This window comes from Pan troglodytes, chromosome 16 (assembly GCF_028858775.2).
Source record: "Pan troglodytes isolate AG18354 chromosome 16, NHGRI_mPanTro3-v2.0_pri, whole genome shotgun sequence".
NCBI classification, from domain to species: Eukaryota; Metazoa; Chordata; class Mammalia; order Primates; family Hominidae; genus Pan; species Pan troglodytes.
In genome coordinates, this window is record NC_072414.2 from 23,952,101 (window position 1) to 24,209,076 (window position 256,976).

General features: G+C 41.6%; 1 protein-coding gene and 1 long non-coding RNA gene across 5 annotated transcripts; one reads left to right on the plus strand and one right to left on the minus strand.

Annotated features, from left to right (window-relative positions):
- Window positions 1-33,806: 33,806 nt before the first annotated feature.
- CHRNA7 (cholinergic receptor nicotinic alpha 7 subunit) lies at window positions 33,807-173,112 on the plus strand. 3 transcript variants are annotated; one of them, XM_001164138.5, is made up of 10 exons: window positions 33,807-33,972; window positions 34,221-34,360; window positions 104,568-104,612; window positions 115,140-115,249; window positions 156,882-156,961; window positions 160,545-160,712; window positions 161,357-161,551; window positions 162,513-162,599; window positions 166,173-166,282; window positions 170,864-173,112. In XM_001164138.5, the coding sequence occupies exons 1-10, from the start codon at window positions 33,918-33,920 to the stop codon at window positions 171,380-171,382; spliced, it is 1,509 nt and encodes a 502-aa protein (XP_001164138.1). In that variant the 5' UTR covers window positions 33,807-33,917; the 3' UTR covers window positions 171,383-173,112. The 3 variants fall into 3 exon arrangements, with proteins under 3 accessions (XP_001164138.1, XP_016783353.1, XP_063650727.1); XM_016927864.3 differs by lacking the exon at window positions 162,513-162,599; XM_063794657.1 differs by lacking the exon at window positions 156,882-156,961 and having other exon boundaries at window positions 33,828-33,972.
- On the minus strand, window positions 158,916-214,745 carry LOC107968570 (uncharacterized). 2 transcript variants are annotated; one of them, XR_010151580.1, is made up of 5 exons: window positions 214,545-214,745; window positions 213,806-213,891; window positions 167,701-167,852; window positions 164,667-164,770; window positions 158,916-160,848 (listed from the first exon to the last, which is right to left on the minus strand). It is a non-coding gene; the product is annotated as an uncharacterized LOC107968570 (long non-coding RNA). The 2 variants fall into 2 exon arrangements; XR_001709842.3 differs by lacking the exons at window positions 213,806-213,891; window positions 214,545-214,745 and adding an exon at window positions 206,488-206,665.
- Window positions 214,746-256,976: the final 42,231 nt, after the last annotated feature.

Genomic DNA, 256,976 nt, shown 5'->3' on the forward strand with positions numbered 1-256,976 from the left:
CAATTAGAAAATAAACTTTTGCTTCTTTTTAAAATTTTTAGTTTTAGATTTACATATAATAATTGTTTGAAACTGTAAGTTTCTGTCTTTCAAAAGATTGGAAAAATTTTCCACCATCATTGTATCAAATATTCATTCTTCCACACTTTCTTTTCTTCTTCTAAGGCCTTGGTGGTACTATTTTTGAATGAATCTCTTGTTATTGTCCACAGGTCTCCAAAGGATTGTTCATTTTCTTTTGGTATATTTTCTCTCTTTTGTACAGTCTAGGTGACTTCTATTAATATGTTTTCAAGTTCATTGATTCCCTCCTCTGACATTTCCATTCCACTATTGAGTTCATCCAGTGGGCTTTTAAAACTTTCTCTTACTATGTTTTTCAGTTCTATAATTTCAAGTTAGTCATTTTTATACCATATGCTATTTTACTAAACTTTTCTAGTTTTTATTTTTATTTGTTTTGAGAGCATCTGTAGTTGTTGGCTGAAATATTTTTACAACTGCTTTAAAATCTTTGTCAAATAGTTCTAATACCTGTTTCTTCTTGTTGTTGGTGTCAGTTGATTGATTTTTCTCATTGAAGGTGATTTTTCTTATGATATAATTTTCAACTGTGCTCTGAAAATTATATCTGTTAGGCCAGGAGACTTTGAGTCCTATTTATTTATTTATTTATTTATTTTATTTTGAGATGGAGTCTTGCTCTGTTGCCCAGGCTGGAGTGCAATGGCATGATCTCGTTCACTGCAACCTCTGCCTCCTGGGTTCAAGCAATTCTCCTGCCTCAGCCTCCCCAGTAGCTGTGATTACAGGTACCTGCCACCACGCCTAGCTAATTTTTGTATTTTTAATAGAGATGGGGTTTCACCATGTTGGCCAGGCTGGTCTGGAACTCCTGACCTCAGGTGATCCACCCGCCTCGGCTTCCCAAAGTGCTGGGATTACAGGCCTGAGCCACTGTACTGGCTGGTCCTATTTAAATATTAAATATTTTATTTTAGCATGCTGTCAACCGGTTCAGATTCAACATGTGGGTCTTAGCCTACTCTTACGGGTTGTGGTTCCAATGGCAATTTAACATTCAGAAACTTTGCAGTGTTATTTTCCTCTGCTTGATTCTTCCAGTGCCCATAAGGCTCCCACTGTAGTCTGCTGGTGATGCCTGTAGGGAAAAAGTGATTTTTCCAGGTATGGCAGTCAGATGTCTCTTGATGTGGGAGGGGTCTCACTTTAAGCTCCCTCCTCTCTTTCTCGGTGTCTCTGAGTGAGGGAGGAGAGTTTTGGGCTCACAGGATCAAAGAGGCTTCCAAAGCCTGATCACTTGATGTGACCAGGTCTTATTCTTTTCTGCCTGGCCGTCCCTGCGTCTGCACTGGGGAGAAGAATTTGGCAATTTTATATAAATTAAGCATCCACCTAATCTATGATCCAGAGTTCTATTCCTCTGTATCTACCAAAGATAAATAAAGATTTAGGGATGTGAATGCCCTTGAAATGACAAATGGATAAATAAACTATGACACATTCATATAATAGAATACTATTCAACAATAAGAAGAAACAGATGATGCATGCATGTGACAATAAGGATGATTCTTCAATGTATTCTGCTAAGTGAAAGAAGAAAGGTCCAAAGGCTATGCATCATGTGATTCAATTTATGTAATGCTGGAAAAGGCAAAACTGTCAGAAGGAAAGAAGATCAGTGGTTGTCTTGGATTGGACAAGGGGTTTCATATACAGGAGCAGCAAAGGGGAAATTTGAGGATGATGGAACAGTTTCATATAAAACTTTGGTGGCTGACACAGTTTTACAGACTCTTTTCATTTGTCAAAGAACAATTTACCATAAAAAATGAATTTCATTGACATAAATTTTTAAAAATCAACCAGGATGTGGGGAAAAGATTGAGTCCCCAGACTGTGATGATGAGTTAAACCATATTACAAATGAATTACATAAGCACAGTGAGGGCATGAGGAACAAAAGAGCTGACCTAAGTCATTTCAAAAAGCAGTGTTTTAAATGGTTACTGTAAGACTAAAGAAAAAAAGAACGTAAACGAAGACTGCTTTTGTTGGCATATTTGTTTCCCAGAAGGGCTGGATTAAGAATTCTGGGCTGGGCACTGTGGCTCATGCCTGAGGTGGGAGGATCGCTTGAGGCCAGGAGTTCTAGACCAGCTTGGTCAACATAGCAAGCAAGACCTCAACTCTACAAAAAAAATAATAATAATTAACACGGTGTGGTGGCAGTGCCTGTAGTCCCAGCTACTTGGAAGGCTGAGGCTGCAGGATCACTTGAGCTCAGGAGTTCTAAGCTGCAGGGAGCTATGACCGAGCCACTGCACTCTAACCTGGGTGACTGAGCAAGATCCTGTCTGTAAAAAAATAAATAAATAAAAAGAATTCTGAAACCACTTTATTTGTATAGTAGTGTTGAATAAATAAGTAAATATATTTGAAACAATGGAAGCCAGGTTCTCCTTATTGTAAGAAGTTACAATAAGGAAAGAGATAAGTCTAAAATGGATTAAGTGATGCTGCATTGAAGTTTGAGAATCAATATGAACTCATGAGTGTGCATGTATGTATGTGTGTGAATATATGAAAGTAGATGCAGAAGTAAATGTAGATGTATGTATACATGAGTTAGCATATATATCCCCGAGCCCTATCCACTGATAGGAACTAGATGCTCTGACACCCCGTGGCAATGAGCATGCCTTCTCTTCAGCTCGTGGTTTCTAATTACCATTCTCCAACAAAAGGAGAACATGGTTCTTTGCAGGTGTGGTTAATTCCAGGCCTGTGGCAGGGAAGCTTCACAAAGATTCTGTAACATCTTGTAGTGCCAGTAGGAAGGAAGTGCTAAAATAAAACAAAACAAATTAAGCCAGCAAAGCAAAAGCAAAATGGTTTGAGGGAGTGTCAAAAGAGCACAGGAGTAAACCTAAAAGGGCTCTAAGCCTAAAGAACAATGACCTTGCAGTCATGGAAAAGAATGAGATCATGCCCTTTGCAGGGACATGGATGAAGCTGGAAGCCATCATCCTCAGCAAACTAACACAGGAACAGAAAACCAAACAGCACATGTTCTCACTCATAAGTGGGAGTTGAACAATGAGAACACATGGACACAGGGAGGGGAACATCACACACCCGGCGCCTGTCAGTGGGTGGGGGCAAGGAGAGGGAGAGCATTAAAACAAATACCTGATGCATGCGGGGCTAAAACCTAGATGACGGGTTGATGGTTCAGCAAACCACCATGGCACATATATACCTATGTAACAAACCTGCACGTTCTGCACATGAATCCTCGAACTTAAAAGTAAAATTTAAAAAATAAATAATAAGAGCAATGACCAAAGCATTCCCCATGAACAACTTGGACTAAAATGTAATGATCGTGTTGGAATATAATCCAAAGAATAAAATAAATGCCCAGGAATCCATCTAATGTAAATGGATAACTGAATACATAAATTAATAAAGAAGTGATCATTTTCCCTTTACATAAAAATTCCAGTCAGTAAGCACAGAAGAAATTGGGGATATTCTAAACACACCATTAGAACACTACAGGTACAGTTGTCATAGGCAAGATACATTGGTGAATTTTAAGTAGTGGGCAGATTTTAAGCAGAAAGTATTTACAATATGCACAATAGCCAAGACGTGGAATCAACCTAAGTGTTCATCAATGGATGAATGAATAAAGAAAAGGTGGTATACGTACACGATGGAACACTGTTTGGCCTGATAAATAAATCCTGTCATTTGTGACAACATGAATAAACCTAGGTGATATTATACAAAGTGAAATAAGTCAGATACAGAAAGACAAATACTGCATGATCTCACTTATACATGAAATCTAAAAAGTTGTTCATAGAAGCAGAGAGTAGAATAGTGGTTATCAGAGGCTGGCGTGTGGGTAGAACTGAGAAAATGTCGGTCAAAAGGTATAAAATTTCAGTTAGATGGGAGGAATAATTTTAAGAGATCGCTTGTACATTATTGTGACTACAGATAATAACAGTATATAATATGCTTGAAAATTGCTGAGAGTAGATTTTAAGTGTGCTAATCATAAAAATATATGAGGTAATATATATTAGTTAGCTTGATTTTTAGCAATTTCACAATATCTATGTATATCAAAACATTTTATAAATGATAAATATATATAATTTTTGTTCCTCAATTATAAACAGAGATAAAAAAGTAAAATCATTATAACAGAAACACAGAATACCTTTGATGGACTCATCAGTAGACTAAGCACAGCCAAGGAAAGAATCAATGAGTTTTAAGAAATGTAATAGAAACTTTCAAGACTGAAATGCATAGAGAAAAAGCAATTAAAACAATGGAACAAATTATCCAAGAACTATGGGACAATTGCAAAAGATGTAACATATACATAATGGTAATATGAGAAGGAGAAATAAGAGATATGGGAACAGAGAAAATTTTTGAGATAATAATGGCTGAGAATTCCCCAAATTAATGTCAGACACCAAGCCACAAATCCAGGAAGCTCAGGAAATGCCAAGTAGAATATATGCTGAGAAATCTACATGTAAGCATATCATACCCAAGCTGCAGAAATTAAAAGACAAGGGGGAAGTATTGAAAGAAGTCAGAGGGTAAAAACCACCTTATCTATTGGGAAGCAAGGATAAAAATTATATCGGACTTTAGAAACCATGCAAGCAAGAAAACAGTGGAGTGAAATATTTAAGGTGCTTATAGGAATAACAAAAAAGCGTAGGATTCCACACTCAGAGTAATTATCTTTCAAAAGTTACAGAGAAATAAATAACTTTTATAGCCAAACAAAAATGAGGGAGTTTGCCTAGCAGGATATATTTAAAAAGTTCTTCAGAGAGAAGGAAAATGACATAGGTTAAAAACTTTAATCTATATAAAGAAAGGAAGAGTATTAGGGAAGGAATAAATAAAGATGAAATGAAGCCTTTCATTTTTCTTTTTCTTAATGGATCTAACAGATAATAGTTTGTTCAAAGTAATAATAGTAAACAGTGAATTGTGTGGATGTAGCACAGAGATAAGTGCAATGAATGACAGCAATTTTATAATGAGTGGGAAGGAGAAACTGTAAACACTCTATTTTAAAACCTTTAAAATGATTTAGCATATTTGGAGACGAACTTGGATTGTTGTAAATGTATGCTGCAAACTCTAGGGCAATCGCTGAAAAACATTTTAAAAGAGTAAAAATTGAGTCAGACAAAATGCTCAACTAAAACCAGATGAGGCAGAAAAAGAATGGGAGACAAAAAAAAAAAAAGAAAGAAACAGAAACAAAGATATTTAATAGAAAACAGTAAGAAACTTGTTGATATTAATCCAATTATATCAGTAATCCCTTTAAATGTCAATAGTCTAAATACATCAGTTAAAATAGTGTCCGAGTGAAGAAGAAAATAAGATGCAACTATATGTTGTCTACCAGAAACTCATTTTAACTATAAAAACACATATAGATAAAAGTAATAGAGAAACATATGCATGCTAACGCTAATTAAAAGAAAACTGTGGTAGCTATATTAATTTCAGAAGGAACAGACTTCAGAGCAAGGAAAATAATCAGGGATAAAAATGTACATCACATCATGATAAAGGGGTTACATCACCCAAACATCACAATTCTTAGTGTATGTGCACCTAAAAAGTGTCAAAATACATGAGGCAAAATATTATTAAATTTTGAGGACAAATAGATGGGTCTATTCTTATAGGTGGGGACTTAAATATTCTTCTATCAGTAATTGACAGACCCAGCAGGGAGGAAATCCATAAGAACATAGTTGAACTGAACAACACCATCAATCAACTGGATCTAATTGACACTTATAGAATACTTCATTCAACAACAGCAGAATACACAGTCTCCTCAATTTTACATGCTTACATTCATGAAATAGATCACATTCTGGACTATAAAACATACCTTGACAAATTTAAAAGAGTAAATGAAAACAAAGTGATACAATAACTATATTAGCTTTTCACAGCACTCAATTAATTAGTGGATGCACGCACTGGGTGTCATTAGTTGGTGACATCAAAACAGTGAAAACCAGCCACAATGTGAAAGGCCACAACATAAACAGTGACCTTTCAAAAGGACTGACCCTGAGTTTGACTGAGCCTCTGGATCCCACTGTTATTTGGTAGAAAATAGGGCAGGGATACATGCTGAGCTACATAACCAGTTTGAAATCCACGCATTAGAAGACTCTACAGGTAAAAGAGCCCAGACTCAACAGACGAATTGTATATTAAAAAAAAGAAAAGGATGGAGGAGTAATCTCAAGATTGACTGAAAGATAAGTATATACCATAGCAAGCTGGCAAAATAGACATAACTGTACTATAGTGACTACTATACTCACTTGGTAAGATTATGAAGAAAGGCAAGGAAGTGTCTGTTACAAAAATCAATATAACATAGTTACATTTACAGGAAGCAATGTAATTTGGATGGGGCATGATGGAGGGCTTTTGGGTTTGTTGCAAAGTTCTGTTTTTTGTTTGTTTTTGTTTTTTTTCTGAGGCGGAGTCTCACTCTGTCACCCAGGCTGGAGTGCAGTGGCGCGATCTCGGCTCACTGCAAGCTCCGCCTCCCAGGTTCACGCCATTCTCCCGCCTCAGCCTCCTGAGTAGCTGGGACTACAGGTGGCCACCACCATGCCCGGCTAATTTTTTATATTTTTTTAGTAGAGACGGGGTTTCACCATTCACAGGATGGTCTCGATCTCCTGACCTCATGATCCGCCCGCCTTGGCCTCCCAAAGTGCTGGGATTATAGGCGTGAGTCACCGCACCCGGCCAAAGTTCTGTTTCTTGACCTGGGTAGTTGTGACAAAGACATTTGCCTTATAATCATAATTAACTAATCTCTACATTTGTTTGGGTCTGGTTTTCTGTTTCATCTTAAAATAAAAAGATAAATAATAAATAATGCATACATATATCCAAGGAAAAAAGTTAATGGGGCATGTGTTCTGGAAATCGAGGGAAGAAAACACATATGGAGCGGGGAACAGAGTCTCCTGTCTCTGTGTTTTTCTGCACAAATCACACCCCACCCCACCCACCACCCAGTGGCCATCAGCAGGGATAGTCCCTCACAATAAGTTTCTCTAGCTTCCAGCTTGTTCAACTGTAGAGGGAGCAATGGTCAGATCCTGCATGTTCTGTCCCTTGTTGAGTGTGTTTTGGGGTCTTTGTGCCTTGTGATATTCTGAATTCTCTCTCTATAATGCTGAATTAATTTTTTTCTCTATTTTTAGCATCTTATTGTTTGCCTATAAGAATTGCCAAGTCATTCGATCTTAAAACCATCAAGTTATTACATCTGAAGATTTCTGAGTCAATCTGAGAAGCATCATTATCTTATCCTTATTCTGTGCTCACTGTGCAAATGCTCGGCTATACCGATTATTGCCTAAGCAGTATCCATTATCTTTAAAAAGGACAAACAAAAATTAATCTCAATTTGGAATTTCAACTGTTCCGATAGATGCTATTTCTTCAATGAGCTGGAACTGTAGAATCAAATCCTCTGAGGAAGCCTCAGGTACATGAGTCTCGCAGCTGCAGATACAGCCCTCTTCATTCATGGTCAAACAAGTTAAGGCTGGCTCTAGGCATGAACATCCTTTGCACAATTGCTAGAGGTTCACATTTATGTTTTCTGTGTATTGATCACCAAAATAGAAAATCGGTGCCATCATATCAGAGAATCACTAAGTCATGGGTTTTGAATATCTACAGAATCATGGAATCTGAGATCTGCTGAGTCATGATATTTGAAAATTACGTTTGCACACAAGCCTCGATTTGCATTTTCAGGATATTAAAATCAAAACTGCAGAATCCCATAGTCATTCTCTTTGAAAACTTCTGCTTTGATTCAAACAGTCTGCAGCTGCCAATTCATAAATTCTGAGAAATTAAGAGTCAGACTGAGATTGTACAATAGCAGACACATATTCCATTACTAAAGGAAGTCCCTGGAGGGACTAAGATATTCAAAGTGGTGAGAGAAAGAAATACTAATAATTTGTTCTATGTTAGCTACATATCACTACTTCATATAGGTCCTCCACTGTATATGGTATTATCCCCATGTTAGAACTGAGGAAACCAAAGTTGAGGATGATTTGATGTCAAGTAAGTTCATAGGTTCCAGAGCTAGGACTTCAACTGCACATCTATCAGAAGCCTTGATTGACAATCATGAAATCATGGAGAGAGTGAGAGGATCATGCAAAAGTCAGCCTCTGTCTGGCCAGGGTCCCATCCCAGCTGCCTGCAAAGTCTTCTAATCACCTGTACCCATGCTCCATTCAGGCAGAATAACAAGACCAGACCTTCAGCTAGCTCATAGGGTTTGCAAATGATTTTTGCTGATTTATTTGATGACTAAAGTACCCACACATCCTTACTCTTCCCCTGCTTGAATTCTGGGGCTATTCTGGGAAAGGGTCTAGGAGTGGATCCCAAATTTGTGAGTATGCAAGTTACAATCATCTGCTGATCTTCAGAAACTCCCCAAACCCTGGCCACATCCAGACAAGTTAAACCACAATCTCTGGGGAATGGAACTCCAACATGGGCATTTTTTAAGCTCTTCAGATGATTGCAATGGGAAGAAAAGTTTGAGAACAATGGGCTTATCCTGTTATTCCTGAAAAGCAGTGATTTCATATATGAATCACGTAAGGGAGGTTTTTAAAAAGCACTGAATCCCAGGCCCAGAACAATGGGGTTAGAATCTCTAGGAGGCTGGGCATGGGTGATTAACAAAAGCTCCTCATGCTGATCGGTGAAATTTCTGGAAGGTCAAGGCAGGAGCTCCTTGAATGGTTTAATCCTTTCCATATGGAACTCTGCAAACTAGGTTTCAGGGCTTTCCTCCCTGTTAGTCAAAAAATCATCTGCTTTTGCTTAACTAGTGAGGGTTGGGTTTCTGTCACTTGCAAGTTCTGGAATTGACCAAGCATCCTGATTTGCCCGGTACTCTCCTGGTTTCAGCTCTACAAATCCCACATACCAGGAAACCCTTCGGTCCCAGACAAATCTGGATGGTTTGTCACTCTACTTGTAATCAAAGTATTATGGTTATTTTCTTACTAGATTTATTGAGATGTCCTCTCTTTATCCTTCTAACCAGTGCTCATAAAACAACCACTACCAAGATTAACTACCTGGAACCCTGAGTACATGCCCCACATATATCCTGAGATGTCATCCCACCCATCACAGGCTCCCATTCTCCCTACACAACTCCTTCTTCACTCCTGATCCTTACACAACACGACCCCTGCACCCTAATTCACTGACATTCCTAAGTCAGAACCACACTCTCAACTTTACCTCCACAAGCCATGTGAGGGGGTACGTGGCTACCCCACCATGTGTGGCTCATAGCCATTGAAAACTGAAGCATGAAGCCCTCCCTCTAGCTATATGTTCTTTTTTTTTTTTTTTTGAGACGGAGTCTCGCTCTGTTGCCCAGGCTGGAGTGCAGTGGCATGATCTCGGCTCACTGCAAGCTCTGCCTCCCGGGTTCATGCCATTCTCCTGCCTCAGCCTCCTGAGTAGCTGGGACTACAGGCACCCACCACCACGCCAAGCTAATTTTTTGTATTTTCAATAGAGACGGGGTTTCACCTTGTTAGCCAGGATGGTCTCGATCTCCTGACCTCGTGATCCACCCACCTCGGCCTCCCAAAGCGCTGGGATTACGGGTGTGAGCCACTGCGCCCAGCCTAGCTATATGTTCTTATGCTTGACTGTGTCTTCTTGATCAAAGCTGGAGTCCACCTTCTAGAAAGTTAAGAAATCAAAGCAATGATTCATTGGGGCTTGCTTGCTTCATGGAACAGATTTTCTCACCCCACCTCACGTAAGTGGGAATATATTTTAAGGATTCATTTAAGAAAATGGAAAACAGGAATCTTAACCATGGGTGGGTCTTCACAAGAACTCAGAGAAAACTGAACAACCAAGCTTCACTTCCAGGTCAGGAAGACCAGGCCGGCCACCAGGGAGACTTGAGTGGGATGGCATCCTGAGTGTTAATGCTGGAGATTGACATCCTCAGCAGTGGGAGTCCCAGGACCTCCACTCCAGGGTTCCGCGGGCAGATCACTCAGCTCTATGCTGTCTGTCCACTCCTCCCTGTGCGGAGCCACCTTCTGTTTGCCTACCAAGGAGCTCATTGCTACCAAACTTCTCACTTCAAATTCCAGACAGGTAGAACCTACCTTGCTCAACTGATATCCCTAACCCTGCCAGGGAAAATCTTTCCATTCCAGACCACACCTTAGACCCCTGTTAGTGTGGTTACCTTCAGCCCATCACCAGACTCTAGTCCATCAGCTATGAACTGGGAGTGGGGGTCATGACATGAGTACCTAAGGCTGTCCTCTTAGAAAGGTCTATATGAGCACAACCATGGGAAACCCTGTAATGGGCATGCCTAATAAGATAAAATCTTAGCACTGGATGAGTCCATGTGGATAACAGAATGCAACTCTAGCCTTTTAGGGATGAAGATAAGGTGCTATATATTGAAAAGAGTCAAAAATATTTGACCTTGGACCTCAGCTTCTTTTTACCAGTAGACCTTGTGCAATTTACATCACCTCTCTTGATCCTATCTGTAAAATTTCAGATGAGAATGCTTGCCTATTGTGTTTGTCATGAAGATTAATTTTTATAGTCTCCATAAGCACCTGGAATACAATAGGGCCTTCATAACTACTAGTTTCCAGTGTGGACTTAGGCACTTAATTCCCCTGTCTCTTTGTCCTCAGCCATCACGATGCATCATGACACAGCACAACAAGGGCTCTTCAATCAACTCTCAGTTCTACTTTGGATGGAACGCAAGCTGGTTGGATGTGGGCACCCAGCAGCCCTCCATCAATCTCCAGTCTCTTGTGTAATCCAAGCACATGATTTGAGATCCTCTACTTTAACCCCAGATCATCAATCTCAGGGCTAATGGAATATAGAAAAACGCTTTTCCCTGGAAGATTACTAAAAGGTCACAGTCTTGTTTTCCCCTGATAGATTTTCTGTCATGTTATATAGTAATGTTCCACTGGGTGGCAAGATTACTGTCGTCCTGAGAATAATGGTCATCTCTGTAGCTGTATTATCCAACTCTCCAACTGGGCTGTGAATTTCTCCACAGATGACTTTTAGTCACTAGCATCCAATTTATAACTGGCTTTGTTTTCTAAAATTACAGATGGGCTGGGCGCAGTGGCTCACGCCTGTAATCCCAGCACTTTGGGAAGGTGAAAGGGTGGATCACCTGAGGTCAGGAGTTTGAGACCAGCCTGGTGCCAACATGGTAACACTCCGATTCTACTAAAAAATTACAAAAATTAGGCAGGCGTGGTGGGGCACACCTGTAATCCCAGCTACTTGGGAGGCTGAGACAGGAGAATTGCTTGAACCCAGGAGGCAGAGGTTGCAGTGAGCTGAGATTGTGCCAGCCTGGGTGACAGAGCAAGACTCTGTCTCAAAAAAAAAAATTACAGATGAACAAAATTAACTAGACTATATGCCCCAGTTTATGGCACACTTACCATCAGTCTGTAAAAAGTTCCCTTTTTTCTTTCTTTTCTTCCCTCCTTTCTTTCCCTCCCTCCCTCCCTTCCTTCCTCCCTCCCTTCTCCTCCTCCTATTTCTTGCTCTCTCTTTTCTTTCTCTCCTTCCGTCCTTTCCTTCCTTCTTTTCTTTCTGTTAGTTATTTAATCCATCATTCCTTTTCCCATTCCACTCCCTACCCTGACCTTCACAATGTACATACATTCTATCTAAAGAGAATCTTTTCAAACCATTTTTATATATTCATGTAAATATATGTAGGATATAGAGTAGTTGTGTGTTTATGTGATTAATGTAAATAATGCTTTGTTTATTAGTCACACATATGTGGATATATATAAATCTAATTCCTTACATGGACCACTGTTGAGATCTAAACAGTGCAACACACATCCTTATCCATTTCTGTAAGGAAGGCTTTCAGATTAACCCCAGCTCTTTGCTCTCATAACCAAGGCTGAATGCATAATTTTGTAGAGGTCTCTCTGTGCTTACCACTGAGATTTTCTTTGTGGGATATATCCTGGAGAAGAATTCCCAGGTTAGGTGGCATACACATACATAATTTTTAATGATTGCCCTCCAGAATGGCTTCACTGGTTTTCAATTTCCAGAGTAAACAAAGGTTTCCATTTCTCCACATCCTCACTAGGATTTAACATGATCAAATTTTCTAATTTTGCCACTCTGATGTCAGTACGGCAATATGATGTTAGGAGTTGCATGTCTCAGATGGTGAGGTTAAGCATACATGCATCGGTTGGCAGGTATTCTGTCTGGTTTTCCACATGAAGAGCTTTCTCGTGTCCATGGTGCATTCTTTTTCTATTGGATGGTTGCCTTTTCCATACTGATTTGCAGAAGTACTTTGTGTGTTTTAGGCACTTAAAAGAGTAGACCTCCATCTGTTACCTGTATGTTAACTTTACCTTGGCTACACAGAAATAAATTCTGAGTGAGTGATGTCCATCAATCCTTCCTTTCCGTGTGTGTGATTCTTGGATCTTGTTAAGGAGGATTTATCCCCCTGAGTTCACAAAGGAATTCTGCATCTTCACCCGTTAGTTTAGCAGATTTACTTTCTTTATAGAATTTTAACTTTTTCAATACTATTTTTGTTCACATGTAAGGTAGGAATCCAGTTTCATTTCACTCAGTGGGCACTCAGTCTGTTTATGCAACACCATTTATGCAGTAATAAACAAATTCTCGTGAATGGTAATGCAACCACCATCATACACTGTATCCCTGAATATATGGGTGGCTCTGCCTGCACTGCCCAGGCTATTCTATTACTCCTGTTCTAGTAGCACATTATTTTTTATTACAATAGTTTTGTACTATGTGTTATTTTAAGGTAGGATAACTGTCCAAACTTGTGCTTTATTTTCAGAATTTGTTTAGTAATTTACAAACTTCTAGAGCCATTGTTTCAATTTTCCTTAAAGAAGATTACTATAAAAATGAAGCATGGTTATTAAAAGGAAGATTATTATGCAGAGTGCTATCTGGCTAAGTTATACCCAAAAATTAAAATGCAAATAAGTGGAATATCAATGAAGGGAATTGACATAAATGTACTAGATTTTTTTTAATTATAAGAAACTTCTTTTAAACGTGACAGATTAAGCCTATATTTAAAATTTCACTGAAATCAGAATAAAGAGAAAAAGTAAAGCATCAGTGGAAAAGGACAGAGCAAATAAGATGACATGAGATGTTACAAACTTTTAAAAGTGAGAAGCTCCATTAGTTTACTTTCACACTTTTAAAAGTTTGTAACATCTCTTAATGTTACAAACTAAGTCCACGGAAAGCTAAGTGCCTGTGGGGAGTGAGGCCAAGGAATAAAGCAGGATGCTTTTAAAAAGCACGCAGAAAAAAATTCTTGGAAATAAAAAAGTGTGATGGGAAAAACAAAATATTTGATTGAAGGGCCAGAGGATAGAGTGGAATTGTTCTCTCAGAAAGTTAAAGCAAAACAACAAATGAAGTATAAGGGAAAAGAATACCTCTGGAAGGGCCAATATCCAAATAATTACACTTCTGAAAGGCAAGGACAGATAAAAAGGAAGAAAAATGACAATGAAATAATACTAGAAAGTTTCTCAGATTCTCAGGGCATAAGCCTCCAGATTGAAAGGTCCCACTGCACACAGTGTAAGATGTGGAATCGCATGAAACTAACCACTGTGGTATTTTGGAATATGAGGGGAAGAGGCAACATTATGGATTTTAAAAATACGAATAAAAAAGGTGACTTGTGGAAATGACCTCAGACAATAAACAATGCCTTGACCTTCCTACTAAAGAAAAGATATATCCAATCCAGACTTCTGTATAGCAGTCAGTCAATCTCATATGGGGACACAGTGAAGATGCTTTCAGCTAGGCCTCAAAGCGTGTGATTGCCAATTCTTGTGCACGCTTCCTTAGAAGTATTTGCTATACTAAAATGTGGCAGTAATAGAAGAAAGAGGTAAGTATGGGACCAAAAAAATTTCAGAAAACAATCAAAGAAGAATCCCCAGATGATGAAAAGAGAAAACTCTAGGATGACAGTTGGACATTTCAACCACAAGAGCACAAGTAAACCAGATTAAGAATTCCATTTGAAGAGTATCTGGGGAAAAAATGGGATATTATTAATGGCTTGGAAGTACTCTCCTCTTAGAGAGTGAAGTATTTATTTTATATACATTTGAAAAACAATTTGATTTAAACATTTTTGACAACAATTTTATGAACAGCTATAGAGGACTAAATATAAAATTCTTCATGGATACAAAGATACAGTTAGATGAAATAAGTTCCAGCATTTGACAGTACAGTAGAAAAATTATAGTTAACAATAATTTATTACATATTTCAAAATAACTGAAAGATTTATAATACTCCCAATATGCACAAAAAAAGATAAATGGTTGGGGTAATGGATGTCCCGATTGCCCTGATTTGATCATTACACATTGTATACAGGTACAAAATGTCACATGTACCTCAAAATATGTCCAACTATTATACACCAAGTTAAAAAAACTAGATGAAGTAAAAAATTTTATGAAAAAGCTTAAAGTAACAAATTTGGTACCAAAAGAAAGAAAAATGTTACAAAGGCCAATAGCAAATAAAAATATTTAAATGGTGATCAAATTTTCTCCTTGCCCAGAAGCTGCCAACCCAGACAATATTACATGGGTAAATACTACCAAGCTGTCAAAGAATGTGTAACCCATATTTTAAATAATCTGTTATGGAAAACAGAACTTGAAGATGAGCTTCCAAACTCATTTAATGAAGTCAGTTCATAACCTTGGTACCAAAACAGAGCAAGTAAATTACAAGCAAAGAAAATGACAGACCGATTTCATGGGTGAACATACACTCAGAATCAGAAATGGAATAATGGAGTAGGCTAATTAAACCCGAGTGTATTTTTAAATTAATGAAACAAAATGATTGTGAAGCATTTATACCAGGAAAGCAAGAATGCCATCAGAAATGATTCAACATCATATTATTTTATTATCAGAAAAATCTACCAGTGTAATTTTTTACGAGTGCAGATAAAGAAGAAACTTACATGGTTTTTTTCTCAATGCATTCTTACAAACATCTTTACAGTTAAATGCTATTTGCATTGAAAACCCATAGAAAAAGAGACTCAATAGACAAGCTGTAAGAACAACAAAGAGAATCTGGAGACATTTCCAGATCCAAGACCAGCATATGAAAATGAATGGTATCCCTTGAAACCAGTAATAACTGTTAAGAAAATGTAATAGACAGTAAGACTCAATTTACAATAGAAACAAAATCTCTAAAATATTTAGTAAAATCCAACAAAGAAATTCATGCAATCTGTATGGAAAAGAAAATCACACTATTAAATAACTGCTCTTTTTTCATTAAACTTTAAAAATGTTGGCATAATTTTAGATTCATATGTAATTGTAAGAAATAATATGGAGATATGTTGTGTAGCCTTTGCCTAGTTTCTCCCAATGGTAACATCTCAAAAGTATATATTACCCCAATTTTACATGCATGTACTCATTTGTGTGTGTGTGTTTTGTTCTGTGCAATTTTATCACATGCATAAGTTATGCATCCTCCACCACAGTCAAGATACAGGACAGTTCCATCACCACAAGGCTCCCCCATACTGTCCTTTTACAGCCACACCCACCTGTCCACCCCCAACCTCCATCCCTTGCCCTTGGCACCTGCTAATCTGTTCTCTGTTTCTATAATTTTGTCATCTAAAGGATAAAATGTAAATGGAATTATACACTATGTACTCTTTTAGGATTGTTTTTTCTTAAACTCAGCATAATTCCCTTAAGATCTGTCCAAGCTGTTTTGTGTTTATCAACGTCATTCTTTTTCACTGCTAAGTAGTCATCCACTGTAGTGATATATCGCAGTTATATTTAACCATTTTCCCATTGATGGATGTTTGGGTTGTTTCCAGTTTGGGGCTATTAAAAGTAAAGTAACTATGAACATGTGTCTACAGGTTTTTGTGTGAACATGAGTTTTCATTTATCTGGGATAGATGCCCAGGAGTGCAAGTGCTGTGTCTGTACTAATCATACATTTACTTTTATAAGAAATTGCCAAACTATTTTCTAGAGTACCTATGCCATTTTACATTACCACCAGCAATAAGGGCTAGTTTTTAATATAACAGCACAATTAAGGGTATGTTAATAAAGCTGCAAACATTATGAAAGGGTACAAAGGTAAAAGTGCCTCTCACCTCATTTCCAATCACTACAATTAATGACTGCCAACAGTTATTTAATTGGCTTTTAGAACTGTTTTACCCAAATGAGATAATATTCTATGTTTCATAAACTTTGTTAATATGTAGTTTTTTGTGTATATTCACTTATCTGTGTGTACATATTTATGTCCCTCTTTTAAGGTTACAAAGCATTCTAGTTCATGGGTATGCCATCCTTTATCCACTTGTCTCTTAATGATGGGTGCATTAGGCCATTTTTGCATTGCTATAAACAAATACCCGAGGCGGGATAATTTATGAAGAAAAGAAGTTTATTTGGCTCACAGTTCTGCAGGCTGTACAGGAAGTGTGGTGCTGGCATCTTCTTGGTTTCTGGTGAGGCCTCAGGAAGCTTACAGTCATGGCACAAGGCAAAGGGGAAGCTGGTGTTTCACATGGCAAGGGCAGCAGCTAGAGAGGGAGGGGAGATGCTACACTCTTTTGGATCCTGCAAGAATTCACTCACTATTGTGAAGACAGCATCAAGCCATGAGGGTTTTGCCCGCAGGACCCAAACACCTCTCACCAGGCACCACCTCCAACACTGGGGATTACATTTCAACATGAGATCTAGAGGGGACATACATTCAAACCGTATCAATGGGCTTTAGGAAATGTGTTGTTCCTTTTTGTTAATGTAAACAAAACTGTAATAAATATTTTAACATATATCTTAAATGTATATATTACTCACTGTATTCTGTAGGCTAATTTATAAAATTATTGTGTTAAATAGGATGCAAATTCAAATTTTCATGTATATTCTCAATTCCTCTCCTAACAACCGTGCATGTGAGTGCACCTTTTCTTAGGCCCCTCAGACTTTGGCCTTCATCAAAATTCTTCATCTTTCCTTATTTGATGGGCTAAATGTGGAATCTCAACTTCAAGTCAAAGCAGCACTGAAAGAGCCTGTGCTGAAGGCTCCCTCTTCTCTAATCACAAAGATAAAATATGCATGGGAATAAAACCTAAAAATGTGTAACCAGGCTGTAAAACAGGAAAAGCATATCTGTGGCTGAGAAATCTAGAAAAGCAGAAGGTGCAGAGCTGATGGAAGCCTCTGGCACCCAGGAAGAATGGGAAGTGAGCCATCTCAGTGCTTAAAATGACCTCCTGCCCCCACAGCCTCCTGCTCTTGGAGGGTGGGGAGAAGCTGCTGCTTCCTGGGACAGCTGGGAAGTGTGAACCCCAATTGGGAGCACTGAACCTTGACATGGACCTGGCCTCTGCTGACCTGGGGATGGTATATGCAATGCCCCCAGGTTCACAGAGAAACACACACTAGACTCAATAAGATGAAATGTGGTTTCGGACTGAGGGTCCAAGGATGTAGATATTGTCAGTTGCAAAATTGTTAGGTATAGTAGAATAGGGAGGAGAGGAACATGCAAAATAAAGTTCCCAAACACATAAGGAATTCTTATGCTAAGAAAGTCTAGCCTCTTCCCACAAAATGCCAATAAATAAAGCATATTTTCACTGAAAAATCTAGTGAAAATAATAACATCATAAAAATAGGCAGCAGGGGCAACTAGTTCTGGAACCAAATGGAATGACAGAGTTCTCCCCATTTCTCCAGCTAAGCCCTGAACATCATACAGAAAACAAACATCAGATGCTGAAGGGGAGAGAGAAAAAGGGAGACCAACTAGGGATGTCAGGACAGAAGAATAACTCAGCAGCGAGCTCCCTGGGATTTATTTCTGCCTTGCATATTCCAAACACTGCCAACAGGTACAGACAAAACAAAAAGTCTCAACAAAAGCCCGCTTCCCTTGGCTAAGGACCAGGAAAGAGGCAACCTAGAAACAAAACAGGTGGAAATGAAATAAGATTAAGTGGACTCAAACAATTAAAAATAATAAAAGTGAAAACATATAGACAATGCCATTTATAAACCTCAATGGACAGAATGAATACATTTTAGACGATTAATGAATTCAAAATAAAAGTGAGGATCACCGATCATAGATCATAGTGAGGACCTTCTAAACAGGGAAATTTTTGAAAGTGAAAAGGGCATAGTAATTTCACAGGGACAACATGCAGGGACCAAACTATCCCATGCAAATAGGGAAATACAGTCCACACACCCACCACCAACCTCAGAGTTAGAGACAAATAAAGGTTAATGAAATGACAGTGGTTAGAAAGCAAAGGAAAAGTAAAAGTTTCCAACATAAATTTGGCTGGAATTTCAGAATAAGAAACCAAAGGAAATGGCAGAAAAGCAATTTTACAACAGAGAATTCAGATATTTTGTAAGGTAAGGGAGCTTTCAAATTAAAATTGACTAGGAGTATCAAGTGAGATAAATAAAAACATACACACCAAGGCATGTCTTAGTGAACCTGAAGATGGAAAAAAAAATCTTAAAAGCTTCTGAAGAGAAAAGATAAAGTAGCTACCTAGGAATGACAGAGAATGGTCATAGAGTTTGCAAAAGCAATTGTCAGAACATTGTGGAATAATATCTTCAAAAGGACTGAATATAAACAACTATCAAACTAGAATTTTATATACAGATAAAAAATTTTTTCAAGGGTTTTTGGAAGATGGTACAAGTAGCAGTATTGTTTTTGAATTTCTCTAGGCGCCCCCATGAACACACAGAAATGGAGATAGCAAAACACAAATTCAGTAGATATCTCCTACGGTAAAGCTAGATAACCCAGTGTCCCTAAGAGCTCAAAACACAAGAGGAGAGATATGAACCACTGACCTCCAAAAGACATGCACGGCTCTGGCAGAAGAGAGAACAATGGTTGTCTGACAGGCCTGAGGCCTTCAGTGTGACTGACTAGAAGGCAGGCCTGGCTTTAAGGCCCTGCCACCAGTGCCCAGAAGGGGCTCTCACTGGGAAGTTAGTGATTGATCAGCAGTTGCTGTCTAGAAATTCTTAATAAGTTCATCTTTAAACTTGTCCAATAGTACATGGAGCATGCACCAGGGGTTTGGAGACTCAGCACCTGTGTGGCCCTGGGTCTCACTGCCTCCCTGCCTCTGCATAATGTGTTCTTAGCCCTCTGCTTCCCTGCCTCTGCCCAAGGACCTCAGCCACGCTTCATCTCCTGTGGGGACCTGGCACCAGGAGGCCTGGGGTTGGGCATGTGTGCCCCAATGAAGGGAACTGTGGACTGGGGCTTTGGGGCCTATAAAGGTTTGCACTCACCCCACAGGTATTCCTGGGCTCAAGTGAGTACAACATTAAACAGCAAATAAAAGTCACCAGAACAGGTTCGGAGAGAGATCACAGAAAAAAGGGAAAACATTTTTTCTTTCTTAATTTGAACAAGGGTTTTACATTTTTGTTTTGCATTGGGTCTCACAAAAATTACATGGCAAGCCCTGTGTGATGGTTGATATTGAGTGTCAACTCGATTGGATTGAAGGATGCAAAGTATTGTTCCTGGGTGTGTCTGCGAGGGTGTTGCCAAAAGAGATTAACATTTGAGTCAGTGGACTGGGAGAGGTGGACCCACCTACCCTCAATCTGCATGGGCACCATCTAATTGGCTGCCAGCACAGCTAGAATAAAGCAGGCAGAATTTGGAAGGACTTAGCTTTCTGAGTCTTCTGGCCTTCATCCTTCTCCTGTGCTGGATGCTTCCTGCCCTCCAACATCAGACTCCAAGTTCTTCGGCTTTTCAACTCTTGGACTTACACCAGTGATTTGCCAGGGGCTCTTGGGCCTTCAGCCACAGACTAAAGGCTGCACTGTCGGCTTCCCTACTTTTGAGGTTTTGGGACTAGGACTGGCTTCTTTGCTCCTCAGCTTGCAGACGGCCATTGTGGGATTTCACCTTGTGATCATGTGAATCAATACTCCTTAATAAACTCCCCTTCATATATACATCTATCCTATTAATTCTGTCTCTCTAGGGAACCCTGACTAATACACCCTGCCAATGGCTACTTTCTGGAAATCCCCAGAAGGCCAACTTTTGAAAGCAGCTGGAATTAGGAAGGATTTGCTCATTCTTAAAGCCAGGGAGAGCCAGAATATCTCAGAAAGGACAGCAGAGCAGACAAGGTCCTGAAAACGCTCAGTAATAATAAGCGAACCTCCCTTCAGGACAAAGCCCCAAAATAGGAGGAAACTGGAAGGGCAGAGTTCAAATTGAACTGGATGGGGATAACAATAGAGAAAATGGGAATTAAAATCCAGTTATGACTGGGGAGGCGAATAGAGTCAGACTCCTAGAAAGCAAAATGCCATGTTTTCTAACACTTTCTCAAAACAACAGGTCACTTGTGTTAGCAGTCACAATTCAATCAGAGAAGCAGCACCACTAGCGTGTCTGTGTGCGTTTGTGTGTATGATTGTGTAACAGCAAATCTTAGGAGCTGGTTCACCGGCCTTTGAGAAGCTGTTATATTTGCCTCTGGAGCTGCAGTCTGGAGTTCACAGCGAGGCAGTTAGCCAGGAAGGGAAGATGTCTGTACAGTGGGGAAGAGCAACAGCAAGCAGGAACTCACAAGCACATGTTGGAACCTTGTGAGGATGGGCTGACATCTGGGTCAGACTTGCTGCCCCTGACATTAGTGGAAGTGGTATCCTGCAGAAGCTGTGGCTCTGTGTCATGGAGCTAAACACATGCTTGGCCCAGAAGATGCAGAAGCTGAAGGAAGATCCAGTGGAGGATGAAGCCCAGCCACTGCTTCACACCAAGAAAGTGAGTCAGCAGATCAGTTCCAATACCTGTAAGCTTCAAAATGGCTGGTGTTCCAGGTCTTCCTTCCAAAGCTCCCCCAAAAACCTCTCTAGTCGAGCCAAAAAAATACAGTGAAGGGAATTCTGAAAAACAGTTTGGCCTTGTCAAATAGGCACATTACAAAACTACCACAGTACTCGAGAGCTGTGATACAAGAAACGCTTCTAAATCATGCCTCCATTCTGAAAATTTAGAACTATAATGTCATGTAAAGATAGTAACAGGGAAATAAATCAAAGGAGTGCAAACATTCTATGGAAAAAATGTTAAATGCTTGCCAGAATGACATTTTGATGAAAGGATTAAAAGTGTACCAACAGAGGGATACACTTTGATTGTTTATAGAAATCTATATCCTATAACTTTTAAAGTAATTGTCTAAGAAAATAGATGGAAAAAACAAAAGAACAGTGTAAATTAAATGATAGAATTCAGGGGCCAGGCGCGGTGGCTCACGCCTGTAATCCCAGCACTTTGGGAGGCCGAGGCAGGTGGATCATGAGGTCAGGAGATCGAGACCATCCTGGCTAACACGGTGAAACCCTGTCTCTATTAAGAATACAAAAAATTAACTGGGCATGGTGGTGGGCACCTGTAGTCCCAGCTACTTGGGAGGCTGAGGCAGGAGAATGGCATGAACCCAGGAGGCGGAGCTTGCAGTGAGCCGAGATGGCGCCACCGCACTCCAGCCTGGGCGACAGAGTGAGACTCTGTCTCAAAAAAAAAAAAAAAAAAAAAGATAGAATTCAGGGAAAAATAAACTTAAAAACACAATTTTATAAATAAACACAACAGAAATGCGAATAATCACAACATAGTGTCTTAAGAAAAGTGGAAAAAGAGGACAGTTTAAAAAAAATTTTTAAAGATATGCCAAGAATTTGAGTGAAAGTGATAATATAAAAGACTACCACCCCAACCACAAAAAACACAACATACAGGTCCAAGAAGAAATCCCAAATAAGGGAAGAAAACAAGTACTAAGAATGGCATTTTGTTGAAAAAAATATTTTATAAACAAGAGATTTGAAACAATGAAATAATAAATTGCATACCTGGGAAAGTCAACTCAGAACAACCAACACCAAAACACAGTTAAAAAGAAAATGTCCTTTCTCTTTCTTTTTAAATATTTAGGGGAAAAAAAGGAAAAAAGTGATGTAAAACAAAGAGAAAATTAGCTTCTCAGACTTTCAAGAGCAGCATTTTGTGCCAGAATAAAAGGAATATTATAAAGATACTCAACTTTTTAAAAAATGAGCTGAGGATTTTATATCCTAACAAACTGACTTTCAAGTATAAAGGGAGCAAACTGTCATCAATATGGAATAACATACAGAATATTTTCCATGGGCCCTTTCTTCATAACGTACTGAGAATGAGGTTTAAATAATGAACATTACTGGAGAGACAGTGGCATAAAGACTGGCTGAGCATTAAATATATATTTCTATGGAGAGCTAAGACGAAATCTGCGATATGAGGGAGAGTAGAGCATGTAATAGTTATATACTTTGACAATGGGCGGACAGCAGAATTTTCTAAAAAGGGAAAGAGAAAATGGAAAAAGCATATGCAAAACAATTTTTAAATGCTTCTCTATAATCGTGTTGGTGACAATGTTGCTATTGCTACTCTCCTTATGTTTTGCTTGAAATGTGAGATGAAGAAAATAAGCAATACATGTGTTATTTGAATCCCCAGGGCCCTTCAGAACCAAGACTTTTAGAAGCTGCAAGTGTGAAATAAAAAAGATTAAGTAAGCACTCTGAAATCCTAAATTTGAACTCATAGGATATTTTTCATAGATAGATAGGTATCCTAAATCTGTCCACTGACAAGGCCCAAAAATAACATTTGGAACTAAAAGGTACCAGAGTTTCTTAGAGAAATAGTTGAAATAGCTAATTCTAGGTCTGAGGTGGGAAATATAGAAAATAAACAGAGGAGCTCAGAATATCATCGTACAACAGAGAGCAAGGGCACCAGCCAAGACCAGCAGGATTGCGCTAAAGGAACTCGGGAGTCAACCTGTAGAACAGGCACTCACCAAACCATGGGGCAACTTGAGGATCAGTAAGGATAACGACCGTAATCAAAACACACCAAACAGGGTTCTCTGTGAGCTCATAATGATACACTGTATTAGTCCAGATCCACCAATATAGAATTAAATGTGAAAGGATTTTATTGGAGGAAAAGACCCTGTGGGAAAAAAGTAGGGCGCATGCTAGAGAAGTCTGGAGATCTATCAGACTGCAATGTGTATCTGATCCCAAGTGAAGGAGGGAGGGAGGAAACATGGCATTGAAGAGTCTTGGACTGCCAGGAAGAAAGGTTCAGCAGGAGCATTGGGAGCCCTTGAGCCCAAGTTGGTTGTCAGCAGAGTTCAGCATCTCTTAGGAACAGTTTTCCTGGGAACAAGAAGCAGGATGTTGTGAGACATGGCCTATCACAAATACTGGGATGGACTTTGTAGCTCCATAGCTGCGACTCTTGTTGAATTATGCTATCTGAAGTTGGCAGTTGGCATGGACACCTGGACACACACACACACCCCTACCTGATTAGTTAACTTTATAAGACACTAAGGGACCAGGTATCTGTGTTAAAATCTCATAAATAAAGGGAACATGTATACTTCCTTTCCTGTGCAAACTACCATTCAGAAGCTAATGGCAGATGTGCGGATATCTTTAAAGGAAGAGGGAATGATAGAACTGGAGCATTACCACTTTGCAACACCTACAAATTAAACAAATATAAGTACTGGCTTCTAAGAATCTATTGCTACTAATTACAAAAAAAGAAAGATAAGGCCAGGCATAGTGGCTCATGCCTGTAATCCTAGCACTTTGGGAGGCCAAGGTGGGCAGATCACCTGAGATCAGGAGTTTGAGACTGGCCTGGCCAACATGGTGAAACCTCATCTCTACCAAAAATACAAAAATTAGCCGGGGATGGTGACGGGTGCCCATAATCCCAGTTACTTGGGAGGCTGAGGCAGGAGAATCACTTGAACCCAGGAGGCGGAGCCTGCAGTGAGCCAAGATCGTGCCATTGCACTCCAGCCTGGGCAATGAGAGCGAAACTCCGTCTCAAAAAAAAGAAAGAAAGAAAGACAAGTATATATTGTGTGCCTCTTGACAATGAACACAACAGCACCGATGGTGTAATCTTCCTCCCCAAAGTGAAATCTGAATCAGATTAAGTTTATAGATTCAACTACTAATCTGCAGGAAATCTAGAGGATAAATGAAACATTAAACTCTACCATGGGAATGCAATCAGCAGAATCAGCAGAATCTTGACTCTACAGGATTGGTTTCTAAAATGAAAAAAAAATCTTTCAGTTTAGGAAGATACAGTGAGAAATTTTTAAAAATCAGGCTAACCTAAACTCACTGTTTAGGGCTCCTCAACTAGATAACGAAACAATAATAAAGAGTAGTAAGGGTATTTCCAGAAAAGCTAGAGCAGGAGTTAGTCTTGTAAGGGGAGGATGGTGCGTGTCTTGGGAAGGTGGCCTGAACCTTCTGTGGTTGCTGCCAAGTTCTCTCTAATTTATGGGTGGAGTTAAAGGGACATTTATTTTGTAATAACTCATCAAGCGGTACACTTGGTCTAAACTGTTTTCCGTTTTCCTTTATTCTGACAAAACATACACAATTCAAATGGAAAATAAAGACATTTATAGACATATGATGGCAGAGAACTTACCATATAAAGAGACTCACTAAAAAGTAAAGATATATGTTTATAGAAAGAGTAAACATAGGGGGAAAAAGAGTGAATTAAGAAACCATATGTTGATAAAATTAATTAACTATGCCTATATAAATTATACTGGTAATCTTAAGTAAATAGCAGATATAAAAAGTAACTTTCCAGCTGGGTGCGGTGCCTCACACCTGTAATCCTAACACTTTGGGAGGCCAAGGTGGGTGGATGGCCTGAGCTCAGGAGTTTGAGACCAGCCTGGGCAACAGGGTGAAACCCGCCTCTAGTAAAATACAAAAAATTAGCCGGCACCGTGGCGTGCACCTGTAATCCCAGGTACTCGGGAGGCTAAGGCAGGAGAAATGCTAGAACCTGGGAGGTGGAGGTTTAAGTGAGCCGAGATCACGCCACTGCATTTTAGCCCGGGTGACAGAGTGAGACTCCATCTCAAAAAAAAAAAAGGAAAAGTAACTTTCCAGATCTAGTTCCAGGGAAGATGGGGTAAACACACCCTTTCCTACCGAATACAACCTATAAAACCTGAACAGAATGCATAGGCAGCAATTTGGGAACTCTGCAAAATAAACATTAGTAGGCAGATCAAAGGAAGAAACCATCAGAATACCATCAAAATACACATGAACTGCTGGCGAGTTTAATCTTTTTTTCCTTGCGTTATTTCCCAGTCTGAATTCAACGCAGTTAGAAAACCAGAACTAAGCACTGTGGTGCAGAAATAGAAACAACAGAAACTCTCTAGCTCAGGCTCAAAGACCAGAAAAGGGAAATGTAGAGAAAGAGAGAGAAATCCCCCATTTTTTCTCCCCATTTCCTCAGTTCTTGCACCCTAGCCCCAGGCAATTGTATAATGTGGGTAGCAGGAAGAGCAAAGACAGCCAGCAATGGAAAAACTGAAGGAGTTAAGTATCTGAGAGAGGGAATCTCCCTCTAGCATTTGGTGTGGCTATAGTTCCAAGAGGGTAGAGTCAATCCCAGGTGTTTCCATTTTTCTTTCTGTTCTGCACTGTATGGGCCCGGTATAGACTGTAATTATGGAACAGAGCAGTTTTTGGTCAGAGGACTGAAAAAGAGAAGGTCAGGAAACCAGAAAGTACTGGAAAGATAGCAGAGCGCAAGCTTGGGAAAGTGACCCCATAACACTGTTTATCAGCTCAAGGACTCACCTCTGACCTGTACATTCATGGTCCTGATCATAATCAGCATACTGAAGACTCTGAGAACTGAGATAGCCAGTAGACCTTTGCTCATTTTCCTAACTGACCACTAAGTGGTACAGGTCTAGGACAAATGTGAATATTACTGAAAGGCTTGGAAAACTGGCCTGATATGGGAACCACAGCCTATAGAAGGCTAAAACATAAATATTAACACTTTTTATAGGATTTGAACAAAATTTAAACAAGAAGGGTCTCACAACATAATATTCAAAATGTGCAGTATAAAATCCAAAATTATATTGCATTAGAAGAATAAAACAAAAAAACCTTCAACTTTCATTAGAAAAGACAAGCAACAGACATCAATGATGAGATGTTGGCATTATCTAACACATCTTCAAAGTGGTATTAAAAAGTGCTCAGATAAGCAAACTTCTGAAACTTACGACTTGATTTTTCTGTTCATATGTTTCCACGGAAAAAATTACAAAATGAAGCCTTCTGACAGGGAAATATCAAGTTAGATGACTTCCCTGGTTAATTTTTCTAATAACTTTAGGAGAAAATATATACATAACACAAAGCTTACACACTTTCAAAATATAAAAAATGGGGAATAATTCCCAACTCATTTTATGAGGCCAGCATAATCTTGGTACCAAAATCTTACAAGCTCATTATTAAAATAAGAAAATATGAGGCATGTTTCCTTTGATAAAGATAAATGTAAAGTTCTAAGGAGATAATTGTGAAACAAATTCAACAATACTTTTAAAAATAATAACCAAATGTGTTACTTTTCAGAGTTGCAAAATGGGAAGGAATGGGTAAACAGTGTGTCTGTAACTCATTCCTCCAGCCTCTGAGACAGTTTTAATTGTGACCCAAACTCCTAGCAAAGGACGGCTGATGAAACACACCAGCTACACCGTAAGTGAAACTTCAGCAGGGGTTGCTAGGTACAGACTATGGATCCAGGAGCACTTTCAGGACAAAACACCTAGCTTGTCTATAATATTTGTTATAAATAGATCTGCAATTTATGAGCTGCAGTTCTGCATTGGACAATAGAAGTTAGTCATGTAGCCAGTACAGGGCTGCCTGCCTTGGAGGATATAAAAGCTGAGTGATAACTAAACCCAGTTGCTTTCTTGAACTAACTTGTCCTCTATGCAGTTTGCACTCCTCACTCTGAAGGCAAAATTCACTCTGAGTAGAAAAAGGAGACACAGAGAGCTGAGTGTGAAGAGCTCAGGGTCTCCCAGATATTGAAGTGGTGCATGTTGCTGCTCTTGCTTGCATCTTTTACTAATCATTAGTAAAGCTTGGTGCTGAACAAGACTTGAATTTCACATAAATCTGATCAATAATGTAGGTCTTTGTATTGTGTGTAGGGTTAACTCAACAATAAAAAGTCATTGCAATTCAAAATACTAATGAAAAAAGGATAAAAACAATCTCATCTTAATAGACACTTTACAAAGATGTAACTCTACCCTCATTTGTGATTTTTAAGGTTTGTTATCTGAGTAGGAATAGAAGGGAATTTCCTCCTTGTGAAAAGGTTTATCTAAAAAATAAAATAACAAAACAGAACAACAAAAAACTATAGCTAACATTTTACTTAGTGGCTGTTGTGGGTTGAATTATGTCTCCAACAAAAGATATGTTGAAATCCTAGCCCCTAATACCTATGAATGTGACTTTATTTAGAAATAGGGTCTTTGCAGATGCAATCAAATTAAGATGAGGACATTAAGTTGGGGCCTAATCCAATATGACTGGTGTCCTTATAAGAAGAGGGAAATTTGAACACAGACACACAGGGAGAACAACAATGGAAGATGAAGGCAGAGATGGGAGAGACATAGCTGCCAGCCAACAAACATCCATGATGGCCAACCACCACCAGAAACTGTGAAGAGACGAGGAAAGTTCTCCCCAGAGTCTCAGCAGGGGCATGCTGACATCATGATTTCAGACTCCTAGCCTCCAGAACTGTAAGACAATACATTTATATGTTTTAAGCCACCGAGTTTTCAGTACTTTGTTATGGAAGTGCTAGGAAACGAATATAGTGGTGAATTATTGAAGGCCTTCTGCCTGAGACCAGAAATGAGACAAAGCAGTATGCTATGACTTCTACTCAGTATTGAATTTGATGGTCCCAGCTAGTGTCATAGTGAGTGAAACAGGCCAAGAAAAAGAAATAGATGAATAAGGATTGGGACGGATAATCTACAGAAAAACCATTATAATCAATAGGAGAGTTTAGAACTTCACTGGATAAAAGACCAATATGCAAATATCATGTATATTTCTATACATGCAACAGTTTTAAAATTAAATGTAAAAAATGTCATTTTAATAGCATCAAAAGACACCAATGTCTATGAATAATTCTTATGAAAGTGTGCCAAAATACCTATGTTGAAGACTACAAAATATTATTGTAAGAAATTAAACAAGATCTAAATAAGTGGAAGAAAACATCACGTTTGTATATTACAGGACTCAGTAAAGACATCAGTCCTTCCCAAGTTGATCTAAAAATTCGATAGAATCCCAGTAAAGTTAATATAAAATAAATTATTTTATTCTATTAAAATGAAAAGGGTCAAGAATATTCAAGACAATCTTGAAGAAATACTAAAAAGGAGGAAAATTAACACTACCATGTATAAAGAGCTACTATAATGCTATAGTCATTAAGAGAGTGTGATATTGGTGCAAGTCTAAGCAAATAGACTGGACCCACATATATACACTGTTATGTGATGCACAAAGGTGATGTGGCAATGCAGGGAGAAAGATTACTTTTTCATTAAGTGGTATAGAGTCAATTTAATACTCATATAAGACAATGAATCCCTATTCCTACCATACTTCATAGCATACACAAAATTTAATTCTAGATGGGTGACAAATCTCAACATGAAAGGTAAGACCATAAAACTGTAGGAAGACATAGGATGTTACCTTCACGACCTTGGGGTAGACAAAGAGATCTAAAGCACAACATGAAAAATGCAAACTGTGATTGGAAGTGTTGATAAATTGGACTACACTGAGATTAAGAATATCTATTCACCAAAAGATACCATTAAGAAAGTTAAATGAAGCCAGAGTCCTAAAAATTATGTTCAATATAGATGTCTGACAAAGGACTCCTTCTGAATGAAGAATTAATTCCTACAAATAAATAAGAAAAAGGCAGACAACACAATAGAAAAATGGACAAAAAAACCTGAAAAATCACTTCACAAAGGATATCCAAAATAACAATAAACACATGAAAAGCTGCTCCACTTCTTTAGTCATCAGGGAAATGCAAATTAAAAGCCACATTGAGATCAAATTACCCATAAGCCAAAAAAATCTGAAATTAAGTCAAAGACAAGTGGATGAATTATGTGAGGCAACTAGATCACTCATACATTGTGCTGGGAGTGTAATTAGAACAAATATTTTGAGAGACTGACAATATCTAAGAATAGTATATATCTAGAAAAAACTGTGCTGTTTTGGAAACAGAAAAGCACAATTTGAAGTAAACCATCGGTCAAAGAAGAAATCACAAAGAAGTTAGAAAATATTGTGAACTGGAGGTTATGAATATAGAACATATCAAAATTAGGAGGAGGCAACTAAAGTAGTGTTCAGATGGAAATTTGCATATTTAAATGCTTACATTTGAAAAGAATCTAAAATCAGCAACCTCAGTTTACACTTCAAGAAGTTTGTAAAAAATGAGCAAATTAAACCCCAAATAAGTAGAAGGTAATAAGAAACACAAGAATAGAAATCACTGAAATTTCAAAAAAAAAAATTGAGAAAAAGCAAAAAGTTGTACCATGAAAACATTAGTAATATCGTTAAACCTTAGTAAGTGTAATCAAGAACAAACAGGAGAAAACACAAATTCCTTGAAACAGTAATGAAGAGGAGGTATCACCACATAGCCTATATATATAAATAAGGTAATAAAGGCACATAATAAACAACTTTATGTCAATAAATGCAATAACTTAAATGAAATAAACACATTTGTAAAAAAAAAAAATTTAGTAAGCTTTTCCCAAGAAGAAATAGAAACTGAATTGTACTACATATCTATTAAAAATTGGGTTAACGTTAAGAAAATAATCTTTCCACAAAAACTCCAGACACAGATACTTCTACTAGTTAGTTTCATCAAACATTTGAGAAACAAATTATATCTTGCACAAACTATTTCAGAAAGTAGAGGAGGAGGAAGCATAAGATCTTCTACCAAAATTAGATGATAAAATTACAAGAAATGAAAATGATGGAGCAATATCCTTCATGGATATACATAGAAAATTCTTTTAAAATCTACTAACAAATTAAATTCAGCAGTAATCAAATCCATGACCAAGTGAATTTGTGGTTTGATCTCTTTTGTCAATATTGAAAAGTTCTCAGAATTTATTCTTTGAATAGTGCTTTTGTCTTACATTCACTCTCCATTTAATGAAAGGATCTTGTATATCTGAAAGACCTGGGGAGGAAGGTAGCCACCCAGCAAAGTCATCTGAACTTTTTGATTGTGGTGTGAGGGAGAAAGAAACTTTCATTGTGGTAAGCCAATGAGAATTGAGGATTATCACTGCAACGGACATCACCCACTATGATAACTAGCTTTACCATTTTAAACGTACAAATTTTATTTATTTTTATTTATTTATTTATTTTGAGATGGAGTCTCGCCCTGTTGCCCTGCTAGTGTGCAATGGCATGATCTGGGCTCACCACAACCTCTGCCTCCCAGGTTCAAGCGATTCTCCTGCCTCAGCCTCCCGAGTAGCTGGGATTACAAGTGCCTGCCACCATGCCCGATTAATATTTGTATTTTCAGTAGAGACGGGGTTTGGCCACGTTGGCCAGGTTGGTCTCGAACTCATGACCTCAGGTGATCCACCTGCCTCAGCCTCCCAAAGTGGTGGGATTACAGGTGTGAGCCACTGCACCCGGCCACAAATTTTATAGTTTATTTTTCAGTGTCCTATTATCTCAAATTGTGAGGCACACATTTTCCTGTTTACTCTGCCTACTGACTTTCCCTAATTGACGACGGCCTAGGATGATGTAGAGTTTGTTTCCTTGAATGGTTTATATTTTTTATTTTGAACTTATTTTCATGGATATTGCGATTTGGGGGCATTTTTTGGAGTCCCATGTGTGTAAAGTTACTAAATCTTCCTCCAGAGGAATTCTTGAATTCTAAACCATATAATACACATTTGGACTCCACACCTAAGCCTAATGCACTTTTTGGTTTTTAAATGTGTAATTATCTTTTTCCCCCTATCCGGAGCCCAAGCAGAAAACATGCTTCCTTCCACTTCCCTGGCTAATGGTTGAGGTTTCCTGGTCTTTTTTACACTGGAAAGGAGATTACACCAATTTCTGGATTTATGTGAATATCTCAGTTCCAGTTCCCCACCTCTCCTAGGCCCCAAGCCCAAGGTCACCTTACCTCCTGAGAGTGTGTTAAAATTTCCCTCTTACCCATAGAATCTATATTTTTGGTATGCCCAGGCATATATTCACATCCTGCTATGTTTTATTTGCTGTTTTTTTTTTTTTTTTTTTTTTGCTTTGGGAACGGGAGTGAGTGTAGAACCTACATAGTCCCGTCAGCTCTATTCCAAGAATGTTCTGCTCTTTTCTTCGTTTCACAAATGAAAAACCTGAGTCCCATAGATGGGAGTCAATACGGCCAAACTCACAGACCTACCTAATGGCACAGGGGAGACTGAAGTTTATTTTCCAACTTCCAGCAGTCCTACGTTGTAAGCTGAGTGAGTGGACTGCGCTTGCAGGTCCTCCAGGTGCCTAGCGAGAACAGAGGACAAATAAATATTTACGAATTGCTTGTCTCACCTGAAAATGGTTTATTTCTAGGTTTCTGATATTATGGGGTGCAATGGCGGTAAGGAAGCAGTTCTGGTTTCAGGAATGTGATCCTGATAGCCATACTCCAGAAAAAAAATCAATAAATTCCCTTGGCCCCATGGGCTCATGCTCTTCTAGAAGGGAAGACAGGGCTCTTAGGTACTTTCAGCGCTTGTAGAAGAGTGTTGTTAAAGTCCCATGACCAGGGTAGGGGATGTGCCACTGAGAATCTTTTCACTAATGCTTCATGGGCTTTCTCTATTCTGCTACTGGGTTTTATTTCTCTTCTTCTAATTCTCCCTTTACCAACAACTAATCCCCTGTAGATAATTAATTCATCAAGTGCCTGCTTTGTGATGTCCGGACTGCTAGAAGTGGTAGGGGGACTCAAGAGCCAGACGAAGCTAAGGGCACGCCTGTCTGCTCTCCAGGGACCCCTGGCGTCCCTTTCTCCTGGCAGAATGACTGCTATCCTTTGAGGTGAATCCAGTTCAGCTGTCACTTCTTCTATTAACCACCCTCCAAAAACAGCTAATCCTTCTTCTAGGCTCTTACCGCAGTTATGAAAGCCTATGCTGACCATTTGTTTAAACATGTGTACATTAACAGTAATACACAAGACACTTCATGGCAAGGGCAATATACTGCATTATTCTTCCAAATCAAGTAGTTGGGCTCAGTCCCCCATTCCTGCTACTGGGGTACAGTCAAGCTCAGTCACCTTTTGGTGAGCCTTTCCCTAGTTCTTGGAGTCTTAAAAGAATCCCGTGGTTTTCGGCAGTTCAGAAACCTAGGCATTGCCGCTGCGTGGTCCACGGGAGTTGCTCTGGTGGAGCTCGGATGCCCGGGGGCTGCAGGAAAGAAGGTGGCAGCGCCCCCTACGCGGACGCAGGGCGCTGCTGTGCTCAGCAGAAGGGAGCAAATGGGATGGAGCTTCAGCCACCCTGGAAGCCGCCCCTTGGCGCCTTCCTCCCTCCCTTCCTCTTTCCAAAATCAAGCCCCCTCTTCAACATCAAGAACTCTCCGCACTCCCTGGACCTCTCAGAGTCTCTCCTCATTTACTCTTTCCAATGCGCTGGCTCAAAAGAGCCTAGATAAGAACACCAAGTTCTGGCTGTCCTTCCAGCAAAGAGTTAGGAGTTAACTTTTCAATCTTTTTAATCTCCTTTAAAAAAGAATGAGCCATACATTAGGGTAACCACTGGGAATCCCATCACACACATTGGCGGCATCTCTCCTCCCCGACAGGGTGCCTCCAGCACTTCAGATCCCAGCCGAGAGTCTGGCTGCTGGCGCCCAGCAAACGGTGCGGAAAGCAAACCGGGGCTCGCGGAAAGCGGGAGGAGGGGGGCTTCCTCGGGTCTGTTTTGTCTGGTTGGCAAGACTTCCGAAGCCTGGTTCTCTATCGCTGCCACCCGGTCGCTGGCGTGGAGGAGGGAGTCCGGGAAGACTGGACCCCAGAATTGTCCCGACTTTCTCCCGAGTGCCCAGCGCAGCTTCTGGCTGAGAGCGGGAGCGGGCTGAGTGGGGACAAAGAACGCAAGGGAGAGGTAGAGCCCGGCCTTGGGCAGCCCCTGGCCTGGCCAGAGGCGCGAGGCCGAGAGCCCGCTCGGTGGAGACTGGGGGTGGAGGTGCCCGGAGCGTACCCAGCGCCGGGAGTACCTCCCGCTCACACCTCGGGCTGCAGTTCCCTGGGTGGCCGCCGAGACGCTGGCCCGGGCTGGAGGCATGGGGGGGCGGGGACGGGGGCGGGGGCGGGGCTCGTCACGTGGAGAGGCGCGCGGGGGCGGGCGGGGCGGGGGCGCGCGCCCGGCTCCTTAAAGGCGCGCGAGCCGAGCGGCGAGGTGCCTCTGTGGCCGCAGGCGCGGGCTCGGGCGACAGCCGAGACGTGGAGTGCGCCGGCTCGCTGCAGCTCCAGGACTCAACATGCGCTGCTCGCCGGGAGGCGTCTGGCTGGCGCTGGCCGCGTCGCTCCTGCACGGTAAAGCCACTGCCTCCCCGCCCTCCACTCCTCCGTGGGATCCCGGGCACATCCCGGGCGCCTCTGTGCGCCCCGCGCCTGGGCCAGGTTTGGGATCTCCCCGCCGCCGGGGAGGGGCAGCGGGGGCGCTGCGGGGGCTGCTTGTCTGGGCTGCACCGGGTGGGCGGCGGGGGACGCCGGCAGGAGGGAGTCGGGGGTACCCCCGCCGGCCTGCCCTGAGCCCCCTGCCCGGGTCTTCTCTCCTTAAGTGTCCCTGCAAGGCGAGTTCCAGAGGAAGCTTTACAAGGAGCTGGTCAAGAACTACAATCCCTTAGAGAGGCCCGTGGCCAATGACTCGCAACCGCTCACCGTCTACTTCTCCCTGAGCCTCCTGCAGATCATGGACGTGGTGAGTCCTGCCTGGCTACAGGGCTGCCCTCTCCCCTTCCTGGGCTCCGAGGGGCTTTTTAGACAGCGTCGGGCGGCCAGGCGGTGGAGATCGGCTGGGGCACTCTAGTTGGCCCCAGGCTAGGCAGGGCCATGGTCTGAATCTGTCCCCAGCCTGCCCTCTCCTGAGTGTCTCATTTCTCGGTTTCCCCTCCCGCCAAGGAGGGACCTGGTAAAGCTTATTCCATCACCCTGGCCACCTGTGCATGGTTACTTGGGTCCCACCTTTCTCTCAGGTTAGAAACTCAAGCCTCCTGAACTGGGACTCAGTAGCAAGAACAGGTGAAGTTCACTTTTTAATCTCCCTTATGGTGTAAGTGTTGACTTGCATTCCAGCATTGTCAATTTAGCCACTTCTAGACTTTTCTACCGCCTATGGTATGTAACTTCTTTGGTGGGGGCCTGGCCCTGAGCTTTGCAGCTGGCGAATCTATCCAGGCAGAGGGCAAGAGGGCCAGCTGTGAACTTTCACTGTGACCCCATCTTAGGAATGGGCATGCTTTGCCTTCCTGGTGAGGACAGGTACTGGGAGTCCTGCTCCGAGGACTCAGGGTTCCCCGTCAGGAATACACGTGTCTGTCCCTCCAGGCAGCTGCCACCAGTTCCATGGGTCTCTTGCCTTGCAGCCTTGCTAGTGCCCACTTCAGTTAGCCAATCTGTGTAAACTTGCCTATTGTTCCTCTATGCTGCTTTGGATATTCAATATTCATGGTATATTCTCCATACAATACAAATACTTCACACAAGTGTTTAATTCATTATAAGTGGGTTTGGTGTCTTGTCTATACAGAGTATCAGATTCTATTGTGGAGCACCCTGGAGTGTGGCAGGGTGGGGCACAGGGATAATAATGTTCATTGGGAGGGAGAGCATGATGGGAAAGAGGTGAGAGAGTAGCCACAATTACTGGTTAAAAAAGAAATAGTGCTAAGAGCTACCTGGCAAAGTGGAAAAAGATAAGAGGTGATATTTCATAATCCTACAAAGAAACAGTTACCCGCACTATCATGTTGATGAATGGTATATCACTTAACCTAGTTAAAATTGCCATGATACATTGCCTCCTTTCCAGCACTACACTCGCCTCAAATGTGTTCTTCCTCCTACAGACAGAATTATGCTTTAAAATATTGAATGTATATGTGATGATGTGGAAAAGTTATCATGAGAGAAGAGCTGTAGGGGAAGGCAGGTTCAGTCTCGTGTTGCAGAGCAGCAAAAGTTGCTGTTTATGGAGCAGCTCCTCAGTTACTTTAAAGAGCTCAGGATTTGTACTTGGGATCTTTGGTGGGTTCTGGCTGTGTTGGTTTCTGGATGGCTGCTGTTAGGTAAGTTTCTTAAGCATCTTGAGCCTTGGCTTTCCGGCTAATAAAATGCACACTGTCAGTCATTGTGATCAACTAAAGAATATGGAAACAACTTGAAGAGACCTTAAAGCTAGATATGTGATTATGGTCATTTTCATGCAGAAACCACATGAAAAAGGACCAGGCAGCAGAGCTAACACACCCCGCAAGTGGTGTGTGACAGGGTGAGAAAGGGACAGTAGCCCCCTCTTCCCCCATTTATCCAGGGTCAACTCCAGCCAGGCTGTCACACTGTTTGTGTCTGCTCCACAGCTGTCTCTCTTGGAGTGGGTGACCCTGTATTGCCTGGATGGGGGTGATGGTGTAGTAGCCCCTCAGTAGAGGAACAGGAGGAAGTCAGTAGAACAGGCTCCTGAGGTTGCAAAGGCTGCGGCAGCGCCTTTTGGAGAAGAGACGACTCGCGGAGAAGCTTCAGGCTTTTTTCTGGGAACTTCTTCTTTAAGAGACTCTTAAGAAACCAAGTTATTATGAGGAGCTCTGAGTCTTAGGAGAAGTTTAGGCATAAGTTAGTGTTATACTACATGTACATTTAAAATAACTTTTGTCATGTTAGAAAATTACAAAAATAGCAAATTGGCACTTTGTGTCAATGACATTCCAGTGTCCTTAGGAAATGCATGTGAAGAAGGCTGTCAGCAGCCAGAGGTCATGGGAAAGGGGCGGGAGAAAGTTTATCTCTCACCTTAGCCGTGGTATTGGCTGTGAACACATTGAACTTCCCAGCCAGGCAATGCTGTGTTCATGGAGTGGCCTTGAACAAACTCACTTACCTTTCTAAGCTCTGTTTTCTCATGTGTTAAATGAGAATAATAATACCTGCTTCAGAGGGTTTTGAGAGGATTAAATGAGAGAAAGTGCTTGCCCACACTGGTGATTCACTGAAGGTCTGCTCCATCTTAATTATGTAACTACTCAACTCAGAGGTCAAGACGTCCATGCCTAGAAGGGTGTGGTCACATGCCCAAGGTCACTCTGTGATTAGAGGTAGGGCTATGAGGAAAACCAACATCGGACAAGTCCTTTGTCTTTCATCTGCTGCTTCCTTTAGACTTGGTAACTTCGGCAGAACAAAGTCATTTAATTTATTTAAACTGGATGAATTGTAACTAATTTAATGTGACTTTCCTGAGATCCTGGATGAAGCCGAAGTCTCTATCAGACATAACAAAATATGCAAACATTTGTATTCCAGCCTTACTTGGCTCTGCCTGGTTTTTGAAGCAGAGCCAGGTCTCTCCAGCTGAAATCTCAGCGCTCTGGACAGAGACACAGTGGTTCTCATAAAGGCTTCGTGTGGCAAAATCTTGGCTGGTATAGATTCTCTTTACACATTTGTTGCCCATTTTAACTGGGCTGTTCTAGAGACCATAGTAGTTGGTTTTCCTACTCCCAAATATTGTTATTGATTGCTTTTGTTTGTCAGCAGAGATTCCCGACTGGAGTGATAGGAAGACACCATATGATGTTACATATTTTATTTTTGTGAAAGATCATTTACTCTTTAATCAATTTATTCCACACGTGCTATTGAGCTACTATTGTAGACTTTGACAAATTCTGAGAATTAACAGAAAGATGAGGGATTATTTTTCCTTTCAGAGATCTCATGAGCTGGCTAGGGAGATTAAAAAGTAAATCCAGAATTACATGTGATGAAATTTAACGTAAATGTCTATACAAAGTGCTAGAAAACATTGTGTTCAACTAGAGCAGCTGAGAGTGGCTTCAAAGAGATGGTGGTTAGAGTTCTAAAAATGAGAAGGAGTTTGCCACTGAAAGTAGGAAATCTTTTCCAGGTTGAGGAAAGACTGAAAGTGCACTGGAGGACAGCTCACTTTCAACAAGGTGTGTTTTATGGGACACTGGCAACCTGTTGATCTTTACTACAGGTTTTGCTGCAAGACTTCTCAGAAAATTTATGCTATGTTTTGTGAGACATTCTAAAAGACCAATATAGTACTGACCAAAGTACTGAAAGTTTTATAGACCCTTTTGTAAGAATTATATGCTTTAGAAGCACACCTTACAAGGGGGAGGCTATGATTTTTCTTTGGTAGGAGGTGCTAGGTGAGTGTGGGGACAGTAAGGTTGCAGTGTGTGAGGCGTCCTGAGTTCCTCTGCAAGTTTGCATTTCACCTGGCCCTAGTCTAGGCATCTCTGAGGGCATGAGGAGGCAGTGTGCCAGGGGTTTTGTGAAGCTGTAAGACCAGCCTGCCATAGCATATTTTCCTAGAAATGGAAATAGTCCAAACCATGATATTTGTATTAAATTCAAGTATAGATTATAGATTGGAGTGAAAAAACTTTGCATACATTTTAGAGGTACAACATGAGTCCTCAAAGGAATTGCTTGACCTGCTGTTATTCAACAGGCTCCTTCATGAAGCACTAGGCAGAGGGGGAAGATATAGTGGGTTGTTAAACAGGGGAGGGAAGTAACCGAATCTCTGCTTAAGCAGAAGATGCTGAGAGCAGTGAGTGTGAGACGGGTTAGAGAGGAGAGAAAGGTAAGGGACAAGGAGGTTGAAACTAGGATGGCCACTGTGGGAATGTGGAGAAGGGGGCAGAATTAAGAGATGTTTTGGATATATTGTCTGTGATCTATAACTGTGTATATAAACATCATGAATATACATCAATAAATTTGCTAAGTGAAAGTAAATTATTCTTATATGCACACACTGACTTCTGGTGATTATTAATTTACTTCCTGGGCTTGTAACTGGGCTGGGAATGAGATAATACATAAGAAATCATTTTGAAGTGATGCATATGTGAGGTTCTAATCTGCCAAGTTTCCATAATGTTTCTTTCTCCTTTATTTGTGCTGTTTAGTCAGTCACCTGAGCACATGCATCTGAAGGCCATTCTAAGTGATTTGCATAAAATAAATATGCATTGGTTATGAAGCATGTCCAGAAGTCAAGTTTGTTAATAATATGAACCAACATGTAATTATATACAAATGTAAAACACATAATTATACAAGATTGACTATTTTGGTATTTTATTGATTTGAAATGCAGATTCAGGTTTTTGGAAGCTTTAGTCACAAGACTGTAGAACTAAGTGGTCATGCACTTACGTTTTGGCACTGAAGATGGCAGGCAGGGCTGTGGAGCCCAGTATCCTAAGGGCTTATGTGTTATCTAAATTCCTTTGGGGGGCCCTCTGCGTAGGTTTGCAATATGTATGATTTTACATTCATTAGCCACTGTTTAAAATGCTACAACTCCAACAAAATACTGTCAAATATTATAAAACCCACATACCTAGAATATATTGTAAAAAGAAATGCTGAAGGTATAATCAGGTATTGATCTTTATCATTTAAAAAAATCTTTACTTTTTTGAGCAGTTTTAGCTTCACAGCAAAATGAAGAAGAAGGTACAGAGATTTCCCACAGCTTCCTCAATTATCAACATTCCCCACTAGAGTAGTATATTTGTTACGACTGATGAACTTACATTAACATATCATCATCACCCCAAATGCATAGTTTATAAGAAGGTTCCCTCTTGGTTTTGTATAATCTATGGGTTTGGGCAAATGTATAATGGCATAATGTGTAATACCCTCATTATGGTATCATACAGAGTATTTTTACTCTCCTGAAATTTCTTTGTGCTCTCCCTGCTTCTCACTACCTTCACCACAGCTCTTGGCAGCCGCTGACCTTTTATTGTCTCCATAGTTGAACCCTTTCCACAATGTCGTATGGTTGGAATCATACAGTCTGTAGCCTTTTCAGATGGACTTATTTCACTTAGTAATATTCATTTATGCTCTCTCCATACTCTTTCATGGCTTGATAGCTCACTCCTTTTTAGCACTGAATAATATGCCAGTGGTCTGGATGTAGCACAGTTCATTTATCCATTCACCTCCGGAAGAACATCTTGGTTGCCTCCAAGTTTTGGCAATTATGAGTAAAGCTGCTGTAAGCATCTTGTGCAGATTTTTACGCGAACATAAGGTTTCAATCACTTGTGTAAATACCAACGAGGGCACTTGCTGGTTCGTATGCTAAGAGTATGTTTAATTTTCTAAGGAAATCACAGACTATCTCCCAAAGTGGATGTACCGTTTTACATTCTCACCAGCAATGAATGAGAGCCCCTGTTGCTCTTTATCCATGTCAGCATTTGGTGTTGTCAGTGTTCTAAGTTTTAAGCATTCTAATAGGTGTGTAGTGGAATCTCATTGTTTTATGTTTGCATTTCCCTGATGACATATGATGTGGAGCATTTTTTCAGAAGCTGATTGCCATCTGTAGGTCTTCCTTGGTAAGGTGTCTGTTAAGATCTTTGGCCAAGTTTTCAGTGGTTTTTTTTTTTTTTTCTTATTGCTGAATTTAAGAGTTTTTGTATATTTTTGATGACAGTCCTTTATCAGGTATGTCTTTTGCAAATATTTTTCCCAGTCAGTACCTTGTTTTCTCATTCTCTTTCCATTGTATTTCACAGAACATACATTTTTAACTTTAGTGAAACCCATCTTTTCAATTCTTTCTTTTATGGTTTGTGCCTCTGGTATTGTATCTAAAAAGTTATTGCAATATCCAACGTCATACAGGTTTTCCTCTATTATCTTCTAGGAGTTTTATAGTTTTGCACTTTACATTTAGGTCTGTGGTCCACTTTGAGTTAATTTTTATGAAGGGTGTAAGGTCCGTGTCTACATTTATCTTTTTTGCATGTTTTTGTCCAGTTGTTGTAGCACCATTTGTTGAAAAGATGATCTTTGCTCCATTTTATTGCCTTTGCATCTTTGTCAAAGATCAGTTGATTATATTCATGTGAGTCTTATTTCTGGGTTCTCTGTTGTGTTTTGTCGATCTCTTTGTCTATTCTTTCATCAATAACACAGTCTTGATTACTATAGCTTTATCCTAAGTCTTGAAGTTTGGTAGTGTCAGTCCTCCAACTTTGTCGTTCTTCAACATTGTGTTGGCTATTCTGGGTCTTTTGCGTCTCTCTGTAAACTTTATAATTGCTTTATCGATACCCACAAAATAACCTTCTGGGATTGATTGAATCTGTAGATCCAGTTGGGAAGAACTGACATATTGACAATATTGAATTTTTCTATTCATGAACATAGAACAGCTCTTTAGTTAGTTCTTCCTTTATTTTGTTTGTAAGAATTTTGTAGTTTTACTCATACAGATCTTGTAAATACTTTACTTGATTTTTACCTAAGTGCTTAATTTTTGAGGGGTTAAATGGTATTATGATTTCAATGTCAAATTCTACTTGTTAATTGCCGAAATATAGGAAAGCGATTTACTTTTACATGTTAACCTTGTCTTCTGCAAAGTTGCTGTAATTGTTTATTAGCTCCTGGAGATTTTTTTTTTTTGGTCAGTTATTTTGGGTTTTCTACATGAACGATCATGTCATCTGCGATCAAAGACAGCTTTATTTCTTTTTTCCCAGTCTATATACTTTTTATTTCCTTTTTCTTGTCCTTTTGTATTAGCTAGTACTTCCAATGTGCTATTGAAAGGAGTGGGAGAGGGGACATCCTTGACTTGTTCCTAATCTTAGTGGGAAAGCTTCAGTTTTCTTATCATTAAGTATGATGTTAGCTATAGGTTTTTTGGATATGTATATATATAAAAATATACATATGTACATATATTTTGTGTATATATAAAATATGTGTACATGTTTACATTTTTGTATAAATATGTACATACATTTTGTATATTTATTTACATTTATATAAACATACATATATTTTGTATATATAATATACATATTTTATATATACATATGAAAAATATGTATATACACACATATACAAAAAACCTACAGCTAACATCATACTTAATGATATATATATTTATCAAGTTGAGGAAGTTCTCCCCTATTCCGTTTACTGAAAGTTTTTGTGATGAATAGGAGTTGGATTATGTCAAAATTGTTTTCATCTATTGATATAATCATATGATTTTTCTTTTGTAGCCTGTTGATGTAAAGGATTATATTAATTTTTTAATGTTGAGCCAGCCTTGAATATCTGGAATAAATCTCACTTGATCATGGTGTATAATTCTTTTTGTACATTGTTGAGATAAATTTGCTAATTTTTAAATTTTTGGTTGAGACGGGGTTTCACTATGTTGCTCAGGCTGGTCTTGGACTCCTGAGCTCAGTTGATCTGCCTGTCTCAGCCTCCTAAAGTGCTAGGATTGGAGGCATGAGCCACCACAACGTGCTAATATTTTGTTGAGCATTTTTGAATCTGTGTTCGTCAGTGATACTGGTTTGTGGTTATCTTTTCTTAGAATGTCTTTATCTGCCATTTGTATTAGGGTAATGCAGGCCTCATAGAATGTTTTAGGAAGTATTTCCTCTGCTTGTGTACTCTGAAAGAGACTGTAGATAATTGGTATAATTTCTTTTTTAAATTTGTAGACTTCACCAGTGAGCCCTTCTGGGCCTGTTGCTTTCTGTTTTGGAAGGTTATTATTATTTGATTCAATTGCTCCAATAGATATAGGCCCATTCAAATTGTTTATTTCTTCTTGTTTGAGTTTTGAGAAATTTTGTCTTTCAAGGAGTAGTCCATTTTATCTAGGTTATAAAATTTGTGAGCATAGAATTGTTCATAGTATTTATTTGTTATCCTTTTAATGCCCATGGGCTGTGTAATGATGTCTTCTACTTCTGATATTAGTAATTTTTGTCCTTTCTCCTTTTTTTCTTATTTGGCCTGGCTAGATGCTTATTGATTTTATTGATCATTTTTCAAAAAACAGATTTTGTTTTTGTTCATTTCCTCTATTGATTTCCTGTTTACAATTTTGTTGATTTCTACTCTAATTTTTAGTATTTCTCTGCTTATTTTGGATTTAATTTGCTCGTTTTTCTAGTTTCCTAAAGTAGAAGCTTAGAATACTGATTTTTAGATCTTTCATTTCTGTACATTTCAATACTGTATTCAGGGCTATAGATTTTCGCTTGAGGACTTCTTTTGCTGCATCCCACAAATTTTGATAAGTTGTGTTTTCATTTTCATTTCAGTTAAAATATTTCAATGTCTCTTGAGAATTCTTCTTTGAGACATATGTTATTTAAAGGCATGTTGTCTAATCTCCACGTATTTTTGGATTTTTCAGTAATCTTTCTGTTACTGATTTCTAGTATTTCTTTGTATTCTGATAGCAGGCAATGTGTAATTTCTATTCTTTTAAATTTGTTAAGGCTCTTTCTGTGGCACAATTATGGGGAATATTCCATGTGAGCTTGAGAAGAATGTGTATTCTGCTGTTGTTGGATAAAATAGTCTATAGATGTTGCTTATATCCAATTGATGGACAATGTTTTGAGTTCAATCATGTTTATACTGGTTTTCTGCTTGCTGGTTCTTTAAATTTCTGGTAGAGGGGTGTTAAAGTTTCCAACTGTGAAAATGGATTTACCTATTTATCCTTGTAGGTCTAATAGTTTTTGCCTCATTAGTTTGATGCTGTGTTTTTGGGCACATACACATTAAGGACTGTTATGTCTTTTTGTAGAATTGGTCTTTTTATCATTAAGTAATATCCTTTTTTATCCCTGGAAACTTTCCTTGCTTTGAAGTACGCTCTATCTGAAATTTACATAGCTATTCCTGCTTTCTTGGATTAGTGTTAGCATGGTATATTTTTCTCCATCCATAAGACACTTTTAATTTATATGTGTCTTTATATTTAGAGTGGGTTTTTTGTAGGCACATACAGTTGGGTCTTGTTTTTTGATCTACTCTTACAGTCTCTTTAAATTGATGCATTTAGACCACTCAGAGTGATTGTCGATATAGTTGGATCAATAACTATCATATTTGTTACTGATTCTTTTGTTGTCCTTGTTCCTTATTTCAGTTTTTGTTTTCCACTCTCACTTTTATGGTTTAGTTGGACATTTTATATGGTTATGTTTTCCCTCCTTTCTTGGTGTATCAGTTATAGTTCTTTTTTTACTTTTTTAGTGGTTGCCCTAGGGTTTGCAATGTACATTTACAACTAACCCAAGTCACCTTTCATGTTACATTATACCACTTCATGCGTAATGAGAGCACTTTATAATGCAAAATAACATGAATTTCTTCCTCCTGTCCCTTGTACCATTTATTTCTTATAAGGTGCATGTGTGTGTGTATGTGTGTGTATGTGTGTGTGTGTATATGTATTATATATGTATATATTATATATACACAAAGTATAATAAAATACATTGTTGCTATTGTTACTTTGAACAAACTGTTATCTGTTAGATAAATTAATAAGAAAAACAAAAGTTTTTATTTTGCCTTCACTTTTTCCTTCTTCAGTGGTTCTTTCTTTAATTTAGATATGACTTTCAACCTGTATCATTTCCCTTTTTTTAAAGAACTTCTTTTAACATTTTTTCAAGGCAGGTCTGCTTGAAACAAATTTCTTCAATTTTTGCCTGAGAATGTATTTTTTTCCTTATCTTTTGAAGGATGATTTCAATAATTCTAGATTTGTGACTTTCTCTCTCAACACTAATTATTTTACTCTACTCTTTTTGCTTGCATGGTTTCATGTAAGTCAGATGTAATTCTTACCTTTTTGGTCCTCTAAAGGGAAGGGTTTTTTGTCTGCCTTTGGCTTCCTTCAGGATTTTATCTTTATCTTTGTTTATAGTTTGAAATGATATACTTAGATGTTGGATTTTTTTTTCCCCCACATGTATCAGCTTGCTGTTTTCTGAGATTCCTGGATGTGTGGTTTGGTGTTTGACACTAATTTGGGGAAATTCTCAATCATTGTTTCAAATACTTCTGTTCCTTTCTCTACTTCAACAGTCCCCAACCTTTTTGACACCAGGGACCTGTTTTGTGGAAGACAATTTTTCCATAGACTGTCGGGGGCCATGGTTTTGGGATGAAACTGTTCCACCTCAGATTGTCAGGCATTCATTAGATTCTCATAAGGAGCGTGCAACCTAGATCCCTTGCATGTGAAATTCACAATAGGGTTTGTGTTCCTGTAAGAATGTCACGCTGCCGCTGATCTGACCGGAGGCGGAGCTCAGGCAGTAATGCTCCCTGACCTGCCCCTCACCTCCTGCTGTGTGGCCCAGTTCCTAACAGTCCAGGGACAGGTACCGGCCTGTGGCCTGGGGGTTGGGGAACCCTGCTCTACTTCTTCTCCTTCTCGCATTCCCATCACACATATGTTACACCATTTGTAATTGTCCCGCAATCCTTGGATATTCTATTCTGTTGTTTTCAGTCTTTGTTCTCTTTGCTTTTCAGTTTTCAAAATTTTGATTGATATTCCTCATACTAGGGATTCTTTCCTCAGCTGTATCCAACCTACTAGTAAGCCCATCAAATATATTCTTTATTTTTGTTACATTATTTTTGATTGCTGGAATTTCTTTTTGGTTATGTCTTAGGAGTTCCATCTCTGTGCTTACATTGTTTAACTGTTCTTGCATGATGTCTGCTTTTTCCATTAGAGCCTTTAGCGTATTAATCATAGTTGTTGTAAATTCTGATCTGATAATTCCAATACTGCTGCTATGTCTGGTACTAATGCATGTTCTGTCTCTTCAAATTGTGTTTTTTGTTTGTTTGTTTTTTGCCTTTTAGTATGCTTTGTAATTTTTTCTTGATTGGTGGCCGTGATGTACCAGGTAAAAGGAACTGCTGTAAATTAATAAGTTACTAATGTAGTGGTAAGGTGTGGAGGGAGGGGAAGCATTCTGTACTCCTATGATTAGGTCTCAGTTTTTTAGTGAGCCTTTCCCTCTGGACACGAACTTCATAGGTGTTTCTCAGTTTGTTTCTCCCCACTTGAGTGCGATAGGATGGCTAGAGTGGGTAGAGTTCAGTATTTCCCTTCCCTTGTGTCAGGTAAGCTCTCATAATACCCCGGAGGGTTAGACTCTGGTTAATTCATTTCTCCTGATGGCAGGCCTTATTAAAAACAACAGAAAATTCTGGCACATTTCCAAATGGTTTCTTTCACTTCCCTCTGGTGGAAGGACGAGGGAACATTTCTTCAGTATTTCCTGTGGGAACCTGGTAGAGCTTCTGGAGGTAAATCTCATGATATTTGGGAACCCCCTATGATTGAATCCTTTTGGAATTTTTAACTTTCAAAGTTGTACACACTGAGCCTCCAGGAATTTGCCAATTCCAGTTCAGGTTTTCTTACTCTGCTGCTGGTTCCTGTGGTGGTTTTGCTGATTAGTCTCTGCTCTGGAAAGTCCTGGCTCTCTGTATGTCCCTGTTTGTCCCCCTAATCTTGAGAGCAGAAGTTCATCCTGTGTGTTCCCCTCTTAGTTGGGCTCCAGGAAGAGCTGTTGTTTTTTTAGTGTGTTCACCTTTTTACTTGTTAGGACAAAGTTCATTCTGAGCTTCTTGCATCAGGAACCAGGAACTGGATCTAATAATGTTTTTATAAGATACATTTCTTAAAATGACAAAAGTAATATGTGTTTGTACAGGAGCTAAATTAAACAAACCAAAAAAAGAATCAAGAAGTTGAAAATCAAGGGGGTAAAAATCAGCACACACAAGGCATTCTGGCAGAGTTCATGCTATCTTTTCTTTATGTTTATAGATGTGTAGAGAAATATTTAAATATTTAAAAGTTAAAAGGTATAAACATGATGTATGGTGCCTTAAGCAGTATTAACAGGCATTGATTTTAAAGTGGTACACTTAGGCCCATTAGTAAACAAATACAGATTTTAAAATACATTTATATGTTTTCTTCATTAACTCTTACCATCACTGCATATTCAATCTATATTCCTTTTGTAATTTAAAAACCATTTTTAAAAATGTGTTTAAATGATTTATGATGATACTTATAAGTAACACATAGTTGGGTTTTTTAAAAAATTGAATTTGATAATCTTTGTATTTTAGTTATCCTTCATGTGGTTACTGATCTATTTGGTTTTAAATCTATCCTTCACTGTTTACTTCCACTTACCCTTGTCTCTTCTATGTTCTTTTTTTCCTCTTTTTTCTTACACTTTTCTGGATTAATTGCTCATTTTATATTATTCTAATTTTCTCTTCTATTAGTTTGTTAGTCATATTTCTTTCTTTTTGTCTTACAGTGGTTGATCTGGAGATTACAATAGGAATCCATGACTAAGTAAAGTCTAGTGAAAGTCGTCAACCTTTCTGTACAATGTGAGGACTTTACAACACTTTAATTCCATAATTCCAATTTATCTACTGTTATTGTCATATATTTTATTTCTATAAATATATTTAAACCTTATAAGATTATAATTGTCTTTTACAGTCAGTATTCTTTCAGATTTACTCGTATATTTACCTTCTTTTGTTACTTTAATTCCTCCCTGTATCTTCTAACTTTCATCTGAGATAATTTTCCTTCTGCCCTTTAGACTTCTCTTTCATGAGAGTCTGGAAGTAGCACAATTTCTCCATGTTTGTTTCAAAACTTATTTATATTGCCTAATTTTTATGTGATAATTCAGAAATACAGACTTTGTGTTGCCGGTTAGTTACAACACTTTTATATACAGCATAGTGTCTATAGTCGATTACCCTAGTGTTTTCTGACTTCAGTACTTCTCTTAAGAGGTCAGCTGTATGCCTTATTCTTGCTTCTCTGTTCTTGTTTTCTTTGGTCACTTTTAAATTTTATTCTTTGTCTTTGATTTTTAACAGTTTTGCTATGATAAGAATATGTTTCTGCTCTTTTGTTTTACCTCCTTGGGATTCAGAATGACTTGTTGATCTGTTCCTTGGTTTCATTCACAAGTTTTGGACAATTGTTGCCAGATCGATCGATCTTTTCCTCCTTCCTTCCTTCCTTCCTTCCTTCTGTTTTTGGGGATGGAGTCTCGCTGTGTTGCCCAGGCTGGAGTGCAGTGGCACGATCTTGGCTCACTACAACCTCTGCCTCCTGGATTCAAGCAATTCTTCTGCCTCAGCCTCCCAAGTAGCTGGAACTACAGGTGTGCACCACCACGCCTGGCTAATTTTTGTATTTTTAGTAGAGACAGATTTTCACCATATTGGCCAGGCTGGTCTCGAACTCCTGACCTCATGATCCGCCTGCCTCAGCCTCCCAAAGTGCTGGGATTACAGGCGTGAGCCACTGTGCCTGGCCTAGATATTTCTTTAGATATGGCTTCTGCTCTATTTTTTCTGCCTTCCCTTTTTGGGACAATGATTACATGTTCACCACAGCTTTCACTTTATCTCAGTGATTCTCAACCAGGGGCAGTGTCTCTCGCCAGGGAATATTTGGCATTATCTTGAAAAAATTTCAGTTGCCCCAACTGGGGAGAAAGATGCTACTGACACTTACAGGGAAGAGGCTAGGGATGCTGCTTAATGACCTATAGTGCATAGGGTGACTCCTCAAGAAAAAGAATTATCTGGCCCCCAATTTCAACAGTGCTGAGATGGAGAAGACTAATTTATTCCATATGCCTCCTATTCTTTGCGGCAATTCCCATTACTTTGTCTCTCCATGCTTCATCCAGTCTGTTTTCTGTTGACATATATTCAATATTCAGTCCTTGAATTCTCTCATTGTGTCTATCTGTTGTTAGTCCCATTTATTGACTCCTTTTTAAAGTTTCAGATACTGCATGCTTTAGTGTTAAGAGTTTCCTTTTGGTTCTTAACGAAATTTTCTAGCTCTCAAGCTTGTTCTAATTTTCTTCAAATATATTAATAAGACTTTTTTTTATAGTCCCTGTCTGATAATTCCATTCTTAAGACACTTTGTGCCTCTGTTTTTTATTAGTGATGGCTCTTTTTGCTTTTCTGTTACATGGTCTGTGCTCCTTCTGAGCCTGGTTGTGTTTGTAGTTTGTCCCAGACAATGTATGGGAAAAATGGTAGAGATGAGAGAACGGAGAACACTTTTACTCCTGTTAATATTTGCTTCTGACAACAGCCACCCCATGGGCACCAGCAACCACACATAACCTTAATTAGATTAGGGATTGAGAAGATACGAAGATGGGCTTCAGTCCCTTTAAGCGCTGGTTTGTTTCTGGTTCTTGCATATACATTCTAGGGCATAAATACAGAGAATTTACTAGAGTCTTCTCTCTCTTCAATAAGTTTTTTTTTTTTTGAGATGGAGTCTCACTTTGTCACCCAGGCTGGCATATGGTGGCACAGTCTCGGCTCACTGCAACCTCTCTCTCCTGGGTTCCAGTGATTCTCCTGCTTCAGCCTTCCAAGTAGCTGGTATTTTTTTTTAATACTTTAAGTTTTAGGGTACATGTGCACAAGGTGCAGGTTTGTTACATATGTATACATGTGCCATGCTGGTGTGCTGCACCCATTAACTTGTCATTTAGCATTAGGTATATCTCCTAATGCTATCCCTCCCCCCTCCCCCCACCCCACAACAGTCCCCAGAGTGTGATGTTCCCCTTCCTGTGACCATGTGTTCTCATTGTTCAATTCCCATCTATGAGTGAGAACATGCGGTGTTTGGTTTTTTGTCCTTGGGATAGTTTACTGAGAATGATGATTTCCAATTTCATCCATGTCCCTACAAAGGACATGAACTCATCATTTTTTATGGCTGCATAGTATTCCATGGTGTATATGTGCCACATTTTCTTAATCCAGTCTATCATTGTTGGACATTTGGCTTGGTTCCAAGTCTTTGCTATTGTGAATAGGGCCACAATAAACATACGTGTGCGTGTGTCTTTATAGCAGCATGATTTATAGTCCTTTGGGTATATACCCAGTAATGGGATGGCTGGGTCAAATGGTATTTCTAGTTCTAGATCCCTGAGGAATCGCCACACTGACTTCCACAATGGTTGAACTAGTTTACAGTCCCACCAGCAGTGTAAAAGTGTTCCTATTTCTCCACATCCTCTCCAGCACCGGTTGTTTCCTGACTTTTTAATGATTGCCATTCTAACTGGTGTGAGATGGTATCTCACTGTGGTTTTGATTTGCATTTCTCTGATGGCCAGTGATGATGAGCATTTTTTCATGTGTCTTTTGGCTGCATAAATGTCTTCTTTTGAGAAGTTTCTGTTCATATCCTTTGCCCACTTTTTGATGGGGTTGTTCGTTTTTTTCTTGTAAATTTGTTTGAGTTCATTGTAGATTCTGGATATTAGCCCTTTGTCAGATGAGTAGGTCGTGAAAATTTTCTCCCATTTTGTGGGTTGCCTGTTCACTCTGATGGTAGTTTCTTTTGCTGTGCAGAAGCTCTTTAGTTTAATTAGATTCCATTTGTCAATTTTGGCTTTTGTTGCCATTGCTTTTGGTGTTTTAGACATGAAGTCCTTGCCCATGCCTATGTCCTGAATGGTAATGCCTAGGTTTTCTTCTAGGGTTTTTATGGTTTTAGGTCTAACGTTTAAGTCTTTAATCCATCTTGAATTAATGTTTGTATAATGTGTAAGGAAGGGATCCAGTTTCAGCTTTCTACACATGGCTAGCCAGTTTTCCCAGCACCATTTATTAAATAGGGAATCCTTTCCCAGTTGCTTGTTTTTGTCAGGTTTGTCAAAGATCAGATAGTTGTAGATACGCGGCGTTATTTCTGAGGGCTCTGTTCTGTTCCATTGATCTATATCTCTGTTTTGGTACCAGTACCATGCTGTTTTGGTTACTGTAGCCTTGTACTATATAGTTTGAAGTCAGGTAGTGTGATGCCTCTGGCTTTGTTCTTTTGGCTTAGGATTGACTTGGCGATGCGGGCTCTTTTTTGGTTCCATATGAACTTTAAAGTAGTTTTTTCCAATTCTGTGAAGAAAGTCATTGGTAGCTTGATGGGGATGGCATTGAATCTATAAATTACCTTGGTCAGTATGGCCATTTTCACGATATTGATTCCTCCTACCCATGAGCATGGAATGTTCTTCCATTTGTTTGTATCCTCTTTTATTTCATTGAGCAGTGGTTTGTAGTTCTCCTTGAAGAGGTCCTTCACGTCCCTTGTAAGGTGGATTCCTAAGTATTTTATTCTCTTTGAAGCAATTGTGAATGGGAGTTCACTCATGATTTGGCTCTCTGTTTGTCTGTTATTGGTGTATAAGAATGCTTGTAATTTTTGTACATTGATTTTGTATCCTGAGACTTTGCTGAAGTTGCTTATCAGCTTAAGGAGGTTTTGGGCTGAGACAATGGGGTTTTCTAGATACACAATCATGTCATCTGCAAACAGGGACAATTTGACTTCCTCTTTTCCTAATTGAATACCCTTTATTTCCTTCTCCTGCCTGATTGCTCTGGCCAGAACTTCCAACACTATGTTGAATAGGAGTGGTGAGAGAGGGCATCCCTGTCTGTGCCAGTTTTCAAAGGGAATGCTTCCAGTTTTTACCCATTCAGTATGATATTGGCTGTGGGTTTGTCATAGATAGCTCTTATTATTTTGAGATACATCCCATCAATACCTAATTTATTGAGAGTTTTTAGCATGAAGGGTTGTTGAATTTTGTCAAAGGCCTTTTCTGCATCTATTGAGATAATCATGTGGTTTTTGTCTTTGGTTCTGTTTATATGCTGGATTACATTTATTGATTTGCGTATATTGAACCAGTCTTGCATCCCAGGGATGAAGCCCACTTGATCATGGTGGATAAGCTTTTTGATGTGCTGCTGGATTCCGTTTGCCAGTATTTTATTGAGGATTTTTGCATCAATGTTCATCAGGGATATTGGTCTAAAATTCTCTTTTTTGGTTGTGTCTCTGCCCAGCTTTGGTATCAGGATGATGCTGGCCTCATAAAATGAGTTAGGGAGGATTCCCTCTTTTTCTGTTGATTGGAATAGTTTCAGAAGGAACGGTACCAGTTCCTCCTTGTACCTCTGGTAGAATTCGGCTGTGAATCCATCTGGTCCTGGACTCTTTTTGGTTGGTAAGCTATTGATTATTGCCACAATTTCAGCTCCTGTTATTGGTCTATTCAGAGATTCAACTTCTTCCTGGTTTAGTTTTGGGAGAGTGTATGTGTCGAGGAATTTACCATTTCTTCTAGATTTTCTAGTTTATTTGCATGGAGATGTTTGTAGTATTCTCTGATGATAGTTTGTATTTCTGTGGGATTGGTGGTCATATCCCCTTTATCATTTTTTATTGCGTCTATTTGATTCTTCTCTCTTTTTTTTCTTTATTAGTCTTGCTAGCAGTCTATCAATTTTGTTGATCTTTCCAAAAAACCAGCTCCTGGATTCATTAATTTTTTGAAGGGTTTTTTGTGTCTCTATTTCCTTCAGTTCTGCTCTGATTTTAGTTATTTCTTGCCTTCTGCTAGCTTTTGAATGTGTTTGCTCTTGCTTTTCTAGTTCTTTTAATTGTGCTGTTAGGGTGTCAATTTTGGAGCTTTCCTGCTTTCTCATGTGGGCATTTAGTGCTATAAATTTCCCTGTACACACTGCTTTGAATGCATCCCAGAGATTCTGGTATGTTGTGTCTTTGTTCTCGTTGGTTTCAAAGAACATCTTTATTTCTGCCTTCATTTCGTTATGTACCCAGTAGTCATTCAGGAGCAGGTTGTTCAGTTTCCATGTAGCTGAGCGGTTTTGAGTGAGATTCTTAATCCTGAGTTCTAGTTTGATTGCACTGTGGTCTGAGAGACAGTTTGTTATAATTTCTGTTCTTTTACATTTGCTGAGGAGAGCTTTACTTCCAGGTATGTGGTCAATTTTGGGATAGGTGTGGTGTGGTGCTGAAAAAAATGTATATTCTGTTGATTTGGGGTGGAGAGTTCTGTAGATGTCTATTAGGTCTGCTTGGTGCAGAGCTGAGTTCAATTCCTGGGTATCCTTGTTAACTTTGTGTCTCGTTGATCTGTCTAATGTTGACAGTGGAGTGTTAAAGTCTCCCATTATTATTGTGTGGCAGTCTAAGTCTCTTTGTAGGTCACTCAGGACTTGCTTTATGAATCTGGGTGCTCCTGTATTGGGTGCATATATATTTAGGATAGTTAGCTCTTCTTGTTGAATTGATCCCTTTACCATTATGTAATGGCCTTCTTTGTGTCTTCTGATCTTTGTTGGTTTAAAGTCTGTTTTATCAGAGACTAGGATTGCAACCCCTGCCCTTTTTTGTTTTCCATTTGCTTGGTAGATCTTCCTCCATCCTTTAATTTTGAGCCTATGTGTGTCTCTGCACGTGAGATGGGTTTCCTGAATACAGCACATTGATGGGTCTTGTCTCTTTATCCAATTTGCCAGTCTGTGTCTTTTAATTGGAGCATTTAGTCCATTTACATTTAAAGTTAATATTGTTATGTGTGAATTTGATCCTGTCATTATGATGTTAGCTGGTTATTTTGCTCGTTAGTTGATGCAGTTTCTTCCTAGTCTCCATGGTCTTTACATTTTGGCATGATTTTGCAGCGGCTAGTACCGGTTGTGCCTTTCCATGTTTAGTGCTTCCTTCAGGAGCTCTTTTAGGGCAGGCCTGGTGGTGACAAAATCTCTCAGCATTTGCTTGTCTGTAAAGTATTTTATTTCTCCTTCACTTATGAAGCTTAGTTTGGCTGGATATGAAATTCTGGGTGAAAATTCTTTTCTTTGAGAATATTGAATATTGGCCCCCCACTCTCTTCTGGCTTGTAGAGTTTCTGCCGAGAGATCCGCTGTTAGTCTGATGGGCTTCCCTTTGTGGGTAACCCGACCTTTCTCTCTGGCTGCCCTTAACGTTTTTTCTTTCATTTCCACTTTGGTGAATCTGACAATTATGTGTCTTGGAGTTGCTCTTCTCGATGAGTATCTTTGTGGCGTTCTCTGTATTTCCTAAATGTGAATGTTGGCCTGCCTTGCTAGATTGGGGAAGTTCTCCTGGATAATATCCTGCAGAGTGTTTTCCAACTTGGTTCCATTCTCCCCGTCACTTTCAGGTACACCAATCAGATGCAGATTTGGTCTTTTCACATAGTCCCATATTTCTTGGAGGCTTTGTTCATTTCTTTTTATTCTTTTTTCTCTAAACTTCCCTTCTCACTTCATTTCATTCATTTCATCTTCCATCGCTGATACCCTTTCTTCCAGTTGATCGCATTGGCTCCTGAGGCTTCTGCATTCTTCATGTAGTTCTCGAGCCTTGGCTTTCAGCTCCATCAGCTCCTTTAAGAACTTGTCTGTACTGGTTATTCTGGTTATACATTCGTCTAAATTTTTTTCAAAGTTTTCAACTTCTTTGCCTTTGGTTTGAATTTCCTCCTGTAGCTCAGAGTAGTTTGGTCATCTGAAGCCTTCTTCTCTCAACTTGTCAAAGTCATTCTCCATCCAGCTTTGTTCCGTTGCTGGTGAGGAACTGCCTTCCTTTGTAGGAGGAGAGTCGCTCTGCTTTTTAGAGTTTCCAGTTTTTCTGTTCTGTTTTTTCCCCATCTTTGTGGTTTTATTTACTTTTGGTCTTTGATGATGGTGATGCACAGATGGGTTTTTGGTGTGGATGTCCTTTCTGTTTGTTAGTTTTCCCTCTAACAGACAGGACCCTCAGCTGCAGGTCTGTTGGAGTTTGCTAGAGGTCCACTCCAGACCCTGTTTGCCTGGGTATCAGCAGCGGTGTCTGCAGAACCGTGGATTTTCATGATCCGCGAATGCTGCTGTCTGATCGTTCCTCTGGAAGTTTGTCTCAGAGGAGTACCTGGCCGTGTGAGGTGTCAGTCTGCCCCTACTGGGGGGTGCCTCCCAGTTAGGCTGCTTGGGGGTCAGGGGTCAGGGACCCACTTGAGGAGGCAGTCTGCCCGTTCTCAGATCTCCAGCTGCGTGCTGGGAGAACCACTGCTCTCCTCAAAGCTGTCAGACAGGGACATTTAAGTCTGCAGAGGTTACTGCTCTCTTTTTGTTTGTCTGTGCCCTGCCCCCAGAGGTGGAGCCTACGGAGGCAGGCAGGCCTCCTTGAGCTGTGGTGGGCTCCACCCAGTTGGAGCTTCCTGGCTGCTTTGTTTACCTAAGCGAGCCTGGGCAATGGCGGGCGCCCCTCCCCCAGCCTTGCTGAAGCCTTGCAGTTTGATCTCAGACTGCTGTGCTAGCAATCAGCAAGACTCCGTGGGCGTAGGACCCTCCGAGCCATGTGCAGGATATAATCTCCTGGTGTTCCGTTTCCGAAGCCTGTCAGAAAAGCGCAGTATTCGGGTGGGAGTGGCCCGATTTTCCAGGTGCCGTCTGTCACCCCTTTCCTTGACCAGGAAAGGGAACTCCCTGACCCCTTGCACTTCCCGAGTGAGGCAATGCCTCGCCCTGCTTCGGCTGGTGCACGGTGCGCTGCACCGACTGTCCTGTGCCCACTGTCTGGCACTCCCTAGTGAGATGAACCTGGTAGCTCAGATAGAAATGCAGGAATCACCTGTCTTCTGCATTGCTCAGGCTGGGAGCTGTAGACCGGAGCTGTTCCTATTTGGCCATCTTGGCTCCTCCCCAAGTAGCTGGTATTACAGGCATGCACCACCATGCCTGGCTGATTTTTGTATTTTTAGTAGAGGCGGGGTTTCAAGACGTTCCCCAGGCTGGTCTTGAACTCCTGACCTCAAGTGATCTGCCCGCCTTGGCCTCCCAAAGTGCTGGGATTGCAGGCATGAGCCACTGCACCTGGCCCTCTCTTCAATAAGTCTTGAGCTCAAAATTTTCCCCTTTTCTCTTAAGTTTGTCAAGGTTTGTTTAAAATTTTAGCCTCTTAAGCATTATTAAATAATCACCACAGGCTCTGGAAAGGTGGCCTCAAATCTTGGTATTCTCTCAGGGCTCCCCTCCCTTCATGGATCTTGTCCCTGCAATTCCTCACTGCTCTATTAGTATTCTGGTGCCCTTAAGCATGATTTTTATTTTTCTTTTTTTCCCCAAGCTCTTCTAATTGTTCTCACTGGAGAGTTGGTGAGAACCACCTAGTTGATCATCACTGATAGCAGAACAGAAATTCTAAGTGGAAATAAATATCACATGTGCTCTCTAATTTGTGGAAGCTAAGAAAGTGGATCTCAGGGAAGTAGAGAGTGTAATGGTGGTTACCAGTGACTGGGAAGACAGTGGGGAGAGGAGAAGTTGGTTAAAGGGAGTAAGTTAGATGGAAGAGGCCGGGTGCGTTGGCTCACACTTGTAATCCCAGCAGTTTGGGAGGCCAAAGAGGGTAGATCACAAGGTCAAGAGATCGAGACCATCTTGGCCAACATGGTGAAACCCCATTTCTACTAAAAATACAAAAATTAGCTGGGGTTGGTGGCACATGCCTGTAGTCCCAGCTACTCGGGAGGCTGAGGCAGGAGAATCGCTTGAACCCGGGAGGCGGAGGTTGCAGTGAGCCGAGATCATGCCACTGCACTCCAGCCTGGTGACAGAGCGAGACTCCATCTCAAAATAAATAAATAAATACAATTAAATAAAAAAGTTAGATGAAAGATATAGTTAGATAGAAGGAATAAGTTCTAGTATTTGATAGTATAGTAGAGAAATTATAGTTAACAATAATTTATTGTACATTTCAAAATAACTAGAAGAGCAGACTTGTAATTTTCCCAACATAAAAGATAAATGTCTGAGGTGGTAGATACCCCAATGATACCGATTTCATCATTACACATTGTCTGTGGGTATCAAAATATCACATGTACCTCCAAAATATGTACAGCTATTAGATATAAATAAAAAAATCTGTAATGCACCTTTATAATTGATACCAATTTATTATGGTTGAAATTTTGTCTCCTAAAACCTGAAGAGGTTTAGGAGACAGAGCCCTAAAGAGGGCTGTGGGAGATAAACCCACAAAATTCTTTTAATCTGTATAGACTGAGAATTGTAAGCACTTTTACTAAAGGAATCTTTCTTGTAAATGTTGCCTTTCAAGGCTACCACTGAAGATACTCCCTGAAGGGTTCAGCTCTCTCAGAGCTTCTCGTTTCATCCTTGACATGCTGTTAAAGGAAGAGAAATAGTCTTGTCATGGAGGAAGGCCAACGAAAATCTCTGCTGCCTTATTGATTTATTTTTAAAGTCAGGATTAGGTAGTGTTTTACTCCTCCTCAAAGAAGAGGGAAGTCATTTGGCATCTTCTAATTGCAGTTCCCATGCTCTTAATTTCAGTGATTTCCTTATTCAGTTAACATCAGTTATAAACCGTTATAGCCAAAGAAATTCAAAAAGTATTGTAAAATAGTATGTACTTGGGCATATTTATGTGTGTGTAAATGCACACTCAGTCACACACACCCCTGTTATCCTTAGCTCTCCTTGTTGATTTTATTTTTGATATCTCAAGACAAGGTATCATGTACTATGCTAATTAAGTTTCCAAGATCTAAAGCTTGAAGATACCGCAGAGGCCTTGGAGTCACAGCTCCCAGGTAGCCAAAACAATGGACTGAAACTAATATGAAATTAAGCAATGAATTATACAAAATCTTGTATTATGGGTTAAAAATTAGTGCAGAAGAATGGGCTGTGGGAAAGGCCTGGATGTGTGGCTGACTACTGGCTTTGCGTCAGCTCATAGGTGTAGGAGCTGACCTGTCTAAGCTGTAGGTGGCAGTGGACGAGGAGTAGGAAATTGCAGTTGTCATGGTTAATGAATGCCACCTGTGAGAGATTCTCAGCATGGGAAATTTACTCTTGCATCATTGGAAGTGAATTGTCTGTAAATATTCCTGTCTTGGGTAAAAGAGCCATGGTGTCTATACTCTGGGGAGAGGACTTAGAGAGGGAGGAGAACTTATTTACTTTATTTTGTGGAGAGAAGGCACGTGTTAGGCTAACTCTTTAGTTGGTTTCAAATTTCAGGATTGTTAAATGAGTTTATAATCTAAAGTATCTATTTTAAGAAGTCCACACAGAGAAGATATTATGATCAGAGATTTAGATTAAGCAAATTAGGGTAAGGCTGCTCACTGATTGCCAAAGTATATTTCATTAAGTGCAAATGGATGAAATTTACAATTGAAATCACTAGTCAGGAAACAGTTTGTTTAAGTTCTCCATTAAGAAGTTTTATTGTCATTTGAAGTAACCTTTAACACACTGGCTAGCTCGTAGAGAGACACACATTTTATTTTGGAAGTTATTCTTTAACCCTATTCTAAAACTTTAAATTGTAGTAGAGTAGATATACACTAATGTGGTATGATATCAAAACCAATTCAGTGGGTTACCACAAAGTGAACCCCGTTAAGCTGTCACCACCCAATACAGATCTTCGCTCCTCCAGAGCTAAACTGTTTGCCTTACTTCAAATGCCAGAGTCTAGTTTTGCCCTTCTCTGGAACTCTGTATAAGAGGAATCACCCAAGCACACAGCATGCGTTCTTTGGGATCTGGCTTTTTTGGTTCATTTTTATTTTTGTGAGCCACCCAAGTTGTTGTCTGTAGCTCTTCTTTCTTCATTTCTATTGTATGAATATAACAACATATATTATTATATTGATGGCTATTTAGATTTCTTCTAGATTTTGTCTGCTTTCAAGAACACTTCAAGGAATGTGTTACATGTCTTTTGACGGGCAGGAGTATGCATTTCTCTCTGATACAGACGTAAAAGTAGATTGGCGGGGCCATAGGGCAGCGTGTTTTTAACTTTTCTGGATGATGCTAAACAATTTTCAAAATGGTTATACCAATTAACATTCCCACCAGCAGTGTATGAAAATTCTTGTTGCTCTACATACTCACCAACGCTTGGCATTTTTAGTCTATTAAATTTACCATTCTAGTGGGTGTGGAGTGACATTTTCTTGTGATTTTAATTAGCATTTCCCTGATTACAGCTAAGGTTGAGGAGATTTTCATTTTTTTGTTTTTCCATTTTGATATATTATTTTGAGAAGTGTCTAATCGTGTCTCTTTACTATTTCTCTCTCTCTTTTTTTTTGTTTTGTGTTGGTTTGTTTTTTTCTTTATTGATGTGTATGAGTTTTTCTGTATTACAGATATAAACCCGTAGTCATTGTCTTTGTTTTGTGCTGTTATAACAGACTGGAGACTGGGTAATTTATTAAAAATAGAAATTTATTTCTCGTAGTTCTGGGGATGGGAAAGTCTGATATCAAGGTGCCAGTATCTGGCATATCTTGCTGCTTCACAACATGGTGGAAGGCATCACATGGCAGAAGGGCAAAGAGTGGGTGTGAGAGAGAGAGAGCAAGAGGGCTAAACCTGCTCCCTTCATAATGAACCCACTCCCACGGTAACTGCATTAGTCCATTCGGGAGGGTGGGGCCTTCATGACCTAAGCATCTCTTATAGGTTCCGTCTCCCAATACCATCCTAGTGGAAATTAAATTTCAGCATGAGTTTTGGAGGGGTCAAACATTCAAACCATTGCAGTTGGCCAGGCGTGGTGGCTCACGCCTGTAATCCCAGTACTTTGGGAGGCCGAGGTGGGTGGATCACGAGGTCAGGAGATCGAGACCATCCTGGCTAACACAGTGAAACCCTGTCTCTACTAAAAATACAAAAAATTAGCCGGGCGTGGTAGCAGGCGCCTGTAGTCCCAGCTGCTCAGGAGGCTGAGGCAGGAGAATGGCATGAACCTGGGAGGCGGAGCTTGCAGTGAGCTGAGATCATGCCACTGCACTCCAGCCTGGGCGACAGAGTGAGACTCTGTATCAAAAAAACAAAAAACAAAAAACAAAACCATTGCAGTTATATGTTTTGCAGGTATCTTAGACTCTTTGGCTTATTGTTTTACTTTTTGACATTCTTTCTTTTCTCCTTTTGTAAACTTTCAATTGAAGTATGACATGCTTACAGATTAATGGTGTCTTTTGGTGAACAGAAATTCTTAATTATAGTGTGGCCTAGTTTAGAAATCCTTTCTTCTACATTTACTGCTTACAGTGTCATATTTTAAAAGTCTTTCCCTTCCCCAAGTTCGTGAAGATATTTTTCTATATTTTTTAGAAGCTTTCCATTGTTGTTTTAGTGAATTTTTGTTACTGTTTTACCTCTCATGTTTATGTTTATAACCCACCTAGAATTGATTTTTGTGTATAAAGTGTATCACTTTTAAGCAGTTTTATGGAAATTGGACTGGTGACTAATTTATTTTGTTTTTCAAGAGTTGTGAAAGGTTGTTAGTGGAATGAATGCATGATTGTTTAACTGTATCACATTTGGACATTGTATTGTCCACTATGCCTGTGCCCTAATGGACATTTTAATTATTTAATGTGTGTATGATATGAAAATAATGTATGGGTAATGGAAATTTTTAATATTTAAAAATGTTGACATCACACACATTATTTACAAAGTCAGTAGTAAAGAAGGGCTTATGAGAAGCCCTAGCCCCTGGCCCCAGGTTTCCCATCACCATCCTAAGACAGGTACTTTTAACATGCTCTGTTTCAGGTCATCACTCATACTTTAACATTCTGCTTATGTTTCTATTTCTTGATTGATTAAAATATCAAATTCTCTGGACCTTTACTGAAATTAAAATGCCTTTAATTAAATATCTTCAGTATGGATATTCTTATTTTTAGGAGGGATTTTGTTAACAAAGAAAACATTAGGCAAATTCAATTTAGCAGACGTTATATGAGCAAAGAACAATTCATGAATCAAGCAGCACTCAGGACCAGAAGAGGTTCAGAGAGCTTGACCCAGTAGTGTGAGCAACCAGCTTTTATAGGCTGAACACAGAAGCAAATTAGATAATCTGATTGGCTACCACTAGGCACTTGTCTTACTTGGCATGGGGTGATGAGTTGGCTGCCTGTGATTGGCTGAAATCTAGCTGTTCATGGTTAGCTGAAACTCTGCTGTTATAGTCCTAAGTTAGGTTTTGGTTTGTTTACTTAATAAATTAGGTTGCCTTTGTTAAGTAGGAACTCAAAGATGGGAGATAGTCTCCAGCCAGTGGCCTTCTGCTTATTTCATTTAGCAGTTTGTTTATTAGGAATGGCAGTGTGTCCCTCAAATCAGGATCTGATGATGAAGGTTGTTGGCTAATGATTGAGATAGAGATGGGTTTTTTGTTTGTTTTTGTTTGGATGCCTGTCTGACTCTGAAGGAAAAGAAAAATATTTCCCTAAGTTTCTTAGCAAATCAAAAGCCTTCTACACTGACTGATTTTAAGGATAGGCTGTAATTAGGTAATGAATATTTTGGTGTGTTAACTTGGAAAACCCCAACTTTATAGCCATAGCTAATATATTCACTGAAATATATTTCGGGTTTTGAAAATCAATTGGCCAAAAGCTTTAAAAACATTCTTTTTAAAAACAACATTTAAAAACTTTCTTGCAGAGTTTTCCTTTAAAAATAAAAAGTGCTACTTTTTAAGCCTTTGATCAAATGTTGATATTCCTCAACTTTGTGACTGAATCATTTAGGACAATATTTTAAATTTGCCTAAAATATCTGTAGGTTAAAGATCAAGAAAATTTCTTGATTAAAAATGAAAGGATAACAGATATGTTGATAAAAATGGACAACGTCCATAGAATCCTGATACTTGCAAACATTCAGGTGTTTGTAGTTACTCTTCAGGGCCACATCCTATAAACAACTAGAAGTCAGGATATACATGTAAGTCAGGTAAATTTCAGACAGCCTGTAATGTTTCAAGCAGGAAGATGTCTCCAGATCTGTCTGGGAGGCTTCCCTGTTCTTTATATTACCAGTCTTGCATTTTACAACTTCAGACTAAACAGAAACTGTATCAGAGGCCTTTGTCTTAGTGATTTAGGCCAGGGAGTGATTTACACTGACTAATGGTCCTAGGAGCAGTAGGCTTTTAATTCTGCTTCCTGCACTCTAGGATTGACTATCATGCTGTTGAAGATGATGTGTGGCTGCAGGGTGCACCTCCTTGCCTCCTTTCCCTCTGAAACATGCAGGGTTGTTCGGACCCTCCATCCTTCCGTGCCCAAAGCAGTTAATGCAAATTCCGTGGTCCAAGACAATCCTTTGACAGTAACCATCAGTCATGCATTAAAACAGCAGTGTACAGATGGTACCTTCATTGTTTCTGACAGGGACAGTTATGGGCATTGGATTAAAGTAAAAACTGAAAAGGAATATTCATGACAGGAAGTTTTCCCTTTCCGGGGTTGTTTTGCAACAGCGGGAAGCAGCTGGTCATTGATGTGTCGGCACAAGGCAGCTTCCTGGATTTCCACTGGCTTCCTGGATTTTTCCAGGTGTCACTTGGAAAGTGTACTGAATTAGTGCTTGAAACTTAGTGTTAGAGTGCTCGAAACTTAGTCTCAAATAGAGGAAATGAACACAGAGTAGGATACATAATGTGGCATTGTTTGGATTGGGAATGCTGTACTTATTTCAGAAATGCCACTCTTTTGGAGGAAAATTAGTTTCCTCCTTACTTTATTGTTAAATCTGCTGGGAAATCTGGAAAGGGCTGTGGGGGCAGAACTAGAGTGGGCTGGTATTCAGGGCCTCCTAATAGGTGGCTTTGGTTGTGTGACTTTGGATGCATATATCACTGTGTATATTTGAAAAAAGCCCTAAAGTAACATCATCTATATGTATATAACTTCAAAGAACTTTAACATTTTTAAAGCACTTTCACTGATGTTTGTCTCTTTGATGATCATGTGAAATGGTGTTCTTAATGACTGTACCTGTCTAGGCAGAGAACATTTTGGGACCTGAACCCAGGTCTTCTTTGTATTTTTTTTTTTTTCTTTTTGAGACAGAGTCTTACTCTGTTGCCCAGGCTGGAGTGCAGTGGCGTAATCTTGGCTCACTGCAACCTCTGCCTCCTGGGTTCAAGCAATTCTCATGCCTCAGTCTCCCGAGTGGCTGAGACTACAGGTGCACACCACCATGCCCAGCACATTTTTGTATTATTAGTAGAGATAGGGTTTTACCATGTTGGCCAGGCTGGTCTCGAACTCCTGACATCAGGTGATGTGCCCGCCTTGGCCTTCTAAAGTGCTGTATTTTTTTGTTTTCAGGATATTTCTGTTTATTTGCTCATTAAATGAATGGATTATGCAGTAGCCAAGATAATTGAAATAGGTGACCAGTGAGATTTTATTTTCAGTTTGAATTATTGATTTTTTTGGCATTTGATATGTTTTACTCCATTGCAGTTATTCTTTCTGATGCTTGAACTGTCAGATTGGCTCCTGCATTGTTTTGCTTTGGTCACTGTGATCCTTAATCATTTCTTCTATTTCCTGGCAGAAAATAAAATAAGGTGTCCCGGGCTCACTGTGTGTACCTCCCACCACAGACTGGAATCTGCCTTTGCTAAGGAGCGTTACAGTGGGAAATTAAATTTAGAAGCCACAGACTGACAGGAGGTATTGGAAGAAATTCCAACTTGAGTCTAACAGATATCTCAGAAAGAGACAACTGAGCGAATGGGAAGTACAGATATAGAGAAATGATTTTTTTGTTTTGTTTTGTTTTCTAAAAGCTTCTAGATTTGAGGGAAAACACAAACACTTACTTAGAAGCAGCAGACCCACTGCATCCTTCAATTCCAGTACACCAAGTGTAAGGAAAAAAAGGCTATTTAGGACATTACAGAGGGCTACAACGCCCAAGCTCCGATGAGAAACTGATTAGTATCCTAAGATCTCTGAAACGCCAAGTAGAGAGGCAAAAAACAAAAAGTGTTTTCGTGTATGCAAGGATTCAAAGTTTACCACCCACAAATTATCTGAAAGAATTGCTGGAATAATGTAATCCAGTTATGCAAAACCAAAATCAAACTCTAAGCAGAATAAGTGAGATATAATAAATCCAAGCAGTTAGAGTCCAGAAAATTTGGCATTAAGCCTAATTGTCAGTTGTCAAACATCCCATGAAACATCAACAGCAATCTATAACTGAAACTTCAGAATTCACTCTACAAACGGTCCTGGAGGAGTGAGGGTAGTGTATTTCAGAGGTAGAAAAAGCAGAGAAGAAATGCATTCCAAGATACTTCTCTATATCTATATCATCTATTTATATGTATACCTGTATATACATACCTGTGTGTGTGTGTGTGCACGCACACACGCACACATATGGACTGATTTATGAAGGCATATATAGAAAAAATAAGTTATGCATTTTCACATAACTTTCACATAAACTTATAAATAACCACTATAAGAATAGAAATAGGATATAAAGTTTTCAAACCTTGAAGGGCAATAATGGAACAAAGAAAACTGAACAATCCAGTAAAACTAAGAAATGCTTTAAGAAAACACAAGAAAAGTCTGGTAAACAGGCAACATATTATGACAACAGAAACCCAATCTTATCCATAATCACCATGTTGTGAATTGGACATTTTCAGTTGAAACCATTTTCAGTTGAGAATGTTCCAGCTATGGTCACTTTCAAGAGATAGACTTAAGTCACAAATTCTCAGACAAAAATAAGTAAATAGGCAGATAGGCAAATGGAGATGGGGAAAAGCTGCAGCAAGCAGATATTAACAGTGGTTACAGAACTGTATCTTGCTGTAATGGGGGCTAATTGAGGAAAACCATCTGCGGCGGGAGGGCGTGTCTTCACTGAGGTGCGATGGCATTGTTGGCTGCTGAAGCAGGCATCAGAGTCCGAGAGGAGGACAGAGCACGTAGCCGCAGGATGAGCACACCCGCCAAGGGCTGATACGCAGAGCTGCCTACCCGAGGAGCATTGTGGGCCAGGAGAGCTTTGGATTCATCACAAGAACAAGAGATGCATGGCAGCCCTGTTTCACAATAAGCATGTTATCTCACTCAGTCCTTGTGGCAAGCCCGTTGGATGTACTGTCATTCTCCCGATGTTGTTGATTGGATACCAATGCTGGCCAGATTCGTGGTGCTTGTAGGAGTGGAACCACCATGCTCAGCGGGACTAGACAGCTGCCAAACAGTGGAGGCTCAGGAAACCCCTTCACTTAAGTGCCAGCCTCACCCAGCCCGGACCTGGGAGAAAGCCAGGTAGTGGCAACAGAAGAGGAGGAAGGAAAGTCATCCAGGCACGTTTCCTGCGTGGAAAGAACAGCCTAAGATTGCTCAAGGTCTGGTTCAAATGGAGGTGTCCAGAAAGAGACTTCCAGATCCCTTCCCATCAGAATTAACCTTTTGCACTCCCACAATACCGAAATACTTTACTTATTTATATGTGGCTATTAGGACAATTCAGAGAGAGACAAAATGTTTGAATTCACAAGAACAACATTTAAAAATGAGATAAGGCCGGGTACGGTGGCTCACGTCTGCAATTCCAGCCCTTTGGGAGGCCGAGGCGGGTGAATCACTTGAGGTAAGGAATTTGAGACCAGCCTGGCCAACATGATGAAACCCCATCTCTACTAAAAATACAGAAATTAGCCGAGCGTGGTGGCAGGTGCCTGTAGTCCCAGCTACTGGGGATGCTGAGGCAGGAGAATTGCTTGAACCCAGGAGGCGGAGGTTGCAGTGAGCTGAGATTGCATCACTGCCCTTCAGCCTGGGTGACAGAGTGAGACTTCATCTAAAAAACAACAGCAACAACAAAAAACACCAAAAAAACAACAAAACAAAACAAATAAGATGAGACCCTCAGTAATTATGTGAGCTTGGGAAAGCTACCACACCTCTTACATTCTGTTCTTTAAAGTAATAATAATTCCTGTGATATTGTCACAATATATACCAATCATGATTGGTGATACTTTTTAAAATTAACATTTTGGTAATATAACTCTTGCCCATAGTTTAAAAGCTGAGATAATTCTGTGAGGATTATTATTCTCTGCTTCCATTTACATTTCTCATAGACAACCAATTCTAACTCTTTTAGCTGTTTCTTTGAGATTTACGTGCATATCTTGAAATAAAATGCTTATATTACCACTTTTTGCTTTAGTTCTGTTGAACAATGAAGAACCTCACAATACTGAAGGTGAGGACTTAGTTCTCTGTTCACTCTCTACCTCCACTACCACGCATAATTAACACACTTCCCTTCATTTATCACATTTACCTAATGAAATTACATAATCATTTTTGTTTGAATTAATATATAATGTTTATATTAAAATCTGTAAACTCATGATTCACAGCTGAGCCATGCAATAGGCTATATTCCTTTTCCTTAGAGTTAATACTATTATCTTTGGCCGGTTGTTGAATTTTTCATGTAATGATCACTATTCTATCCCCAAACTCTCCAGTAGACGTGTAAATTTCTCTCCCCATGTTCAGACACGTGGATCTGTGTCTTCCAAGTTGTTAGAGACATCTTTTGAAGCATTTTATCCTCCTGCTTGAATGTAAATTGATTGTTTCCTAGCCCTGTTCTGCAGCTGTCAGACTGATATTTTCTTTTATGATTGCCTTTTGTCAACAGCTTTCTGACATCAACTGAGTATTCTACGACCCAGTTCGATTCAGACGCTACCTTGCACTTCTGCCTGGCCATCTACACATTTGGGGCTTCCTACAACTTCCTCACATTTGTTAATTTGCTATAACAACTCCCAGAACTTGGTGCTAAATAGTCATTTGATGATGAGGATGCGTTCTGAGAAACGCATTATTAGGTGATTTCGTTCTTGTACAAACATCAGAGTCTACTTACACAGACCTAGGTGTTATAGCGTACTACACACTTAGGCTATATGGTAGAGCCTATTGTTCCTAGGCTATAAACCTGTACAGCATGGTGCTTTACTGAATAGTGTAGGCAATTGTAATGCAATTGTAAGTATTTGTGTATCTAAACATAGAAAAGGTGTAGTAAAAATACAGAGTAAAAGATAAAAGAATGATATACATATACAGGGTAGTTACCATGAGTGCAGCTTGCAGGACTAGAAGTTGCTCTGGTGAGTCAGTGAGTGAGTAGTGAGTAAATGTGACGGCCTGGGACATTACTGTGTGCTACTGTAGACTTCGTAAACACTGTACACTTAGACTACACTAAATTAAAAAAAAAAGTAATTGCACTGTAATGTTATGACAGCTATGACATCACTAGGCAATAGGAATTTTTTAGCCATTATAATCCTATGGGACCACTTTCAGATGCGCTGTCCATAGTTCCCTGAAATGTCATTATGTGACACATAATTGTCCTTGTGATTATCGTTTTATTATAAAAATGCAAATGAGCTTCCAGGTGAAAAGTTACATAGGACAAAGTCTAGGAAGTCCTAAGCACAGAGTCTTCTGTCTCTGTGGAGACCAGCAGTGCCATCCTCTTCATACATTGATGTGTTCACCAACCAGGTAGTTTCCCCAAGCCTTGCTGTCTGGAGTTATTGATGGAGTTTCATTTTGTATGCATGATTGATTAAACTTTTGACCACATGATTGAGCTAAATTTCCAGCATCCCTCCCCTTCTTGGAGGTTAAGCCTCAAGTTCCAGTTCTCCAATCACTTGGTTGGTTTCTCTGGCAACCAGCCTCCATCCTGAAACCACTTGAGGGACCCCTTCCATGAGCCACTTCATTAGCATAACAAGGAATTTCTGATTTCTGTCACTAAGAGTTTTTGAAGCTCTATGTCAGGAACCATGGACAAAGACCAAATAGCTACTTTGTATTATTCCAATAGCTATCAACTAGAGAATTTCCCTTGCCATTCTCCATTTGTGGATCCAGATCCTCTTTCCTGGTTTATCTTCTCAGTTGATGGATGGTGTCCTTTATTACAGTTTGGGAAAGGGAGCATAGCAGGATTTTGAAGAGCTTATTTTTACCCTTACACTTGATGAATAGTGTGGCTAGGAATAAGTCGAATACTTTTTCTTAGAATTTTGTTGTTTCTTTTCTTATTCCAATGTTCCAGTTCCCAATAGCTTTGTTTTGCTCTCTGAATGTTTCTTGTTGGAAGTATCTGATTTTTGTCCGTATTTTTAAAGCAATGCCGTTGCTCTGTTATAGTACTGAAGTTGTCCTCGTCTTCCTCCTTCTTCTTCTTCTTTCTTCCTCCCCGTGCCCCTTTCCCTTCCCCTTCTTCTGCTTTCTTTCTTCTGCTTCTGCTGCTGCTTCATTTTCTTCCTGCTCCTTGATCCTTCTACTTCTTGCTTTTGCTTTTTATGGAATTTTTCTCCTACTTCCTGTATTGTCTGCATCCTCAAAGTCCCTTATCTGTTGTTTATTTTGGTCTCTCTTTGTCATATTAGAGCCTTTCTCATGATGATAGGTGATCTTTGGTAGAAGCTGTGTGTGTGTAGTGTGTGTGTGTGTGTGTGTGTGTGTGGTGTGTGCAGGCAGGGGGTTCCCATATGTCTGTATGGTAGTGGTGGTGATGTTGGAGAAGTGGGCTTCGTCATAGCATGATTTGGATGGGAAGGTATTTTGGGGACCTTAATATGATTAGGTCTTTTCTCTTCGTTGGATCACATTTCCCAGAGAAAATTTTTCTGGTATGCTACCTGGGCAGTATGTGCCTGGCAGTCAGAGCTCTGGAAACCAAAACAAGGGAGGGGCTGGGGGTCATGCATTCTTAACCCACCTCTGTTGTCAGTATCATCTGTGCTCTTGCTTTACCTATGCTCATCATACAGAGTCCTTCTCATATTTCCTCTTCTGAGAATAAAATGCTAATATTATGCCATGGTCAAGAGGGGCAGTTGCCACTTGTGCATTGTGGTTCTTAAAATGAATATGCAACAGAGCCTATGAAGAACTTTTAAAATATGAGTGTTGAGGTATGTATGTGAAAATAGCAGAATAGTGGCCTCGAAAATTATTTCCTCCATAAAATCAGAAAGAAGAAGGAAACTGCCAACATTTGCCAAAAGTAAGTTTTTCAAAACTTTAGAAATAAACTAAAAGGAGACCAAAAGCTAGCAGCAATCTGGGGAGCATTTATTTTTTATAAAAATAGGCCGAATCTTGGTAAGAACAGTGACTTTTGTGACATTTTAACCTGCCCTATTTCCTTCTCCCATCTCCAGCTCCCTGGTAGCCTTGAATCTGCAATTCAGGCTGCAATCATGATGAAACCATCAGCCTTTCTGTCACCAAAGTGGAGAGAACAGAGTTAAAGCTCCTCAGAGTCTCACTGTTGGAGAATTGTCAGTATTTGGTCTGTCTGGTGGTTCAGTAGAAGACCCCACTTGCAAGACTATTTTTACTTGACCAAATGCAGAGCTTTCCCAGTCTAGAAAGCCTTTTCCCTGGGTTGTTGGGTTGAAAATTTAGAAGTAATTGCTTAACCTTGGGGCTGCCTGAAGCAGTGGATATCAACTGAGGAAGATAATAAACTATAAAAAGATGAAAAGGAAAGGCTGGGGAATTCGATGTCCACAAGTTCTTTGAAAAGCTCCAAAAAACACATGTAAGGCTGTGCACATGCTCAGGAAAAATCTGAGAAGGCCTTAGACTCTCACCTCTGACTGACCTTGAGACTGTGCACAGGCAGGAAGTGAAGGCTAAAGCAGGGCTGTCAGCTGCCTGGCTGTGTGCGGAAGGTGTGCCCCAGCACACAACACAGCCTACTGCAAACACTGGGGGCAGAGCTGTCAGCTGCCTGGCTGTGTGTGGAAGGTGTGTCACAGCACACAGACATAGCCCACTGCAAACACTGGGGACAGAGCTGTCAGCTGCCTGGCTGTGTGTGGAAGGTTTGCCCCAGCACACAACACAGCCCACTGTGAACACTGGGGGCAGAGCTGTCAGCTGCCTGGCTGTGTGTGGAAGGTGTGCCCCAGCACACAACACAGCCCACTGCAAACACTGGGGACAGAGCTGTCAGCTGCCTGGCTGTGTGCCGAAGATGTGCTCCAGCACACAGATGCAGCCCACTGCCAACACTGGGGATTCATGGATGCCAAGCACTGAAGGAAATCTCAGTTTCCTGAATAGCCGGCAACTCATATAACAAAGGAAAGACTTTAGTGAATATACACAACAAAAGATACAGACTTTACAGAATTAGTTGAGAAAAGTTACTGAATAAACAAATAGCAGCAACAACAAACCTAGGGTTGGAGGATATACTTTCCAGATTTTTCACATTATAGTTTTTTTTTTTTTTTTTTTTGAGATGGAGTCTCACTCTGTCGCCCAGGCTGGAGTGCGGTGGCGCGATGTCCACTCACTGCAACCTCCACCTCCTGGGTTCAAGCCATTCTTCTGCCTCAGCCTCCCAAGTAGCTGGGATTACAGGCGTGTGCCACCACGCCCAGCTAATTTTTGTATTTTTAGTAGAGACAGGGTTTCACCATGTTGGCCAGGAAGGTCTCGATCTCTTGACCTCGTGATATGCCTGCCTCGGCCTCCCAGAGTACTGGGATTACAGGCATGAGCCACCACGCCCAGCCACATTGTAGTACTTAAAATGTCCAATTTTCAAAAAATATATGTATGAGACATGCAGTGAAAATTTAAAAAGCACATGGCATATACAGAGGGAAAAACAAAACAGAGTCAATAGGAATTGTCCTAAGAAAGCCCAGATGTTGAGTTTACTAGCAAAACACTTTAAACCAGTTATTTTATATATGTTCAATGCAGTAAACACTGTCTAAAACACTAAAGGAAAGTATAAGAATATCTCACCAAATAAATAATGCCAGTAAAGATGCATAGACATAAAAAATTTGTTTCTGGAGTTAAAAATTCCAATAATGAAAATGAAATATTAACTAATGAGTTTCAATAAAAGATTCGAACAGGTGGAAGAAAGAAGGAACTTAAAGACAGATCAACTGAGTTTATCCCATCTGAATAACTGAGAGAAAAAATGGGGAAAAATGAACTAAGCATCAGAAACCTGTGAGAAAACAATCATAGCAACATATGCAAAAGAGTTGTCCTAGAAAGAAAGAGGAAAGAAAGGGGCAGAAAGAATACTTGAAGCCAAAGGGAGTAAAAGCTTCCCAAATTGGGTGAAAAACATTGATGTACACATCCGTAAAGCTTAACAAACTACAGGAAGGATAAAACCAAAGATCCACACCTAGATACATCATAATCAAACTGTTGAAAGACAAAGAGGGAATCTTGAAAGCAGCAGGAGAGAACCAACTCATCACATGCAAAGTAGCCTTAATCAGATGAACAGCTGATTTCTCAACAGAAACCGTAGAAGATAGAAAGCAGTGGAAAAGGATATTTTCAAAGTGCTGGAAGAAAAGACTTTAAGAATTCTATACCCAGTAAAAATATCTTTCAAAAATGAAGGAGCAATTAATGCATTTTCCAATTTTAGAAAAGCTGAGACAATCCATTGCTGGAAAATTTTCCCTGCAAGAAAATACTGAAGAGTACTTTAGGTGAAATGAAAGGAGGGTATACAGTAATTGGGATCTATAAAGAGATAAAGAATATCAGTAAGTAACTACCTAGGTAAACATAAAAGACACTGTAAATATATTTTGTGTTCATAACTCTTTTTTTCTCCTCTCTGATTTGAGATGCAACTGCATAAAGCAATAATTGTAAGTATGTGTTGATATGCATACAGTGTATACAAATGTAATTTTTAATGCAACAACAACACAAAGGAGGAGAAAGCAGAGTTATATAGGGGGAAAGTTTTTGTACACTATTGCTTTAAGTTAGTATCAATCCAGACAAGATTGTTAGAAGTCAAGATGTTAATTATAATTCCCGGGAAAAACAGCTTTACAAGAAGTAAGTGAAGTGACAAGGAAATGAAAATGGTACACTGGAGAACATCTGCTTAACAAATTAGAAGGCAGTAGGGAAGGATTGGTGGAAGCACACAAGGCATGTAGAAAATCATAAATAGCACCTAAGACATATAGAAAATAGCAAACTGGGCACAGTGGTTCACACCTGTATTTTAAGCCCTTTGGGAGGCTGAGACAGGAGGATTGCTTGAGGCCTATCGTTGGAGGCTAGCCTGGGTTACAGAGTGAGGCCCTATCTCTACAAAAAAAGAAAAATTAGGTAGGCATGGTGACTCACACCTGTAGTCCTAGCTACTCAGGAGGTTGAGGTGAGAGGATTGCTTGAGTGCATGAGTTTGAGGCTACAGTGAACTGTGATTACACTGCACTCTAGCCTGGGTAACAGAGTGAGACCCTGAGGAAGGAAGGAGCAACCTGTTAGCTGTAAATTCTACTTTATCAGATTGCACATGAAAGTAGGTGGATTAGACACTCCAATGAAAATACAGAGATTGACAGAATAAATTAATAATTTGGCTGTATATGCAAGAGACACATTTTAGATTCAAAGGCACAAATAGGTTGAAAATAAATAGATGCAAAAAGATAATACCATGCAAACAGTAGTGAAGCTAGAGCTACAGTGGCTATACCAATATCAGACAAAATAGACTTCAAAGCATTACTACATCTCTACATGGTGGCGGGCGCCTGTAATCCCAGCTATCTGGGAGGCTGAGGCAGGAGAATTGCTTGAACCCAGGAGGCGGAGGTTGCAGTGAGCCGAGATCGCACCACCGCACTCCAGCCTGGGTGGCAGAGCAAGACTCCATCTCGGGGAAAAAAAAAAAGAAAAAAGTGTTACTACAGACTAAAAAGAGCATTTCATTATAATAAAAAGTAAATTGGTCAGGAATATATCACAGTTATAAATACATATGACCTATCAATGGGGCCCTCAAATACATGAAGCAAAAAGAGACAGAATTAAAGGGGAGTAATAGACAATTCAACAAAAATAGTTGAAGACTTCGGTACACCTCTTTCAATAATGATAGAAACACTAGACAGTTAAAAAATAAATGGAAGACTTGAATGGCTTTCGTCTGCTAGCTAATGGACACCTTTTTTGTGATACCCTTGTTTCTTGTGTATAATTTTAAAACAACTACATAAAGCAATAATTAAAATCTGACTGACATTAGACTTAATAATAGAGTTAATAACCATTAGGCTTAAATTAGACCTAATAGACACATCTATAGGACACTCCACAGAAAATGAAAAGACAACTCACAGAATGTGAGATAATATATGAAATAATATATTTCCTAAGGGTCAAGTATCCAGCATATGTTAAAGAAACTCTTATAACTCAACAAAAATACAACCTAATTTAAGAAAGATCAAAGGATATTTATCCAATGAAATACTAAATGAGTAGACATTTATTCAATGCAATAGTAAAAGCCACTGAGGCTGGGCCTGATGGCCGAAACCTGTAGTCCCAGCATTTTGGGAGGCTGAGGCAGGAGGATCACTTGAGGCCAGGAGTTGGAGACCAGCCTGGGCAACCCATCAAGACCCAATCGCTACAAAAAAATTTAAAAATTAGCTGGGTGCAGTAGTGAATGGCTGTAGTCCCAACTCCTCAGGAGGCTGAGGCAGGAGGATCACTTGAGCACAGGAGGTCAAGGCTGCAGTGAGCTACGATTATACCACTGCACTCCAGCCTGGGTGATGGACCAAAACCCCATCTCAGAAAACAAAAACAAAAAACTAAGAACACTCCACTGAATTCTGTACTTTAAAAAGATAATTTTATCATACATTAATTATAGCTCATTTTTTAAGTATAAATGCTTGTGTCCAAACCTTCTTGTATCTTGAATTGTTCAATGTGAAAAGAGATCTAGGTTGCTTTTTTTTAAAACAAAGCTTCCTGAATTGTCTGTTGTGAATATTGTGTTAGCAAACATAGATTTTGAAAATCAGCGAAACACCAGAACTTGAAATGCACTCTGGGCACTTAACTTGAAAGTACTACGTATGCTATTTTTATAATTATTTTTTGTCTGATTTTTCCCCCGCCCACTAGATTTATCTCAATTGATGAAGTATTTATTGTGGCTTCTTAATAGATGTCTATTTAGAAGAATTATAAACCTTTTTAAAAAATAAACCAGCTTTATTGAAGCTGTAATTGACATACAAAAACTATATAGTTTAAGTATACAGGTTGATAGGTTGAGACAAGTTTGTACACTCATGAAACCATTCCGACAATATAAATGACATTTCCATCATTTGTAATAGGCTGCGTTTTGTTTTGTTTTGTTTTTTGCCCCTCTGCAGTTCCTCCCTTACACCTCAGCTTCCTCTAACCTCCAGGCAACCACTAATCTGATTTGTCACTATGGATTATTTTGCTCACTATTTAATTGGATTTTTTAAATGTTGAATTTTGAGAGTTCTTTATATATTCCAGAGATAAGTACTTTGTCAGATATGTGGACTCTAAATATTTTCTCCTTGTCCATAAGAGTGGTTTCCAATACTCTTAACAAGGTATTTTCCAGCAAAAAAAAAGTTTTCAATTTTCATGCAGTCTAATTTTATTTTTCTTTTACAGCTCATGTTTTTAGTGTCACGTCCAAGAACATTTCACTAAGCCCAGGACCCTGAAGATTTTTTCCTGTGTTTTCTTAAAAAGGTTTATAGTTTAACATTTGCATTTAAGTCTGCAATCTATTTTGAGTTTTTTGTGTGTGTGTGAACATGTGAGGTTTAGTTCCTTTTTTTTTTTTTTTTTTTTTTTTGAGACGGAGTCTTGCTCTGTCGCCCAGGCTGGAGTGCAGTGGCACGATCTTGGCTCACTGCAAACTCTGCCTCGTGGATTCATGCCATTCTCCTGCCTCAGCCTCCCGAGTAGCTGGGACTACAGGCACCCAGTACCATGCCCAGCTAATTTTTTTGTATTTTTAGTAGAGATAGGGTTTCACCGTGTTAGCCAGGATGGTCTTGATCTCCTGACTTCATGATCCGCCCATCTCAGCCTCCCAAAGTGCTGGGATTACAGGCGTGAACCACCATGCCCGGCCTAGTTCCTTTTTTTATATCTATGTCCAATTGCTGCAGCCCCATTTGTTGAAAAGATTGCCCTTTATTATCCATTGAATTGCTTTTGCACATCTGTCATAATTATTAGGCTCCACTTCAGGAGGTCTATTTCTAGAGTCTTTATTCTGTTTCATTTATCTATGTATTAATCCCTCGACTAATACCACACAGCCTAGATCACTGTAAATCTTCAAATCTGGTGGGATGATTGCTTATATTCCTTCTCTTTCAAAGTTGTTTCAGCTACTCTTTTCCTTTTGTCTTTCCATATACATTTTAGAACTATCGTATGTATATCAACAAATATATTACAGGGATTTTGATATGATTACATTAAACCTCGATACCAATTTGAGGAATGTTAGCATATTTATTATATTATTTCAGTTTGTGAATATGTCTATTTCTTCTTTGATTCCTGTCATTGGTGTTTGTAATTTTCAATATACAAGTCAAGTACACACTTTGTTAGATTTACACCTAAGCCATTTGATATGGATTGTCCCCTCCAGATCTCATGTTGAAATGTGATCCCCAGTATTGGAGGTGGGGCCTGGTGGGAGGTGTTTGGATGATTGGAGCAGATCCCTCATGAATGGCTTGCTACCCTCCCCAGTATAATGAGTTTATACAAGAGCTGGTTGTTCAAAAGAGCCTGGCACCTCCTCCTCTCTCTCTTGCTCCCTCTTTCACCACGTGACACACCTGCTCCCCTTCACCTTCCACCATGATTATAAGCTTCCTGAGGCTTCACCAGAAACAGATGCTGGCACTATGCTTCTCGTACAGCCTGCAGAACTGTGAGCCAAATAAGCCTCTTTTTTTTTTTCTCAATAAGTCAGTCTCAGGTATTCCTTTATAGCAGCACAAAATGGACTAACAGTAAATTGGTACTGAGGAGTGGGGTGTTGCTATAAAAGATACTTGAAAATGTGGAATTAATTTTGGAACTGGGTATGGGCAGAGGTTGGAAGAGTTTGGAGGACTTAGAAGACAGGAAGATTAGGGAAAGTTTGGAACTTCTTAGAGACTGGTTAAATGGTTGTGACCAGAATGCTGATGGCAATATGGACAGTGAAAACCAGGCTGATGAAGTCTCAGATAGAAATGAGGAATTTATTAAAAACTGGAGTAAGGGCACTCCTGTTACACCCTAGCAGATAACTGGGCTGCATTGTATTCATGTTCTAGGGATTTATGGAAAGTTGAACTTAAGAGTGATAACCTAGGGCATCTGGCAAAGGACATTTCTAAGCAGCAAAGCATTTAAGAGGTGACATGGCTGCTTCTAACAGCCTACTATCAGATGCAGGAATGAAGAAATGACTCAGAGTTTGAAGTTACATTTAAAAGGGGAGCAGAGTGTAAAAGTTAGAAAATTTGCAGCCTGGCTGTGTGAAAGAAAAAGCATTTTCAGGAGAGGACAATAAGCAGATTGTGTCAGGAGAGGACTACAAGCACTAGTGGAGCAACTTCTCCCAAAAGAGATTTGCATGACTAAAGGGGAGGCAAGCACTAATAGCCAAGACAATGGGGAAAAGGCCTTGAAGGGGTCTCAGAAATCTTTGGGACAGAAGTTCCCATCACAGGTCCAGAGGCCTAGGAGGAAAGACTGGTTTCTGAGGCCAGAGCTGAGGCGCTGCTGCCCTGCACAGCCTTAGGACACTGCATCCGTGATCCTGGAAGCTCTGGCTCCAGTCATGGCACAGAGGGCTCCAGGTACAGCTTGAGCCACTGCTTCAGAGAACATAAGCCGTAAGCTTTGGTGGTGCCATGTGGTACTAAGTCTGCAGGTGCACAGAATGCAAAATTGAAGGAAGCTTGGCAGCTTTTACCTAGCTTTCAGAGGATGTATGGAAAACACCGGGTGCCCAGGTGGAAGCCTATTGCAGGGGTGGAGCTACCATGGAGGGCGTCTAATAGGGTAGTGCTGAGGGGAAAGATGGGGTTGGAGCCTTCACACGGAGTCCCCACCAGGTCACTGCCTACTGGAGCTGTAGGAAGGGGGCAACCATCCGCCAGACCCATGAATGGTAGAGCCACTGTCAGCTTGCACCCTGAGCCCAGCAAAGCTGCAGGCAGTCAACTCCAACTTGTGTGAGCAGCCACAGAGAGGGCACTCTCTCCAAAGCCACAGGGTCAGAGCTTTCCAAGGCCTTGGGAGCTCACCTCTCACAACAGTGTACCCAGGATGCGGGACATGGAGTCAAAGGAGGTTATATTGGAGCTTGAAGGTTTAATGTTGGCCCTGCTGGGTTTCAGACTTGTGTGTGGCCTATTGCCCCTTTCTTTTGGCTGATTTCTCCCTTTAGGAATGGGAATGTTTACCAAATGCCTGTACCACCATTGTTTCTTGAAAGCAAATAACTTGTTTGCGATCTAACAGGCTCATAGGTCAAAGAAATTTGCCTTGAGCCTTAGATGAAACTTTGGGCTTTTGATTGAGTTAATGCTGGAATAAGTTAAGACATTTGGGGACTATTTGGAAGGGATGATTATATTTTGTAATAGGAGAAGGACAAGAGATTTAGGGGACCAAGTGCAGAATGATATGGTTTGGGTGTTTGTTCCCTCTAAATCTCATGTTGAAATGTGATCCTCAATATTGGAGGCAGGGGCTGGTGGAAGGTGTTTGGGTCATGGGGATGGATCCCTCATGAATGGCTTGCTGCTCTCCCCACTGTAATAAGTTCATGCAAGAATTGGGTGTTTAAAAGAGGCTAGCGCCACTTGCCCTCTATCTTGCTCCCTCTCTTGCCGTATGACACACCTGCTCCCCTTTTGCCTTGCACAATGATTTTAAGCTTCCTGAGGCTTCACCAGAAGCAGATGCTGGCACCATGCTTCTTGGGCAACCTGCAGAACCAGAAACCAAATAAATCTCTTTCCTTTATAAATTACCCAGTCTCAGGTATTCCTTTTTACCAATGCAAAAGGGACTAATACATTGGTCTTCCTTCATTGTCCTCCTTCTTCCTGTTCCCATTTTCTCCCTTCCTTCTTTCCTTCCTTCTTATTGTTAAAAATTGTAAATGTTAATGTATATTTAATTTTGATGTCCATATGCTCATTGCTGGTGTATATAAATCAAGTTGATTTTTGGTATGTTAATTTTGTATCCTGCAGCTTTGCTAAACTCACTTATTCTGTTTTTGTTTTGTTTTTGTGGATTCTTTGGGATTTTCTATGCAGACAATTATGTCTTCTGCAAACAGCCAGTGTTATTTCTTTCCTTTCCATCTGTATGTGTTTCATTGCCTTTTCTTGAACTTACTGTACTGGCTAAAACTTCCAACAGTATAACATAACATAACATAGTGTTAGAAGTTTTAGCCAGTGCAGTAAGTTCAAGAAAATAGAATAAAAGTAGTGAGAGCAAACGTCTTTGCCTTGTTTCCTATTTTAAGAAGAAATTATTGATTATTTTACTACTAAATATAACTGTAGCTATAACTGTTTTGTAAATGCTGTTTATCAAGTTGAGGAAGTTTGCCTTTATTCCGACTTTTTTGAGTTTTATAATGAATAGGTCTTGAATTTCGTCAGATGGTTTTTTCTGCGGCTCTTGATATGAATCACATTATTATTATTATTATTATTATTTATTTATTTATTTATTTATTTTTTTGAGACAGAGTCTCCCTCTTGTTGCCCAGGCTGGAGTGCAGTGGCATGATCTCGGCTCACTGCAACCTCCGCCTCCTGGGTTCAAGTGATTCTCAGGCTCCCGAGTAGTTGGGATTACAGGCGTCTGCCACCACGCCCAGTCAATTTTTTGTAGTTTCATTAGAGATGAGGTTTCACCATGTCGGCCAGCCTAGTCTTGAACTCCTGACCTCAGGTGATCCACCCGCCTCAGCCTCCCAAAGTGCTAGGATTACAGGCATGTGCCACCGCGGCCGGCCAGAATCACATTATTTGATATGAATTTTTTTGTGTAGTTTTTCTTCTTTTGCCTTTTCTATTTAAGTTTTATATTGATTGATTTTCAAATATTAAACCAGCCTTAAATCCCTGGAATAAACCCTGGTTTGGTCATGGAACATAATTTTTTGTATATATTGCTGAATTCAATGTGCTAACACTTATTATGGATTTTTGTGTCTATGAGAGATATTCATCTATATTTTCTTTTTTATACTTTCTTTAATACTGGCTTAATAAATGGATTGAGAAGTGTTTCCTCTTTCAAATTGTGGAAGCAATGGTGTAGAATTGGTGTTAAAATTATTCTTTAAACATTTGATACAGTGAAATCGTCTGGGCTTAGAGACTTTATTTTTAAGAGTTTTAAAATTACAATTTCAGCATCTTTAATGTTATAGGACTTTTAAAATTATTTATTTTGTATTAGGTGAGTTGTAATCATTTGTCTTTTTTGAGGGATTTATTCATTTCGTCTAAATCGTCCAATTTATGAGTGTAAAATTCTTCATAGTACTTTCTTATTATCCTTTGATATCTGCAGGATCTGCATTCATATCCTCTATTTTAGTCCTCATGCTGCTTATTTGAATCTTCTCTCTTTTTTCTTTATTAGTCTTGCTAAAGGTTTTTCAATGTTACTGATCTTTTTAGAGAACCAGCTCTTTGTATCATTGATTTTCTCTATTGCTTGCTTTCAATGTCATTGATTTCTGCTCTTACCTCTATTTTTTCTTTCATTCTTCTTGCTCTCTGGGAAATTTTTTTTTCTCTTTTTGTAGGTTCTTCAGATAGGAGCTTATATTATTTTTTGAGTCTTTTCCTTTTTTCTCATATATGCATTTATTATTGTAAATTTCCTTCAGCATTGCTTGCTTTCTATCTCACAAATTTTAATATGTTGTATTTTCATATTCAAAATATATTTTTAAAAATTATCTTGATTCTTTCTTTTTGACCTACAGATTACTTAGAATGTGTGTTTTTTCAATATTTTAGCCTTTGGATATTTTCCTATTATTCTTCCATTGTTAATTTGATTCCAAATTATACTTTGTGTTATTTCAGTTATTCTACATTTTTGAGTTTTATGGTCCAGAGTATGGCACATTTTGGTGTGTACTCCATGGCCACGTGAAAAGAGTATATTCTGCTTTTGTTCATTGGGGTGTTGTGTAAATTTTAGTTATATCTTGTTGGTTGATATTGTTAAGTTTGTCTGTATCCTTGCTGATTTTCTGTCTCTTTCTCTTTTAAATTGTGGAGAGACAAAGTATAAACAGCTTCTGTTTCTCCTTTCAATTTTGTAAGTTTTGTCATCTATGTGTTTTGAAGTTTGATGACACACAATTAAGATTGCTGTGTTTTCTTAGCAGATTGGCCTGTTTATCGTCAGATATTGTCTCTCCCTATCTATGGTAATTTTCTTTGCTCTGAATGCTTTATTTGATATTATATCAGGCCACAACAGATTTATTTAGATTAAGGTTTACATGCTGTATTTTGTTCTATTGTTTTATTTTCAAATCGTGTGTATTGTTTTATTTGATATAAGTTTCTTGTAGACAGCTTATAGTTTGGTCATGCTTTTTTGTTGCTGTTTTTAGTAGATTTTATTTTTAGAGCAGTTTTAGGTTTACAACAAAATTGAACAAAAGTACAAAGATTTCCCACATATCCTGTGTCACCCCACATGCATAATCTCTCTCATTATTAACATCCCTGACCAGAGTGGTACATTGTTACGATTGACAAACCTACACTGACACATCATTGTCACCCAAAATTCATAGTTTACATTAGTGTTTGTTGTTGGTGTTGTACATTCTATAGGTTAGGGTAAATGTATAATGACCTGTATCTACCATTATAATATCATTCAGAATAGTTTCACTGCCCCCCAAGTCTTCTCTGCTCCACCTAGTCATCCCTTGCTCCACCCAACTCTTGAAAACCCTTGGTCTTTTTATAGTATCTATAATTTTACCTTTTCCAGAATGTCAACTCTGGGAATGTATGGTCCCACAGTTGGGAGCATACAGAATGTAGCCTTTTCAGATTGACTTCTTTCACATAGTAATATGCATTTAAAGTTCCTCCATGTCTTTTTATGGCTTGATAGCTCTTTTTTTTTTTAGTGTTGAATAATAATCCATTGTCCAGATGTACCACAGATTACCCATTTACCTACTGAATGACATTTTGGTTGCTTCCAGTTTTGGGCAATTATGAATAAAGCTTCTATAAACATCTGTGTATAGGTATTGTGTGGACATATGTTTTCAAATCCTTTGGGTAAATACCAAAGAGGGCAATTGCTGGATTAAATGATAAGAGTATGTTTAGTTTTGTAAGAAAATCCTAGACTGTCATTCCAAGTACCTGTACCATTTTCTGTTCTCACCAGCAATAAATGAGAATTCCTGTTTGTTTGTCCTTGCCAGCATTTGGTGTTGCCAGTGTTCTGGATTGTGGCCATTTCAATAAATGTGTAGTGGTATCTCATTGTTGTTTTACTCTGCATTTCCCTGATGACATATGATGTGAAACGTATTTTCATATGTTTATCTGTATGTCTTCTTTGGTGAAGTATCAGTTAAGATCTGTCTTAGTCCATTTAGTGTTCCTATAAAGGAATACCTGAGGCTGGGTAATTTATAAAGCAATGAGTTTTATTTGGCTTACAGTTCTACAGGCTGTGGAAGTATGGCACCATCATCTGCTTCTGATGAGGGCTTCAGTCTGCTTCTACTCATAGCAGAAGGTGAAGGAGGAGGAGCATGTGTAGAGATCACATGATAAGAGAGGAAGCAAGAGAGAAAGAGAAAGAGGTGACAGGCTCTTTTTAACAACTAGCACTCACGGCTCTTATGGGAACTAAAAGAGTGGTAACTCATTACCAGGAGGATAGTACCAAGCCATTCATGAGGGATTTGCCCCGTGACCCAAACACTTCCCCTTAGGTGCCACCTCCAGTGTTGGGGATCAGTTTTCCATATGAGATTTGGAGGGATCAGACAAACTATAGCAAGGTCTTTGGCCTATTTTTAAATTGGGTTGCTTGTTTTCTTTTTGTTGAATTTTAAGCACTGTTTGATGTTTTTGTATAACAGTCCTTTATCTGATTTGTCTCTTTCAATTATTTTCTCCCATTCTGTGACTTGGCTTCTCATTATCTTGAAATTTTCTTTTGCAGATGAGAAGTTTTTAATTTTAATGAAGTCCAGTCTATCAATTCTTTCTTTCGTAGATCATCTTTTGGTGTTACTTCTAAAAAGTCATCACCATACCAAAGTCATGTAGGTTTTCTCTTGTGTTATCTTCTAGTTTTATAGTTTTGCATTTTACATTTAGGTCTGTGATCCATTTTGAGTTAATTTTTGTGAAGGATGTAAGGTTGTATCTACATTTATTTTTTCGTATGTGGATGTGAGTTATTTCAGCATCATGTCTTTTAAAGACTATTGGGACCTGTTTTTCTAGTCTCTGCCAACCTGTATTAAATTACTTTATTTAAAACTAGAAAACCTAGAAGAAATGGTTACGTTCCTGGACACATACACCCTCCCAAGACTGAACCTGGATACAGTCAAATCCCTGAATAGACCAATGACAAGTTCTGAAATTGAGGCAGTAATAAAAGCCTACCAACCAAAAAAAAAAAAAAAAAAAAAAAAGCCCAGGACCAGATGGATTTATAGCTTAATTCTACCAGAGGTACAAAGAGGACCTGGTACCATTTCTTCTGAAACTATTCCAAACAATTAAAAAGGAGGGACTCCACCCTAACTCATTTTATGAGGCCAGCATCATCCTGATACCAAAACCTGTCAGAGATACAACAAAAAAAGAAAACTTCAGGCCAATATCCCTGATGAACTTCGATGCAAAAACCCTCAATAAAATACTGACAAACCAAATCCAGCAGCACATCACAAAGCTTATCCACCATGATCAAGTCAGATTCATCCCTGGGATGCAAGGTTGGTTCAACATAGGAAAATCAATAAATGTAGTTCATCACATACACAGAACTAAAGACAAAAGCCACTTCATTATCTCGATAAACGCAGAAAAGGACTTTGATAAAATTAAACATCCCTTCATGTTAAAAACTCTCAATAAACTAGGTATTGATGGGACATACCTCAAAATAATAAGAGCCATTTATGACAGACCCACAGCCAATATCATACTGAATGGGCAAAAGCTGGAAACATTCCCCATGAAAACCAGCACAAGACAAGAATGCCCTCTCCCACCACTCCCATTCAACATAGTATTGGAAATTCTGGCCAGGGAAATCAGGCAAGAGAAAGAAGTAAAGAGTATTCAAATAGGAAGAGAGGAAGTCAAATTGTCTCTGTTTGCAGATGATATGATCCTATATCTAGAAAACCCCATTGTCTCAGCTTCAAATCTCCTTAAGCTGATAAGAAACTTCAGCAAAATCTCAGGACAGGAAATCAATATGCAAGAGTCACAAACATTTCTGTATAACAACAGACAAACAGAGAGCCAAATCATGAATGAACTCCCATTCACAATTGCTACAAAGCAAATAAAATACCTAGGAATACAGCTAACAAGGGAAGTGAAGGACCTCTTCAAGGAGAACTACAAACCACTGCTCAAGGAAATCAGAGAGGATACAAACAAATGGAAAAGCATTCTATGCTCATGGATAGGAAAAATCAATATCATGAAAATGGCCATACTGCCCAAAGTAGACAGATTTAATGCTATTCCCATTAAATTACCATTGACATTCTTCACAAAATTAGAAAAAAAAACTACTTTAAAATTCATATTGAACCGAAAAAGGGCCCTTACAGCCAAGGCAATTCTAAGCAAAAAAGAACAAAGCTGGAGCAGCATCACTCTACCCAACTTCAAACTATACTACAGTCCTACCGTAACCAAAACAGGATGGTACTGGCACAAAAACAGACACATAGACCAATGGAACAGAATAGAGAATTCAGAAATAAGACCACACATCTAAAACCATCTGATCTTCTACATACCTGACAAAAACAAGCAATGGGGAAAGGATTTCCTATTTAATAAATGGTGCTAGGAGAACTGGCTAGCCATATGCAGAAAATTGAAACTGGATCCCTTCCTTACACCATATACAAATATTAACTCAGGGTGGATTAAAGACTTAAATGTAAAACCCTAAAATATAAAAACCTAGAAGAAAATGTAGGCACTATCATTCAGGACGTAGGCATGGGCAAAGATTTCATGTTGAAAACGTCAAAATCAATTGCAACAAAAACAAAAATTAAATGGGATCTAACTAAAGAGCTTCTGCACAGCAAAAGAAACTGTCATCACAGTGAACAGACAACCTATAGAATGTGAGAAAATTTTTACAATCTGTCCATCTGACAAAGGTCTAATATCCAGAATCTACAATGAACTAAACAAATTTACAAGAAAAACACAACCCCATTAAAAAAATGGGCAAAAGGCAAGAACAGACACTTCTCAAAAGAAGACATTTATGTGGGCAACAAACATATGAAAAAAAAGCTCCACATCACGAATCATTAGAGAAATGCAAGTCAAAACTACAATGAGATACCAACACATGCCAGTCAGAATGGTGATTATTAAAAAGTCAAGAAACAACAGATGCTGGCAGGGCTGTGGAGAAATAGGAATGCTTGTATTCTGTTGGTGGGAATGTAAATTAGTTCAACCATTGTGGAAGACAGTGTGGCAATTCCTCAAAGACCTAGAACCAGAAATACCATTTGACTCAGCAGTCCCATTACTGGGTATATATCCAAAGGAATATAAATCATTCTATTATAAAGATACATGCATGTGTATGTTCATTGCAGCACTATTCACAATAGCAAAGACATGGAATCAACCCAAATTCTCATCAATGATAGACTAAAGAAAATGTGGTACATATACACCATGGAATACTACAGAGCCATAAAAAGAAATGAGATCATGTCCTCTACAGGGACATGGATGAAGCTGGAAGCCATTATTCTCAGCAAACTAATGCAGGAACAGAAAAGCAAACACTGCATATTCTCATAAGTGGGAGCTGAACAATGAGAACACATGGACATGGGGTAAAGCAGGGAACAACACACACCAGGGCCTGTCGGGTGGGGTCCTGGCAGTGGGAGAGCATCAGGAAAAATAGCAAATGCATGCTGGGCTTAATACCTAGGTGATGGGTTGATAGGTGCAGCAAACCACCATGGCACATGTTTACCTGTGTAACAAACCTGCACATGTATCCCGGAACTTAAAATATAAAATTAAATTTGAAAAATAAAAATAAATAAATTACTGTACTTAAGAGTATTTACATTTAATGTAATTATTGGTATGTTAGGGGCTTATGTGTGCCATTTTATTTCTGTATTTTGTTTATCTTTTTTATATTTTACCTGCTTTCCTATAGGCTATTTGAACATTTTTAAGAATTCCATTTGATTTATTCATAGTGTGTCCCAGTGGAACACTTTGTGTATATATAAATTATTCCAATGAGTAATACTCTGTTGTTTGAATATTAGTCGTTTTTCTAGGTATTATATTATTTATGAATAGCTTATTCCTGTCTACTAATGTTATTTTACCAGTTTGCATGCAGCATAGAAACTTTACCTCCCTTTATCCTCTCCTGTAGTTACCTTTACTATTTTCTCCACATACATTAAAACCATCTCAGACAGTTTTATACTTTTTCCTTCAACCAACAAACATAATTTAGAATACTCAACAAGAGAAAAAAAGTTCCATTATATTTACCCATATTTTTACTTGCCATATTTTCCCCTCCTTTCTCTCCACTCTTCCTTCTTTTAATGTTTCCTTTCAATCTATTGAACTTCCTTTAGCTATTCTTCTGAAGGTAGATGTGGTGGCAACACAATCTTTTAGTTGCCTCAGTCTGAGAATTTCTTCATTTTTCTTTCATTTTTGACCAATATATTTCACTGTATATAGGATTCTGAGGTGATCTTTTTTTCAGCATTTGAAAAGGTTGTTTTTCTTCCTTCTGAACTCTATGGTTTCCAATGAATAATACTTTGTCATTTGAATTGTTTTTGCAGTATAGGTAATGTGTCATTTTTCTTTCTCTGTTTTTAAGGTTTTTGTGTGGTCCTTAATTTTTAGAAATTTGACTATGATGTGTCATGGTGGAGATTTCTTTGGATTTATCTTGTTTGGGGTTTGTTCATTTCTTTAATCTATAGATCTGTGTCTTTTATCAAATTTGTGAAGTGTCGGTCATTATTCATGTACTTTTTCAACTCCACCTTCTTCTTTTATCTAGGACTCCAATTATATGATTATTAGATTTTTTTTTTGTAGTCCCATAAGTCTCTGACTTTTTTTTCAGTTTATTTTACCTTTGTTTTTCAAATTGAGTAATTTCTATTCTATCTTTGTGTTCACAATCTCCACCTGTAATTCTTAGTAAAGCAGGTTATATGTAAGATGAGAATGTTTTAGAGAACAACTCAGTATGAAAATAATCAGATCATATTTGTGGCAATACAGGATGTAAAATATGGGGATCATAGAATAGAACTTAACAGTTCTTTCAACAATTGGATAATGCAATTAGTACAACTTTATGCAATGTCTTCTTTCCACTGTATATCTTATTTTTAATATGATTGTTTTGAAAAAAAAAACTAATTATATAATATTCCATTTTATGTATAAGCAATGATGTATTGCTGGGCAGTTAACTTTGTTGATAATATTGCAAGCCCTATAAATAACATTATAATGAACATCTTTGGGTTTCCATTTTTGTTAATGATCACTGTTTTTTAGTATAATTTCTTAAATGTGAAATTAGTAGCTCAGGCTGGGCATGATGGCTCATGCCTGTAATACCAACACTTTGGGAGGCCGAGACAGGTGGATCACTTGTGGTCAGGAGTTCAAGACCAGCCTGGCCAACATGATGAAACACTGTCTCCTACTAAAAATAAAAAAATCAGCCTCGTGTGGTGGTGCACACCTGTAGTCCTAGCTACTTGGGAGAATCTTTCATGATAACCTGACTTTCTATAAAATATAAATTAGGGCAAATGTATTCCTTGGTGCTATGGTTTAAATGTGTCCCCCAAAGTTCATATGTTGGGATCTTAATTCCTAATGCAACAGTACTGGGAAGTGGGCCTAATAGGAGGTGATTAGCTAATAATGATTAATATTGTTATTGTAGGAGTGAGTATTGTGAGAGGGGGAGATAACAAATTATCTCAAGAGTGGATGTGTTAAAAAAGTGAGTTTGGTCCCCTCTTGCTCTCTCTCGAGTACTCTCTAGCCCTTCTGTCTTCCATCATGGGATGTTGTCGCAAGAAGCCCCATTGCCAGATGCCAGCACTTTGAAATTGGACTTCCCAGCCGCCAGAACTGTGAGAAATAAATTTCTTTATAAATTACTCCCTTCATGATATTCTGTTACAGCAACACAAAACAGACCAAGACACTTTATCAAATTGCAAAGAAACATTGTTGTTCTAGGTTATAATAAATGTAAAAACTAGTGCAAATTTATTTTGGGCTACATGTGAAGGGATGAGATAAGGAGGGTGGATGGTGTGGGACAGAAATTCAACTGTTAACTATTATATAGATTCAAACTTGGACGTCATCTACACGTAGCAATTTATTCCTAGCCAGTTCAGGGTTTATAATGAAAAAATATTTCCCTGACATATTAAGTGGCTCATATATAACAAAAGGTCATTTATGAAGGAAGGAATTACTTTGGAAATTTATGCAAACTATTTAATCATTTAAATTATGAAAAAGTTCCAACGCAATTTGGTTCCTGATTTTGTGATAGGAACATTTTTCTTGGTAATTGGTGTAGTGGCCTCATGTCAGGAGTCACTTCATTCTCCTTTTCAGAAGAAGAAAAGGGTTTATGAATGGTCTGTATTTGATTATTTTAGCACCTCACTATTCATCAGTAGAAGCCCTAGATTAGATGGGCAATGGAATTTTGGGCTGAAGAAGGGAGAGGTATAGTTTTCCTTGTGTTAAAACTCTGTTTGATTAATTAGAATGAACTGCCAAGGTGTTTCTGGACACCAGTAATTTATTATCTTCCTACAAGTCTATAAGAGAAGGATTAGAGCCTAAAAGTCTGTATGGAACTCGCTATTTATAAATTTTACAGAAAAACAAACATGTTGGAAAACTTCAAGTTTAATCAGATTCTACAGGACTTCTTAGAATCCCTGTGACAGCAATATGAACTAAGAATTGGTAGGAGGGGTTATAGTTCTTTCTGTTTAATGTCTGTAATTTACATAGGGCTCTCTTAGACCATAGATTTAGGGTGACCCCGGCCTGGTTTCACAAGGTAGGACTTCCATTGAATTCTCTCTCACCAGTGTGTTCCTCGTTTGGAGTTCAGCACGGGACTGACTGGGCGGCAATGTGCATGAGCACATACGGTCTCAGAACATGCACTTTGGGCAAAGAGCAGAGCCCCTTTAGGTCAGGGTTGGATTTACCATGGTGGCTCCAGTAGAGGACTGAAGCTTTGGCATATCATGCTCAATGTTCCTTCCTCTCCATCAGATATTTTTAATAAATGTGCAAGTCTTTAATAAATGTGAATCACCAGCGGTGGACATTTTGTCCAAGAATTGTCCTGAAGAGGAAGACAGTTTGGACCAGCTGCCCTGGGAAACTCCTCAGGCTACTTTACTCGAGTGCAGCCTCGCTGACTGCTCATGCTAGTGCATTAGAAGGTGGCCACAAGGACAGGCTGGCGCTGCCTGCACGGCCTGCACTCATACCTATGCTCATCGGCTGACCTCTGACTCTTTTTTTTTTTGAGACGGAATTCTGCTCTTGTGGCCCAGGCTGGAGTGTAACGGCACGATCACAGCTCACTGCAACCTCCGCGTCCTGAGTTCAAGTAATTCTCCTGCCTCAGCCTCCTGAGTAGCTGGGATTACAGGCACCCACCACCACGCCCAGTGAATTTTTGTATTTTTAGTAGGGCTAGGGTCTCACCATGTTGGCCAGGCCTCGAACTCCTGACCTCAGGTGATCCACCTGCCTTAGCCTCCCAAAGTGCTGGGATTACAGGTGGGAGCCACTGCACCCGGCCTCCCCCTAATTCTTATATTTCAGCAACATGTCCCTGTAGGTCACTTCTAGTAGTCTTTGCTATTTAAATAAGCTTAGGAGCATCTGCAAACTTAGAAAGTTTCCTGCCTTTGAGATAATTTATAAAAATATCAATGTTGATTCTGGCAGAAACCCCCCATGTAGGCCCTTTATCCCAATTAATGTTTTTCAAACATTAGAGTGCCTGACATTGTGATAGATCATTAGCCGTCTCTGCTACTTTATATATTTTCTGTATCTTTATCCTTATGCATACAAAGAAACTTAACACCATATTCCATTCATTCTAAGATGCACGTTAGTTTCACATTTTAACTTTTTTATTTAAAATCGGGCATGTCTTACAATTGAATAGCATCTTAGATTTGATGACATGTGAAACTAGAATAAATGCGTAGAGGATTAACAGTGGAATTGGAATTATCCCTTGAGTGTATGTTAAAAATAACCTGAAAAGAGTTTGTATTTAAAAGTATTTTCAGAGTTTCAATTATGCTGACTCCAATTTTTGTATCCCATTCTTCTGAATTCAGTTTCTCCTTCCAGGAGGACACCTGATAGTAATTACTCCAAAGAAGTAGTGTCAGTAATGACATTGTCTTTGTTTATCTGAAAAACGTTTTTCTTTTAACTTTACTCTTGGACGGCAGTGTAGCTGGTCTTAGATTCCAAAGTTGAAGTCCATAATTACTTTCCATAATTTGAACATGTTACTTCATTGATTCCTGGCTGCTCTTATTGTGCCTTGCCATCTGCTCCCTGGCCAGTTGTTGTTACCCTGTAGATAAACTGTTTGATTCTGTACTTTTAAGATATTCTTTTTCATATTCTATCGTTTTGCTACAATGTGACTTAGTTAATTTTAAAATTATAAATAAACATATTATAAATAAATTCCCTTGTAATATCTTCAAGTTTTCTTTAAAGATAAACACTTTTGGCCAGGCACGGTGGCTCACGCCTGTAATCCCAGCACTTTGGGAGGCTGAGGCGGGCAGATCATGAGGTCAGGAGATCGGGACCATCCTGGCTAACATGGTGAAACCCCGTCTCTACTAAAAATACAAAAAATTAGCTGGGCCTGGTGGCAGGCGCCTGTAGTCCCAGCTACTCGGGAGGCTGAAGCAGGAGAATGGCATGAACCCTGGAGGCGGAGGTTGCAGTGAGCCAAGATTGCACCACTGCACTCAGCCTGGGTGACAGAGCGAGACTCCATCTCAAAAAAAAATAAATAAATAAACGCTTTTATTTTTCAAGTTCACTTTAACAGCTATCTTTAAAGAAAACTTGAAGGTACTGCAGGGAGTTTCCCTGGAGGCCACACAGTTTCCCCTGTGAGTATCCTCTTGCATCAGTATGATGCTTTTTGTTACAATTAGTAATTGGATATTCATAGATATTTTAAACTGAGGTCCGTACTTTATTCACATTTTATTGGCTTTTTAAATCCCATTTCCTGTTTCTGTTCCACGATCCCATCCAGGATTCCATGTAGCATTTAGTCCTTGTGTCTTTTTAGGCTCCTCTTCATTGTAACAGTTTTTCAGCCTTTCCTTGTTTCTGATGATCTCGACAGTTTTGAGTAGGGCACTGGTCAGATATTTTGTAACATGTCTCTCCATTGGGATTTGTTGGATGTTTTTATCCAAGTTAGAATGGAGTAATGTGTTTTGGGGTAGACAGACAGCAGAGTATTATATGTTATCATATCATATCCAGTGTGCATAATATCAATATGACTTACTGTTGCTGTGGGCCTTAATCAAATGGCTTAAAATGGTATTCGTCAGGTCCCTCGACTGTAAAGTTACTCTTTTTCCCCTATTTATATATTGTACTCTTTGGAAGGAAGTCACTATGCACAGCCCAGGAAGTCACTAAGCACAGCCCAAATTAGGGAGTGGAAAGTAGTGTTTCATCTCCATGAAGGCAAAGTGTCTACATAAATTGAAATTCTTCTTCATAGAGAGTTTGCCTCCTTCACCCCATTTATTTATTTAATCATTTATTTATGTTAGTGTGGACTCAGCAGTATTTATTTTATATTTTGGAGTGTAATCCAGTATTACCTTATTTTGTTGTTCAAATTGTTTACTGGTTTTTACCACTAGGTACTTGTTAAATTTGCTGCAGTATCCCTCTGGCTTAACAGCATTGGTGTTATTTTATTTTTTTTCACTCATTTTCCTTCTTTCTGGCTCTGCAGTATGTTCCAGGTTCATCTGGTATATTTCCTGCCCAACACCTAGAATCAGCCCTTTCTCCAGAAATCCTGGTTCCTTGCATTGGTGAATGATTAGAAAGCAAGGTTTGGGTGCTAGGGGGGTTCATTGCCATTGGGGTGTCATCATTTCTAGGCCCTTTCTGACAGAGCAAAGAGTTATATGTGTATATAGTAGTTCATATATACACAAACATCTATAAGTATTTCTGTATGTAACCGTATGTATCCTTATTAAGCTAAATGGAATTCATGCTTAAGTCTCCAACTCTCACTCTAAAGTGAGAAAACTGATTTCTACACATGGCATCCATTTACTTAACTGTTCGATTGCAATATACATGTACAGTAGTTTCAGAATTGGTAACTTACAACTCTGTGAGGAGCAACTTCATCAACTAGAGTGCAATGCTGATACACAGTTCCTTGCAGAATACACCCAGTTTCAAAGTTACTTAGACCAGCACCTTTTTCTCCCAGTCATGTCAGTAAGGTCGTTTTATACTTTTGTAATGCATTTGAATCCTTTTGTTACATTTTGTATTCCATTCTGGATCACCGAATCTCCTAAGTATTTGTTTTGTATTTTGCATTCATTTTGGGTTACTCTTTGTATTTTAAAGTTCTATGAGTTTTGACAATGCTTAATGTCTTGTATTCACCATTACAATATGATACAGAATTCTCTGCCCTAGAAGTACTCTGTGCTCCATTTGTCTACTCCTAACCCCCACCACTGGCAACCACTGATAAATTTACAGTCTCTAAAGTTTTGCCTTTTGTAGAATGTCTTTTTATTGGAATGATACAATATGTAGCCTTTTCAGCCTGGCTTCTTTCACTTAGCACTGTGTATTTAAGAATCACCTATATCTTTCATGGCTTGATAGCTCATTTCATTTTATACTTGAATAATATTCCATTGTGTGGATGTGCCATGGTTTGTTTTTCCATTCACCTGTTATAAGACATCCTGATTGCATCCAGTTTTTGTGATTATGCATTAGGCTGCTATAAACATGTGCAGGTTTTCTGTAGATATGTGTTTTTGAATCATTGGGTAAATATCTAGGAATATAGTTGTTGTATCATATGGTAACACTAGGTTTAGTTTTGTAAGAAACCGCCAAATTGTCTTCCAAAGTGGTCGTACCATTTTGCATTCTTACCAGCAATGAACGAGCCTTCCTGTTGCTCCCCATCCTCCCAGCAGTTGGTAATGTGAACTTTTAAGATTTTCGTCTATCCGATAGGTATATGGTGGTATTGCATTGTTATAATTTACATTTCCATGATAACATGATGTGAAGCATCTTTTAATATGTTTATTTGTTATCCGTACATCTTCTTCGGTGAGTTGCCTGTTCATATCATTTGGCCATTTTTTAGTTAGGTTGTTTGTTAATGTATTGCTGGTTTCTTTCCTATATTTTGAATATAAGTTCTTTATCAGAGATGTATTTTGTAAAATTGTATCCCAGTCTGTAGTTTTTCTTTTCATTCTTGTAACAGTATCTTCCATAGAGCAGTTTTTAATTTTAATAAAGTCCAACTTACTAATTTTTTCTTTGCATGGATCATCATGCCTTTGCTGTTGTATGAAAAACCATAATCACCAAACCCAAAGTCACGTATATTTAATCCTGTCTTTTCTTCTAGTATTAGAATTTTATATTTTACATCTAGGCTTATGATCCATTTTGATTTAATTTCTGTGATAAGAATAAGATCTCTGTTGAATTTTTTAGACATTTATTTTACTTGGTGTCTACTGAGCTTCTTGGATCTATGATTTGTGTCTGTCAATGGTGTTGGGAAGTTCTCAGCCATTATTCTTTCAACTATTCTTTCTGCTCTGCTCTCCCTTCTGGTGATTCAACTATATATGTGTTATACCTTTCAAAATTGTTCCACAATTTTTGGATAATCTGTTTTTTTTTCTTTTTGCAATTCAGTTTTGGAAGTTTCTGTTGACACATTATCCAGCTCACTGATTCCTTGCTTGGCTGTGTCCAGGCTCCTCATGAGGCCATCAAACGCTCGCTCTTTTTTCTTTTGAAACTTTACAAGGCTTAAATTTCATTTAACTTACATTTTTGACACAACATGTTCAAATTGCATACAGGCATTCTTTATTTCTGTTACACTGGTTTTGATTTCTAGTATTTCCTTGCAATTCTTTCTGAGAGTTTCTTTCTGCTGATGTTACCCAACTGCTTTTGCATGTTGTTTATTTTTCCTTTAGCACCTTTAGCATATTTATCACATTATTTTAAATTTCTTATGTGATAATTTCAACATTTGTATCATATCTAAGTCCTGTTCTGATGTTTGCTTTGTCTCTGCAGACTGTTTTTTCTTGTCTTTTAATTGCCTTGTAATTTTTCTGTAATAAAGCAGAAATGGTCATGACATCATGAATTTAGATAAGTAGCTTTTTAGTGTGTGAATTCATGTGACAGGTAGTAATTGGGCTTTATTTGATGTTTGCTGCAGCTTTAACTGCCAGAGCCTTCAGGTTCTTCTAGTGTTCCTGTTTTTGTCTTCCCTCTTGATGTCTGTCTTCCTTAATTAAGTACTCTTTCTCAGAGAATCTACAGCTTTTTGGACTGTAGTTCACAGTAGTTATACTGGACCCCTGTTGGTGGGGTGGTAAGTGGGGATGAGGGGAAGAAGTGTTCTGTAATCCTATGTTACATGGTAGCGTTGTAGTAGGCCTGTGTGTCTGGGCTCTGACCTTCACAAGTGTTTCTCTAGTGGTATAGCAGTGGTATAGCTTTTTCCCCTCTTAGGTAAGACAGAAAGGCTACAGGCTGCTGGAGTGGGACCAGTGTAATTTCCCTAGCAGGGATAAGCTCTGAGAAACCCTGGAGAGTAGGCTTTTTTTGTGGAGAAGGCTCTGGGTGACCTGTTTCCCAGTGGTTACTTCTCCCCTTCTCTTGCTGGAGCCACAAGGAGATCTTCCTTGCACATTTACTATGAGAACCTGGTGGAGTTTCTAGACATAAAACCCATGAAATTGTAGAGGCCTCAGCAAGACTGTGGCTGTCTGGGGGCTTCTCACTCTCATTCATTGCTGGTTCACACTCAGCAACCAGAGATTCACTGAAATTACCATTTAAGCATTACCACAAGTTCATAGCTCCAGTGGCTTCTGCTTTGAGTGAGCAGATTTTGGCTGTGCCCTGAATTTCATGTCTCTCCATATTTCAGTGTGGTACTTACCCTGCAGCTTCAGTCCCTCCTGAGTCCAATAAATGTCATTGATTTTTCATTTCATTCATTTTTTTCTGTTGTTAATTATGAGAGTGATTAATTCTAAGCTATTTACTTGCCAGAGCTAAAAAATGATGGAAGTTTGAATTAGTCTTTGATTTATACTTATATTTTTGAGGAACTCATACTTCCTTAATCTGAGGATAAGTTGGCCAATTCTGGAAATTTCTCAGCCATTATTTCTTTAACCTTTCTTTTATGAAACTATTTTATACACATATTGAATCTTTTCATTGTGTCCTTCAAGTCTTTCAAGCATTCGCATTTTCCATCTCTTTATCTTTCTGAGTTACATTTTAGGTCATTTTGTTGAGTCTGTCTTCAGCTTACTAATTATAATTTCTGTTCTTTCCAATTCATTGTTTAACCCACCCATTGAGCTTTTATTTCAGTTACTAAATTTTTCATTTTGTAAAGCTCTTACTTTTGTTTTCTTCCAAATCTGCATTTTTACCGCTAGAATATCTTATTCTTTTACTATGTTTTTGATTTCTGTAGTGCATTTAATCACGTTAAACATATTTATTCAGTATTATCCCTCTGATATTTCTCTTGTCTGTATTTTTGGGGGCTTATTCCTCCTGACTTGGTTTTCTCTTTCACTCATGGAAAATGTTATACTTTATGTATTTTGCACCTTTGATCAGGAGGGTATAATCATTGTGTTTTCTATGCAACAATTTTTTGTTATTATTATTTTCTTTCTTTTGTCTTTTTTGTGGTTTGCTAATTTGTTTGTTCTCATTGCGTCTGTCTGGGTCCTCAAGTTTTACTGGTCTGGAACAACTTCTAAGCTAATTCCATGACTTGCAAAGTTCCTAGGCTTTGTGAATTGGTTACATTTGAATTCTCCATCAGAAAGAAGGCTGATACATTTTCAGGAAATAGAGTATACCCTGGTTCTCCACTTTCAGCCCAGAATGACACAGACTAACTTGCTTCTTTCTTGGCCAATGGTCTCTTCAAATTTCCTGGACCATGCTGGTGGAAGTAGGTGGGGGGTTTGGTTCAGCCCTCCACCTATGAAAGAGAATCTTTTCTATAGTCCCACTTAGGCATTGTTTAGGCTCTCTGTGAATAACACTGGCCACTGGTCTCCACACTCCTGCACTCTGCTATGGTGTCAGCTCACGTACTTACAATGTTCTTTTCAATTTCCTCTTGGATTTTTTTGTTGTTGTTGTTTTGAAGGATTTCTTGTGCTTTCTTGTGAGCCAAAATCAGCATTTAAAAAGACATTTGTTTGATTTTCTCCAGAATTTCCAGGTGTTTGTAGCAGGATAGTATTAACATTATAGAGTCTCCTGTTTTGCTAGGACCAGAAGCAGGGCCCCCATGTATTATCCCGGCATACTTAACTAGTTTCTCTGTGTTGTAGTCACCATTTCAGCTCTAGCTATGGCTTCTTTGTTTCACTTCCATTTCCAACTTCTGTAATGGATGTAATCTCTTGGTGTGTTTGCTCTGCAGACACTGTGATTATCTTACACCGTGATTATCTCAGGTCGTGCCTTCATGCCAGTAACTTAATTTTTTAGCTGTGTCTGTTTTGTTCCTTTCTGTTTCTCATCTAACTACGTAATAATTTGTTTTGGTTCTCAGTTTATTTGTTTAGCTCTGCAATGTTCCTTTTATTCTGTTATTTTATTAGCTCATCTTTGAAATCATGCTTAATTTGATCCAAGACTTATATAGTATAATATAAAGAACTCATGAGAAGCATGCTCTTCTTATTTGGGCTTTTTTCCAGGCTACTTTGTATATTAGTTGTGTGTGTATGCCTGGCTGCCTTTCTTCTTTGTGCTTGTTATTTTAAAATTTTTATTTATGTATATATTTAATCATCCATTCATTCATACTCATACTTCCTTCTTGTGGCTGTCATTCCAATTTGTTTTCATCTGGCCCATGCCTCATTCGTATTTTCTGTGATGTAGTAGAGATGCATTATTTTTATGTTATACTTTCCTGATTCGTGGCCTGATTTATTTTTGTCTTTGTTTCTTAAGCCAATTAACCTATATTATTTATAGAAGTATTAGAAATATCAAATGACAAAAAAAAAAGAAAAATAAATGACTGCTTCTAAATCCTGCTCGTAACTTCCATTCATTCATCTTATCCCCTTCCCTTTCTATTGGCCTTTGGAACCCACTTTGCACCGGTTCCATACCAAGGGCTCTGTTGGGGTCTCCTTATCTCTAACTCAGTTCTTTAGAGGACCCCAATTGTGATGAGATTTGTTGCAGCTAGCTTTTTGACAATTCATTGAAAAAGCCTGATATTGAAATTACAGAAATTTTGTAACCAAGTCATTTGTGGGAGTCTGGCTGTGTGTTATAGGTGTTTGCTTTGAGTCCAGAGAGATACAACTTGTAAACACTCAAGGAAATTCCTGAAAACTGATTCAGTTGGGATGATGGCTTAAACTTAAAGGGAGATTTATCCTTTCTGTTCAAGGGTAGTTCAGATGAAGTTTGATTCCTGCTCCACTCAGTATGCCGGAAACCCAGCATCTCTCTTCCTCTTTCTCCTCTACTCCACAATCTTCCTACCACTACCCGTTGTCAGCTCTGCTAATTCAAGATCGATTCCTTCTCTGTTAGGGTCTGCTCTCATGATCCACCTTCCAGGCTTCATTCCCCAAGAGGTAGGTCCTTTGAGGGAGATAGGGGGCCCTTTCTTATAGAAAGAAAGGAAACCTTTCAGTTGCAGTGAAAAGTGCATGCTTGAACTCTTCCTCCCTCCCTGAGAAGGATGGGGCAGCTCTGGGGATGGGAGTCCACCCAGCGAGAACCAAGTGGACATCAGGTTGGGTGGGGCTCACCTCCCCCGGGCAAGCTCTCTTATTCCTGCACTCACAGGCAGCTGAACACCTTGGTCTGCCTTGCTCCCTTCAATCTGGCATTGGGCAAATTGGATCTGGATTTCACAGGGGAAACAAAAGTCAGTGGTGTTGCCCGGATCCAGGTCCTAAGCTCAGGAAACCCGCCTGCCTCTGTTCACCTGGCATTTATTCTCCCTAAAGGAGCCAGGCTGATCAGCCAGTTTTCCATCTTGTCATCATGGGTCTTTCCTGGGATTATGTCTCAAGGAATTACATGCTGACCTGTTGGGAGGAAAAAAAAATGTATATAAATATACACGTATTACACTGTGGTCTGATTTTTTAAATCCCTTAAGCCTTATACTTTGCATTGTTCTTGAAATCAGTGTTCTGGAACTGTGCAGGATTAACTTTGGTAGTTAAAAATAGAATCAAAGAGTTCAGAATCACTCTGCTGGGGGAGTTCTAGAGGCAGAAGTTTTTCCAAAGACTGCAGTCTCTGCCTCAGTGGCTCTTTGGAGCGACGTCTCCAATCTCAGGATCTTCGGGGTGCTGTGTTTTAAAGCATAATGCATTTCCTCTATTTGTCAGGTTTAATGGTACCATCAGAAATAAGCATGTATCTGTAAACAGTTCGGCTGTGATTAAGGAGCTCCAGAATCCTAGAAATAGTGAAGTTCCTTAGCTTAACCCTTTGCCAAGGTGGCTAGCTGGTGGATGAGGCCAGGATCCAAGGCTTGAAGGAAGTCAGGTTGCACACACTTTTTGAAAAGATTCTCATCTGCACATTGATGCATCGCAGAATAACCATGAACCCACTGGGAATATTAAATGCTGACCTCTAGACACTTAATTCCTAAGCCTTAATTTCAGTGGGAACCAAACCAACCAGGTTTCAAAGATGAGCCAATAAAATAACAGAATAAAAGGAACATTGCAGAGCTAAATGAATAAACTGAGAATCAAAACAAATTATTACACAGTTAAATTAGAAACAGAAAACCAACCAGTAATTATGTGCCACCCCTAAAAATAGGCAGCCGCAGATAGTGAGGAGATATTGCCAGTTCGGGCCAATTCTCTTAGCCTTTTCAGTACCTTTCTATCAAAGGAACTTTTTTCCGATAATTTAACAGTGGAGAATTTTGCTATATTTTAGGCACTTTTCTTTTTCTTTTTCTTTTTCTTTTTTGAGACAGAGTCTTGCTCTGTCGCCCAGGCCGGAATGCAGTGGCACGATCTCAGCTCACTGCAAGCTCCGCCTCCCAGGTTCCTGCCATTCTCCTGCCTCAGCCTCCCAAGTAGCTGGGACTGCAGGTGCCTGCCACCGCGCCTGGCTAATTTTTTGTATTTTTATTAGAGACGGGGTCTCACCATGGTCTTGATTTCCTGACCTCGTGATCTGCCTGCCTCGGCCTCCCAAAGTGCTGGGATTACAGGCGTGAGCCACCGCACCCAGCTCTTAGGCACTTTTCTTCGTGCTACCTATTCAGTCCTTACAGCATGCTGGAGAGAGAGTAGTTGACAGCCATTACCCTTGTTTTTACAGATAAGGGAACTGAGTCTCAGAAAAGTTCAGGGGATGGGACTACCCCTAGCCCACATGGCTAATGAATAGCAGAGCCCAGAGCCTGTGATATCTATATTTTTCACATTGTGTCCCCAACAAACGGACCCTGAGCAATCCCAAAATGTGAGCAGAGGTAGAGCCGAGCTCTGTATCCCGAGAGGGCCAGGCCCTGTGGTACGAGGACCAGGATGGTCCTAGAAATGCCAAGCTCCCCATCAGCGGCTCTCAGACATCCAGGCTTCAGGACTCCGTTGCTCTCCTTAAGGTTATTGAAGATCCTCTTAAGTTTTGTTTATGTGATTATATCTATCAATATTTACCACATTGGAGATAAAAGCTAAGAAGCATTTTAAAGTTCAGTAATTCACTTAATATAATAAGGCCATTCCATAAATAGCAAGATGTTAACATAAATAGCATTTTATGGAAAATAACCATATTTTCACCCAAGAAATCAGTGGGAAGGGTGGCGTTGCTTTTTATTGTTGCAAATCTCCTTAATGCCTCATGTAATAGAAGACGTCTGGACTCTCTGACCAGCTTCTGCATTCAGTCTGCTGCTGGTCCCTATGTCCTGTAGCCTCTGCAAAGCTCTATGGAAGACTCAAGGGAAAAGGGGGATGAAAGAGGGAAATAACGTCTAACCATTATGAAAAAAAGATTTGACTCACTGGTCCTCTGAAAGCATTTCAGAAACCCAGGGGTTCCAAGCCCATACTTTGAAAACTTCTGTCTTGTACAATTACCAAAGGGAATTATTTTCCGTGATCGTAATCACAGTGTTTGCTGTTACAACAAGGAGGACAGAATCACATCATGGTTCAAAACACAAGTGTTGAAAACTAAACTTTACGAAACTGAAATCCAACCCCCTAACCTCTTAAACAGGTTTCTGTACTTAGCTGTGTGACCTAGGGCCAGGAGCTTGTTTGTTTCATAATTGATATATTTATGCATTCCTCTTCTCCTTTCATTATAAAGGTAATACCTGCTCATAGCAAAGCATTCAAACAGAAAAGAGACATATAAAATTAAATTTGGGGGGTCTCCCATAATCTCCATTATTAAATGAGAAAAATAATAGTATTTATTTTGCTGGATTATTGTCGTGAAGCCAAAATGCGTTGTTTGCGTGTGCATGTGACATTTAGAAATGCAAACTCTGTTTAAGGGTTAGCTTTGTTATTTTCAGGTATCGTCAATACCTGATACCTGATATTTATTGATATCTTCTTGGTAAAGTACTTGTTCATCTTTTGCCCATTTTTCTATTGGATTGCCTGCCCTTTTCTGATTGATTTTTTGGAGTTTATTTCTTATTCTGGATATGAGTCTTTTGTCAGACCTACTATCTTGCTGACTCAGGGAAAACCTCAGTTTGTTATGCTGTAAAACTAAGAAAAAAATATGGTTGGTGTAAAGATTAAACTAGATAAAAGAAGTCACCGTTTATAAACTTTAGACTGCTACACAAATATGAATTTCTATTATCCAGCTATTTTCTCTGCAACCAAGAATTTAGAAATGGTGGTGGTTAGGTCTATTGTTACGTTTTTGCTTTTTTTTTTTTTCTCAGCATCTCCACAAAGGAAAAAGAAATAACGTGATGGGAGCTCTGTGAAATCACATGGAATGATGTTACCCAGTAATTCACGAAAGAATAATTGCTGCAGAAATGCAAGATAGCACATTACGCATTACCACGACCGTTGTACTCTAAACCAGATAGACGATTATTCAGAGAGATTGATTTTAAAAAGCACGATCACTTAAATCAAAGCATGCCCTCAACTGAAGAGCTCCGATGGAAAAAGAATGAAGGGAGTTAGGCGCGTTGACTCGAGGGTGCCTTGCCACACCGGCCTTCTGGGATTCTGTGGCGGGCTGGGGACCCTGCCTCCTCCTGTCTTCATCCCAGAGGGAGAAGGGAGTGTAGATCTCGCAGGAGAGCCGTGTGTGTGAGTAGCCACGTGGTGACAGCCACTGGCACTGAGTGACATCGCACAGATTGCAGCATGCTCCTCCTCTTCCCACCTGCTGTAGCAGACAGGGCAGCTGTTTGCATCCCTGTTTCGGAGGAGAGAACATTGAAATGCACAGAAGCCAATTGCCTGCTGAGTCGGGAGCCCCCAGGGTCTTTTGCCTGTGTGGACTCTGCTCCTCCATGCCCTCCTGCCCAGTTGGGGAGGGCAGGAATAGCCAGGGGGGCAGCTTGAGGATCTGAAATTGCTGAAACCCACTTTCACAGTGCAATGGTCTGAATGTTTTTTTCCCCCACTAAATGCATATGTTGAGATCTGAATCCCCAAGGCGATGGTATTAGGAGGTGATTAGTCCATGAGGGTGCAGTCATGATGGATGGTCCCGTATATACAAGGCCCCAGAGACCTCCCTCGCCCCTTCCACCATGCGAGGACACAGTGAAAAGGTGGCTGCCTATGATCCGGGAAGCCAGCCCCCACCAGAAACCAGGGTTCAACCATAGTGGCAGGTTAATCATGGACTTCCAGCCTCCAGAACTGTGAGAAACAAACTTCTATTTTTTATAAGCTACCCAGTGTATGATATTTTGTTATAAGCGTCCAAATGGAATTAAACATAGAGTCTGTGCTACTTAATTGCAGGCCCCTAGGTTCCTGTGGAATACTGTTCTTCGGGAGACTAAATGTGCATATTTATTCACAGGCCTCTGGGCCAGGGTTGGATGTTTCTGTCCCCTCTCTTGCAGGAATCCCCTTGTTTGACCAGGGTGGCCTCCAACTTGGGAGGGAGTGACTGCTGTAGGCAGCTCTGCCTGCTGATTCATGGTTTCAGGCTCAAGTGCTGCATGGCAGGCTGGGGGCTCTGGCAGCAGTGGAGGATATTTGGGTGAAAGAGAAGGAAACTTCCCTCCTGGGGTGAGGAACTGGATTTTGTCCCTAGGTAAATTCTGGGCAGTGGGAGTGGAGCCCCTGCATACCTGCCCTGAATGTCCTTCTGCCGGGGGCCAGAGGGCCATGTGGGAACTATAATTCCATCTGGGGACTTTCCACACTCAGAGGTGTGGCCACCATCCCCAGGTCTCCCAGTTCACCTGCAGCCTGTGTGGCCAAGTACAAACCCCGAGGCAAGGAAGTTGAGTGCAGAGCTGAAGTCCTCCCCCAGGTCCTCTGTGCAGAAGCCTGTCAGGAAGCAGGGGGCTGAGCTCAGCTTTAGTGCAGCAGGGTCGGGACGTGCTTGCCAAGGATTGAGGAAGGAAAAGGCTGTGGGGAGAGGGGAGGGGACAGATGGACTCTGAACCTGCTTTTGGAGCAGCCCCTGGGGAGGGAGGGCTTTTCTTGCCAGCCGGTCAAGGTCTTATAGGAGAAGACACGGCACCTGCAGACCTATTGCTGCCAGAGTCCCACAGAACCTCTTTGAGAAGGGGGAAAGGGGTCAGTCAAGAGCCATTTTGCAAATGAGGAGACTGAGGCCTGCAGCAACTGCCTCTCATCTGTGGTCACAAGCGTGGGGGCCTGGAGACAGTAATGCCTGGATAGAGCCTTGGAAAGCAGATCTGGTGGTGGGAACCGAAGGATAAAGGCTCAGGACTGGGTGCACATGGTGGATGTGAGGGGATCCACATACTGTGGTATTGCAGGATCACAGGTGGTTAAAGCAGAGGCTCAGCCCCAGGACGCCACCTGTCTTCCTCCTTGTAGGGACCCTGTTTTCCCTCCCTCCGTGATCCTTGTTACCATTTGTTGTTATATGTTGTTACAAGTGTATCATTATTGTGTTGTATAATCCTACCTCATCCCCCCCCACCAACACACACACACATACACACACATACACACACATACACACACAAACACACAAAATTTTTATTCTAGGAGCTCAGGAGCAATATTAATTTCCACTGCACACATCAGGCAAGCATAATGCTGGGAACAGGAGGTGTTCCATAAATGTTGCATGAATGAATGAATGAATGAAAACTCGGCTGGACCATGGCTTGTAGCAATGGCTTGTGCACTTCACTCCAGATTTTTGACTTGATCCTTTGGGCAGTGCAGTTGGAGGAGGGTGATCTGATCATATGGATGGTCAGAAAGTCTGGTGTGAAGATGAGTAGAGGACAGCCTCTGTGTGTGTGCACCTGCATGTGCATAGGGGCAGCAGGCTGCACAGTGGGAATGGGAAGGAGGTGAGGGACCTTGTCACTGCAAACAGAGAGCCAAGAGACTCAGACCGTGTGTGGCCCGGACAGGTGCCAAGAGGAGGGAGATTGTTCTGGGAGCATGGTTCCTCATGCCCTCCTCTCTCCCTCTTGAGTCTTTGTGGGGGGCTCCCCTAACGGGTATCCCTGCATGCTCAGGTGGTGGTGGCTGCTGCTTGTTGATTACAGTTTGAAAAGCTGTACTTGGTCCCAAGCTGCCACACACCACTGAAATTCAGTGTTCTCTAATGGGGTTTCTGTTAGAATGTTGGAAAGAAGAAAGCCTTTTAATTAGATTTGTAGTAATTGAGCTCCCAAACCACAGAAGCCTTTCTCTCAGCAGATGAAGACACGAATGCAATTAAAAGAAGGAAAGGCACCTAAATGGAACCCTTGCTAATTTTAAGTCCATTAAAAACAACAACTCCTTAATAAGTTGAGGCAACAGATACACGTTCTGAAGAGTTTTAACAGTGCTTCCCAATAATATTGGAGCTTGAACTGGAACTGGAGTGCTCCAGCCACTTAAATGGATAGCTCTGTTGGGGATCATTTGCTTAGTGCAGAGTACAGAGACATGTTAGCTCTACAGCTTTTCCCACCAAAAACTCCTGGCACATTTTATTAGGAAAATGGGATATATTTTTTTCCTGTAACTGAATAAATGTTCAGCGTCTTGTGGACATTGCCCCTGGCCTGGGGTCCCCTGAGACATCATCCCATGTCCCTCCCCAGGCAGCCCTCTCCTCTCTGTGGGATTTGCCCCACCTGGCCCATCTCACCCCAGAGGTGCCCAACATGTGAGCAACTGGGCTGGGGCACTGATGTCCCTGTCAACTGCTTACATGCTCAACGCATTTTCGTTTTAATGAGAGGCAGCATTCGTTTTTCATTTACATCCCTGCCCACTGACACGCCCCAGCAGATGCCACGTTCTTTCTGCCTTTGGGTCTTTTTGTTTTGAAACTTCCCATCGGTGAACCAGGCCAAGTAGATTCTATTGCGGGAGCTTGAGGTTTCAGCTTCTGGGAACATCTTCACAGGGGCATTAATTAATATTTTCCCTGGAGAGGGTGTCAATTGCTAATTCACAGAGTCCTTTAGGTTGGAGTTGATTATTTCATGCTGAATCACAACATTCTCAGTATAACTATTGTACAGAATTCACTCATTTGCCTCCTTTCACTGGGCTTGGTCAGCCGTACTAAAACGCAAGTTGCCTCCCATTTGGAAAGGCCAGTCTGGACGGGTCTCTTCTCTGTACGTCCTGTGCTGGAGCAAAGTCACAGCTGGTACACTATCCAAGCTCCCTGGTTAGTGCATAGGCTTAGCTGGAGGCAGAACTCAGGGAGGTGTTTTGGAAATGTAGGAAAATAGGCTCTGGAGTCAGAAAGATCCAAGTTTGAATGGCTGCTTCTAAAGTCACCTCATCTTTCTCACCTTTAGTTTATCACCTGGGTAGGCTTTACCTTCAGGTGTATTTCAAGAGCCTGATGTGCCTCCTAGAAGTTAGAGGATGAGAGAAAAGCCCAGATCTGCAGGGAGAAGGCAGAGTCACGGCCCTCATGGCACCACTCACACAGGGTGCAGCAGTTCCACACAGGGCCGTGGCCCCTTTCCTGGGGGAGGGAGGCATAACATACTTGTATTTGTTTAAAAGCGTATATATTTTGGAAACAAACCTGACTTTAAAAACTTGTATTTTCACCTACTTTTATGTTTTTTTAAGCATATGAATTATTTAAAAATACAAAGATAAATAGCTAAATCATTAGCAGGCATCATTTCTGGATGGTAAGGTTGCAGAGTTTTAATTTTCTTCTTTATACTTTTCCATCTTTTTTAAGTGCTGTATAATAAATTTGTCTTACTTTGGAATAAATAGAAAAGCTTAACTCTAGGGAAATGCTGCTTGCATATATTGGAAGTGCTTGGTGCATTCTAATTTCCACACACAACAACGATCTCGACAGTCAGATCCCCATGTGAATAATTGTCTCATTCTTTCTTTTGTAAACCATATTATTTATGCTGCTGCTTTTTTTTTTTTTTTTGAAGGATGAGAAGAACCAAGTTTTAACCACCAACATTTGGCTGCAAATGGTAAGTTAAGAGAATGACAGTCTCTCCCATGGGCTGCAAGATCTTGCACCCAAGATTCTTGTCCTGATACCTGAGATGCTTGCTTCTGAGAGGTCCTGTTTAGGAAAAAAAACAAAAAAACAAAAAAACAAAAAAAAGGCCATGGCTGTCACACCAACTCCACACCTGCCAACAATGAATGCTGGCTGTATGACACTACAGTCTGCAGTGCTCAACACATGCACAAGATCAACACATGGGACCAGGTAATGTGGGGACACCTCAGAAGCACTTCAGGCAAGACAAGAAGATACAGGGCTGTGTGTAGATGTCCACAACCTGCACCACAGCCGGTCCCCAGGACTCAGAAGCTCCATCCCTGCCCTCTGTGGCCTCCGGAGCCGCATGTTTGAATCAGGTGGAGTGTTCCGAAACCAGAGGCCCTCGTACTTTGTGCTCTAGCAATGCTTATAAGAATCTTGAAGTGCTACCTATCATTTGTAGATTTTTAACTTGACATCTGCAATACTAATCTAAATTTGATTAATTGCAAATGATGCCACTTAACATCCAGTTGTAAATATTAACACTGAAAAATGAAACAGTCAGTCTCTATTTTAAATGGAATTCAAAATACCATAATAATTTGGTGCCCATCTCATTCAAACACCATATGAACAAGCCTTTTTTTAAACTGTCAGATATTTAACATAGTCCCTTTTTTCTCTTTGCACATGCATTTCTATTCTAGTTTCTATATGGAATTTTATCCTAATGTAATATAATTTTATGTTTGAAAGTCTCTTTTTTGTTTGTTTGTTTGTTTGAGACAGAGCCTTGTTCTGTCATCCAGGCTGGAGTGCAGTGCAGTGGCGCAATCTTGGCTTACTGCAACCTCTGCCTTCCAGGTTCAAGTGATTCTCCTGCCTCAGACTCCCAAACAGCTGGAATTACAGGCAGGCACCACCACACCTGGCTAGTTTTTGTATTTTTTAGTAGAGACAGGGTTTCTTCATGTTGGCCAGGCTGGTCTTGAACTCCTGACTTCAGGTGATCCACCCACCTCGGCCTCCCAAAGTGCTGGGATTACAGGCATGAGCCACCATGCAGGGCCGAAAGTCTTTTATTAATCGTGCCTTGGTTTTTTCAAATGTAAATATTTACACAAGAATTATTCCTTTACACCGTAAGTATTAAATTTTGTTTCTTTTGGATTGATTTAAGTTTACTATTGTTATTGGTATTATAATTCATCAAGGTGACATAAATTAAAATTTTTAAGTAATTATAAAACATAAATTTTTATTGGCAATTTATATCTCTGCCCAAGATGAGTTTGTTTTAAATTAGTTCATGTATCCACAGATGACTTTTTATTACTTGAATGGAGAGAGTGATAGTTTTCACTTCAATTCTGTTGCTGTTTTTTAACTAGGTGTAGTAACATGAGTAGTTGGACATGAAAGCCACTTTGTTAAAGCAATGTTACTCAATCTTTGAATTTCTTCTAGGTTATATGCCAAAAATAATGTAGTTTTTATCAAATGTATCAGCTGACAGCTTGATTAGTTTCTCCTTCAATTTTGTTGAAAACAAAGAATTAAAAGAATTTAAACCCACCTGACCTTTGAAAGTATTTGCCACCCAATTTGTAAGGTAATTCACACAGACACAAACGCTGATACTTTAATTGACCATTTGTTTGGTTCTTGAGTCAGTGTCCCAAGATGGGAGTTGAGGTAAGATAAGAGAAATGTGCCCTTCTTTGTAAAGTTGAATGGGAGAAGTGAAACTGGAGGCAAAGGATAGTCCCATGTGGTTCTTGGGCAATTGAGTTATCCTGCGAATACACCTGGAGTTGAGGGATAGAAAATGGATCTGCATCCAGCCTGGCCAACATGGTGCAACCCTGTCTCTACTAAAAATACAAAACTTAGCTGGGTGTGGTGGTGCACACCTGTAATCCCAGCTACTCAGGAGGCTGAGCCAGGAGAATCGCTTGAACCCGGGAGGCAGAGGTTGCAGTGCGCTGAGATTGCACCACTGCACTCCAGCCTGGGGAACAGAGCAAGACTCAATCTCAAAAAAAAAAAAAAAGAAAAAGAAAAAGAAAATGGATGTGCTTAAAGCCATTGCTAGGTCTCCAAGATGCACCCATAGCTACATGTGAGACTCCTGCAGAACCTAACATTAGTCAGGTGAGAGCCCTTGAGATATTTCCCTGCAGGATTTAAAGCAGCATACTTCAATGAGCATATCCCTGCCCTTGCCTGTGCCACCTACTCTAGCTTCCCTCCTTTTGCCCAGGACACATGATCTGTGCTCTCCTGGAAGGCCCAGGCCTTCTTCCCATGGACAGACTCATCTCCTGGCCCCTGCTGAGAGCCTGGCGTTAATGATTGTCCTCGCTGCCAGTAGCATCAAAATAGTGTCCGTGGGTCATTCTCACTCTTGTCTCTCCCACAGACTTTTCATTTGGATAAATGTTAAAGCCATGGATCCATTGGCTCAAACCAAAAACCTTGAAGTCACCCTTAACTCTTGTCTCGCACACCTCACCTCTGATACATCAACAAATCCTGGCAGCTTGACCTGCAAAACCGATCCAGGATCTAACTACTGGGCATCAACCATGATGCTTTCACCCTGGTCTACATGGGCGTCATCTCTCACCTCCATTATTAGGAGTCCCCATCCAGCCTTCCTGCTTCAGTGTTGCCTCTTCTGGTGGTGTCTTGTCCTCAACATAGCAGCCAGCATATACCTTCTTGGCACAGATCCCTCCAGGGGCTCCTGTCTCCCTGGACAGCATAGGAACTGAAGTCCTCGAAGTGGCCTTGGATTCAATTCCCTCCTTGCCTGGCTCCTTTTTCCTCTCCCCTCCCCTCTGTTCTTTGCTTCCTGGCTGCACTCACTGTCCACTTGTTGGGTGACACACACGTCACCCGGGCACGTGCCCCCCTCAGGGCCTTTGCACTGGCTGCTCTCCCTGCCAGGAAGACTCGTCCCTAAGAACCACTTGATTTCCCCCTTACTTCTCACTGATCTTTTCCTAAAGGTCACCTCTTCATTGAGTCTTCTTTGAGCTCCGATGTACTGTCCCAAACCCTCCCCTCCACCTCCAGCCCACTCTGTTCTTTTTATCCTGTTTCATTTTTCTCCCAAAGGCTTCTCACCATGTAACCCGCTTTGTGTTCACTCGTCTATCTGTTCATTGGTTCTGAGTCTTCATCACCCTTAGAATGTGTGCACAGTGTGGGGGACAGGGCTGCAGGTGCATTCGGTCACTGCCGTACCCACAGCCCCTAGTTCACTGTCTCACCTGTAGCGGGCACCAAAGAACTTTTGCCGAATGAGAGAATGAAGCAAAAACTCAAGGTGAACCTTGAGGTGCTTGGGTAGTGTGACACAACATAAAGCCATCTCCTGAACGGCCGTGCAGCACTTTCGTACTGTGTGTATAAGGTCAGGCTCCGGAGAATGAGGCAAGTGCTTCCCTTTTAAATTAAAGTTGGACGTTTGCCATGCCCTCTAAGGAACAATGCTACTGTGTTGACATTTTTCTTACAGAGAGAAATGCATGTTATGGAGAGGTCTCTCTCCCTGGTGCCTATCTTCCTTAGCCCTCAGTAAGTGACTGGTCTTCAGCAATGTATATGATTTGGCAATTTTATTTAAAGGATGGTGGTTTCCAAGAAAAATGTAACTGGATTATTACTTCCAGTATGGAATTCAGATGCTCCATAAATAAACATCCTTGCTTCAGAGGGTGTCACCAGAGACCTCTAAATTTATTTCAAGCACAGCTAATTTTAATTAAGGCTTACATTTGCAGAAGCATCTGCAGCTTCATTTGTTTGAAAACTCACCTTTTAACTCACCTCCTCTTGGAGCAACCTACTCTGTGGAAGGTATGAAACTGGGCCAGGTGAGGGGACCCAGAAATACATAACCCAGTTTCTACCTTTAAGCCATTTATGATCAGGCTGTGTAATTAACACGTTTAGAAGAAGGAGGCGGAGGAGAAGAAGAAGGAAAAGAGGAGGAGGAAAAAAGGAGGAAAAATGGAGGAGGAGTTGGAGGAGGTGGAGGAGGAGGAGGAAAAGAAGAGGAGGCGGAGGAGAAGGAGGAAGAGGAGGAGGAAGAGGAGGAGAGGAGGAAAGGAGGAGGAGAGGAGGAAAGGAGGAGGAGAGGAGGAAAGGAGGAGGAGAGGAGGAAAGGAGGAGGAGAGGAGGAAAGGAGGAGGAGAGGAGGAAAGGAGGAGGAGAGGAGGAAAGGAGGAGGAGAGGAGGAAAGGAGGAGAGGAGGAGGAAATTAAAATAGCAAGAACAAGTATCTCCCCAGGGATATTACAGATGACAGCTGGTGGTCAGATAGTAGAGGCCAGACGTGGGAGAAATCTCTGCTTTAAAGAAATGGGAGAGAAGGAGAGGCACAAATTCTCCTAAATGTGAAGATCTGGGAGCACTGGCATTTCTGAGTATTTTGTCATTAATGTTTACTTTTAGGTGCCTACCGATTGAGAAACATGCTGGATTCCCTTAGAAGGTGTGCCCTCATAAAGCTGGGTGATAACATTTATCTGGAAAGCGGCACCTGTAGATGATCTAGCAGTTGTAACACTGTCTCCCAACTGAATTTTTAAGGGCTCACAAGAATCCTGGGTTTAAAACAAACCTTAACAGTCATCTAACCAGTGCCTGTGTCTCTCTGCCCCCCCGCCCCCACCCAGTGTTTCAGTCTGGAAGCCCTGGCATTTCTATTCATGTCCACAGCATGGACATGAGGAACTCAGGAGTCACCAGAGCAAGCTTGGATGCTGCCCAGAGGCCACTTCTAAGCAACCTTCCATTGATTGCTGTTCTTGTGTTCCCTGGCTGGGGACCAGCCTGGCTTGACCCAGCACGATAATGGACATGCACAAGTGAAGCTGGGTACTGAAGGCTCTCAGGACCAGGGTTCTGAGGGGAGTGCAAATGTGGGCCGGGGGCAGAGAGCCATAAAAACGGCTCTAGCAATGGGTTTTTCTCCTCCCGAGTTTCATGTTGCTGAATTCCTGTCCAGAAAATCTGAATCCACGTAATCTTTTCTCTAGGGTATTTAAACTCTGCAAATGATACATTTTCTATGCATTAAAAATGGAAAAGGCAGAAAGGTAAAAAAATGAAAAAAACTCTCCTTGACCTCCAGTTTGTTGGTTTTGTTCTTTCTCCCAGTTGCCCTTGATTTTGATCATTCAGAAACTTGAGGGAGGAGAAAGAGGCTTCATCTCTCTGTTCACCTCTTCATGTTCTGAGGAGGAAGCAGCTGGTTCCTCTGCAGCCGGTTCCTCTGCAGCCAGTTTTCTCTGCAGATTAGTTTTTATCATTTTGAGAGGGTTGTCAGACATAATCTGATTTAATCTATGAGAAAAAATGACAGAAGCCATTTCAGTTTCTGAAGAGACATTTGAACCATCCAGAGATTTACATTTGCTTTTAAAACATCTGTCTTCTCTTATTTTGCAATTGTGACCATTCTCCTGGCATTTGATGTCCCAGCCTTCCTGGGTCATTCTCTAACTTTAACCTCCTAATTCTAATTATGGTACTAATAGCATTCACACCATGGATGATAAGATTTTAAGCTGTTATTTTTTCTAAAATGTTTACCTTTTTAATTTCTGCCTTCATTATCACTTGATCTCTGACACATGGAAATGCCACGCTTCCTGTTTACAGACAAGCCAGCTAGTGGCTTGCTTAGGGCTGTGACAGCATCTCAAGGTGAAGAGCGATGTTTCAATCATTATGTCTCACCAAGAGAAGAAAGCGTCAGGGTCAGGGGGATGGAAAGAAGGCTGCTTTCCTCCACTAACAAAATAATGGATGGGAATAATTTTGAAAAGATAAGTGTTTTCTGACATCAAACGTGTGATGACTTTTCCAGCACCAACAACCAATTTTCCACCAGCAACTGGGGGTCCACCAATTCAATTCATTTCTCACATTATCTACCTGGAGTTGCATCAGATCCTACAGGTTAAAGGGCTCAGTCTGACTTCAGATACCAGCTGCAATTGGTGTACCCAGGCTACTCACATGTCTAGCAGGTGACTGAAAATTCGAGGGTTCCCATACCCTTCTCCCCCAGGTTCAATAACTTTCTAAGATGACTGACAGAGCTCAGAAAAATACTTTGCTTACTTAATAAAATTTTAAATAATATACAAACTTATTTAATATATTTATAAATAAAATATATTTATTAAATAAATATTTAATATCTACTTATATAAAATACCCTGGAGAAAAGATTACATGGATTCAGAGTTTCAGAACAGGACTTCGGCAACATGAAACTCGGGAAGAGAAAAACCCATGACTTAGGTTTATTGGTTTATTCTAAAGGATGCAGCTCAGGAACCACCAACTGGAAGGACATAGCGGACAGGGCGTGGTGGCCGGAAGGGTGCGCGGAGCTGTCGTCGTAACTTCTCCCCAGTGGCCACCTTCCCTGCAAGTGGATGTGCTGACCAAGAGTGTTTATAACCCTGTCTCGAGCCCCTTTCTCACCCCTCCCCAGAGCTGTGAGTGCAATGGGCAGAAAGCTCTTTCCTCCAGTCACTAGGTGACCAGCCCCCATGAAAGCTATCTAGGTGCCCAACCCTAAGTCACCTCATCAGCGTAAACTCAGGCCTCAGGCATGGTCAGAAGGGGCTCTGTATGAATCACAAAAGACACTCCTCTCACTCAGGAAATTCCCAGGGCTTTGGAAGCTCTGTGCCAGGAAAACCAACTCTATTTTCTTATTATACCATAATGTATTTTTTTAAATGAAAGATAACTTTCCTTTTTCCTCCCTCCCTCCGCCTCTCTCATCCCTTTCCCCTCCTCCGCCCTCCCTCAATGCTTCCATGCCACTAGCATCCACACACATTTAGAGTTTCCTGTGGGCTCGAAGCAGCACAAATGGGGCCCAGGTGCCAGAGCCATGGAAGAATTGGGATTCCCCCAGTGCCTTTTACATCAATGGCCCCTTCCTCCCTTCAGTGTCCCCTCACAACTCCACACACTCTTCTTTTGAAGATGTAATGAGAAGGAATCTCACAGAAAGTGGGAGAGAAGGAAGAGCACGCCGTCCTCTAAATGTGATTGTCTGGGAGTCTAGGTTCATTGACGCTTCTTTTCAGATCCCCACTCTGTGGAAAATGTGTCAGGTGCTGTCTACAAAGATTTTGCCTGATGCCCCCTGTTCCAGAGGGACCTAGGAACCAAGTGCTTTCAGAGAACAACCTTTTTTCTAGAAGTTTGTTGTTTGTAGGGCCTTATTCCATATCCATTCTTGGGAACCCGTCATGGGAGCCTGTGGGGGTTGCTGGTGGGGCCCCCGGGCTCAGGATTGTGGACCTGGGCTCCCGGGCACACAGCATGAGGTTCCCACTGCATGTTGGCACTCACTCTTCCCCACCCTTGGCTGCAGCTATGTTATGACTGTTACTACGGCTCCCAAGTCCAGCAGGATTTTGTAAAATGGGGAAATCTCTCTCTCTTTTTTTAAGCCGCCATTCATCACTTGCCTGCCAGGGCCATATGTCTTTAATCTGCTGCTGCACACATTATCTCATCTCATCCTGTGAGGCAGGGTACATGTAAGGCAACTGCAGTTCAGAGACAATGATTTACCTGAACAAGCTCACACCGCTAGTCTCTGCCAGACCCTTGGTGCAAACCCAGGTCTGTCTGATGCGGATGCTTTTGGCAGCTCCCCCTACCTTTTCTGCCACTACAGTTACCTGAAAAGGGTTCCAATCCAGACCCCAAGAGAGGGTTCTTGGATCTAGTGTGAGAAAGAATTCAGGGCGTGAAAGTAAGTTTATTAGGAAAGTAGAGGAATAAAAGAATGGCTACTCCATAGAGAGAGCAGCCCCGAAGGCTGCTGGTTGCCCATTTTTATGGTTATTTCTTGATAGGCTGAACAAGGGGTGGATTATTCATGCCTCTCTTTTTTAGACCATGTAAGGTAACTTCCTGATGTTGCCTTGGCATTTCTAAACTGTCATGGAGCTGGTGGGAGTGTAGCCGTGTGGATGACCAGAGGTCACTCTCGTGGCCATCTTGGTTTTGGTGGGATTCAGCCGACTTCTTTACTGCAACCTGTTTTATCAGCAAGGTCTTTATGGCCTGTATCTTGTGCCAACCTCCTGTCTCATCCTGTGACTTAGAATGCCTAGCCATCTGGGAATGCAGCCCAGTAGGAGGTTTCAGCCCTGCTTTACCCAGCTCCTATTTAAGATGGAGTTTCCCTGGTTTAAATGCCTCTGACACAATGGTCAGCCTGGTTTGGGGCAAGGGAAAACAGCAGATGGGCAGCAGCATCAGGGAGATTGAGCCAGAAGAACCAGCTCTGGTAGAGCCCAAAGATCAGTTTGCTTAAAGTCAAATAACACAGGTAAGCCCTGACCCAGTGACTGACTAAAACATCCTAGCTTTCTGAACCCTGGCTTCCTCTTGTAAATGGAAGCAGTCATATCACTGACCCCCCCGAACTATGGTGAGTCTGGACATACACAGGACACTGGACTAGCATAAAGGCTGTGATCTGGCCGGGGAGGGGATGAGCCCATGGTTTACGCAGTGGGGTGTGCGGGGTGTGGGGAGGCAGCGTACAGCTCTGGCTGTGCCTTGGACGAGGTCTGGGTTTGACCATCCAAGCACTCCCATTCCCATTCCCAGTTCCTGTCTCCCCTCCCTCTCTGGCCATCATTCAGCAGGCAGAGGAGAAGGAGAGAAGTGCCTTGGCCTGCCATGCCCACTTTCCAGGGCAGTTCGTGGAATCCTGTGGCCCTGACCTGTGTGGTAATAATGGTGAACGTGACTGGCTCTGTGATAATTAGTGACCAACCCAGAGAAGCATCCCAGGGTGAGATGCAAGACTGTGGCACAGAAAGCACAGGTGTTGGCTGTGGCAGGGCCTCGTGCCCAGGGCAAGGGAGAGAAATGAAGGGAAGCACAGGGCAGAGGTGCCACGTTGGAGCAAGCTGCAGGAAGCATGGCTTGGTTGGCGACCAGGCATCCCTGGAAGACAACTAGGACAAGACCCACCATTCTTGGGTGTGCCCCTCCTGTCCCCTCCCCAACCACTTCCATCTCATTAGAGACCCCAGCAGGCAGCTGTCGATCCTGAATGCCCCAGAGGATACTTCTGCACATCACCCATTAACACATCCTCATTCCTCGAGGTCCCTGGCTGCAAAATGATGTCACTCACCTGGATAGTTCCTCTCCTCTGATGTCAGATTAGATCCTTCCAGACTTGGGACCATCTTTCTGGATGCTGCCTGCCCTCCTCAGAGGATGGTTGGTCTGGGACATGCCCTTTGCTTCCCTTGTTGTATCAATAGCTCTAGGCCCACAGCCCCTCATCTGCAATTCCCAAATCTCAGCAGCTCTGAAAATCTTCCCCCCTCCTTTGATGATGTTTTCGTAACTTTGCGTCAAATTATTTTGGTCTAAAATCAAATTGAAATCTATGTGAATTGAGGCATTTATTTGTCTCACTTAGTGCAAATAGGCATGTTTTGCTGCAGAAATTACCATGTATTTGATAGTGAGGAGCCACCCTGGTCCCAGGTTGGGGTGGTGCATCACATACCTTTCTGGATCTTGGAAAGCCTGAGCTTCAGAGCATGGGTGGTACCAGGGGCACAGAATACAGGATAATGGTGCAATTATAGGAGCTTCTGAGTTCACACTTGTCAGCCCTGAGCCTCCTGTGGGGTGATGCTGGTTATGTGGCAGCTGCAGGTGGGATCCCACCCGAGCATCCTCTGCAGAGCTTGTGGGCTCCAGGAAGGGCTGTTTAGCACCTGATCCTCGGAGGGAGGACCCCAGACGTGGGTATTCCTCTGGCAAAAGTCACTCGATAACCTCAATTAAGGCCTGGCCGTGAGCTTGTGTGAGTGCTTCCTGAGTCTTCACCTGCCTCCTTTCGTCCTGACTCTGTGTTTCACCATCAGGGCTCAGGATTTGCATTGTCGGGTGTCGGAAGCACTATCCCTGTGACAAAATAAAAATTCAAATCTGAAAACATTCCTTTAGAAATTCTGAGAGGTTCCCATGCAGCTGCACGGTATTGCTTTATGGAAATAAATATTCTACATTTCTCCAGCCCGGTTCTTATTCCAGTGGAAATAAGTGAATTCCTTTTTTCGAAGTATTCTTACAGTGAAAACTTTTAAGGCAAAACAGTTATTCATTTGGCTAGAAGTAACCCATCCACTGCAGGAGGAGAAGGCTCGGGGACATGCAGAGGGTTGGAATTAACTTTAATGATACCATCTGAATGTGTTCATGGTGACAGCAGAACCTTAAATGTGAGTTTTATGCTCTTCACAGTCATTTTGGAAAGGATTATTGAATTCCCGTTTTCATTATATTTTATAAATAGCAATTCAGTTATAATAAATGTCTGGAATTCTCTTTGGTTTTGCACTTACCTAATAATCGCTTATGAGAAATATTAGTAGCCAAGGAAGTGAAGTGCTGCTAATGTCATTGTGTGTGTCAGTCTTGGACAGATCACTATTTACAGTGGAATGTGTCAGAATATCCAGGGGTGAAGACTGTTCGTTTCCCAGATGGCCAGATTTGGAAACCAGACATTCTTCTCTATAACAGGTAAGCATATTGAGCAAAGGAAAAAAATGATTTTATGCTTGCATACGTGTAGCTATCACGTATATTTGAATATTTCACAGAGATGCTGGATATGTTATCTATGATCTGGGGCCACTGCTCCCTACATGGCTTTCCGAGCGGCCAGGCCTTTGAGAAGCAGCTCTGTCCCTGTAAGCCAGCATTCCCTGGTTTGGCATGCACACGTGCACACGCTGGCTAGCCTGCTGCTTAAGACGCCCATGAAGTTGTATGTTCTCGGGGCCTAGTGTTGTTTCTGTGCATATTGGCACATGGAGTATTCTTGCATAAGGCAGTACCTTTGTTCTCTGAATGGCAGCAGTTATGACCAACAGCAGGAAGTGCTGGCCTATGGGATGCACTGCTGGAGCCCACAGTTTGGACCCACATCCTCATCTATGTTCCCTGTTGTGCATTGGAGAGTTCTGTGGCAGAGATGGCTGCAGGTGAGCGTGAGGACTGTCATCTCTAGCTGTATGCAGAAACTTCCCCTGCAGGGTATATACCTGATTTCTAATAGTCTTCTCCTGAGGTCAGGAAATAAGGGACACGTCGGTAAACCAAGACAGTCTGACTTGCAGACCAGACGCCTAAAAGGCAATTATTCAGGCAGGGTAAGTTTCTAGAAGCAGTAAAATTTCTCGTTAAACTGCATAGTCAAATAAGGGATCCCAGAACATTTCTGACTAATAAGGTGTCAGACCTCATAAATAACATCATGAAAAGAAAGTTATTTCCTAATCATGACCGCTACCTTTGGTCATGAAGAAGGAAGCCCAGGCTTTCCTGATGCAGGGAACAGTGTGACCAAATTGCCCTCCATGGTCACTCGGTGATCCCGCTGGACAAGCAATGTGTTGTCCTACATGGCTACTTCCAGAAGGCTGGGCGATGCTATTTCTTGTATTGACTTTTCATTCTGCCTCTGTCTTTGCATCCGGGGGCCACATTTCACTTGAATCATTGGGCCCGTTTCTAGAAGAGTATCCTCTTCTCATTTGCTGCCACTTTTCTGCTTCTCAAATTAGTTCAGACAACTGAGCTTTGAAAAACGTCTAAAATAGGAGTAAGTGGTCCCCTGTTGAATGGATCAAACATGTGCCTTTCCATGCCTGGACTTTGGGTCTTCTGTTTCTTGGGGGGCTGTATTAGTTTGCCAAGGCTGCTGTAACAAAGTGCTACAGACTCAGAGCCTTAAACAATAGAAGTTACCCTGTAACAATTGTGGAGGCCAGAAGTCTGAATGAAGGTGTTGTCAGGACTGGCTTCTTCTGAGCCTCTCTCCTTGGCTGGTAGATGGCTGCCATCTCACTGGGTTCACGTGACCTTCACTTGTCTCTGTCCGTGCCCTAGTCTCCTCTTCCTGTAAGCACTGCAGTCAAATTAGAGTAGGGCCCCACGCTCATGACCCTCTTTTACTTTAATTACCTTTTTAAAGGTTCTGTCTTCAAATAGAGCCACACTCTGAGGCACCAGGTATTAGGATTTCAACATGTGAGTTTGAGGGAGATGCAACTCAGTCCATAATGAGGGCATTGTATCTGACTTTTTGAGGGCAAAGGGTCAGGGTTGAAGAAGTCTCCGTGTTAATTTTAGCTGTAATATTTACAGTCTATATAACCTTTGAGTCTCAGATTTCTCCTTTGAAAAACGGGGAAAGTGCCGGCTTCACAGAGTTTGGAGGATCGCTCTGTGGATGTGTGTAGCACACTTAGTCTGGCATTTGGAAGAGAGCACACATTCCATAAAGGCAGTTGTGTGTTTACAGGCAGAATGATGAGGATTCCTGCTTTTAGAACAAGATGGTAATTTAACAATTTAGAAAAAAATAATCAATGTTTTTCATTTTCCAATTCGGATTTTTTAAGTTTGAAATCAAGAATAAATTTTATAACATTCAGCCTGAGCAATGTACGAGACCCCCATCTCTAACAACAATAACAACAACAACAACAAAATTAGCTGGGCATGGTGACCTGCACCTGTAGTGCCAGCTACTCAGGAGGCTGAGGTAGAAGGATCCCTTGAGCCCAGCAGTGAGCTTTGATTATATCACTGCTTGCCATCCTGGGTGACAGAGTGAGATGCTATCTCCAAATATATATATATACACACACACAGAGAGAGCACCCCACCATATTATATGTATAATATGTTGGTGGAATCTTATTAACAAGGTTACAAGAGGCAGTTTATATGGCCTATGTGTAGGATCTTTAACTCCAAAATGTAAAATGTTTGATGATTCCAAATGCTCTGGCTAGTGAGGAATTTCCAAGTTGTAATTGAATTTCAAGGAGCAAAGATAGAGCAGTCTCTACCTGACAAATGTTACCAGGGTCCAGGCCCTCAGAAATGATCCCCCCCTCCACATGCCTGACCCAGCTGCCGGTGCAGAACCCCATCGCTCACACATCTGTTGAGCTCTACTGAAGGATCCTGCTCGTTCCTCCTTCCCATGGTGGACATAGACCACGTCCGCCAGGCTTCATCATGGAGGATGTAGAGGCTGCTTCAATTTCTGCTTTTGTTTTCCTGAGACATGGAATGTAGGACTTTCTTTTTGAAGTAACTACTAAATATATTTTGAAGTAACTGCTAAATATATGGCCCGCAGGTCCACATGAACCCAACGTGGAATGAATAGATTTCAGAGAATATTTAAACCACTCATAGACACTTATCTATTGCTACAGAACAAACTACTCAGAACTGAGTGACTTAAAGCAAACAACTCAGATTATTCCTCATGATGCCGTGGGCTGTCCAGGCCCATGTGGCTGGTTGTCTCTTTCACATGGCATTGGGCACAGCCATGGGCTGGGGCTCCACTGGGCCGGTGTGCCGAGGGGTACCCTTCCACAGCAGGGCAGGACTGGGCTGAGCTGGTGGGGACGCCGGAAGCTCAGCCATTCAGCTGGGGGCTGTGCACCCACCCCTTCTGGGCCTTTTCCACAAGGCTCGGTGTCCCCCAGCTTGGTGGCCAGCAGTGCTCTGACAGGAAGGAAGGAGAGGCTGCTGGGACTCTTAAGGACTGAGCGTGAGGGTCCCGCAACAGCCCTTCTCCACATTCTGTTGGTCAGAGTAGGCAGGAGCCCAGCTTGGAGTCAAGAAAAGGGAAATCAGCACCCATATCTAGGGCAAGAGGGAGGCCACAGGGCGCTCTGGGGACACTAGTGATCACAGCTAAGGAAGGAAAGCGGTGAAACTGCAAGGGTCAAAGTAAAGCCCCAGGAAACCGAAAGACCAGAAGAGGCGTGCATCGTGAAGGGGAAGGCACACTCCGCCATGTGCCCGCTGAAATTGGCAATGTTAGAGGAGAAGCAGGCAGGAGGAGAGAGCTTCTAAACAAGACAGATCTTGTCATCTCTGCCCCCCCTTGCTGGCTGGCTTCCCCTTCCTGCCTGGACACACTGTGCAGCCCCCAGGTATGTGCTGACCAGCCTATCCCTACCCTGTAGCCTCGTCCACTCTCCAGCCCTACTGCTTGTCCTTTGGCTCACTGATGCACCAGTGCTTCCAGGCAGAGTGTTTATATGAGCTTCTTGTGGGGCGAGGAATGCCCACGCCTTAACTCCCAGTCAGCCAGGGAAACCTCCCTGACACCCTCACCCCTGCCAAGTCTAGAACACATTTCTCTGTCATGTAGAAAAGGATTCCTGTCCACGATGGCACTTAGGGTCTGCTACCTCTTAGGGGCATCTAGCAGGGCACTTGATACACATTTTTGCGAAGACAAGATGGAGAGAGGAAGGGAGGGTGCAGGAATTATTAGGAGGAGGAGCGAAGAAGATGGATCAGTGTAATACGGTGCGGCTAAGAACAGCCGGAGAAGAAAGAAAGCAAAGGAAAGAAATCATGTAGGCAACCTAGAAAACATTCAACTGAGACTGAGTCCAAAAATTGACACAGGAAATAGCAAAAATAGTCTTCACTAGTAATATCCTAACCCTCTGATATTCTGTTATTGGGGATTTTGAGAGATACCGAGTTTAATGCTTTCTGCCAGCTTCTAGGCGTGGAAAATAATATGTTCTGCTTAGTAGACTCATCTGTTAGTTCATTATTGTCTGAATGGAGTCGAGGGGCTTTTCCTAAAGGAGGGGGTTAAATGCATCCTGTGTAAGCCCTAGTTTTGAAAGCAGTGTTGATGTAGCTCAGCTGAAGCCTCCCAAACATGTCTGTCCTATTTCTCACTCTATTCTGGTTTGATATTGGAGTCCCCACGTGAGTCACCATTGCTTTTTGAGATATAATGCATTTTCCATGCTTTAAAGTGGCTGGGTCACTGCAAAACAGCCATCTCTGCATCATTTCTGGAATGGGCTGCTGTATTTCCTTGATGGATGGGTAACAAGTCGTGCTGCTGCTAGCCAGCTGGCCAGGTCGCTCTGAGGAGAGGATGGGCACGAATAAAAGCGTCTCTGTCTGGTGCTGATCCCAGTCATTTCTTTGTTGCTTTATTTTGCTTTACTTTAAGCCTGCGGCTCAAGGAGTTTTCTGAACACCATCTTGCCTAAAGTGGGTAGCAATTATGGATGGCTTGCCGTGATTTTCCCCTTTGGATGGAATTAAAGGCCTTGCTGGGATCAGCAGTCCGCTTGCACAAGGACAGTCTGAATCCCGCAACTCTGCGGATGCCCCTACACCATGCAGAGACAGGCAACTGCCTCACCCTCTCTGGGCTTCTCTGTTTCTGAGTTGCTCGGTCAGAAAATTCTATTGCAATAATGGAAATCTTTTTTGATGAAGATATTTAAAGATGTTTTTGTTGGCTCTGAAAGTTTAGAACAGCATGGGGTGTCAGCCATCCATTTTCATTGAGTGTGCAAAGCTGCATTTGTCATCTGCAGGCTTGTGTCTTTCTTTCACTCATTTTCCTGACCCTGTGGCTGACAGCAGAGGCTGGGGAGGGGACCTCTATGCAGGACACACTTGAGAGCAGTGTGGCCAAGCCTGTAAGCGCTCGTAATTGTGCTCATCATCGTTGCCAGGCGTCTTAGGGAACCTGGGGGAGCCAACCCAGGACAAGGATTCCTGAGCATGTAGCTTATTTGGGAAGGGATCCTGGGAAGCAGGATGAGGGGAGGGGGAGTGAGATAGGGAGGGCAGGCAAGCCGTTGGAGTGAGCATTGAAAAGCAAATTGTACTGCGGGCAAACAGAGCCCATTCCTACTGGGGAGCTCTGGGAGACTGTGTATAGCACATCTCAGCCTTGTTCTGAGGAAACTGGGATGCTTATCTGCCAGCTGCCTTCCATCATAGGCTGAGAGCTGCTTCCAGGGGTGTCAGCTCCCTGGCACCTCTGGCTTGCCTGCGCCATGTGTGGATCAAGTGCAGAGCTGCAGATGCTTGCGGTAGGCAGCTGGCAGGGCCTTGGGCACGGGAGGATGATTGTCGACATGGTCTGCTACAGCGCAGATGAGCCATCCACTCAAGTTCTAGTTGCTTTCACCCTGCTGTGATTGTAGATCCAATCTCAGCTTCTGGTGGGGAGCATAGCAACAATATGGGTGGAAGGGAGAGAGTCCTAGGACTTGAGGGTCCTAGGGGTGAGGGTGTTCTCAGCCAGAGCAGAGGAGGCAGGCAGGTGGCAAATTTCACTGGACTAAAGAAGAGCCCAAGCCTGCATCCCAGCAAGGGGTGCCTATTCTGCGTGGGCTGTGATGTATCTACTATGGAGTCATGGCAGTGCACACATGGAATGGCATCTTAGGGAGTTAATCTGTGAGATGTAGTGTTGTCATGGTTAATAGCTCCTGAAATTGTGGTATCCCTCAGCCTAACCGAGGTTGGCTTGCTGGTGCTCAAAGGCTCATCATGCAGTCATGGCCAGGCTCTTGGAGGGCCCAAGGGCATCACTGGAAGGTGATATGGTTGCTATAGTTTGAATATTTGTCCTTTACAAATATTTGAATATCTGTCTTCTCCAGAATTTGTGTTAAAATTTAACCCCTAATATGACAATATTGAGAGGTGGGACCTTTGAAGGCCAACTGGGTCATGAGGGCTCTGCCCTCATGAATGCTTTAATCTATTCATGGATGAATGGATCAATAGGATATCATGGGAATGGGACTGGTAACTTGATAAGAAGAGGAAGAGAGGCCTGAGCCAGCACCTTCAGGCCCCTCCCCATGCGATGCCTGGTACCACCTTGGCACTACAGAGAGTCCCCGCCATCAAGAAGCCCTCACCAGATGCAGCTCCTTGACCTTGGACTCCCAGCATCCATACTGTAAGAAATGAATTCTTTTCTTTATAAATTACCCAGTTTCAGGCATCCTGTTATAAGCAACAGAAAACAAACTAAGACAGTAGTAGTTCCAGGTGAGCAGAGGTAATTTTGCTGCTGGAGATCTCAGAGAAGGAGTTTTGAGGATGTGCTGTTACAGCTTCTGTATTAATCAGATATTCGTACCTGAGCTGGAGGGGGGCTGTTTCTAAATCATGTGTTGTGGGAAGAGGGGGAGCAGCAGCTTGTTTTAAAGCAGTGAGTGGAGCCAGCCAACCTATGTTTGCATCTTCAAAGTCATCCTCCGAACTGTCCATCTCACTCTCCCAGGTCTCATCATGGTCGCTCTTGCTGTTTGTTTTTAATTTGTTCATTCACTCAACCAATATTTAGTGAAGGCTTCCTCAGCATAATCACACACTGTTCTGGGAACTAAGGATTCAGCTGTGATCCAGCCAGACCCAAACCCACCAGAGAAACAGAGATGGGGAAGAGAGGAGGGAGGCATGGGCCAGATTGTGGGTGCTCCCAGAAAAATGAAGCAGGAAAGGGAATAGTGAGGGCTGAGCCAGAGGTCAGGGAGAGACCAGGAGACAGACTAGAGGGCTGCGAAGGAACAGGCCCTGTGATATCAAGTGGAGAGTGTTCCTGACAGAAGGAACAGCCAGTGCAGGGGCCCTGTCAAGAAGGCTTGTGAAAGACTTCGAAATGCAAAAAAAAAAATAGTGAGGGAAGAGAAAAAAAGACACCTCGGTTCCTACAGAATACTAGGCATGGTCACAGGCACCTTCCTGGTCATCTGAGTCTGTAGTGGACTGTGCCTGTCATGGTCTTCAAACTAGTTTTCAACTCTAACTTCTAGAAAACTGATGGCAAAACCAATGATTCTAGTCCACGGAGAAGCAAATGGGTTTTGCTGGTGGACCAATTCCCCTGTTGACAGATTCAGATCAGTGTGCCTGGTTGTCTTTGTATGTGTCTGCTTTTAGGATGCTCTGCAGAATTGGTTTTAACATTTTCCTGGTTCCTTCATTCATTAATGACTTAAGTAGTCTTTGACACACGATCACTTTATATTTGTGCAAGTGTCATGGTTTTATCTTTTAAAAAATCCATCAATTGCCCTGAGGCAGGAACATGCTGTCCAGGTCTGTCCTAGGAGCAAATTCAGCTGCTGTGGCTGGAGAGAATTGGTGGATGGGGAAGCCAGGGTTCAGAGAGAGGGTCAGAGACATGATGGGGGGAGCTGGGGACCAAGTCGTGGAGGCCTTGGCTTTGACTGTGAGACAGGAGAGGCCCTGATATCTTTGATAGAATTTTTGTTTCAGTTCCTTTTTGCTTTGAACATTTTAAAAAATATATTTATTCATATTCTCCTCTTGACTTGTTAGCAATTGATTCCCATCAGGTGATTTTGTCCAGAAGTTATTATCTGTTCTTTTCTGCTTGTACACTCCTCCCAGCCTGTGGCAGTGGGCAGGTTTTGCTTTTGTTGTTTCTTCTGACATCTCAGCAAGAGGAAGGGAGGAAGGGCAAGTGCGTGTGTGTCCTTAATCAGCCTCTGATGGCCCAGCTGTTTGCCTCGGGCTAACTCGGAGCCCACCTGTCTGCACCAGAGTGAGTGGACTGTTGCTGGCTGACTGTTAATGCTGTCTGCCTCATCCGGTGCTTACTGAAGGTCCCATGCACTGCGTTCAGCCTACTTGCCCGCAGCTCCTGGTCTTCAGCACCCTGGAGCCAAGCCCCCTTTACTGGGCACTTGCCCAGTGCCAGCAGATGATAGCCAGGAAATTGTGGCTTTATGCCTTCTTTCTGGACTTTATGAAGTCTGTTTGAGCGTCCACAAATCTCAGGGCGGGAAGCTGGTGCTCAGAGAGGTTCAGCCACTTGCCCGAGGTCACTCAGCTGGGTCTGCCTGACTCCATAGTCTGACTCATTACTGGCCAGTCTCTCGACACATCAGGGAAGAGCTCGGTCTCTTGTGCTTTATTTTCTAAAGTTAAAAAGCAGAGAGATCCCCTTTCCCTCCCTCTGAGCTGGCTCCACTTTCGCACCTGCTCTGGGCTGCTCTGCCAGGCTCAGCCTTCCACTTCCTAAAAAGAGTGAGTTTGTTTTCTCTGAAGCTGCTGTGGGGTTTTCTTTTCTTTTCTTTTCTTTTCTTTTTCTGAAGCTGCTGTGGGGTTTACTGTCGCCTCTTGACTGGTTTCACTCAGCATCTGACATTTTCTTTTCTTTGACCAAATCCCCTGCCAGCCAGTGTGGGCCACAGGGCAGTGCCACAGCAGAGCGTGGAATGACAGAACCCAACTGCTGTCTGTGCAAGAGTTTGAGCAGAATTTCAAGCAGAGGACAGGTGCTGCGGTGAATAGAATTGTGTGGGGATGGTGTTGCATTGAGGTGGCCTGGGTGAGGCTGTCTTCTGGCATGTGGCAACGGGCCAGTCCACGGAGCAGCTCCCCAACCCTCTGCACCCCAAGGGCTCTGAAGCTAATCGTGCCCAAGAGCACAGCTTTCGGAGATGAGCTTATTGATCTTTGTGATGTGGAACACAGAGCCAGCACGGTTGTAAGGGCTGTGTGATAAATACATGAGACAGGAACTCAATGGGCGGTTCAGTCTTCATCATGAGCTGCCTGAGGGAGCAGTGCGGGCAGCCAGGTGAGGGCCAGGGTCCGCCGCCACCCCGCCCCTTCCCGAGCCTGCTGTGGGGTCCCTGCGCGTGTCCACTGCCCACTAGAGATGCGCTCTTCAGCTGTCTGCACAGGAGGAGACTTAGGAAGTTGTGTGTGAGGCATCAGAAGGCAGCTGGGCCTCCCCAGCATGCTAAGACCTCAGCAGTGCAGGGTGTGGGGCCCGAGCTGGATGTGCCCCATTGCTTGTATCAAAACCTGGAGAAACAGAGCTTTCCTTGTGGGCCAGGGCCACATGGTCGGTGGAGCTGATGCTGTCAGTCGGCCGGGTGGTATTTTCTGGGGACCTACTCTGTGTAAGACACTGTGCTTCTAGGAAGACGCACATTCACTGCCCTCGAGGCATGTGTAATCAGTAGCAAATCAGTTTACCGTGGGTGGTCTCATCTGATGTATTTTTGTGTCCTTCAGTGAAGTCATCTAAAATTACTCTGCTTCACAATTGAGGAAATGGTTCCTGAAATTAAATGGCTTGTTGACACAGTTCTGAGGCCTTGACTCCAAATCCTCGTGCCTTTCCCAGTCCTTGACAGGCTCTTTGTGGCTGTAAGACAAGGGCACAAAGTGCATATTGCAGAGCAGAAGATGATGTATGTCAGGGACATAACATCTTAGAAAGATCTGGAAGAGAGAGAGCCTCATCCAGTGGGAGGGTGTGGGCAACTGTTCACGGCAGGGTGGCCATACGTCTTGGTCTGTCTGGGACAGCCCTGGTTTGTGCCTGAGGTCCTGGCACTGCTGTTAATGGTGCCTTTTTTCACTTTTAAGATGGGGCATTTCATGGAAAGATATGTAAGTTAGGTCATATGGCACAGGGCCCTTAGCGGGGAGGGGGAGAGATCACCTTGGAAGGGCCTAAATGTGGCAGGACCCTCAATGCATATGCTTGGAATGAAAGGGAGAGGGAAAAGAACAGGATAATCAGGTCAGGGACTAGCTATAATCTAAGGAATCGCCACCAGTCCAACTGGACTTCTCTGGAAATCTGTCCCTGACGCCTGGCCACAGTCGCCTACTCTGGGCTGCTTTGTACCTTGGAGGACTCTTTGTAAACATCACACGATGCTGCGGATGTGAGTTTGATACTCTTGTTTTTCCCCACTGTCCAGTGAGCTCCTTGGGAGCAACCATGTTCTATTCACATTTTGTAATCCCCCCAAGTTAGTGTGACAAGTAGCACATGGCAAGCAGCACATCGCAGTGGGTGAGGGACTAGTGGGGCCACTACCCTGTTCCAGGAGGGAGTTGCTGGAGGCCAGAACCTGGGCAGAACCTTGGAACTCAGGCTGTCTGGATCAAGAGAGCCATCTTCTAGCACCCTTAGATTAAAAATAAGTAAGTTCTGATTGTGTGGGGCAGGGATGTAGGGTATGGGTCCTATCCCGAGAAGCAGATTAGTCTAGAAATGATTCTCCTTTCTCCTCCACTACCCATACCAATCTATCTTGAAGGATTATGCATTTGAAATTACTCTGGTGATCTTTTCACATTATTTGTGGTCTTTTTTTAATATAAATTTTACATCCTTAGCTAATCACATTTTTGTGTGTTTCCTTTATGGATCCTTTATGGCTTTGGGGTCCCAGACCAGGAGACTATCCAATTATTCTACTAAATAGTTTGTTTTTTATTGTGTATGGTTTTTTTCCCTAAAATGTTTGTGTATGCTATGAGGTAAGGGTCTAACTTTACTTTTCTTTAAGGGATAGAAAATAATTCTAACAGCACTTATTGAGCAATACATCTTTCTCGCCATGGAATTGAAGTGGGATGGTTATATTCATTTATGCATGTGCCAATACCATACTGAGAGCTGAGCAGGGTGAATAAAAAGAGACATATGTCTTGAATATCTTGCTGCGATTTTAAAACACTCATGATAAAGGCAAAACCCTTATAAGCTCTCAAAGCAAAAAAAAAAAAAAAATCACAGTAGCAAGAAACAGTAGCCTAGTAGAGGACTACTTTCAAATATTGAAGGGCAATTATTTTTAAAATAAAATATTTTGTTGAACTGAACTTTCTGGGCAAAAATGAAAGCAGTTTTAAGTATGTAAAGACTCAAGTCTGAAAGAATTACTCAGAATTGTATTCCAGCAAAATGAGAAGAAACCAAGAAAGAGGCAAACCTGGAATATAATCAGCACTCGTGAGTGATGGAATCACTAAAAGGCATAGTTCAGTCTAATTATTTGATGATGTTGTTAAATGGTTTTTGTTGGCAGGGGACTAAGAAGTAGAAGAAGTAACAGCAGACGTTTGGTGTCGGCCTTCTTTGGTTCATGCATGATAAAGATAAACCTCGTTAAATGCACAAAATGAAAAAAAGTACAAGTAAATATGTATGTTAAATATTTGAATAGCTATCAGAGTAACAGAAATAGTGTCATAACTTCCAGACCACTAGACATAAAATAAGGGACCAAAACCTGAAGTCGATACCTCTAATGCAAGAACAGAAAACTGAGAAACAGTGTAAGTATGAGGTCTCTCATGGATCCCCGGCATGGGTATGAACATTATTTTAAACTGAAGACATTTGAGATTAAACAGATAGGGAAAGAAGCTTTTTCAGAGCTTACTTATCAGACTACAGCAAAAACTTCTGGGAGCGAGCCTGGCATAAATCTCCTTTCTAGGAGAGTTTTTACTGGCTGGAAAGAAGATGGAAAAGACCAGTTGCACCTGCATGAACAAAACTTTCCCACAGACCTTCTTATCTCCCATTTGCTCCCCTAGAAACCAATTTGTTCTTTCATAGAAGCCCTTCTTCTCCCCTCTCTCTCCCCTGTGAAGTATATAATCTCATCTTTAGCTGTTTGAAGAGTTGCATTTTTCTTTGTGCCCCTGTGCCCATGTAGGCATAAAAGTCAGTTTTCTCTTGCTCATCTGTCTTTTGTCAGTTTAATTCCTAAGCTCCGCACCCCTCAAAAGAATCTATAAGGGTAGAGGAAGAGCATTTCTTCTCTAACATGAGAAAATCTGGCCAAAAAAAAAAAAAAAAAACAGCCTACAAAAAAACAGAAAACAAACCTACTAGCAGAAATGAGTTAAAACAATCACTAATCACAAAAATTCAAATAGGTTTAAATCCCATAACAGTTCTCAAACCAAAACAGACTCCTAGATGGGTTTCAAAAAACCAAAATCCAACTATATTGTATATACAGAAGGTAGATTTTAATCAAACAATCCAAAAGGTTGAAATGAAAAGGATCGAAAAACCATGTCTGCCAAATGCCATAAGAAGAAACAGACTTAGCATTGTTCTTATTTCACAAATATAGATGAAAGACAAAATACATAAAAAGGGACAAAATGAATATATTGATTAAAGGAAAATTTATTGAGAAAACAAAGTGCTCATGAATAATTATGTTGCAGTGTGACTGCAAAAAATACAATCAATGCTGATGAAAGTCAAAGGAGAAATTAACAAAAACCAGGATCTCAAGAAAGGTAAGTATGCTTACATGGAATGAAATAAAACTGGATAAAACTAACCCAGAAGATATATAGAAAGATTTGTATCTAACAAATATTTCCCAAAAGTAGTAATATTCACAAAAAATAAACTAAGACTGGAAGAAAATTCATAAGCAGATAAATGTTACTCAGAGGAAAACTGGCAAACAAAGCTGACTGTTGAAAAGTCAGGTGAATCCACCTCAAAGTCAGAGATAAGGCAAAGATGAGAAATGTTAGGGACTGAATGATTGTGTCCCCTCGAGAATTAGTATGTTGAAATCCTAACCCCCAAGGTGATGGAATTAGAAGGTGGGGCCTCTAGGAGGGGATTGGGTCATAAAGGTGGAGTTTCATGAATGGGATTAGTGTCTTTATAAGAAGAGACACAAGGGCTTTCTTCCTGTCTCTGCTTATTTGGCCATCTGAGGACACAAGGAGAAGATGTGTATCTGCAAACCAGGACAGTTGCCCTCCCCAGACATCAGATCCGTGGGTGCTTTGATCTTGGACTTACAGGCTCCAAAACTGTGGAAGATAAATGTTTGTTGTTTAAGCCCCCCATCTATGGCAGTCTGTTATAGCAGCCAGAACTGACTAAGACAACAGCTATCACTGCTTTCAACTGCCGGGTGGATGCCCTAGCCGGAGCCCTATGACAGCAAGTTAAAAAAAGATATCTAAATATTACGAGGAAGAAAAATCACTATCATTACTTCCAGTTGATTAGTCACCTAAAGGCAGACACAGCTGACAAACTTTGAACTAATAAAAGATTTAAGAAAGAAGACAATAGCTGAGCTAGGTGTGAGTGAAGAACAGTGAAGTGAAATGGAAAGAACAGACCTCATTTACCCTCATGATGATAACCATAAAATACCAAAGAATCAACCTGGTGCCCATGCACCAAACCCTTCTGAGGAAAACGATAAAAATTCACCAAAGCACCTGAAAGAGTAAAAGAGTCAGGAAGCAGCACGTGGGGTCTGCCAGCTCTCCTTCCCCTGCAGCTGGGCCATGTGTTGGAAGCCTGGAGTAGCAGCAGGGTTGCTGCCTGGGGTCCCAGAGTCAAGGACTTAGAACTGCTGTGCCCGGGCTGCCTAGGAGACTCTAGAGACGCTCCGCTGCAGTCTTCCTGGGGTCAAGAGGGGACAATCGGAAAGAGCTTTAAAAATTCTTGGGCTGCTCAGGGAGTTCTTAGATAGTGCTTTGGGCTCCATGTGGGGGATCTAGATCCTGCTTGCCTGGTTTGCTCTTCTGATTCGATGTTCCAATATCTGCTCTGGCTAAGAAGCTGCCGAGTGATTGTTAACAATGGAAACTGCCTCTTTACCTCCTCAGGGTCTGATACAGCAGGTGTGGAGTACAGCTCAGGAATTGGTCATACGTGGTCCCCCTGGATCACTTGTGAAAGACTCTGTCCTGCTGGGCATGAATGTCAGCTTGCATTCCTTTAATTAGATGGAAACTAGGAGGTATTTGGTGGCTGGAAGTCATGAATTTCAGCCCATACGCTTACTTCAATTACATGCTTGTCTCCCTCCTGCTGTCCAGAGAAAACCAACTGAATGATGAATGGTGCTCTCACCATTGGTAGCTGATGGCAAAAAAAAATGATCCAGAACTTGATTTTGACAAATGAATGCTTCTCCCTGATACCTTCTCCCTGATACCTAGAAAATGTGATTCTCATTTTCCCAGGGATGCATTAATGCTAGAGAACTTTAGTGAATCACTACAGAATTATTTATGCATTTTGTAGTTAATAGGCAAAATATGTTGTGTCTGTTACATAGCTCCTTTGATGTTCTTAGTAAGCAGAACGTAGTATGGATTCTACTTTATTGACTTCCAGATGGTGCCTCTAAAGGTTATGACTATGAGCTAGTTAAATGTTTTGTCCCTACCAGTGGGTTCATGGCTTCATAAAGACCTGTGGTAGGTAGCATCTGAGTTTGTAGTTTGCATTTATTTCTGACTTTTAAGTCTACATTGACACAATCTCTTTATCTTGGCTTTGTTGAACTCTGCCTCATTTATTATGAAAGCTGACTTCAGGTTGAGGGCAAGGCAAAGAAAGAAGCCTTCGTATTTCAAAAGAACAAGATGGATAGCCACGACACAGTCAAATTGGTTAATTTCTGTTCCTCGTTCCCTAAACTGCTAAATTTCATTTTATATATCTTCCTTCAGTCCATCTACTTAATATATTTTATGTGGTTAGACGGACTGCATTTTTCACTCATCCTATTTTCCATGGGTTTTTCTCATCATCATTTTAATAGTGACATAATTCATAGAGATGATACTTTCTAGTTCACCATTGTTGGATTTAGTACGTTTCTAACAGATTAATAATTATAGGTCATAAGAAATGGAAAAAAAATTATAGGGAGGTACATTTTCATATTCCTCCTAATATTCCCCAGCAGTAACACCTTAAATAACTCTAGTGTAATATCAAAGCCAAGAAATTAACATTGGTATATTCCACAAAGTTTATTCAGATTTCACCAGTTTTACATTCATGCATTTTTGTGTAGTATATATAATTCTAAGCAATTTCATCACATGTATTGATTCATGTAGCCACCAACAAATTAAGATAAAGAACTGTTCCACGACTGTAAAGATCTCTTGCACTATACCCTTATAGCCACATCCCCCTTGTCCCTAACTACTGGCAAACACTAATCCATCTCTGTCATTGTGGCATTTCAAGAATATCATACATGTAGACTAATATAGTTTGTAACCTTTTGAGATTGGCTGAATAGTGGTCTGTGGTATGGATGTGCCACAATTTGTGTAACTATTAATCCATTAACAGATATTTGAGATGTTTTCAGTTTTTCGCTATTGCAATCATAGCTTCTATAACATCCATGTCCATGTTTGTTTGTTTTTGAAGATGTTTCCATTCGTCTGGTATAAATTACATAAGCACGCAATTGTTAGGTTGTATAATAAGCAGATGCTTCATTTTATAAGAGACTGCCATACTCTTTTCCAGAGTGGCTGTTCCCACCAGAAGTGATCAAGTAATTCCGCATCCTCCCCAGAATTTGGTGTTATCACTATTTTTTTTATTTTAGCCACGCTAGTAGGTGTGTAGTGATAACCCATTGTGTTTTTAATTTACATTCTCCTAGCGGCTAATGCTGTTGAACATCTTACTATGTGGTGGTTCGTCACCTGTATATCCTCTTCATTGAAATATATGTTCATGTCTGTTTGCCCATTTTCTAGTTAGATTGTGTGGGGTTTTGTTTGTTTTATTTTTACTCTTGAGATTTAAGAGTTCTTTATTCTAGATATGCCTTTTGTCAGATATGTGTTTGGAAAATATAGTTTGTCTTTCTGTAGTTTATCTCTTCATCGTCTTTACAGGGTCTTTCACAGAGTAAACATGTTCTTTTTAAAAATTACAGTGAAGTTGTTTATCAAATTTTACTTTGATGGATTGTGTTTTTGATGTCAAGTCTTGGAACTCATAGCCTAGAGTCCTGAAGATTTCCTCCTATGTTTTGTCCTAAAAGTTTCACATTTTTAAGTCTTACATTTAAGTCTGTTCTTTAAGTTGATGTCAATTTTTGGTATGATATCTGAGATTTACATCAAAGTTTATCCTTTTGCCTGTGGATTTTCAGTTATTCCAGGTCCACTCATTGAGAAGACTATATTCCTCTTCTGAATTGCTTTGAAAAAATCAGTTGGGTATATTTCTGTGGGTCTACTATTGGGTTCTCAATTCTGTTTTATTAATCTAGATAGCTCTTCCTCTATTATAGTCTTTTGCTTTCATTGTATAGTAACGCTTAACATTGAGTAGAGTGTTTCTTCCCATTTAATTGTTCTTTTTCAAAATTGTTTTAGCTATTTTAGTTTCTTTGTTTATATAAATTTCAGACTGACTTTGTGTATCCATATGTACAAAACTCTTGCTGGGTTTTTAATGGGAATTTTGTTAAGCCTACAGGTTCTCGTAGGGACAATTATGTTGAATCTTCCAATCCATGATCATGGTATGTCCCTCTTATTTCAATCTTCTATGATTTTTCCATCAGTATTTTGTAGTTTTCAACATGTGAGATTTATGCTTGTTTTGTTGAATTTATATTTGTTTCATTTTTGACCAGTTGTAAATGATACTGCATTTTCAGTAACCACATGTTTACTGTTAGTATAGCAATTAATTATTTTATGTTGATCTTGTATTTCTGACCTTGCTGAACTTACTCATTAGGTTTAGCAGTTTTTTTTTAATTGTTTTTGTTTTGAGATTCCTTTGGATTTTCCACATAGACCATCATGTCACCTGAAAATAGGAACTTTTTAAATTTCTTTCTGATTTCTAGGCCTCTTACTTCCTTTACTTTCCTGGCTAGGATTTCTAGTATTATGCTGAATTAGAATGTTAAAAGTGAACAACTTTATCTTGTTTCTGATCTTATGGGGAAAGCATCCAGTCTTTCACTATTAAGTATGACGCTAGCTGTAGGTTTTTTGTGGAATTGCTTTTATCAGGATGAGGAAGTTTCCCTCTATTCCAGTTTTCTGAGACTTTTTAATATGGATGAGTGTTGAGTGTTATTACTTGCTTTTTCTGCATCAATTGATATAATCAGGTGATTTTTCTTCCTTGGCGTCTTAATATGGTAGATTACATTGATCAGTTTTCAATTATTGAACTAGCTTTACACTCATGGAACAAACTCTACTTGGTCATGTGTGTAATTCCTTATATATACTGCTAAGTTGTATTGGCAATATTTTATTAAGGGTGGTTTATGTATATTTATGAGAGAATGTGGTCTGTAGTTTTTGTTTTGCATTTTATAATTTTTTTCTACTGTGTTTGTCTAGTTTTGGTTATGAGGTTAATAAAAGCCTCTGTGTTTTATCCTTTTTTATTTACTGGGAGACAGTTATAGAATTGATATTAATTCTTCCTTAAATGTTTGTTAAAATTCCCCAGCGAAGCCATTCAGGATGTGGAGATATCTTTTTAAAAAACATTTAAAATTATGAACTCAATGTGTTTAATTGTTTTAGGGATCTTCAGCTTATTTAGAGCCTATTGGTTGAGTTTTGGTAGTTTGTACTTTTCAAGGAATTGGTGCATTTCATTTAAGTTGCTAAATGTATGTGTTAATTTCTATGTAAAGAGTTGTTCATAGCTTTCCTCATCATTCTTTTGATGTCTACAATGTCTGTGTAGTGACACATAGAATACATACGTGGTATTAGTTTGTCAATTTTCTTGATATTTTCAAAGAAGATTTTCATTTCATTGATTTTTTTTTTCTTTTTTTTCTCTTCTCCGTGTCAGTGATTTTATACTTTTATATTTATTATTTACTTCCTTCTACTTGTGGGGCTTGTCTTCTCTTTTCTAGTTTCTTACCGAGTGAGCATAGATATAGACTGGAATCTTTTTCTCTTTCTTAAAATAAGCAGTACTATAAATTTATTCTTAGCACTACCAGCATGTCATACATATTGATACATTGCATTTTTATTCAGTTCAGTGTATTTTTTTCCATTTCCTTGAGACTTTCTCTTTGACTCATGGATTATTTAGCAATTTGGCATTCAGTTTCCAAGTGTTTGGAGATTTTCTTGTCATCTTAATGCTATTCATGTCTAGTTTGATTCCATTGTGGGCAAATATCACACTTTGTGTGGTTTCACTTCTTTTAAATGTATTGAGGTTTTTCTTAGGCTCAGGATATGGTCTATCTTGGTATATGCTCCATGAGTACTTGTTGGTAGACAGTTTCCTAAATGCCAATTAAGTCCTGTTGTTTGATGGTGTAAGTTCTTTTATATCCTTGCTGATTTTCTGTCTAGTTGCCCTGTCATGAATTATTGAGAGAGGAGTGTTGAAACCTCCAAATATAGTTGTGAACTTGTCTATATCTTTTGAAAATTTCCATCAGTTCTGGGGTCATGTATTTTGAAGCTTTCTTGTTTGAGAAAGGATTTATGATTGCTGCATCTTCTTGGTAGATTGAGCTTTTATCATTATGTAAATTTATATCTATCTTTCATAATTTTCTTTTCTCTAAGATCTGCTTTATCTGATAATAATATAGTTACTCTTGTGTTTTTTGAGTAATGTTTGCAGGGTATGTGTGTCTGTGATATATATATTATATATATACATATATTCTTCGTTTTTTCTTTCCTGCCTTTCTGTGATGTACTTAACTTTTTTTAGAATTTCTTTTTTAGAATTTTTAGAATCTTTTTTATTTATAGTGTTTTTGAGTATGTCTCTTTGTACACCTATTTCATGGTTGCTCTTGATATTACATTTTATGTATGTAACTTATTACGTTACTGACTACTGATATAAACATCTTACTGGTTCAAGTAAAGTAGATAAATTTTCTCTTCCTTCTTTTATTGTTTTTTTCTCTCTTTCAAGAACTTCCTTGAGCCATACTTCTTGGGTGATTCTGCTGGTCACTATTTCTCTTAGTTTTTTCTTCATCTGAAAATGTCTTGACATTTCTTCATTATTCCTGAAAGATATTTTAACTGGATTTAGAATTTTGAATGTACAGTAAGTTATTTCAGCATTCGGACACTGTCATACCACCTCCTGCTGGTCTCCGTGGTTAGTGTTGAAAATTCTGCTGTCATTTAAATTTGTTGTTGTTGTTTAGTTTTGTTTTTCCCCCTTACGGATCATTTTTCTCTGGCTGCTTTCAAGATTTTCTCTTTGTGTTTAATTTTTAGATGTTTGATTATGATGATTCTTGGCATTAATTTTTTTGTATTTATCTGGTTTGGGTTTTACTCAGCTTCTTGAATCTGTAGATGTATATCTTTTGCTAAATTTGGAAAATTTTTAATAATTTCTTCAAACATTTTTCATTCTCATTTTCTTTCTCTTCTTTTTCTGAGACTCTCATAACACAAATATCAGATTTTGTTATGGCTTCACACCCCTGCAGGCTGTGTCGATTTTTTTTCTTTTTTTTGGTCTATTTTACCTTTGTTGCTCCGATTGCATAATTTCTATTCTGTCTTCAAGTCAGATTCTTTCCTTTGCTATCTCCACTCTACTATTGAGCCCAGCCTACATGTTGGTAATCCCAGTTACTGTATTTTTCAGTTCTAAATTTTCATTTAGTTTTTCTTTATATCTTCTATTTATTTGTTGAGACTTTCTATTTTTTCACTGGTTTCAAACATGTTCTTAATTGCCTACCAAAGCATTATTATGATTGAGGTTTTAAAATCCAGAGAATTCCAACTTTCTGAATTATCTGTTTTGGCATCTGCTAATTTTCTCTTCTCATTAAAGTTGAGGTTTTTTCTTGATTTTGGTATTACAGGTGATTTTTAAAATTATATCCTGGACATTTTGGGTATTATTGTTTGAGACTCCAAGTCTTATTTCAGTGTTCCTTTTCACTAGGCCTCCTCTGACACTGTGCTAGCAGAGGGGGGAGGACACCACCCCTGCTGTCGTGTGGTTCAGGCCCCCCACTCAGCCTCTGTTGACACCTGGGAGGGATGGGGACCTTGGTACTGCTAGGTGGGAGTGGAAGTCCAGGCTCCCCAAGTGTTCTCCACTGAAACAGCAGGAGGTGGCTGGGTCAAGATGAGGTCACTGCTTGGCCTTCTCTGACATCACCTCTTGCAAGTATGGGGAGGAGCGTCTCCCTTTTGCCTGGGGATGTTTGAATCTAGAATGCTCCCTGGGCCTTTGCTGATGAGGCTGCTGGTGGAGTCCAGCTTTTTCCTTTGGTGTTTCCCTGGGGCAGGGCTCTTGGCTAGACACGGTCCAGCTGTCAGGCTGCTTCTCTCCTGACCATTTGGCGAGAGAGGGCAAGCTTTCCTCAGGACTTCTTTGGTCTGCACCTGTTGGGGTTTTTTTTGGTGCATTCTTCTCCAGAACCCAGTTTGGAATAGGTAAGATAAATAGTAAACCTAGGGATCTCAGCACCATGCCGTTCTGCCTGTCACAAAGGTGTGATCCCTTCTGCCTTCTTCTCTGAACTGTTGACAGCCTTCTTATGTTTATTTATGGATTATGTGAAGACTTCTTAGTCATATTTAGCAAGAGTAATAATGATTACTCAGGTCAGGCTGTCATAACAAAATACCATAGACTGGGAGGCTTTAAATAATAGAAATTTATTTTCACACAATTCTGGGAGCTGAGAAGTTCAAGATCAAGGGTCTGGATTTGGTTCCCTGATGAGAACTCTCTCTGGTTTATGGCTTCGTTCTCATTGTGTCCTTACATGGCAGAGAGAAAGAGAGAGGGAGTGGGAGAGGGAGAGAGAGGGGCACGTGCTGGCTTCCCTCTTCCTATAAGGCCACCAATCCTATCAGAATAGGGCCCTACCCCTGTGACCTGATTTAACCCTGGTCATCTCTTGCTTATCCTTTTTAGCCGTATTACATCCTTATCGTTTTTCTTGTATTTATGCTGTCATAGCAAGTGGCATTTTTCTGAAAGCATATGCTTAGTTTATTTAGACTTTATATTTATTCAGATTAAGGTTGGTCAATTTCTTCACTCAATCTAAAGGAAAAGCTCTTTAAAAAATCAGCCTGGTCATTTTTCAATGAACCTCTGGTGTGGACTTTGGGCGTCCGATTGTGTAGGAGGCTCTCAAGGCTGGCTGTTTGCCCGGTCAGCATTGTCACTGGGGGACGAGCTGGCAGGGCGCAATGTTGTTCCCTTCACCTTTGTGTCTCCAAGTGACCCTTTCCTCATAGGGATGAATTTCCACCCATGATGAATAGTCCTTGTGTGCATAGTAATCCCAGTGTCAGAACATCTTCTCCTTCCACTGCTGGGGATAATTAGCTTCCTTTTTCTTTTGTTTCATACATCTGGAGCCAGAAAAGGCATAACAGGTCACATAGTTTAGAAATGGACATACTTTTTAAAAAATTTCATGAGCTCCTTCACGTCCATTTATCTAGGCTACGTAAAACTGTTAGAAGGAATGCCCAGGCTACAAGCTATAAGCAGGCAGGAGGGTGGGGCCCGTGGGGACCAGCTCTCTCCCACACGAGGCCCTGGGAGTTCAGTCAACCATCCTGGGTCGCAAAAGTCATTACCCAAGAAGGCGGGAGTAAAACTCGTGCTTCTGCCCTCTTGCCCTGTACGAGGTGGGTTGGAACTGAGAAGGCCAGGACCTTCAAAATGCTGCATTCTCCCTGAGAAGTTGGAATTGAAAAAAATAAAATCTACCATCCAGCGCAAGACGATGAAAAAGAAGCATGACTGTTTTAGGCTGTGCTCAGTCAGGGCTCAGAGTCTTCCATGGGAATTCACAACAGATGAGGGAAGGGGTGCCTCCTGATGCTGGTTTGATATGTCCAGCAGAACCCAGGAAATTCCAGCACCAATTGTAGTGGCATGCAAAGTGGTCTGATCTGTGAGGCTCTGGGCACCTGGCAGAATGGAGTGCAGGGCACCTGGAGAGAAGTCCCCCTCTGGCCAGGTCCACAGGATCTCCATAGACACGGTAGCAACACAGGTTGGGGATTCATTCCAGTCTGTCCAGTCAGCAAGCTTCATGTGCCATGAACATGCTCTGCGGATGGTGATTGGGGTTTGAGACATGGGTTTTCTGCAGCCTGACAAATATTCCATGCTCTGATAAGTGTTCAGGTGTGAGGCCAGGTGTGCAGGCAATGCTGTGAGAGGGCAGCCAAGGGCTCTGCCCCTTTCTCTCCTGCGTCCTCCTCCCTCCACATCCATCCTGTCCCACCCCTGTGACTACATGTGGGTTTTGTTTTTTTTTTTTTTTTTTTTTTTTTTCCTGAGACTGAGTCTGGCTCTGTCTCCCAGGCTAGAGTACAGTGGCGGGATCTCGGCTCACTGCAACCTTCACTTCCCAAGTTCAAACAATTCTTGTGCCTTAACCTCCTGAGTAGCTGGGATTACAGGTGCCCACCACCATTCCCGGCTAATTTTTGTGTTTTTAGTAGAGATGGGGTTTCACCATGTTAGCCAGGCTGGTCTCGAACTCCTGACCTCAGGTGATCCGCCTGCCTCGGCCTCCCAAACTCCTGGGATTCAGGCGTGAGCCACCACACCTGGCCTGCATCTGTATTTTTAAGCTCTTGTGCCATTTAGCCTCCATTAATTTTTTTTAAGAAAACATTACAGATGAAAACTCTATGAGGAATGAAACACTATAAGAAATAATATGGAAACTCAATTTTTAAAAATCAGCTAAAAATGAACTTCAAATTAAAACACATACAGAAACATCTCACTTTGAGCAAGCATTCACAAACATAGCAAAAGGCAGGTTTGGACTCTTAAACAGTTAAGACAATAGAAACTGACAAATGATTTGAAAATAATTACGCTCAAGTAAGAATTAAAAACACAAATGAGAGAAACCCTTTAAAAAGCAACTTTGAAAAGAATCAAGTAAAATTAAGAGAGATGAGAAATAATATAGCCATCAAAATTAAAGACTGGAGGCATAGAATGTCAGATGAGACACAGTTGAAGGAGCAGAGGCAATTTCCTGCGTGAATCACAGAAAGCTAAATAGATGGAAAATAGGAAAGAATGATTTACGGTCATGCAATAATATCCAACACTTCTGTAGTGCTTCTGTGCACCAGGCCCTGTTTCAAATGCTTTACATATATGAACAACCTTCTGAGGAAAGCGCTGTGATTATTTTCAGATATGACAGCTGGAGCACACTGTGGCCAAGGTCATGCAGAAAGCAGGTCTGGAAGCCTGCACCCCCCCAGGAGAGGCTGTTTCTGACAAGGAGGGCTCCTTCCTCTCATGCCGGGGATAGGTGCTCCCATACACACTGGCTAGAATAGTAGAAGGCAATAATAAGTTGCATGTGGGAGAAATGTTAAAAGATTATTTTCAGAAAACAGGTAAAGTTATAACTCACATACAGATATAAAAATGAGCACGTTAAAGAATCTATTTTACTCATATCACATGAGGAAACAAAGCAGATGTTCTCAGTTCAATGGGAAAGTAAAACTAGTACAAATTTATATAGAGTAAAGGAATTTCGAGATGAATTCTAAATGGACACAGAACTTGTTTATCTAAAGGGGCAGGAAGTCAAGGCACTACCAATTAAATCACTACTGGGCGACTGAGAACTTCCGCATCTATCAGCTGCTTACGGTCCACGCACAGTGGCAAAGCAGCTCAGACAGTGAACAGGGTGAGACTTGCTAAGTGAGATCTATGTGCTGTAGGGGACACATCGTTTTCCATTGAAATACAATGATTTTTTTCAACAGAAGCCATGTCCCAAAAGAACAGCTGAGGATGTAATAATATTGATGAAAAACATACATCCTCAGCTTCAGGAGATAAAAGTCTGAGGAAAGATATGTGATAGGAAATGAGCCCAAGACATATTGTGCAAAAAAGCTGCAGGAATGTCCAAAGCCAAAAAAAGATCCTAGAAGCGATGAGAGAAAAATAGATAGCTTGCTAACAAAGAGATGGCAATTAGACTGACTGCAGACCTTTTAAAGGCAACAGTAGAAGCCAGAAAAATAAACGAAAATAACGTCTTTTAAGTATGAAAGGAAATAATTGTCAACCTAGAGTTTTATCCTGAGCTAAACCATTCTTTACCTGGGGGGCAAAATCAAGACATTCTCGGGAAAATAGACACTAAAGGAGTTTACCATGCAGGGGCTGTGCTACTATTTTAAAAAACTACCAGAAGACATTTAGGAACTAGGCATGAGAAGCAGTGAGCGAAGCAGTTGGCAAAGATTCAGATACATGTAAACAGATTTGGTTATATAAAATAATAATGATAAATTTGAGAGTATTAAAAACAAAGTGGGACAGGGCGCAGGGGCTCATGCCTGTAGTCCCAGCACTTTGGGAGGCCAAGGCAAGTAGATCACCTGAGGTCAGGAGTTCGAGACCAGCCTGGCCAACATGGTGAAACCCCATCTCTACTAAAAATACAAAAATTAGCTGGGCGTGGTGGCATGTGCCTGTAGTCCCAGCTACTTGGGAGGGTGAGGCAGGAGGATCGCTTGAACCCAGGAGGCAGAGGTTGCAGTGAGCTGAGATAGCACCACTGCACTCCAACCTGGAACCTGGGTGACAGAGCAAGACTCCATCTCAAAAAAAAAAAAAAAAAAAAAAAAAAGATGGAATTAAAATACTGGAAAATGTAGCATGAAATAGTAACTTGGACAGTGCTTGGAGCTAAAACCCTCAGGTGTACTTATATGACTCTGGAAGGCCACGGAGACGTCAGCGTTAGGTGAAATATACAAGGTTAAAATGTGAGAATAACCACCAGACCAGACACATTAAGAATACTATATTTAACTTCCAAACAAGTAGGGGTCGAATGGGGAAGGGATGAAGAAAACAGGAGAAACCTAAATGCAATCCAAGGAGAAAGAAGTCAAAAGCATAACATTAGATGGTAGAAATGAAAACAAATATTACAGTAGACAAAATAAAAGTAAATGGGATGGCCAGCTGGTTAAAACATAGATCTCCCCAGTATATCTCTATGCATTTAAATCGAACGATAGACTGTTTAGATGAAACTAAACCATATATATGTAAAGGATGAACGCAAAAAAGGAAAAACAAAAACAGGAACAAAAATAAAATGTGAGTGGCTATGTTTACAACACCCCCCCCCACACACACAAACCCAGTAAGAAAAACAAGTATAATTAAGGTTAAATAAGGTCAGGTGATAGTGATTTTTTAAAACTAAGGATATATAACAAATCTTACATGTATATATCTAATAAAATTGCTTTGAAGAAAAATTGGTAGAATTTAAAGTTTACTGGATAAGTCCACAATTACAGTAGAAGATTTTAATGTACCTCTTTTAGTAATTGATAGTGTAACAAGGGAAAAAAATGTAAGTATGTAGGAGTTTTGAACAACATAGTTAACAAGCCTTATCCAATATATAAATATAGATACAGATATAGAAAAAATGCATCCTCATTCCACTAGAAAATAAATACATGGAAAACTGGATATCTAAATGTGAATAAAAACCTTTAGCATGTGTGGTGTGAGTTTGTGTGTGTACATGTGTGTGCACATGCACTCACATATGTATAGGAATGCAGGCAGACATACATAGCCTTTAAATGCTTATGTTAGAAAAGATACTTGTCTAAGCATCTTTACCATATGATCCAACAATTGTCCTCCTCAGTATTTACCCAAAGGAGCTGAAAACCTGTGTTCACACAGAAACCTACACACATATGTTGATAGCAGCATAGACATCTTTTTTAGGAAACCCTAAAGGCTTTTAATATCTTTTTTGGGAAAATGTGTGAGATAATTACCAAACTCAAGAAGTTATAAAATATAACATTAACTCCAATGAAAAAAAGAAGGAGGAATAAAGATAAACCTAGAAATGTATTAAATAAGAAAACTAAAATAGAGATCAACAAAGGACAAATTGGTTTTAAAAAAGAACTAATAAAATCAACATACCTCAGGAAATAATTACCAAGAAAACAAAGAAGGCACAAACAAACATTTACTGGATATAAAAGGGGTTTTCAACTACAGAAAAAGACTTAAAAATAGAATATTATGACACAATTTTATGCGAAAATTTTGGAAACTTAGATTTAATATTTTCTAGAAAAATAGACCAAAAAGGGAATAGACTAGCAAAAAAATCGACTTTGTTTTTTAAAGCAGTTTGAGGTTCATAGCATAACTGCGTGGAAGGTACAAGTTCCTATGTCCCCTCCCAACCCCCACCCAAGCACAGCCTCCCCCATCATCAACATCCCCGACCAGGGCCGTACAATTGAAATAGATGAACTGATGCAGACACATCATTACCACCCAGAGTCCATAGTTTACATCAGGGTTCTCTCTTGGTGGCGTATGGGTTCTGTGGGTTTGCACAAATGTATAATGACCTGTATCGACCATTATAGTATCATTCAGAATAGCTTCACTGCCCTAAAAATCCTCGGTGCTCCACCTATTCATCCCGCCCTCTCTCTGCAATCCATGGCAGCCATTGACCTGTTATGCTTTGTTTTGTTTTGTTGTTTTGTTTGGTTTGGTTTGGTTTGAGATGGTGTATCGCTCTGTCGCCCAGGCTGGAGTGCAGTGGTGCGATCTCGGCTCACTGCAACCTCCACGTCCCGGGTTCAAGCGATTCTCCCACCTCAGCCTCCTGAGTGGCTGGGACTACAGGTGCACGCCACCACGCCCAGCTAATTTTTGTATTTTTAGTAGAGACAGGGTTTCGTCATGTTGGCCAAGCTGGTCTCAAACTCCTGACCTCAGGTGATCCACCTGCCTCAGCCTCCCAAAGTGCTGGGATTACAGGCGTGAGCCACTGCGCCCGGCCTGATCTGTTTTGCTGTCTCCATTGCTTTACTTTTCCTAGAATATCATATAATTGGAATCTTACAGTCTGTAATCTTTTCAGATTGACTTATTTCATTTGGTAATATGCATTTAAGGTTCCTCCATGTTTTTTTCATGGCTTGATAGCCCATTTCTTTTTAGCACTGAATAATAATCCATTGTTTGGATATAGCACAGTTAGTTTATCCATTTCACCTACTGAAGGTTGCTTCCAAGTTTTCGCAATTGTGAATAAAGCTGCTGTCAACGTATGTATGTAGGTTTCTGTGTGAACACACGTTTTCTGCTCCTTTGGATAAATACAAGGGAAGGCAATTGTTGGATCACATGGAAAGAGTATGCTTCGTTTTGTAGGAAACTGCCAAACTGCCTTCCAAAGTGACTGCACCATTTCTCATGCCCACCAGCAGTGTATGAGAGTTCCTGTTGCTCTGCATCTTTGCCAGCATTTGGTGTTGTCAGTGTTCTGGATTTTGGTCATTCTAATAGATGTGTAGTGGTATCTCAGTTTTTTTTTTAATTTGTATTAAATATGACAATGTGGAACATATTTCCATGTGCTTATTTGCCATCTCTATATTGTCTTTGCTCAGGTGTCTGTTAAGGTCTTTGGCCCATTATTTTAATTGGATTGTTTGTTTTCTTATTGCTGAGTTTTAAGAGTTCTTTGTATATTTTGGATTACAGTTCATTATTAGATGTGTCTTTTGCAAATATTTTCTCCCAATCTGGAGTTCATCTTTTCATTCTTTTGATCAGTATGTTTTTAAAAAAGAAATTCAAAAAGGTAGGTTTACAGGCAAGTTCCACCCAGCATAAAATATCGTTTATGTTCATAAATGTATAAGCCTTTTTTATTATTATACTTTAAGTTATAGGGTACATGTGCACAATGTGCAGGTTTGTTACATTAGGTATACATGTGCCATGTTGGCTTGCTGCATCCATTAACTGGTCATTTACATTAGATATTTCTCCTAATGCTATCCCACCCCCAGCCCCCCACCCCCCGACAGGCCCCGGTGTGTGATGTTCCCTGCCCTGTGTCCATGTGTTCTCATTGTTCAATTCCCGTCTATGAATGAGAACATGTGGTGTTTGGTTTTCTGTCCTTGTGATAGTTTGCTGAGAATGATGGTTTCCAGCTTCATCCATGTGCCTGCAAAGGACATGAACTCATCATTTTTTATGGCTGCATAGTACTCATGGTGTATGTGTGCCACATTTTCTTAATCCAGTCTGTCATTGATGGACATTTGGGTTGGTTCCAAGTCTTTGCTATTGTGAATAGTGCCGCAATAAATATACGTGTGCATATGTCTTTATAGTAGCGTGATGTATAATCCTTTGGGTATATACCCAGTAATGGGATTGCTGGGTCAAATGGTATTTCTAGTTCTAGATCCTTGAGAAATCTTCCACTGTCTTCCACAATGGTTGAACTAGTTTACACTCCCACCAACAGTGTAAAAGCGTTCCTATTTCTCCACATCCTCTCTAGCATCTGTTGTTTCCTGACTTTTTAATGATCGCCATTCTAACTGGCATGAGAGAGGTGGTATCTCATTGTGGTTTGGATTTGCATTTCTCTGATGGCCAGTGATGATGAGCATTTTTTCATGTGTCTGTTGTCTGCATAAATGTCTTCTTTTGAGAAGTGTCTCTTCATATCCTTTGCCCACTTTTTGATGGGGTTGTTTTTTTCTTGTAAATTTGTTTAAGTTATTTGTAGATTCTGGATATTAGCCCTTTGTCAGATGGGTAGATTGCAAAAATTTTCTCCCATTCTCTAGGTTGCCTGTTCACTCTGATGATGGTTTCTTTTGCTGTGCAGAAGCTCTTTAGTTTAATTAAATCCTATTTGTATATTTTGGCTTTTGTTGCCATTGCTTTTGGTGTTTTAGTCATGAAGTCTTTGCCCATGCCTATGTCCTGAATGGTATTGCCTAGGTTTTCTTCTAGGGTTTTTATGGTTTTATGTCTTAGGTTTAAGTCTTTAATCCATCTTGAGTTAATTTTTGTATAAGGTGTAAGGAAGGGATCCAGTTTCAGCTTTATACATATGGCTAGCCAGTTTTCCCAGTACTATTTATTAAACAGGAAATCCTTTCCTCATTTCTTGTTTTTGTCAGGTTTGTCAAAGATCAGATGGTTGTAGATGTGTGGTGTTATTTCTGAGGCCTCTGTTCTCTTCCATTGGTCTATATCTCTGTTTTGGTGCCAGTACCATGCTGTTTTGGTTACTGTAGCCGTGTAGTGTAGTTTGAAGTCAGGTAATGTGATGCCTCCAGCTTTGTTGTTTTTGCTTAGGATTGTCTTGGCTATGTGGGCTCTTTTTTGTTTCCATATGAACTTTAAAGTAGTTTTTTCCAATTCTGTGAAGAAAGTCATTGGTAGCTTGATGGGGATGGCATTGAATATGTAAATTACCTTGAGCAGTATGGCCATTTTCACGATATTGATTCTTCCTATCCATGAGCATGGAATGCTCTTCCATTTGTTTGTGTCCTCTTTTATTTCATTGAGCAGTGGTTTGTAGTTCTCCTTGAAGAGGTCCTTCACATCCCTTGTAAATTGGATTCCTAGGTATTTTATTCTCTTTGTAGCAATTGTGAATGGGAGTTCATTCATGATTTGGTTCTCTGTTTGTCTGTTATTGGTGCATAAGAATGCTTGTGATTTTTGCACATTGATTTTGTATCCTGAGACTTTGCTGAAGTTGCTTATCAGCTTAAGGAGATTTTGGGCTGAGACAATGGGGTTTTCTAAATATACAACCATGTCGTCTGCAAACAGGGACAATTTGACTTCCTCTTTTCCTATTTGAATACCCTTTATTTCTTTCTCTTGCCTGATTGCCCTGGCCAGAACTTCCAACACTGTGTTGAATAGGAGTGGTGAAGAGGGCATCCTTGTCTTGTGCCAGTTTTCAAAGGGAATGATTCCAGTTTTTGCCCATTCAGTATGATATTGGCTGGGGGTTTGCCATAAATAGCTCTTATTATTTTGAGATACGTTCCATCAATACCTAGTTTATTGAGAGTTTTTAGCATGAAGGGCTGTTGAATTTTGTCAAAGGCCTTTTCTGCATCTGTTGAGATAATCATGTGGTTTTTGTCGTTGGTTCTGTTTATGTGATGGATTACATGTATTGATTTGCGTATGTTGAACCAGCCTTGCATCCCAGGGATGAAGCCGACTTGATCATGATGGATAAGCTTTTTGATGTGCTGTTGGATTCTGTTTGCCAGTATTTTATTGAGGATTTTTGCATCAATGTTCATCAGGGATATTGGTCTAAAATTCTCTTTTTTTGTTGTGTCTCTGCCCGGCTTTGGTATCAGGATGATGCTGGCCTCATAAAATGAGTTAGGGAGGATTTCCTCTTTTTCTATTGATTGGAATAGTTTCAGAAGAAATGGTACCGGCTCCTCTTTGTACCTCTGGCAGAATTCGGCTGTGAATTTGCCTGGTCCTGGACTTTTTTGGGTTGGTAGGCTATTAATTATTGCCTCAATTTCAGAACCTGTTGTTAGTCTATTCAGAGATTCAACTTCTTCCTAGTTTAGTCTTGGGAGGGTGCATGAGTCCAGGAATTTATCCATTTCTTCTAGATTTTCTAGTTTATTTGTATAGAGGTGTTTATAGTATTCTCTGACAGTATTTTGTATTTCTGTGAGATCGGTGGTGATATCCCCTTTATCATTTTTTATTGCCTCTATTTGATTTTTCTCTGTTTTCTTCTTTATTAGTCTTGCTGGCAGTCTGTCTATTTTGTTGATCTTTTCAAAAAACCCGCTCCTGGATTCATTAATTTTTTGAAGGTTTTTTTGTGTCTCTATCTCCTTCAGTTCTGCTCTGATCTTAGTTATTTCTTTCCTTCAGCTAGCTTTTGAATTTATTTGCTCTTGCTTCTCTAGTTTTTTTAATTGTGATGTTAGGATGTCGATTTTAGATCTTTCTTGCTTTCTCTTGTGGGCATTTAGTGCTATAAATTTCCCTCTACACACTGCTTTGAATGTGCCCCAGAGATTCTGGTACGTTGTGTGTTTTTGTTCTCATTGGTTTCAAAGAATATCTTTATTTCTGCCTTCATTTCGTTATTTACCCAGTAGTCATTCAGGAGCCCGTTGTTCAGTTTCCATGTAGTTGTGCAGTTTTGAGTGAGTTTCTTAATCTTGAGTTCTAATTTGATTGCACTGTGGTCTGAGAGACAGTTTCTTGTGATTTCTGTTCTTTTACATTTGCTGAGGAGTGTTTTACTTCCAATTATTTGGTCAATTTTAGAATAAGTGCAATGTGGTGCTGAGAAGAATGCATATCCTGTTGATTTGGGGTGGAGAGTTCTGTAGATATCTATTAGGTTCACTTGGGGCAGAGCTGAGTTCAAATCCTGGGTATTCTTGTTAACCTTCTGTCTCGTTGATCTAATATTGACAGTGGGCTGTTAAAGTCTCCCATTATTATTGTGTGGGAGTCTAAGTCTCTTTGTAGGTCTCTAAGGACTTGCTTTATGAATCTTGGTGCTCCTGTATTAGGTGCATATATATTTAGGATAGTTAGCTCTTCTTGTTGAATTAATCCCTTTACCATTATATAATGGCCTTCTTTGTCTCTTTTGATCTTTGTTGGTTTAAAGTCTGTTTTATCCGAGACTAGGATTGCAACCCCTGCTTTTTTTTTTTTGCATTCCATTTGCTTGGTAGATCTTCCTCCATCCCTTTATTTTGAGCCTATGTGTGTCTCTGCATGTGAGATAGGTCTCCTGAATACAGCACACTGATGGGTCTTGACTCTTTATCCAATATGCTAGTCTGTGTCTTTTAATTGGGGCATTTAGCCAATTTGCATTTAAGGTTAATATTGTTATGTGTGAATTTGATCCTGTCATTATGATGCTAGCTGATTATTCTGCCTGTTGATTGATGTAGTTTCTTCATAGCATCGATGGTCTTTACCATTTGGCGTGGTTTTGCAGTGGCTGGTACCAGTTGTTCCTTTCCATGTTAAGTGCTTCCTTCAGGAGCTCTTGTAAGGCAGGCCTGGTGGTGACAAAATCTCTCAGCATTTGCTTGTCTGTAAAGGATTTTATTTCTCCTTCACTTATGAAGCTTGGTTTGGCTGGATATGAAATTCTGGGTTGAAAATTCTTTAAGAATGTTGAATATTGGCCCCCACTCTCTTCTGGCTTGTAGGGTTTCTGCCGAGAGATCCACTGTTAGTCTGATGGGCTTCCCTTTGTGGGTAACCCTACTTTTCTCTCTGGCTGCTGTTAACATTTTTTCCCTTCATTTCAACCTTGGTGAATCTGATAATTATGTGTCTTGGGGTTGCTCTTTTTGAGGAGTAGCTTTGTGGTGTTCTCTGTATTTCCTGAATTTGAATGTTGGCCTGCCTTGCTAGGTTGGGGAAGTTCTCCTGGATAATATCCTGAAGGGTGTTTTCCAACTTGGTTCCATTCTCCTCATCACTTTCAGGTACACCAATCAAACATAGATTTGGTCTTTTCACATAGTCCCATATTTCTTGGAGGCTTTGTTTGTTTCGTTTTACTGTTTTTTCTCTAATCTTGTCTTCTCACTTCATTTCATTAATTTGATCTTCAAACACTGATATCCTTTCTTCCACTTGATCGAATCGGCTATTGAAGCTTGTGCATGTGTCATGAAGTTCTCATGCTGTGGTTTTCAGCTCCATCAGGTCATTTCAGGTCTTCTCTATACTATTCATTCTAGTTAGCCATTCATCTAACCTTTTTTCAAGGTTCTTAGCTTCCTTGCAATGGGTTCGAACATGCTCCTTTAGCTTGGAGAAGTTTCTTATTGCCGACCTTCTGAAACCTACTTCTGTCAACTCGTCAAAGTCATTCTCCGTCCAGTTTTGTTCCATTGCTGGCAAGGAGCTGCGATCCTTTGGAGGAGAAGGGGTGCTCTGGTTTTTGGAATTTTCAGCTTTTCTGCTCTTCTCCTCATCTTCGTGGTTTTATCTACCTTTGGTCTTTGATGTTGGTGACCTACAGATGGGGTTTTGGTGTGGATGTCCCTTTTGTTGATGTTGATGCTATTCCTTTCTGTTTGTTAGTTTTCCTTTTAACAGTAAGGCCTCTCAGCTACAGGTCTGTTGGAGTTTGCTGGAGGTCCACTCCAGACCCTGTTTGCCTGAGTATCACCAGCAGAGGCTGCAGAACAGCAAATATTGCTGCCTGATCCTTCTTCTTGAAGCTTCGTCCCAGAGGAGCACCCACCTGTATGAGGTGTCTGTTGGCCCCTACTGGGAGATGTCTCCCAGTCAGGCTACACGGGGGTCAGGGACCCACTTGAGGAGGCAGTCTATCCATTCTCAGAGCTTGAACGCCGTGCTGGGAGAACCACTGCTCTCTTCAGAGGTGTCAGACAGAGATGTTTAAGTCTGCAGAAGTTGTCTGCTGCCTTTTGTTCAGCTATGCCCTGCCCACAGAAGTGGAGTCTATAGAGGCAGTAGGCCTTGCTGAGCTGTGGTGGGCTCCACTCAGTTCGAGCTTCCCAGCTGCTTTGTTTACCTACTCAAGCCTCAGCAGTGGCAGACACCCCTCCCCACCACCAGGCTGTAGCCTCACAGGTCGATCACAGACTGCTGTGCTAGCAGTGAGCAAGGCTCCGTGGATGTGGGTCCCACTGGGCCAGGCACAGGAGGGAATCTCCTGGTCTGCTGATCGCTAAGACCGTTGAAAAGTGCAGTATTTGGGCGGGAGTGTACTGTTTTTCCAGGTACAGTCTGTCACAGCTTCCCTTGGCTAGGAAAGGGAAATCCCCTGACCCCTTGCACACTTCTTGGGTGAGGTGACACCCCACCCTGCTTCAGCTTGCCCTCCGTGGGCTGCACCCACTGTCCAACCAGTCCCAATGAGATGAACCAGGTACCTCAGTTGGAGAAATCACCCATCTTCTGTGTTGATCTCGTTTGGAGCTGCAGACCAGAGCTGTTCTTATTCGGCCATCTTGGAAGCAACTCCTATGTATGAGTCTTAACTAAAATATCAGCATAACAAAGTCTAGCAATAACTTAAAAATAAATCCTAACAAGTTTAGGCTTCTATTAGGAATGCACAGTTTGTTTAACTTTCAAAAAAGTCCATTAATATAATTCATTCTATTAAAAGATTGAGGCAGAAAAAAATAAATGATCATTCTGGTAGTTGGAGAAAAATCAGTTGTTATTTAAAACCCATTTGTAATTGGAAGAAGTTTCACCTAACCTGACATAGGGGTCTCACTTAATGCTGAAACATTAGAAGTTTCTAAACATAGAATAAAATAAGAATATCAGTGTCATCACTCTTTAAAAATATCTTAGTGACTATATGAATTTCAATAGTAATACAAGTAAAATAATAAAATGTTTATGAATAAGGAATAAACCTGTTATCATCTTTATAGGCCATATCTGTTTTTTACATAGAAAATCCCTAGAGACTGTCTAGAAAAAATATATCTGATACAAAACAAGATCTATCGAAGTATCAAATGTGTTTCTATATTCTTACAACAGACAGTTAGAAAATGTAATTTCACAAATTTTATTTTCAATATCTGCAGGTGTTGAGTACCAAAAAATAAATTTAAGAAAGAACAACATAAATGTTGAGTTGTATCACGTTTATGCCTGGGAAAACTCAATACCAGATGCCAAATTTTTCCAAAATAAATTGAGTGTGATTAAAACTAAATTTAATGTGATTCCAACTAAAGTCTTAACAGGGACTTCATGAGACTGTACAAGTAAATTTAAAATTTACAATGATGAGCAAAGGGTCAGTAATGAGCAAGAATAGTAAAATAAGACAATTTTAAAGAAAAAGAACCAAGTTGGGGGACTTTCTGTGCCAAATGCAACACTTTCATAATGCTGTAAGGATTAAGATGATGTTTTGCTGGGTCAGGGATAGACATGTAACACAAGGAACAAAAATAGGGAGTCCAGAAACTGGATATCTGCTGTGTTAATCTTCTCCCATGTTACTTATAGCTTTGCTGTAATCCGTCCTATGCCATATCCAGTTGTTATAATATCCCATGTTACATTCAATTTAATATGCCAACTCGTGGGTAAAGAAAAGATTTCTGAGTGGGAGCTAAACACTGGGTACTCATGGACATAAAGATGGCAACAACAGACACTGGAGACTACTGTAGGGGGAAAGGAGAAGGGGGCCAGGATTGAAAAACTACTGGATACTCTGCTCACTGCCTGGGTGATGGAATCAGTTATACCCTAAACTTCTGCATCACATGCGATATACCCATGTGACAAACATGCACATGTATGTCCTGAATCTAAAATAAAAATCAAAATATGAACAGATAGCACGTGCCTGCAGTCCTAGCTACCAGGAGGCTGAGGCAGGCGGATGGCTTGAGCCCAAGAGTTTGAGGCTCCAGTGAGCCACGATCGCACCACTGCACTCCAGCCTGTGTGACAAAGCATGACCCTGTCTCAAAATAAATAAATAAACAAATAATATAAATAAGTAAATATTTTCTTTTTTTTAAAAAAAGAAATATTCTTGAATGCATTTTTCTGGAAGCCTCCTCCTGGTACCTCAGAATTCTGCTTCCTGGAATCTCTGGCAGGTAGAAATGACCATAAAAGTTTGATTCTACTCAAGACTTTTTTGGTCATGGACTGTGACAAGCCACATTGCTGGTTGCAGACCCTCAACATTTTAGAATAAAATATAGAACTAAAAAGATTTATGACAGGGTGTGTCTCTCCCTCTGTCTTCTGTTCAGAAAATTTACCCATTCTCAACAGCCTTGCTTTCCCTCTGCAATCTGGGCATTGCTTCCGTCAGTGGTGTCTTCACATGGAATTGGGGAATTGGCAGCTTTTTTTCCCCTTTCTTCAGAGATTTAAAGTAAATGACACCTTAGATCAGATAGATGAGCATCATCCTTCCTCCTCCCTTCCTTTTTGGATAGATTTCATCTTCATCTCTCTTGCCCTCCTCTCTCTCAGTCTTTCAAGGTTGCTGAGAGCTCAGAGGGAATGGGATTGATTTCACATGAGACCTTACTATTTAGGGTCATCCTGAACCCATGCGAAGCATTTTCTTTGCAGCAGGACAGAGTGCCTGGATTTCTTATTATTATTATTATTTTATTATTATTCATCTTTACCTGAATGCAGAGGCTCATTCTGGTGAACACGTGCCCTATTGGGAGTTGGTCTTGCTGGACTTCTTTGATGGCTGGACCCCTGGCTTTTTCTCTCAAGGTTATAAGAGCCGGGCTTCTGGGTCAGATGATGCTTTCTCTGTGGAGGCACAATCACTCTCTTCTTTTCTGGCTTAGTGTTGAGGCCTCCCGTGCTCAGCCATAGAGGTCAATGCTACAGAGCTGACTGAGGCAGGAGGCAAGGCTGAGCCTAGGATCAGAGGGCTCTTGTTCCAGGGCCAGCAGCTCTGCAGGAATGAGACCAGGCACCATTGTGTGAGGATCCTAGGGGATGTGGAGGAAGGAAAGGTGTGATCTCAGACCCACCCACAGGGTCCACCTGTGCCCCGTGGGCTCCCCCTGCCTATACTGCCATTGACGTCTGAAAGCACAGCTTGTAATCCCATAAGGATTGGGCTTCTGAATCCTGCCTGGGGGGCCAAGCAGTGGTTTGCTCCCAAGCCCGATTTCAGCCTCACTGCTTAGGGCAACATGGTGTAAGCAAACACCATGATCCGGGCAAGCCAGACCTTCCTGGAGCCTCCTTCGTTCTGGCTTATCTCCAAGTGTGTGATCCCACCATGCCCTCCGCCAGGGGCCTGTCCACATCCGTTTCCGTCTTTGGGAGCTCTGGCTATCCTTTAAAGCCTATGCAGACACCTCTCCTCCTCCTACCCCCGCTAAGGACATGTAGCTTGCGTCCTACATGTTTGAGTTACATTTGCCCCAGTCACCCCCTCCATGGTGAGGGTAGGGCTCAGAGCTCTCCTCACACCAAGAGTGAGCCCCAGTCATTGCTGGCTGGGGGAGGACAAAGGCAGCCAGATAAAGGCAGCTCCTGCAAGGACGGAGAGGCCACAGGCCGGCATCTTCACAAACTGTGGATGTACTGTGTCTTCCAGTAGTCAAAATAAAGAATATATTTGGCCATTTTCAGACTATTTAATACAGAACAGTTTACACACAGAAGAGGAGTGAGGAGGAGAATGAATCCCTGCAGCGCCACCCCTGTTTCCACGGTTATGGGTGTTTGCCAGCACAGGGCTGCCCAGCACTGGTGATGGGGTCACTGTTGGCTGGCATCTGTCGGGCATCCCCGGGGAAGCTGTGCCGGTGCTGTGGCCACTGAGGTCCTCATAGGGGTTCTGGCCACTCACATTTCTGAGGTTCTTCATTTCCCACCTCAGATCGCTGTTTTCAAACTCAGTTTTCAGCAACAGGGCCCTTCTTCAAACTCATCTTATCTCCACCCCTAATGCTCAAAACAGATAAAGTAGTATTAGCACAAATCCATTACAAGAGTTTACTTTTATACTATGTACTTATCAAATCAATTTGCCTATGGGAAAGAAACGTAAAACTACCATCATGGGTATTAAGATTTGGATTTTGATAACATTTATGTGTTACAATTTCATGTAGCTCAATATTCTGTTTGGATGAAAACCATTCAGAAATCACTGAGTCACAAATCACTGAGTCACAGGTAAGCTGTTGCTAATGGCAACAGTTTTTTTATCTTGTTTTTACCTGTTTGCCTTGTGATCTCAAGAGTCTCTTCAATTAAATTGATCCAAATGCTTGAAAGAAAGGCTTGTAGGAACTTTTTTTTTTCAGAGTTGAATCACTGATCTAACAGATGCTCAGTCTTGATTATAAATATGAAAATCAGACAGGAAGAAACCCAAGCTTAAAATAAGCAAAACTTTGTTCCCCATAACATGCATCAAACCACACTATTCTTAATTTTTAATTTATTTTTATTTCAAAAATATTTATGTTTTTATTTTATTTTATTAGAGACAGGGTCTTGCTCTGTCTCCTAGGCTGGAGGGCAGTGGTGCAAACATAGCTCACTGCAGCCTCAAACTCCTGGGTTCAACGAATCCTCCTGCCTCAGCCTCCTGAGTAGCTGGAACCATAAGCTTATGTCACTGCACTGATTAATTTTGTCAGTGTTTTGTTTTTGTAGAGATGGGGTCTTGCTTTGTTGCCCAGGCTGGTCTCAAACTTCTGGCTTCAAATGATCCTCCCCTCTGGGCCTCCCAAAGTGCTAATATTATAGGTGTGGGCCACTGTGCCCAGACTATAGACCATGCTTTCTATGTTGCTGCTACTGAGGGTGATTGATGGGGGAACGCATCCCACGTCTGGTGCGGGTTAGATGCCATGTAATTGGAGGGACAGACTTTAATTTTTTAAAAGCAATGCAAAGCTGAAATCTCATTTGGTGACTCCTTTATAAGAGATTCAAATGTGTGCAAATTCATGGCCAGAGAGGTTTTAGTTTAACTTCCATGCAAAAAGGAGTTAAACAGGACACATAAATTAACACAATGGTAGTCTCTAAGAGTTAAAATTTTGTTAATAGTCATTTTGAGTGTGTGACTTTTATTACCATTTTCAAATTCAAAGGAACTAAAATATTGGAGGTAAATATTTCCAGAAACCTTGAGGCGCCTCCATAGGGTCTCGGGGCTCCGGAGAACCTAGCTTGAAGATCATGATACTATCCAGAGTGAGCTTGTGCAGGTCCATATTTTCAGCTATTTTGTGCCCAATCACCATTTATAATGTGACTCATTAACAGTCAGATACAGACTACGGTCAAGCAAAGAATATTTACATCTTGATCCTACCTCCTCCTCTCTCTTTCCCTATGTGTTTTTGGAAGTAAGGGGGGGATGTGTCCTTTCATGACAACTTGGCTCTCGCCTTCTCTCCCTCTCTCCTTTCTCTCACTCTCCCCCTTTTTCCCCCCTTATCCCCCTTTCTTCCTTCCCTTAAACTTCATCACGTTTTTGCTTGTTTCATATTCAAATCATGGCTTTCTCATACAATTACTACTTTTTTCCTAGAGTTTCTGGTTGCCTTTTTTCTTATTATAAGAATGTTTAAAACTGTGTCCTTAATCAAGTCCATGATGTTTTTCAGCTCATTATATCTCCTCTTTCTTGCTCTGAACCCATTTGGTTCTGTCCTCAGTACTTTAACGTCTTGCTGGGATTTGGACCCACCTTTTTCTAGGCCTCCTGCTCAAGTCATCCTCTAAATCTCTTATTGATCTCCAGGTTTAGTCTAAAAGTGTATTCTTTCTCAGGTTTCACTCTCATTGTTCCAAAGCTGACCAAGGAAATATATGTTGGGAACAAGCTCTTCAAGGCTTTAATGTTCTTGAAAACCCCTTTTTTTTTTTTTGCCTTCATGCTTGGGTGGTTTTTCTGCTGTGAGAAGTGTCTTCGTGTTATTTCTTAATTTTTTCCTTCCCACTCTCCCTGATGGAGCTTCTGTGCGTGAGGCGAGTTCCCCCAGCCTTGTCCTCTACGCTGTCTTCTTTCTGTGTTACGTTTGATCTCTGTGATTTCTATCAGCCAAACCTCCCACCTACTCATAAAAAGTTATTTCATAAATCATACCTTTAATTCCCATTTTTCTCTCTTTTTTCTAATTGCTATATCCTCTTGAATGTTGTGAGGAGATTACTTTCTTAAGAAGTGATTTTTCCTTCTTTTCATTGACTCATTCTTTTTGGATCTTTTTTGGTGTGTATCCTCCGCTGTGTGTCGCATGCTGAAGACTGTCCTCCGGTATCTGTGATTCTGAGTTTCCGCTTGAGGAATCTCAGACATGGGAGAGGCTGCCTGAGGCTCTGTAGTCATGGGCAGCTCCTGCAGGGGCCATAGTGGCCAAAATGAAGGGAGCTTTACTGTGGGGTGCTGGTACTTTGACTGGCTGCCTGTGTTTTTTTGAGGTGGTTTATTTTTCTTTACCAGTAGGGCTGTGTTTTAAGGGTACCCAGGGTTGGTTTAAATCAGGCATGGTGAGACACTTAGACACAGAAGTGACTGTCCTGAAGGAAAGCAGTTTTACTCACTGTTCCTTAGAAGCAGAAGGACAGGCTAGGCACGGTGGCTCAGCCTGTAATCCTAGCACTTTGAGAGGCCAAGTGGGGGTGGATCACGAGGCCAGGAGTTCAAGACCACCCTAACCAACATGTTGAAACCCCATCTCTACTAAAAATATAACAATTAGCCGGGAGTGGTGGCACGCACCTGTAATCCCAGCTACTCAGGAGGCTGAGGCAGGAGAATTGCTTGAATCCAGGAGGCAGAGGTTGCAGTGAGCCGAGATCGTGCTACTGCACTCCAGCCTGGGCAACAGAGCTAGACTCCATTTCAAAAAAAAAGGGAAGCGTAGCACATGCAGGGACACAGGGAGGCACCAGGGCCACGCGGGAGGCAGAGAGAGTGCGGGAAACTTGAGCAAGGGCCTTCCTTCATTGTGGCTTCTGCAGGCAGGAAGGGAGGAGCAGGGCACGCAGGCTTAGGTTTAGGATTAGCTCCTTAGAATAATTGCAGTAGGCCCTGGGGCATAGGGACTCTTCCTGGTTGACCGTTACCTGGTCCTGCAGTGATGAGAGCAGGACTGGTGTCAACCCCAGTGTGACAGCCTGATAAAGGATGTGTTTGGGTGGGGGTATGGGTTCTGGATTGATTGATTTGTGTTTGAAAGGCCAGAGTTGTTTACTATCTCTCCAGGGGGCCTCCAGAGTCAGCAAAGCCCCAGATGTCAACACATCAGAATCCAGAAAATGAAAGAAGACAAGGCTAGTACAGGCTGTTGGTGTAATTGCTGTTGGGGCTGTGTGTGTGTGGGTGTGTGTCCTTTATCCCAGTTGTTAACTCCTGGCTGCAGGAGGCTGGAACAGGGGACGGAGAGGGGCAGAGGTGCATCCGTCTAAAACTCGCACTTACTTCTGTTGTCTTCCCTCACTCTCCTTCTTTTCATCGCTAACTGTGGAGCTGGAAGCCCTCTGGGGTTGTGGTGTCCAGCTCCCTCCTGCACCTGCAGTTCAGTCATTCAAGATATATATGTGGGCTGGGCACAGTGGCTCACGCCTATAATCCCAGCACTTTGGGAGGCTGAGGCGGGTGGATCACAAGGTCAGGAGATCGAGACCATCCTGGATAACATAGTGAAACCCCGTCTCTACTAAAAATACAAAAAATTAGCCAGGTGTGGCGGTGTGCACCTGTAGTCCCAGCTACTCGGGAGGCTGAGGCAGGAGGATGACATGAACCCAGGAGGTGGAGCTTGCAGTGAGCCGAGATCATGCCACTGCACTCTAGCCTGGGCAACACAGCGAGACTCTGTCTCAAAAAAAATATATAGATATATATATATATATGTGAAGCACAAACCAAGTGTGGGTCCGCTTCAAGAGGCTGGAACTAGAGCTTTGGACACAGCAAGTGAAAACCCTGCCCCATGAGGCTCACAGGGTGGCAGCGTGCCTCACCCACCCTCTGTTCTTCTAGATACCATGAAAATGTCACATCTGCCGATGTCCTCCAGAGTTGTTTACAGGTTTCATTTGGTTAAGAGCTTGGTTTTATATACATTGTGAGAAAAATCACCAGTTCGGTGTGAAAATTGAAATGGGGGTAGACACTGGCCCTTCCAAGCTGTGCCCGGGGAAGACCTCCCAGGCCAGCCCCAGTGGTGCTCTCAGGCGGGGTGTGGGGTTGTGAGGACAGACAGGGGCCCCTCTCAAGGTCTTTGCTGCTCCATCAAAGACAGACCCCAGGGCTTCGGGAAATCCACAGCCTGGTGGCACTGGCTCATGCAGTCCTTTTCCTGTTTCTAGTGCTGATGAGCGCTTTGACGCCACATTCCACACTAACGTGTTGGTGAATTCTTCCGGGCATTGCCAGTACCTGCCTCCAGGTAAGCTGCACCTCCTTTGTCCTCTTCCAGTTAGAAAACTGAAGCGAGTTTGGGTGTCAGTCAGTCTGGCCGGTGCCCCCGTGTGGTGGACCAGCTCTTTGCTTCGCCTTTGCTCACTCCCACGTCTTCCTCTCTCTTCTCTTCTGTGCTTCTGTGTGCTTTCTACCCCCAGAAGTCCATCCTCCTCTTTTGTCTCAATCAAGCCGTCTTTGCCACTATGTCCTTATTTTCTGCCATGTGTGCCTTAAAGCCAATGTACAAGTACAGCGAGTCTCCTTTGCCGGGCAGTGGCCACCTCACCTTCCAGCCTGGCAAGCCACCTCTCCAGGCTCTGCTTCTCAGTTCCAGCTTGCCATCCTCCTCCCTGCGGGACTCAGTGTCTTGGCAGGTGCAGCGCTCCAGCTGCCGGGGGTGAGATGTGACAGTTCCGGGATCCTGAGTGCGTGCGCTAAAGAGCACACGCAGGTTACAGGCAAGGTCTGGTGGTTTCAAGGGAGAGCTCTCTAGCGGCTGACTTCTTCCCAACAGTGTCTCACCTCCAAGGCTAAGTGCTCCCTGGATTGGTTCTTTCCCACCAGTCCATCTTTTCAGTCGATTCACAGGGCAAGGGAAATGGGTTTATGGCCTGGAGGTGCATGCAGAGTGTGCACTAGCATATTGATAGGAACAGCTGGGGTTTTTGATCTTTTAGAAGATTTTTAATGTGTTTATTCCAGGGTGATCTCCCACACTGCAGCTGTTTAACTTTCTGCTCAGAGGCAACCTGCAATTACCTCCACACCTAACTACCACTCACACATACGACTCACACACACACCACTCACAACCACTCACACACAACCACTCACACATACCACACACCACTCACCCCTCACACACACCACTCAGTACTCACACACACCACTCACACCACTCATACACACCACCCACACAGACTGTTCACACAACACACACACCACTCACAATCACACCACTCACACAACCACTCACATACCACCCACACGACTCAACACTCACACACCACTCACACAAATATACCACCCACACACCACTCACCACTCCACACACACCACTTACACACCACTCTCACACACCACTCATACACACCACTCACACACGACTCACAACCCTCACACACACCACTTACACACATGCAGGCATGCACACTCAAACCAGATACACTATTCACACCACTCACATACCACACATACTGGCTGTGCCTTCTCAGTTGCTGTCTGCATGCCTTCCCTGTCAGCAGGTGACAAGCATCTGGGGGCACAGTCAGCCTTTGCTCACCTTAGCATTTATCCCTGAATGAACAAAGGAGCGAGTGAACCTGTCAATGGTAGACACCTCCCAATAATATTGGAAGAGATTGAAGAAGTCCAGCTGTTCAGGCTTCTCGAAGCATCCGCTTTCCTGCTAGCCCTGGCATTTCCTCCTACCAGCAGGACCCTTGCAAACAGGGGTAGTGGGGGGAGCCTTCCATCGCTCCCGAGGTCTTTCTTGCCAGGCCTGCGTGTTGCAGCTTCTGTTATGAGGGCTATTTTAGAAAACAGCCTCCGGTAGTCACCAGTGTAGAATATGCTGCTGCAGGTTGTTTGGAAGGCTGAGGCTATTTTCAGCTGCAGGACCAGCACTGCAAGCCTCGAGCTGCCTGAGTGCAGCAGCCCCCTCTGGGGCTCCAGGTCTGTGTCCCCACTGCAGTGGCCCTGGATTCCGGTCAGGACGGGACACGTTGTCCTGTGACCATGAGGGGCTTCCTTACGCTGGCAGGAAAGGCCCAGGGCCGCCTGGATTGGGAAACCCCCGCCTGCTCCCTGGGAGTGTAGAACGAGTCCCAGGATGCTGCCCTGTCTGTAGTTAGAGGGGCATGGATAGGAAAGAATGTTTTGAGTTCAAGCTTTGAAATAGAGACTTGATCATAACATGACTTTCCCCCCCATTTCATGTGTTTATTTTTTAACAGCTTTATTGAGAGAGAATTTACATATCATGCATTTTAAGTACATGATTCAACAACTTTTAGTATATTTACAGACTTATGCAACCATTACCACAGTCTAGTTTTAGAACATTCCCATCACCCCACAAAGATCCCTTTTGCTTGTTTGCAGTTAATTCCCATTCCTACTCCCAGCAACCACTGATCTGCTTTCTTGTCTCTAGAAATTCTCTGTCTCGGGCCATTTCGTAGAAATGGGCTCATGAAGTTACAAAGCTTTCCAACTAACTGGCAGACAATGTGGGTTTTGGGGGGATCCAACTATTAATGGAGGGGGATTGTCTGTGATGATTCCAGATTCCTATAGACATTTCATGTAAGGACGCAAAGCATACTTAAAGGAGCTTCAGGGGACAAAATGTGTATCTTTTCCCAACTCGGTTGTGAGGTGGGGTCCTTGTCTGCAAGGCTGTGGAGGCCCTTCCTGCGTGCACTCTTTCTGTAACTCAGTAACAGAAGTTTGCAGAGTGCCAGCCCTGCCCCAGGAACACCTGGACACCGAGTCTGTGCCTGTCTTCTTGTGCCATGCAGCCTTCCTCTGGGCAGGGAAGAGCACATGAGTGTAAATAACTGGAGTGGCCTCTTCTGGTTTCCTCCCCTTGGCCCTCTGGGAAATCCACTTCCAACCTGTCCTAGCCTGGAATAGCTCTTTTCAGCAGAAACTCTTCCTTCAAGCACCTTCTCTTCAGCTTAAACCTATCTGTTCTTGTTTTTTTGTTTGTTTGTTTGTTTGTTTGTTTTTTAACCTTTTTTCTTACAGACAGATTCTAGGTGTGTTCCCCAGGCTGGAGTGCAGGGGCTCGATCATAGCTCACTTCACTTTAGCCTCAAACTCCTGGGCTCAAGCAATGCTCCTGCCTTAGCCTTCTGAGTAGCCGGGACTACAGGCATGCATCACCTCACCCAGCTAATTTTTTTTATTAGAGATGTCTCACTATGTTGCCCAGTCCGGTCTCAAACTCCTAGTCTCAAGTGACCCTCCCACGTCAATGTCTTGAGTCACTGGGATTACGGGCATGAGACACTGTGCCCAGCTTGTTCTGTTCTTCATCTAGAATTTAAATTAGTTAAAATTCTAGCTTTAACCAGAATTCTAGATTGTATTTCTCGATAATCATGTGTTCTTCCTATTTTTAACCTAAAGAAAATGCCTACCTCACCCCGCACCAAACAGACACACACACACACACACACACACACCTTTAAGATTCTATTTCTAACTTCATCATCAGGGTTATCACCTTCTCTGAGATATTTTGCATTCTTTACTTTTATTATTTAGAGTCTGAAGATGCTCATGGTAAATGCAGATTATAGAGCTAACTTTTTGCACAAAAAGCCCACAAAACAGTCTTTGAGAGAGCATGTCAGTGTTACGTTTGGATTTTAAAAGACAGTGAAGCTTAGCTGAGATTCTGTTTTACAGATTTTGCGAATAAATAAAAAGACAGATTCCGTTTGCTCTGGACTGTGTTAGCTGCAGTGCGGAGGGCGGAACCGGCTGAAGGAACTGCTGTGTATTTTCAGCACATCTCAGCCAGCTTCCGTTTCAGTCTTCTGTTTCCATCACCCACACAGGCATATTCAAGAGTTCCTGCTACATCGATGTACGCTGGTTTCCCTTTGATGTGCAGCACTGCAAACTGAAGTTTGGGTCCTGGTCTTACGGAGGCTGGTCCTTGGATCTGCAGATGCAGGAGGCAGATATCAGTGGCTATATCCCCAATGGAGAATGGGACCTAGTGGGTAAGCCATGAGACTAACCGCCTGGAAGAAAGCTTTCCTATTTCTGGGCAAGCTTTAAAAGTTTGGGATTTTCCACTGTCCTTTCCGGTGCGAGCATTTATTGAATTTTGCAGTAGTCTCCATAATTTAGTGAGAGCTACAGGAGGAGAAACAGAAAACAGTTAGGATATGCCATGCTTTCCAAGAGGAACTGGCAACTGCAGTGAGGATGCATTTAAACAAACCAGTGTGAGGATAGATCTCTCTACGTTATGCAGATCCACTCCATTTCTAAAAGCAAGTTGAACAGCAAATTTCAGTTGATGGGAACCTATATTTGATTATTTTAAAATAGGAAAACAGTGATTACATTTATAACAGTGTAAAATTGGTAATGTATTATTTATAATTATTATAATCATGTGTTTCCAATCCACCAAAAGAATATCTACCAATTTGGCCAACTATCACTAAAATACTCTTAACTCTATAGTAAATCAACAAGGTTTTATTCAAGCTAATTACACCCCCCCCCTTTTTTTTTTTTTTTTTTTTAGCACTTTGCAAACTTTAGGACTGTGCTTGTGTGTGGTATACACATTGAAATAAACAGGGTAATTTATTGTATTCTAACAATGGCTCCTTCTCTCCTCCTCCCTATGGAGGAATCCCCGGCAAGAGGAGTGAAAGGTTCTATGAGTGCTGCAAAGAGCCCTACCCCGATGTCACCTTCACAGTGACCATGCGCCGCAGGACGCTCTACTATGGCCTCAACCTGCTGATCCCCTGTGTGCTCATCTCCGCCCTCGCCCTGCTGGTGTTCCTGCTTCCTGCAGATTCCGGGGAGAAGATTTCCCTGGGTAAGCGCCCCAGTGTCTGGCGGGAGTCTGAGACTAGAGACCCTCTGCTGAGGTCAGCTCTGGAGGGCTCACAGCAGACAGCGCAGGACTCCATCAGGGTTCCTGGGGATTCCCTGGCTCATCCCATGGACCTCCGAGCCCACGGTGGCTCCAGGACACCAGAGGTCCCTGATTCGGGCTCCGTGCTGGACGGCTGTGTAATCCTGAGAATACTGGAGGACCCTCAGAGGATGGGGGATGCACAGGGAGGGGCCAGCTCCATTCTGCCTTGAGAGGCCTGTGCCTTCTTCCCTCCTGCCACCCCACCTGTTCCTCAATGGCGACTGGTCATCGAGGGAACAATTTAGCTTAGTATCAGCTTGCATTTGTATGTTACAGTACCCAGTGTAATTCTTACGATCACTCCCATACGAAGCGAAGGAAACCAAGATTTTGAATGGTGGAATGAGTTTCCCAATGTCTTAAAGAGTTGCTAAACATCAGATGTAGCATATGGTAGAAATCATTCCCAAACCCATATCTTCTGAGTATGAGGTTCAGAAAGGTTGAATGTTGTATCTAAGGTCACATAGCTGGCTGAGTAGCAAATGTAAGACCTGAAATCAGGTCCCCTGACTGCATATTTTCTTTTTCCTGCTACGTGAAACTACTTCTCAATAATATTTTACAGAGAATATGAGAGATAATTGTGCCAAGTTAAATTTTTCAGTTTGTGTTGATGCTTTTAAAATTCTGGGTCCTAAACTTGTCTCCATAAGAGACTCCTTTGGGACTCTGGTAAGTGGCATGGAATGTCCCCTGGAAAATGCACACGCCCATACATAGGGAAAACGTGCATTCCACGACATTCCCCCCAGCGCCTCCCTTTCTTTTGAGTGTCAGGTTAGGAGCCCTCGTTAGACAGAATTGAGGCCTTCTTGTCTGTTTTTGTCTGAGGAACCGCTGTGTGTTTATGTTTTAGGGATAACAGTCTTACTCTCTCTTACTGTCTTCATGCTGCTCGTGGCTGAGATCATGCCCGCAACATCCGATTCGGTACCATTGATAGGTAAGGCAAGAGTCGGGCTCCTCTCTTAGAGATATGGGGTTAGGGTTAGAGTGTGCCCAGGATTTCCCAGCAGATGAAACTAGAAGAAATAGGGCTGCACTGCCCCCATTTTCTCTGGAAGGTGATGATTTGCTGTAACTATTCAGAGTCACCCGGGCCCAAGTAAGGGGAAGGGGATATTCAGCTTTGAGGTTTGACTTTTATCTCACAGAAATGCCCCCCTTCCCCTCATAGTTCTCCTCCTCATGCTTGCTTTGAAGCCAGATATTTCATCATTAGAGATGCATCATTTTAGCTTAAGATGTTGTTTTCCCACAAAGCCTTTGTTAAAATGGGAGAAGCACACAGTTACTGTGTCCTGAGATAACTCAATGTCTCTGTATAAAAGTTTCTAGGGAAATATGAATGAGAAAAATATATTTTGCACAGGTATAAGGCATGATCCTCTACCCAGGGAGGGACAACAAAAACAAGAGTCTCCACTCCCACTGGGCAGTGAAGGTTGGAAGGAGGTATACAGACTGTCATTACACCTGCTGGCCCCTGCTGTTTGAGGACGCATGCTGTGTCTACCTGGGGGTGGGCTAGAGGGAGAGCCCTACCTGGATACCCCCAGGCTTTAGGAACCAAGCAGCAAAGGCCCTTCTTTGTGGAACTCCCTGTATGTGCAGTATTTTGGCCAGAGAAACTGTTGGTATGAAAAGCCTTTGTGGGTATCATTTTTCTCTTGGTACCATCCAGACAGGGAAGAACCACCTTTCCACCTGATTCTGACTCCATTCTTTCTACCTTCCAGCACACTGCTTTCAGTAGAGATTTGCAGCCTCCCTTCCGGGGGCAGTCGTCAGGCCTTCTCTCTCTGGACTGATGACCCGCTGGGAAAGGCTTGGTTGGTGCATAGCCCACATCTCGAAGGATGGGATGTTGATGGCCCCAGGGACATCAGCTTTGCTGCCCTCTGTTGATGGAAATTCAGTCTGGGCAATCCTTTGACCCCCATCTCTCCAGAGGTGGTTGGTCTGCTCAGGCTGCCATGACAAAATACTATGGACTTAGGGGCTTAAATAACAGAAGTTTATTTTCTCACAGTTGCACTGCTGAAAGTCCAAGACCAAGGGGCCGTTAGGGATGGTTTCACCTGAGACCTCTCCCCCTGGCTTGCAGACAACCACTTTCACAATGCTTTGTCCTCCCCTGGTAGTTCCTGTGTGCACCTGCATCCCTGGTGCCTCTCTGTGTGTCCAAATTTCCTCTTCTTCATTAAAAGAACACCAGTCAGATTGGATTAGGGCTTACCCTGACGACCTAATTGTACTTAATTACCTCCTTAAAGACCCTATCTCCAAGTACAGTCACATTCTAGGGTACTAGGGGTTAGGGCTTCAACATATGAATTCTAGGGGGAAGCATAATTCAGCTCATAAGGGTCACGGTTTGCTCCAGTCTCCTTTCCTTTTCTCAGGGGCCCTGATGCTAACTTTAGGTCTCAAACTTCCAGCTCTGGCAGAGCTCCTCCCAGGTACCTCTTGGTCTTTGTAGGAAGGCAGTGAGTTCCTTCCTGGCGTGAGGGCCAGTGAGGGCTAGCTGAATGCTTAGCGCCCTGCACTCTGATGCTTTCCGCTTAGAGTTCAGCCCCTTGAGTGGACAGCCACACCAAAGGTTTAATAATTAGAGCTGCCCACTAAAGAATGCCCCCTCCTTTCTCGTAGACATCTTGGCCTGTGTAATTGCTCATCATTGCACAAATCCTGCAAGGAAGTTGTTCCTATTTTAATGGAGGCTACCGTAACAAATTGCTGTAGACTGGGGGCCTAAGCAACAGACATTTATTTCTCAGAGTTCTGCAAGGCTGCACGTCCTCGATAAGGGTGGCAGCAGGGCTCTGGTGAGGGGCCACTCCCTGGTTTACAGCTGGCCCTCTTCTCGCTGTGGCCTCACATGGCAAAAAGAGAGTGAATTAGCTCTTTAGCCTCTTTTTATGAAGGACTCTAATCCCATTCATGAGGGCTGCACCCTCAGGACCTGTTGAAGGCCCCTGAGAAAATCACTCACCATTTCTCTACTTACACAAAACACTTCTGACACCAAAGCGGGGCGTTTCTCCCACATCGATCAATTCTTGGAAACCAGCTGGGCGTCCTACAGTGAGTTCACTTCAGTCCTGACACCACCTGGAGTTAGCACAGCACTCACAGATTAAGGCTCACAAGACCATTTCCACTTGAGATGCCAGTTAGAAGTTCCGGCTTCCCATGCTTCTGACCAAGTGTCTATAAATCGGGGAGTTCCCAAAAGCACATCTTTGAGTTCAGCCATTTACTAGAGTGACTCACTCTAGTAAACTCAGGGAAACATTTTACTGATATTTATTCATTAATTATAAAGCACAGATGAACAGTCAGATGAAAGAAATGCATAGGGCAAGGTATTTGGGAAGGGGCATGGAACTGCCATGCCCTCTCTGCCCTCCAAACACCTCCCCGTGTTCAGCACTGGGAAGGTCTCCACAGAACTCCATCCTTTTGGGTTTTTATGGAGGCTTCACTACATAGGCATGATTGATTACATCATTGGCCACTGGCGATCAACTCAACCGTCAGTACCTCTTTCCTCCCCAGGGGTCAAGGGTTGGGAGAGGGGACAGAGCTTGAAGGTTCCAACTCTCTAATTACTTGGCTGGTTCCCCTGGCAACCAAACCCCATCCTGAGGGTATCCAGGAACCTCAGCCATAAATCATCTCATTAGCATATAAAAAGACACTGATGACTTCAGAGATTCAAAGGTTTTAGGAGCTGTGTGCCAGGAAATGGGAGGAAGACCAAATACATATTTCTTATTATAAATCACAATCTCATACCTCCCAAAGCCCCACCTCCAGATACCATCCCAGTTAGGACTAGGGTTTTAACCCATGAACTTTGTGGGGACACAAACGTCATCCTTTGCACCACCCCCCATTGGAGAGCTGAGGCCCGAAGAGGCTGAGCATCCACTCCAAACTCACAGCCAGTAGCTAGTGGACCAGGATGGAAGCACTCAGATGCTCCATGCTGCCCCTCACCTGGGCCCAGGTGGAAGGACACCCATGACCCATTAGAACCAAAGCTGAGACTGAAGTTCTCGTCCTGAAAAGTCCCTGCCACTGACCCCTTCCTCAGGCTGGACAGCTGGCAGCCAGGTGGTGTGCAGGTTTGCCCTCATTGTGCCCCTGGAGCACAGTAGAGGCCTGCATCATAAACACTGGATGGTTCCCATGCCCTCACATCCAGTATTTACCCACAGGAACAAGCTTATCACCATCCTGCCAGGCGATGCTAGTCTTATTGACTGACAAGTCGGCCAGAGTGCATGGAAGTGCAATGAAGTGTGAGGGAAGGTCACTCCGTGGGCGGGAAGTCAGACCACACTGGCTGGTTTTGCCCACCCAGAATGTGGGCTGCAGGCCTGGACACATGGGCATCACTGCAACCTGAGGCCCTGACGGTCAGAGAACCTGATCAGGGTGTGCCTGTCCTGTGACGTGCAGTGCCACAGGATCCCCGGGTCTCACCCTGCATGTGTTCTCTCCACAGCCCAGTACTTCGCCAGCACCATGATCATCGTGGGCCTCTCGGTGGTGGTGACGGTGATCGTGCTGCAGTACCACCACCACGACCCCGACGGGGGCAAGATGCCCAAGTGGGTACGTTCCTCCCACCCCCGATGGAGTCGGAGCCCCCCTGTAAAGGAGGCTCCTCCTAGGGTTTATTTTTAAAATCACACAAAAAACGGGCATTCCTAAAGAAATAGCTTTGGGTTTTTTGTTTGTTTTTTTGAGACGGAGTCTCACTCTGTCACCCAGGCTGGAGTGCAGTGGTGTAATCTTGGCTCACTGCAACCTCCACCTCCTGGATTCAAGCAATTCTCCTGCCTCAGCCTCCCAAGTAGCTGGGACTACAGGCGCCTGCCACCACACCTGGCCAATTTTTTTTGTATTTTTAGTAGAGATGGGGTTTCACTATGTTGGCCAGGCTGATGTCGAACTCCTGACCTCGTAATCTGCCCACCTCAGCCTCCCAAAGTGCTGGGATTACAGGTGTGAGCCATTGTTCCCAGCCAGAAATAGCTTTGTTTCTGTATTTCGTCACCTATTGACGTGTCTTTGTGTAGTGTGCAGTCATGGTGCACATGTTCCCGGATGCCCCGTGGCACTGCTGTCTAATCTAACTGCAGAGTAAGGCTCTCAAACTGGCTGCCCTGTGTGTTCTATCAATCAGCACGGTGTTTTGAGAAGCTAGTTTGTTTTTTGATGCATGCCGTGAAGCACTGTGCTGCAGTTGGAAGCAACAGATGAGACAGATGCGTAGCAACATGGTTGAGGCTTCACAACAGAATGAGGAGCAAAGAGTAAGAAACAGAATGAGCTGTGTACAAATATGTACGTTCAGTACATCTAGGGATATCATCCAACCAGAAGTCTATGAAACAAAGACTAATTGTCACCAGTGCAGAAGGGGGAAGGGATAAAAGGAAACGGATGAAAACAGAAAGGATGGCATCCCACAGCCTGTCAGCTTAGCCTGGGCCATACCACTCCTGCCCCAGCTGCTGGCACCGTGCCCGGCCACATCTGCGGATGCTCACCCACCCAGGGATCCTCTCCTGCACGGTGTCCAGAGCTCTGCATCCACCCTTGCCTGGCAGTCAGGAAACCTTGATGAGGGCCTAGGGAGGGCCTGAGCTTCTTCCCCTCTTCATGTGAGCTTTGTAAAGCTTCCCCGTCCTCCTGTCTAGAGAGCCTGGCCTAAGGATTTGGGGAGCTAAAAAGGCCCTCACATTCCAAAAGCTGTCTGTCTTTGGAGAGCACTTGTGTCCCAGTTCAGAAGGGAATCTAGGAATCACCAACAAGCTAAATGCAGCTGTAGGGGGTGAGATGCTGTCAGGCACCCTCCAGGAATAGGGGATTGCTGGGCCTCCTGAAACAGTCATTGTGGAGTTGTTACCTGAATGCTCACTTAGCAAAGACTGCTTCTTAAGAAATGCTTTACAAAATTACTGTTTCTTCTCAGAGTTTCACCCACATGGCCCATTCCCCTTATACACTATTTAGTAAAGACTTACCTGTGAGCCCACCACAGTGGTGTGTGGCTGTAGTCCCAGCTACCTGGGAGGCTGAGGTGGGAGGATCATGTGAGCCCAGGAGCTCCAGGCTCCAGTGAGCTATGGTGGTGTCATTGCCCTCCAGCCTGGGTGACAGAGCAAAACTCCATCTCCTAAAAAAAAAAAAAAAGACTCACTTGTAGCTCATTACACAAGCAGTAATGTGAGCTCAGCCTACATGGTGATGTCTCACACACAGACCACCACATCACTACATTCCCTGAGGCTTGTTTTGTGAAGGCCCCCCCTTAAAACACTGGGGTACATTTGCACACATTCACCTGTATTTTTGTCTGATTTCCTTATAACCCTGACCCACACTTAAGAAAATGCAAGGCCAGAGGTGAGAGGCCTGAGAGCTGGAGGCTTGTTGGTTTGCTGCTCTTTCTGTCTGTCCATCCATCAGTTTGAAGCAGGTAATACATTTACCTGTTTCTAAAGTCAAAATAATATTAAAATTATACATAAGGAAATCCTGCTCCCATTCCTTCCCCTTTACCCTGCATCTACCATCAATATTGATAACCGTTTTAATGAATTCCTTATTTTTCTTCTAGTATTTATTTATGCAAATACAAAAATCTAAACATTCTCATTTCTTGTTAAGTATTTTGACTGATGAGAAGATAAGAGAATTAAGACATTGAGACACAAAACCATTTTTAACGACCTGGAGCACTCTACTGCTCTAGAACGATCTTAATTAAGAACATATGCTAATTATTCACCTCTCAGCATAAAAGCTTATTAAAACCAATTGGCTGCAAATGAAAGATGAAGCTTATGCATTTCTCTCGCTTTATATAGCACACTGCATTTTTCTTTCATTCCATGTGTATGTGAAACACAAACAGCCTCCGAGGGACTTTTATTATGATCTGTTGCTATGAAGAAGATACTGCCGGGTGCAGTGGCATTATGTGACATTTGCACAGCCAGAAACAAAACTGTAGCCTAACAGAAGAGGTCAAGAGCACAATTTGAGGAGTGCCAAGAGGATAATTTTATCTTTTAAATGCTTTGGCTTTGAAAGTTAATGATTCAGGCCATGGAATTCAAAATGGACTTGGCAGAGTGTATCATATGAGCTTGAGATGTGCACTGGGGGACGTGTAGACCCTGCCATGGAGGGAGAAGTGCCTGGTGCTGCTCGCTCCCTGTGTGCACTGCTGCCACTGGATGCAGGCACACTCACTGCCCTGCAGCCTCCCAGGAGAGCTGGCTCAGGCTTTCTGGTGCCTTCCCAGAGGGGTGGGGTTGTGCGAGTTTTGAAGAGAATCTTACAGACCCTTTGACAGATGAGGCTGGGAAAGGCTAAACATGTGAAGTGACATAACCACTTACTTACTCGTTGTATGTCGTTGGGCCAGTTTATTAGCCTCTTTGAACCTCAGTTTGTTGGTCTGTAAAGTGGGGGAATTATACTCATTTCACCGGACCCTGAAAGGCCCAAGTGAGATGACTTGTCTCATGAGCCTTGTATGGACGGCCCAACTCACCCAAGGTTTCACCTGGGGCCATATGTCCCTGCTCCTTACTGATCATAAAAAACCCTCCAAGGTCAGCAGACCCAACCTTTCCAGGACACGCAGAGTGCCGCCTGCTTGTAAAGTACAATGGGAAACAAAGGGTTATTTTTATAGCTGCAAGGAAACTGGTCTTGTGCTTCCCCGTTCTTGTCCCCAGACCTGTTTGTTGCAGTTATCTTTGATAAGATGTTATAAAAAGATGACCAAGAATGAAAGCTCTGCAGATACGAACTGCACAATTTACTATCTGTATATTTCCTAAAGATAGGAAATAAACCTGTTAGGTTACTGATGGAATTTCCCCAAAATCATAAAACAAAATGTAAATGAAATCAGGATCTGGATAATTTCAGGGAAAGGGCCCACTTTTCATACACTTTACATGGACGGGCTTGCAAGAATGCTTCTTTACCTGGATTGAGGCTTCAGTTGTCTCTCTTCTTTCCATGAGAGGCAAAACCAGGATAAACTCCATGGTGATTTTTCTCCAGCTTCTTTCATGCACTCTAGGACACACTTTAGACCAGAAGTTAGCAAACTATGGCCTAGGTGGCCAAATCCAGTCCACCAAGTGTTTTTGTAAATAAGTTATTTTAGAAAACATGCCCATCCATTTGACGCCTTCAGTGTGTGCTACATCAGCAGAAGTGAGTAGTTGCCTGGCCCTTTACAGAAAGTTTGCCAACTTCTGCCTTCAACTTTTCAAAGTACTCTCCCAGACATCATCTTATTCGGTCTTCATTGAAGCCTACTGAGTTAGGTTAGAGGTTCCGCAACTTCCTTGGTTCGCAGCACGTTAGTATCTTAGGAAATTTTTCACAGAGCCCCTGGCCAAAAGAAATAATACCCAAGGCTCTCTTTTTAAATAGATCAAAACACTTGAATAAGTATTTATGCCTTAACAATGTAGCACCTATGGGGCACGGCGCCGCCTCTCAAATCTTGGGATCAGATTGGAGACCACTAACCTAGTTTCTGTTTCACATGAAGTTCCTTGGTGTTTGCTTTTTATCAGGGTACTTTGAAAAACAGCTTTGCAAAGTGGTCACGTCATCACAAGAGATGTGGTAATCTGATGTTGGAAGCCTGAACTGCTTCAAGCTTCAAGTTCACCTGGTGTCTCATGGATATCCTGGGATTGCATTTGAAAATGTACAACCTCCCCCAGGCACTCTTTGCGAATTTGCGGTGGCCTTCCAGGGCACCTAACAGGTAGTGTGGGAGCCAGAGTTAGATCTGAAGGTCCCCGGGTTACAGATGAGGAAGGATCAGAGAGGGAAATTGACTTTCCCTCTTTACACAGCTCAGATAGCCTTCCCCTTCCACGAAGCTGTCTTCCCTGAGATTGCAGTGTGCCTGCCCCGGAGAACAATTTAGCTTGTTCCCAGGGTGCATCAGTTTTAGTCTTGCCTCACGTTGAACTCGACTGCTTGTCATACGCAAGCACTGCTTGCCTGCTAAAATCATCCGGGAGGCAGTGGAGGCTGCTACCCCCAGGACCAGTGAAGCAGGGCTTGTATTGTAGGATCTTACTGCTGTTGGGATCAGCCCATGTCCGCCTCAGGGCTGCTCTTAACGTTCTGTTGTCTCCCCAGACCAGAGTCATCCTTCTGAACTGGTGCGCGTGGTTCCTGCGAATGAAGAGGCCCGGGGAGGACAAGGTGCGCCCGGCCTGCCAGCACAAGCAGCGGCGCTGCAGCCTGGCCAGTGTGGAGATGAGCGCCGTGGCGCCGCCGCCCGCCAGCAACGGGAACCTGCTGTACATCGGCTTCCGCGGCCTGGACGGCGTGCACTGTGTCCCGACCCCCGACTCTGGGGTAGTGTGTGGCCGCATGGCCTGCTCCCCCACGCACGACGAGCACCTCCTGCACGGTGGGCAGCCCCCCGAGGGGGACCCGGACCTGGCCAAGATCCTGGAGGAGGTCCGCTACATTGCCAACCGCTTCCGCTGCCAGGACGAAAGCGAGGCGGTCTGCAGCGAGTGGAAGTTCGCCGCCTGCGTGGTGGACCGCCTGTGCCTCATGGCCTTCTCGGTCTTCACCATCATCTGCACCATCGGCATCCTGATGTCGGCTCCCAACTTCGTGGAGGCCGTGTCCAAAGACTTTGCGTAACCACGCCTGGTTCTGTACATGTGGAAAACTCACAGATGGGCAAGGCCTTTGGCTTGGCGAGATTTGGGGGTGCTAATCCAGGACAGCATTACACGCCACAACTCCAGTGTTCCCTTCTGGCTGTCAGTCGTGTTGCTTACGGTTTCTTTGTTACTTTAGGTAGTAGAATCTCAGCACTTTGTTTCATATTCTCAGATGGGCTGATAGATATCCTTGGCACATCCGTACCATCGGTCAGCAGGGCCACTGAGCAGTCATTTTGCCCATTAGCCCACTGCCTGGAAAGCCCTTCGGAGAGCTCCCCATGGCTCCTCACCACCGGGACAGTTGGTTTTGCATGTCTGCATGAAGGTCTACCTGAAAATTCAACATTTGCTTTTTGCTTGTGTACAAACCCAGATTGAAGCTAAAATAAACCAGACTCACTAAATCCATTCCAATAATTGACTGGTGGAAGGAAAACAAAAAACAAAAACTAAAAACCTCTTAGCTTTTCTGCAATTCAACTTTTTATTTTTATTTCTATCAAAGACAGTAGAGAGAAACAGCTTGATGCTGTTTCTACATTAAAAAAAAAAAAAAAAAAAAAAAGACAGACTGTTGGTCTTACTAAGGATGTTTTTACCAGCCTGCCTGACTTCTGCAAACCTACCCTGTCAAGGAGATCAAAGGGACGCAGGTTTCTGTTTATTCTGAACAAGGGCCAGGCCCCGCGGAGTGTCTTTGGTGGATCCCAGATAACTCCTAGGTGCTGCTCTCAGACACTGAGGAGTTGAGCAAATCTGTTCTATTCTGCAGAACCCACAGGACAAATAAGAGTTCTACTAGAATTAACAGCCCAAAAGAATAGCTAAAGCTAAGTGAAGCCACTTACATGGGCTTTAAAAAAATAATGTGTTAGCTGATTCACATGCACTGGAGTTAATTAGTCTTAGAAATGTGTGCATCCATACAAATGCACAACATAAAGTGAACATATTCCTAGGCCCTTTCTGCCTGTGTCAGGGCCAGGAAGTAGAGGCTGGGAACTCTTCTGGTCCCCAGTATGGCAGGCGCCAGGGAGGGGATGGTGTGGCCCATCCCTTCTCTGGATACCTGGCCAGTGGCAGGCAGCAGGGAGGAGCTGGCCGACCCTCAGTGACTGACAAGCCAGCAATTCTGAGTTCTGGCCTTTGGGAGTCTGCCTGCTCCAAGCCAGTCCACCCCAGCTGCAGCCCCAAAAGCTGGCTCAAAGTCCTTGGGTGGATTCACTGGAGATGGGCAACTTAAAACAAGAGAAACTTTAATTTTTAAACCTAAGTGATGATACAGCTCTTCCCTTAGATTATCGCCCAGGCTGGAGTGCAGTGGCATGATCTCAGCTCACTGCAAGCTCCACCTCCTGGGTTCATGCCATTCTCCTGCCTCAGCCTCCCCCCGAGTAATTGGGAATGCAGGCACCCGCCACCATGCCTGGCTAATTTTTTGTATTTTTAGTAGAGATAGATAGGGTTTCATCATGTTAGCCAGGATGGTCTCATTCTTATTCTTTAATGAGATCAGAGGGTAATTCACCAAGAAAGACCTCTCCTGTTCCATTGTGTCATCCAACAACTGCTCAGAGCTCAAAATTATAGAAGGCTTCTGAGCCCCTAGAGATTTTTAATTTGCTTCTAATCCCTGAGGTGGGAACATCATGAGGGAAGATTTGATTTTCAGAGTTAAATAAATTGTATGTGCTTTTCCAGCCATCTGGCTCACTCATTTCTGGGTAATGCACATGACTTTGTTTGCACTGGAGGAAGATGGAAGCTTGCATGTGTGCGGTGTGTGTGTGTGTGTAAGTGTGAGGTACCTTGTGTGTGACAAGAGACCTCACTTATGAGAAAGTTGGTGGATCAGGACATTCCAGCCTCAGGCGGCTTGGAGCAGGATCCTTTCTCAGCAGGCATTCCTTCCACATGCTATGGATGAACCATGCACAAGATTTTCGGTTTTTTGGTTTTTTTTTTTTTCTGTTACAGTGTCTTTAGAAACAAGTAGAAGTGTTTTGATATATAAAAGGAATGCTTCATTTCTTATCATTATCCCAAAATTGATCCCTCCCACATTTTTGCTTTAAAAAGAAACCTTTTTGGTTTTGTATTTTATACAGGAACACATAAAATGCAAACAAGTTGTGCATATTTTGGACTCTCAAATAACTACTCTGTCCTTTAATAAAGTAATAATAAGGAATAGATGTGCACATAGTTAGAAAAGTATGAGTGGTTAAAAACAACAGTCTCCCATACTGCCTGTTTTCTCTCTCAGAGGGGACCACTAATGAGCTTCTAAGGGCATTTCTAGAAAGGAAGAAAAGAAGATAAGAGGCCAAAGAAGGAGGGACGGGGGTTATGGAGAGAGACCTTCCCTCTCCAGCACTAACGCTCTGTGAAGGGCGCTGCACCTTGCATTCTTCATGTGGGGTTTTGTCTTACAGGTTGTCCCATAATAACATATAAAGATCTACCTCATTCCTCTTAGTAGCTGCTTAGCATTCCATTGTCTCAGCGGACTATCATTTATTTGAGTAGCCTTTTATTGGTGAACATATGGATACTTCCAGTTTTTATTTTTATATACAAATCTATAATTGGCATACTTGTACATACATCTTGACATAGTTTTGTGACTAAAACGGTATAAATTCCAACTTAGAAATGGAATTGCTGGGTTTAAGGCTACATGTATTTAAAATTTTGATAGCTATTGCCAGATTATCTTCTAGAAACTGATCGAAGGATGTAACTCCATCAAGAGTACAATAAAAGGCCCAATTTCTCAGCTTTCTATAATAGCACTGGGTATTTTCAAACTTAATGTTTTTCCCAATATAATTGGTGAAACATGATATTTGCGAATATTATTCTGATTTTGGTTTATTTTGTGTATAAAATGGGACATCTTTTAAAATTTTTTTGTTGTTTTAATTTTGATACATTTATATATTTTACCCAGTTCCTAACTGGGTTATTTGGCTTTTTCTTAATTACTTTGCTCATCCACTTTGGGACATTTTTGTCTTATGTCTTGAAAATATTTTTATCATTTGTCTTTCGATGTTATTTATTGATTTCCTTATTTATTGGCATAGCGTTTAAATTTTTATGTTGTCAATTTGTGAGTATTTTTCTTTGTCGATCGTGGGATTTGTTTCCAGTTTTTAAAAGCCTTCCTCATTCTGAGATTATAAATAAACTTACTCGCATTTTCTTCTGAAACTTTATGGTTTTATTGGTTCACCTTCACATCTTCAGACTCCCTGGAATTCATTTGTTGCAGGACATGAGGGAAAAATCCATACTTTTTCCTCGAAATGTTGGTCAGCAGTATCAATAGATATGTAATAATGCATTTCTAAAATACAGTCATAGTGTTTTCCCCAGTTGTTCAAAATGCAGCCTTATTTGTAAACTAAATTTCTTTAAGTGTTTGGTTCTGTTTCTGTTCTATTTATCTCTATGAATGCCTTTCACTTCTAAAGCATTATTCATACTAATATCAGTATTTTCAAGTCAACACTCCCATCAACTCTGAATCTCTCTCTCTCATATGAATCTTTTTTCAATTAGAGTCACAATGAATTTACAGATTGAGTCTTCCTATTCAAAAGCATGAAATCTTGTGTTTAAGTCTAATTTTATGTAACTTAGTAGTGTTTTATGATTTTGTTCACTAAGGTGCTTTGAATTTATAGTTGTTTATTTCTAGATGTTTTATCATTTGGCTATCATTTTCAATGGAATGATTTATTCCACTTTATTTTCTATTTTATCCCATTGTATAAGAAAGTAGTTGGTTTTTATGTATGAATGTTATAATCAACCACAAATTGTGATTCCTACTTGTTTCTAAGATATACTTTTGACTTCTCCTTTCCAATGTGTCTCTTATTTCTTTCTTGTATCTAGTTGATTTGAGATCAGTGTTGAGTCACAGTGATTCAGGTGGCATGCTTATCTTGTTCGTGACATCAGTGGCACCTTTTAATGTCTCAGCGTTTAACTTGTATGAAGACATGTATTTTCCTTGCCATAATAAAAAAGTATCTGTGTGTTCTCAAACTATTAAGACTCTCTGGGGAAAATGTAGACGTTAGATTTTTGTCAAAGCCTTCTCAGTGTCCAGAGGGATTATCAGAAGGTCTTTTCCTTTGCTCTAGTAGTATGTTTAATTATATTAATAGAATACTTAAGACCAAATCATTAGTGTATTCCTGAGATGTTCTTTACTTGTTAGTATCATGACTTTGGTTATCAATATTTATAATTAAGATTCATCATTCTACAGCTTGCTTTTATGTGTTTTTTGTCCAGATTTGATTTAACTTTATGCTGACTTAAAGAAATATTATAAAACAAAAACCTCTATATTCTACAATCATCTATTGGTTTTGAATTATTTTCTGCTTAAGCGTAGAAGAACTAGCTGGGGCTGTCTGGGCCTGCTGTGGTATATTTCTGGATTTTGCTCATCAGGCAGGTTAGGTCCTCAAGACCTTCTAGAGTCCATTTTAATGACATTTTTAAAAATAAAATTAATTCCATCCACTTTTCAACATAGTTGCGTAGTTTCGTAATATATGCACTTCAGGTGTTTTCTTCCCTTTGTATTTGTGGTTTTTTCTCCTTTTTCCGTTTGTAATTGTGTGCATTTCTCCTTTCTCCTGTGCCTACTGATGTAGCTTGCCATGAGTTTTATCGGTTTATATTTTTAGACATCGGACCCTTAGACTTTGCAGTCCGAGGACCTGTCTGCAGGGTCTTGGGGGTCCCTGCGTTGACCCAGCCCTCCCAGGTGACAGCAGTGGGCCAGCACAGCAGAAGCCACAGTTGTTGCAGGTGCTTCTCCAGCCAGTGCTGGGCCCAAGACACGGTTCAGCCCTTCCTCTGGGCCCTGGGAGCCTGTGGGACAAACTAGCCGAGGCAGCATGGTGGGTTAGATGTAGCTGCGCATTGCACTCACGGGGACCCCAGTGAGTTGGAGAAAAGACTGACAGAAGCTTTAAGCAGAGCCCCCTGGAGGTGCACGCCTCAGGAAGGAACTCTTACATAATTTAACTTTTTCTCATTCCTTCATTTTTTTATGTGGCACAAACCCTTCCCAACCTCCCTAGACCTTCCGTCCATCAAAGTGTTTCTGACCTCACCATGGATAGCTCCTTTTCTAATTACTGTTTATTTCATATGCGTTTGACCTTCTAATGCCATAGCTTGTCCTGAGTTGGGGAAGGGGTCTCGAAGTTATGGCCCCTGGGGATGCGGCCCACAGATTCTATCTTTCTCAAACTCTTTGTGACGAGACGCCCCCTGTGTTTGCACACAGCCCACTTCAGGAATGCCACCTTTCTGCAGCGCTGCAGTTCCACACTCTTTCTTGTCTTCTCTCCACCGTCACGTGTAACATTTTGCACTGCTTTCTAAATTTCCTTTTTTTCTGCCAATGGCCTTCCTACCATTTCCTCTGCTGCTGTGTTAGAGTTCTGTGTGTTCACCTTTGATAAATACTTCCCATCAACAAATTCTGCAGGTATGTTTTCTAATTTTTAGTTTTCTGCTTTTATCTTTAATATTTTCATTCTATTTTACTTTTTAAAAATTATTGTATATTTTTAAATTTTCGTAAAATATACATAACATAAAATTTATCATTTTAACCAGTTTTAAGTGTACCATTCAGTGTCATTAAATACAGTCACATTGTTGTACAATCTTCACAACCACATATTCCCACAACTCTTTTCATCTTCCCAAATTGAAACCCTGTCTCTATCAAACATCAACCATTCTTGTTTTGGTCCTTTTTTTTTTTTTTTCTTTTTTTGAGGCAGAGTCTCATTCTATCGCCCAGCCTAGAGTGCAGTGGTGCAATCTCTGCTCACTGCAACCTCTGCCTCCTGGGTTCAAGCGATTCTCATGCCTCGGCCTCCAGAGTCGCTGGGATTACCAGAGCGCACCACCAATCCCAGCTAATTTTTTACATTTTTAGTAGAGATGGGGTTTCGCCATGTTGGCCAGGCTGGTCTCGAACTCCTGGCCTCAAGTGATCTGCCTGCCTCCGCCTCCCAAAGTGCTGGAATTACAGGCGTGAGCCACCACACCTGGCCTCCTTTTGGTCTTTATAAATTTGGCTAGGTACCTGATACAAGTGGATTCATATAGTATTTGTCCTTTTGTGACTGACTTATTTCACTTAACATGAAATAAGATATCCTCAGGATTCAGCCATGATCCTTTTACTTTTTTTTTTTTTTTTGAGAGGAAGTCTCGCACTGTCGCCCAGGCTGGAGTGCAATGGCGTCACCTTGGCTCACTGCAACCTCCACCTCCCGAGTTCAAGCAATTCTCCTGCCTTAGCCTCCTGAGTAGCTGGGATTACAGGCACCCGCTACCACTCCCGGTTAATTTTTTTTTTTTTTTTTTTTTTTTTTTTGTATTTTTAGTAGAGGTTTCACCATGTTGGCCAGGCTGGTCTCAAACTCCTGACCTCAGTTGATCTACCCGCCTCAGCCTCCCAAAGTGCTGGGACTACCAGCGTGAGCCACCGCGCCCAGCCAGTTCTCTTCTACTTTTATTTTGTTGTTGTTGTTCTAAGTTATTCAATAGATGCCTAATTCATGTGTTTCCAATTATTCTTATTTAATCAGATAAGTATTTTTGGCTCTGCATTTTATTCTGATCAAAGCTTTAACAGCCGTCCATATGTCTTAATATGCAATGTTTTCATTTGTATTTTCTGGATATTCTATAAGTTGAATTGTTGTACCTTCTGCAAGCTGACTTTTTAAATAAAGGCTAGTCAAGTGAAGCAGCAGTGGAAATGGAAAAGGAGCAAAGAAACCTGTAACTGGTTGTAATCAATTCCTTGTACACCCCACTGCACTCAGACCAGCCCGAACTGAGCTTTGTTGAGTGTTTTAAAATTTCCACATTTTTTAACTTAAAAATTAATTTCTAGTTACATTACCTCATGCTTTAAGCAAAATGCCTTTTGTTCTATTTCTAATATTTATAATGTGCTGAGGTGTTTCTGAGGGGTTTGTATGATCAGTGCCTGTGAATGGGTCCCTCTCTGAGAACGAGCTGGGCGGGTGTGTGGGAGTTCCACCCCTGGCTTTGCTCACTGGCCTGGCTGGGGCCACGCTCCCTGTCAGCAGCATTCCTCTCAATCATCCTTCCATTTACCACAGGATGTTTAACGATTTACCGGATTTTCATTCTATTTTCAATACTTAACCTTGAATTCACATTTGTCTGCTTTTAAAATCAGCCCCACTGATTTCTTATGCTGAGATGCCTCTCTCGTTCATTCTTACACTCACACAACACCTCCCGTCTCCACATGTGTGGGGAAAAATCCCACCCATTCTCCAGCACCAGCTGGGTGTCCTACCGTTCAGCTCAACTCTGACACTAACTGGAGTTAGCGCCAGCCCCACAGGGGAGGGGCTCAATTCCCAGGACTGCCCTGCTCCAGATGCCAGTTGTAAGTGGTGGGTCTGCAGGTCACCCACAGCTTCTGTCCAACTTGGCTATAAATCGGAGGTTCCCACGACCCCCTTCTTAGGTCCAGTCATTTGGTGGAACAGCGCAGAGAACCCAGGGCAACACTTTACTATGTTTATCCACTTATTATAAAGAATACAGCCAAATGGGAGAAAATATAGGAAAAGATACGGTGGGGGTGGGTATGGAGCTGCCATGGCCTCTCCAGGAGCACCACCACGTGTTCCCCAACCCTGAAGCTCCCGCACCTGTACTTAGGAATTTTTAAGGAGGCTTCATCATGTAGGCATGATTGATTATTGATTCAATCTCCAACTCCTCTTTCCTCCCTAGAGGACGGGGTGTGGGGCTGAAAGTTCCAAGCTTCTAACCATGGCTTGGTCTTTCTGGTGACCAGCCCTCATCTAGGATTCCACCAAGAGTCGTTCATTAGAACAAAAGATGCTCCTATCACCCAGGAAATTCCAAGGGATTGGAAGCTCTGTACCAGGAACCCAGTCAAAGATGCTCCCAACCAATATTAGAACAAAAGATGCTCCCAGTACCCCCATCACTCAGGAAATTACAAGGGTATTAGGAGCTCTGTGTCAGAAACTGGAGACACAGACCAATATGTATTTCTTATTATTTTATACTCAATTTTATGTTTAACCTTTTTGAGGCACTTTGTTTTAGGTTTATTTATCTTGGATCTGCACTTATATTTTTAATACATATTGCTGATATATTTGGTTTAATATTTTTTTCAATATCTGTAATTAATATTTCTTTTGCATTCCCTTTTGGATTTTTTTTATTTCCCCCCTCCTTCTGATTATGTGCAATCCTTTTGTTAAAATGAAAGATTTATTGCTTTTATGTGTTTAAGTGGTTACCTATATAATTTTACATAATTCAACCTATAGTTCATGATTTATCAACCTGACAGTTTCTATTAATTCTCCACTTCTCACTTCAAACCCCAATATATTATTAGTTATCTTTTTGTTTTTAGGTTTTCTGCAGGTTCCTTATACAACGCTCTGTGATATGCTTTAATATTTATCAATTCAGAAGAGTATCTGTTGACTACTATTGAGGGAAAATTGAAAGATGTTTAATAGGATGGGCAATTCATTCATTTTGTGGTAATCTTCCCTTTTACCTAATTTTCATAGTGCAATTATCTTTGTTATTTTTACAAATTCATGAGTTATAACATTTACTTTCTGAAATTAATTTCCTACCATCACATACATGGTATATTTATTTATGCAAAATGAATTTTCCTTCTTTTTCCTCATTTTGGCTTGAATATGCAATGATGTGTTTTATTCCTCTTATTCCCTTTGGAGATCTGAAATTCTTCCTCTGTGATGGTAGCTTTGTTATTTTTGGCATTGTCTATTCTGTTTCCTGCTATTTACAGTTCGGGTAGGTTTTTTTTTTTTTCTTCCTGTTCTGAAATGAGTTTTTGCTCTTCAATTTGTTTCCAAAACTCTGCAATTTACCTTTCATTTTGCTTTTCTATCTTTTAGCTCTTTTTTATTGAAATCAATTTCTTACTAACTTCTTACACAACATTTTGGAGAACTTTCTTGCATGGATTCAGTTATATATTTTGCTGCAGAATGAAATCTTTGTCTTTCTTTACAGACCATGGTCCACCCTGTGTTCACTATTCCCCTGCAGTGCGTTTGCAGGAATGCCTTGCCATTTATTTCACTCTTACTTTTGCTTAATTTGGGCAGCTCCATGTGGATCTTTAAATTCCTCTGAAAAAGCAGGTCTCAGCCCCTTTCAGACTCTGTGCTCCCCCTTCTTCCTGCTTTCCTGGCCTGGGGTTCTGAGAGGAAGGCCAGCCTCTAGGATGGACAGCCTGGGCGTTTTTGTCTTTACCTTGTTGCTGTTGATGTTGGTCTGTTGGCGCTCCAAAACATCTTAGGCATTACCCTGGAAGGAGATCTATATCATTATTTATTGCTCTAATTCATGAAATTCTGGGTCTTTGGGGTGAGTGAACTCTTATTCAGCTTTCTCAGTTAGCCGCGTACTCCTGGTGAAATTTCCCAACCTCTCTCCTTACACCCTTCAGCCTCCAGTCAGGACAGATAAAATGTCCATGGATTTGGCTGTTAGGGCTGGTAGTTGGAGGGCTGGTGGGAGCAGGAATCTGGTTATAGTCACATCCCCTTTCCTTCCTGCCCATAGGGAAGACACCTGAAGACCTCCTGCCTGTGACTTTCCTGCATCTGCTGAGATCCTTAGTGGGAGGCGGGACTTCTGCACTCATGGGCTCTCTTAAAACTTTTTCCCTCCAACTTACAACTTCCCTTCTCAATGAGCCTCACTCGAGACTGGCAGCGTAGGGTGGGGAGAGGGATCCGCTATTTGGGTTGGAGGGACACACGGGGTGGGTCGCACTGATTCAGAGTCTGTCCTTTGCAGGCCCACACCACCTTCTTCTCTGTGTCCTCCTGGCTGCAGCGCTTTGAAGAGTGTGGCAGGAGGCTCCATCATTCTGTGTTGCTGCTGCTGTTTGCTATTGTTGCTTTTTTGGGCAGCGATATCTCTGATCCTGCCTTCCTCCACTCGCAATGCGTTGATAGTCACTGACCACATATTCAGGGCAATGGGTAACAATGGAGAGAGAGTGTGTTATGTCTCAGCACCAAGGCTGCTGGTAAATTATATTCCCAGTAATTTTAGAAGATCGTGGCAGATGCTTTTCACTTCATGTTGAAGCTATTCATCTTTACATTGAAGGACCTTATGAAGCTACAGAGTTTAATCTTTTTCCAACTATATTTGCCCCCTTTTCTTTCTGTGGTAAATGAAAATGGCCAAGAATTCGCCATTTAGTATCTTTGTATTAATATTAATAGTGTAATTGTTTTTCAAACACATTATTTTAAGCTGTCATTTAAGATAAAGATAGTCTTGGTGAAATCAGTATGTCAGGGTTAAAGTGAGTATGTTTTTCTCCTACACATTTTGGTAGTTACCATACAGTCACCCCCATCTGTGGCGTTACTTTCTTTTCTTTTTGTTTAGACAGAGTCTTGCTCCGTCACCCAGGCTGGAGTGCAGTGGCGCGATCTCGGCTCACTGCAAGCTCCGCCTCCCGAGTTCACACCATTCTCCTGCCTCAGCCTCCCAAGTAGCTGGGACTACAGGCGCCCGCCACCACGCCCGGCTAATTTTTATATTTTTAGTAGAGCTGGGGTTTTACCATGTTGGCCAGGCTGGTCTTGAACTCCTGACCTCAGATGATCTGCCCAGCTCAGCCTCCCAAAGTGCTGGGATTACAGGCGTGAGCCACCACACCTGTCCTGTGGTGTTCCTTTCTGTGGCTTCAGTTATCTGTGGTCAACCACAGTCAGAAAATAGGCGAAGACAATAAGATGTTTTGTGACAGAGACCACGTTCATATAACTTTCATTACAGCATATGGTTATGATTGTCCTATTTTATTGCTAGTAACTGCTGTTAATTTCTTACTGTGCCTAATTTATAAATTAAATTTTATCAATAGGTATGTATATATCAGAGAAAAAACATATGTAGGGTTCACTATTACCCAAGGTTTCAAGCATCTACTGTGGGTCTTGGAACATATCCCTGTGGATAAGAAGGCACTACATTACAATATAGACTTCTGTTCTATTTTTCAAACATCATAATGCTCAAGAAATTACCATCCACTTGGAATTAGAATTTGCTGCAGTCCCAGCCATACTTCAGCATGCCCCCTGTGCCCTGGTCAACCTTGTTGGTTCTCTGGCTCCTGTGTGACCATATTAAACCCCCGCCAGCATCCTCATTGCCAAGCCCCAGGTGGTGTCTGGAGAGGGACGTGAGCTTAGTCACTTAAAAACACAGTGCCTCAAATCCTTTGTGGAAAAGACAAGTTCATGCTATTCAATTAGATTCAGAATTTCCAAATATACAGAAGCTCAGAGCTCGTCTATGGCATCAGGTTCCAAACTTTTTTTTTTTTTAAGGTTAGTTCAAGTACAAAAGATAAGAGTATTTGTTCCAGAGACAGGTCTGGGGGACTTTGGTGTCTGGCCTTAAAGAGAAATTGTGAAGGAGTCATTTTGAAAATGGTGTTGGTATGTACTGGGGCCTCAGCCAAAGAGACTTGGGCTCAGGAGGCAGTGGGTCAGCCAGGCAGATGGGGGCTCATCCGCGTGCCTGTGACTGGGGGAGACGGGGACCCTGCCATCAGGAGGGAGCAGGAGTGGCAGCAGTGGGGGCCAGCAGTAGGTGTTTGTTCCAGGTTCCCTGAGCTCTCCTGAGATTCTTCCAGACTCCTGGAAATAACTGGGCAGAGGAGAGCCAAAGCCAACTGGCTGAGGCCAACCCACAGCTGCAATTCAGATTCACATGGATGTGATCCCATTGAACTGCAGGCTGAGATTCAGTCCATTCACCTGAGACATGTGAGACCCCGTTGTGGTCTGAATTAAGATTCTTCAAATTTATATGTTGAAGCCCAACCACCGTACCTCAGACTGTGATCTTATTTGGGGAGGGCCTTTAAAGAGGTAATTGAGTTAAAATGAGGCCATGAGGGTGAACCTTAATCCATTCTGACTGGTGTCCTTATAAGAAGATGAGGTTAGGATACAGACACAGTCAGAGGGGTGATCGTCTGAGGCACAGGGAAAAGACAGCCATCTACAAGCCGAAGAGAGAGGCTGCAGGAGAAGCCAGCCTTGCCCACCTTGATCTTGGACTTCCAGCCTCCAGAACTGTGAGGAAATGCACATCTGTGTTTAAGCCCCCCAGGCTGTGGTTCTTTGTTGTGGCAGCCCCAGCCTCTAAGGCAGGCATCTGTCAGGTGCTGTCCCCTCTGCCAGACACAGGGGGCGCAGTCATGAGAAAGCTTCTCTTAGCTGGAAGGAGCTCGTTCTTAGGAAGGGAATTAGGTAAAAAGACAGTAAGGGCCACACAGGGAGGGATCCCAGCCTTAGACAATCATGGGAGACTTCCTAGAGTTGGTGGCGCCTCAGGTAAAATCAGATGAGGGGATTGAGGCCCACCCCAGCGACTTGCCCAGCCTCACACAAATAGCTGTTTGAACTGAGACTAGGAACTCAACATCCTGAGGCTGCTTTCATTAACCTCAAACTTACTTTGTCCATTCTTCTTTGTAAATGGCAGGGAATGGAGAATGGCACCCTGTGTTTTGGTGTCTGCAGTGGAAGGGGGTGTAGACCCCTCTGGCTGGCTTGATTCAAAGTATCGGTTCCGTCACTGGTATGTGCTGTCCTCTGTTGCTATGAAAATTTATGGCTAAAACCATCTTGCTTTGAAAGGTTAACTTTTTTTTTTTTTGAATTGGAATTTGGCTCTTGTTGTCCAGGCTGGAGTGCAATGGCGCGATCTCGGCTCAATGCAGCCTCTGCCTCCTGGGTTCCAGCGATTCTCCTGCCTCAGCCTCCAAAGCAGCTGGGATTACAGGCATGAGCCACCACACCCAACAACTCTTTAATACCATGATTCCTGGGACACTAGTGGTCCCTAAAACTGCTTTTACTTGGGGCATGGGCAGGGCATGGGCTGAGAAGGAACATCCCCCGGGCCTTGCAGTCACAGTTTCCCATGGGATGTTTTAGCGCGGTTAAGCGCTGTTTAGCGTGTTAAGGCACTGCAGCAAGAATAAGCATGCTGGGTACTGATTCTGAAAACCTCTCTTTAAGGCACTCAGGCCTTGCGGTTCTGTTTTCTCTACACTCTCTGTGGTGCCTCTAGTACCGTGATTAAAAACAGTGGCCCCACAAACACGACCTCACCTTCAAATCCAACTCTGCCCCCTGCCGACTGACCTCCAGCACACTGCTCACGTTATCCAAACTCGGGTGTCCCCACGTTAAAGGAGTGACTATAGTACTACCTGCCAAGACACTGTCTCAAGGACAGCCCAGAACACAAGAAGCACTCGAAAATGTCAGCTAAGTTTATTTTCCGCAGGATCAAACCTCACTCCTCCCACATAGGAGATGCCATCTTCTTGTTTTAAAGTCTTTATGACAAACAGGCACTCCTTTTAAGTTTAACAAATTCCTCCTGCCACCATGACAATGACGTCTAGCAACACATTCTCTGGTGAGAAAAAGGAAAGTTTAGAAAGACATTGTCAGTTGTCTCTTCCTAAGTGATATTTACCAGGACCCAAATACCAAAAAGCACAGCTCAGAAACACAGGGGCTAGGCCGGGCACAGTGGCTCACGCCTGTAATCCCATCACTTTGGGAGGCTGAGGCGGGCAGATCACCTGAGGTCAGGAGTCCGAGACCAGCCTGGACAACACAGAAAAACCCCATCTCTACTAAAAATACAAAAATTAGCCAGGCATTGTGGTGCATCCCTGTAATCCCAGCTACTTGGGAGGCTGAGGCAGGAGAATCACTTGAACCCAAGAGGCGGAGGTTGCTGTGAGCCAAGATTGTGCCATTGCACTCCAGCCTGGGCAACAGAGCAAGACCATGTCTCAAAAAATAAATAAATAAATAAATAAAAATAAATAAATACAGGGGCTTTGGCAGTGGGTCCGGTAGGCATCTGGTGAGGTCATTAGGGAGGGGTCATTACACATGGAAAGCAGCAGAGACCGTTTACTGAGTACATATTTGTTGAATGCTTTTAGGACATGAGATGAGAAGGGGGAGAAACACTCACGATGTGGAGCTGGAGGTGCGTGGGCAGCCGGTGAACAGTAATGGAACATTGACGCAAGCCAGGTGGGACGAGTGTGGTGGGAGGGCCTGCGAGAGCGGAGCAGAGGGGACAGGGCTGGGCAAGTACCCAGAGGCAGCCGCCTGGTGCACCTTGAGAGGTATGCATGAGAGGAACACCAGAGAGGGCCAGGGTGGGCAGGGTGGCAGTGGGCAGGAGGAGTGAGGGTGGGAGAAAGCACTGTCTGGGATGGGAGATGGGGGTCTTCAGGATTCCCTAGTGCTTTCCCTAAGAGCAGTAGGGGCGACTGAAGGCTCTGGGCCAGAGAGTGGTATAATTCAGTTGTTTTTAGATTCTGGAAAAATAACTGGGAGCTACAGCATATTCTTTCCACTTCTGCCCTAAGCTTTGTTGAGTCCCATATGCTGGGAGGCTGACCAGGTGTGGCAGTGGGAACTGGATCTCCCTCCAGTCTTAAGGTGAGATGTAGGATGTGATTTATAGGTCAGATATGAGATGGAAAATGGCAGCCGACATGACTTGGCTGATGAGGGAATAACCTGCTCAAAGCCTGGGACAGAAGGACTAGGAGGAAGAAATGTTGAAAGAGGGTTTCAAGGCATTTTCCAGGAGAGTGATCTAAAGCATCTTCTCTATCTCCCCAGGTGAATGTTTGCTAGCGCTGCAGAGCCCCTCAGTCACTCAATCGGTGCAGATGGGTGGCAGAAACCACTGGAGTCATGTGAATGGGGACACTTTCCTATGAACAGTGGTTACACAGACAAAGGCACCCGCCCCTAAAAGAAGTCAAAGACTTTTTTTCTGGAACCAAGATGGCCGAATAGGAACAGCTCCGGTCTACAGCTCCCAGCGTGAGCGACGCAGAAGACGGGTGATTTCTGCATTTCCATCTGAGGTACCGGGTTCATCTCACTAAGGAGTGCCAGACAGTGGGCGCAGGACAGTGGGTGCAGTGCGCCGTGCGCGAGCCGAAGCAGGGCGAGGCATTGCCTCACTTGGGAAGCACAAGGGGTCAAGGAGTTCCCTTTCCTAGTCAAAGAAAGGGGTGACAGACGGCACCTGGAAAATCGAGTCACTCCCACCCAAATACTGCGCTTTTCCTACGGGCTTAAAAAACGGCACACCACGATATTATATCCCACACCTGGCTTGGAGGGTCCTACGACCACGGAGTCTCGCTGATTGCTAGCACAGCAGTCTGAGATCAAACTGCAAGGCGGCAGCGAGGCTAGGGGAGGGGCGCCCACCATTGCCCAGGCTCGCTTAGGTAAACAAAGCAGCCAGGAAGCTCCAACTGGGTGGAGCCCACCACAGCTCAAGGAGGCCTGCCTGCCTCTGTAGGCTACATCTCTGGGGGCAGGGCACAGACAAAAAGACAGCAGTAACCTCTGCAGACTTAAATGTCCCCATCTGACAGCTTTGAGGACAGCAGTGGTTCTCCCAGCACACAGCTGGGGATCTGAGAATGGGCAGACTGCCTCCTCAAGTGGGTCCCTGACCCCTGACCCCTGAGCAGCCTAACTGGGAGGCACCCCCCAGTAGGGGCAGACTGACACCTCACACGGCCAGGTACTCCTCTGAGACAAAACTTCCAGAGGAACGATCAGACAGCAACATTCACGGTTCATGAAAACCACTGTTCTGCAGACACCGCTGCTGATACCCAGTCAAACAGGGTCTGCAGTGGACCTCTAGCAAACTCCAACAGAACTGCAGCTGAGGGTCCTGTCTCTTAGAAGGAAAACTAACAAACAGAAAGGACATCCACACCAAAACCCATCTGTACATCACCATCATCAAAGACCAAAAGTAGACAAAACCACAAAGATGGGGAAAAAACAGAACAGAAAAACTGGAAACTCTAAAAAGCAGAGCACCTCTCCTCCTCCAAAGGATCGCAGTTCCTCACCAGCAATGGAACAAAGCTGGACAGAGAATGACTTTGACGAGTTGAGAGAAGAAGGCTTCAGACGATCAAACTACGAGCTACAGGAGGAAATTCAAACCAAACGCAAAGAGGTTAAAAACTTTGAAAAAAATTTAGACAAATGTATAACTAGAATAAACAATACAGAGAAGTGCTTAAAGGAGCAGATGGAGCTGAAAGCCAAGGCTCGAGAATTACGTGAAGAATGCAGAAGCCTCAGGAGCCAATGCGATCAACTGGAAGAAAGGGTATCAGCGATGGAAGATGAAATGAATGAAATGATAGAGAAAAAAGAATAAAAAGAAATGAACAAAGCCTCCAAGAAATATGGGACTATGTGAAAAGACCAAATCTATGTCTGATTGGTGTACCTGAAAGTGATGGGGAGAATGGAACCAAGTTGGAAAACACTCTGCAGGATATTATCCAGGAGAACTTCCCCAATCTAGCAAGGCAGGCCAACGTTCAGATTCAGGAAATACAGAGAACGCCACAAAGATACTCCTCGAGAAGAGCAACTCCAAGACACATAATTGTCAGATTCACCAAAGTTGAAATGAAGGAAAAAATGTTAAGGGCAGCCAGAGAGAAAGGTCGGGTTACCCTCAAAGGGAAGCCCATCAGACTAACAGCTGATCTCTCGGCAGAAACCCTACAAGCCAGAAGAGAGTGGGGGCCAATATTCAACATTCTTAAAAGAATTTTCAACCCAGAATTTCATATCCAGCCAAACTAAGCTTCATAAGTGAAGGAGAAATAAAATCCTTTACAGACAAGCAAATGCTGAGAGATTTTGTCACCACCAGGCCTGCCCTAAAAGAGCTCCTGAAGGAAGCACTAAACATGGAAAGGAACAACTGGTACCAGCCGCTGCAAAATCATGCCAAAATGTAAAGACCATCGAGACTAGGAAGAAACTGCATCAACTAACGAGCAAAATAACCAGCTAACATCATAATGACAGGATCAAATTCACACATAACAATATTAACTTTAAATGTAAATGGACTAAGTGCTCCAATTAAAAGACACAAACTGCCAAATTGGATAAAGAGTCAAGACCCATCAGTGTGTTGTATTCAGGAAACCAACCTCACATGCAGAGACACACATAGGCTCAAAATTAAAGGATGGAGGAAGATCTACCAAGCAAGTGGAAAACAAAAAAAGGCAGGGGTTGCAATCCTAGTTTCTGATAAAACAGACTTTAAACCAACAAAGATCAAAAGAGACAAAGAAGGCCATTACACAATGGTAAAGGGATCAATTCAACAAGAAGAGCTAACTATCCTAAATATATATGCACCCAATACAGGAGCACCCAGATTCATAAAGCAAGTCCTGAGTGACCTACAAAGAGACTTAGACTCCCACACATTAATAATGGGAGACTTTAACACCCCACTGTCAACATTAGACAGATCAACAAGACAGAAAGTCAACAAGGATACCCAGGAATTGAACTCAGCTTTCCACCAAGCAGACCTAATAGACATCTACAGAACTCTCCACCCCAAATCAACAGAATATACATTTTTTTCAGCACCACACCACACCTATTCCAAAATTGACCACATACTTGGAAGTAAAGCTCTCCTCAGCAAATGTAAAAGAACAGAAACTATAACAAACTATCTCTCAGACTACAGCGCAATCAAACTAGAACTCAGGATTAAGAATCTCACTCAAAACCGCTCAACTACATGGAAACTGAACAACCTGCTCCTGAATGACTACTGGGTACATAACGAAATGAAGGCAGAAATAAAGATGTTCTTTGAAACCAATGAGAACAAAGACACAACATACCAGAATCTCTGGGACACATTCAAAGCAGTGTGTACAGGGAAATTTATAGCACTAAATGCCCACAAGAGAAAGCAGGAAAGATCCAAAATTGACACCCTAACATCGCAATTAAAAGAACTAGAAAAGCAAGAGCAAACACATTCAAAAGCTAGCAGAAGGCAAGAAATAACTAAAATCAGAGCAGAACTGAAGGAAATAGAGACACAAAAAACCCTTCAAAAAATTAATGAATCCAGGAGCTGGTTTTTTGAAAAGATCAACAAAATTGATAGACCGCTAGCAAGACTAATAAAGAAAAAAAGAGAGAATCAAATAGACGCAATAAAAAATGATAAAGGGGATATCACCACCGATCCCACAGAAATACAAACTACCATCAGAGAATACTACAAACACCTCTACGCAATTAAACTAGAAAATCTAGAAGAAATGGTAAATTCCTCGACACATACACTCTCCCAAGACTAAACCAGGAAGAAGTTGAATCTCTGAATAGACCAATAACAGGATCTGAAACTGTGGCAATAATCAATAGCTTACCAACCAAAAAGAGTCCAGGACCAGATGGATTCACAGCCGAATTCTACCAGAGGTACAAGGAGGAACTGGTACCATTCCTTCTGAAACTATTCCAATCAATAGAAAAAGAGGGAATCCTCCCTAACTCATTTTATAAGGCCAGCATCATCCTGATACCAAAGCCAGGCAGAGACACAACCAAAAAAGAGAATTTTAGACCAATACCCCTGATGAACATCGATGCAAAAATCCTCAATAAAATACTGGCAAACGGAATCCAGCAGCACATCAAAAAGCTTATCCACCATGAGCAAGTGGGCTTCATCCCTGGGATGCAAGGCTGGTTCAATATACGCAAATCAATAAATGTAATCCAGCATATAAACAGAGCCAAAGACAAAAACCACATGATTATCTCAATAGATGCAGAAAAGGCCTTTGACAAAATTCAACAACCCTTCATGCTAAAAACTCTCAATAAATTAGGTATTGATGGGATGTATCTCAAAATAATAAGAGCTATCTATGACAAACCCACAGCCAATATCATACTGAATGGGCAAAAACTGGAAGCATTCCCTTTGAAAACTGGCACAAGACAGGGATGCCCTCTCTCACCACTCCTATTCAACATAGTGTTGGAAGTTCTGGCCAGGGCAATTAGGCAGGAGAAGGAAATAAAGAGTATTCAATTAGGAAAAGAGGAAGTCAAATTGTCCCTGTTTGCAGATGACATGATTGTATATCTAGAAAACCCCATTGTCTCAGCCCAAAATCTCCTTAAGCTGATAAGCAACTTCAGCAAAGTCTCAGGATACAAAATCAATGTACAAAAATCACAAGCATTCTTATACACCAATAATAGACAAACAGAGAGCCAAATCATGAGTGAACTCCCATTCACAATTGCTTCAAAGAGAATAAAATACCTAGGAATCCACCTTACAAGGGACATGAAGGACCTCTTCAAGGAGAACTACAAACCACTGCTCAAGGAAATAAAAGAGGATACAAACAAATGGAAGAACATTCCATGCTCATGGGTAGGAAGAATCAATATCGTGAAAATGGCCATACTGACCAAGGTAATTTATAGATTCAATGCCATCCCCATCAAGCTACCAATGACTTTCTTCACAGATTTGGAAAAAACTACTTTAACGTTCATATGGAACCAAAAAAGAGCCTGCATCGCCAAGTGAATCCTAAGCCAAAAGAACAAAGCTGGAGGCATCACGCTACCTGACTTCAAACTATACTACAAGGCTACAGTAACCAAAACAGCATGGTACTGGTACCAAAACAGAGATATAGATCAATGGAACAGAACAGAGCCCTCAGAAATAATGCCGCATATCTACAACTATCTGATCTTTGACAAACCTGAGAAAAACAAGCAATGGGGAAAGGATTCCCTATTTAATAAATGGTGCTGGGAAAACTGGCTAGCCATATGTAGAAAGCTAAAACTGGATCCCTTCCTTACACCTTATACAAAAATCAATTCAAGATGCATTAAAGACTTAAACGTTAGACCTAAAACCATAAAAACCCTAGAAGAAAACCTAGGCATTACCATTCGGGACATAGGCATGGGCAAGGACTTCATGTCTAAAACACCAAAAGCAATGGCAAGAAAAGCCAAAATTGACAAATGGGATCTAATTAAACTAAAGAGCTTCTGCACAGCAAAAGAAACTACCATCAGAGTGAACAGGCAACCCACAATATGGGAGAAAATTTTCGCGACCTACTCATCTGACAAAGGGCTAATATCCAGAATCTACAATGAACTCCAACAAATTTACAAGAAAAAAACAACCCCATCAAAAAGTGGGCAAAGGACATGAACAGACACTTCTCAAAAGAAGACATTTATGCAGCCAAAAAACACATGAAAAAATGCTCATCATCACTGGCCATCAGAGAAATGCAAATCAAAACCACAATGAGATATCATCTCACACCAGTTAGATTGGCAATCATTAAAAAGTCAGGAAACAACAGGTGCTGGAGAGGATGTGGAGAAATAGGAACACTTTTACACTGTTGGTGGGACTGTAAACCAGTTCAACCATTGTGGAAGTCAGTGTGGCGATTCCTCAGGGATCTAGAACTAGAAATACCATTTGACCCAGCCATCCCATTACTGGGTATATACCCAAAGGACTATAAATCATGCTGCTATAAAGACACATGCACACGTATGTTTATTGCGGCACTATTCACAATAGCAAAGACTTGGAACCAACCCAAATGTCCAACAATGATAGACTGGATTAAGAAAATGTGGCACATATACACCGTGCAATACTATGCAGCCATAAAAAACAATGAGTTCATGTCCTTTGTAGGGACATGGATGAAATTGGAAACCATCATTCTCAGTAAACTATCCCAAGGACAAAAAACCAAACACTGCATATTCTCACTCATAGGTGGGAATTGAACAATAACACATGGACACAGGAAGGGGAATATCACACTCTGGGGACTGTGGTGGGGAGGGGGGAGGGATAGCATTGGGAGATATACCTAATGCTAGATGACGAGTTAGTGGGTTCAGCACACCAGCATGTCACATGTATACTTATGTAACTAACCTGCACATTGTCACATGTACCCTAAAACTTAAAGTATAAGAAAAAAAAAAAAAGAAGAAGTCAAAGAGGGCTATCAGGTGTAACAGGCAACCATGGCAAGTGATTGCCAGCCCTGGGGCAGTGAGGAAAGGGCTGAGATTTTCCATTGTTTGATTTATTTCGAGAGAACCTGTCATTGCTGAAGCATTTTTAATGGCAGATACTTTAGAGCCCTTGTCAGATAATTCCAACATCTGATAGTTGGGTCTTGGCAGCAGCTGATCGTGGTGCTCATGCTGGTGGTGATCTCTGCACTCTTGGAAGGATGGTAAGTTTTCAGTTGTTTGGTGGACATTCTGCCTGTCATGTTAGGTGACCTGGGTCCCCTGTGACTCTTTTGCTTTAGAAGGCAGTGACCTGTTTAGGTTTGGCACGTGGGTCCTGGCCCATCTTGCAGGCTGTGGTTCTACTGGCATCTAATTTCCAGAGTCGCTGCTGTGTTGTTCTCTCCTGCTTGGTTTCTCGGGGGTCCTTGTGGCTCTCAGGATCCCTCCTGATGCAGGCTGAGGGGCAGAGGGAGTTTCCCCAGGCTGTGCCCTGAATGTCTCCCAGTGGGGCCCAAGGCTCAGGCTGTCTGAAGAAGAGGCTTGGATCCCCTGCAGGTGCCCACCAACCAGATATTTCTGGGTGGGGAGGAGGGGCTGTCAGTACACAAGGAGGGGAGCCACCCTGGGGCCACTTATGCGGACAGGGCTTCAGGTCCCTCCTCCGTCAGGTGGCGTCAGGCTGGCCTGGTATTGCCAGAGGGCCCTGTTCCATCAGAGCGGGAGCAAGCCTAGCTGGCTGCCATGGGTGCTAGGCTGGGGTCACCTTCTGTTGGTCTTGGGGCCATAAAGCCCCCTGTTGCTGTGCCTTCCTTCTCCCCCTGGGGTCCCAAAACCAGCCCGCCTTCCTCTGAACACCTTTCGGAGTTCTGGTTGCCTCTGAGCCTGGTTTCTGGTTGTGCTTTGAGCAGCAGGGAGGGGCCTGCCTATCTAATTGGGACCAGCAGTGAGAGGGGGTTTCTGTGTCCCTGAGGAGAAGGATGCAGTGTGAGGGGAAGGTGGGCTGTCTGGAAATGCTTGTGGAATGAAGAAAGTGTTCAGGTACTGGAGAGATGCAGGTGCGGCTTGTGGATAGAGGCTGCCTAACTTAGGGAACTACCTCGCTGTAGGTGTGTTTGGGGAAAGTGAGTTTCCTGGATACTGATGGGGACAGACACAATCAGCCTCCTGTGGTCTCCCAGGATTTGGCTCAGTGGCTACAACACATCATTGCACACTTGAATACGCAAGACCTGAATGGCTTTAGCCCAAGACCCTTTTATTACCTTTCCTTTATACATCCTATAATTTGAAATATTGTCTCCACCAAATTATTCCTTCCCAGCATTTCTGGAGAAAGAAATGTAATGAAATATTATTCAGTAAAATCCCACAGTAAACAAGAACACACAGTGCTAACTTAGTCCTGGTGTTCATCAGTTATTATTGCTCTAAGAAGACAAAGGTGGCCCCTAATATGCAGGAGCTGGCCTGGTGCCCACCGCTGGGCCTTGGTCTCTCCTGATGAACATAAACAGTTCACTGAACATGAACGGTCAGGGAAGCCACTTGGTGAGTGTGACGGAATAAGACAAGAACAAGACTGGCCGGGCGCGGTGGTTCACGCCTGTAATCCCAGCACTTTGGGAGGCCGAGGCGGGTGGATCACAAGGTCAGGCGATCGAGACCATCCTGGCTAACATGGTGAAACCCCGTCTCTACTAAAATTACAAAAAAATTAGTCGGGCGCGGTGGCGGGTGCCTGTAGTCCCAGCTACTTGGGAGGCTGAGGCAGGAGAATGGCGTGAACCTGGGAGGCGGAGCTTGCAGTGAGCCGAGATCGTGCTACTGCACTCCAGCCTGGGTGACAGAGCGAGACTCTGTCTCAAAAAAAAAAAAAAAGAACAAGACCATTATGTCATTAGGTCTGAACACAGACAAGGCAAGAACATGGTTCAAACCATAAAAGTGACTTAATATCCCCCTCTCCCAGCTCATGCTAGTGAGTGCTGCTGCTTTATAGTTAAAAGCCTGCTGCCTGGCTCTGGTCTGCCTTCTTCCAGGTAAGATTAACCCACGCATCGCATAGCATCCCCTTCTTCCAAACACCACCAAATCTGGAGCAAAGCCCCACTTCCTTGAACGCTCTCCCCAGATCACCCAACATGCCCCAGTTCTGTAATGAGTCCTGGCAAACCCCCTCTGCCTGAGACACCCCACAGTTCCCGCTGGTGTGCCCTGCGTGTAGTCTCTCTCCCTCCAACAAATAGTAAATCCAACTCGTTCAACTATAGGCCTGATCCTGAGGTCTTTGGCTGGAGGACGTTTTCACTTATAGGATTCATAGGCTAATTTCCAGAGCTCTTTTGAAATTGGTAAAATAGTTTACATTTTCCACCTTCCCTGGCCACCAGGCTCCTGATGGCATAACGTCAGGATTAAACCTTAGGATTTAAAGTCTATGATTCTGGAACACTCAGGATTTTAACTTTCCAGCTCAGGACATCCTTGCATTTTTTTATGGTGTCTGGTTAAGACTAGCAGTGACTTCATGAAGGTGGAAATCAATGCATTCTTCATTCATTAATCTGATGATTTCACTACTGACAAATGAAAACTACCCAGGCCTTTCAACTTCCCTTCCCAGCTCTCCTGCTGTTTGACCAAAAGACACACATTCTACTGATTTTCAATGACTATTTATCTGCATTGAAAGAACATTTTTCAGAAAACAGAAAGAGACATTATAATGGGTATTTACCACTGGTATGTTCATAGAACGGCCCCAAAATTATTAACTTCACATGCATATTAGCATAAAACAAAATAATAAATAGGTAAAATTTACTTTAAATTTCTGTTTACAGATTTTTAACAAAATGGCACGGAAAGGGGCTTCCAAGCCAGAAAGCCTTGGCACATCAGGTGAGCCTTTGACACACTGCCTGAGCAGCCTACGGGCTGTCCCATCTGGAACTGGTGCTGGAGTTAGGGAAGCTTCAGGAAGAGACCGTGGGATCTACGCAGCTGTTCTGTTTTTCCTTCCTGAGAGTGTGAGGCCGGGAGGAGACATCATCTGAACGTGCACTTTCTTTCTTTTTGAGACAGAGTCTCACTCTGTCACCCAGGCTGGAGCATAGTGGTGTGATCTCGGCTCACTGCAACCTCCGCCTCCCAGGTTCAAATGATTCTCCTGCCTCAGCCTCCTGAGTAGCTGGGATTTCAGGTGCCCACCACCACGCCCAGAAAATTTTTTGTACTTTTAGTACAGATGGGGTTTCACCATGTTGGCCAGGCTGGTCTCAAACTCCTGACCTCAGGTGATCTGCCCACCTCAGTCTCCCAAAGGCGTGAGCCACACGCCCAGCCTGATTGTGCACTTTCTACAAGTGCAAGACCCGGCCCTCCTGGACTTCATGGTTGTGGTCTGTGCTCTTTGTATATCACAAATTTGAAGGCCTTTAGCCTAAGACCCTTTTATTACCTTTCCTTTATGCATCTTATAATTTGAAATATCATCTCCACCAAATTATTGTGTAATTATATAATTGCCACTTTACTTCACACGTCAATAAATTTAAAAAGCCTTTAAGTGTGTATTTTTGATATGATAAAATTGTGATAGGGTTCTGGAAACTATGTTCTTCAGATTTGGTGGAGGGGCTTGGGAAAAGGTAGGGCAATAGGTATTTTTAAAAAAGAAAGAAACTAAAAAACTTAAGTTGTTTATCTGAAATTCAAAATTGTCACTGCGTATCCAGTGTTATCTGCCCACCTGAGAGGAGGTAGAGTGGGGAGGTCATCACAAAAGTACCCGAAAAGCTGGGCAGGGGAAAGGGGTGTTCTGCATTAAGGAAGGCTTGCTCTGTAATAGGATCCAAAGTGTGTGATTCCTGACTGCCCTGCAAGTGGCTTGGAGGCTTTGGGCATCTCTCTTGGAAAATAGAAACTTCATGGATGGCTAAAAGAGACATGATAACAGTGTACATGGCAGAAGATCCTCTGCTGATGGCTTCTAGAGAGTCGCTGATTCCTTAGGAAGATCTAGTTACAGGCAAGAGCCTTGAATAATCATGAGTCTGGGCCAGTCAAAGGAGGCAAACGCCCCACCTGGGAAAGGTGGCTCTCTCTAATCCAGGTGGTGTTCTGGAAGAAAAGGGAAATAAAAGGCCTGTGTCCTGCTTCTCCACCCGGAGGACTCTGCTCAGCCCTTAGGTCTTCTGAAGGGCTCTCCTGGAAGCCTACTGCAGCTGCAGGCCTGCAGCACCTGTCGCGGATAAGGGAAGATGGAGGTTGACAGAGGGGCCTGCCTCCTCTTACTTTCCCTGCCCTGGCCTGAGTCCTGTGGTTCGTGACTGTGCCGTCTTTAGTGGGAACTTGCCAAGTCCAGCAGTGTCCTGGTGTGGATGAGAAATTACACACTCGTCCTATTCTTAGCCCAGGGGCCTCTGTGCATTGAACTGGTTGCATCAGCTTCATTTTTACTGCAAAACCACCCTTTACAATAGGTCGGAAGTATGATTCTGGCAGACAAAGTGAGGACAAGAGGACAAATGGGGCCAAAAGGAAGCAAGGTTGGGATAGTGGGTGGAGTGACTTCTAGGGATTGGGAGGAAAGTCCTACCCTTCCCTCCATGGGTCTCCTGACCTGAGCAGGCTCTGGGAGGACAGGGCCACTCGAGCCACCCTGAGAACCTCCCAGGCTGAGAGGATTCCAGGACGCCCACTCTGGAGATACTGAGACCAGCTCTGGGGAACACGGTGCCAGCCTGAGTGCACCCTGGGCCTGCAGCATGGAGAAGAATTTAGCATCCCAAGCCCCCACCCCTGAGATGCTTCAGGTGGGGCAAAGTGGCTGCAGCAGCCTAAACTTTAGGTTGTCAGACTGATACGGAGCTGCACAAGGCCAGGCACTGAGTGAGTGCCCTGTAAGTGCTGGTGGGGGAAATATGTGAGTTCAAACTACCCTTGAAATTTCAGATACTTGTCATCTGTAAATTATGAAAACGTGCTCCTTACTTTCTTAGCAATAGTGTTGCTTTTACATATACCTGCATTCCTCTCCTGTGGCTACTGTAAAAGTTACCACGAACTCGGTGGCTTCAAACAGTGGGAATGTATAGTTCTGGTGGTCAGAAGTCTAAACTGAGTCTTATGGGAACAAAACCGAGGTGTCTGCAGGGCAGGGCTGGTTCTACCTGAGGCTCTTGGGAGAATCGCTTCCTTGCCTTTTCAGCTTCCAGAGCCGCCTGCGTTCCGTGGCTCCTGGCCCCTTCCTTGCATCACATCACCTTTCCCCCGACTGTGTCATCACACTGCCCTTTCCCTACTGTCATCAAGTCCCCTGTGCCTTTCTCTTATATGAAAATTTATGATTACATTTAGGGCCCGCCTGGATGGCCCAAGATAATCTCCCCAACTCAAAGTTCTTAATCACATCTGCAGAATCCCTTTTGCCTTCCAAGTCACCATATCACAGGTTCCAGGGACCAGATGGTGGACGTCCTGGGGGGCCACTATTCAGTGGACCACACTGCCCTTTTCTCAGATTGAACTGGTGGCCTTGTCTGTCCCTCTTCCCCGACAGGTAAAGGGATTCAGGGTCTCTGCTCTTCACAACGTCATCCATAGAGAGTCTCTCTCATATACATCTAAGGTGATCTTCAAAATAACCCACGAACCAGGGATCATTTACAAATGGGAAATTGGGAAGAAAACTAACATTTACAAAGTTAAATAATTCAAATTTTAGTTAAACACTGCTATATACAGCCCCATTATTGCTTCATTTGACCCTCCTGCCATCTGGGAAGTATCTGTTTTTACTCCTATTTTGAAAGTAGAAAACCTGAAATAGTGAGGTCATGTAATTGATCTAACACTGCAGGTCTTGGAAATTAGAAAACCTGAAATTAGTGAGGTCATGTAATTGATCTAAGACAGCAGAGCCAGAAGTAAAGGCACTGAAGTTTAAAGCAGACCTGTGATTTCCAACCCTTAGCTCTTCCCTGTCCCATTTTCCCCTGTCCATCACTCCCTCTGCACAGTCCTGCAATGGTCTGAGAATGGTGGCCAGTGCTGCAGGAGACCCATGGGTGTGCCTTTGGGGTGTGCATTGATAGTTTTCTTTGAATGCTTCTAGAACCACAAAATATCAGGGCAGAAAGGCATCTCAGAGAAAACCTACCCCAAATAACTTCTCAAACTTCAATGCACAGAACTATCTGGCTGCTTATAAAAAAACAAGAGTCTGTAAGCCCCATTCCCAGAAATTTTAATTTAATAGGTCTGCACTTGAGGCCCAGGCAGGTTTTTTTTGTTTTGTTTTTTTGAGATGAAATCTTGCTCCATTGCCCAGGCTGGAGTACAGTGGTGCGATCTCAGCTCACTGAAACCTCTGCCTCTAGGTTCAAGTGATTCTCCCGCCTCAGCCCCCCGAGTAGCTGGGACTATACAGGTGCATGCTACCATACCCGGCTAACTTTTTGTATTTTTAATACAGACGGGGTTTCACTGTGTTAGCCAGGATGGTCCTGATCTCCTGACCTCGTGATTCACCCTCCCAAAGTGCTGGGATTACAGGTGTGAGTTATCCGCCTGGCGCATCTACATTTTTAACATGCCCCAAAGCTAGTTTTGAAACAATTTAACAGGAAAGAAAGGGTGAGAGGGGTGCATTTGTCCTTTCTCACACTGCTGTAAACATATTACCTGAGACTGGTAATTTATAAACGAAAGGGGTTTAATTGACTCACAGTTCCACATGGCTGGGGAGGCCTCAGGAAACTTATGCAGAAGGCAAAGGGGAAGTAAGCACCTTCTTCACAAGGCAGCAGGAGAGAGAGCGCACAGGGGAAACTGCCATTTTTAAAATCAGATCTCATGAGAACTCACTCACTATCACAAGAACAGCATTGGAAGTGATCCAATCACCTCCCTCCCTCGACACGTGGGGATTACAATTTGAGATGAGATTTGGGTGAGGACACAGAGTCAAACCATATCAAGGGGTAATACATTTTCTCTAGAATGTAGCATTAGCCTTTCTTTTTGAGGAACATGTTTGTGTGTTATGGAAGTTAATCACGGTGGGCCACATCATTGGAAAACAGCAAATACTGCTTTCTGGTTTTTTGGCCGATTAGGTCAGGTGAAGAAGTTTGGCAATCTGGCTCTGATTTGTGTGAGAGATACCAGTGAAAGGTGGATTTCATATTGTGAGGTGAAACATCTGGAGAGGACTAGACTCCAACTTGTGCATCAGCTGGAAAGAAAGACTGAGGGGTCATGGGAACTTGCACATTACGATCCATGTAACTGCACTTGCCAGAATGTAGGATCAACCTGCTGCTGAAGAATATCCTAAATCAGAGAGTAGATAGGAACCAGAGGCCGTAAACTCACCAGAGACGTTAGTGCAGCCTTGAGGTTAACTGCTGCTTGCAACACAGAGACGTGATGCACTGAAACTAAATCTGGGCTGAGGGAGAGCATGTCCACACCAGGTGCCCAGACATCTGGTTGGCTTTGGCTGATTTGTCCTGCAGGCACCTGCCTTGTCTGGATTTGCACACTTTCCAAGTTGTCCATTACCCTGTGCATTTCCCAAGCTGCCTTCCCTGGCTCTGATGTACGATGAACCTGCTTGAGTGGCGTTATTTATCATAGTGCAATCAAGAGGCATGAGCCATGATTGATGACATATCATAAATGGGAACATGCGTATCATCACACTGGGATCTGACTTAGCAGTTCATTTGGCCTTACTATAAGCTGATTTCTTGAAAGAGCTCAGATTCCTGGCTCAGAATGCCTTTGATAGAAGAGTGTGTTCTCAATGGAAGGGAAGCAATAGTTATAATTTTTTCTCAGTGGACCAGTTCTCAAGTGAAGGCAGAATTTTAACCAGGGTTCAGCGTCTTCCATTAAAATCCCCAGCTCTCCATTTTTCAGTGTGAAAAAATCCAGGCCAGGGTTTCTGCAGACAGTAATTTTTGATGGCAGGGTCAGCAAATTGGGCTAAGTATATGTACTGTGATCTCCATAAAAGGGAATTACTGAATTTTCTGTCCACTTAGCAGCGTCTTTTGTTAATGATGGGCAAGAAGCTTGTATTATTTATGGGGCACTTTGACATCTCAGCAGTTTATGGAGTATATATGAAGAATGGGAGCACTTTATCTTCTAATAAAATGTTGCATAACAACTTTAGTACTGAACTTTTTTAAAGAAGGAATCATGGATTATCCTGCAGCCAAGTCTTAACAGAAAGGACATACTGTGATCTCATATTCAAACTACTTCAAAGATAAGGAGATTTATTTTGCCCATTACAATTTTCTCCCAGAGCAAATAACCATTTTTATTAAATTGCTGTAAGTTCATCCAGGTAGGATTTGGGTGAAGATAATTTGGGACAAGCCACTGTGTACTGGTAATGAAAACAGAAATGAATTCAAGCTTCTAATGGAAAAGTGACAAGCAAATAAATTAATCTCCAGGTTATTCAATTTTAGAAAATGATATAAGATGTAAGATATAACTAAAAACTGAAAAGGAAAGTTAAAACAGTCTCCAGGTTTCCATATGGATGATTTGTAATTAAAATGATACTGGAGGGGAGTCCAGGACACATCTGAATATCAAGCTTTGCCCACAACCTTTCTGATTGCTGTTTCTTAGGTGTTTACTGCAGTGCTTCTTTCTCCATTTCTGCATAAGTGTGGACAAAATTCACATGTGCCTATTACTAGTATAAAGGGCACACACGGCCAGGCGTGGTGGCTCACGCCTGTAATCCCAGCACTTTTGGAGGCTGAGGAGGGGGGATCAGGAGATCGAGACCATCCTGGCTAACACGGTGAAACCCTGTCTCTACTAAAAAAAAAAAAAAAAAAAAAAAAAATTAGCCGGGCGTGGTGGCGGGCGCCTGTAGTCCTAGCTACTCAAGAGGCTGAGGCAGGAGAATGGCGTGAACCCGGGAGGCAGAGCTTGCAGTGAGCCGAGATCCCGCCACCACACTCCAGCCTGGGCGACACAGCGAGACTCTGTCTCAAAAAATATAAATAAATAAAATAAAATAATAAAGGGCACACACTGTTGCTTGCTGCCTGAGACTGGCCAAGGGGTCTCTTAGTTTTGTCTGTTACTTAAATTATCAACTCCACCTAACTACAGGAAACACAGAAATGGTGTGTTGCAGTCCGGACACTGTGAGCAGCATGAAATTCTATCTCGGTGTCTAGGAAATGGGGTAGGGAAGGGCCAGTCCAGGGCACAGGTAAGAATAGACTTTTGCCTCTGAGCTCTCCCACCTTTCTCTTTCTCCTTATGAGTTGCTCTTTACCCTAGGATTTCCAGACGCTCATGCTATTCTTTAGTCCTAAAAATTCCTCCTCAAAGTCTTGCTTTTCTCAAAATGCCTTATGCCCCATAGTTACCATGTGAGCTTCCTCTCACGTCCTTGGTCCCGCTTCCCTCCTGTGGGCAGCTTAGTCAGTGTGCCCTTCACTCCACACGCCCAGAGGGCTGGCTCCTGCAGGCAGCACCTTTGCAATGGCCTCCGAAACAGACTTGAGACAAGCGCATAAAAGGGAGGAGGAAGCAGCGCTCCCGTAGGTCTCCTGGCTCTTGCTCCAGCAGGATGGCACAGGAAGACACGTGAGGTCTTTTTTCTTAACTCAGATGTTCAGACCAGAACTCTTGTCTGGAGCCAATGAGCTGAGCCCCTGGGGAGCCAGGACTGATCCTGGTTTTAAGGCAGTTAATGTTCCCTATTCTTGCCTCTAGGTGTTTTTGAAATCCTCTCTACCCAGATAGGCACAAAAATAGATTATGTGTCTGGCTGCAAAAAAAAGCTATGCACATTCCTAAAAGCAAAAATGATACAAGCCATATTTCCTTCCATAAAACAAATAAACTAAAAATAAAGAATGAAAGGATAGCAAAAAAGAAAATAATTTATCAATAGATGCAGTTTTCAACAGATTACATAGAAATAGCAACAGAGAGAATCAGTGAGGTAGACATTAGCACTGAGAAATCACTCAGATTACAGCAGATATATAAAAAATGGCGACTGTGAATGATCATTTAGGAGGAATTAATGATAGAATGCACAATCTGTAAGAGTTCTAGGAGAGAAAGAATGGAGAGAAGGAGGTATTTGGAGCTAACAGCTGAAAATTTTCCGTAATTGAAAAATGTAATCAAATCAAAGAAAAAACAACCTAAAGAAAGCAGAAGCAATATAATAAGATTTAAACAAAATGATTTAGCAGCTAAAATTCACAGATTTCATCACTAAAATAAAAAGACAGTTCTTTGCAATGAAAAGAGCATTTAAAATATTTTGTAATATAATATAAATACAAATATAATTTTAAAAGCAAGCTGGTATAAATATATAAATATATTTAAAATATGATATTAAATTAATATATTTCAATGTCTAGATTAAATGGACAGTTTTTGAGAACACTATAAATTATCATTTTTAACTTAATAAGAAACAAAATTCAAACAGTCAAAAGCATCTAAACCAAATTTAAAAGATAATAAAAAGAAAAAAATCTATCCATAATAATGAAACCAAGTTCAGGGATTTTCTTGAGTTAATAAATTTTATGAAACTTTAGCTCATAGATTAGATTATCCCTGTGTGATACAGACTTTGCTGTAGCATAAAACAATATGGGAAGGCTGCTACCTTATTCTGTGAGGCTAGTATAAAACTAACACCACAACTAGACAAAGCTGACACAAAACTAAATGAGATCAGCCAATCTCACTAACACAGAGAGCTGCAGAAATTAAACCCAAAAAAATCTTAGCAAATTTCACAGAATAATGATTTTTAAAAATGTGTGTGTCTTGTAAAATCAAGACTTAGATATGCAAACATGATTCAATAGTTTCAAAATCTATTAATTCAATTCTGTATGTCTTCAGATTAAAAGAGGAAAACAAGATCATCTCAATCAATATCAAGACAGCATTTGCTAAAACCAACATCCTGATTACATTTCTGATAAAAATGTAAACAAAGCAAAACAGTGAAGTTAGAAATAAAAGAAAACTTTCTTAATTTTGTATAAGAGAGATCTAGAAAACTGGAGCAAACATAATAGCTAATGGCAAAATATCATAAATATTCATGTTAAAATTATACACAAGGAAAGGACACCTACTAGCACCACTTTTATGCAACAGTGAATAAGAAATCTTAGCAGTAAATACAGAAATATTGTACAGACAGCATGAAGAAAAGACAAAACTGCCATTTTAAAAAGTTTTATCTGATAATCTACCCCAAAATTTCACAGAATTAACTGATAAACTATATTAACTAGTAAGGTGGTCTGATATAAAATAAACATTTAAAAATACTTACTAACAATAACCAATTAGAAAACATGATAGAAAGAAACAAATGCCATTACCAATTGTTTAAATGCACACAAAACCCCAAGGAAGAACTTTTATTATCTAAATGGAACCTCTTCTAGCATTACAGAGACCCCAATATCTAACAACTCCCTTAGCAACGTGACGTTCCAGGTGGTTCCAGGCAGGTGTGGAGGCTCTGGGTGCACAGGTGAGCAGTGACTCTGCCATCTTTTATACCCTGCTTCCAAGGCTATCATGGAGTTGCAATCCTGGTTAGCCAGAGAGGAGGAAAGCATGGAAGAGTGTGTATGTAACGTTGTTATGGGGTGGCCTGGAAGTGGCATTCATGTATTTCAGGGCTCATCTGTGGCATCACACCTTCTTAAGGTCACTGGTTTGATACTGATTAGGGTAGAATCAGCTGTAGTAACAGACTCAAACGTGTAACAGCTCCATCCAAGAGCAGTTCATGTTTCACTCATCCAAAAGCCCAGGGCAGCAGTCCAGAGCGGGAGGTTGGGACTCTGCTCCACTGCATCATTCAGGGACACAGGGGTTCTGTCACCTTCCACAGGTTTCTCCCAAGATCACCCTGGGAGTTGTCATCCAAGGCAGGAAGGAAAGAGAGCTTAGAGAAAGTGTGGGATGGTTTTAAGGTCCTGGCTTGGAAGTAACATCCATCACTTCTGCTCAAATTCCACTAACTACAACCTCAGTCATATGACCCCAACTAATTGCAAGGAAGGCTGGGAAGGGAATCTAACTGCTTGCACAAAGAAAAGGGTTGATTAAATTTTGAAGAGTTGCCAGCAAATTCTACCATAAACCTGACAAAGAGTATACAAGTCTGATGTGAATAAAATTGTAAACTTTGTTGAAGAATGTTAAAAAAAAAATAAGAGGAGACATACCCTATACCTACACTGAAAGATACAGTCATGGAAAATGTAAATTATCTCCAGGTTAATCTATACATCTCATGAAAAACTGGATCCCTTCCTTACCCCTTATACAAAAATTAATTCAAGATGGATTAAAGACTTAAATGTCAGACCTAAAACCATAAAAACCCTAGAAGAAAACCTAGGCAATACCATTCAGGACATAGGCATGGGCAAGGACTTCATGTCTAAAACACCAAAAGCAATGGCAACAAAAGACAAAATTGACAAATGGGATCTAATTAAACTAAAGAGCTTCTGCACAGCAAAAGAAACTACCGTCAGAGCGAATAGGCAACCTACAGAATGGGAGAAAATTTTTGCAATCTCCTCATCTGACAAAGGGCTAATATCCAGATCTACAATGAACTCCAACAAATTTACAATAAAAAAACAAACAAACCACCCCATCAAAAAGTGGGCAAAGGATATGAACAGACACTTCTCAAAAGAAGACATTTATGCAGCCAAAAGACACATGAAAAAATGCTCACCATCACTGCCATCAGAGAAATGCAAATCAAAACCACAATGAGATACCATCTCACACCAATTAGAATGGCAATCATTAAAAAGTCAGGAAACAACATGTGCTGGAGAAGCTGTGGAGAAATAGGAACAATTTTACACTGTTGGTGGGACTGTAAACCAGTTCAACCATTGTGGAAGTCAGTGTGGCGATTCCTCAGAGATCTAGAACTAGAAATACCATTTGACCCAGCCATCCCATTACTGGGTATATACCCAAAGGATTATAAATCATGCTGCTATAAAGACACATGCACACATATGTTTATTGCGGCACTATTCACAATAGCAAAGACTTGGAACCAATCCAAATGTCCAACAATGATAGACTGGATTAAGAAAATGTGGCACATATACACCAGGGAATACTACACAGCCATAAAAAATGATGATTTCATGTCCTTTGTAGGGACATGGATGAAGCTGGAAACCATCATTCTCAGCAAACTATTGCAAGGACAAAAAACCAAACACCACATGTTCTCACTCATAGGTGGGAATTGAACAATGAGAACACATGGACACAGGAAGGGGAACATCACACACCGGGGCCTGTTGTGGGGTAGGGGTAGGGGGGAGGGATAGCATTTGGAGATATACCTAATGTTAAATGACGAGTTACTGGGTGCAGCGCACCAGCATGGCCCATGTATACATGTGTAACTAACCTGCACGTTGTGCACATGTACCCTAAAACTTAAAGTATAATAAAAAATAAAAATAATAATAAACCCCCCCAAAAAAAGAAAATTTTCAATTTAACTGAAAGTTTTATGAACTTGATAAAAGGTTTTTAAAATTCATATGGCAGATGTTTTAGTCAGTTTTGTGCTGCTATAACTGAATATCTGAGACTAGGTAATTAATACAGAACAGAAATTTATCTCTGACCGTTCTACAGCCTAAGTCCAACTGAGGTGCTGGCTGGCTTAACTATCGGGTAACGGCTGTTCTCTGCTTCCAAGGTGGTGCCTTGGATGCTGCATCTTCCAGAAGGGACAAATGCTGTGTCCTCACATAGCAGAAGAAAAGTGTATTATTAGTCCGTTTTCATGCTGCTGACAAAGGCATATCCGAGACTGGGCAATTTACAAAAGAAAGCGGGTTATTCGACTTACAGTTTCACATGGCTGGGGAGGCCTCACAATTACGGCAGAAGGTGAAATGCATGTCTCACATGGCAGCAGACGAAAAGAGAGCTTTTGCAGGGAGACTCCCATTTTTAAAACCATCAGATCTCGTGAGACTTATTCACTATCACGAGAACAGCACGGAAAAGATCTGCCTCCATGAGTCAATTACCTCCACCGGTTCCCTTTCACAATATATGGGAATTCGAGATGAGATTCAGGTGCGGACACAGCCAAACCATATCAGGAAGGAAGGGTGAAATGGGGCCAGACTTTCTCCTTCAAGCCCTTTTATAATGATATCAATTTGAAGAAACCTAAACATCTCTCAAAATGCCCCATGTCCCAACACTGTTGTATTGGGCATTACGTTTACAACATATGAATTTTGGGGGACATATTCAGACCACAGCAGTGGAGAATGTCTAATTCATTTTTACAAAGAGAACGATAAGATGGCAAATTTACTTGTATTTCATTCCATTTTGTGTTCCCATAAAGGAATACCTACGGCTGGGTAATTTATAAAGAAAAGCAGTTTCTTTGGCTCATGGTTCTGTAGGCTGTACAAGAAGTATGGTGTCAGCATTTGCTTCTGGTGAGGGCTTCAGGCTGCTTCCACCACCAGTGGAAGGTGAAGGGGAGCAGGTTTATGTTGTGGTGAGAGAGAGAGCGAGAGAGAGGGTGAGAGAGAGGGCGAGAGAGAGGGCGAGAGAGAGAGCGAGAGAGCGGGCGAGAGAGAGAGCGAGAGAGAGGGCGAGAGAGAGAGCGAGAGAGAGAGCGAGAGTGCGAGAGAGAGAGCGAGAGAGAGGGCGAGAGAGAGGGCGAGAGAGAGGGCGAGAGAGAGGGCGAGAGAGAGGGTGAGAGAGAGGGCGAGAGAGAGAGCGAGAGAGAGAGCGAGAGAGGGTGAGAGAGAGCGAGAGAGAGCGAGAGAGAGGGTGAGAGAGAGGGCGAGAGAGAGGGCGAGAGAGAGGGTGAGAGAGAGGGCGAGAGAGAGAGCGAGAGAGAGAGCGAGAGAGGGTGAGAGAGAGCGAGAGAGAGCGAGAGAGAGGGTGAGAGAGCGAGAGAGAGGGCGAGAGAGAGGGTGAGAGAGAGGGCGAGAGAGAGGGCGAGAGAGAGAGCGAGAGAGCGAGAGAGAGAGCGAGAGAGAGAGCGAGAGAGGGTGAGAGAGCGAGAGAGAGGGCGAGAGAGAGAGCGAGAGAGGGTGAGAGAGCGAGAGAGAGGGCGAGAGAGAGGGTGAGAGAGAGAGCGAGAGAGAGAGCGAGAGAGGGTGAGAGAGCGAGAGAGAGAGCGAGAGAGAGGGTGAGAGAGAGAGCGAGAGAGAGCGAGAGAGAGCGAGAGAGAGGGTGAGAGAGAGCGAGAGAGGGTGAGAGAGCGAGAGAGAGGGTGAGAGAGCGAGAGAGAGGGCGAGAGAGAGGGTGAGAGAGAGGGCGAGAGAGAGGGCGAGAGAGAGAGCGAGAGAGCGAGAGAGAGAGCGAGAGAGAGAGCGAGAGAGAGAGCGAGAGAGAGAGCGAGAGAGGGTGAGAGAGCGAGAGAGAGGGCGAGAGAGAGAGCGAGAGAGGGTGAGAGAGCGAGAGAGGGTGAGAGAGCGAGAGAGGGTGAGAGAGCGAGAGAGGGTGAGAGAGCGAGAGAGAGGGTGAGAGAGAGGGCAAGAGACAGGGCGAGAGAGAGGGCGAGAGAGCGAGAGAGAGAGCGAGAGAGGGTGAGAGAGCGAGAGAGCGAGCGAGAGAGAGGGTGAGAGAGAGAGCGAGAGAGAGCGAGAGAGAGGGTGAGAGAGAGCGAGAGAGGGTGAGAGAGCGAGAGAGAGGGTGAGAGAGCGAGAGAGAGAGCGAGAGAGAGGGCGAGAGAGAGAGCGAGAGAGAGGGTGAGAGAGAGAGCGAGAGAGAGAGCGAGAGAGGGTGAGAGAGCGAGAGAGAGGGTGAGAGAGAGCGAGAGAGAGGGTGAGAGAGAGAGCGAGAGAGAGGGTGAGAGAGAGAGCGAGAGAGAGGGTGAGAGAGAGAGAGCGAGAGAGAGGGCGAGAGAGAGGGCGAGAGAGAGGGTGAGAGAGAGGGCGAGAGAGAGAGCGAGAGAGAGGGCGAGAGAGAGAGCGAGAGAGAGCGAGAGAGAGGGTGAGAGAGAGAGCGAGAGAGAGAGCGAGAGAGGGTGAGAGAGCGAGAGAGAGGGTGAGAGAGAGAGCGAGAGAGAGGGTGAGAGAGAGAGAGCGAGAGAGAGGGCGAGAGAGAGGGCGAGAGAGAGGGTGAGAGAGAGGGTGAGAGAGAGGGTGAGAGAGAGAGCGAGAGAGAGGGTGAGAGAGAGAGCGAGAGAGAGGGCGAGAGAGAGAGCGAGAGAGGGTGAGAGAGAGAGAGCGAGAGAGAGGGCGAGAGAGAGGGCGAGAGAGAGGGCGAGAGAGAGAGCGAGAGAGGGTGAGAGAGAGAGAGCGAGAGAGAGGGCGAGAGAGAGGGTGAGAGAGAGGGTGAGAGAGAGGGCGAGAGAGAGAGCGAGAGAGAGGGTGAGAGAGAGGGTGAGAGAGAGGGCGAGAGAGAGAGCGAGAGAGAGGGTGAGAGAGAGAGAGCGAGAGAGAGGGTGAGAGAGAGGGCGAGAGAGAGGGCGAGAGAGAGGGTGAGAGAGAGGGCGAGAGAGAGGGCGAGAGAGAGAGCGAGAGAGAGGGCGAGAGAGAGAGCGAGAGAGAGGGCGAGAGAGAGAGCGAGAGAGAGGGCGAGAGAGAGGGCGAGAGAGAGGGCGAGAGAGAGAGCGAGAGAGAGGGCGAGAGAGAGAGCGAGAGAGAGGGCGAGAGAGAGAGCGAGAGAGGGTGAGAGAGAGAGAGCGAGAGAGAGGGCGAGAGAGAGGGCGAGAGAGAGGGCGAGAGAGAGAGCGAGAGAGGGTGAGAGAGAGAGAGCGAGAGAGAGGGCGAGAGAGAGGGTGAGAGAGAGGGTGAGAGAGAGGGCGAGAGAGAGAGCGAGAGAGAGGGTGAGAGAGAGGGTGAGAGAGAGGGCGAGAGAGAGGGTGAGAGAGAGAGAGCGAGAGAGAGGGTGAGAGAGAGGGCGAGAGAGAGGGCGAGAGAGAGAGCGAGAGAGAGGGCGAGAGAGAGAGCGAGAGAGAGGGCGAGAGAGAGAGCGAGAGAGAGAGCGAGAGAGAGAGCGAGAGAGAGGGTGAGAGAGAGGGCGAGAGAGAGGGCGAGAGAGAGAGCGAGAGAGAGAGCGAGAGAGAGGGTGAGAGAGAGGGCGAGAGAGAGGGCGAGAGAGAGAGCGAGAGAGAGGGCGAGAGAGAGAGCGAGAGAGAGGGCGAGAGAGAGAGCGAGAGAGGGTGAGAGAGAGAGAGCGAGAGAGAGGGCGAGAGAGAGGGTGAGAGAGAGGGTGAGAGAGAGGGCGAGAGAGAGAGCGAGAGAGAGGGTGAGAGAGAGGGTGAGAGAGAGGGCGAGAGAGAGAGCGAGAGAGAGGGCGAGAGAGAGAGCGAGAGAGAGGGCGAGAGAGAGAGCGAGAGAGAGGGCGAGAGAGAGAGCGAGAGAGAGGGTGAGAGAGAGAGAGCGAGAGAGAGGGCGAGAGAGAGGGCGAGAGAGAGGGTGAGAGAGAGCGAGAGAGAGGGCGAGAGAGAGGGCGAGAGAGAGGGCGAGAGAGAGGGTGAGAGAGAGCGAGAGAGAGGGCGAGAGAGAGAGCGAGAGAGAGGGCGAGAGAGAGGGTGAGAGAGAGGGCGAGAGAGAGGGTGAGAGAGAGGGCAAGAGAGAGAGCGAGAGAGCGAGAGAGAGAGCGAGAGAGGGTGAGAGAGAGCGAGAGAGAGCGAGAGAGAGGGCGAGAGAGAGGGCGAGAGAGAGGGTGAGAGAGAGCGAGAGAGAGGGCGAGAGAGAGGGCGAGAGAGAGGGTGAGAGAGAGCGAGAGAGGGTGAGAGAGAGGGCGAGAGAGAGGATGAGAGAGAGGGCGAGAGAGAGGGTGAGAGAGAGAGTGAGAGAGAGAGTGAGAGAGAGAGCGAGAGAGAGGGCGAGAGAGAGGGTGAGAGAGAGAGCGAGAGAGTGAGAGAGAGAGCGAGAGAGTGAGAGAGAGAGCGAGAGAGAGGGTGAGAGAGAGAGCGAGAGAGAGGGTGAGAGAGAGGGTGAGAGAGAGAGGGTGAGAGAGAGAGCGAGGGGGAGGTGAGAGGGTGAGAGAGAGGGTGTGAGAGAGAGAGCGAGAGAGAGGGTGAGAGAGAGGGCGAGAGAGAGGGTGAGAGAGAGAGTGAGAGAGAGAGCGAGAGAGAGGGTGAGAGAGAGAGCGAGAGAGAGGGTGAGAGAGAGAGCGAGAGAGAGGGTGAGAGAGAGAGCGAGAGAGAGAGTGAGAGAGAGAGCGAGAGGGGGGGTGAGAGAGCGAGAGGGAGGGTGAGAGAGAGGGTGAGAGAGAGAGAGCGAGAGAGAGGGTGAGAGAGAGCGAGAGAGAGGGTGAGAGAGAGGGTGAGAGAGAGAGCGAGAGAGAGGGTGAGAGAGGGAAGGGGAGCTCAGGCTCTTTTAATCAACCAACTCTCTCATGAACTATTAGAAAAAGATCTCACTCACTGCCAAGCAGATATCACCAAGCCATTTACGAGGGATCTGCCCTCGTGACCCAAGCACCTTCCACTAGCCTCCACCTCCAACGCTGGAGATCAAATTCAGCGTGAGATCTGGAGGGGACAAATATCCAACTATACCAGCTTTTTCTTATCACTATTGATCTGTTGTATTTAAAACATTGTAGTATTGTACCAAAGTAGAAAAATAAAACAGATAAACAGGCTCGAGGTTTTAGAAATATATCCTTAATATTACTCATCCTTAAAAAAGGAAGGAAATCCTGTCACGTGCTACAACATGGATGAATCTTGAAGCCACTAGGCTAAGTGAAAGAGCTGGTCATAAAAAGAATGCTGCATGATTTTACTTATATGAGATACATAGAGTAGTCAAACTCATGGAGACAGAAAGTACACTGGCAGTTTCCAGGCTTTCCAGGATTTTCACCCTTTTGAGGGTGAAATGATGAGTTATTTTTTAATGGGTACATGTTCAGTTTTGCAAATTAAAGAATTTCTAGAGATAGATGGTGGTCACGATTGCACAACAATGTGAATGTACTTAATACTACTAAACGGTACATTAAAAACAATTAAGATGTAAATTTTTATGTGTTTTTGCTATAAAATTTTTAAAACTCTTTAAAAATTAATATACTCTTCTGTTAATGAGATAGTAGCTTATGACAAAGATAATGGTGTTTAAAGTCAATAGTAAATGAATAGCTCATTCAATAAATAATTTGGAGATAATTAGATATCTATAGGAAAAATTTTTTCTTACATTATAAAAAATGTTCAGATATAAAATGGTACTGTAAACTTATTAGGAGAAAACATTATAGAGTGTTTTCATAATAGTGCAGTGGTATAAATGCCAGATAAAAGTTAAGATTGTAAATTTAGTAAAAGAAAATATACGGAGTGGTTTCATTATATTGAAGTGAAGTACAAGTATTTCTAGGCAATGTGCAAAAATCAAAAGTCCTACATAAATCTAATGAAACGTTTGTCTTCATAAAAACCTAAAATCTTCTTTAGTGAAAAAGCAAAACACTGTAAAGTCAATGGGCAAGTGGTAGATTGGTAGATAATATTTGTAACATATTTAATCAATACGGATGAATATCAAGAATATATAAAGAGATCCTAAAATTGATAAGAAAGAAAAACATTTTAATAGAAAAATTTAGATCATGAACATACTCTCTTGGAAGAGTCAAACATAGTCAGTAAGCATATGAAAATGTGTTAAACTTACTCAAAAATCAAGAAATAGTATGTTACAACCATGAGACTTTTTCCTCATCTATTAGGCTGGGATTAATTTAGAAGAGGCAGGGTAATCAATGTTCTCATTCATCATTGGTGGGAGTGCAAATGTGTAGCCTTTCAGAAAAAGTGGCAGTAATTCTCAAAATTTAAATATGTATATATTTTGATTCATAAACTTTACAGCAGGAATCTATCTTAAATATGACGCCCAAGTGTGAAAAGGCATATATACATAAAAATGTTCATTTCAGCATTGTTGATTTAAGGAGAGATTGGGAAGTTAGATATTCATCGACAGGGGAATGAATAAATAAGTTTTGCTATAGCCATACTGCAGAATACTCTGCAGCCATTAAAAAGAATAAGTTTGGCTTATAGGTACTAACCTTGGAGGATCCCTAAGACATGCAGTTTAACAAAACAATGCATATAGAACGATCAATTGCGTAATTGTATAGTAACGTAATGGAAAAGATTCATGCTGTATTGGTTGGGTATGGCCACAATTCTGTTGTGTAACAAACTCACTGGTCTTGAGGAAAATAACTTACTCGTATGAATCTCTGGGTCATGGAGCAGCTCTACCCTGACACTGAAGCAGTGCTCTGGTCTGCTGCACCTGATTCTCAAGCTCCTGAGTCAGCAGGCTGGCCAGGATATGTACGTCTCACAGCAGTGGCAGAGGCGCAAGGGCCTGGACAGAAACATTTCAGACCTCTTAAGGTCTGGAAAGGAAGAAAGAAATATTTTTCCATTGCATTTAAGCAGTAGTGCATTTTAGCTAATTTCTACAATTACCATTGATGTAGTAGATGGAGAAATCTATTAAGTCCTTAAATTCTAATAACCTTGATGCCACAAGCCACATTAACAATATTAAGATTACTCCTTTGAAATGAACAAGTTAACCAGCTTTGCCCTTGTAGAGCTCACAAAGACCACAGACTTTATCCAGCCAATACCACTCAGTAAAAGCATTGGAGTTTTAAACGTAGACAGGTTCCCAACACAGCCACAATCCAGCAGGTGAGGGGTTTGCTGGCTCTCTGGGACACTTCCAGGACAGATGTGTACTGTCCTACAAAACAGCTCATGCAATTCAAAGACATCGAGATGGGGCTGATGTCAAAAGCACACTAAGTACTTAATAATGAGTTTGTATGGTTGTATAGTTAATAATTACTGTTAGGAAATCTACAATGGCTAAAATACACCCTTACATTTATCCAGTAAGTAGTGTTTAGATACCTATCTTTTTGAAGTCTAAAAATAAGTATGAACGCTAATATCATTTGGGCTCCTTCTTCAAAGCTGTTTCCCCTTGACTCTTTTATGAGTAAAAAAATATGCATAAAGTACAGAGAATGTGAGCCGTTTATGAACATCTGATGTGAGATGTTAGGGTTGACTTGGTATGTCCTTTGTCTTGAATGCAATGCTGAGTGGGAAACGGGATTCCTATAACCCAAGGCGTGCAGTGGTATTATGATTCAATTATCACCTCAGTTGCAGGGGAAGAAAGGCATATTGCAGCAAGTACCTTGGGTGCTGTATCTGACCTTCACGGTGGTGGTGACAGCAAGGCTTGCGTCATGTTCAGAGAATCAGACAGCTTCTCCAGTGACACTAAAACCAAAACAAAACATCTTTGTTTTACTTACAAGCAGCAAGGCAGATAGAGCTGTATAAAATAGATGCAGAATTTAATGGAGTAGGTACAAAATTACAGTGTAAGTTCAGTCCTCAGACTCGCCAATACATTTGTGTAAAAGTTAGGCTTTGATTGTAGCAGGGGGCTCTCCAAGACTTGGAATTGCGTTATCTGTGTGGATTCAAGAAAAGCTGGGAAATTTACACCCCAAGTCTCTCTAAGCCACCCTTGCCGAAGGAAGCAGCCTCCTCTCCCTGCCTGTAGAATCTTCCCTTATTTGAAGACCTTTTAATAACTTCACATGCTTGAGCTTCCTGGTAAGGTGATATCTAAAACTCTCAGGGCTCACTCCCATCACCCATTAGTGCATGAGACCCATAATTAGGGTCACAAATGTCAAGTATGTTCCACAGGGAGAAAAGCAAAGTCCAATCCAGAAGGACATGGTTTATAGGAGAGAGAGAAAAAAAAGAGAGAGGGAAGAAAAATGATAAAAAGGGCAATACTCACCAATTCAAAGTACCAGAAACATGGGTAAATGTAGTGCATGAATCCTAAGAACATTACACCACAGAGCACAGCATTCAACACTGAATAAGGCTGACCCCATCCATGTGAGAGCACTTACAGAGATTCTAGCTGAATGTGCTGATCTGGGCACCATGGAGCAGCTCTCACAGTTTGCATGGATGGTGGAGTGCATTTGAACTTAATGATGGCTCACATCTGAAGAGGCCAGACTCTCCTGCTCTCTGTGATGGACTTGTTCAGGGAAATCTCTGCATCCCAGAGAACATCTTCTTCCACCATACCCAGGACACCATCTTGGTTGAACCTGGTGAGCAAGCACAGCAAGAACCCTAAATGTCTTAATGAGACACATGTGTGGCAAAGAGTGAACAATAAACCCCATGAAATCTCGAGGCCCATGCCTTGGGGAGGTTTCTCATGGCCCTGTGGTCTGAAGCATGTTTGGGCATTTCTTCCAAAGTGAAACAGAAGTTGTTATTTCATCTATTACCTACCCCTAAAAAATGGGCACGGTGTTGAGAAAATGTCTTTGGAGGCAACAAATACCACATTTGAGAGTGCTGTCCCAACCCATTTATTGAGTAACCAACAAAGCTCCAAGGTAAGTGTCTGGGGCCATATGGACACACATAAAAGCATAATTGAAGGCCAGGTGTGGTGGCTCACAACTGTAATCCCAGCACTTTGGGAGGCCGAGGCAGGCGGATCACAAGGTCAGGAGTTCGAGACCAGCCTGGCCAATATAGTGAAACCCCATCTCTAGTAAAAATACACAAATTAATCGGGCCTGATGGCAGGCACCTGTAGTCCCAGCTACTCGGGAGGCTGAGGCAGGAGAATCGCTTGAACACAAGAGGCAGAGGTTGCAGTGAGCTGAGATCTCACCACTGCATTCCAGCTTGGGTGACAGAGCGAGACTCCGTCTCAAAATAAATAAATAAATAAATAAATAAATAAATAAAAGCATAATTGAATATCTGTTTTCAGGAGCTTCTGGCAAGCCTAAATGAGAATCTCAATGCAAATATATAGGGCTTTGGAGAAAAGCCATGTTCTGCTCTGCATATAATTATTATTTTAAGAATCAACTCTTATCTTGCTATGCTACTGAGCTTTGTCAAGACAAAATGAGAACTTCATGACCACTGTTCATCATGAATTGGCTATGCACCAACACACTAGGCCATAAGGTGGGAGGAGAATAAGATTCGGCAAGTCCAGAAACAGGTTTCATGAGCAGGTGACTGCTAAGGACTCCGATTCCATCTTTTCCTTCTCCATCTTTTCTTCCCATAATTTACACTTAGGACCTCATTGGGAGCTGCCTACGGCAGCTGGTTTGCAGATGGTTCTGTTATGCTGGCACCAGCCATAAGTGGATCGCTGCCAATGCTACTGTCTCACTCAAGGATAGTGCTGAAGAACAAAGGGAAAAGGATAGCTTCCCAGTGGACAAAACTTGTAGCAGTAAAATTTAGTTTTTCATTTTATCTGCGTAACAGATGGCCAGAAGTACAGATCTACACAAATTCATGTGTGGTGCTCTGAGTAGATGGTCAGAGACTGGGAAAGAATGGCATTGAATAACTAGTGACAGACTGAAGAAGAGATGTGTAAATGGACTTCTCAGAAGGGACACAGGGTGGGGCATACCTGTGTCCCACGTGAATGTTCCCTGAAGGTCATCTGCTACACAGGAGACTTTCAGGAATCAGGGGGATGTGATGACACATTCAGTGGGTGTGCTGGAAGGCTCTGGGGTGTTTGCTCAATGGGTCCGGGTATAAAGTGGCTAAGGAAGTGGTGATAGAAGCCACTCAAGGGTTCAGCAGCATTAACTTCCCGGGGGAACCACTCAGCCACATGATAGGGCAAGCAGATTGTAACACTGACCTCCACCAATTTCTGCCTTGTCCTGATATAATGGCACAATGGCCTGAGAATACTCAGTTACAGCACCAATCAAGTGACAGCATTCTGGAAGTAGTATATGCTTTGAAGCAGCAATCAATCAACAGAATACAGGAGTCTGGAAATCAAAGAGGCATAATTGGAAATGGCTCTTCTCATATTTCTTCTGCAGGATTTTTGCTTCTCCCTCCAGAATCTTGTGCTTTGCTGGTTTGGAGATTCTAGTTCCTAAGACAGAAGTGCTTCTGCTGGAGAAAATAAGGCTGTATCTGTTGAATGGGATACTGAGGCTTTATTCTGTCATTTGAGGCTTCTTATTCTACTATAAAGAATACAGTAACTGTCCTGGCTGATCCCTAAGCAGAAATTGGGTTTCTGCTCACAAGGGAGGTAGGAAGAACCATGTCCCCCTAAAAACCCAGGGGATGCTCTTGAGTGCTTCTTGGCTCTGCCACATATAATAGAAAATGTTAGTGGACAATTTTGTGGGCTAGACTGTGTCCCCCGAAAAAGCTATGCTAAAGTCCTAACCCCCAATACCTGTGAATGTGATGTTATTTGGGAGTACAGTCTTTGCAAATGATATCAAGGGTAGATGAGCTGGATAAGGGTGGGCTCTAGTCCATGTGACTATCATCCTTATAAGAAACAGAGAAGGCCAGGCGCGATGGCTCACGCCTGTAATCCCAGCACTTTGGGAGACCGAGGCAGGCGGGTCACGAGGTCAGGAGATCGAGACCATCCTGGCTAACACGGTGAAACCCCATCTCTATTAAAAATACAAAAAATTAGCCAGGCATGGTGGCGGGCACCTGTAGTCCCAGCTACTCGGGAGGCTGAGGCAGAAGAATGGTGTGGACCCAGGAGGCAGAGCTTGAAGTGAGCCAAGATCGCACCACTGCACTCCAGCCTGGGAGACAGTGAGACTCTGTCTTAAAAAAAAAAAAAGAAACAGAGAAGAGACACAGACACACACACAAAAAGAGTGCTATGTGACAATGGAGGCAGATACTGGAATGATGAAGCAACAAGCCAAGAAATTACCAGGACGTGCCAGCAGCATCAGAGCTAGGAGAGGGGCCTAGGGAGGCTTTTCTTTCAGAACCTCCAGAAGGAATGCATTCTGCTGACATCTTGATTTTGGACTTCCAGCCTCTAGAACTGTGACAAAATCAATTTGTTTTTTGAGCCACCACTCAGTTTGTGGTAATTTATTTTGTCAGCCTTTGGAAATAGAAATGGACAATAATAGCAACCTCACAAAGGCAGGACTGCTAAGGACTCACACCCTTCGGGAATTAAGGTTTGGGTCACCTGACAAGAAAAAGGATCCCCAACTAGTTGAGTTAAATATTAGCTACGATACTGTGGCCAGAAATGAAGACTGTAGCAGCTGTCCATATTTTCTTCTTATAAATATGTGTGTGCACACATGTGTGCATATATGTGCAAGTGTGGGCATGCATGTTGTAAACTAAAAATAAAATCCAAGCTGGGCACAGTGGCTCACACCTGTAATCCCAACACTTTGGGAGGCCGAGGCAGGTGGATCACCTGAGGTTGGGAGTTTGAGACCAGCCTAACCAACATGGGGAAATCTCATTTCTACTAAAAATACTAAAAAGTACTAAAAAAAAAAAAAAAAAAAGCTAGGTGTTGTGGCTCACACCTGTAGTCCCAGCAACTTGGGAGGCTGAGGCACGAGGATCGCTTGAACTGGGGAGGCGAAGGTTGCAGTGAGCCAAGATCATGCCACTGCACTCCAGCCTGGGTGACAGAGCGAGACTCTGTCTAAATAAACAAATATAAAATCCAGACTCTACCACCTATTGAACAGACCCCCTTGTGGCCAAGGAGAGCCCAGAGAAACCTGAAAACTGAGTTCCTGGCCATGACAGGATAGGACATCAGACATGCCTTGTTATGCCCCTTCCCTTTTATGGTTTAGTCACAACAGCCAGCATTAATGTTAAAATAGAGACTGTAAGAATGACAGAACAGACTCTTTGTGGCCATAAGATACCAAATTATAAACAGGACCTACCATGCCAAGCAAGAGGTAAGTCACACACCCCTACACTGAAAGGATAAACTATGTTCTCACAGCTTTTTCTTTTTCTCTAGCAGCTAAACAAGCCCTAGCCTCAAGGTAAGCAATATTAAAACAATCACAATCCATCCAGCTCACAGACAGACACTCACTCACTAAACTCCTGTTCCACCAGCCATAGTTACAGCTTTGATCAGACAAGAGACTGATTTCAGTAACTTTCTCCTGATAAGAGCCCACCAATCATGGACTGGTCCTGGCTGCTTTACAGAGGTTGGCACTTAAGTGCCTTTGTCTCCTGATAAAACCTGTTGACATATAGGGCTAAACTGTAACAAATTTAAATGGTAACTCTCCACCCCAAGGTGAATATGGGTTGTATGTTACATGCATGTTTGTTCACTAGGCATGTGTCAGGACCACCTTCATGAATATTCATAGCTCCTCCTGTAACTTGTTGAATATGTGTGTTTAGTCAACCTATTCAGAATGAAGCTTCTACAACTCAACCCCTTCTCCTTCAAAGTGCCTGTCTCCAGGCTTCAGCCAGAGGCATGCTTCCCAGCCTGCAGGTTGGCCACCTTGCAGGATGTAACCCTTTATAAGAAAAAAGTCTCCTTTCCGTTTCTAAATTTAAAAATTGTGGATTTTTTTTTCAGTTAACAATATCCATTTAAACTTTTCAAATAGATGGTTTGCAAATGTTTGGCATGGGAAAATGCAGGCATATTTCATGAGCAGGTGTCAGAAATTAGGATCAATTTTACCAGGTGACTATCCAACAGGGACCAAGGAAGGAATCTCTGCCATTTTCATAGAGCCACTGATTGGCCCACTCATTGAAAATGCTGAGCAAGACCTCACCCTCACTCGCCCGGTCCTGAACCAGCCTGGCAGAGTTCTTGTCCCACTCAGAGATAGCGTTCTACATCCTATCTGAGTGACAGGATCAGCCCTGCCCTTATCAGCCCTCCGTAGATTCCATAATGAGGCTCCTACGAGTCTCTCTCATCTTCTCATTATCTCAACTACAATCCCTCTCCCTTTTATAGCACAAACTCCTCCAGTCCTGTGACATCTGTGATCATCAGGAAGTTTGATTTTACCCATGGCTTTTTCCTCCTACACTGCTTCCCTCCACTTATCCAGAAACCCATCAATCTCTAAATGCTCTGCTCATGTATAATATCTTCCCTAAATTTCTGCACATCTCTAACCCATTAATATCACATAGTTTATGCTTAGTTCCTCCCCATTCATTTTATGAGATTTTGTTTAGCCCTAAAGATTTTTTCCATCTGGCTTGAAATTCTTACTTCTTTCTCCTTTTCCCACTAAAGTTGATAAGTTACTAAGTCATATTTGCTTTTCTCCCAGTCTTATTGCTATGTATTGCAATTCTTACTGCTGCTGCTAGCATTAGTTCTACAATTGCAAGGGCTGCTACCCGTAATTGCAAAGATAAGGACACATGATAAGTCCTTACTAGGCTCCAGACCCTGCACTAAGTACTTGTCATGCATCATTTCCACCATATAATCCTTACTGAGACCTCGTGAGAGAAGGGTTATCCTTATTCTCATTTTACTTATAGAAAACTGAGGCTTTTGGAAACAGGCTTATGGAAGTTAAGCGATTTTTCCATAGAGAGCTCACTGAAGTGTCCTGTTCCTTAAACAAAGTTCTTTTTTTAAAATTTTTTGCCAAATTCAATCTTTAAAATAGGGGAACGATCCTCTTTCCTTCAAGAGATTTTGATGTCAGAAAGCACTGACTCATGCAAAGGTCCACATTTTCAGATTCACTGGCAAGCTGGTTGGTGAGGACAAGCTTTTGACTGAATCAAAGCTCAGTGGTTTTAAAGTGGAGTTGGGCAGAGCCTAGGCTTTTTGTGAGGGTGCTTAGGTGTCACTATGAAGGCCAGACGAGGGAGAGGGTGAGTGTGAGTTGAGTGAGTGAGGCCGGAGCTTCAGCCAAAACAGCTATACTTTTGTCTATGTATATGCATATGTCTATATGTGTATATGTACGTATGTGTATGTGTACATGTATATGATATGCATGGATACATGCTCATGTATATGCACTTGTGCATGTATTTGCATATGTATTTGTATATGCATTTGTATGTGTATGTGTATATGCATGTATATTTATATTAAATAGTGGGTAACTTTTCATTTCCCAGCAGGTTCAGATGCTTTAGAAACATAGTTTGAGATTCACTGCTTTAGGACCACATACTCATGATGAAAGACAAAAACGAAAAGTAAACAGAGTCAGGGAGATTAAATCTATAACCAAAGACAACATGAGTATTTAATGTCAGCTACTCAAGCTCCAGTTTCCCCCTTCTGGTGAAAGGCTTGTTCCCTGGGGTCTTCTCTCTCAAAGGTCAGCGGCAGGAACTCCTTGGGGACTGGATGAGTAACTGGCATCTTTCAGTCCTGGGGTTGGGCTGTGCCTGTGGCTCTGAAACTCAGAAACTCCTCAGCCTGTGACCTCATGGGCTGGATCTGGCCCTGGCTTTGCCACTCAGACTCTGTGACATCTCCTCAATCCCTTCCCGCTGCAGCAGAGTGGCTACTGTGCTGCTCTCCAGCCAGCCTGGGGACTACGGTCTCTTAGGGCTTCATTGTAGAATGCACCTTTTATCCTCTGGATAGTTTTTATGACTTTGTTTGTTATTTACAGGCCAAGTTCAGTGGCCCCTGTAAACACAGTCACAATCTGCAACCCTGCTCTTAATTATGATCTTATTAAGAAATAGATTCCCACACAACTGGCACAAGGATGCCAGAAGCCAATATTTCTAATTCATAAATGTTTAGACTTATTTTCTCTCACCAAAATGTGCCTCTGAAAGCCTCAAGAGAAGAGGAAATAAAGAAATAAAAGTGAAATATGCAACCAGCAATAAGGATGATTCTGTTACTTCAACTATGCCTAAGACAGCCTGACCTTTAGCTGGAAATGGCCAGTCCCTTCTGGACTGTTAGGCAGAGAACTAAAAGTCAGGGGCTTCATGAAGAGGGTGGAGATGAAGTGAGGCTCGCCAAGGCCTGCCTGCCGTCCCATCGCTCTGAGGTGATGGGAGGTTCTATCCTGTTTCAGAAATTAGCACACTGAGCCTTTGGAACCCTGTAGGTCTCTCCTAGATTGCAGCCTGTCAGGTGGTGTCCCTCAAGTGGCCCTACCTTCTTAATGTGAAGAGCAGCACTCAGGCAATATGACTTCCTCCAGCTTCAAAGGCAAACAAAACTTCAAAGGCTGATGCAGCCTTTCTTTTTCTTTACAGCAGATCACTAACAGAGCCTTTTGTACATTGCAAACATTTGGAAATATATATTAATATTTGTTCTAGTCCTGACCTGAACAGAACTTTTTGCATGATGAAAAGCATAAACCTCATCCTAGAAATAAATGAGCATTCTGGATAAATATTTTAGCATTTTTATGAAGTTGGTTGTTTTTTTTTTGTTTTGTTTTGTTTTTTTCCGAGACAGAGTTTCACTTTATTGCTCAGGCTGGAGGGCAGTGGTGTGATCTCAGCTCACTGCCACCTTCACCTCCCAGGCTCACCCGATTCTCCTGCCTCAGCTTCCCAAGTAGCTGGGATTACAGGTGCCCACCACCATGCCCGGCTAACTTTTGTATTTTTAGTAGAGACAGGGTCTTGCCATGTTGGCCAGGCTGGTCTTGAACTCCTGTCCTCAAGTGATCTGCCCACCTCGGCCTCCCAAAATGCTGGGATTACAGGCATAAGCCACCGCATCAGGACTTTATAAAGTTTTTTGTTTTGCTTTGTTTTTTTGAGACGGAGTCTCGCTCTGTCACCCAGGCTGGAGTGCAGTGGCATGATCTCGGCTCACGGCAAGCTCTGCCTCCCAGGTTCACGCCATTCTCCTGCCTCAGCCTTCCAAGTGGCTGGGACTGCAGGTGCCCGCCACCATGCCCAGCTAATTTTTTTGTATTTTTTAGTAGCGACAGGGTTTCATCGTGTTAGCCAGGATGGTCTCAACATCCTGACCTCGTGATCCACCCACCTTGGCCTCCCAAAGTGCTGGGATTACAGGTGTGAGCCATCATGCCCGGCCCATAAAGAATTTCAATGGGCTAAGAATTCTCCCAAACCTCAGCTGAACACCTGCTCTGCTGATTCCTGACAACTCCAGCTGGGTCCCCAGGACTAGACAAAGATTTCAAGCTTCCTTTAGCAGCTATGTTGCTCTTTGCACCCATGCCTGCAACTCTTTAATCTTTTTTTTTCCTGTAAAGTTTTCTAATGTCAGTCTTTGAATTAGCTTTCTAGAGATCTGGAAGATCCCTTGCACCATGAATAGCTAAAGTTAAAAGAAATGTATAACATAGTTGAAAAGGAATGGAAGGCGTAGTAGATGTAGATTGAATTTTCCCTGATGTTTATAATTATTTGCAATTACTCATGTCATTTTCATCCTTTTACAAGATCATGGCCCCGTTTCATAGGAGAGAAAGCTAAGGGTAAGAAGGTAAAGGGATCTGTCCAAAAGCTGACAACTAACCCACTAAAGGCTCAAGGTCTTACTTAGACTCCATTTATTTTCTAAACTAAATGTTTCTGCTCTTTCCCTCACATCACAAGGGCATGCAGAAGGATGCTTATAAATCACCATTGACTGCTGGGGTGGAAAGGAGAAATGAGTGCACAGACCAACATGCAGATTCACCTGCAAACACTGTACACACCTGTCCTGGAACTCTCTCCTTGCTCTGGAGCCAAGGATAATACAGAGAGGACAAACACTGAGGTTTTAGTTCCAGGCACCTCTGTGCCTGGAGACAGGCAGCACCTTAAAAACACATGATGAGGCAATTTGAATGTGAAACATCAGGGTGCTTTCCCTAAAGCATCCTTCATGTTCCATCAGCAATTGTTCTGTGGGTGCAATCGGTTTATGTTTTCTTCTGCTCTTTCCACAGTCTCTCCAGATATGTCTTCCTCCCTCTGTAAGGGAACATGAGAAGCATTGCCAGTTTAAAAAAAATTGTTAATAAACATACAACTTGCATGTGCTTGCTTGAGATGCCCATTACTGAAGAATTGGCTCTAGAAATTCTAGAATAGGAGCACTGATACAATTATGAAACTGATCCTCCCAAGCAAAATACTCTAACTTTTTGTTAACAGAAGAAAAAGTCTTTGAGCCAGCTTTCAAAATCTTTTCAGTTTGTGCCTTTGAACTTTATGGTGAGGGTGGGGAAGAGCAAAATCTACTAGTCAAGCAGAGACCTTGTCTGCTTTCCTTCCATAGACTCAGAAACTGGGTAGAAATTAACTGCCTTTAAAGACAAGAGGCAATTGCAATTCCATGAGCACCAGCCTTACATCCCCATCATTTGTGTGCTGAGAAAGGTGACAGCAGCCTTCCAGGGCCTTGGTATTCAGATTGGCAAACTCCACAGCAGGAATGCTGAATGAGGCAGAACTTTCTCGGAAAAGTGTTGAATCAGTACATTTCGATGGAACAGCCCCCAGAGGCATAATATTTAGTGATTTCAGCCTACATTATTTATTGACTCATCAGGAGTTTGTGGGTTTAACATTTTATTAATATGGCACCAGGTCATCTGAGAAAGTGGTAGCCATAGGAAATCTTCCTAGAAGCACATTTTCATATTATAAACAGTGCCCTTCGAGGACTAAACAGAGTCCCCACTGTGTCTCTGGGGAGAGATAGAAAATGCCACATCTTCTACAAGCCATCTCTCTCTAAGGAAGTCAAATGGCAGTGAGTAAAATCCATACCTACTTTAATTCTTTTGTTGATAATCTTGTAGTCCTTATTCTGTGACTTCAGATTTGTACAGATCTGGGGCAGCTGCAATCTCTAGGACCTAAGGTAGATTTGGGTACTTAAATGAGTCCCTGCTGTTTCATTTGTTAAGTGACCCCCAGATGTCTGGCATCAAAGAAAACTTTCAGTATTGAGAATGTGGAATCAAGATCAAACAAAATCCATATCCAAGGGAATTTGAAAAGGTAATCAATCTATAGTATCAAGTTTCAATAAGATACAATTTAGCCATTTTCCAAACAAAAGGAAAACTCAATACTCATGATTTTTCTCTCCTATATTACATTACATACTATTTTAAGATAATCACAAATACAGAACAAACCACCATCCGATATTCTTCTTAAAGAGATTGCTAGGGATTTGGCCTAGAGATTTGGTTTGGTTTAATCTCAATGATTAATATTTCTATAAGTTTATATTGATTGATATTACAACATTTCAAAATGCCATTTAAGAGCTCAAACAAGAAATAAAGTTGTTAAGAATACTTTTACTGTGTTAGTTAGACATTGATAAGATAGATAGACAGGTAGAATATATAGTCATGTACCACATAACAACATTTCAACCAACAATGGACCACATATATGATGGTGGTCCCATAAGATTATAATGGAGCATATATAGAAACCTAACTTATGGCACTTGTTATTGGCATTGCAGATCAAGTAGGGGAAATGACTGATATTTAGTAATGATGCTGGGACATTTCGTTTTCCATGTAAAAAAAAATATATAAAATAAGTATATAATATTATGAATATATAAGTATATAATATTATAAATATATATAATATACATATAATAATATGCATATACATCATCTAGGTTTGTGTAAGTACACTCTATGACATTCACACAATGACAAAATTGCCTAACGTTGCATTTATCAGAATGTCTCCTCATCATTAAATAATGCAGGACTGTATATAAACATACAGACATATAGCATGCATGATAACTTTCTCATGCATGGCTGAGAACAGGGCTCTGGAGCCAGATTTTTTAATTCAATTCCTGGCTCCACCAGCCATGTGGCCTTGCCTAGGATGACTTGCCTTCCCATTTTGAGCCTCAGTTTCCTCATTTGTAAACTGGAGGTATTTCTAGCACCTACTTTGCATGTCTGTAAGAGCTAGCACAGTACCTGACACATGGTAAGTGCTAAATAAGTGTTGACAATTATTTCTATGTGTTTATTTTATTATCAATTCTTTTTTGGACCTCAGGTGCACAGGACATCAAGCATACCACTCAGATCAAGGCTCCTTATTAACTTGAGAACAGCCTCTCTTTCATTTTATGTTTTGTTCCTGTATTATTCTGTTCTCCCATTGCTATGAAGAAATACCTGAGGCTGGGTAATTTATAAAGAAAAGTGGTTTAATTGGCTCACCGTTCTGCAGGCTGTGCAGAAGGCATGATGCTGAGTACATAGCTGAGCATCTGCTCAGCTTCCAGGGAAGCCTAAGACAACTTAATATCATGGCAGGAGGTGAAGCGGGAGCAGGCACATCACATGACCAGAGCAGGAAGAAGAGAGAGAGAGTGAAGGGGGAGGTGCCGTACACTTTTCAACAACCAGATCTTGCAAGTACTCACTCACTGTCATAGGAACAGCACCAAGGGGAGAGTGCTAAACCATTCATGAGCAACCACCCCCATGATCCAATCACCTTCCCGCAGGCCTCACCTCTGACACTGGGAATTACAGTTCGACATGAGGTTTGGGCAGAGACACAGATCCAAACCTTATCAGTCCCCATCTCCTGCTTCATTCTACCCCTGAGCACAGGTTTCATTTTAATTTAATTTAATGTAATAGTTGGCATGCATTCTTTCCTTGTAGATGACATCATAAAATGTGTAGACCTGTTTTGTATGCATACATTTTAAATTACGTAAATGCAATTTTGCTTCTTCCTTTTTCCCTCAGATAAGTGTTTTTAAGATATCCTTGTTGCTGTGTGCACACCTTGTCAGTATCATGCATTCACCATATTTTACATGTCTATTACCACAGTTGTTGGTTGAATTGTGTCCCGCCAAAAATATGTTGAAGCCATAACTCGATATAATTAAACTAAGATGAGTTTTTATTGTATTAAAATCTAAATCCTAAATCCCTAAATCCAAAAACTTTTGTTCTTATAAGATGAGAGAAATGTGAAGACATAAACAGGAAAGAAGGCCATGTAAAGATGGAGGCAGAGATTGGAGTCATGGTGCTACAAAGCAGGGAATGTTAAGGATGGCTTTCAACCATCAAGAATTGGAGGAGGCAAGAAATAATTCTTCCCTAGGAACTTCAGAGGGAGCATGGACCTGCCAACAATTTGATTTCAGACTTCTCATCTTTAGAACTGAGAGATAATAAATTTATTTTGTTTTAAGCCACTCAATTCAAGACAGCTTGTTATAGCAGCCCTAGAAAACTAGAACAAAGTCTCCAACCATTTTTGTAGAACTATCTATTTCTTCCCTTAATTCTGTCAATATTTGTTTCATATCTTTTGGGGCTCTATTGTTTGGTACATATGTATTTACAATTGTTATATCTCCTTGGTGAATTGATCTTTTAAATCAATATTTAATACCTTTTTTGTCTCTTGCAACAATTTTTGAATTAAAGTCTATTTTATCAAATATTAGTGTAGCCACTCTAGGTCTATTTGCATGGACTATCTTCTTATATCCTTTCATTTTCAACCTATAATATTTGTGTCTTTGGCTTTAAAATGAGTCTCTTTTAGATAGCATATAGTTGGACCATTTAAACAAAATCTATTCTGCCAGTCTCTGTCTTTTAACTAGTGAGTTCAATCGTTTGCCTTTAAAGTGACTACTGGTGATTTTTTAATTTAGTTCTTGCATGTCTTGTATCTCTTTGCTCACTGATAACCTCCAATACTGCTTTCTTTTGTGTTAGATTGATTTTTTTTCTAGTTTGTCATTTTAATTCCCACCTCATTTCCTTTTATGTATATTTTTAGATATTTTCTTAGTGGTTACCATGGGGATTACATTTAAATCTGAAATTTAAAATAATCTAGTGTGAATTGATATCAAATTAGCTTCAAGAGCATATAAAAACTCTGTTCTTGTACAGTTCAGTATCCCCCTTTATGTTGTCACAAATAACATTTTTATACATTGCGTGATTATTAACACAAAGTTAAAAGTACTATTTATGCATTTGTTTTTAAAATAAAATAGGATATAAAAAGAGGAGTTATACATCAAAAATTTAATAATACTGGCTTATATATTTACCTGTATAGTTACCTTTACCAGAGCTCTTATTTCTTCATATGTGTTCAAATTCCTGTCTAGTTTCCTTTTATTTCAGCCTGAAGGATTCTATTCAGCATTTCTTAGAGGTCAGGCCTCCTAGTGATGCATTTCCTCAGCTTTTGTTTATGTGGGAAAGTATTAATTTCTCATTTCATTGAGAATGATAGCTTGCTGGACATAGAATTCTTGGTTGACAGTTTTATTTTATTTTAAGCTCTTTAAATATGTCATCCCACTGCATTTTGCCCCCAAAAATTTCTTATCCCTTAGGTTCTATAAATTTTTCTTTATTATTTTTTCTTTCTGCTCTCCAGACTGGATAATATCAATTGTCCTAGCTTCAAATTCACTGATTCTCTCATGCCTGCTCAAATCTACTAGTGAACCTCTCTAGGTTAATTATTTATTTCAGTTATCATGCTTTTCAGGCTCAGAATGTCTACTTCATTCATTTTTTATAATATCTATTGCTTTGTTGCTATTCTCTATTTTTTCATATGTAATTCTCCTGTTCACAGTTTCCTTTGTTCACGATTTACTTTAGCTCTTTGAGCATATTTTAGATAGTTAATTTAATTTCTTTGTTTAATGAATCCGATGTTAAGGCTTTATCATTGACGGTTTCTGTCTGTTTTTCCTTTGTTGTGTGTGAATAGGCCATACTTTCCTCTTTTGTATGCCTTTGATGTTTGTTGTTGATGTTGAAAACTTGACGCTGTGAATATTATAATATTGTAACTATGATAATCAGATCCTTCCCCCTCCCCACGGTTTGTTGATGGTGAGAGTAAAGAACTGCATTCTGTTTTTTTATTTTTGCAAACTATTTTTATGAAGACCGCATTCTTTATTGTACATAGTCTTGCAATCTGTTTCATTATTTCCTCATTTGACCTGTGACCTGACAGAGATTTCCTTAAATGCCTGGAGCCAAAACAAAAAACAACAAAAAAAAGATTTTGGTCTTTTCATATTGGCCCTGAGCTGGTTCAATACTTTATTGTTTAGACAGGCCACCTATAACTCAGCCTTAGCTTTCATGAAGCTCCATGCCCAAAGATACCCAGAGTTGCAAGTCTAGGGCACTGTCAGTTCTTTTTATGAGAATGTATTTATCTTTGGGTGTAGACTTTACACTCCAGATTACTCATTATGTGCAGTGCCTTTACTTCCTCAAGAGTCTACCTCAGTAGCCACCTCATTCCCAGACCTTTAGGACCATCTGGTATCTGCTCCGTCCTCCATCACTTGTCTTAGGTGGCTATGGGTAGCACTCCAAACACTTTCATGAGATGACACCTGAAAGGCTCCTCCAGCAGAAAGAGATGAAACAATGGTTAGCCTCTGTGCTGGTCTCTCAGGGAACTGCCACATAAGTCAAAACCTACAACTACAATTTATTTTCAGAACAAGGTCTATATTCTGCCACCTACCACCCAGGTAGTGGCACCAGCAAGCCACATCATAAATTCATGTTGTGATTCCCAGGGCCACTGCTGATCTAGGGAATCAAGAATTGTCGGTGGGTCAGAAAAAAGCCACAGTTTTTTCTTACTAAAATTCAGCTTTCTCTTTTTTCAATGGATACTCTCTGATTATTGTAAGTGTTGAATTAGATTGCAGAGTTTTAGTAAAAGTGGATTCTGCCAGTTTTTCTAAGATTAATGGTGGCTCCAGTGGAGGAACCAATTCTTGGAGCTCCCTACTTAACTAGTCCTATCATGTAACCACACTCCTAATCTTTTAAAATGAAGAGCAGTAGAAATGAACAAAGGTAACATAAAATTTACTGGCTTTCTCATTTTTGATTTCTCTAAAGTCTTACTATTTAAAGCAAAAATAATAACAGATTTTGTGTCGAAAGCATATGTAAAATTGTAGTGTATAAAAATAGTACATAGGTCAGAGGGAGGATTGGAGATATATATAGATATAGAGAGAGAGATATATATACACACACACACAAACACATTCTTATAATATGTAATTTTAATTTTATTTTTCCCTTTATTCTTATCATTGTATATGTAATGTTTTTGCAGCCCATTTTTTGCCACTTACTATGTGTTGAAGGACATGAACCAATCACAATATTTGTAATGACTTCATGATAATCCCTCTGTGTGTCAGTGAAAATGTATTCACAGATAAAAGGCTCCTGGCTAACTAATTTAAGCAGAGAAGGACTTTGCACAAGGCATTAAATTGCTTAATCCATGACAGGAGTGAGACAGCTGGATTTAATGTCTAGAAATGACACCCAAAGACAGCCTGCACCACTAAAAGCCCAGGAGAGTTGCTTCTTTGGACTTAGCATTAGGCCACTTGTATTAGTCACAGTTCTCCTAAGAGTATTACACACATCTCTCTGTCTCTCTCTCTCTCTGTCTCTCTTTCTCTCTCTTTCTCTCTGTCTCTCTCTTTCTATATATATATATATATATATTTGATGGTTTCTGTTTTTTCTTTTCTGTGTGTGAATAGGCCATACTTTCCTCCTTTGTATGCCTTTCGATGTTTGTTGTTGTTTGCTATATATATATAGAGAGAGAGAGAGAGAAATACACATAAAATACACACACATATATGTGTGTGTGTATAATATACAATATATTACATATGTTATATGTAATAAGGATTTGGCTTGCACAATTTTGGAAACTGGCAAGTTCAAAGTTCAAATCTGAAGTAAGATCCAGGAGAACGGATGGTACAGATGAAGCCCAAAAGCACTCTTTTGGAAAATTATCCATTACTCAAGGTATGGTTTGCCTTTTGTTCTGTTCAGGAATTCATCTCCAAACACCCTCATAGAAACACCCAGAATAATGTTTAACCAAATATCTGGGCACACTATGGCCCAGTTAAGTTGATACAAAATTAATCATCATAAGCATCCCTTGTCAACTTGACAACCATGCACATCTTGAAGAGATAATAACAAGGTCATTCTTCTGCCTAATATGGTGCAAACATCCTGTGTACAACCAAAAACACACTAAATATTTCCCCAGAAAAATAAGCAAAATAATTGGATGATGTTTATATTTTTCGTTTATATCCCAAAACTTAAATATCATGTTGTAAAATGACAATATTTAACTACTATGAAAGAAAGTCAGCCAGGCGCAGTGGTTCATGCTTGTAATCCCAGCGCTTTGGGAGGCTGAGGCGGGCAGATCACGAGGTCAGGAGATCGAGACCATCCTGGCTAACATGGTGAAACCCCGTCTCTGCTAAAAATACAAAAAATTAGCCGGGCGTGGTGGTGGGTGCCTGTAGTCCCAGCTACTCGGGAGGCTGAGGCAGGAGAATGCCATGAACCCAGGAGGCGGAGCTTGCAGTGAACGGAGATCGCACCACTGCACTCCAGCCTGGGTGACAGAGCAAGACTCCATCTCAAAAAAAAAAAAAAAAAAAAAAAAAAAGTCAATACTTGTTATGTTACATAATAAGGGAATAAGAGAGAAAACAAAAGATATATATATACACACACAGAGAGACACATACAGACATATAAATAACAAATTAAGAAAGAAATACTCAGTCAGGCGTGGTGGCTTATGCCTGTAATCCCAGCACTTTGGAAGACCCAGGCAGGTGGATCACCTGACGTCAGGAGTTCAAGACCAGCCTGGCCAACATGGTGGAACTCCCTCTCTACTAAAAGTATAAAAATTAGCCGGGCATGGCAGCGCACACCTGTAATCCCAGCTACTCAGGAGGCTGAGGCAGGAGAACTGCTTGAACCTGGGAGGCAGATGTTGCAGTGAGCCTAGATCGTGCCACTGCACTCCAGCCTGAGCTACAGAGCGGGACTCTGTCACAAAAAAAAAAAAAAGAAAGAAAGAAAGAAGAAGAAAAGAAATACTCATGACAATTACAGTCCTTACAGTCCTTGTTTCTATAACTGGTCATGTGGTCGTAGCTGGTGTTTATAGCTACCTTCCTCCACTACCCATTCTGTATTACTTTGCCTTCAGCAAGCACCTCAACTGGTTGTAGCTCTTTTTTGGGGGGGATGACTCAAACATTCATTCCTGGAGAGTCATCTGAAACATTAGATTGGGTTGTAGTTTTCTTCTGATTTTAATCACAGGGCATGGTAATACTAAGAGATTCCCTAAGGGATCTTCTGAATTCTAGATATACTTTTCCTTACCTCCATTGTGGAGTAGCAGTCTAATTTCTCCTTGATAATCCAGCCAGACCAGTATCAATCATTCCAGCCAGCATGATAACTTTCTTTGGTAGTTAATTTAGAGGCATGAGGAGCCCCAGATGACTGGGTGGCACTCTTAACTTCAGGTTCAATGGAATCATTTTGTTTCCTGGTGGAAGTATTCCTCCCTTTGGAACTAAGACCCCTAGCCCAGCAGAGTATAAAGTCATGGGAACAGGAAGCAAACATTCCACTAGTGGTCACTAGGGGTAATGGTGAGTTGTGTCACTCCCATATCTACCCCTTGATTCTTGGACCTATGAATTTGGCCATGGGAGAAACAGAACCATATATTAGACACTGATTTAAAGCATATTCAGCCTTTTGGAGAACTTTGTCCCAGCCATGCAAGGTATTGCCATCTAGCTGACACTGTGACTGAGTCTTCAAAGAGCCTTTCCACTATCTTACCAAGCCTGCTTTCGTAGCATGGTGGGGAACATAGTAAGGCCAATGAATTCCATGAGCATGAGCCCGTTGCTGCACTTTGTTTGTTGTGAAGTGAGTTCCTTGATCAGCAACAATGCTGTGTGGAATAACATAACAGTGACTAATGCATTCTGTAAGTCCACAGATTGTAGTCTTAGTAGAAGCATTGCATGCAAGGAAGGAAAATACATATTCAGGGTAAGTGCCTTGTCTAGTAGAAACAAAACCCTGCTTTTCCCATAATGGAAGCAATAGAATGTAATCAACCCGCCCCAGGTTACTGACTGATCATCTCGAAGAATGATCCTGTATCAAGTAATCAGTGCTGTGTCTTCTGCTGACTGATTGAGCATTCAACAGTGGCCATAGTCAGGTCAACCTTGGTGAGTGGAAGTCCGTGTTGCTAAGCCCATGCATAATCCCCATCTTTGCCACAATGGCAAAGAGCCCATTGGACTATGACAAATGTGGATGGGGAAAGAAACTGACTGTATCCACAGAATGAGTCATTCTATCCAATTTATTACTAAAATCTTGGTAAGCATTCACATGGGACACAGATATCTTCATGTTTTTCTCCCATTCAAAGAGGTCTACTCTCATACCTCTTCTCCATACTTCGTTTTCACCAATACTCCTATATTGTTCCTTCTAAGGACATGACCATTAAGCCAAACCATTTGCCACAGCTCATAAATCAGTATAGAATCTCATTGCTGGCCATTTCTCGTTGTAAATAAAGTGAACAACCAGGTGTGCTGCTTGAAGTTTTGCCCATGGAGAGGATTTTTTCTTTATCAGTGTTCTTCAGGAATGATCCAGAGAGGGTCGCAGTGCTGCAGCTGTCCACTTTTCGGTAGTGTCTGCATATGCTGCAGAACTATCTGTAAACCAGGCTTGAGATTCTTTTCCTCTACAATTGATCATAGGGAACTCTCCATGAGGCCATAGGTTCAGGCTTCTACGGAAGGCATGGACATTTGTGTCATTTCTTCATGTAACTTAACTGTGCCATTAGGGCCTGCTCAAGCTCAATCCTACATATACTACTTCCATTTGATGATAGATTGTTATTGTGCACATCTAACTCTTGAGTTGGTGGGTAAGAAAATACCCAGCTCATAATGGCCAACTCAGCTTGCATGGTAATTTGATGGACCAGGATTAAGTGTTCAGGCTCTAAAAGGGCCAAGGAATAGGCCAAAAGCTGTTCCTCAGAAAGACAGTAGTTATTCACAGGGGATGGCAGATCCTTTCTCCAGAGTCCTATGTCTGCACTGCGATTCACTTAAAAGGGCCTGCCAAAGGCTCCACACAGCACTTCTCCCTGCCACTGCCACTTCAAGTACCATTGGATCTGATGGCTCATGTGGCTCAAGGGGCACAGCAGCTGCACAGTAATGTAGGCCTTCTGCAGAACCTTCTCTTTTCTAGGCTCCACTCAAAACTCGCAGCTTTTTAGTTCACTTTGTAAATGGGTTGGACCTGAATGAGGAATATGTTGCCTCCAAAATACTAAGAGGCCTCTAGGCCTTGAGCCTCTTTCTTGGTTATAGGAGGGACGGGATGTTGCAACTCTCTTTCACCTTACAAGGGATATTTTGACACACCCCACAGCACTAGGCCCCTAGAAACTTCACTGAGGTAGAATGCCCTTGCATTTTAGTTGGATTTATTTCCTACCCTCTGACATGCAAATGTCTTACCAATAAGTTCAGAGTGGTTGCTACTTCACACTCACTAGGTTAAATCAGTATAATGTCATTAAGATAATGGACCAGCGTGGTATCTGGTGGAAGGAAAAGGCCTCAAGTTCTGTATGAACTGAATTTATGACACAGGGCTGGAGAGCTGATATACCCTTGGGATAGGACACTCAATTTGTATTGTTGGCCTTGCAGGTTGAAAGCAAACTGCTTCTAATGGCCTTTCGAAACAGATACAGAAAAAAAAAGGCATTTGCCAGATCTCAGATACCAGGTACCAGGGGATGTGTTAATTTGCTTAAGTAATGAAACCACATCTGCTAAAGCAGCTACAATTAAAGTTAATACTTGATTAAGCTCATGAATCCACTGTCATTCTCTAAGGTCCATCTGTCTTCTGCACAGTCCAAATAGCACAATTGAATGTGGATATGGTAGCAACTGCCACCCCTGCATCTTTCAAAGTCCTTGACAGTAGCACTAATCTCTATAATCTCTCCAAGAATGCAGTATGGCTTTTGGTTTACATTGTTTAGGTACAGGCAGTTCCTATGATAATGGCCCTCACTCCACAGGTCAGAGAACCAATGTGGGGATTCTGATAGTTGCTGAATATGTCCATTCCAATTATGCACTCTGGAACTGGAAAATAACCACAGGATGGGTTCAGAGATTACCTGAATCTACTATAAGATGAGCTAAAACTCCACTGATCACCTGATCTGCATAACCCCTACTCTGACTGTTGAGTCACAGTGGTGTTCAGTGCCACCAGGAATTAGTGTCAATTCAGAGCCAGTGTCCAGCAGTCACCAAAATGTCTGATTATTTACTTTTCCCTAATGCTTAGTCATCTTGTTAAAAGGCCATAAGCTCCTCTGGGGAAGGCTGAGAAAGAGATTAACATTATAAATTTTTGGCAGTGTCATGGGTTTCTTCCTCAAGGGGACTTGGCTTTTATCCCTTACAGGAAGAATAAAGGCCTTACTTTGCCTCTGATAATTGATTGAGGGACCATGATTCTCTGTTTTTCAGTATTAGAGTTAGACTTTTATTCACTTGACCTACAACTTTTTCTGCTTATACAGATCAAGTAAGAATTTAGTTGGCTTCCTATCTATTTCACTTCTAGGAGCACCATGATCAACTAGCCAATGCTATAGGTCTCCACGAGTGAGACTATTCTAGTGGCTGCTGTGACATTGCTGTCCACTCTGTCAGCTAGGCCCACCTGGATTTTGGTGGCTGAATGCTGGTACTTGGCTCCTGCCAACCTGGGATCCAGTTACTCCCATTACATTTAGTTTTCCCAATTCAGTGACTCTAGTTTCCACTAAAAATCTTGCCTATAGAGAACAAACACATCAAGGATGCTGAGGCTCTCCTCAAAAATTTATTTCTCACCATGTTGGTGAAAGGTATGTCTTTTGAAGCCTCCCAGGGCATATAAGTAAGTCTTAAAGGGAAAATCCACTCTAACATCCCAATGTCTTTAAGCCTTTAATCCCTTCTTCGACATTAAACCAAGGCACACCTGGCATTTATATTATAACTCCCTTGCTGTGGGCCACCTTTTGATCCCTTTTTGGGTCCACCAACCAAATTGTTAGAGTCCTTTCTGACTCCCCAAGCTACAATATTAAATGCAGAGTCTCTGCTTAGTGGGCCCATATCAATAAACTTACCCTGATCCAACTTTCTCTCATTAGCCCACACACTTACTATTCATTTCTGCACATATAGCCTGGATTTTTGTCTGTATAAATAAGAAAACACAACTAATTCCCTTGGAGTGTGTCACGCCTCTTCATGGGTCACACTTTCTACCTCGCCTTTAGAGTCCTGTTGTGATGTGAGTGTAGTTATGGGGTGGGTCCTGAAAAAAATCAGCTGTGTTTTGCATGGCAACTACCTCAGGGGGCCCATTGCAGTCACCTCAGGCTATACAGTGTTAATTGCCCCAAATAGGTTCAGAGCCAGCCATTCCTACTGGGCTGGAGAGTTGTTTCTACTGGCAAAGAAGATTCATCAGAATGTAGGGGCTTAACGATCCCAGCTTCATCAGAGTCTTGTCCCACATACCCATTCCAACTTTCAGGATGCTCTCAGGGCAGCTATTAACTTAAGACAAAGCAGGCTTCCAAAGAAAAAAAAATATCAGGGATAAAGCAGAGACTTACACAAAGATTGATGAGGCTAATTCTCCAACAAGATGTAAGTTGAACTGAACTGAACCATCAATCAACTGAATCTAATTAACATTTATAGAATAATTCATTGAACGACAGCAGAATATACATTCGTCTCAAGCTCACATTGAAACACTCACAAAGACCACATGTTTGGCCATAAAACACACCTTAACATATTTAACGTATTTGTTTAAATAAAAATTAAATATAAAATATAAACTCAGATGACAATAGAATTAAAATAGAAATTAACAACAGAAATATACCACAAAAATCCTAAAATGCTTATAAATTAACCTCAAATAACACATGGGTCAAGAAGGAGCCTCAAGAAAAATTTTTACAAAATATTTTGACCTAACTGAAAATGAGAATTCAAATTATCAAAATATATAGAATGCAATGAAAATAATACTTAGAGAAAAATTTATAGCATTAAATGCATATATTACACAGGAAGAAGATTTAAAATCAATAATCTAAGCTTCCACATTTGGGAATTATGAATAGAAAAAAAAAATTTAAGTCTAAAGCAAACAAATAAGCAAAATTAGAGCAGAAGTCGATGAACATAAAAAATGGAAAATAAGAGAAAATAAAATCAGAAGCTAGTTCTTTAAAGAGATCAATATAATTGATAAACTTCTAGTCAGACTGAGAAAAATACAGAGAAGACCAAAATTATTAATATCAGAAATTTAAGATATGTCATCAGCAGGAATCCCTTGGATGTGAAAAGATAGTAAAATAATATGATGAATAACTCCGTGACCCCGAATTTGATAACTTATATGAAATGGGCCAATTACTTGCAAAATGCAAACTACCAAACTCATCAAAGACAAAATAGATAATCATTACAGGTCAATATGTATAAAAAATAAATCAGGAGTTAATAACTTTCCAAGAATGTCAGCAGAAGGATCAGATAGTTTCACTGGTGCATTGTATCACACATTTAAGACAGAAAATACAATAATTCTCTACAATCTCTTCTGGAAAATAGAAGCAGAGGGAACACTTTCTAATGCATTCTATGAGGCCAGCACTTCTCTGATACTAAAATCAGATAAATCATTATTAGTAAGAGTAAGAAAAACTATAGACTAATATCTCTCAGGAACAAATACACAAATCCTCAAAAAATATTTGTAACTTGAATCCAACAAGGTATAAAAGAATTGTATTCCACAACCAATTTATTTCAGATATGCAAAGCTGGTTCAACACTGGAAAACAATGCTATCTACCACATCAACAGGTGAAAAAATAAAATTTATATGACCATATCTGATATGGTTTGGATTTGTGTCCCTACTCAAATCACATGTCAAATTTGAGGAGAGGCCTGGTGGGAGGTGATTGGATCATGGGGGCAGATTTCCCCCATGCTTTTTTTGTTGTCAGAGTGAGTTCTCATGAGATCTGATGGTCTACGAGTATGTGGCACTTTCCCCTTTGCTCTCTCTCTCCCGTCACCACAGTAAGATGTGCTTTCTTCCCCTTTGCCTTCTGCCATGATTATAAGTTTCCTGAGGCCTCCCCACCATGCTTCCTGTTAAGCCTGCAGAACTGTGAGTCAATTACACTTCTTTTCTTCATAAATTACCCAGTCTCAGGTAGTTCTTTATAGCAGTGTGAGAACAGACTAATACAGAAAATTGGTACTGGGAGTGGGGCATTGCTATAAAGATACCTGAAAATGTGGAAGCGGCTTTGGAACTGGGTAAAGAGCAGAGGTTGGAACAGTTTGAAGGGCTCAGAAGAAGAAAGGAAGATGTGGGAAGGTTTGGAACTTCCTAGAGACTTGTTGAATGGTTTTGACCAAAATGCTGATAGTGATATGAACAACGAAGTCCAGGTGGAGGTGGTCTCACATGGAGATGAAGAACTTGTTGGGAATTGGAGTAAAGGTCACTGTTGCTATGCTTTAGCAAAGAGACTGGTGGTATTTTACCCCTTCCCTAGAGACCTGTGGAACTTTGAACTTGAGAGAGATGATTTAGGGTATCTGGTGGAAGAAATTTCTAAGCAGCAAAGCATTCAAGAGGTGACCTGGCTGTTTCTAAACATGTACAGTCATATGCATGAACAAAGAGATTATTTGAAACTGGAACTTACATTTAAAAGGGAAACAGCACAAAAGTTTGTAAAATTTGCAGACTGACCATGTGATAGAAAAGAAAAACCCATTTTCTGGGGAGAAATTCAAGCCTGCTGCAGAAATTTGCATATGTAAAGAGGAGCCAAATGTTAATAGCCAAGAATGGAGTCTCCAAGGCATTTCAGAGACCTTTACAGCACCCCCTCCCATCACAGGCCTGGAGGCCTAGAAGGGAAAAATGATTTAGTGGGACAGGCCCAGGGCCTAGCTTCTCTGTGCAGCCTTGGGACATGGAACCCTGCATCCCAGCCACTCCAGCACCAGCCATGCCTAAAAGGGGCCAAGGCGCAACTCAGGCAGTGGCTTCAGAAGGTGCAAACCCCAAGCCTTGGCAGCTTCCATATGGTGTTGAGCCTGCATGTGTGCCAAAGACAAGAATTGAGGTCTGAGAACATCTGCCTCGATTTCAGAGGACGTATGGAAACACCTGGTGTGCAGGCAGAATTCTGCTGCAGGGGTGGAGCCCTCATGGAGAATCTCCACTGGGGCAGTGCAGAGGGGAAATGTGGGGTTGGAGCCCTTACACAAAGTCCCCACTGAGGCACTGCCTAGTGGAGTTGTGAGAATAGGGCCACCATCCTCCAGATCCCAGAATGATAGCTCTACCAACAGCTTGCACTGTGCACCTATAAAAACCAAAGGCCCTCAACACCAGCCCATGAAAGCAGCCACAGAGGCTGTACCCTGCACAGCTCCTCCCCAGGGGTGGAACTGCCCAAGGCTTTGGGAGCCCACCCCTTACGTCAGTGTACCCTAGATGTGAGACATGGAGTCCAGGGAGATTATTTTGGAGTTTCAAGATTTAATGACTGCCCTGCTGGGTTTTGGACTTGCATAAGGCCTGTAGCCCCTTTGTTTTGGCCAATATCTCCCATTTGGAATGGGAGCATTTACCCAATGCCTGTACCCTCATTGTATCTTGGAAGTAACTAATTATTTTATTTTATTTTTACAGGCTCATAGGTGGAAAGGACTTACCTTGTCTCAGATGAGACTTTGGACTTCGGACTTTTGAGTTAATGTTGAAATGAGTTAATACTGGGGGACTGTTGAGAAGGGATAATTGTATTTTGAAATGTGAAAAGGACATGAGATTTGGGAGGGGCCAGGGGCAGAATAATAGGGTTTGGGTTTGTGTCCCTGCCCAAATCTCATGTCGAATTGGAGGAGGGGCCTGATGGTGATGGGATCATGGGGTCACCCTGGTAAGACGTGCCTGCTTCCCCTTCTCCTTCTGCCATGTTTTTAAGTTTCCTGAGGCCTCCCAGCCATGCTTTCTGTTAGGTCTGCAGAACTGTGAGTCAACGAAATCTCTTTTCTTCATAAATTACCCAGTCTAAGGTAGTTCTTTATAGCAGTGTGTGAATGAACTAATACAATATCTATTGATGCAGAAAAAGCACTAGACAAAGTCCAGTACCCATCCTTGATATAAACTTTCAGCAAATAGGAATAGAGGATAACAGCTTCAACTTGACAAGGAACATCTGCAAAAAACCTACAGCTAACATCATACTACTTCGTGGTAAGAAACTGGAAGCTTTCCCCCTAAGTTCAGGGACAAGGCAGGGAGATCTTTTCCCTCCACTCCCATTTAACATTATACTATAAGTCATAGCTAATACAATAAGACAAGAAAGGAAGTAAAAATTGTGTAGGTACAGAGGGAAGAAATAAATCTGTCTTTATTGATTGTGTTAGTTTCTTATTGCTGATGTAGCAAATTATGACAAAGTCCATGGTTTAAAATGATACATCCTTATTCTACTACATTTCTGGAGGCCAAAAGTCCAAAATTAGTCATATAGGGTGTCATGACTTGAATGTGTACCCCAAAGTTCATGTGTTGGAAACTTATTCCCCAATGCAACAATGCTGAGGTGGGAACTTTAGGAGGTGATTAGGTCATGAGGGTTCTTCCCTTATGAATGAATTAGTGCCATTATTGTGGCAGTGGGTTAGTTATTGTGGGAGTGGGTTCCTGATGAAATGATGAGTTTGGCCTCCCTCTTAGCTCTCTCACCATCTCTCACCTTTTGCCTTCTGCCATGGGTGACATAGCCAGAAGGCCCTTACCAGATACTGTCACCTTGATATTGTACTTCCAAGTCTCCAGAACTGTGAGAAATATAATTTCTTTTCTTTATAAATTACTCAGTTTGTGGTATTTTGTTATAGCAACCCAAAACAGACTAAGACATAGGACTAAAATCAAGGTGTTATTGGGGTTGGTCACTTGCAGAGTGGACTCTGTTCCTTGCTTCTTTCTGCTTCTGGTGGCTGCTTGCATCCCCCGAAGTGTGGCCACATCGCTCCAATCACCATTTCTCTCATCGCATTGCCTTCTCCTACCCATAATCAAAGCTACTTCTGCATCCCTTTTATAAGGACACTTGCAATTATATTTCAGGCACTCTGGACAATCTCAGACAATCTCCCCATCTTTTAACCACATGTGCAATATCCCTTTTGCCACGTAACATAATATTCACTGGTTCCAAATATTAGGACTTGGTTAGCTTTGGTAATTATTATTCAGTCTATTGCATACACAGATGACATGATTATTTATGTATAAAATCCTAAGAAATGGTCAAAACAAAGTCCTGGTATTGATGTGATTACAGCAAGATCACAGGATAAAAGGTCAATATTCAACAGTCATTTGTTTTCCATACACCAACTATGGACATTTGGAATTCAAAATTATACTCACAAAAACATTTACAATGGCACCAAAAATGACATTCTTAGGTAAAAAGCTAACATAATATGTACAAAATCTATATGCAGGAAACTACTAAACTCTGATGACAGGAATCAAAGAATATTTAAATACATTGAGAGATTTATTTAGACAAAAGAGCCTTTGGGATCCAGGTGGGAGGTTGTGAAACCCTGGTCTGGCTTAAAACCTAGGAGGTTGAGGAAAGGGGAGGCCTGCATCTAGGTGGCAGGCTTGCTGACTGTTGGTGCAGGCAATAGGTCTGGAATCAGCCTCATCTCCTTGTGGGCTCGGCTATAAGCCTGCTTGGCCTTGATCCTGCCACCACAATCATCTGCCAAAGGACTGGGGTGGAGTCACGGGCACTGATCCCTCTGGTGATGGGCTCGCTGACCTCAGCCTGGGCAGTGAACTCTGAAGCAGTCCTGTAACTCAGCCATAGACCCTCTCAATTGTGTTTTGAGAGCATTCTTGCCCAAGCACAGTCTTGCCAGGAGATACATCTATCTGTGCATTCAGAGAAGGTCTACCAATTTCAGACCCACAGAAGGTCCTGTAATAGTTTTATAACTTGGCTCTAGGCCTTCTCATCTGTGAGCTGAGAGCAGTTTTTCCCACTCAAAGACCCCCCAGGAGGCATGCTCAATCTTTCACACCCAGGGAGGCAGGCTTGTTTACTTTGATACCACAGTAGACTCCAAAGTGGCCCTGTAACTCTTCTCCAGTCACTCTTACCTGTGCAGTCATGCCTGCCCAGGGACTTACCCAGTGACCCAGGAGGAGCTATCCCAAGGACCTAGAAGGATCCGCACTGGTATACACACCTGGTAACAACCAACTATGGACCCTGAGTAGACAGAAACTTGTCCCATCACCAGCCCTACTGACCAAAGTCATGGAGGTATAATCCATGCCAGCTTGAGCACCTGGGAAGAGGCCCACTAAACATGGTCCCCACTGTGGGCCCAGCAGCAGTTGTAACTCAGCTCTGATTCCACTTGACTGCAATCTCAGAAGTAATCCCATTAGCCTAGGGACCCAACAGAAGGTCTTGACCTTCTGTCTAACAGCAGTAGCATACTTACTCTTCTCCAGAGCACATGGAACATTCTTTAAGATAGATCATATGCTGGGATATAAGACAATTCTTAGCAAATTTAAGAGTGTTGAAATCATATCAAGTATCTTTTCTGACCACAGTTGTATGAAATTAGAAATCAATAACACAAGAGATTTTGGGAAATTCACAAATATGTACAAATTAAACAGCATACTCCTGAAATCAATGGCTCAAAGAAGAAATCAAAAGAGAAATTTTAAAGTATCTTGAGACAAGTAAAAATAGAAACACAACATACCAAAACGTATGGGATGCAGGAAACACAGTTTTAAGAACAAACGTTATAGCAATAAATGCCTATATTAAGAAATAAGAATAATCTCAAATATACAAGCTACTTAGCCCAAAAAAAACCAGAAAATCAGCACAAACTCAGTCCAAAGTCAGAAAATTAAAAAATATATATTAGAACAAAAAGAAATAAAATAGAGACTAGAAACACAATAGGAAATATCAACAAAACTAAAGTCGCATTTTTGAAAAGATAAGCAAAGTTGAGAAAACTGTAGTTAGAGTAACCAAGAACAAAAAAGATGGCTCACAATAAAGAAAATGTAACGAAAGAGGAGTCATTACCACTGATACCACAGAAATACAAAGGATCATAAGAGACCACTATGAACAACTACACACCAACAAATTGAATAACCTAGAAGAAATGAATAAATTCCTAGAAATGTACAACCTGCAAAAAGTTAATCATGAAGAAAGAGAAAATATGAACAGAACAATAATGAGAAAGGAGATTAAACCTGTAATCTAAAACCTCAAAGAAAAGAAAATCTCAGGACTAGATGGCTTCAAGGTGAATTCTATCAAATATTTAAAGAAGAATTCATGGCAATTCTCCTCAAAATCTTCCAAAAAATTGAAGAGTGGGAAGGACTTCCAAACTAATTTTATCAGGCCAGCATTATCTTTATACCAAAGCTAACTAAGAACACTACAAGAAAAGAACATTACAGGACAAAATCACTGATGAACATAGATGCAAAACTCCTCAACAAAATGTTAGCAAACCAAATTCAACAACACATTTAAAGGATCATACACTATAATCAAGTAGGATTTATCCTGGGATGCAAGGATGTTTCATAATGTGCAAAACAATAATTGCGATATACCACATTAACAGAATAAAGGATAACAATCATATGATCACCTCCATAGATTCAATAAAAGCATTTTACAAAATTCAACATAAATTCATGATACAAACTTCACAAATTACATATGGAAGAACTGTGCCTCAATATAAGAAAGGCCCTATATGACCATCCCACAGCTAACATCATACTCAGTGATGATAGCTGAAAGCTTTTCTTTTAAACTCAGGTACAAGAAAAAGATGCCCACTCTTGCCACTTCTGTTCAACATAGTACTGGAAGTCTTAGCCACAGCAATTAAGAGAGAAAAGTAAGTAAAAGGAACCCAAATTGGAAAGAAAGACATTAAATTATCTCGGTTTGAAGATGACATGATCTTAAATATTGAAAACTCTAAAGACTCCATGAAAAAACTGTTAGAACTAATAACTAAATTCAGTAAAGTTTCAGGATACAAAATCAACATACAAAAGTCAGTGGGTTTTCTATACATCAACAACCAACTATCCAAAAAATTAAGAAAACAGTCCCATTTACAATAGCATCAAAAATGATAAAATAGTTAGAAATACATTTAATCATGCATGTGAAATATCTAGATATGTATGCTGAAATGTATAAAACACTGATGAAAGAAATTAAAGGAGACACACATAACTGGAAAGATAGCTCATGTTCACTAATTGAAAGAATTAATATCGCAAATAGATCCATACTACCCAAAGTGATATACAGATTTGATGTAATCCCTATCAAAAATCCAATGACATTTTTCACAGAAATAGAAGAAATAATCTTAAAATTTGTACAGAATCACAAAAGACTCTGAATAGGCAAAGCAATTTTGAGAAAGAGCAACAAAGCTGTTAAGAATTATACTTCCTGATTTCAAACTATATTGCCAAGGTACAGTAAATAAAAACAGTATGATACTAGCATAAAAACAGGCTCTTAGAACAGACAGAATAGAGAGCCCCAAATTAAATGCCTTTGAGAAGAGTCCTAAGAATACACGATGGGTAAAGGATACTCTCTTTAATAAATGATGGGAAAACTCCATAACCACATGCAAAAGAATAAAATTGAACCATTATTTTATACCAAATGCAAAAGTTAACTTGAAATAGGATTAACAACTTATATGGGCCAGGCGCAGTGGCTCATGCCTGTAATCCCAGCATCTTGGGAGGCCGAGGCAGGTGGATCACCTGAGGTCGGGAGTTCGAGACTAGCCTGACCAACATGGTGAAACCCCATCTCTACTAAAAGAAAAAAAAAATTAGCCAGGCGTGGTGGTGCATGCCTGTAATGCCTGTAATCCCAGCTACTCAGGAGGCTGAGGCAGGAGAATCACTCGAACCTAGGAGGCAGAGGTTGTGGTGAGCTGAGATCACACCATGGCACTCCAGCCTGGGCAACAAGAGGGAAACTTCATCTCAAAAAAAAAAAAAAAAAAAAAAAACTTACATGTAAGACCTGAAACGATAAAATTCCTAGAAGAAAAAAGAGAGAAAAAGTTTCTGTACATTGGCCTTGGCAATATTTTTTGGATATAACACCAAAAGCACATAGCATGAAAGCAAAAATAAATAAATGGGAATATATCACACTAAAAATCTTGTGCACAGCAAAGAAAACAATCAACAAAACAAAAAGCCAAGCTACAGAATGGGAGCACATATTTTAAAACTATATATCTGATAATGGGTTAATATTCAAAATACTGAATACACATACAACTCAATAGCAAATTAATAATAATGATGATGATGATGATAGTAACGTATTGAAAAATGGGCAAATGCCCTGAACAGACATTTTTTCAAAGAAGACATACAACTGTCCAACGGGTGTATGAAAAGCTGCTCAATATCATGAATCATCAGGGAAATGCAATTCAGAACCACAGTGAGACTGAGACATCACCTCACACCTGTAAGGATGGCTATTATCCAAACGACAAGAACTAACAGGTGTTGGTGCAGATGTGGAGAAAAGAGAATCCTTGTACACTGTCAGTGGGTATATAAATTGATATAGTCAATTTATATAGAAAACATTGTTAGTTCTGCAAACTATTAAAAATAGAACTACTATATAATCCAACAATCCTATACCTAGGTACATATCCAAAGAAAATGAAAAGGATAGTGAAAGGAAATGAAATATCTTGAAGTGCTATCTACACCCTCATGTTTATTGCAGCATTATTTACAATAGGGAAGACATGGAATAACCTGTGTCCATTGACAGATGAGTGGATCAAGAAACTATTGTCTATATACACATATATATGATGTGTATATATACACTTATATATGATGTATATATACACACATATATACAATGTGTATATATACACATATATGTGTATATATACACATATATGTGTATATATACATATATATGTGTATATATACACATATATATGATGTATGTATATACATATATATGATGCATATATACACACATATATACAATGAAATATTATCCAGCCATAATAAAAGAAGAAAATCCTGCCATTTGTGACAACATAAGTGAATCTGGAAGACATTATGCTATGTGGAATAAGCCAGATACAGAAAGTCAAATACTGTATGATCTGACTTATATATGAATCTAAAAAGTGCAACTCATAGAAGCAAGGAGCGGAACAGTGCATGCCAGTGTCTGAGGGGTGGGAAAAATGGGGAGATGTTGATTTAAGGGTACACACTTTCAGTTATAAGATAAATAATTGCTGAGTATCTAATGTACCACATGATAATTATAGTTAATAATATTATTTACTAGAAATTTGCTAAGAAAAAGTAACAAGTGTTATCACAACACACACACACACAAAGGGTAACTCTGTGGTGATGGATAGGTTGATTAATTTGATGGTGGTAACCATTACACAATGAATATGTATAGTATATGCACATCACATTGTACATCTTGAATGTATATTATTTTTATTTGTCAGTTATAGTTCAATATAGCTGAAAGAAAGAAAAAAAGTAACTCAAAATGAATCATAAACCTAAATGTAAATAGCAACACTTTGAAACTTTTAGAGGAAAATAGAGGAGAAAATGTAGGTAACCTTGGGTTTGGCAATGAGTTTTTCAACACAACATCAAAAACATGGTGGATGAAAGAAAAATAGGTAAGTTAAACTGTATTAAAATTAAAAGCTTATGCTCTGCCAAAGACATTGCAAGATAATTAAAAAATAAGCCTCAGACTTGGAGAAAATATTTGCAAAACATATGTCTGATAAAGAACTTATATCTGAAGCTTACAAAGAACTTTTACAGTTAAACAATAAGAAAGCAAACAACTCAATTAAAATGAAGTTAAAAGATCTGAACAGAAAACTCAGCGAAGAAAATATACAAATGGCAACCTAAAATAATTTTTGAAATCATTTCCCAATTGGGAATTGCAAATTGAAACCACATACCAGTAGACATGCATTAGAGTAGATAAAATCTGCAAAAATTGCACCACCGCATGCTGGAGAGGATTCAGTATGGAGGAACTCTCTTTTGCTGCTGGTGTGAATGAAAAATGGTGCAGTCATTGGAAGACAGTTAGGCAGTTTCTTGCAAAGCTAAACATAGTCTTACTATGTGATTTAGCAATCAAATTCCTAGTAAGAATTGATTTGAAAACTTATATTCACACCAAAAGCTGCATGAAAGTGTGTTTTAGCAGCTTCATTCATAAACTCCAAAACTGAAAGCAACCTAGGTAAACAAAGTAGAGAGCATCCACACAAGTAACTGTTATTCAGCCATAAAAAGAAATGAGCTATCAAGCCATGAAAAGACATGGTTAAATTTTAAATGCATATTACTAAGTGAAAGAAGCCAATTTGAAAAGGCTACATAGCATATGATTCCAGCTATATGAGATTCAAAGAAATGCAAAACTATGGAGTCAGTAAAAATAGTCAGTTGTTGCCAGAGGGGATGGGAGGGGTAAATAGGTAAAGCGCAGGATTTTTATTTTTTATTTTTGTTGGTACATAGTAGGTATATATATTTATGAGGCGTATGAGATGTTTTGATACAGGCATGCAATAAATAACAACTGCATCATGGGGAATGGGGTATCCATCCCCTCAAGCATTTATCCTTTGTGTTACACACAATCCAATTATACTATTTTAGTTATTTTAAAATGTACAATTGAATTATTGATTATAGTCACCCTGTTGTGCTATCGGATGCTAGGCTTTATTCATTTATTCTATTTTTTGTACCCATTAACTTTCACCACCTCCCCTCCACCCCCCCACCCCACTCCCCTTCCCAGCCTCTGGTAACCATCCTTCTACTCTCTATCTCCATGTGTTTTGATTTTTAGGTCCCACAAATAAGTGAAAACATGTGATGCTTGTCTTTCTGAAAGCATAAGTTTTTTGAGTGCTGAAACTATCCTAGTGGGCTTAAATCCCCACTCCTTAAGCACGAGGTGCTTCGTTCCAAAGAGTATGGTGTGGAAAGTGGGAAAAAAAAGAGCAACTTTACGTGAAGAAGCCTGACAAACACTCCCTGAGCCAGGTGACCAAGGTCCACATCAGCAGTGGTGGGCCATGCTGGCACCTGCCTAATCAGAGAAAGAATTCACATCAATTCCATTTGAGGGACATCTTACGAAGTATGACCATTACTCCTCAAATTTATCAGTGTCATCAAAAACAAGAAAACTCAGAGAATCTGTCACCACCAAGAGAGCCTAAGGAGCCATGAGAGGTAAGTGCAGTGTGGAGTTATGAACGGACACCTGGAACAGAAAAAGAAGTTCTACAAAAAATAAGGAAATCTGGGCCAGGGGCTGTGGCTCACACCTGTAATCCCAGCACTTTGGGAGGTCGAGGCGGGCGGATCATCTGAGGTTGGGAGTTCGAGACCAGCCTGACCAACCTGGAGAAACTCCGTCTCTACTAAAAATACAAAATTAGCCGGGCATGGTGGCGCATGCCTGTAATCCCAGCTACTCAGAAGGCTGAGGCAGGAGAATCGCTTGAACCCGGGAGGCAGAGGTTGCAGTGAGCCAAGATCATGCCATTGCACTCCAACCTGGGCAACAAGAGCGAAACTTTGTCTCTAAATAAATAAATGGAAATCTGAATAAACTGTGGTATTTACTTAATAACAATCATATATCACTATTGATCCATTAACTTTAAGAATGTAAGATGCTAATAATAGGGGGAAAAGGTTATGCTGGCATGTGCAAGATCTCTGTAGCTTCGCAATTTTTCTGTAAATTTAACACCATTCTAAACAATAAAGTATTTTTTAAAACACTGCTTTATGCTATTTCTATCTCACTTAAAACAGATCCAAAGTCAAATCACACATAAGTACATCTCATTGGCAGAGCTAAGTCATGCCTGTAATCCAGGCAGCTTAGCAAATGTAGTTTCTGGCTTTCTGGTCTCTGCAGTCCAGGGAGACACAAGGGAAGAAGATTGGAAATGAGCCAGTCCACAAAATTGCCTATCAGTTATCATATCAAAACTCATTTAACCATTGTCTTTTAGTAGCTATTTAAGCTCTATCCAATTTTTTCTCTGTTACCAACAGTGCATCTAAGTAAATGTTTCTAGAAGGTAAATCAGAGGTCACAGGATTCGTATATTTTAATAGATATCCCCTGAAAAACCACCAATATATATTCCCATGCAAACCACTGCCAACACAGGTAGTTAATACTGGTTCATAATTATATGAATCCATTGGGTAAAAATATTCCGTATCATTGCTGCTTCAGTTAATGTTTCTCTGATTACAAATGAGGTGACTGTTCTGACCACTTGCATCCACCCTGCGGGACTGGACAGATAAGCTCATAGCGGTTTGTTGCTTACATATGCTCAAGGCCTTGGGGAGGAGGACATTGCATTTTACACAGGGCCATAAGGGACTTGCACATGGGAACACAGAGAGCCTGCAGGGACTCTACTGAAAAGGAGGCAGGCTTTGAACTAACAAGATGCTGAGGTGCCTCCAGGCCCCATGTGAGGATGTGACTAGCTTTTTTGAATAATTTCATGAGCTGGCAGGGAAGCGAAGCCCATTAGAGTGAGGATCAGGTTAAGTGAAGCTAGTCCAGCTAATGGGGAACTGGCCAGGCAAGGAGGCTTTCCCACTGGCAGGGGTACATGTCTGGTGTGAGCATAGGGACTTAGGATTAGACCCTTGGGGCCTTGTGAGGGTCGAAGGCGTTAAGGTGGGAAATGAAATTTCAGGCCTTACAATACAGTGACCATTTTTTCATAGATTTATCGACTAATTGTATCTCTTTTTCTTTTAATTGTCTGCTTTGTTTTCTAACTAATTTTATTTATGTTATTTCTGGAAACATTTTGAAAAAAAATACTAGTTTTTAACTCTCTTTTTTTGGTTACACATATTAAAAACACTTTTGCCCGGTCTGTTGCTTTTTGCATTAAGAATGCCCTTTGACAACTTTAAATCTGATTTTGACACTGTGCTGCTTAGAGCACTTCACTGACTTTTGAAGCAAATTCTAAAAGTTTTCACCTGGCTGGGTGCCCTGCGTGAGCGGCCTCACTGGCTCTCACTTACACTCCCGCTGTCCCCACTTCTCGCCCGGTTCCTTCCAGCCTCCTCTGCTTCTTCGCATCCCTGCTTCTTCCACCTCTGGGCCTCCTGCTGGAGATTCTCTTCTCTTGGTGCATTCCTGTGAGAGACTGATGGGCATTGAGGGGTGAGCAGTAGCAGTTGTAAAATTGATCAAAGATGGTCGTATACCCAAACATTGTGGGGTTTATCACATTTCTTGTATTGTTCTTCACTGAGTTTCCAACAGTCATTTTATTGATTAATGCTAAAATGGAAACATATATCTATGGTTCAAAATTTAAAATATTTAAGAATCTGTAGTAAAAACAAAAACAAAAACACAGTGTTCTTCCCCCAGGGCTGGCTGCGGGGACAGTGAGAGGGTTAGAAGCGCCTGCTGAGAGCCGAGCTGTCCTTGTCTATCTTGCCCTCTCCTGGCCATTGTTTTGTGAAAAGCATTTTTAAGTTCCCCGGTTCTCTTTAATACGTAGTTTATGAGATTTTCCCAGGTCTATTTGTCAAGACCTCATGATATCATCTGTCTTGTTTTTCCTTTGTTGTCGCTTCATATGGATTTTTTATTTCTGCAGTGTTCTTCCTCCTTTCCATGTCCTAATGGACTCTGACAGCTCTGTTCACATCCTCTCCCACTGTCACACGGCCTCTTACTTGAATATCCTGACTCTTCCGTGACAGTTCTCGTTTCAGGTGCAGAAAATGCTGCCTGCTGCATAGAATCTTTGTGCAGAATGAAGCACTATTGGTGAGAATCCCTCTCTGTGTCCTTGAAAACTGTCTTTCGTGATATCTGCCCCGATGTGCCTCTGTCTTTCCTTTTTTCCCTCCATCAGGTATTTGATGGATGCTGCCAATTGATTGATTGATGGCAGTTGTTCTCCATGGGCCCAGGCCGTTCTTCTCAATATGACTCATCTTGGAGAAGGGACAGTCAGTAGCCCCATTGGCTGAGCTAGTACTGCCGAGGGGTGGGACGGGAGTGTGGCGGGATGCGGGATAGGGAAAGCTTATCTACGGCTTTCACGTGGGTGTGTTCTTGAGTGCCCTCCAACAAACCTGCTCTTTCTTCGCCCTGGGGACACTCCTTCACCTTCCCCAGACTTAGACTCTTAAGCCCTTCCAGCTTCTCCACTTTCCCGCTGTGTCCCTCTGGCCCTCTTCCATCAGGGAAAGCAGCTGGGGCCAGAACATACAAGTGAACACGGAACCTGCCCTTTTAAGAGCACGTGTATCCTGGCCCAAGGTCTCAGGTGGCAGAGATCAACTTTTTATTGGCTCTCGAGCACCAGTCAAGATGTTTTGAGAATGTAGCCATTTTCTTGTTATATATAAATTGGATTTTTTGCCCTCTATTTTTTATTGTTGATTTGTGTGCATATACATGAGTGTATAACTATGTGTGTATATATACATATGTGTATACATTCATATACATATACACAAACAAATCAACAACAAAAAATATATATGCACATGTGTGCATATATATATTTTATATATATTATATATATTTTTATATTATATATATATTTTATATATTATATATATTTCATATATATTATATATATTTTATATATATATTATATATATATTTTATATATATTATATATAGTATATATAGTATATATATATTTTATATATTTTTTATATATATATATATACACACACACACACACACAGACACACACACATACCTAGTAATACATATATATTTGTGGGTTTTGAGAGATGAGATTAAGGAAAATCATCTTTAAACAGAAATCAATTTATGCTTTTTCTGAGTAAATTTCTATCCTCATCTTTGAATTTCCCTTACATAATAATGTAGCTGACATAAGATTAAAATGAATCAAAACCACTAAAGTAGTTTTACATACTTTCAAAAAGAGGATGTAGAGCTTTAATATCATCATTTTTTGGAAGAACCTAGGGTCCTTAGCTCAGCATTTATTATCTGTTAGGAACCTGATGAAACCCACTGAGACTTTTCAAATTGGTTCTTCCCCATGTTTTTCTGAGGCTATATAAATGGGCAAGGAGATAATACGGATAGAAGGAAGTTGCTGTATTTGGAAGGAAACAGGAATTGGAGGCCAGGAAAGGAGCTTAGCTACAGCAGAGACAAGAGGATGATCAAATTCGGTGTTTTTCTGTGACCAAGTTAAGAATTGCATTCATGATCTGCAACACTTTCTTTTTCTTTTTCTGTTTTAACACAACAATGTGGACAGAGAATCTTTTCTGTCATGATTATAATCATTAATATAATTGCTGTGACTATTCAACCTGCAGAAAGCTGGTTTCCATCCAGCCCTGGCTCTGGGGCTCACTGGCTCTGTTGCCACATAAGGAAGCAGCACTGGGCAAGTTCCTGGGCCACTTGCACCAGCACCATAGGGAGCATGAATCCACTGGTGATTTGTGGTTGTTCATTTATTTCGGATAATGAGAACAAACTCCCTGCCACATTTAAATAAAAGCCTAACTACATCTCCATTGCTACAGATGCTATTACCTTTCTGACTGGCTATAAAAGTTAATGAGTTTTTTATTGCTTTGCAGAGTTTCAAAATAAAATGCAAAGTTTAGAGATAGATGCTATATAAGGTGAGGTCCACTCTGCTTTGCTCTTTTTGAGGGAACCTAGAACCTTAATTTAATGCTTTTCATTTTAGAATATGGCCTGCTTTGCATTATTTCCCATTTTTTTGGACAGAAGTATGGCACAGGGATTAAATATAACTAAGCACCATTGAAGAAAATTGCATCAAATCAGCTGAAGATAGGTGAAGAATGTTTTTATGAGCTACACGTTTTTGAAAGAGATACACAAGGCTGACAACCTAATAAAAGTTTAATAATGTGTGCTCACCCATTTGCTGTGCTTTCAAGGTCCTCTGCAACACTGATGTGCTTGGGAACTTCCAGGATGGATTTCCAACTGTTAGTCACCAACTAGCAGAGGTTAGTTGTATTGTGCTGCCAGTCTCATATATGTAAACCTGAATTTGTTTTTATTCCTTCCTGCATTGCTTGATTTTTAAAAATTCAGTTACTCTAGGAAAAGAAAAGCCAAAATAAGCCAGAAATTTATATTTTTTCTTCATATTTCAAGAATCATTCTAAAAGTAAGTGATAAAGTTAACTAATTTCTCTCTGCATTTAGTACAGTTACTTTATCTTCCCAAAGAGGAAACCAAGGCCTGGAATCAATGCCATGTAGGCACGTGCCGGTCTGTGTGCTACACTGTGGTGGCACCTCACAGGGCACCTGGAAGCACAGATTTGAGCCTGGTCTGCACAGAAGAAGCCTGCTTTTCAAGAGTTAAACGAGGCAAAATAACTCGGCACAAAGCATTTCACATGCAGTGCTTACTGAATGCCATGAAAAAAGCTGGCACTATGCCAGGGATGGAAGTTCAGGGGCAAAGACATTGTCCCATCTTCCAGGGACTCTCCCTCCACAGCTGGGGCTTAGGAATCATAATGCAACCAGCAAGTCAACTTCCAGGATTAAGGTTAGAAGAGACACCTAAGTTGAGGAACCACCTGGAGGTCTTCCTGGAGGCTAAGGAGTTGGCTAAGGTTGTAGGCTGAGCTAGTAGTGGTGGGCAGGTGAGTATGGAGGAGCCGAGGCTGCAGGCTGGTGAGCCCCGTTAGCAGAGGCTGCAGGGCCAGCACTGCTGACTATGGATCTGGTGCCAGACCTTGTTGGGGTGGCAGCTGGACCAATGGGCAGGGAGCAGGTGGGGCATGCGTTCTTCGGGCTTCAATCATGTGCCTCAGGGAATGGGGAGACGTGGAGGATTTCAAGTGGAGGAATAGTGTATTAGATTTCCTTTTCATAACAGTCACCCTAACTGCCATTTGTACAAGTGTTGATATGTTTCAAAACTAAATGCTGGATACCTATGAGGAGTAAGCCAGACCAGACTTTACAAACTTCAAGACTTAGGAGAGGCAGGAAGAGAAAGTGGTAGTTGATAAGGAACAAACTGGAGATGAGAAAAAGGAGTGTGTAGGTCACCCCTCTGCCCCGTTTTTGTCAGGGACGGTGCACCTATCAAGTACCAACCACATTCTGGATCCAACACCCTTTCATTTTGCAATCAGGGATGGGTCAGAGTGTGTTTCCTTGGTCATCTCCATGTTTACCTCCCCACCACCACCTGTGCTTAGACTCAACTGTGCAGAACTGGTAGAAAGATGAACTTATCCTCAGTGAGAAATCCCGGAGCTCACACCTTAAAGCTGCACTCTTGCCAACCCCACACCTACCACCAGAACCTGGAGACCTTCCTTCAAGTGCAACAGTGATTTATTACTCAAATGTTTACTGAAGATGCACACAGACAGGTTCTAAACGATGCTCCTGCTTCGAGGCTATTCTTCCCAATAAAAATGCAGGGTTTTCTCTTGACCTTCCTGAGTGATTGGATCAAAAGACATTTTATATCATTGCCAGAAAATCTGGATTCAAAAACTGTTGAGTGTGTGGGTTGGGGTCAGTGCCTTTCCTTTCTTTTTTAGAAATTATTTTTAAGTTGTGAATACACATAAAAACTCATCATCTTAGTCATTTCTAAGTATATAGTCCAGTGGCATTAAATGCATTCATCTTTTTGTGCAACTATCACCACCAACCATCTATAAAACTTTCATCTTCTTAAAATGAAATTTTGTACCTATTAAATGCAAACATGCTATCCCCAACTCCTTATCCCCTGGCAACCGCCATTCTATTTTCTGTCTCCATGAGACTGAGCACTCCAGACACCTCATGTAAGTGGAATCACACAGTGTCTGTTCTTTTGTGTCTGGCTTATTTCACTCAGCATAATGTCCTCAAGGTTCATCCATGTTCTGGCGTATAGAAGATGTCCTTCCTTTCCGAGGTTGGGTAATGTTTCATTATACACATGGACCACATTTTGCTTATCCATTCATCCACACAAGGACACCTGGGTGACTTCACTTTTTGGCTATTGTGAATAACGCCACTATGAACATGGAGTCCCCTGTATTTCTAATCATAGGTATTGGTCTTCGGGTTGGGGACTCATGAAATTCCACTCCTACTTCTCTGTTCTTCTATTGCTCCTCCACATCTTTGTTCTTACCATGAGTGGTATTTTGTTTCTAATAAATGAAAAGGTATGATAGATATGATACTTCATTTAATGAAATGATCAACACAAACCTCGGGCAAATCACTTAATTTCTTCACAATTTGGCCTTCTCATCTGTAAAACGGTAATGTCATTCTTTACCTCTTTGGCTTATGAGGAAGATAAAATGAGACCATGTCTGTAAAGAGCTTAGCACTTAGACTGTCATGTAGCATCTGCCCAGCAAGTTGAGGTTGGTACTTGGTTCCCCACAGTGAGGAGCAGGGATTGAGGCAGAACTCATTCATGTGGGCATAGGGAACAGATAGAGCCACAAGCTCAGAGCCAGAGCGACTGTGAGGGCAGGTGCACCCTTAAAGATCTTTAGGAGAAAAGATTTCCAGCCTTTGTCACTGGGCACTGGAGTTCCCTGATAAATTCAATTGGCAACCAGTAGGGTTTTCAGGGTAGTAGTGCAAGACAGAACCCCCCGAGCCTGGTAAACAAGGGCTCACAATTCTTCAGCTCCTCTGGCCCTGTTACCCTTCCTGGGATGGTTTGGGTAACACAGCCCCAGAAGGGGAATCCACCCTGTGATGGGCTGAATTGCATCCCCCCCACTTTCATGTGAAATCCTAATCCCTAATACCTCAGAGCATGATCTCATCTGGAGGCAGGATTTCAAGTGAGGTCATTAGGATGGACCCTAACCCAATGACTGGTGTCCTTATAAAAAGGGAAATTAATAAGGTCATTAGGGTGGGCCTTAATCCAATATGACCTGGTGTCCTTATAAAAAGGGGAAATTTGGACACAGAGATACACATACATACAGGGAAGATGATCTGAAGAGACAGAGGGAGAAGGCAACTGTACTAGTCTGTTTTGTGTTGCTATAAAGGAATACCTGAGACTAGGTAATTTACAAATAAAAGAGGTTTATTTTGGCTCATTGTTCTGCACACTGTACAAGAAACATAGTGCTGGCATCTGCCTCTGGTGAGCCCTCAGGAAGCTTTTACTCATGGTGGAAGGTGAAGGGGGAGCAGGCATGTCACATGGTGAGTGAAAGAGTAAGAGAGAGAGGGAGGAGGCACCAGGCTCCTTTAAACAACCAGCTCCTGGATGAACTCACAGAGAAAGAACTCACTCATCACCACAGGGAGGGCACCAAGCCATTCCATGAGGGATCCGCCCCCATGACCCAAACACCTCCCTCGAGGCCCCACCTCCAACATTGGGGATCACATTTCAACATGGGATTTGGAGGGAAAAAATAACCAAACCATAGCTCAGCCATCTACAAGCCAAGGAGAGAGACCAGGAACAGATCTTTCCCTCACAGCCCTCAGAAGAACCAACCCTGCCACCACCTTGATTTTGGACTTTCTGCTTCCAGAACTGTGAGACCATACATTTCTGTTGGTCAAGCCACACTCAGTATACAGTATTTTGTTATGACAGCCCCAGGAAACTAATGCACACCTCTACAACCCTTTCAGGGACAATGGAAGATGCTGGTGAGAGCCCCTCCAAGCCAGTGGAACCCAAGGAAGCAGAGTGACTGACAAAACAAACTTCTGGCCTTCAAGGACAATTATAAAGTCTGTATAAGCTTCTAAAGTGTGGCTACATTGCATATTAGTAAATATCCTTTTTTTGGCCAAAGTATTTTATTTTACTATTATACTATATGTAATTTGCAAATCGTTTCACAAGAAATTTTTTAAGCAAAGTTATAAAAATGTATATAAAAAAGTACAGAGTTGACAGGAAAATTACTTTTTTTAATAGTTCAAATAAAATCTTTTTGTTTTTCTTATGCTGGCTGAAAATTGTATAATCTATTCTTCCATAGATAGTTGCAATATTACATTTTAATGAGCAGTCTCATAGTTAATTCATTTATTAAAAACAGGTTCACCCTTTGGATGATGAGAATCAATTGCTCGATTTTAAAGAGAACGATAATAAAATTTGTCATATATGACATGAAGTCATAAATAGCTCTTCAAAATTCAGATGTGTTCAGCCTTGTTTCTCTATTAAATTCTTCACA

What these genes read in the sequence shown, in the direction of transcription:
- CHRNA7 (XM_001164138.5), top strand. Translation starts at nt 33,918, where the DNA reads ATGCGCTGCTCGCCGGGAGGCGTCTGGCTGGCGCTGGCCGCGTCGCTC. An exon ending in TCCTGCAGATCATGGACGTG is followed by an intron (nt 34,361 to 104,567) that starts GTGAGTCCTGCC and finishes TTTTTTTTGAAG; the next exon opens with GATGAGAAGAACCAAGTTTT. An exon ending in CCAACATTTGGCTGCAAATG is followed by an intron (nt 104,613 to 115,139) that starts GTAAGTTAAGAG and finishes TGTGTGTGTCAG; the next exon opens with TCTTGGACAGATCACTATTT.